The 288,358-nt window shown below is 39.0% G+C and overlaps 1 protein-coding gene and 1 long non-coding RNA gene across 3 annotated transcripts; one reads left to right on the forward strand and one right to left on the reverse strand.

Moving 5' to 3' along the window:
* Positions 1-19,008: 19,008 nt before the first annotated feature.
* Positions 19,009-32,252, reverse strand: LOC137774694 (uncharacterized). Its single transcript, XR_011075925.1, has 4 exons — positions 32,164-32,252; positions 23,859-24,050; positions 20,094-20,305; positions 19,009-19,744 (listed from the first exon to the last, which is right to left on the reverse strand). It is a non-coding gene; the product is annotated as an uncharacterized lncRNA (long non-coding RNA).
* An 83-nt stretch (positions 32,253-32,335) lies between these two features.
* MSRB3 (methionine sulfoxide reductase B3) lies at positions 32,336-190,129 on the forward strand. Of its 2 annotated transcripts, XM_068559872.1 has the most exons (7): positions 32,785-32,870; positions 63,541-63,667; positions 82,015-82,123; positions 83,750-83,827; positions 116,914-116,942; positions 180,505-180,602; positions 189,906-190,129. In XM_068559872.1, the coding sequence occupies exons 2-7, from the start codon at positions 63,592-63,594 to the stop codon at positions 190,068-190,070; spliced, it is 555 nt and encodes a 184-aa protein (XP_068415973.1). In that variant the 5' UTR covers positions 32,785-32,870; positions 63,541-63,591; the 3' UTR covers positions 190,071-190,129. The 2 variants fall into 2 exon arrangements, with proteins under 2 accessions (XP_068415971.1, XP_068415973.1); XM_068559870.1 differs by lacking the exon at positions 63,541-63,667 and having other exon boundaries at positions 32,336-32,870.
* The last annotated feature ends 98,229 nt before the right edge of the window (positions 190,130-288,358 follow it).

The following is a 288,358-nucleotide window of genomic DNA, read 5'->3' on the forward strand; positions in this document are numbered from 1 at the left end:
CACATGGGCTTTGTTGCTCCGTGGCATGTAGGCTCTTTCCGGGCTAGGGATTGAACCCGTGTCCCCTGCATTGGCAGGTGGCTTCTTAACCACTGCACCACCAGGGAAGTCCCAGCTAGACATTTTTTCATAGCAAGACTTTCTCGAAGGAAGCCATTCTTTTACACATTCTGGCTCAAACTCCTTATCATAAAAAAATAGTTTATGGGCTAGCTACTTTGAGTAGCATTGGTTTAGATTTTTCGATGGTTTAATCAACTAAAAAGAAGACTTGACTTAGTTGGTAGACTTTTTTTTTTTTGTGGCCAATATAGATCATTCTTCTAACAGGGGTGTGAAAACAGAGCAGGTTGCCAGGAAGCAGTGAGCTCTCCCATCAATAGGTATCTTCATGCAAAGCAAAGACAACCACTTGGGGGCATGGGAGAGGTGGGCTTTACACATATACTAACAAGCAGTTGGTAGACTTTTATTGGTTGCTAACAAATGTCAGGCACTGTTACATATTAGGGATGCAAAGATGAAAAAGACATGGCACAGTCTTCAAGATGGTCACAATCTAGAGAACCTAGGGCAGCTAAGTTAAAAGATAGTGTGGAAAATATAGTGAGAGAAGAAAGCAGAATAAATTCTGGGAGATTAGGGCTTCCCTGGTGGTGCAGGGGTTAAGAATCCGCCTGCTAATGCAGGAGACACGGGTTCAAGCCCTGGTCCAGGAAGATCCTACATGCCACGGAGCAACTAAGCCCATGCGCCACAACTCCTGAGCCTGCGCTCTAGAGCCCGTGTGCCACAACTACTGAGGCCCACATGCCTAGAGCCCTGCTCCGCAGCAAGAGAAGCCACCGCAATGAGAAGCCCACGCACTGCAACAAAGAGTAGTCCCCACTCGCTGCAATTAGAGAAAGCCCATGGGGATCAACGAAGACCCAAAAATAAATAATTAATTTTAAAAAAAATTCTGGGAGATTAGAGAGGTACCTTATGCATCTTAATAGATTGAGAAGACATCAGGGCAGATGAGGTAAAATTTATCAGACACTTCTTAATTAGTATAGGTACAATGGTAAGTCTCTTTTCCTGTGAGCTCTGAGGGAAGCTTCTGTTCTTGTGATGAGCTCATAAAAATTAACGTGTTGGAACCTGAGTTATTATAAAATCCATTTTCATGCTCTTTGGTCGGTAGAAACCTGAATATCTTGTGAATATTGAAGCCTGATATTGGACTTTGTTACATTTTCCTTGTGTGGATGACAAGTTGTGATTTCCAAGTGAACAGTGTCTTGATATATCATGTGCCCGGAACATTTCCTTTAATAAGATTGACCTTGCAATTCTCATTCCCTGCTCCTAGTGACATTACATTACTGTAGGTCATCTACATGGCTTCTTCGCCCTTTTTTCCTAGACTTATCTCGGCAAGTCACTTCTTCCAGATGACTCAACAAAAGATGCTAAATCAAGCAGAATTTTGGCAGCCACTCTTTTGGAAAGGATGCTCAAGAACAGGTACTTAACTGAAAATTAGAAACCAGAAGTTGTGCTTTAAAGAAACAATGTCCATAATGCTCATTCTACTGGTCTAGTGAGCATAACTAGCTACTGCCTTTAAGTCCCACTGGAGAAACTTTATGACTAGGAATACATCCTGATGGTAGATTTCTGTACCCAAGAACCTCTACGAGGGGCAGCAGGATAGACTCATTTTGTTGATTCTTGGACTTTAATGCCAGTAGAACCTGAGTGCTTAGCTATACCGTTTCTTCTATGGGTAGACATTGGAGACCTGCACATGCTCCTTAAAGTTGGAAAGAAGGCTGTCTGGGCATAGCACATGAAAAAAGATCGATGAGAAACAACCTAGTGCATGTATAAACTACAAGCAATTTCTTATGGTTGAATTACTCAGTACAAGACAATAAATAGAGACAGGAAAGGTAGGCAATGATCAGTTCATGGAAAGCTTTGTAGGTCACATTCTGAAGTTTGGATGTGGGTTGTTAAAGGGAGATCAGGTGAGGATTTGTTGGGATGAAAAATGGAGAAAGGATTTGAAAAATAGAGATAAAATGGGAAGGACTTGATTAATTGGATATTGATAGAGAAATTGATGTCCAGTTTTCTAATGTAGGAACTCTAACCATCCCAACATTTGGAGAATAGGTGATAAGTAACAAATTGGATGGGAAAAATGATAAATTGAATTTTTGGATACTTTGAGATTGGGATGGAATATTTATCTATCCCAATATTCAGGTGGATGTTTCTAGTAGGTGATTGGATTTCCAGTTCTGAGGTATTTTGAGAAAAATCTGAGCTGGAGATACAATTTGGGAGTTAAAACCACAGAGGCAAATCAGATGACCCAGAGAGAGAGAGTTCATATAGAGACAGAAATTTAGTTTTATCTTAATTCTGCCATATTTAGCTATGTGGGCCTTAGGTGGAGTTTAGGGTTGGGGTGAAATATTAAGAAAATTTCAAAACAAATTAAGAAGGTGGAATTTGAAAAGGTCTTTGAATGGGGTGAAGTTGAAGTAGAAATTTAGTATGACTATCATATTTCTGGCTTGGGCAACTGGTTAGATGGTGGTGACATTCCCTAAATTATGGATGGGCGGTTGGCGGGAGCCAGATGCTAGTCAGAGTGCTAGATAAGACTTCCCAGAATTGCAAATGTTAGGCAAAATAATCCTTCTGACTTTTATTTTTCTGTTGTAGGACATTGTTGGAGGAAGGGTGACAGGGGACAGTCTTTGAGAATCTCTCTCCAAAGAAACAGAACTGTTAATGTACATAATGTTCTAGCATTGTCTATGATTCTCTGGTATTCATTAGAAATTTTCCTGATTTGTAGAAAATGAGATGTTGAGTAGATCTGTAAACCTGTGACTGTCAAAAGAAGGAATAAATACAAAAGTTGGTTTTTAACTAGGACTGTTTATAAACGATTTGCCATGCACCCAAAGCTAGGAACTTTGATGATGTGTGTTATACATTTATAAAGCCTTTGTAAACTAGTCAAGTCTTATAGGCCTGGAAACCATTTTTTTTTCTTGGCGACTTCATTTCTCCTTTGATTTATTGAGTGAATTAAAAAATTTAACTCCAGAGGGCAGTTTTATTTTTATAGTTCCAAATGCTACAATACTTCCTTTTACTTAAAAAAAATTTATGTGGACATTTTGAGATTTCAGTGGCACTTTATATCCTACTGAGTAATAGCCAAAACTCAAGTTGGTCTTTAAGGCCTGCCTTTATCTAGACCAGTGCTGTCCAATACTTAATATAATGTCAGGCATGTGTAATTTTATTTATTTATAATAAATTTATTTATTTATTTTTGGCTGCGTTGGGTCTTCGTTGCAGCGAGTGGGGGCTACTCTTCGTTGCGGTGCTCCGGCTTCTCATTGCAGTGGCTTCTCTTACTGCGGAGTGCGGGCTCTAGGCGCCCGGGCTTCAGTAGTTGTGGCACACAGGCTCAGTAGTTATGGCGCATGGGCTTAGTTGCTCCGTGGCATGTGGGATCTTCCTGGACCAGGGCTCGAATCCGTGTCCCCTGCAGTGGCAGGCGGATTCTTAACCATTGCGCCACCAGGGAAGTCCAGGCATGTATAATTTTTAAATTTCTGATGGCCACATTAAAAAAAGTAAAAAACAGGTGAGATTAACCTTAATACATTTAATTTAGCCTTATATATACAGGATATTATTGTCTCAACATGTGATAAAAGCTTTTATTAATGAGCTATTTTACATGCTTTGACATCTAGACTATAGATTACTCTTACAGCTAGGGTGACCCTGTGTTGTGTGACTTACAGTGCTAAAATTTGTACAGATGGTCACCTTATTTACAGCCCATCTTAATTCAGATGCTGCATTTTTATTGAAAATACTTGGTCTATATTTAGGTTACATAAAATCTACTGTTTGAAAAAGTTTATTCATATATGCAGATTCTTCCAAATATACTTAAAAGTGTTCCTATAACTGAATCAGGTATCAGTTGTTAAATTTACATTAATTCAAATTAAACCTTCAGTTGTACTAGCCACATTTTAAGTGCTACCAGTGTAGCCAGTGACTACCATGTTGACAGTGCCAGTCTTGAACAACCTGTACCTTTCTAGCTAAATCCTAGTCTTCACCCAGCCACCGTGCTCCAACTAGACTGCACTGCTTGCCCTTCCCCTTCATATCTAACTTTTGCTTGATTCTGCCTTTACTGGCATTGTTCCTGTTGTTCTTTTTGCCTGAAACATCCTTCATTTCCTGCTTCTGTATACCCAAATGTTGCCCATCCTCTAAAATCCTATACAAATGCCTCTTCCAGGAAGTGGTATTGATGACCCCTGGTTGGAAGTAATTCCTATCATGTGCACTCCTGAAATATTGATATTCATTTTCACTTCTCATGGTTTTGGCAGTTTCTATCTTGTATTATGGTGTTCTCAATCCATTCTAGTTTGGCTTCTGTCCTCATTACTCCTCTGAAATCACTTCTACAGATCACCACAAATTTCCTTTTGCCAAATTCAATAGCCTTTTCTGTGTCCTCACCTTTCTTTGAACTCTCAGCACCATCTGACATAGCTGATCATTATCTCCCACTTTACTTAAAAATTTTTATTATGAAATGATTCACACATATTAGAATATATATGAAGTATATATTTTACTTACATTTTGAAGTACAACATTGTTTAAAATATAGAACATTAACTTTGAGGCACCTCTGTGTGTCCTTGATACTTCTCTCTCTTTCCTAACTCCCAGATGACCACTATCCTGAATTTTGTATTAATAATTCTTTAGTTTTCATTATAGTTTTACCACATATTAATGTTGGTATTTATCCATTCAACTACGGACAGCTAGATTATTTTCAGTTTTTTACTATTATAAACAAGGTAGTTATGAACATTCCTTCTTGAATGTGTTTCCAGCTGCACATATTCAAGTTTTTCTAGGTCAGTGATACTCAAAAAGTATGGTTCTTAAATCAGCAGTATGAACATCACCTGGGAACTTGTTAGTCCAAGCAGATTTTGGGCCCCACTCCAGACTTACTGAATCCTAAATTTTGAATTGGGGCTTAATAATCTGTGTTTTAATAAACGAGGTGATCCTGGTGGCACACTCGAGTTTGAGAACCATTGGTATAAAGGTACCTCCTGTGAGATTAATTTGCACCTCCTGATCACGATTTTTGGCTTCCATATTCTTTCTGAAATACTTTTTAATACTTTTCCCCTCTTTTTTTCCATGACACTGGAGTACTTCTGATGAGGAAATGATTTACACCTGGCCTAAGGGGGTAGACTGAAAAATACAGGAAGAAAGCCTGTCCAATATATTCTGCAGCTAAACCCTCAAGGCTCTGGTGAAGCCATAAACTGAAACAGTTCCCTTTGATGATGAAGTCAGCCTGCTTAAGGACAGTCTGCTCAGCCTACCTTTTTGCTAGCTGCCAACTAATCAGTTTATTAAAAAACTGTATAAACAAGACTTGCTGTTCCTAAACTGTCTGCAATTTGTTCCCTCCCTTTTCTTACCTCTTTCACATTTTTTTTTTAATTTATTTATTTATGGCTGTGTTGGGTCTTCGTTTCTGTGCGAGGGCTTTCTCCAGTTGCGGCAAGCGGGGGCCACTCTTCATCGCGGTGTGCGGGCCTCTCACTATCGTGGCCTCTCTTGTCACGGAGCACAGGCTCCAGACGCGCAGGCTCAGTAATTGCGGCTCACGGGCCCAGTTGCTTCGCGGCATGTGGGATCTTCCCGGACCAGGGCACGAACCCGTGTCCCCTGCATTGGCAGGTAGATTCTCAACCACTGCGCCACCAGGGAAGCCCCTCTTTCACATTTTTTGTCTTTTTTGCTTTGATAAGTTTTTGATTGTCTACCTCATGTGACTAAATTTGCATCCAAGTAACTAATTAAATATTTCTGAGTTATCCTTCTTCACACACCACAATCCTGTTTTTTTCTCCTACTTAACTGATTACTCCTTTTCAATCTCCTCTGCCAGCAACTCCCCCTTTACTCAGTCTTTTAATATTGCAGTGCCCTGGGCCATAGTCTGAGCTCCTCTGCTCTTCTCTATCTAGATGTTTTCTCTAGGTGGTCCTACAGAGGCCTAATGAATGACTCTCAAATTTTTATCTCCAGCCTTGACTCCTCCACTAGGTCTAGATCTGTTTATTCAACTTGCTACTTGATACCTCTGTTTGGATGACTAATGGTTTTTCACATTTTACATACCAAAACAAAACTCTGATTTCCATGCCTAATTGCCTCCAAACTTATTCTTCTTCTAGTCTTTCCTTTCTCAGTAAATTATACCACATATGTCAGCAGGCTTAAACTGAAAACCTAGGAGTTATTCTTTTTTTTTTTTAAATTTTATTTATTTATTTATGGTTGTGTTGGATCTTCGTTTCTGTGCGAGGGCTTTCTCCAGTTGCGGCAAGCGGGGGCCATTCTTCATTGCGGTGCACGGCCCTCTCACTATCGCGGCCTCTCTTGTTGCGGAGCACAGGCTCCAGACGCGCAGGCTCAGTAATTGTGGCTCACGGGCCTAGTTGCTCTGCGGCATGTGGGATCTTCCCAGACCAGGGCTCGAACCCGTGTCCCCTGCATTGGCAGGCGGACTCTCAACCACTGCGCCACCAGGGAAGCCCCTAGGAGTTATTCTTTATTTCTTGTTTTTCCTCCGTTCCCACATTCAATTAGTCCTTTCAGCTCTTCCATATCTGTCTATCTGTCTAATCTCCAATCTATCCGTTCTCTTGATACCATCATTTATGTCTTACCTGGATTGCTATAAAAAGTTTCTAAGTTGGTTCCCTTGTTCCCTGCCCAGCAACAGTTCATTTGCCATGCAAGAATCAAACTTGTCTTCAAAAACATGTATCAGAACATGACATTCTCTAAAATATAATCTTCCAGTGATCCCCATTGCATTTAGAATAAATCCAAATTTCTTATCATGGCCTTCAAGGCCCTTTGTAAACTGGACTATGCCCATCTCTTCAAATATTTCTCCTATCATGCTTCAACTTTCTCCACTCACTCTGGTTTACTTTCTACTCCTCTAATACACATCTTACCTTAGGGCCTTCATACTTGTTCTCTCTGGAATACTGTTTCCCTAGGCCTAGATCTTTATGTTTGATGAAGTCCAACTTACTAATTTTTGTTGTTGTTGCTGCTTGTATTTTGGTGTCTAAGAGCCATAGCCTAATCCTAGATCATGATGATTCACTTTCATGTTTTCTTCTAAGAGTTTTATTATTTTTGCTGTCATGTTTAGGTCGTCAATCCATTTTAACCTACGTTTTATATACGATGAGAGGTAGGGGTTCAGCTTCATTGTTTTATATGTGAATATTCATTTGGGATGTCCTGGCACCATTTGTTGAAAAAGACTATTCTTTCCTCCTCTTGAATTATTTTGTCACTCTTGCTGAAAATTAGGTGACAGTAAAAGTGAGGGTTTATTTCACTTTTAGACTTTTAGACTTTATTTCACTTTTAGACTTTTAGACTCTCAGTTCTATTCCATTGGTCTGTATATCTGTCCTTAGGCCAGTACCACACTGTCTTGATTACTATAGTTTTGTAGCAGGTTTTGAAATCAGGAAGTGTGAGTCATCATTTTCTTTTTCAAGACTATGTTAGCTATTCTGGATCCCTTGATTTTCCTATGAATTTTAGGATCAGCTTCAGTTACTGCAAAGACACCAGCTGGAATATTGGTGGGGATTATGTTGAATCTGCACATCAATATGTAAAATGGGGAGTGTTACCATCTTAATAATATTAAGTGTTCCAATACATGAAAATGAGATGTCTTTCCATTTATTAAATGTCATCTCTTTAGATTAGTTCAAGATGGTGGAGTAGAAGTATGTGCGCTCACTCCCTCTTGCAAGAGCACTGGAATCACAACTAACTGCTGAGCAGTCATTGACAGGAAGACACTGGAACTCATCAAAAAAGATACCCTACATCCAAAGACAAAGGAGAAGCTGCAATGAGATGGTAGTAGGGGCACAATCACAATAAAAGCAAATCCCATAACCGCTGGGTGGGTGACTCACAAACTGGAGAAAAATTATACCACAGAAGTCCACCCACTGGAGTGAAGATTCTGAGCCCCACATCAGGCTTCCCAACCTGGGGGTCCAGCAACGGGAGGAGGAATTTCCAGAGAATCAGACTTTGAAGGCTAGCAGGATTTGATTGCAGGACTTCAACAGGACTGGGGAAACAGAGATTCCACTCTTGGAGGGCACACACAAAGTAGTGTGCGCATCAGGACCCAGGGGAAGGAGCAGTGACCCCGTAGGTGACTGAACCAGACCTACCTGCTAGTGTCGGAGGGTCTCCTGCAGAGGCGGGGGGTGGCTGTGGCTCACTGTGAGGGCACTGGCAGCAGAAGTTCTGGGTTTGGCATGAGGCCTCCCAGAGTCTGCCATGAGCCCCACCAAAGAACCGGGTAGGCTCCAGTGCTGGGTCACCTCAGGCCAAACAACCAAAAGGGAGGGAACCCAGACCCACCCATCAGAGAAGTGGATTAAAGTTTTACTGAGCTCTGCCCACCACCAGTCCCTCCCATCAGGAAGCTTGCACAAGCCTCTTAGATAGCCTCATGCACCAGAGGGTAGACAGCAGAAGCAAGAACTACAATCCTGCAGGCTGTGGAACGAAAACCACATTTACAGAAAGATAGACAAAATGAAAAGGCAGAGGACTATGTACCAGATGAAGGAACAAGATGAAACCCCAGAAAAACAACTAAATGAAGTGGAGATGGGCAACCTTCCAGAAAAAGAATTCAGAATAATGATAGTGAAGATGATCCAGGACCTCAGAAAAAGAATGGTGGCCAAGATCGAGAAGATGCAAGAAACGTTTAACAAACACCTAGAAGAATTAAAGAACAAACACCTAGAAGAATTAAAGAATGAACAGAGATGAACAATACAGTAATTGAAATGAAAAATACACTAGAAGGAATCAATAGCAGAATAACTGAGGCAGAAGAACGGATAAGTGACCTGGAAGACAAAATGGTGGAAGTCATGGAAGTCATTGCCACAGAACAGAATAAAGAAAAAATGAAAAGAAATGAAGAATGCCTAAGAGATCTCTGGGACAACACTAGACGCACCAACATTCTCATTATAGGGGTCCCAGATGGCAAAGAGAGAGAGAAAGGACCCGAGAAAATATTTGAAGAGATTATAGTTGAAAACGTCCCTAACATGGGAAAGGAAATAGCCACCCAAGTCCAGGAAGTGCGAAGAGTCCCAGGCAGGATAAACCCAAGGAGAAACATGCCGAGACACATAGTAATCAAATTGACAAAAATTAAAGACAAACGAAAAATTATTGAAAGCAACAAGGGAAAAATGACAAATAACCTACAAGGGAACTGCCACAAGGTTAACAGCTGGTTTCTCAGCAGAAACTCTACAAGCCAGAAGGGAATGGCATGATATATTTAAAGTGATGAAAGGGAAGAACCTACAACAAAGATTACTCTACCCGGCAAGGATCTCATTCAGTTTTTTTTTTGTTTTTTTTTTTTTATGGCTGTGTTGGGTCTTCGTTTCTATGCGAGGGCTTTCTCCAGCTGCGGCAAGCGGGGGCCACTCTTCATCGTGGTGCACGGGCCTCTCACTATCGCGGCCTCTCTTGCTGCGGAGCACAGGCTCCAGACGCACAGGCTCAGTAATTGTGGCTCACGGGCCCAGTTGCTCCACGGCATGTGGGATCTTCCCAGACCAGGGCTCGAACCCGTGTCCCCTGCATTGGCAGGCAGACTCTCAACCACTGCGCCACCAGGGAAGCCCTCTCATTCAGTTTTGATGGAGAAATCAAAAGCTTTACAGACAAGCAAAAGCTAAGGGAATTCAGCACCACCAAACCAGCTCTACAACAAATGCTAAAGGAACTTCTCTAAGTGGGAAACACAAAAGAGAAGAAAAAGACCTACAAAAACAAACCCAAAACAATTAAGAAAATGGTAATAAGACTATATATATCGATAATTACCTTAAACGTGAATGGATTAAATGCCCCAACCAAAAGACATAGACTGGCTGAATGGATACAAAAACAAGACCCATATATATGCTGTCTACAAGAGACCCACTTCAAACCTAGGGATACATACAGACTGAAAGTGAACGGATGGAAAAAGATATTCCATGCAGATGGAAATCAAAAGAAAGTGATACTCATATCAGATAACATAGACTTTAAAATAAAGAATGTTACAAGAGACAAGGAAGGACACTCCATAATGATCAAGGTATCAATCCAAGAAGATATAACAATTATACATATATATGCACCCAACATAGGAGCACCTCAATACATAAGGCGAATGCTGACAACTATAAAAGAGGAAATGGACAGTAACACAATAATAGTGGGGGACTTTAACATCTCATTTACACCAATGGACAGATCATCCAGACAGAAAATTAATAACGAAACACAATCTTTAAATGACACAAAAGATCAGATAGATTTAATTGATATTTATAGGACGTTCCATCTGAAAACAGCAGACTACACTTTCTTCTCAAGTGCACACGGAACATTCTCCAGGACAGATCACATCTTGAGTCACAAATCAAGCCTCAGTAAATTTTAAGAAAATTGAAATCATATCAAGCATCTTTTCCGATGACGACGCTATGAGATTGGAAATAAATTACAGGGAAAAAAATTTAATAAACACGTGGAGGCTAAACAATATGTTACTAAACAGCCAAGAGATAGATCACGGAAGAAATCAAAGAGGAAATCAAAAAATACCTAGAGACAAATGACAAAACACGTTGATCCAAACCTATGGGATGCAGCAAAAGCAGTTCAAAGAGGGAATTTTATAGCAATAGAATCCTACCTCTAGAAACAAGAAAAATCTCAATCTAACCTTACAACAAAAGTAACTAGAGAAAGAAGAACAAACAAAACCCAAAGTTGATAGAAGTAAAGAAATCATAAAATCAGAGCAGAAATAAAATAGAAACAAAGGAAACAATAGCAAAGATCAATAAAACTAAAAGCTGGTTCTTTGAGAAGATAAACAAAATTAATAAACCTTTAACCAGACTCATCAAGAAAAAGAGGGAGAGGACTCAAATCAATAAAATTGGAAATGAAAAAGGAGAAGTTACAATAGACACTGCAGAAATACAAAGCATCAGAAGAGAATACTACAGGCAACTCTATGCCAATAAAATGGACAACGTGGAAGAAATGGACAAATTCATAGAAAGGCATAAACTTCCAAAACTGAACCAGGAAGAAATAGAAAATATGAACAGACTAATCACAAGTGATGAAATTGAAACTGTGATTAAAAATCTTCCAACAAACCAAAGTCCAGGACCAGATGGCTTCACAGGTGAATTCTGTCAAACACTTGGAGAAGAGCTAACACCAAACCTTCTCAAACTCTTCCAAAAAATTTTACAGGAGGGAACACTCCCAAACTCATTCTAGGAGGCCACCATCACCCTGATACCAAAACCAGACAGAGATACTACAAAAAAAGAAAATTACAGACCAATATCACTGATGAATATAGATGCAAAAATCCTCAACAAAATATTAGCAAACAGAATCCAGCAACACATTAAAAGGATCATACACCATGATCAAGTGGGATTTATCCCAGGGATGCAAGGATTCTTCAGTATACACAAATCAATCAATGTGATGCACCATATTAACAAATTGAAGAATAAAAACCATATGATCATCTCAATAGATGCAGAAAAAGCTTTTGACAAAACTCAACACCCATTTATGACAAAAACTCTCCAGAAAGTGGGCATAGTGGGAAACTACCTCAACATAATAAAGGCCATATATGACAAACCCACAGCAAACATCACTCTCAATGGTGAAAAACTGAAAGCATTTCCTCTAAGATCAGGAACAAGACAAGGATGTCCACTCTCACCACTATTATGCAGCATAGTTTTGGAAGTCCTAGCCTCGGCAATCAGAGAAGAAAAAGAAATAAAAGAATACAAATTGGAAAAGAAGTAAAACTAGCTGTTTGCAGATGTCATGATACTATACATAGATAATCCTAAAGATGCCACCAGAAAACTACTAGAGCTAATCAATGAATTTGGTGAAGTTGCAGGATACAAAATTAAAGCATAGAAATCTCTTGCATTCCTATACACTAACAACAAAAGATCAGAAAGAGAAATTAAGGAAACAATCCCATTCACCATTGCAACAAAAAGAATAAAATATAGGACTTCCCTGGTGGTGCAGGAGTTAAGAATCTGCCTGCCAATGCAGGGGACATGGGTTCGAGCCCTGGTCTGGGAAGATGCCACATGCCGCAGAGCAACTAAGCCTGTGTGCCACAACTACTGAGCCTGTGCTCTAGAGCCCGTGAGCCACAACTACTGAGCCCATGTGCCACAAATGCTGAAACCCATGTGCCTAGAGCCTGTGCTCTGCAAAACATAAGCCCCTGCAAGGAGAAGCCTGCGCACCACAACGAAGAGTCGCACCCGCTTGCCACAACTAGAGAAAGCCCTCATGCAGCAATGAAGACCTAACACAGCCAAAAATAAACAAATAAAAATAAATAAATTTATAAAAGAAAAAAAAAGAATAAAATACCTAGGAATAAACCTACCCAAGGACATAAAAGACCTGTACTCAGAAAACTATAACACACTGATAAAAGAAAGCAAAGATGACACTTTGGAGAGATATACCATGTTCTTGGATTGGAAGAATCAACATCGTGAAAATGACTATACTACCCAAAGCAATCTACAGATTCAATGCAATCCCTATCAAATTACCAATGGCATTTTTTACAGAAGTAGAACAAAAAATCTTAAAATATGTATGGAGACACGAAAGACCCTGAATAGCCAAAGCAATCTTGAGGGAAAAAAACGGAGCTGGAGGAATCAGACTCCCTGACTTCAGACTGTACTACAAAGCTACAGTAATCAAGACAATATGGTACTGGCACGAAAACAGAAATATAGATCAATGGAACCAGATAGAAAGCCCAGAGATAAACCCATGCACCTATGGTCAACTAATCTATGACAAAGGAGGCAAGGATATACAATGGAGAAAAGACAGTCTCTTCAATAAGTGGTGCTGGGAAAACTGGACAGCTACGTATAAAAGAATGAAATTAGAACACTCCCTAACACCATACACAAAAATAAACTCAAAATGGATTAAAGACCTAAATGTAAGGCCAGACACTATAAAACTCTTAGAGGAAAACATAGGAAGAACACTCTTTGACATAAATCACAGCAAGATCTTTTTTGACGCACCTCCTAGAGTAATGGAAATAAAAACAAAAATAAACAAATGGGACCTAATGAAACTTAAAAGCTTTTGCACAGCAAAGGAAATTATAAACAAGACGAAAAGACAACCCTCAGAATGGGAGAAAAAATTTGCAAACGAATCAGTGGACAAAGGATTAATCTCCAAAATATACAAATGGTTCATGCAGCTCAATATCAAAGAAACAAAGAACCCAATCCAAAAATGGGCAGAAGACCTAAATAGACATTTCTCCAAAGAAGACATACAGATGGCCAAGAAACACATGAAAAGCTACTCAACATCACTAATTATTAGAGAAATGCAAATCAAAACTACAATGAGGTATCACCTCACACCAGTTAGAATGGGCATCATCAGAAAATCCACAAACAACAAATGCTGGGGAGGGTGTGGAGAAAAGGGAACCCTCTTACACTGTTGGTGGGAAGTTAAATTGATACAGCCACTATGGAGAACAGTATGGCGGTTCCTTTCAAAACTAAAAATAGAATTACCGTATGATGCAGCAATCCCACTACTGGGCATATACCCAGAGAAAACCGTAATTCAAAAAGACACATGCACCCCAATGTTCGTTGCAGCACTATTTACAATAGCCAGGTCATGAAAACAACCTAAGTGTCCATCAACAGACAAATAGATAAAGAAGATGTGGTACATATATACAATGGAATATTACTCGGCCATAAAAAGGAATGAAATTGGGTCATTTTTAGAGACATGGATGGACCTAGAGACTGTCATACAAAGTGAAGTAAGTCAGAAAGTGAAAAACAAATGTCGTATATTAACGCATATATGTGGAATCTAGAAAAATGGTACAGTTGAACCGGTTTGCAAGGCAGAAATAGAGACACAGATGTAGCGAACAAATGTATGGACACCAAGGGGGGAAGGTGGGGGTGGTGGGGGTGTGGTGGGATGAATTGGGAGATTGGGATTGACATATATACACTAATATGTATAAAATAGATAACTAATAAGAAACTTCTGTATAAAAAATAAAAAATAAAATTCAAAAGTCTTCTTTAATTTCTTTCAGCAGTGTTTTATAGTTTTCAGAGTATAAGTTTTATACTTCTTTTGTTAAATTTATTCTTAGGTGTTTTATTCTTTTTGATGCTATTATAATTGGAATTTTTTAAAAATTCTTTTTTTAGATTGTTCATTGCAAGTGTATAGAATACAATTGGGTTTTGTTTATTGATCTTGGGTCTTGCCACCTTGTTGAACTTATTTATTAGTTCTAATAGGTTTTAGTGAATTCTTTAGAATTTCCTATATATAAGATCATGTCATCTGCATAAAAGGTAGTTTTAATTTTTCTAGATCCTTTTTTTTTTTTTTTTTTTTTGACTTACTTGCCCTGGCCAGAACTTCCAGTATGGTTTTGAACAGATGTGGGAGAGCAGATATCCCTGTCATGTTCCTGAAATTAGAGGGAAAGCATTCAGTCTTTCACCATTAGGTATGATGTTAGCTTTCGGTGTGTTGTGTCTTCATTTCACTGACCTCAAAGTATTTACTCATTTTCTTTTTTCAAGTTGAGGAAGTTACCTTCTATTTCTAGTTTGTTGATTGTTTTTAATCATGAAGGGGTGTTGGATTTTGTCAAATGCTGTCTCTGTGTCTGTTGAGATGATCATATGATTTTTGTCCTTTATTCTACTGATAACAGGGATTAATTTTCAAATGCTAAACCAACTTTGCATTCCTGGGATAACACTCAAGCCATAATCTTGGTGTATAAACCTTTTAATATGTTGGTGAATTTAGTTTGCTGGTATTTTGTTGAGGATTTTTGTATCTATATTCAAAAGAGATATTTGGTCTGTAGTTTTCTTTTTTTGTGAGGTCTTTGTCTGATTTTGGCATCATGGTAATACTGGTCTCAGAATGAATTGGGAAGTGGTCCCTCCTGTTTTTTGGGAGAGTTAGTGAAGAACTTGTATTAATTATTTTTTAAATATTTGGTAGAATTCACCATTGAAGTCATCAGGCCTAGGCCTCATAGGCAGTTTTATGATTACTAAATCAGTCTTTTCACTTGTGATAGGTCTATTCAGATTTTCCATTTCTTTTTGAGTCAGTTTCAGTAGTTTGTGTCCTAGGAATTTTTACATTTCATTTGTCGTGTAATTTGTTGGTATATAGTTAGTCATAGTATTCCCTTATAATCCTCTTTATTTCTGTAATGTCAGTACTAATGTCCCTTCTTTTGTTACTGATTTTAATAATTTGAGTTTTCTTTTTTTCTTGGTCAGTCTAGCTACAAGTTTACCAATTTTGATATTTTCAAAGAATCATCTTTTGCTTTGTTGATGTTGCCTATTGTTTTTCTATTCTCCATGTCATTAATTTCCACTCTAGTCTATTATTTCCTTCCTTCTACTTGCTTTGGGTTTATTTTGCTCTTCTTTTTCCAGTGTCTTTAGGTGGAAGTTTAAGTTATTGATTTGAGATCTTTCTTTCTTTAATATGGGCATTTACAGCTTTACATTTCCTTCTAAGCACTGCCTTAGCTGTGTCCCATACATTTTGATATATATATTGTGTCCTCATTTTCATTCATCTTAAAGTATTCTAATTTCCCTGTGGTTTCTTTTTTGACCCATTGGTTATTTAGAAGTGTGTTGTTTCATTTCCACGTATTTGTGAATTTCCCGTATTTCTCTCTGTTACTAATTTCTAATTTCATTCCATGTGGTTGGATAACATACTTGTTTGATTTCAATTTTTTTTTAAACCTTTGAAGCTTGTTTTATGGCCTAGCATATGGTCTATCCTGAAGAATGTTCCATGTGAACTTGAGAAGATATATTCTGCTGTTAAAAACTCTAAGTCATGAGGGTTCAGCTGGTGCTCTTTGGGTCACCACTGGCTCCCACATCTGATTATATCTTTGATTTTCTGCTTTTGTTTCATTTTTGGCCTGTAAGGATTCCTCTTTATTGCCAGATCAGTAATTTACTTTAAAAGATGTTTTTCATGTTTAATCCAGTAAAAAAGATGTTTTATATTGGAAGGTTTATTCAGGATGTCTTATTCCATCATATTGCTAGAAATAAGTTCTGTTATGCTATTCATTATTGTCCCCATCTTTGAAAATCATTCATGCTCTTTACAAAAAACAATTCCTGTCTCGGGATTGGTGCCTGCATGTTGAATAGGGATATTCTGTTTTAGATGGTGATTTGATAGATAGGTACACTGTTATCACCTATGAATAAATTCAACAAGTAATATATAAGATGTATGTGAGGAAAACTTTTCTAAAAGAGATCAAAGAAAACAAATAAATGGAGACAATAATTTTTCCTTGATAGAAAGACTGAATATAGCAAATAGGCTCCCTAATTCTTCCTAAATTGTAAAGAAGTTTAATGCAATTCCAATAAAGTTTTCCATAGATTTAAATTAATGTCTTGGTATTTTAAATGAATTTATAGAATATCAGCTGGAAGGATAAACAAGAAAGATATTAAATTCTTAATAAAATATGATTAATAAAGAGAGACTGGCCCTATCAGACGTTAAAGCAAATTAAATCTGTGTTAACACTGTTGCACAAATATATAGTCAGACACCTAATACCTTGAAACAGATTCTTACCTGAGCATAACTGATACCAGAAGGTCACTTAAATTAAATCTATTTAAATTGGGGACCAAATTTTCATAAATAGTTTCACTAGAACTTTAACTTAAAATTTTTTGCTAAGATTACAAAGAAAACTTTCTATATAACATAGTTAACTTATAAATATTTTAACTCTTAGAAATATTTTTTGACAAAATTATTTGAAACATGGAATGATAATTTTTACTTCATGTTGTCTGTTCCATAATCCAATCATTTTACAAAAGATCCCAGAGTTCATCCATTTTTGTAAGGGTATCTTCTAGTCAAATCATTCCCTTATGCGCTTCTTGTATCATTGTCTTTTTGTTCTTGGCAACTTTCCTTTAATTGCTAACTGGACTGACTGACACATTCTATGGCTATGCTCATGATTTGAATAGTCTTCCATCATCTTTATCAATTTCATGAAATACTACATATTTGTGAGACTTGCAAATTCACTTTGTAGTGAATTTTCATTGCACTTGCATTGTGTTTTTGAACGACAATCTGCAAGACGCTGTCAAAGACAGACATTAATGTAGGAGGTATTGTAAAGTGGGGAAGAATGTTTGAGGAGGGATTGCCTTTTTTTTTTTTTTTTTTTTTGGCTGCACCATGCGGCTTGTGGGATCTTAGTTCCCCAACCAGGGATTGAACCCCCGCCCTCAGCAGTGAAAGCATGGAGTCTTAACCACTGGACCGCCAGAGAATTCCTGGGATTGACTTTTTAAAGAGCACTTTTTGTAAGAGTATTTTATGATTCATTATCATAACAGTATATGGTTAATGGATACTTGAATTACGAAGATACTCTGATATATAAGAATTCAGTATATGATAAAGATTGGCTTTAAAAATTAGTGGAAAAAGTGGATCATTCAATAAAAGTTTTAAAAAATTAAGAGCAAAAGTTAGAGCCCTAATATACCAGGGCCAGAGCCTATGTTTCCTGCAACTTGTGCTTCCTTAGAAGAGGCACAGACCCTTTGACTTGTAGTAACTTAGAATATTTTAATGACCAGATACTTCCACACTGTGGAAGTCACTCAATTTCCTCATACTAACTTGACTGAGAGGATTCTCTCACAAAAATTTTGTCTGTCCCAATAACACAACAAACGTTCAGTTTACTTTGTTCATTGCTCTCTTTTTATTTGACAGTCACAGTCGGGCTTCTCTACATCACTACCAGCATCTGATTTATAGACCCTAGTAACATATTGGAGAAGGGTTCCTTTCAGAGGAACATGATAACTGACAGAAATATTATGGACTTCCTAACTGATGTGCCACAAATGGTTACAGATGTACCATTTAGATGTAGCCTTTAGAGTAGCACTAGGACTTGGAGTGGTGGAGCTCAAGGCCTAGTGACCTCTGGTAGGCTGTTAAGTAGCCTCCTCCATTTAACCAGGGCGCTGCACAATGATTATCCTTTTCTTTCAGTGCCATGAAGTAAAAAAGGTTTGGAGAGCACTGTTCTAAGCAATTAGCTGGAAACAATGAGAACGAGAATAATATGCAAACATAGAGTCATTTGGTTTAGGGAAGAGAATGGTAGATTGTAGCAGAGAATGGATAAGGGGGCAGATTAGATGTTTTCTTTTTGAATTCACTTCAGTTCTGTTTTCATGTTAGATTTTATATCATCAATATGGTATCTACAGTAGTTTCAGTCTTCTGTGTTTTCACTTGTAAAGAGTCTTCTACACATACCCAGATAAATTCCAGGAGGAATAAAGAGTTGAGAAATAGTCACAAAATAACTAAGAAAAAAATCAGAGGAAAACATTTGATAGAGGGTTAAGCACAGAAACAAAGAAAGAAACCATAAAGAAACATGTTTGGTTATATTAAAATGATCAGTACATCCAAAAAGTCTAAGAACAAATGAAAAGACAAGGAAATTGAAAGATGTTAGCACTATATGTGATTTGCAATAATATTCTACAAATAAAAATTATTCTAACATAAAAAGACTAACATCCCAATAGAAAAATAGTCAAATGACATCAGGAGATGACCCACAAATGAAGAGCTGCAAATGGCCAACAAAAATATGAAACAGCCACAGATATAAATGCAAATTAATCAACAATTGAGAAAGTTTTTTTTACATATGAAACTTTACAATTTTTCTTAAGTTTAGGGAAAGTAGGCCCCTTATATTAATGCTGGTAGTTGTGTAAAGTGATGAGCATTTCTGTAGGTCAATTTGGCAATACATAGTTTTGCCAATAAATTTTGAAGTCCAATAAATTTTTAGGAATTCTGAAGAAATTATCAGGATGACATGAAGATATGAAAATGATGTTCATTACAGCTTTATTCTGTAATAGAAATTAGAAGCAATTGAAATCTACAAAAATGAGAATAAATAATGAAATATGGATTATCATATGAATCATGGGCAATCATTAAAATAATGTCTTTGAGGAATACTTAAGGTGTGGAAAATATTGTCTATGTGTTTCTTAAGTTGCATAATCATTATTTCAAATATACTGTATTTCATCTAAGATACTGTTAGTTGGAAGAGGCAGCATTTTCTCTGGCACTAAGTAAGAAAGGAAAACAACAATAAAAGTAACACCGAAGATGTGGATTCTGATAGAAGACCCTACCATAAAGCTAGAACAACCTGAGTCAGGGTAAAAGTCCCATCTGGAAGGGGACCGCAAAAGAACCAGCTGATCCTCATTCAGACTGGCTTCAGTTCCTTCCACCAGCACGGTGCAAAAATCTGCAAGCAAAGAGAGAATTTAAAGTGTTTACAGTTAGTAGTTCCCCAGATAAAAGCAAACATCAATTCCCTGGCAGAAATGGGAAGTAATGCAGGTTAGACGGCAATTTTTTTTCTTTTATAACTTTGACAGTGATTTTTTAAGACACCATTTATTCTAAAATGAATTTCTATAAGAGCTGTTAAAAGTGAAAAAAAATTATGTATCTAGAGTGAAAGGAATATATCATATACATACTATTGGAGGGAAATACTCCAAGATTTAGCAGTGAATTCCAATCTGTTAGATTACATATGTATTTTACAAAATTTCTCCACAAATATTTATTACATATATTTGAATGCTTACCTTAATTAGGATTTCCATAATTGTCTTTACTTTATCTTCTTAACTTGATCTCCTCTGCTAGTATATTTTGAATCACTACCAACCTTTGGTAATGAAGCTCAGACATTTTAGACTTTTTACAGCACTTTGGAAAAGGCTATGTTTATTTTGGTGGCAGATCTGTGGGTTGTTACTGTTAGCAGGATATGAAAGGTCTTCCAAACACTGGATTCCTGTATTGAGAGAGGGGGAAAAAAGGAGGCGTGGTTTAAGAGCACAGTCTGTGGAGTGAGAGAACCATGTTCACATTTCGACTTTAACACATCCTGGTTGTGTGACCTTAGGCAAGTCACATAGTCTAAGACTCAATTTCCTCATTTTTAAAACAATGATTATTATGCAGTTGAGAGAATTAAATGAAATGATGTAAAATGCTGTCATATATCCCTGTCACCATCTCTAAATCAGGCTCTATGAAATCAACTACTTGATAATGTGATTTATTTTTAACATCCCTTTGTTTTTCATTGTTGTCACCCTTAACAATGCTCACACATAAGAGAGACCTTGGAAAATCTATAATCTCTTCAGTGCCTCCTTTTTGAAATGATATATTTCCTATTCCAGCAAACAGAGAAAGGGAGTGGACTGATTAACATAACTTTGATGCAGAAACCAAACAGAAAGGGAAAATTTATAGGGCAAGCCCCCTGAATAAATGCAAAAATCCCAAACAAACCAAAATGGTCAGCAAGCCAAATTGCAACATCTGAGTAAGAATTACATATCATGACCAAGTTGGATTTATTCCAGGAATGTAAGATTAGTTTGACATTAGAAGACCAATGTAACTTGTCCCACTAACAAAATAAGTGAATTTAATATCATCTCAGATAGATGCAGTAAAACCATCTGATAAAATTCCACATCCATATATCCTTTCATAGAAAAGTAATTCTTAGCAAAATAGGAGTAGAAGGGAACTTCCTAAATCTGATAAAAGATATTTACCAAAAATCTAAAGTAAACATCATATTAATGGTGAATTCTCTGGTATATCCTGACTGGGTGCAGTTTTGAAAGCCCAGAAGTTTTGACATCTTCCTTTATGTCTAAAACTGGTTGTTCTTCATCATTAACTACTTTTGTTCTTTTGAAACTAATGTATTCTCCCTTTTTATTTGACTTTGAAACAGTATACCTTGTTAGTTTTTCATCTCTCCTAAATTACTCATTTTATTATTAGTTTTGCCCAACTATTGTGTCCAAAAATTACTTTTATGCTCAGTACTTCTACTTCAAAGAGGCAGAAAATCTAAATGTAAATTTCTTTTTCTCAATGTGAGTAACATTGAGATTAAGATCCTGATTATGACAGCGTTCAAGAATTATCATCAGTGGAACTAGGGTAGTGTCAGTCATTAGAGTGATGTCAGCCTGACTGGAAAGGATCAGTTGTGATTCACCAACAGAAGATATTAAATCTTGAAAATGATTGTCCAAAATCAGTCCTGTGTTATTGCAATGTTCCTTAATGTGACTCTAAATATATAGGCTGGTATAATCTTTTAACAGTAGGAGTCTTACAAATTAATTTTATGTGGTATATATCTGGTATCATTGAGGCTCTGTTGTGTGGTGTAGATCCCTGGAAGATAACAGGAGCAATAGGGATGAGAAAGAAGCAGACAGTGAAGAAGAGAGACTGGTTATGAACAGTAATGTGGGTTGTTGAATCCTGTTTGCACATTCAGAGAGCTAGCCATGAGTCTTGTTGATTGGCCACTCATTCTGCTATTCATCGTTATGAATTCTACATTGTTTCACATTTAAATAAACCACATTTCAATATATCCCATTTAAATAAAACCACATTTTCAAAAGTTGCAATGTATCATATCTAAGTAAAAATGCCTAATTATATAAATTTTCATTTTCATTTTCCACTATGCTTTAATAACATGGAAAAATCAAAATCACTTTTCTTGGTTTTCCCCAAGAACAGCTGAATATACTTAAAACACTACTTAGTTATCAAACAGAACCTTATACGTGGACATTGGTGGAATAAATATTGCCCTATGTAATTTAAATGTCTGGAGAAGAATGCTATTTTCATTATGTTCAGAAAAAAATATGTACTATAATAAAGTACAGTTGACCTTTAATATGGGTTTGAATTGCATGGGTCCACGTATATTCGGATTTTTTTCAACAGTAAATACTACACAATTCGAGATTGGTTGAACTGGTGGATGCAGAACCGCAGATAATGAGGAACCAAGTATAGGTAGGGCTGACTATAAGTTATACTTGAATTTTTGACTGCACAGAGAATTGCCACCCATAACTCCTGTATTATTCAAGGATCAACTGTATTTCATAAAGTGTATCATATTCTAGTATTAGATTACGTACAGAAAATTCCCATTTACCTGGAGTAATTTTTTAAAAAATTAATATTCCACTTACCTAGGAGTTTATAACCTGATTTAAAAATAACCAAATTTCAAGGAATACAATAAAATATTCACAGCGTTAAAACTATGGGGAGATTAATCACTGATGACTCAGGAAGCAACTCAGAATCTTTCAGTGCCTCATTTCAAAACTTACTATAAATCAAAAATTGTAGTTATTTGAGTTTCCTGTAAAGGTCATGAAAGCTGTGTTATGTATACTCTCATGTATTTTCCTGTAATCCTTTCCACCATTCTTATGGGCATTATAGAAAAAAGAGCTCGAAACTTATCCTCCTCAGTTGGAAAGTAGACATGAAAATTACTCTTGTTATTCTAAACCAGAGAAAGGTCTGTGGAACATGTGTCTTAGAATCATTTGGGGTACTTGTTAGAAATGCGGATTACTGAATCCCTCACCAGAACTGCTGAATCACTGTGTCTGGGAGAGATCCCAGGATAGTAACAAGTTCTCCAGGTATTCTGATATTTAAGTTTGAGACCCATCGCCACAAGACTTCTGAATATGAGATATCAACCTTGGGAGAATTATCAGTGCTAATTCCTCCCATGAATGTTGATATAGGAAAAAGTGACAAAGATTAAAATGGGTGTGCTACTTCCCACAGAGTACAAGAACAGGAAATAATATGTTCAGCCATCACACCAAAGGAATTTTAGAGGCAAAGCTGGAAACAGTTCAGAGCTATTTCCTGCATGTTTATAACATCATTGCTTACATAATGTATAGATTTTCCAATGTTTTTTTCCTTATTGCTGTGAAGTGACATGAAATTAGCTGAGCATCATTTGTTTCCTTTGGAAAATGTTTTTATTGTTTTAATGTTTTGCTTTTACTTCAAACACTCTACTAAGTGTTTCTTTAGGATTTCTTTCCACTAAATATCTTGAGTTTTCAGAGCTTTGGTTGTGATATAGTTATATGTTTTCATTTCAGTTCTAGTCATAATTGTTACCACTGGGAACAGAATATAATGGTTTTTAGAAGGAACTAACTTTTTAATTTTTATTTCATTTTACACAATTGTGGAAAGTTAAATGGCTAATAGTTTTATTTGGTCTATTTGTTTTCTCTGTGAGCGTTGAACATACATAAATTCTTCCTTAACCATCTCCCACCTTCCCCTTCAAACCTCGTGCCCCTCTCCCCCATCCCCAGTTTAAAAGAGTTGGCCAACAGCATTTATTGAGCACTCATCACACTATGGGGAGTCACAAAAGAAGAATACAGGCTCCTTCTCAAAGTATCCAAGTCCTGCAAAGTCTTGCTCCATATCTCTATTACCCCCAAATTTGCAAAACTCACTTTTGCTCAGGGACAGCCTTCACCAAGTCACGGGCCAATCATGAGGTTTGGCCTTACTTTCTCCTCCACCTGTCTTCTCCAAAATGCTCTCCAGAGGTGTGGGCTGTGGGCTTTTTGTGGTCTCCAGCTTCACTGTGAGCTGTTCTTGGGTACTGCTGATCATCAGTTGTGAATCCTAGTCTGCCGCTATACCTACAAGAGAAGTGAAACCAGACCCCTTTCTCCTTGCTGTCATGACTTTTCCGCCTCCACAGAGTGAGACACTAGGACATGGTGAAGGTCATTTCAGAACAGAATTACAAAGTAGAAGAGATAAGGGTTAAAGTTTTGCAGCTCTATTTTGGATTTTCACCTGTATTACCCAGGAGATGAGAAGACCTTAAAGGCCTTAAGCTTTTAGATGGAGAAAGTCACCTTGAATGCTCCTGCCTGTCCTGCCTTCGGGTTTGTAATATCACCTCAAATGGATTTCCTTCTTTGAATATTTCAACTGTTCCTACTTCTCCACTGAAAGGGACCTCGTTGTTTAAATTTCTTCCTTCCCACTTATACCATACACTGTCCAATCAAGTAAGACCACAGGCTTGGGCTGCACAGGGAAAAAACTTCCCTGCCCAGTCTCACGTGCACGTGTGTGTGTGTGTAGGTGGCGGATGATGGACAGACTGTGGATCCTCCAATTCATGTTTCTGTCCAGGGCAACCGTGAGCCAGTGGTTCTTTTGCTAATTAGCCCATACATTAAACACACATGTGCACACACACATTCAGGTAGATTGTACTGGACAGTACGAAACTCATATATGGAGAATAGAATATAACCACAATATTAGTAACTCTCATGCCCTGTCTGGGAAATAAATAGGTCTGTGAAGAACTGTTTGACATCTTTATTGATCTCTTCAGGATCCACAAAAGAGCTGGACTAGCTCTTAATGACTCTGTCCTTTTCACAGTGGTCACATTGTACCCATTGTTTTGTTTGTTGTTTCAGAATCTGCCTCAGAAACATGGGGATGAGGGTAGGAATAAGTTCACCGGTTTCTCTCTAGGGTTGCCAGACTTAGCAAATAAAAATACAGGATGCCCAGTTAAAATGGAATTTCAGATAAACCATGAATAATGTTTTAGTGTAAGTATGCCCCATGCAATATTTAGGATATACTAAAAAATTATTTGGTGTTTATCTAGAATTCAAATTTATCTGGGCATCCTGCATTTTATCTGGCAACTATTCTTATCACATCTCCTTGTTCATCTCTAGTCTCACGGCTACCATCTTAGACTAGGGGCTCTCATTACCTCAAGCTTGGGTTTCTGCATCTGCCTGAGTTGCCTTTCCAACACTGCTATCCTCTTCTGATCTGCCCCATAGCCTGCTACACACTAATTTTTTTTTAGATGATACTTTCATTAGGTGTCTCTTCCACACAAGAAATTACGACTCCTATTGCTTTCCAAAGTGATTTTCGATCAGTGTGCAATTGTATACCAAATTTTGTGGGCTTGTGTGTATGTATGCATTTTCCTTAGAGGAACTTTTTTTTTTTTTAAATTGGGATCTCAAGGAGGTATCTTCAAGATACATAGAGAACTGTGGCTTATACAAAGAAACAAAAGTAGGTGAATTTAGAAAAATGCACCTCGCCTCAATCATGACTTTTGCTTTAGATATCAGTAGTTTGAAAGCTCCCTCATTATATCATTCGACTTCCACCAACATCTTGCAGAACAGGCAGAGCAGGTATTATTTCATTTTAAAGATAAGGTAACTAAATCCCAGAGATGTGAACTGTAAAATCATGCACAACTATCACATGGCATAGCCAGAGTTTGAAGAGAAATCTGCCAACTGCAAGTTTATTTCTCTCTCCGCTTTTATGACCACCAGCTTTAAAAACTATAAAAGCAACATCTGTACAATACTTTAAGCAACAGTTTTTAAACCACTTTGTATATATTTGAGCCTCACAAAAGTTCCTCTCCATCTCTGAAGAGATGTCTTTATTCCCACCTGTCTGATAGACCTTGTCACTTACACACCACAAATATTTGGTATTTGGCCATTTGACCTATAGGGATAGCTTTTCACTGTGGTTACAACAGTAGAATGTACCTGTATTCCATGCTTCTATTCCTCAGATATCTAGACACTATCTTTTAGGGTAAGTTTCAGAGTCGATTTATAAGTCACAAAATAAAATCATTTTTAATATTTTATGTTTACTCATTTAAAGCATAAAAAGGATATAACTTTATTTGGTTATTCATCTATCCTATTTTGATTCTAAATAATTTCTTTTTCCACAAAGAATATATTCTAAGTATATAAATTGAAGAAAGAAAGAAAAAAAAGCTTCATTTGCTTCCTAGGCCTCCATACTTGACTGATTTTCCTACTACCTTTTTAGCCTCACCTTCTCAGTGGCCCTGCTGGCATTTTTTTCTTTTTTTCTTTTTAATCAATCCAGGGGCTTCTCAGGATTTAAATATCATATATACTATCTGCAGCCCAGACATTCCCCTATATGTGCAATTTTCATATTTAATGGTCTAGATGAACATTATCTTGTATGTTTAAAAGTCATTTCAAACTTAACATGTCCAAAACTGAGCTTCTAATATACTACCCCACCACCTACTTCTAAGTCATCCAGAGCTCAAGAAATGGCAATTCTGTAATGCTCAGGAAAAAAAAAAAAGGAAAAAAAAGTATAGGGACATTCTTAACCTTTCTTTCACACCCTACACTTGGTCTGTCAGCAAATCTTCTGGGCCGCTTCTTCCAAATTTCTCTGCAATTTGATCACTTTTCACCACCTCCACTGCCTCCTTCCTACTCCAAAATCACCATTACCTCTCACCTGGATTACTTCAAGACCCTCTAACTGGTCTCCCTTTCTGTCTCTGCACGCCTTAACAGAACAGCCAATGTAAGATCATGTCGCTCTTCTGCTCAAAACCCTGCAGTAGCTTCCCATCTCACTCACAATAAAAGCCAAACTCCTTATAATGACTCAGGCCACATCTTCTAGTGCTCCCCGCCCATGGCCCCTTTTCACCCTCTTCTCCTCATCCGGCCTCCTGGATGGTCCTCCTACAGGGCAGGCCTGCCTCTGCCTTGGGCATGGCCTTTTCACTTGCTATTCCCCCTTTCCTAGATACTGCATGGCTTCCTTCTTTCTTCCATGTCCTTAATGTTACTTCCCCAACACTTTCAGCAACCTTTCCTGCCTTATTTCTCTATCACTAACATACTAAATATTTTACTGGTTTATCTTGTTCATTGTCTATCCAGAATATAGAAAGCATTCAGTAAATATTTGTTGAATGAATGAAAGAATGCAAAGATGATTTCCCTGTGTTGAAGATATTTTTCAAAATGTATCATATATTTTGATGGCAATTCTAAAACTGGTTTTCACAAAAATAGTTTGAATAATCATATAAGTGTGTAGCCTTCTGATTACTTTGAGGAAGTTAAAAATATATTTGAAAACATAGTTACTATTAGTAACCTTGGGTATAAATATAAAAAGTAAATTTGAAGAAAATATATGTTGACAGGATTACTAAATCTGGACAGACTTCCTTAAGAGGTGATTATGAATACAAGTGTAGGACTCTGAGCTGTGAAGAGAAACTATGAGTCATTTCAGACAGAGGAACTCCTATCAGATAAGGCTTAAAGGCAAAGAGTGGCTTTGTGGTGATTGGAAGTTAGTAAGCAATGATCAAAGTTAATCACATTAGTATTATATTGATATTTATTAAGGATTTACCATTTGCTAGCATGGGGCTAGGGCTAAGCATCATGAGTGGTAGGTACCTTTATTTTCCCATTATACAGAGAAAAAAGAATATCAAGGCTTAGAGTAATTAAGTAACTTACCCATTGTCCCAGAAGCTTTAATGGCAACGGTAAAACTACTGCAGAAAATCCTGTAATGAAGCACCACTTTGGAGGGCAACATACCATTTCCCAGGAAGCCCAACACAGCCAGGGTTTCCTCTACCTCCTATTGGAGCCTCTTTGGATGAACAACACATGAAGGAGCTGGCTTGCAGTTAGGGATAAGTTGTGTGAAAAAAACACACCTTTAAACACTGGACACACACACCATGGTGTGAGATGCTCTCGATATAAGAAGCATTCAGGAACAGACTGAGTGAAAGAGTAGAATCAAGTCTCCCATCAGAATCTTCCTGTACCTACGGACACCAAGGGGGGGAAGTGGCAGGGGTGGCGGGGGGGTGGTATGGTGGAGGGATGTTGGGAGATTGGGATTGACACTAATACACTAACATGTATAAAATACATGACTAATAAGAACCTGCTGTATAAAAAAATAAATAAAATAAAATTTAAAAAAAAAATCTTCCTGTACCAACTTAAAAGTCCATTCTTGTCCCTCTCTCCCAGCCCCCTTATTCTGTGTGTGTAGTTGATTTTGCGTATGCCACTTCATGTGATACAATCGTGCCAAAAGCCAAGCAGCTTTGCTGGTCTAGAGAGGATTATTTAATTCTCTACAATATTGAAAGTCGTCTTGTTAAATATTTAGTACTTGTTGTAGCATATCCACAGCCAAAGCTGGTAGAATCAGGCAGCACGTCAATCATGGGAATACATTCTTCAAATCTCTTCAGAATTAATCAACAAAGGGGATGGCCTCAACTGTAAAATTAAAAAATACCGTTTGAGATGCGGGCGAACCATTTTACCAAGACAAGAAGGAAAATGCTCACTTTAATTCCGTCTTCCGCGTTTAATAAGAGTCCTTGTCATTTTAGTGTGTTTGGTGACTGGGGGCTGGAGGGGTGTCATGGAAGAGGAAATCCTTCTTCAGAATGAGCGAAGATGTTCTGTGTCTCTCTTAGCCAGTCAGCATTGACTCTGTGTTCCTCATGCTGCTGAGAAGAGCTCTCCTTAACTCTCTTCCCACCCTAGCTCCTTGCGGACGGGGGCGTGCTCCCGTCAGTATAAAAGTGTTCTCAGCGCGGGTGAGAGTGACGACATTCTACCTCGCAGGATAGGAAAGCAGAATTTTGGGAGTTTGGATTGAGTGCAGTTAGAAAAACTTCCTTCTGGAGAATCTGTTACATCCTCCTAGGAGGTAATTAATTCCCTTACTTTCCAATTGATCACTATTGGTTTAGGACAATGGCACTTGATAACTGTTCGTTGAATTGAACTAACTTAGGGTTTCTCACCCTGCCTGAGGGCTTTTGAATAATATCTAGTACGAATGTGTCCTTTCTCCTGTTTGCAATTGTTGACATCCACCCAAGGTGTTCCTTTGGGTATGTGGAGTGGGGACTGTCTCAAAGCTTTGCATAACGGCTGAGGGGATTTACTTAAAGAGTTGAGAATAGTATGTTGGAGAGACTGTAGCTTGAATGCCTGCCATATTTACAGACTCCCTTTGAAAGAGGCTGCCCCAACTGCAATGCCCTAAAAAGGCAGCACCACAGTCTGTTTCTTTAGTACAGGTGACCATGTTGTGTTAGCATGTGAGCCTTCCACCCTAGCTACAGCTGCAGAAGTAGGAGAGGACACCTGGCTCAGAGGTAGCCAATCCACAGGCTGCTCAGTGGCTTATGAGATAACCTCATACAAGAACTTTCCCCAAGAGGGACTGTGGTGATAGAATCAAACTCTCCCCGCTGGGGCATTTGATTATGAGCTATAGAGGAGAATTGGCAGCTGGTAGTGGGAGCGAGAGTGGAAAAGCTGTGGTTGTGCAACTTGAATTCTGCTGCGTTCTGAAGACATTTATGAGGGGTTGGGGCGGTGATGTGGTGGGGCTGGCTCATAGGGGCCCAAGAGCTGGTTGAGTACATCTCTCCGCAGCTTCGCCTCCAGAGACTCAGGTTGGTGGGAGTATTACACCCACATAAATTGCTTTTTGTTACAATTCAGGCCTCCTTCCTCCAGATCTGGTTGGTAAATATTTACTAGCACACCACTGGGTTGGGGGAGGGATGGTATATAGGAAGCAAAGGAAAGAGTTACCTCCTCTGGGTCCTTTGTCTTAAAAATAAACATTGTTTAAGATAATATGTTAACATGATTGTTATTAAGATTATAATAACAAAGAGAAAACATGTGAAATATATGATTTAAACTACAAAACTCATAGGAATGTGGTCAGAGGGTAGTAGCTTTCCTGTTTCTGGTACCCATCAAAGGCACAGGCCCCCACCCCTGGGCCCACAAAGGATGACCTGACAAGCCGGTTAAGTCTCTGGTCTTATTTCCACATGTATTCTTTACCCCTATTACTTGAGGTAACCTGAGTGCACACCAGTTACTTAAAACCACAAGAGCCCAATGAATACAGTTTTTGAATACCCTGGTTTTTGTTTTGTTTTGTTTTTAATGTAGAGAAAATGGGGCAGATTAGTACAGTAAAAATATACGTGGACTTTGAAATGAGATTTGCATTCCAATACTACTTTACCCCTTCTTAGTAGCATAATTTACTTATCTATGCCTCTCCTTAGCTGTAAAATAGGGATAAAAAATAAAAAGCTCAAAGATATTTGGAAGAATTAAATGAAATACCATGTGTAAAACAACTAGCACAGTGTCTGGCACTTACTATGTACTCAGTAACTTTTGTTCTTTTCTCCCCTCTTTAGCATATTTATTCAAGCCTTTAGAACAGCTGCTGGTATTGCTGTCAAGTCAGCAGTTGATACAATTAATTAACCCTCCACTTAATACTAACATGCAGTGGTATACTGCATTCTTTGTAATTTTATGTTTTTGTACTTAAGGTCAACTAAAATATTTTAAATATAGCCAAAATTATTACAGCCCTTTGAAACAAGCTTTTCTCTACACTTAGGGAGCTCCTATATGTCAGTCTACAAATGACTGTGCTCATTTTACTTTTGTTTTTAAACAAATATTTAAGCTATGGGCGGGACTTCCCTGGTGGTCCAGTGGTTAAGAATCCACCCTCCAATACAAGGGACACAGCGTTCGATCCCTGGTTGGGGAACTAAGATCCCACATGCCGCGGGGCAACTAAGCCCGCGCGCCACAACTAGAGAGAAGTCTGCGCGGGGCAATGAAGAGCCCTGCAACAAAAGATCCTGCGTTCCTCCCGCCCGCGGCAGCCAAAAATAAAAGTAAAAAAAAAAAGAAAAAAAAAATTATGGGCAAAGAATTATACTACACGTTGTGGGGGAAATGAATAAGAAAAGTGCTTATGTAATACAAAATATACAAAAAAGAGGAAAGGGAGAGACTGCTTAAAGAGTTTCCTGAATATCCCCTTTAAGATACCCAGCTTCTAGATACTTAAATTGAATAATAATGCCATGTGTCTCTTAAATCCCTAATTTACTGTATTACATTTTATTTACTGTTAGTCTACTTAGGTCATCTGCCCTTTGTCTCGTTATCACTGCGAGTACATTGAGGGTGAAATCTGCCCATTTGCCAGGAATAATTCATGGGATGTGGTGTTTCTCAGTACCAGATGATTTAAGGGGAACCACTTGCAAAAGGACTGGTTTTTGGCATATGGGCCTTAATACTTTGCCAGAATTGAATTCGTTTTGAAACAAAGTTTCTAATTTTCAAATATAGCATTTTCAAACAAGTAGTGTGATGTACAAATTACCGTACTTTAGGTCATGTTAGAATAATCCACACTCTAAATCTGTTTGACTTTTACCCCTTAAGTATTTTGCATCAGTGAATCATTTCTGTAGCATCTTAAAATGGTCACAAGTAATTATATAACATCCTACATCTCCAGGGCCTGTTCCACTAGTGCCAGTAAAAAAAAAAAAAAAGTAGTAATTAGACATAATTATGTCCTCTTGAAAAGCTAAGGGTCATTTGGCCTTGATTACTGGAGGAGTTATCAGTGCCGGAGAAAAGTCAGGCAACTATTGGCTTAGGCCTGTAATTAAACATCGGGGACTGACATTTCTGGTCGTCAGAGGTAGTACCTTTTGAATAAATTTCACCACTGCCCTTCAGATAAGCTACAAGAAATACAAAACTAATGTAAGGGGGATGAAGAGAGGCTGGAGGTGAAAAGAATGACAAATCTAAATATATATCAGCATTTAGCTAGTATGAAAAACTATTGTCAGCCAGTCTGCCTCAACTCCATATATGGTGTTCAAATATAAGTTTGGGGAGACCCCGTTTGTAACTCTGGCTAAACACACACACACTCACCCTCCACACACACCTGGTGTAAAGGGCCCACTCACCTGGAATGCGGGGGGGGGTGTTTTATATATTATAATGCCTGTTCGTTTTGTATAGGATGGCTCACCTGAGTGTGTGCGTAACTGGCAGTGCCGCTCCAGCCTCACCTGACCACACTCAAGAGAAGCACTTGCCAGATATTTGTATCCACTTACTCACAAAGCTCCCAGTTGATTAGGGGCATCGCAAGAGTCTTCTCAAACCCCTTAAATGTCTTCCCGCGGGTCCCTGGCTCACTGTCGGTTCTCCTCGTGATGGTTCCTCTCTTTTCTACCCCTTCAGGGGTCTTAGGCGGGACCCGTGGGTGGGATGCGCCGCTCTGCTCTTGGGCCCCAACACTGGAAAGGGATGCCCTCTGGCAGAGGGATTCCACCTCCCGGTTGCACTCGGCAGCCGGCGGCCTTGGGGCGGCCGCGGAGGAGGAGGAGGATTTGGAGGAGGAGGGAGTTGGCGGCCGCCGAGGCCCGGGCAGCGGGCCCCGTCCGCGGCGGGCGCGCTCCGCGATCCTCCCTCGCTCGTCTCCTATGCTCATATTTGGACTCGGCTGCCAGTGCCCAGGAATTTCCCGTCATGCCTCCCGCCGCCCCGTCCGTCGCCCGGAGCCGGGGAGGAAGGGAGGGAGGCTCGGACAGCGGCGGCGGCGGCGGCGGCGGCGGCGGCGGCTCCCTGGCACTTTCATGAGCCCGCGGCGGACCCTCCCGCGCCCCCTCTCGCTCTGCGTCTGCCTCAGCCTCTGCCTGGCCGCGGCCGCGGCCCGGGAAGCCGCTCAGTCGGGTGAGTTTGGGGCTCCCTCCCCGCCCCGCCTCTGCCCTCACGCCCCGACCCTGCCAAGTTGAGGTGTGACCCCGACCTCCGCTCCCCTGAGAGAGCCGGCAGCGCCCCTTTCAGCCTCCTGCGGGGACCCCCCCCCACCTCCGTCTCCTGAGCCGAGGAGGGGCGCGGGCGGTGAGGGGCGGATGGAAGGAGGGCAGGGTTGGCTTCGCCCCCGCCGACGGGAGGCGTCTGGCAGCGTGGCTGACACCTTATCCCGTCCCGGGAGCGAACCTGAGCCCGAGGGAGGCTCTCGACCGACGCGGGCGCCCGAGGGAGGGGCGGCCGGGGCAGGGACGCCACCCCCAGCTCGGGAGGGCGCGGGGCCCGCGGCGGGGGCCATCCCGGAGTCCCCTTCCCCGCGCGGGGCGGCCCCGCCGCCGCGGCCGCTCAGATAACGGGCCTGGACGCGTGGGAACGGCCAGCCGGGCCCGCGCCTCCCGCCGCGCGTCGGGGAGGGGAGTGGGGCGCCCGGCGGCTGCGGGGGCAGCGCCGGGAGCGGCGGGCGCGCGGAGACTAAGGGTGCACCCAGAGGCGCACCGCAGCCCGCGCCGCGGGGTCAGGCTCCCGCGGGCCCGGTGGGTGTCTAATAGGCCAAAACCGAGCAAAACCCCGAATTTTACAGGTACCAGTTTTGTTTTGTTTTTGAGCGGACAAAAATGCATCCGAGTCTGGTTTGTTAAGTTTCACCCTGGACTATTTACAACTGTATGATCGAAAGGTGCCATTCCTGCCTTATTTGGTTTATAAGCTCGTTTGATATAAGCTGTCAAGTGGGGGTAATTTTGCAGTCTTAACAGGATGATTTTTAAAGATAGTTTTCTTTAAATCATGTGGAAAATATCAGTGTGGAATTTTTTTTAACGTAAGATTACTATAAAAAGTAATTATTTCAAAGTACAAATGTAGAGTTTAAGGTAAATGTGAAATTGCACGAACTTCTATATTTGTGATGAGTATCTAGTCATCTGACTTCTTAATTTTATCTGGAATGGAAGAACAGAAAATATAATTCCTCAGAGTTGAGATTTCTTAGGAAATTTTAGTTTGCTTTTGTTTTTGCCACCAATAGAGTAAACTGTCAAAATAAGATATGGCTAACAACTAGGACTTATAAATTAGTTGAAAGCTGACTCTACTAAGCATAGATTATATTCAACACCCTTTGGTCTATCGCTTCATATTTCCATTTGCAGCGCTGGTGGCAAAATAGATTTTTAAAAAATAGTTTTGTCTATAAAATAATCTTCAGGATTCATGTAATTTATAAAATTGTCAATTCAGATTGATGGGAGATTTTAAAAATATTTAGTATTTATCGATGTTAATTTAAGTAATAATACCAATTTCATGTTTGCTTCTAATTAATATTGTTTTTCAAGAAGACCTACTTTTTAATGGATTTATATTTTAGGAGTAACTTTAATAGCACTTCTTGGGGAACACAACAGGTTCTGTCTTCACATTTTGTCAGCAGTCTTCTAAAATATACTGTGCTGAACGATGAAGGGTAGATTGTAACTGCCAGAGATTATCTGTTGTTTTTTCTTTTTGCCCTCCCTCAGTGATGTGTTGACTTACCTAATACTTGTGGTCAAGCAGCCCTTGAAGACCCAAATCCATAGTACTATGGCCCCTTGCCAGAAATTTTGAAAACCAAGTTTATATTTGGACCATTTAAACATTTATTCTTTTAATTTTGGTCCCAGCCGACACATTAGTCTAATTTCTGGTGACTTTTATTAGGGCCCTATGTAAATGTCTGGATTTTTTTTATATTAAAATAAGCATCTCTCTGCCAGTGAGAATTTTGTCACAGTGCCTAAACTGCCTGTCTGCCAAGGTTGCAAGCATACAACCATGTAGGTTCTGAATCAACACACAGTTTTTTGGCTTTTAAAGGTGCTTGGTCTAATATCTTAACTGAAACGTTAACCCATTTGGTCGGAAATCTTTACCCTTTTGCTAAACTTAAGTAACAAGAATATCCAAAAAATATCTCAACAGTAGTTTTCATAGATTTTTCTAATACAATTTTTCTTTTATAATTAAAAATGAATTTTCAACCATTAGAGCAGCTTTAGGAAATAATGCTTTTTGGTTCTGTCATAATCTGGTCACAGTCCCTTTGATTTTTGTCTCACCTGTGTTACTATAGTTAGGGATTTGGTTGATAAATTTGGTTTTGATATTTAGCTTCCTTCTCTGTAAAATGATGAAGTTGAACAGAGTCTCCATGTCCCTTCCAACTCTAGGATCCTGTAATATTGTTTTTGTTTATATAATCCTGCAGAGCCACCCACTACATTGGTTCAAACTTCTGATTGTCAGCTCTGACTTGCTATACTTGTTTAACTGCTTTACTTGTAGTCAGATCTGATGGGTGGGGATCCAGCTTTGGGGAGACTGGATCTGTCTCAGGAAAGTCTTGATACCTGGCATATCACACAGATGCACACACCTGGACAGAGTTCCATGATATTAAGCTTCTGTTACTTTTTTCCCCTTATCTAATAGCAGGAGGTGCTGGTTATGTCATAGGGTAAATAGTTAAGCCAAGCCCTAAGATGGTTTGATATTCAGTTTTGGATTTGGGTCTGGGCTAGGGATACCACTGGAGAGCACCCAAACCTTTGTGTGGTTGGGTGCTAATTACTTGGGGCATTCCAGACGAAATGCCCTATATTCAGTTATGACCTTTTTCTCATGCCTCAGAGGAGACTGAATTGGACCTACCCATCGGGTTTATTCAGAATTAAATCGGCTTTGGGTAGGAGGGTAATCAGGTAGCTATTTAATTTACCAGTTGTTAGCATCTCTGGTTGCTGTACAGTTATCTCAAGGCTTTACCTTGAGTATTCCTATATTTTCTCCTTCCTGGGGATGATGGGTTTTCCCTTTAAAAATGCTCAACATAATCCTGTATCTCTGTTCACATATTTGTCTGTATAGCATACCAAAGTCATATTTATGGCTTTTAAGGAAATACAAATGAAAAGAAAGTATAGGAAAGGTAGATCAGTAATAAATCAACCAGTTGACCTTATGAAGGATTTTGGTTACTGCCGCATTTAAGCTTCTGTTCCAAGTAACAGAAATGAACTTGAACTAGTTTTAGGAAAAAGAAAGAAAGACAGGGATTTGATGGAAGCCAAATGCACACAGACCTTATTAGGGACCAGGGACTGGAAAACCTGGAATTTCCTCTGTCTCTAGTCTTTGCATTTCTTTGCTTCATTGTTCTCTCTTTGCTGACCTTTTTTTTTTTTTTCCTCTTTTTTCCTGTGTTCACAGTTGTATGTGGCTGCTCAGCAGCTCCTGGGTATTTAGGTGTCCCTCAGTTCCAAGCACAGGGAGAGACTAAATCAATGAGCCTTGACCCTGAATTCCTGAGAGAAAGAACCTGATAGACATAGCTTGGGTCACATGGTTGATCTAGATTTTCTCTATGGTCTCTTCTAATTCTAGACTTCTTTGTACTATGCAAAGTGCGTAGTACAAAGTGCAAACATTTACATGGTTTGACTTTGCATTTTTATTTATTTATTTATTTATTTATTTATTTATTTATTTATTTATTTATTTATTTATGGCTGTGCTGGGTGTTCGTTTCTGTGCGAGGGCTTTCTCTAGTTGTGGCAAGTGGGGGCCACTCACTATCCCGGCCTCTCTTGTTGCGGAGCACAGGTTCCAGACGCGCAGGCTCAGTAATTGTGGCTCACGGGCCTAGTTGCTCCGCGGCATGTGGGATCTTCCCAGACCAGGGCTTGAACCCGTGTCCCCTGCATTGGCAGGCAGATTCTCAACTACTGCGCCACCAGGGAAGCCCCTGACTTTGCATTTTTCAATTTTATATTATGGGGTTATTAGTCCTTAAAATGTATGTATAATTTTTTCTTGGTTGCAATGTGTGCATAGAAGAGTGTGTCACCTTCAGTGGATCCTAAGATGTAGAGCCGTTCATTCATACTGCTGCAGGAATGCTGAAGAGCCAGGCTCTGGGGAGTAAATTGAGTGTAGCACCACATTCAGGATTCAACGCATCTCAGGATCCAACTGAGTTGTGAAAATCCTGTTTAGTAACAACTGATCCGTCCTGCAGATAATCATCTGCATATTTTCAGGAATTAATTGAAGTGAAACAGTTTTAATTAATTAAAACTATGTAAGTGATCATTAGAGACTTTCAAAATAGTAATAGTTTAGGCACCCAGAGTTCATCAGGTTTTTTTTTTCCTATTTCTCACACTTCTAGCATTTTCCACCTCTACCTTTCCTTTATCTGCTGCCTGGAATACCTTTCTCTCATAACGTGTTGAAGTCCTTATGGCCTCTGTTGCATGGTATTTTGTGAAGCTTTCTGCATCTCTTATAATTTCTCATTTCCTTATGCTTCTAAGACATTTTTACCTCTGTTGGAGCACGGTTTTACCATCTGGCATTATAAAGTCCGTATGTGTTCATATCTTCACTGGACTGTAAGTTCTATGAGACCAATGAATCATCTCGAAGAACTCTGGTAGACTGTTAGCATCCATTGTCCCAGGTATAATGCTTTCAACCTTTCAAATGTTCTGAAGCATTTATGGCGTCCTGCTTGTCACTACCTTTCTCTTTTGACATTGGAGCTCAGTCACACGGCTCTTCTTTGTCAGGGTTCTTGTCTGTTTTCTAGATTTTACAGGCTTTTCCATGAATATGCTAATTTCCTGTGTGAGAATCAACTATATAGAATGATAGGATGTTTTCCTATAAATTGAGATGGCATGGGGAAGGAGAATATAGCAAACTCATGTGGAAGGAAATCAACTTTTGTCGAGTACCCAGTATGTACCAGATGAGATTGAGCAGGTGTAGAAAATAATTGGAGCATATATGAAGGGGAATAGTGGGAAAATAAAGTATAAAGATGGAAAATTAGGTTTGGCCTAGAACATGGAAGGCTTTTAATGCTGGGCTAGGAAATTTGGACTGGGTTAGTAAGCTATGAGATTGAAGTGTTTTTGATGCTGGAAATGTCATAATCATAGTTGAATTATGGGATATATTATCTAATAATTCAGCAGATGAATTGAATTGGGAAAGAAACAATTGGACTAATAAAGAAAAGTTATAAGGGTTTTTGTTAGAGAATGAAGACCTAAACTAGGGTAGTGACAATAGGATTGGAGAAGTATTGCTGAAGCAAATTAGACAGAAACAGTTAATTGGATGTGGGGAAAGAGAGGGATGAATAAAAGGTGATGGTAAGATGTTAAGCCTGGGCGATTAGGAGAAGTGAACTCAGAGCAGGTTTATAGGTGGGGGTAAAAAGTAAGTTGTGTTTTAGATCTATTGTGTTTGAGGCACTGGAAGAATATGCATGTGGAGATGTGTGGTGGAATTAGAAACGTGAGGCTGTAACTTGGAGAGATTGGAGCTGGAGATAAAACGTGTATGAGTAAGGGAGGTTAAAAATAAAGGGGAGAAGAAGAATTTGTCGACTGGAGTAAGAGCAAGGGCACAGGAAAAGTATCATAAAGAAGATATAGTTTGGTCTGGCTTTGAAAGATGCCCAGTCAGTACATGGCATTCTGTCCATGATCTTTCCTTGTTTAGGGGACACCACATTTACTCCCTCCACAGTTAGTGCCTGGGAAACACTGAACAAAGGGTGCTGCAGCCAGAATGACCTTCCTAACCTGCAGAATTGTTGCTGCTACTTCTTTGTTTCACCCCCTCCGGTGGCTTCTTAAGATAAGGGACTAACTCCCTTATCTTCATCATCACCAAGCTCCTCTGTGCTCTGGGCCTCCTACAAGTTGTTCAGTTGGCCTTGAACACACGTTCTGCTCCGTCCCCTCCCAGTTCCTCCCTTTACCTTCCCCAAGAATGTGAAGCAGATACGATTCCCACCAGAAGGAGGACTCTTTGGCTTTTTTTTTTGTCCTTTATAGGCAATTTTTATTGCCATGGTCAGGTTCTTATCCATACAATAATTATTGACCATTTCCTAATCTATAATAAAAGAATTTATAATAAATCACATCCCTCCCCCTTTCTTACAGAATGCTTTGCTTCTCTTATCTCTTCAAGTGTCACCTGCAAGGTTCTTGCACTTGAATTGGCCACCCTGGCCACAGTACCCTGACTCTGATGCTTGGCTGTGGTAGCCTGGAGCAGCACTGTGACCTGGCATTTGTACAATCGGGTTGCCCAGCTGTGTACTGATTTGGAAACAGTGAGACAATTTCTTGTACCTGACTTTCTGAAGGAAAGTGGAGGGAATTTATTGGGTTGGCCAAAAGGTTCATTTGTTTTTTTCTGTAAGATGGCTCTAGTAGCACTTAGTTGTCTTCAACTTCATTCGAAACAATTTTGTTAGATTGTATGTGACAGCTGTTATCAACGTGCATTTTAAAAAAGACTTATCAAAATTGGTGAATTTTTTGTGTAGCCATTTTAATATTGAAAATGGAAAAAAAAGCAACATTTTTGGCATATTATGGTTTATTATTTCAGGAAAGGTAAAAACGCAACTGAAACGCAAAAATTTGTGCAGTGTATGGAGAAGGTGCTGTGACTGATGGAACGCATCAAAAGTGGTTTGCAAAGTTTTGTGCTGGAGATTTCTCTCTGGACGATACTCCACGGTCAGGTAGACCAGCTGAAGTTGATAGCGATCAAATCGAAACAATAAGTGAGAACAATCAATGTTATACCATGCAAGAGATAGCTGACATACTCAAAATATCCAAATCAAGCACTGAAAATCATTTGCACCAGCTTTGTTATGTTAATCGCTTTGATGTTTGGGTTCCACATAAGTTAAGTGAAAAAAACCTTCTTTACCATATTTTCACATGATTCTTCACTTAAACATAATGAAAATGTTCCTTTTTTAAAACAAATTGTGACGGGAGATGAAAAGTGGATACTGTACAATAATGTGGAATGGAAGAGATCGTGGGGCAGGCGAAATGAACCACCACCAACCACACCAAAGGCCAGTCTTCATCCAAAGAAGATGATATTGTGTATATGGTGGGATTGGAAGGGAGTCCTCTATTATGAGCTCCTTCCAGAAAACCAAACGATTAATTCCAACAAGTACTGCTCCTAGTTAGACCAACTGAAAGCAGCACTCAACGAAAAGCGGCCAGAATTAGTCAACAGAAAATGCATAATCTTCCATCAGGATAACACAAGACCGCATGTTTCTTTGATGACTAGGCAAAAACTGTTACAGCTTGGCTGGGAAGTTCTGACTCATCCGCCTATTCACCAGACATTGCACCTTCGGATTTCCATTTATTTCGGTCTTTACAAAATTCTCTTAATGGAAAAATTTCCATTTTTCCAAAAATTTCCATTCCATTCCAAATGGAATACTGTAAAAGGCACCTGGAACAGTTCTTTACTCAAAAAGATAAAAAATTTTAGGGAGATGGAATTAGGAAGTTGCCTGAAAAATGTCAGAAGGTAGTGGAACAAAAGGATGAATACGTTGTTCAATAAAGTTCTTGGTGAAAATGAAAAATGAGGCTTTTATTTTTACTTAAAAACCGAAGGCACTTTTTGGTCAACCCAATACTTCATTGAGAGGACTTATTTGCACCGACTGTAAATAAAGGTTCGTAAATTATGGAGATGACTGCAGGTGAAATAGAGAAACAGTGCTGGTAGAGGAAATGTGTTCTCAGGGCCTAGCTTCCTGACCAACGGTCTATCCTGATTCTAAGTTTCTAAAAATAGTACATTGTTACTAATGCTCGTCTAAAGTGACATGTTTATGTTCAATATACAGGATTAAGAGTAATTTCTAACTCACTTTAAAAAAGGGGGCCCTCCCATGTGCTAGTAGTTGTGCTTTTAGTATCTGTTGACTGAGAAAATACTAGCAAAAATCCACTGTAAAAATTTGAGTTGTTTTTTTTTTTTTAATATAAAAGCATTATCATATGTTTGGAAAGTACACATATGTGGCAATTATGACTCACAGAGTCTATAGACAACACTTGATTTCTTGCTTTGTGGATCCTCTCAGAGAGGTTCTGGTCTCAACATTCAGCGACTCCTTGTCGTCTCCCTTTAGAGCGTGGGGGAGACTTTTGTTTGAAAATTTGAGCTGTAGCTGAACTTTTGCAATGACAGGAAAACTCCTTCTCAACATCTTCTTTCAACAGCAATTGCCTGTTTTATGCCAGGCAATGTACTTTATGCTAAGGCCTGGCTATTATGTAGTCTCAGGGATTAGTACATGAACACTTTTTAAAAATTATATTTTCAGTTATATAAGCATCATTTTTAGGGCTATCGTGCTATTATAAAGATGAAAATTAGTAGATGATTTGCATGCAAGTACGTATCGTCTGCAGTCTCTGTTATGGCCATGGAATAACTATCTTCTATTACTATAAATTACACAGTGAATTTTTATGGTTTGTTGGGGCAGTTATTTTATTTAAAGACAAAAATGAAAATCCAAACAAAACAAAACCAGCCAGTCCTTCAGCACATATGTTAAAGGCAACATTGAAAATAAGCCCATGCTGCATGTTAGAGTCCTTAACAAATATCAGGACAGCCCTTGTATAAATCCTAGAGCCCTGAATTTTACATTATTCTTTCATTTCTCTTGCTTCTATTGTGTTTGGTTGTCAGAGAGAGAATCTGGGCTTGGTTGCGGTTGGGAGAGATCTATAGTGACTATCGTAGGTGGGTACTTCTTTCATCTTAGGTTAGTAGTGTGAAGTAAGGAAAGGTAGGGCCATGTCTCCCAGTACACAGTACAAGAGAATAGATAGGACAATGGATGAGGGGCCACAAGTGGTCTTGGAGCTCTGAGCTGACAGTTATTAAGCATGAAAAAGAAAAAGTGCATGCGTTGTTGTCCTTGTTCCTGATTTCTTGTGTGTGAATATGCCTTCTAGTCAGATCACCCTAAGGGGCCGGGAAGAGGATGGGTTGAAGGCAGAGGGTGTTTACTTATGTGCAGAATCAGTTGAAAAATTGCAGACTCATTAGCATATCTGCATTCTTGTGTATATGTTCATGTCACAAGGGAGTCAGCATAGTCACTGGATAGCGACTTGGAAGACTGGGTTTCCTAGTCCTGCTCTTGCCTAAGGCATTTTGACTCCCTCTGCCTCAGTTCTCACATCTGCAAATTGAACGAATTCAGATGGGCAATACTTGATGTTGCTTTTGCCTTCTATAATTCTATAGAATGATTCTATAATCTCTGGGTTGTCTAAAAGTCTTCAAGTACCTTTCATAATTTTTAATGGAAGTGACATGATTAATAAATTATGCAAAATTGTGTTCTCTTGTTATGTTTGGTTCAAGCTGTCTATTTTGTGGAACTAAATATAAAGGTTATTCTGAGACTAAGATCCTATATTTGAACCTTGTAGCCTAGTGTAATTTGATCCATAAGCAAAGTTACATAACCCTTTGAAAGATTTAGTATTGATTTAGAGGATAGGTTACAGTGTATTAGAAGCATCATATTAGCTATCCCATCTAAAGTAATGGCATTAAGCAGGAGAAATTATGATGGTTGTTCTAAATGTACAGCTGAGAATTGCTTATTTAGGCTTAGTGATATATCTCAGATGGGAAGAGGCCTCTTTTATCAGGGTACACTGCCAGTGGAATTTGCCTTTGACCATCCTAGAAATATATTTAACTCTTAGAACTGGTTAATTTGGTCTTATCATTAAAGAAGAAAATCTCTTCCCTTGAGCTTTAAAGAAAAAAAAACTTTACTAATTTGAGAGGTTAAAAGAATTTTTCTCTTGCCTTTAAAATGTATTAGTAAGTTTTTCCCTTTTTATTATAAAATATTTCACACACACAAAAAGAATACATAATGCCTATACAAGGTATAAAGAATAATTTCCAGAAGTCTGGGTACCCCCACTCAGCTTCAGGAATGGAATGTTGAAGCTGTGACCTTCACCAGTCCTATCTTCCCTTTACTTAGTCACAGTCATGCATTTTGTGATTATCACTTAACACAAATGATAACTGATAAGCTCTTGCTTTCTTTATAGGTTTACCATAGATGTAGCCCTACATATTTTATTGTTTAGTTTTGCATGTTTTGGAACGCTACATCAATGGTATTATCTGCTGTATAACTTCCATAGCTTGCTTTTTTCCCCCATGACATTATATTTGTGTTATCCATATTGGTGTATATAACTCAGTTTTTTTAGAGATTAGCATTTCTTTTATTATCTATATGTTTTTCTACTTTTATTTATTTCTGCTCCTTGCACATTTATCTATTAGGGTTCTTGTATTTTCCAGTGGATCAAATCTTTGTATTTTCTCCCATTGGTTTTATGCTTCATTATCCATATATCAAATAATAATAATAATGATAATGATAATAAATACAAACAAATGTTACTATGTGCCAGGCACTAGTTTAAGTATTTACTGTTTACATATATTAACTCATTTAATGCTCGTGGCAGCTTTATCAAGGAGGTACAATATTATTATGATAGTTCATATATTAAGATTAGTGCCTGAGGCACTGAGGCATTCCATCATTTGAATCCAGGCAGTCTGGCTCCAGAGTCCGTGCTCTTCATCATTACACTATTCTGACTCACTCCTTATATAGTCGTTTCTTTTGATTACATTTTTTCCCATTTAACTTTTTAAGGTGTTAAATTGTTTCTGTGACATTTGAAAAAGAATGACCATAGTGTGATGTTCAGATGGGTTCTCCTGTACAATACCAGTTGCTTAAAGTCATGCCAGTTTAATTTGTGTCATGGTTAGACCATGACTTTTTTATACAGGTGTGGTTTTTTTCCCCCCATTTTCTGGGATTTATTATTGCTTTTTTTTTTTTTTTCTTTTTTCTAATTAGAAGAAAAAAAGTATGCCTTCTTCATTATCCTTCTAAAATCTTTCAGTTTTTTACTTTTGGAGTGTGGTTTGGAATTGATTCCATTGATTCCCTGTGCTAATTTGGGCCAGTTTCTTCATATTTAGACAATGACATCCTCTTTTAAAAAATACGTGAGTGACCTTATATGAATCACTTAATCTTCCTGAGCCTTGGATTTCCCAAGTAAGCTGTTTTGTTAAGTATGATTATTTTAGTAATCAGACATATGTGACTGCTAATCAGAACTTCCTGTGTGTGTGATATAACCAAGTGTGAAATAACCAAGAGAGATCATGAAGGAAAATAATTAAAGGGAAGTTCTTGATAGTGATTAGAAATTGCTGATTTTCCCCAACCCCTTAAATTACAGAGCAAAAAACTTTGGCAAAGAGAGAGAAAATCCCTTTGTATCCTTACTTTTTTGGTATAGCTGTAATTTTTTCCTAAATTGATTAATTTCCTAATTAATTAATTTTTCTCTTGCATTCAGTTACTTCACAATTTTTTAAGGTTTTCCTAAACTCTTGGATAATCTCCTAATATCCCTCATTTAAATATGCTCAAATTTCTGTCATCTTAAAAAACAAAATACCTACTCAGCCTGTCATCCTCTGTGACAAAGTTGTTTTACAAGTTGTTCACATCCTTGCTGTCACTCTTTTTCTGTCATCCATCCAAAAATATGTATTGAGTTAGATATATGATCTTAGGCAAATTAATTAAATCATCTGTGCCTCAGTTTCTTCACTTGCAGAATGGGGACAGTAGCGTTCCTACCACATGGACTGCTGTAATCGTTAGATGAGATAGCATATCTGAGTCACTTAGCGCAGAGTCTTCCACAGAGTTAATTCACGGTAAACGTTAGCCAGCAACTTCATCCTCACCATCCTAGTCTCATCACTATCATTGTCGTTCTGGAACAACACTCTCCTTGACCTCTGCCTTCTTTGGCCACTGCTCCTTCTTCATCTTCTTTACTAGTTCTTTCTCTTCTAGCTCACCTCCAAATGTGGAGGTTCCTCAGGGCGCTGACATTTTCTTTTCTCATTTTACAGATTTTCTTTCTTAGGCAATCTTATTTACTCCATGGCTTCAGTTCCATTTGATAAATTAACTCCCCCCAAATTTACCGACAACCTAGTTCTGTACCTAAGCTACAGTCCTGTATATCCACTTTCTTCTATAGCATCTCCATTTGGTTGCTTGTGTGCACCTTCAACATGTTCAAAACTAATTATTATTATTATTATTTTTTGCCCAAGCTTAAGTCTCCCACCTTGTTCCCTAGCTTAGTAAATGGTATTGCTAAGTGCCCAGTTCCTTGAGCCAGAACTGGAGTCCTCTTAATTTTTTTTCCCTATCTCACGCCCTGTATGAATCGTTTGCCTAGATTTCTACAGTAGCTTCCCAATTAGTCTCACTACCTCTGTTCTGATGCCACCCCCATCCATTTTCCACCTTTTAGTCATGGCAGTCTTTTAAATTCAAAGATCTGATCATGTTACTCTCTTTCGATTACTTCTCTTTCTTTTTAGGATGAAGTTCCAAATTCTTATAATAGCTTCAAGATTTGCTTCTGCCTACCTCGTCAGCCTCGTCATCTCCCCCATCTGTTCCTCACTTACACCTTCCAGCCACCCTGCTCTTCTTTCATAACCCTCAGTGGGTTACACACACTCTTATCTCAGGGCTACTGCTCGTATTTTTCTTTGTCTGGTACACTTCTTTCCTCATTCTTAATCTGAGCAACACAGTCTTATCCTTTATTCTTACTTTAAATATTACTACCTGCAGGAAGGCTTTCTTATGCCTCCCAAACTAGACTACTTCCCTCTGTTATATAGGATCTTTATTCCCTTTCTGCCTCTCCGTGATCCTTATTGTACTAGCTAATAATATCGTTCTTACACATATGTAAGCTTCATGGTGGCAGGGACCATGGCATCTTATTTCTCACTTTGTTCCCAGCATCTGTTTGTTAAATAGAGTAAGAGATGAATGCAGCGTGGGCTTGCCCAGTTTGGGGAGTGAGAGGCTTCTAGCTGAGTTTGGTGTGTTTTTCTTAATCTTTCAAGGTGATAAAAGGGGAGAAGAGAAAAGTTTAGGTTTACCATAGTTTAACTTTCAGGCTTCAGGGGCCTCAGGTAGAGAGGAGGGAAGCAGCAGCAGAACTGGAGGTGGCTCTAGCAAGAAGTATTGCCTTAGGGTTGAAGTTTCTTTTCTCTAATTAGGGTGACATCAGAAATTCTAGGCAGTGCCCCGAGCATTTCCCAGTTTTGATTGTCTTTTTCAAAACTCAGCCTTGACAGTGCTTCCCAAATCCTTGGCACGCTAGGTTTGAGCATCGCCACAGTACCCCTGCTTAGTGTGGCTTTCAGTGTCAGAAGTGCTTGCTGCAGTGACCTATGGGATCTAGACATACCCTGTGCTGGTTATCAAGCTCTCCATACCTTTGACCTACCTGTCCTCTGGACTTGGCTCCTCCTATTTAGAATCCTGGATTCTCTTTCACTAACTTGCAGGAACAGTGTTTGCACATGGATGAGTTGAGAGTTGGCCTTTTCTTCAGTACATCCTCTGTACTTTATCTTGCACAAGTTTATCCTATTTTAGTTCCCAGGGCTGATATATATAGATTTCCTCTATTTTTATATTCTATTTACCATGTCAGTGGGAACTGGTAGGAATCTGATTAAGGGAGAACATGAGTGAGTTCTCTCTTAAAAGATATTTATTCCTGTTGCCACTTTTGTCTTTGTGTGTGTGTGTGTGCACTTGCGCGTGCACATGTGTGTGTGCATGTATGCAGTCTCTCTTTTTCTTTCTGCTTCTTTTATTTTTGATCCCACTATGCCATTTATTTGTTTTGTAACTATATGAGAGTCATTTTTCAGTAGGTGCATTTAAATCATTTATATTTTATGTTATCAGGGACATATATATTTTTAAATTTATTTTTAAATTTTTGGCTGTGTTGGGTCTTTGTTGCTGCGCACGGGCTTTCTCTAGTTGCGGTGAGCGGGGGCTGCTCTTCATTGCGGTGCGAGGGCTTCTCATTGCGGTGGCTTCTCTTGTTGCAGAGCACGGTCTCTAGGCGCGTGGGCTTCAGTAGTTGTGGCATGCGGGCTCAGTAGTTGTGGCGCACGGGCTTAGTTGCTCCGCGGCATGTGGGATCGTCCCAGACCAGGGATCGAACCCATGTCCCCTGCATTGGCAGGCAGATTCTCAACCACTGCGCAACCAGGGAAGTCCCGATCATGGACATATTTGATGACACTCTTTGTCCTGCTGTTTTATCCCTTTTTTATGATCTTTTCCCCTTGGTTTTCAATCTTTGGCATATGGTTTCCATGTTTTATTTGCTTTTATCTTTCATAGGGAGTGAAACAGTGACATCATATTTTAGGTTCCACGGCCTTGAACAAGTGTTTAAAAATATCATTAAGCCTGAACTAATCTAGTCATCAAATTAAAAAAAGTAAGATTCAACAGCGTTTTGCCCTTCTTCGCAGGAAGAATTTTGGATTCTTTTCTTTTCTTTTTTTTTCCCACTCTGCTTTTGTTAACTAAAGTGGGACCTGTAGATCTACATGATTGTTGCTGAATTGTTATTTTTATATTATATGTTCACTCTTTTAAGGATTGTTTTTATCTTTTTCATTTTCATTTAATTATGTAATAACATCTACTGCATTCAGCGATTATGACCATACCTTTGATACCTTAACTTCATCATTCTTAAGGATATTTTGATTCATTTGCCATTTGGCTGGAGTCCGTCCAAGAGTTGATGTCTTTCCTGAGCTCTCCTGTTACCTGAGGGAAATACAGAATGTTGTATAGCGTGTTACCTTTCCCTTGCAAAACAACATTTAATTGAATCCAGAAAAGCATAATTATAGGAGGCTAGAAAATGCTTATAGAATAATCTGAATGCAAATAGTACTGTAATTATAGAATATAAAATGTTGCTAGCATTCCCTATGGAAGAAGTACCTGAGAACAATGGAAGTTACCGACACTCAGATGACAAATCAAAGGCATTGGTGGTTCAATGGTAGAATTCTTGCCTCCCAGATGACAAATCAATATCAGTTACAAGGTTACTACTGGGAATTCGGTACCTCTAATGTTCTAGATAATTCTCAGGGTCATGATGCAGAATTAGTTATAAGTCCTAGAATAGTTTTATCTTTGAGTAAGAGTGAATGATATTGGCAGTTTTAATTGAATTACAACAGTATTTTATAACTGCTATTGATATGTTCAAATTAGAGTTGACCAAAGGTTACTTTGTCAGATTCCTGTTTTATTAGTACATTTGCCTCATGCGTGCATAAAGTTATATCACTCTATATAACTGACTGAAACAGTTGATTGCAAAACTTGAAATTGTTCCTTTTTGCCAAAGATAATGATTTTTTGACAATCACTAAAACATAATTACTGAAATAGAAAAATTAATCTTAAATTAATCTTACCTGAGTTGTCTGTTATACAGTCACCTCATTCTTACCCTGCCCAAAATGGAACTAATTAAACCCTCCAACCCAGACACACACACATGCACACACACGAACGCATGCACACTCATGCAAACATGCACACATGCATACACACTCTCTCTCTCATTCTCTGTCTGTATCTCTCCATGGTATCTCAGACCTCCTCTTGCTTTTCCTTCTCAGTAAGGGAAGTAAAATTCACTGAGTAGCCTGCTAGTTATCTCACTTAACCCTTCCAAAACTTAGTGAAATAAGTGTTGTGGTCTACATTATGCAGGTTAGGAATCAGAGACAAGAAGCTAATTTGCTCAGGATTTATCAGCTGGTTAAGTGATAGAGTCAGAAGTTAAACCCAGTTCTGACTCTTTCCTGTATACTGCACTTCCTGGGTATAGGATAGGACTCTAGTCCTGGGCGAACTAGGACATTATGAACAGAGATGGGGGGAAAACAGAGGAAGTGACATTTGAGTTCAGTTCTATGAAAGCATTTACTGAGCCTTTATTTTACAGAAGTGAATACCTCTGGCTGCTCTCAAGGAGTTTTTAGGAGAGGCATATCTATCTATCTGTCTGTCTGTCTGTCTGTCTGTCTGTCTGTCTATCTATATCTAAAATTCTAACGTGCAGTAATAGATAAATAATAGAGGTACTGAAGTAGGAAGTAGTATAGTGGTAGAATTGATTCATTTTCTAATGGAAGGGTTGGGGAGAAGGGTGAGAAGAATAGCTGTGAAAAAAAGTTTCCCAGAGGAGATGATATCTAAACTGGGTCTTGAAGGTTAAAAATGAAGATTTCATTCTTTATGTGGTATGAAAAATATGGGTGATATGGTAAGGGTGGAAAAGGTGTGTGGGAAACAATAAATAGTTGACTGTTATCAGGAGACAATCTTCATTCATTCATTCAACAAACACATATTGAATACTTATTAGAGGTTAGGCACTGGTGAGGTACTAGAGATAAAGTAAAGGACAAGAGAGTTAATGGATTGTACCATTGTGTACCAGGGAGTGTTGGGGACTGAAGTTAAGATAGGAAAAGAAATGAATCTGATAGGTTCTTTCCCCATAGGTGTTAATGAGCCATGGAAGTACATGAAGCAGGGTTCTGACATGGTCAGAGTGAGTATACATCACTTCTGTAGCAGTATGGAGACTGGCTGTGAGGGGAGTCAGGGTAGAGGCAGGAAGACCAGTAAGAGGCCATTACTATATTCTAGATGAGAGATGAAAAGAAAAGGACGTATTTGAGCAATATCTTGGAAATAAGATTGACAGCACTTGGTGTTAATTAAGTATGAAAGATTAAAATAGAAAATAATTGAGGATGACTCCCAGATTCGGGGTTTAGTGGTTGTGTAGAATGGAAGTACTTTCTAACAGGATCAGGAATACAGAAATAATAATAAATTGGTGAAGAAAGAAAACAAATTGAGTTTTGGATGTGATAAGTAGTTTGAGGTGCACATGAAATACCTGAATTCTTTTTAAAACATGATTTAATCATCTAAAATTAATGAAGAAAACCATTGAGGACAAAGTAGAAACAACATTATGCAAAGTACTTTATTTCTTTCACTTTATGATCTCATTCAGGGCTTCTCCTTTCTCCCAAGTTCAACATGGTGTTAAAAGATAGTTGATAGAGGGCATTAAGATTTACTTTTCAGTGGAATAGAAGAACTACATTTTCATAAAACTTCTCCTTTATCTGCTTTATCAGATACAAGCTACAAGGCATACCATCATGAGAAAATTCTTACTTTCTGCAAAAGAAAGTAAACTTGGAGGGGAAGGATGCTAAGATTCTGATACAAAAGCATATATTTATTTGCAGTTTCCAGTGCTAAAACTTTCTATTCCTGGAATGGTGGCAAAGTTCTAACTTAAAATATTTGAAGCACGATTTACAGATACCTATTTTTAAGGCTTATATTCAACTCATTAAAAACAGTTTTTTAGTGATATAGATAACTGTAGTTTATAGTCGCAGGCATAGGACAGGATTTGTTCAGCCTGCATTAGCAAGTTTTTCTGTAGATGAAATGGTCCACTGAGGCACTGCATCTTTTTTAGCACATCTAAGCTTTTTTTTTTTTTTTTTTGCACATGGTTCTTGATACAAGGGAACTTAAGGTGAAAAGCAACAGCCTCCAACTCTATCCCTTCTCATCTCCGCCTCACTCCTGTGAAAATCATTCTTCTGGTAGTATTTCTTGATTCATCAATTTTAGATAATATCCGGTTATGAAAAATAAGGATTTATCTGCTCTTTCTTCTCCATTTTGTCTACCATTGTTTATTGTTTTATTGATTTTTTAAATTCCCTTATTGTTCCCTTTTGCAACATTAAATAATATATTTGCTCATGAACTTTTGATAGGCTACATGACAAGCTGTTGTGACAAAAAGATTCCAAGTAGAGTGACTGACATAAGTAGAAGTTTATTTTTCTCCCCCATGTTAGCCTAAGGTAGGTAATGACCTAAGGTTGAGTTGGTGAGTAAGTACCTTTGCTTCATGACCTGTTAAGTCTGCGTTTCTCAAGTAGCTTCCATCCCAGTGTCCAAGTGCGCTGTTGCAGTTTTTGCCATTTCCCAGGGGGAAGAGGAAGTCTAAAGCAAGTAACTTTGTCTTTAAAGGAGGTGATGTGAAAGATCACACATCATTCCACTGGCTAGAACGTAGTATCTTATTCACAATTAGATGCAAAGGAGGCAGAGAAATGTAGCTCTATGTTCAGCGAAAATTTCAGAGCGTTCTATTACTAATATGGAGAAGGAAAAATGGATTCTAAGGGTCCAGTTAGCATTTTGCAGTCTAGTTAATATCTCCTAATTCTCTACTTTGTAAGATGGGGGTCCTGATACTCTCACCCTTTATTCTGCCTTTCTTTCCGGGCACTCTTTACATTTTGTTAGCTATGTACATTTTCTTTTTGATTGATTGATTGATTGATTGATTGATTGGCTGCATTGGGTCTTCATTGCTGCGCGGGCTTTCTCTAGTTGCAGCGAGTGGGGACTACTCTTGGTTGCGGTGCATGGGCTTCTCATTGTGGTGGCTTCTCTTGTTGCGGAGCATAGGCTCTAGAGCGCGGGTTCAGTAGTTGTGACGCACGGGCTTAGTTGCTCCGCGGCGTGTGGGTTCTTCCTGGACCAGGGCCCAAACCCGTGTCCCCTGCATTGGCAGGTGGATTCTTAACCACTGAGCCACCAGGGGAGTACTTTTTGTTTTAAAATGTGAAGTTACTGATGTTTACATTCTGTTCTGCAACCACAGCCAAATCTTTGTCTATAGGTTGTCTCTAAAATCTTATTGTTTTATATATTGTTTACTTACAGGTCAAAAAATGAACCGTTACAGTTCCTTTTCCTTAGGGCCAGGGTCATGATCTCTGAGCCACTGGGAAGGACAAACATTTTTTTTTTAGCATCATGGCAACGAATATTTTTTTTCTTACATTTGTAGATTGATTAAAATCAGGGCACTCTATTTCTAAGGTCTGCATCTGGGCACTGACTTATTAGATCAGTAAGAAGGTACAGCGGATCTGGTTAGTGCCCAGGGAGCTTTCAGTCACTTCAGGAAATGAAATCTTCGTAATCAGTCATTTTATTGTCACCAGGAGCTACTCAATCAGTTTTGCAGCTGAGTGAAACCTTTAGTTCTTGAAGGGTTGGGACTAATTTGTTAGCTACAGATGATCCAAGATGAAGTAACTCTCTCCTAACCTTTATGCCTGGATATGAGAGGAGAGCCGTATCTTCTGACCATGGTAAGAATCTCTTTGGGATATTTCGGAATAGAAGGGATGACTAATGAGAGAAAGACCCTGGGCTTTTCAAAGTGGTCTCATTGTTTTTAACATTGGACTTCTCAACCTTCCAGACCCTGTTGTTTTCCTAAACAAGGACAGCAATCTGGGGCGTATGAGTCCCTGCCATGGAGGAATTTTTTAATGTACTACAGGAGATTAAAATAGACTTCAGTTCAAATTCTGGCTCCAGTGCTGGCCGTATGACCTCACGCAAGTTATTCTCTGAACCTTAGTTTCTGCTGGAACACATAATCCCCAAATTCCAGTGGCTTAAACCATTGAAGTTTTATTTCTTGCTTGTATTGCATGTTCATTGTCTGTCAGATGGGAACTCCACTCCATGTCTCCTATTCCAGGATCATGGTTAATGGAGCAGTCATCATCTAATTATAGAACATTGCTGATCACTGTTGGAGAGAGAAAGAGAGTTCTGGAGAGTCTCACGCCAACAATTAAGTGATCTGTCTTAGAAGTGGCACACAGCATCACTGTTCACAACTTATGGCCCAGAACTAGTGACACAGTCTCAAGAACCACAGGGGGCCAGAAAATGCATTCCTACCATGTGCCTGGAAAATGGAGAGCCAGAAATGTGGGGCAAATAGCACTAATGACTACCACATATAGCAGTTCCTACCTCAGGGTTGACATGAGGATTCAATGATATTAGATACACATATACACGATCGCCTCGTGCAGGTACTCAAAAATGATTATTAGTAATAATGTCATAATAGTAAGATGCACACATGCAAGATATTTGAATAACAATATAAGGTGGGACTAAAGATTCTTATAAGCCATATAAGACTACACTATGCAAGTGCAAGTTGATGTTATCATTGTCCAATAGGTATTAGAAGATAGAGCATTAGAGCTTGTTTCAGTGTTGGAGGTAGATCTGTATAGTTATCTATCAAGAAATGATGGTTGAAGTTGTTAGAATAGGTGAGATCTGTAAGAAAGAGATTAAATAGTGAGAAATACAGAGGGTACTAAAGGGATATCTCTGGAGCTTAGTCACAGTTTGGAAATCAGAAGGAAATATCCCAAGAGATAGAGAAGCAATTTCCAGAAAGGGAGGAAGAAAACAATACTGTGTAGAATAGAAAAGTCAAGAATGTTTTCAGTAAGAAAAATCAACCATATAAAATGTCACTAAAAGGCATTGAGCTTCAGTTCTGTGAGTTCCACGGGGAACAAATTATCAACAGGGAATGTTACTTAAGGAAGGAATCATAGTATTAATTTAGAGGTATGTGTGTGCCAGGTGCTCCTCTAGTAGCAATCTTGCAAGGAAACTATTACAAACTCCAGACATACAGATGAGACTTTCAAAGCTCAGAGTAAACCTTGTCAAATGAAACCTAACTAGTCAGTGAGAAGGTTTAAATTTGAACTCAAGTACTAGAAAAGCAAAACTGTATTGTATAAACACAACAAAACGAAACAGTTAAAAAGACTGAAAAATTCTGAAGTCATTTTTTAATAGTAATCAAAAGTGATTTGTTTGTGTGGGTTTTGCTTTCCTGTTGGCACCTTTTAAATATTAAGAAAAACTTTTTAGATGAAACACATGTAATGTAGACACTGAAACTACATTGTCTGTGTAATCAATGGACTGTGAAATCAATATATACTTTAAAAGAAAAAGATTTGTGTTCTATATTGGTGATAGAAGTTTTAAAACATTCATGAATAAATCCCTGAATTTGACTAGATGCTTTACAAAACAGGAATCCTGAAAAAAAGATAGCGTTTAATAGAGTTATAATTAACATCAGAAGATGGACTTAATGTCCATAATTCTATTTTTTTTAAATAAATTTATTTATTTATTTATTTTTGGCTGCATTGGGTCTTTGTTGCTGCGCGTGGGCTTTCTCTAGTTGCGGTGAGCAGGGGCTACTCTTTGTTGTGGTGCGCAGGCTCTCTTTGCGGTGGCTTCTCTTGTTGCTGTGCGCGGGCTCTAGGCGCGCCGGCTTCGGTAATTGTGGCTCGCAGGCTTCGGTAGCTGTGGCTCGCAGGCTCTAGAGCGCAGGCTCAGTAGTTGTGGCGCACGGGCTTAGCTGCTTCGCGTCACGTGGGATCTTCCTGGACTGGGGTTTGAACCCATGTACCCTGCATTGGCAGGCAGATTCTCAACCACTGCGCCACCAGGGAAGCCCCATAATTCTATTTAAATTATACCATTGGTGTACCTTCTTAATGGACACAGTGTAACCCTTGCATTGTCAATATTAGGTACAATTCTTTATGTCCTTTTCTTACTTTTTATGTGAACTGAATAATAAAGAAAACACAGATGCCACAACATGTAGATAAAAAGGAGTTTTAGCCTAATGTTTTCTCCAAATGGCTGTATGACCTTCAATAGGTCCCTTTATCTCTGTTTTGCTATTGACAAAACAAGTGGTTTGGATCAGTTCATCGTTTCTCCCACTTTTTTTCCACTGAGACACACATGATGGATGATATTTCATGAGCAACATCCTCACGTAGTCATACACAGATGATGATCATAGACTGAGGAACAGATGGTCCAAGCTGTGCATTCCTGGTGCTACTTCTACCTCCACCATTTTCCCTTTAATTTTTGGCTGCATTGGGTCTTTGTTGCTTCGCGCGGGCTTTCTCCCACTCAAGAAGACATTTCAGAAGGAAATGTGACATTATTAAAGAGATAAATCTAATTTCATCCTAGTTGTTTCGTTAAAAACTTTATCCTCAAACTTCAGCATCTAAAGACGATTTTAAACAAATTACTTGTGAAACACCTTTCAACTAGTTATTTTACCTTTGTTGGGTGGTCACTTCATGTTCACAAATCTATGTATTAGGTGTTAATCAAGATTTTTTCCTGGTTCTAAACTTGTTTAATGATATAACTTCTATTATTCTCAATCATTTCCAAAAGTTCGTATTCCTTGATTATTCTACTAGCAGTATATGAATTAATAGTACCACGTACATGATATGGGTTCAATAAATGTGAGAATTTATCAACAAATTAATTTTCCTTTTCTGGAGATAGCACTAATTCACAATTTGTTTTCTTATCCCCTAGCAGGACATATACTTTTGTGAATTTCAAGGAGTGGTGCTGAGAAAATTGGGTTGTAGCACTCTGACTGTTACTTTCAGAAATCTGCCATAACTATTCTCCTCACTTTGATAAAATAGCTCAAAATTTTGCATTTGCATTTGTCCACAGACTAGATGAAGTAGGAAATGTACTAATTAGCTCTAGAAGTAGTTAAGAGGTCTAAATACTACTGGTATTATTTTCTAACCATTTGTTTTTTGCTAGACAACATGGGGTAAGTTATAAATGTATTCCTCTGTCCGCCGTTCACTTACTCAACGAGTGCTTATGAAACATTTACTGTGCTTGTTATGGACCAACCGGAGGGCCAGACCAGCAGTTCTCAAAAGCGTGGACTAAGGACCCCTGGCATCTGAGAGCTTTGCAAGGGATTCACAAAGGCAAAACTATTTTCAGACTAATGCTACGACCTTATTTTCCTTTTTCACTGTGTTGACATTTGTGTTGATGTTGCAAAAGCCAAAGCAGGTGAAACTGCTGTTGTCTTAGTGTGAAGCTAGGCAGGGGCAGCAAACCTTTTTAGCAGTCATTCCATTCTTCACTAACATCCAAACAGGAGAAAAGGCCATTTTTACTTAAGAATGTCCTTGATGAAGTAGTAAGATTTATATTAATTTTATTAACTCTAGATCTTAAGTGCATATCTTTTTATTATTCTGTGTGAAGAAGCAAGAAATACACTTTTATAAAGAGCCTCCGCGTCGCAAGGTACAGTGGCCGTCTCCAGGAAAAGCACTGGTGCGCTTGTTTGAAACACCATTTCACTTGACAGAATGACCAACTGACAAACGATGGTTATTTAAACTTGGGTATTTGGCAAGTATTTTCTCAAAAATGAATGAAGTGATTCTGTCACGTTAAGGAAAACAACTGACTGTACTGTTGGCAATGATAAAATTCGAGCTTTCAAGTTAAAAAATAAAATTTTGGAAAGCTTGTATCTGCCACTATGAGCTTGACAGCTTCTCAACATTTAAAGATTTATCTGATGAAATCAGTGGTGATATTAATGAATATTTTTGATATTGATAATGTAATGTGTCAGCATGTGAAAGATCTGCATAACCCATTGAACCAATGTTTTCCAAACGAACAGTGCATGATGTTACAAAATCATACAAAGTTAAAAGATCCAGTCAAAATGTAAGGTAGACCAATGAAATTTAATGTAATAGTATGAAAAGTTCATTGATAATACATAGTTTCAGATTATCATTGTTGAATTTTGGTGTAATATCAAAGAAGAATGTCTACAGTTATCTGAAAAAGCTATTAAAATATTCCTCCCTTTTCCAACTACTTATCTGAGTGAGGCGAGATTTCATTCATAAATATACTTCAACCAAAACAACATATCACAACAGATTGAATGCAGAAGCAGAGATGAGAATACAGCTGTTTTCTGTTAAGCCAGATATTAAAGAGACTTGATTTGCAAAAAAAATGTAAAACTCTTCCCATTAAATATGTATTTTGTTTGTTTTGGATAATATAGTTATTTTTCACTGAAAATGTCATTTTTGTAATATGTATTATTATTCTTATTTTTGTTATTCTTAATGGAATAAGCAAATGTTTTAAAAATTAATCAGCTTTAATTCTAATATAGTAAATATTGATGGGTATAACCACATAAACAAAAGGCATTTGGGGTCCTTGATAACTTTTTTAGGAGTGTAAAGGGATCCTAAGATCAAAAAGTTTAAAAATGGCTAACCCTGGAGATATTAAAGAAAACTTTCTTCTTTATGCAACTTTTCTTCGTTCCCAACCCCCCATATCCCTGCCACTCCCTCTCCCAAAGCTGGAAGCAATTCTCCTTCCCCTGAAATTCCATGTGCTTTATTTCTACCTCTGTAAAGGCATTGAGTACATATCTTATGTTTCCATCTAAGCTAATATGTTTTTTGACAGCACAGACTATATCTTACATCTTTGCATATTCATCAGCTCCTAATACATTGTTTTCCATGTAGTAAGAATTTATACAGGTGAGCTGAGTAAAATTTGGTATCTTAAAATTGTTATCTCTAGGGACTTCCCTGGCGGTCAAGTGGTTAAGACTTGGCCTTCCAATGCAGGGGGTGCATGTTCTATCCCTGGTTGGGGAGCTAAGATCCCATGCCTCAAGGCCAAAAAACCAAAACATAAAACAGAAGCAATATTGTAACAACTTCAATAAAGACTTTAAAAATTGTCCACATCAAATAATAAATAAAATAAAATGTGTCTATTTTTTTTAAAAAAGTGTTCTCTCTAAATGGTTTGGAAGATTGAGGATTCTGAGTAGCCAGGGTTCTATTGTTTCTTATAACAAATAGGAAAGATCTCTGCTTAATAAAAGAGATGCCCGATTCTAGCAATTTGGCCAATTGATTTTGAGAAGTAAATGATTGATTGATCAATTCATTCAGCAAACATTAGTTGAGCATAAACTGGGTGCCAGGTATAGAATTTTATTGTAGACATTTAGATTAGTGGTTTCCAAGTGCTAGCCCATGATGAAGTGTCTTCTTTTCGTAAAGAAATGAGAAAAATAGCAACAATGAAATGTTTTCCCACAAAACTTAAATATATTATTCAAAAGTATGTTCTTTATCTTGAGATTGCTTTCCGAGTTCTTGGTGTTAATATAATTTTCTTTTCTGATATTATGGTGAGATTAGGGTTTGGGGCTTTTTGTTTTTATTTTGTCCTTACCTGACAAAATTCAAATTTGTCAACTCTTGGTTAGCCCTTGCAGTTTGGGGGGGACATTTTACTAGCTTGTGGAGAACCACTGATGTAGACATTCTTTTGGCATTTATTGGAAAGGGATTTGACCTTTAGGTTTGACGCTTTAAATCCACTAGCACAATCAGCTCATTTATTCTTGAGCTAATTATCAACTTCGTAAGTTCCCCGCTTCCCTGTTTATATCATCTCTCTTTGGCAGTTGATTGTTCAACTGCAAGGAAGGAAGTGAAAGGAAATAAAAATAAACCCAAACCAAAAAGCTAAAAAATTAACGTTAGTCAAATTTTGGATGTCAGAGTTCTAGGGGTTAAAAAAGATGGAGAAGTAGAAATTTTTGACCAAAATAGGGCACTTGAATTATCTAGATCTCAAGTCAGATTGCACTTTCAACTTCCCACCTCTTCACAGAAACTGCCAATTCCTCTGAAGGAACCAACTGGTTTTAATTCAGATTCTTACATTTAAGCACCATTAACAGTTGAGATGGCAGAGATAGCAGGGTGGGAAATGATGATCCAGAACACTCATTTCCATAGAATCAGTTATTTATATAGTCATTCTTTCACTCAATAAATGAATGGCTGTTAGGTGCTAAGTATTGGGATACAAAGATGAAAAAGACACTGTCCCTATGCTTAAGAGGTTTATAATCTAGAAGAGGGAGACAGAGATGTAAGCAAATCAGTGCCCTGAAAATTGTTGTAGGGGATATGACATCATGCTTTGTGCCTCACTGGGGACCCAAATAGGAGAAGTTAGGAGTGGTGGGAGTTGGGAGTGGTGAAAGGACAATAAGGTTATGGAGTGAAGAAAGATGTGGAGGTGGAAATAGGAAACAGCAGACCTATTTGGGGGAAGTTATGAGTATATTGGTATGGCAAGAGCGTGGGGTTGGGTTGGAATGTGGAGGTATGGCAAGAGAAAGGGGTGAAGAGTTAGGCAGCAGCTAGATGTAGAACTTTAGTTGTTTTGTTCAGGAATTTGGATGTTATCCAAAGGATTTACCAGAATGTGTCTGTGGGATGGCGATAGGAAAGGAAGGGGTTTTGTAAGGTCAAAACCATTCGAGAGGCACCAGTTGAGAGAAAGTTAAGCAGGTGCATTTATTGTAAAGCCTCTCAGACCCTTTATATTGGGTAGCATTTCCATTACTAAATTTGTTTGAAGGGGTATTGCCTGTTTCACAGAACATGGCTTGGGAAACCCTGCAATATGCAATGGGGAATCATTAAAAATTTTAAGCAGAAAATGATAGACAATTATGTAATCTAATTCTGTTCTCAACACATAGTGTGATACTGCTCATTAGGTATTGTTCAACCCATATTTTTTAACACCAAATAATTTCAAAGTGATGTGCTAGATATTCTGGGAGATTAGAAAGATGTGTAAATTGTGTCTGGCATTAAAAAAACATATTGGTTATCTATAAATGTTATTCATAGGTGCAATTATTTGAGTCAAAAGCAATACAAAAGTGAAGACGTTGAGGATAAACTTGAGGAACTATAGATTTTCTGGGTGGTTTTTGCTCAGTGCTGATTTCTAGGGGGTGTTTAATGCTAATTCTTTTCCCAAAGATTGTCACCACTTAGAAGAATGTGCTTCTTTTGCCTCTTTTTGGACTTAGGATTGTTTCTGGCTAGGGTCCTCATCCAGGCAGCTCAGGGAGCGCAATGGGAAAAAAGCTGCCTAATTGAAACTCAGATTTTTTGCGGGGGGGAGTGGGGGGAGTAGCTGTTGGTCTGTTTGACTCTCAAAAGTACCGTATCATCAACATATTGAAGCTTTGGTAGATGCAAGTGGACTCAGTTCTAGGCATCTTTAGGTTATATATCCTAAAGATGTATCCAAGGCGTTTAGAGAAACGATTTGAAGGTGAAAGGGAAAGAGGAGTTGCATGTGGTGGGACAGAAAGATTAAATCTAGAAGTCTGTCTCAGGCTTTTTACTACCTTAACTCTCTACTTTTTTCACTCAATGTCAAGAGGGAGAATCTTCAAATAATCTCCTTGAATTAAATGAATCTTTATTAAGTATTTATTATCAGCCACATTGTCTATTAGGAGAACATAGAATCAGAGTGTCTAGAGTGGATTGGTAACAACCTCAGGCTTTTCATTGCCAGTTGTGTAGTGGTCAAGAGCACTGGCCCTGGAACTATAATAGATGGCTTGGGTTCAAATCTGTTAAATCATTCCGTCCAGTTACTTAAGGGCTCTGCTTCTTACCAGCCGTTAAGATCTTATGTAAATTACTTAACCTCCCTATGCCTCAATCTCTACATCTAAAACTGGGAAAATGATAATATGTACCTTATAAGTTCCTGAGGATTAAAAGAGCGAATAAATGTGAAGTGCTTAGAATGGTGCCTGCCATATGGCAAGGGTTTCATTGACTATTATCCTGAGGATAACTTTATCCTACCATGGAAATCAATCCAAGAGTAGTACGTTTTCTGGCCTAAATAGGATTCTGTGTTTGCAGAATGGCCTGCTAACTCTAAATAGGATTGGGTATAAATGGACTGTTAGAAATTTCCGATTCATATAATTCTGAAATAAAGCAAATATTTGTATATTTAAATAATAATAAGAGCTAATGTTTGTGAGCATATACTATGTGCCAGGAGTTATTCCAAGCACTTTTTACCGATTCACTTATTTAATTGTTATTTTAGAGTTGGGGAAGCTAAGGCACTGAGAGGGTAAGCAACTTTTCCAAGGTAACACAGCTCCTTAGGGGCAGGACAAGGATTCAAACTCAGGTAGTCTGATCTCATAGATCACACCCATCCATTGTGATATATCTTTCATCTAAATGTATTCTGCATTTTAGATTGGTTTGTCAGTGTTTGATTTCATTTATTGCAAACATAAACTAAGAAAAACTAAGTGGGGACTTCCCTGGTGGCCAGTGGTAAAGAATCCGCCTTGCAATGCAGGGGATGCAGGTTCGATCCCTGGTCAGGGAACTAAGATCCCACATGCCGCGGGGCAACTAAGCCCCTGTACCACAGCTGTTGAGCTCGTGCGCCTCAACTAGAGAGCCTGCGTGCCACAGCTACAGAGCCCATGCGCCCTGGAGCTGGCGCGCCACAACGAAAGATCCCGCCTGCCTCAACAAAGATCCTGCGAGCCGCAACTAAGACCCTACGCAGCCAAAAATAAAATAAATAATAAATAAATAAATGTTTAAAAAAATAAAAAGAAAAACTAAGTGGAAGAACATTAGTTAAAAATTTAATTTGTTAAACCATTTCAGCATAAAAATATTCCTTTTTCTGTTCTAAAGAACAGTTGCTCCTGGCGTCACGTGTTAGAGCCATGTTAACTATGATTCTTTTGTGGAATATAACTATGAGTTTGATTTCACCAAGGCATCCAGATGCATGTATCCATTCTTTAGAACTGTTTTTCACTTTCTATCTCAGCTACATTTTTCCTGGGTAGTGTGTACGTAATGTCACTTTATGTGCATTTTTGCAAAATTAGCTACTTTTTCAGTTATCCTTGCAAACATTAAAATAATTAGGGTTATGTCAAATCCTAACCTATGAAATGCATGCGTTGTAGGATTTGACAATGGAGAGCACTGTGACAAATTGTACTTTTGCATTCTTCAGTGTAAAAAAGGTTAGACAGCTCTAAAAGTAATCACATTGTTGCTCTCCTTTGTTGGTGCTAGTGTAGCTGGGTTCACTTTTAAAGAAAACTGGGCAAAACTAATTTGCCACTAGATGGAGCCCTGGCTATTTGGGTAGAAATAAATGCAACAGGCAGAACATTAAATCACTCCGTCATATCATGCTGGAGGGCCCCCCGGTATTTGAGGCCCTCAGCTTTTCATTGTAGAATGCATCTTTGTTCTTTGCCTGACCTGCAGAGTGACATCACTCCCTTTCTTCCTGTGCGCTGGCTTTGACACAAGCCAGATGGCCGTGGCCATCGGTAGGCGCGCAGGCCGCCTGGTACAGCAGTTGATGAAACAGGATAGGAAGACGTTTTATAGTCAGCTGCAGGAGCACAATGAGGCTGCAGCTTTGCTAAGTGATTACATTTACCGTGCGTACTTTATTCCTCACAGAGAAGGTCACAAGGAAAAAAATACATTTTTATTTATAGTGTTGTGAGGTATAGACCTTTGATCTTTTATTAGTCAGTAGTCTGCTCCAAAGGAATGCTCTCTTTTCCCTGCTCTGCAGTCACTCGTGAAAATGACATGTTTATTTATGTTTAATGGTTCTTTCAGGCTGTGCATTGTGATACTTACCTTCCCTCTTCCTCCCTTTTGTCTCCAGTTAGTAACACAAAAATGTTTTAGTTTTGTAGTGAGTTTAGTTTGGAGAAATCAGAGTTCAGGCATGTTAATACAAGCAGATTTGTGTCAGATATACTCCAGAATGATTTGGTAAAATATATTACTGTTTATTATGTGTTTGTTCTTCGAGGAGGTCAGAAGAGACCAGGAACAGACTTTTATTTTTTGCGGGGTGGGGTGAGGGATGAGGGTCAGGAAATGAACGAGATGTTAATTTTATATCCATTTTTGGACATTTAGTAGTTAAGGTCACTTAACTACTATAATGCTAATAATAATGCTAATTTTAAATAAAATATTAGAAGTTACTGTTAATCTAGTATCTTCTACCTTCATTAGAAGTTAATCTTTACCAACTGAAAGATTGTACAAAAGTTTAAAGAAAATCCTAGCTGAACTTTTCTTTAAAGTTTAACATTCACACAGTTTTGGGATCCTTCCACATGATTCATTTCCAAAAGCTTTAAAAAATATTTTTACCCTTTTTAAGGCTAGATTGTGAACATTATTTACAGAATTGATCTAGAAATTATAAATCATAAAATCAAATGAAAATTCGTGGTTGATATGCCTTCTTCAAACTTAACACTATTTATAAAGTGAAGCCTCCTAGTTGTCCTTAGGTTTGACTCTATTTTTTTAAAATATGAAACTCTAACAAAAGAAATCTCTTAATCTTACAGTATTTTGCAGTCTTCTCCAGGGAGGGAGATTTGCAAATAATTGCTGGAAGAAGGCAGCGTGGTATGAGGAGAGAGCGGGACTTTGTAGTTGGATAGAACAAGGTTTTCTAATTTTTTTTCCACTGGCTATTTGCTTTGTGCCCTTGGACCTTTGAGCCTTGGCTTCCTCACATATGTATTGGGTGATAAAACCTACCTTCTAGGTTTATTGTAAGAATTAAATGATGTAATATATTTATGTTTGGCCCTAGACAGTTCCTGTCACTTGGTAGGAACTCAGTAAATGTTAATTCCTTTCAACTGTTTTAAACTTCGTCTCTTTTCTCAACCTCTTGCAAAATGTGTTCACAGATTACATTGCTATTATATAGTGTGTATTTTATTCATAAGATATAAATAAGCCTGGGTTGAAAGTAAGCCCACCATATGAAAAATAGGCATTTGAAATTTATTAGCACTGTGTGTGTGTTCAGTTCCAGATAAAACCGTAACCATCAATTGTGCAGTGAATGTGTTTAACATTTGTGATGTTTTAATTTGTTTTTGTTTTCTTTTTTTCTCTTACTCAGCTCTTGCCCCTGTTCTTTGCCTCTCGTTTTGTTGGTGAAGATATCACAGTGATGTCTGCATTCAACCTGCTGCATTTGGTGACAAAGAGCCAGCCAGTAGCCCTGCGAGCCTGTGGGCTTCCCTCAGGTTGCTGCTTCTTGTACTATACTTAGTAAGGGCACTGGTCCGGGTGGGGGAGTGTTTCTGCTGCAGGAAATGATACACCATAATGCTTTGCTGAATTTCGTTTTCTTTTACTTGGGCCCTAATTTGAAGACGGAAATTGGTTATAAATCACCACTCTACTTTGAGTAACATTCATTTCCACAGTCCTAACAACCCCTGGAAACATTGTCCAGTTTCCTTGCTCAGTATATAATTGTCACTAATATTTCATGATATCTTCTTTTTCTTTAACGCACACTACAATCTGAAAATCGTAATGTTCATAAGAGGCTGGCAGCCTTGATAAGAAACTGCTCCAAATCACACAAAATAGGACATTCATCTCGTTAAAGGATAATGAAAATGCTTTTCATTCCACATGTGGTCATTCCTTTAGAAAGAAAAAATTAAAACGAGCAACTTTAGTGTAATAAAGTTAGTTATTATACTTATAAAGAAAACATGTTCTATTTAACAATGACCAAATAAAGAGAACTAATATAGCATGTGTTCACTGCTTCTTAAATTAGAGCCACCACCCTTTTTAAAAATGTGAGTTTAAGCATTTAAACAACTGAGACATAAAAGTCCAAAATTTTATTATGTGCTTATTTCATGTTTAATATTTTAATTTTATTATGAAAATCACTATGGCCAGATATAGTCTGTGAACATTATTGTCAATATTATTTATATTTTCTTTTAGTATACATATCTCTATTACTATACTGTATAAAGAATTTAATTCCAACTCATTAAATATTCATTGAATATTAACTATGAGTGCCAGACATTGTGTGAAGCAGTGAGGATACAATGATAAACAAGATCAAGCCAATTTCTTTAACAAGCACAAGATGGAGTTGGAACTGTGTAAAGGCCATTGAACCATACGGTGATAAGACTAGACTAAAAGTATTTATGCCTGGGATGTTAGGGGAATCCAGAGGATGCTTCTAGCTCTTTGCTTAGGGGAAGAGATTTTGGAAGGGAGAGAAGGTCTCTGAAGTTTAAGGAGGGCTTCATGGAGGATATAGTGCTTGAGTTGAATTTCAGACTATGAGCAAGAGTTAGCCAGATGTCCAAGGAGAGGGAGGGACATTTCTAATATATGAAGTAGTGTGGGAAAGACATGAAGACCTGAAAGAGCAAGGTATGTTCAGAGAAACGCAGGTTATTTAATATGGCTAGCTTGGGTAGGTGAGGGCAAGTAGAAGAGGTAAGGAAGGTAGCCAAATCATGAAGTGCCTCATATGATGTTTTAAAAAATTTAAATCTTGGGGAAGGGATGAAGGGGGAGTAAAATGACTTGATTTGCACTTTATAAGGATTATTGATTTAGTATGATGGAAGGGTCAGTGCTGGTTCCAGATATTTCTATGAGAAGGTGGAGATGGCAACTTAATTAGAAGGCTTAATTAGAAGGATAAGGCTTTTGTCTTGAAGCTGTACTTGAATAGTAAACATGCTATTTAAAAAAAAAAAAAAGATTTTATGTCTATTTGTGGTGACTTGAGAGGCCAATGAAGCTTAATGCATGGGGTCCAAAACCACTCTTCCTGACACCTTCGCTTCCCCTACCCCGCCATGCCCCTGCATGCCACCATTGAGTATGTTGGAGGAGCTTGAGGCTGGAGGGACTCATGAAGTACTGAGAGCCTTAACAGTGATCATTACAGTAGGTTTGGAAAGAAGGCGATAGATAAGAGAGAAATTCAAGTTGTAGGACTGACAAGATTTATTTGTTGAATTGTATGTAAGCTTGAGGGAGAGCATCAACCAATGTAGTTCCTGTGCCATGGGGAACTTTTCCAGAACTATATACTACATATAATAATTGTAGTATGAAAGTTATTTAACTGATACATAACCATGTTTTCCACTGGAAAAAAGAAACCCCCAAGATATGAGAGCAGTAGCATAGTTCTTGTAACATGAGTTTGTCATACACCAAGGAGGCTAAGTATTCACAGAAACTTATTAATTAACATGGTATCCCTCGATATATGACAATTGTGGGATTAAAGTATTTCATAATGCAATTGTTTAATCAAAATATGTGTCTTTAAATTTTGATATCAAATGATTCAAAGATAAATTCAACAAAGTTGATAATGTTTAAGAAGTAACCATTATAGTACAATGCTTAAGCACACAAATTCTGGAATTTGACTGGATCTGAATTCTGGCTTTGCCACTTAACTGGCTGTGTGCCTTGGCTTCCTTGTTCGTAAAATGGGGATAATAATAGTACTTACCTGAAAGGGTTGCTGTGAGAATGAAATAGGTTAGGATGTGGAAAGCGCTTAGAACAGTGGCTGGCATGTAGTAAGCACTATATATAAATGTTCACTAGTTCACTATAGACATCTGTATCAATATACATACATATATATTTTGTATTTTTCTAGTACAATAGACTTTTAAAAACATTTAAATATGTCCCATCTTTCATTTAACTATTTTTACTTTAATCAGAACCACAAATGCACTTTATGTTTGAGAAGTAACCATCTCAATCTGTTGTTTTGATCTCTTTATTTTACTTATACATCCTGCTGAACCAGATTCAAGTCCTATAAACATACAACACATTTCTTTTATTCTTACTATCCAGTACTGATGGAAGCTTAGAGAGACTCGGTCTTTCTTACTTAGGGCTTGTAAGCCCATTTTATTTTGATAAATGATTTGACTAGAATAGTATTCCATAATTTCTTAGCCATTCAAGCACCCCGTATTTTTTAAAGTGTTATGAGACTCAGTCTTCCAGTGTCCACGTATTTTATAACTTCAGTGTTAGCAAAATCTTTGTTACCATCCATTTCTCTGACAGAATTTTACTCTTAGAAATATAAATATGTTGAAGAAATTGCTAAGTTTAACAATAATGTGAAACAAACTATTTAAATTTTGAAAAATAAAAATGAAATGGAAATGGAAATTCTGGTCTTTATCACTTTATACAAGTAGAAAGGGAAGAGGTCAAAATTGGAGATATAGGAAATTAAGGTAAAAGTTTGACGTCTTGCTTTAATTTACTGTTCCCTGGTCAAAACCCATTGCAACAAAAATCTCTGTAAATCAAAAAGATTTCTGCTCCCTAGCCAGTACCCTACTAATTTTAGTTATTATTCAATATGAAATAATTCCAGAACTGAAAAATAATTGGAACAGGCTCTTAAAGTTGATTATAACTGGATTGACCTATGAAGGCCATATTCCAGAAGGCTGACCTATCATTTTTCAGCTTCGACTTCCTTTTCTTCTTATTTTTAAATAAGGCATAATTTCAATTTAGAGCTTATTAAGTGCATCTGAGTTATGGTTTGCTTATGTTTGTAATTAAATTTTTTTTTCTCTCAGAGCTCTTCTTAATTTCCTATAACAGTTTCTTTTATGTATTAAAAAGAGCACTGGAATAGGAGTCAGAAAACTAACCACAGCTTTGTCATTAACTTGTGAGACCTTGAACGTATCAGTAAACCTCTCCAGATCTCAGTCTCTTTATTTTTCAAATGAGGAATTTAAATTAGATAATCTATTCAGTTCTGAAATTCTGTGATTTTATGAACTGTCATTGTTTTTACTTTGGCTTTGGGTTAGTCAAATCTTAAAACTCAGTACTAATTAATGGCTGGGAATTTATAGAAAAATCTGCTTGGTTGTGGTGGGAGGACAGAAATATTTTCCATGTTTGAACATTAGAATTCCTTGCATCTAAATCAAGACTGAAGCATTATCTTAGGAGGGATTAGGAAGCACAATTTTATACATAGTTTCAATGCTTGATAGAAATGAAGTCTAATTGTAGGTTAGACTAGATATCATGGTAGCTTTCAGCCAAGTGAGAGTATTTGTCTAAATAGTACTAATTACAGTGATAAATTGTGCTTTCCTCTAACATCATACACATAATATGTGGTTGTTACTCTTGACTTTAGTGGCATATTCAACAGTCTCCATGAATTGAAGAGCCACACGGCAGTTTATGCAGCTTATAAAGATATTATGTCATAATATTCCAATGCAGAAATTAGAAGTCTTAAAGACAGAAATTTTGCAAATGGTGTTTGCAAGTCATAGACTATCATCTGTGTAAGTAGAGCTCTCTAAGAATCAGGGGCTTGTGGCTCCAGAGCTTAGCACAGTGCCTGGCACTTAATAAATATTTGTTAAATGAATGAATAAACATTTGGAAGTTTACATGTAGGTGAAGTGATAGCTATAACAGACAGTACAAATTTATTTGAGGCTCTTTTGGGTCTCAAATAAATCTAATGAGGAGGTTAAATTAAAGTTCATAGTTTGGTTGCCTTTTGAATATATTGTAAAAAAAACTTTCTCTTTTCTCACTTTATTGCATTAATACAATATGGTAGATTTCTCAGGTATAAATCACATTGTAGCTAAACAAATAACAACAACAGCAAAAGAAAAAAAAAAGGTAACACAGATTCAAAGTATATTATCCAAACTTGCTTTTACTTTTTCTCTCAAACAATTTGAGTTTTGGTGATAAACTGTTTGAGGAAAGGAATAAGTACATATTACACTTACCATGAGAACTAAGAACTCTGGTTCTTTTGATTGCTTTTCTCTGGAGCAAATTAATATTGTTTGCTGTGCTTTAAGTTCTGCATTTGTAAAGAGGAAATGCTACAGATAAGCACCAGAGCAATATCCATAAGTAAGGAGTACTACTATTCAAGTTTGAGCTGGCAATATTTCATTAATAGCATCTGATATTGTATTTACCTTAAAAAAAAATTGAAGTCATTGGTGTGTTGTTCACTTACTGAATAGATTGGCTTTCTATATTAGTTTTAATTTTTAATCATTTTGCGTCATGAAAACACGAACCATTTCCGTGGTTTTTTGTGGGTTTTTTTGATAAAAGTTATGGCTTTTCTCCTCCAGAGGATACATATGTGCACCTATACAATTTTTCATATAATTTCAAGATTTTTTATTAGATATTCTGATACTCATAAGAGAGGTCTCCTTGACCACAGATTCAGAGCCTGCCTTCTAAACACAAAACAATATAAAAACTCTAGCCAGAATGTATAATTTCTGATTTCTGTATTGATATCACCAATGAAATTCTCTCCCGTGAGTTCAGTTTACTGCCTTCTAGTCTCCAACTTCACCATTCTTACATGTTCATCTTACCTAACTTATTTATTTATATTGAAAATGCTTTGGGGGAGTTTTTTTTTTTTAAAGAAACAAATGGTTTTTTAAAACAATAGACATTCAAATTTCAACTCCCCTAATTCACAAAATAATTTGCAATTAATTGATTGAACGGTATCTACTTTTCCCAGTAGATGGCACTAGATTTACATTCTTTCACAGCATGAAAGGGTATTGATATCATTAGCACATAGGTGCATTGTGAAAACTTAAACAAAAGTATGTAAAGAATATTCAGTTAAGAACACATGGATTTACAAACCACAAATTTTTCTGCTTATATGATGTTCAAACAGTATTTGTAGAGTGCAAAACCTTTTTCCATTTTCAACAGGATTCCAACTCCCTTGTGCTTGGACATCTCATCGAAATTGTCTATCATGTGTAGACTTTCTATAAACTAAAACACGTTTTCATAAATTAACTTATCTTGTATCCAAAAAGCTGATTTAACAGTAATTTATAGTTTTATATGTAGCTAAATTTTCTTCAGCAGACCACCCAAGAATTAAAGAAAATTTCACATTTTGTTTTGCTATGTTTTGAATTTTTATAGAATCTTGAAAATGTTATGAGTTTAACATGTTGACTGTTAAGCATGAATCCTTTTCTGCATGAATAAAAATATTTTTGGAAGCTAAGAAAAATTATATTTAAAATGTTGATTAATGAGTACTCTAATGCAGCTATATTCTTTTCTAAAACAAAATGTTTTAGTAGCTCCGTGATATAATAAAGTATTAGTTAATACTGAAAAGTTGCTGTACAGCATATGATTATTAGATGAGTTTTAAAAATTGTGCACAAGGCTAAATTGCTATAGAATGATAAATACATCTGTATGAATAAGGTGTTGGGCATATGGTTTGTTAAATGTGGATTTTGTTAATTTTTTCTTAAATATAGAATAAATTCTTCACGTACATTAATAATTATAAAATACATAGCAAAATCTAGTAGCAACAGAGATAAAATGGGCATGAACAAAAAATAAATTTTAATTTTGTTTGAGAAATTCTCTAATTAACGACTAAAGAATATAAAATATCAGTTCTGAAAACAAATGATAATTCTACAGAGTTAGTTTATCTAGACAATATGCACTTTTGGGGAATCATATAGATAGCATTCTTAGAAGTTTATTTATCTAAACATGTTCACAGTAATTTACCTGACAGATCATAGAAGGATTTATTAAAACGAGCCATCTTTTGCTCTTAACAAACACGTGTTTAATGAAGGAGTGGGGCGTGAATGACAGTTCACAAAGAGTCACTAATATTGAGGCTAAATACTTGATGAATATTCATTGTCAGTCTTTTCTAGTTTATAGCTTCATCCCAAACATTTTATTTCGAGACTGAATTTCTCATGGCCGCTTTTGCTAGATACATTTTAATTTAAAACGCTTTGAATAGATTTTACCAAGATGCAGTGGCAAATTATCTCTATTTTTGTGTCTTTGCATTTGAAATCAACCATTTGAAAATTTAAAACCCCCATTTTATTTATTTTAATTACCTCATTTTTCTCTCTCTTTTTTACATTTAGTATATTTGCACTTGTATTAGTCACTTAAAAATGCATGTTATAAAAATATACCATGGGGACTTCCCTGGGGGTCCAGTGGTTAAGACTCCATGCTTCCACTGTAGGGTGTGCAGGTTCAATCCCTGGTCGGGAAACTAAGATCCCTCATGCTGTGTGCACAGCCAAAATACGGTGTGTGTGTGTGTGTGTGTGTGTGTGTATATATATGTATATATATATACACACACACACCATGTGATGACAAAGATATCAGTTATTTAGGTGATTTTTAAGAGCTACACATTTATAGAATTTAAATTTACTCAGTTACTACTATGGTAAGCATTTCCTTCAACACTAGATGTATTTATTGTATTCAATCACGTAATTGCAAGTGAAGAATAAATAGACTGCTAATCCAACTCGCTAGATTACTTAAATTTTAAGCAAGCAAAGATAATCTAAAATTCTATAGCTATAGTTTTTAAGATTTTGTTTTGTTACAGAAATGCATGTTCGCTCACAGAATTGTACAGCTCTTCGTAGTATATTCCATTTTGATTAATAGTTTAATATTTCTTGTGCAAATTTTAAATAACATCACAGCAAGTTTCAGAGCTTGCCGTCCTGTTATTGGTATTGATGAAGAAAGAGATTGGAAGCATAATCTGCATTTACTAGTTTGTTTTTACCACCAACTTGCTTTCTGGCCCCAGAATCTGTTTTGTACCTTTTATTCCTATTCCTCATCTGTAAACTTAGAATGAAATACACTCTTGTCAAATCGTTCACAGTTAGATATTACCCTCAAGTGTTAACATTATCTGACATTTCCCAGAAATTTATTCTGTGCAACTTTAATCCCTGGATGTAAGGGAGAATAAACTGGAAAAATATAAAAAGTCAGGGGTGGAACATCAAATAAGTCTGGGAATGTTGATAGGTTTGATCATCAAAATCTATTTCTATTACAGGAAAACCCTTGGTTCCTGCAAAGTGACCTACAGAAAGGTAGAGATTTTTTTGTCTGTTTAGTTGACTACTCCGTCTTAGCAACTAGAATTGTGTTTATCACATAATAGGTGTTCAATAAGTATTTGTTGAATGAATGAATGGTGATGAACAAGTAGCAACATCTTGTGTATCAGAATAATGCCACGTATTAAGTAATGTGATCTCTGTTCTTAAGGAATGCACATTCTGAGAAAGATGGCGACTCTGGGTCCAAATTTTGTTATCTGTAGAATGAAGGGAGTTACATACTTCGTGTTTTTATGATTCTATTTACACATTTCCTCCTTTGCTTTACTATTGAAGGAAGAAGTAGAAGAAGTAAGAAGCATCGTGCTTCTTTCTGCCCAGAATGGCTGACTAGCTTCTTGGATTAGGATTTGAAGTAATGACAGTTCTCCTAGAGGATATTGAAGGAATGTGTAGATGTAATTATAATTAGCAGGAGGCAGTAGGAGGGGAGGATGGTGGCGTAGGGGTGGGAACAGGCTGTGGGCACATGGGTTAGTGAAAGATGGGCATGTTAATGTACAACAGAGCATTGGTTCAAGAGGGAAATATATTGAATGAGAGAATTAAATGAGGAAAGCTGCAGACGCGGAGCTTGCTCTCATTAACCAGGTGTGTGACCAGGTCCCATAACTTCTTTGAGCCTTGGTTTCCTCATGAGGGCTTTGGACTGGAAGATCATCAGTTCCCAAATTATGAACACTCATTCTACTAATACCCTGTAAAACTGATCCCGTCATCAAATGGAGAAACTTTGCATACTACCATGTTTTATAAATTCTAGGATGAGCTGGTTTTACATTTCATCATCTTGGTAGTGAGGATGCAGCTGAAAAGTTTTTTTTTAATAAATTTATTTACTTTTGGCTGTGTTGGGTCTTCGTTTCTGTGCGAGGGCTTTCTCTAGTTGCGGCAAGCTGGGGCCACTCTTCATCGCGGTGCGCGGGCCTCTCACTATCGCGGCCTCCCTTGTTGCGGAGCACAGGCTCCAGACGCGCAGGCTCAGTAGTTGTGGCTCACGGGCCTAGTTGCTCCGCGGCATGTGGGATCTTCCCGGACCAGGGCTCGAACCCGTGTCCCCTGCATTGGCAGGCGGATTCTCAACCACTGCGCCACCAGGGAAGCCCTAAAAATTATTTTGATAAGAAAGTATTGTGTCATGGTTTGATTGACAACTCTTTTTTACTTTTCTGGTGGAGCATAAAATAATGGTGCGTCAAAATACCACATGTTCAATAATGCACATCAGCATAAGAAAGTCTGTAAGAAGTCTTCATTAGGAAACCCATGTAACCTAGATTTTCCTGATCTGGTTTGACTATAGAAACTTCTCCTCACCCCTCAAGAGGAACTACTTGTGAACATTTTTTTCAGAGCCACCGTTTCACAGGATATGTTTTGGGGAATGCTGGATTAGGTAACCTCATAGTCTTAAATCCAGAGAATTAATGGTATATTAGTCATAATAAAATATTTGAAAGTGGAACTCTAGAGAGGTAATAAAGGATTCAGAGTAGTAATAAAGAAAAAAATTTAATCCACCATTTATTTTTTAAAATTACACTGGTTTATTAAGCAAATATTACTGTTGCAGTTTTTAAACTAAATTCTAAGAAACATAGCCAGAGCCATCATTTAGAAAACATCGTTTAGGAAGAAAATTTAAATAGTAATAATAAAAATGGAGAGTTGAATAAATATTTAAATACAACATACACTTATTTAGGGCTTACTCTTCTTAGGGCACAGTGCGAGGTGCTGGGGATGCAAAGATGACCGAAATTTTCCCCCAGTCCCTCAAGGATATATTGAATAATTCAGAAGTCTTATGCCTTTTCTTTAGTTATCTGGCTGATAAAGAAAACTGTAAATTTTTTGAATTTTTTTTTTGTCTCCAGAATCTCTTAGATTTTCTGGAATGTATAGCTAGACTCAGATTTAGCTGTCCACTGAGTGGCAGTTGCAGACATATTTTCTGCCCATTGAGCTTAGTTAATTTAGATTTTAAATTGGATTTGGGTGATAATGTAATTTTAGAAATTTACAAAGCTGAGCTCTTAGACAACATAAGTTTTATTTTCTTTCTAACAAAGCATACTTGATGTTACATGGAAATAAAATTCTGCATGGTAATCTAAGAGAGGGCTCCTTTCCTTCCTTTTTGTGGGTGGTTACCTCTCATCTCCTCAGTCTGTGCTCCCAAGGCGGTGAGGGAGGATGGGAGAGAGAACTATTTTTTGCAAGTCTTTTTGATTGCATGTGAAATGTAGAATGGAAATGAGCCTGTCTGTTTTTTAATTTTTTTTTCTGTACAGGCTATGATCTAGTGAAGACCCATACTGGAAAAAAAATTAAAAACAGGGAACTCTTAACTTCGTCAGACGTTTCACATGCAATCAGATAGACTTGAAGTTAAGTAACTTTCTCTTCCACTGTTGTCACTTGATGATGGCAGTGCCTTTAAAACTTCTCTTTTTACTCATATGCTTTGCAAGTAAGAAAATGCTTTTTGGATCCAGACATGTTTTGAATATTTCCCTAAACTCTAGTCTTTATGGGCCACATTAATAAAAAGTCATTGCTCTTGTATTTGCATTACATTTTGAAGTACTGAGGAGTACTCTTTAGTTTTATTTGCTACTCTTAGAGAATGCTGATAAAATGACTATCACACATGTATTCAACAATTAAAAATTTGTAACCCACAAGTAAAAGAAATGTAAAATGTGGTTTCTATCTTACAGAGTTCATTCAGGTGAGTGTATCATCGGATGAATGTAGTGATAAAGCTCTCTGTTGTCACCTCTCAAGAAAATCATGCAGCCTTACAGATTACTTAATATCAAAGGCTAGAATTTAAAATCATATTAATAGACTTTAGATGCTGTGGGAAATACATTTACTCCCATTGACTTACAGTGAGAAAACATTGGCATATTTCCCCTTTAATTTTAAAACTGCCTTATTTCTCAGCTGCCCAATTTTCCCTCTTCCAAATCAGAATCTACATTTTATCTTGGCTATTTTGCTTTGTTAAATTAGGTAATCCCACTTACATGAAAGACTCTTTGATTACCACCTTGACATTGTACATATTTGATCACACTACATCTATCAGCTTGTCTGGATGGAGTTCTCTTCCCTATTTGAATCTTCTCTGGCCCTGTGACCCTGTAGATGCTGTTTCTGCAAATAATGTGAGCTTTCCATATCCCAATTATAATTGGACCTAGTCAATGTAGGTGGGCAAAGTTTAAGAGTGTTAATGTCTTCTTTGTTAACTCTCTTTACACAAAACTTTGCATATATTTTTACTATAAGACTGCACATTGTATTGATTGTTTTTCTTATCTTTCCTGCTACAGTGTGTGCTCCCCTAAGGCAGAAACCTTGACTTATTCATTTTTAACTTTCCAGTACACATCACAGTTCTTAATTCACTGTAGATGTTTAATAAATAGTTGTAGAAGGTATGAATTAATATTAGGCTCAACAGTTTATGTCTTCAAAGAATTTATAATCTGGGAAAATAAAGCAGAAACAACTGACGACATTTGAGAATAATTGCAATATATTATATTAGCTCATGTAAATAGTACCCTGCAGGGTAAATACACTAGTACTAAGGATATTCAGATGGAAGATCAGAGTAGGGGTGAATTTATCAGGATATGTAGACTTGGAAGGAAAACTTCCTTGAAAATATTTTCTTAGTTTATCTATTCAAACCTTCAGTATGGAAACCAGAAGGCCAATTTTATCATTCAACTATGCACCACAAAACATATGGTCTTGTTTAATTCAAGAAGTTTAAAATGGTGTGTTGCCTTGGCATGCTTATACGTCCATTAATGTTAATTAGAACTCTGTGCATGCATCAATAGAATATAACTGAAACTGCTCTGTAGAACTGTCTTATATGAAGTAATAGAAAAACAGCAAGAAGGCATTAAATGTGATTACTACTATGAGAAATAAAGGTGTGATTTTTCTCACATATAGAAAAGAAAACAAATCCTTACCTTAAAAAGAAACAATTGTCTGCTTTCTGATTCCTAAGACCTAGAGTTTTTGTTTTTTGTTTTCCTTTGTGTTATATTTAGGACTTAGAGGACAGATGAAATTAAACTGAACCTAAATGTAAAAATCAAGAATGTTTTTAAAAAATGGAAACTAAGTTGAGGTACTAATTTTATACTTTCTTTAGTTATGGATGTTCCCTGCTACCACCTGAAGCGGAGAGTTAGTGAACTGTCTCCGAAGGGTAAAAACATTGTTTGGCCAAAGGATTTTGCTCTCTAGGCCTATCAAAAATTCATCACCAAAGAATGTCTGTTGAGTATCTTACACATGACTCCAGGTTGGGAATGATGATCTATAGTCTGAAAGGGATGACATTAAATACATAGAGCAAATTAGCAGAGACCGCATGTCTAATTCTGTGTTCAAGGTTCTGCCAGACAAATACTCTCTGAGAGCTATTTTGAGTATAGCACTTGGCTTAAAGGATTTCACTTGGAAGAAAGGAAGGTAATGTCAGACAATGTCTGTGCTAAGATATGCAATTGTAAATTTCCAGATGTAAAAGCATATTCTTTCTTTGTTGTTTACCTACTCCATTCATATTCAGGTTTTAGTACTTGCGTTGCAATTACTTGTCTCCATCTCTACCACTGGAGTATGAACTTTTTAGTGTACTCATCTCTTGCGTTGGCCATTTCCACTGGGTGTTCAGAAAGCTCTCCTTTCCGATAGCAGCATGGTCAACTTCCTCTCCTCCTTAAGGCAGGGCGGTGCTCAAAAGTCACCTCCGTGAGTCTTACCTTGACCACTCTATTTAAGGTTACAGCCCTTACTTCTAGCACTCCCAGTCTTCTTTGCCCTGCTCAGTTTTGCTTTTTTTCCATCCTGTATACTTATCACCTTCTAAGAGGCTATATAGTTTTCTTACTTATTTTCACTGTGTTTTATCTGTCTTCCCCTACCCCTGCTGGAATGGGAGCTCCATGAAAGTAGGATCTTTATTTCGTTCACAGATATATCTTAAGTACTTAGAATAATGCCAGCGTATAGTAGGTGCTCAGTAAGTAATTATTGAATGAATGAATGAGTATTTTACTTAGCACAGTGCCTGGCACTCTGTAAACACTCAACATTTTTGATGACTTAAAAAACCAGTAAGAAAAATGTCAGATCAGTGGTCCTCAAAGAAAGTCCTGCAGCCCTAGTTTCATGGAAACCAGAGGACTGAAGCCAGAGTGGCATGGCGTCTTAGACTGTATGTTAATCTCAGGAATGTTTTTCCTGTATAGGTCTACGTTGAGAAAAAAAAATCAGAAAAATTGAGCATGCTTCTACAAGCATGGAGCTTTTCTTTCTTGTGCTTTGCATTTTTTTCTTAAAGCCTTTATTAAATTACTAGAGTGCAAAACAAACAAAACACAAGAGAAAAATGGTTCATGGCATATAATTTTATATTCTATTATAAAAATGGACTAGATTTGGCTTTTATAAATGCCCACTTATTTAGAAATTCCTAACACTACTACATCTGGGATAAAAGTTTCTTTAATTTCCCAGTATGACAGACTAATAACCAACTGAAAATTATAATTTATAGTGAAAATTAAAATACACCATTTTTAAATATAGTAGCAAGATATTTCAACATGAACTTTACTGTTTTAACCTAGTTAATTCAAAGCAAAACAAGATAGTCTTATCTCTTACTCACTTATTATTTTGGGAAGATATTTAATAGTTTCATTTTTTCTGATCCTAGGACCAAAATTAAAGTTATGGGATCTTTGGATTTTGTTTTGTTTTGAATTTTCACACTGAAATATAAGATTTATGACTTAAAAGTGCTCTAAGATTTAGTTAACAGATTTGATTTACTTCTAAACAGGACTTTAAAAAGCCTTTCAACGTTTTATAGACTTTGTGAGAATCCCGTTTGAACCTTGTCACTGACCCTATGCTGAAGGAATGAACACAGAGAAAACAGACATTGGCTAATAGACAAATGTTTTTACTTTTCTGGATGTACTGTAGTGATTATTACTTTTCTCTCTTATTATCTTAAGTTGTTAGTGATGGTTTTCAAGCTGAAAGTTATTGCATAATTTAAGAAGAAAGAAGAAATTTGTAGCATAAGTTTTCCATGGGCATTGCAGTCAGATAGCCTGGGATTTGAGTCAGTATATCTATTTGCTGTTTGTCCTTAGTAAGTTATGTTATAACCTCTCTGAGCCTCAGTTTCCGTATCTGTAAAATGGGTGTGACATCTACCTCCTAGAATTATTGAGAGGATTAAATGTAGTTATGTGAAAGTGCCTAGAAATGTGCCTGGCACATAGTAGGCACTCAAATTTTAATTTTCTTCTCCTCTTTCAATTCTCATTTTAATCATTTTTAAAGATAACTTGTGAGGAAAATACTGTTCTAAGGGAATTATTATGGAAAAATAATTACCAATAAAATATTGCAGCACACTGAAATACCTGATCTGGTTACCTTTTAAAATACAGTTTTAACTTCAGAATTCACTGTAATCAAAATGATAATATAATACTGCATTTGTTTAGACAGTGTTTGTTAAGTGCTAATTGCTATGATCCTTACAGCAGACCTCTGAGGGTGGTAGCACATAGAGAGACCCATTTGTCTAAGGTCACGTGACTAGGAAGCAGGCAAGGCAGAAAGTGAACTCTAATTCAAGACAATACTGGCTTTGAAGCAACAATATGGAACAAGCTTTGATATAAAAAGAGACTTTGGGTATATTTTAGCAAATAAATGCCCTTGGATAGGGTTCAAGGTGGGTCTGATATATACCAAAGTTACTCTGTAAGGAATGGTGTTATGATTAGATACCAAAGTGGCAATATTACCCTCTCAGATATGCTTTGTGTTGCGTGTGTATACACATATGCTCACTTGTGGCTTCGAAGTACTCCATTAACCATTTAAATAAAGGAAAAAATCTTTCCCTAACATACTTCTAAGCCAATTTAGGGGTCATTGAACAGATGTCATATAACACTAATGTTAAATTACCCTGTGTAATAAGAAAATTACAGTACCTAAGTGAAGATAGTAAAGGGAAACCATCCAATGAATTATTCTAGAATTTCAAAATGAAATGATTTCTTTGAAATTAACAGTGGCACCACATGACTTTAGAAAAGTGAGTCTGATAGGGAAAAGAGAAATTAGAGACAAAAGTGAAGCCTGTCTGTGTTTATATATGCCAGTTTTGGGTTATGATGCTAGGAGAGCTAATGTAATAGTACAGCTTTCAATTGTCCAGGAAGTGTATTATTATTAAACTATGTGGCAAGAAATTTATTAAAATCTGACTAACTTTTCATTGTTTAGTATTAAATCACAATGGTTGTTTCTAGTCCACATATACTTCCTTTTGCTATTAGGTACACTTTAAAAGCCTAATTATTTTGAGAACATAGTATGACCAAAGAATAAAAATGTACAAAGTTTGACAACTTTAAATAAACACCAGCATTTCTTAAAGAACAAACCTCACTTACAGTTAGGAAACAATATTTATATTTAAGGTTGAAAAGCCAGGATGTAGGAAAATTTTGCTAATTTGGAAGATGACCTTTAAGTGCACCAAAACCAAATAATTTGTAGGCTATGACATAGGGCACATTCCTACAAAATTTGTGTGAATACTGCTTTAGTGGTTCTTGAAAGACAAACAAAGAAAGCTGGAATGAAATCTTTATCCCCCTTACAAATAAGACGGAGACTAACAAAAGAGTACAGCAGCAGTCTTTCAAAGCTTGCCATTAAAACGAGGTCTCTGTAGCACAGCTAATGAGATGGTTCATAGTAGAAAACAATCTGTTTTTAAGAATGTTTAGATCAAAAGTAATTTCTAATCTATGAAATAAAGTTTTTTCAGTACCCTTCATTCACCAGTGAAGCTTTTATGTTTGCCTTATTTACTTCAATCAGATGTTTTCAATTTTACCTTTTTTCCTTGTACAAATCCTTGACATGGTTCGTCAATACTGACCAACAGTTTTATTCTTTTTCTTCAGAAAAGAGAGGTTTTTGAGAGAGGCAGAATGAAAAAGAGAGAAACATCTTTGCCTAAACGATTTGCAAGCATCTGTGCTTTAAGCTACTTTTTATGAACACTCCTTAGTAAATGACTCAAGGTAAAAAAGCAGAAAAGCATCCAATGTTAGGAAATTGCAATCCAATACCATGTAATTTAAACCTGCAGTTGCTTCTCTTGTACTAAATGACATACAGATGGGTAGCTTAGTTCTCTCAACTTTGGGAACACAATTGGCCTTTTTGTATGAATGAACGTATATTAACAAAAATATTTTAGAGAGAATTGTTTAATTCTAATTGTATAGATTTTAATTATCTATGCCATTGGAAAGAATAATTTTAACCAAGTTATTTTGTCATGTTAGATTTGCAATTAATGAACTTTTGGGGACAAAATCCACAAAGACACAACCCCTTCAACATATAAAGCAATAAAAACAAAAAGTTACTTTTTAAGACATCTATAGCAAATTGAGCAGACACTCACCTATCACAGCCAGTTCTGCATTCAAGTTGTGGAGAGGCTTGTTCTGACAGGACAAACATTTCTCAGGGAAACATTTCTATCTCTTAGAAAATATTAAAAATGTAAGTAGTAGGTATTTGCATAAAGCCTAGTGTAATATGGGGTTCAGTGAGATGAGAGACCAACATGCCATTAGTGTGATTTGCCAGCTGTTCCTGTGGATCTTTTCAGGCCAGAGCAGGGCCAACATTCTTTGTGGAAGGTCAGAAGAGGCGCTATTTGACAACCCACAGGTCTACTCAAAGGTGTGTTTTGCTGTTCGGCTCTGGTTTGCTCTTTTGCTGCCTCCATATTTTCTCATAGAGAATCAACCACTCTATCTTGGTGGCCCTGATTCTGGAAGCTGATATCCTTCTTCAATCCCACAATCAGAGTCAGTGGTTAGTTAAGCTTCTCCTGTTTTAATTTCAGTGATCTCATATACGATGACATTAGGTACCTTAAAAGTAAAAGAAGTAGAAAGCATTTCTATTCCTAAATCATATTTCTTTTATGTTTCAAAACAAATTGAGTTTAGTATTTGGGGAACTAAGCAAGCTTTCTTTCAGTAATTTCGTAACATGGTAGGAAATTTTTGCATGTGGTGACATCTGCGTGCCTCTTTCGCACTGTGATGGAAAAGCAAAGAAAAGCAATTTTACTGCAGTGAGTAAGGGTTGCCGTGTCTGGAGTTATTGATCATCCCTTGGTACTCATGGGGGATTGGTTCCTGACCCCCCCGCAGATACCAAAATCTGAGGATGCTCAGGGACCTTATATAAAGTGGCGTAGTATTTACATATAACCTATGCACATCCTCCCTTATACTTTAAATCATCTCTAGATTACTTATAATACCTCACACAATGCAAATGCTATGTAAATAGTTGCCTTAGCATGGCAAATTCAAGGTTTGCTTTTTGGAACTTTCTGGAATTTTGGGGGGAGAATATTTTCCATCGTGTTTGGTTGAATCCATAGACGTGGAACCTGTGGATACAGAGGGCCGACTGTGTTTCTTTTCAGTCATTTGTTCCGGTAAGACAAAATACCCCATATAAGCAGGTATTGTCTGGACGTTTTATTGCGGTCTGTATAAGTTGAAATAAAAGCTAACATTGTTATTAGAATCTAATTAAAATTATTTTACCATTCAAATACATTTAGCCAGTGAAGTCTTTCTAAGTATACTTTATAAAAAGAAAAATGTAGGTCTCTAAATAAAATCACATTCACTTTTGCTTTTCTTTGTCTTTCCTCCCTCCCTATTTTTCTCACTCTTTCTTTGGAACTTCTTGAATCTGCATTAGTGTAAATGCCTTCTCCTGCAGTCTATTAAAAGTTTCTTGCTGCCCGTTTAAACATGGTAATATACAGTCTTGCAAGAGATATTTGTTTTTAAGGACTCTTCAGAACCTAGTGAAGCCTCTGACAGAATCACAGAGAATAGCAATTCCTAGCTGTGGAAAGACACATCTTTAGGGTTCAATAAACAAATAGGATAGTATTTAAATCACCCAGGTTGGAAATTGAATGAGGAAGGTTTCAGGCTATTCTACTAAACGAATGAAGAGTTATTGTTTAATATAATATGCCCATCCTCTTATATATACAGCATAAATGCTTATAAATAGAGTTATGCTTTTTGAATTCATTTGAAAAAAAAGAAATTCAAGGTACTGGGAGACGTAAAGGATGTATTCCTACCTTGTGAATGTTCAATGGGTTTTTACTGTCTCATGCCAGCAGCTTTGGCTGTAGCACATTGTCAGTGCTCCAGTGGAATCACCTGAATCTTGAATACCATTCTTTTTAAACTGAAAGAAATAGCCAGCTGCAGTTCAGGTAAGTTTGTCTAGTGTGTTAGGGACTGGCCTGGTCATTGACAAGTGACTGCAGAAGCTGTGCTGTGACGGCCAGCCAAAGCAGTTATTTAGGATTCAAGCTAAAAGTCCTCCTTCTCCCACATCCTCTCTCTTTCCAGGGTCATGTAGGGATAAAAAGAGCTGTAAGGTGGTCTTTTCCCAGCAGGAACTGAGGAAGCGGCTAACACCCCAGCAGTACCATGTCACTCAGGAGAAAGGGACCGAAAGGTAAGGCGAGCTTACGAAAACGCCATTAAGCAAGAGCTAGTTTTCTTCATCCTCCTCATCCCCCCTCCCCACCTTTGAATCCTCTTCCTTGCCATTTAATTTAAAGGATTCTATACTTATTTGCTAAAGTCTACAAATTAGTATCCTTGAAAAGGTTGAAAATGGTATTGCTTAGGTTAAGACTAAGTTTTATTTATTCTTTCCCCCATTTAATGAACACTCGATCTTTTGTAAAGTCACAAGGCTTTTGTTAAGGGCCTGTTTCTAGTTTACTACAAAATGTGTGGAAGTAATAGCGATTTAGGTACATTTTTTGGGAAGACATCAGAGTAAGCAAAACCATGAGGGACATGGCACTTTGCCAGGATACTGAAAATTTGAAGGTGGCCATTGTAAGTATAGACGTTTTGGCTGCAAAAAGAAGGTAGCATAATTTAGTTCCTTTCTACCCCACTCCAATTTCTTTTTGAAGCACATGTGGAGAAAGTATTTATTGGCTCATTTGTGGTTGGAATGTCAAAAATTTTCAATAACTGCCCTCACATGGCTTTGGTCCTTGGAAGTTTGCCCTAAGTCCTGAAAAAAGAGTTTGTTCACTTCCAAGACTGTTTTTAGTGAATAAAGTCTCTCTCAGCTGATTCCAGCTCAAAGGTAACTTGCCAAAGTCCAGCCATTTTGTTGTCTAATTTATACCATGGAGCTTGGCATAAGGCTGTAACTTACCTCTGATCCAAATTTATTAATGATGTAACTTCTTGTTTTCATTCATGAACTGAAAGAGCTCTTTACCACACGTGGGGTCTTTGTTAATAGGCAACACTGTCTTCCTGTCACAGTATATACTGTTTACTGAATTTACCAAGTGCTGAATCTCTGACAACGGCCACCTTTACCGCACAATGAGTTAGCGATGGACTTCGGTCTTGGTCCAAGACGTCTACCCGTCCTGTTGTGTACATGACTAGCAAAATGATTTAATGCACACAAACAACTAGAGATTAGGTCATTCTTAAAAATTCTGTTTATAAAAAAATTGGACCTCATAAAGAGGGTGAAAGGATAATAAAAACAAGCTGCAGAGCACAGACTTTTTGTTGGGCTAGCACAGCTGATTTGTATTAGCTGAATGACCTCCTAGCCTTTAAGATTGTTAACTTAGAAAAATATTCCCTTAAAGCTGCAATATTCCTTTTCAAACCAAAAAATAAGACTCCTTCCACTGGAAGTGTTGGACCCTTCTGCATTTTCTGGTATATACTCTTGGACACTGTAGAGTAGCAGAAATCTTATGTAATAATGTTGTTTTCTGTGAATCTGAACTACAGGCTTTTTTTTTTTTTAAATAGGAAAAAAAGTTTTCTAAGCATTACATAACTAGATGGCCTGATTTTAAAAAAAATTTAACCCGCACTAGTTTGGAGTTGTTATTTATATGCACATTTTATTATACAGATTTGAAATGTATTAGTAATGTTCAGATTTCCATATGTTTGGTCTGTTCTCATTTTAGGACAAAAAGCCCTTGAAAGTTTTCTTAGAAAAATGTATTTTAAGCAAATATGTTCTATAAGAAATAATGCTAACTTGTTTAATTAATTTTTTTATGCTCTGTTTATTGTGCATCAGCGCCTTCGAAGGAGAATATACACATCACAAAGATCCTGGAATATATAAATGTGTTGTTTGTGGAACTCCATTGTTCAAGTAAGTATGTTAAAAACCTATGGATATGGACAAATCACATATGGCAACAAACTTGGTATTGTCTGTTCACATTAGAATCTTTCCATTACTAAATTTTCTTATTTCTAATTTTTCTATTTCCCCCCCCACAAAACAAAAGTAATTATTGACTTTCATGATAAACTACCAGTTTGGTAGACTGGCTGATTTCTCGTTATTTGGATCTTTAAAATACCTAACGTTAACTTGTTCATCTTAGTAACCATGGTGCTTAGCAGAGCTATAAAAGAGATTTTGGTGAACGTAGAAATGTCTATGTATTTATTGATTTTTCTGTCATCAAGTGATGGCCCTAAATTTATTTATTTGACCATGATGGAAGTTCTCTATGTGCATCCTTCAGATTGAATAATATCCACCAAGTTGATTATTCATACTTCTGCAATGAAGGGCAATAGCTGTATTGAAAGTAAAATGGGAAATATAATAGATATTTATACATATATAAGTAAATTACATACTCTGAGTTTTGCATTAATCCAGAATCTTTATTTTAAAGATCCCAATAGTTTACTATAAAACAGGCCAGTACATAGACTTTTTCAACGGAATAGTTAATTCAGACAGTGTATTCTGGAGATTATGGATCTTATTCAAGAAAGAAAGCTCTTTACTAAAAATTTATTTATGTAGGTGGAGAAAATCCTAGAAGCCCTGTACTTCCCATAGGGATGCTGATTTGGGGGAATAAAAAGACAGAAACCTTAATTGAGAGTAAATGTCATTTATTTAAAACAGAATTACAGACTTCTTAGGGGAAATGAACAAACAAGAATCTGATATGTGTAGCAAGTAAAACATACTTAATATCTCTCCACAAATGTTTCCTTTTGAAAACCCTAGCATTTACAGATTTCCCAGAAATAACAGGAAACAGTAGTTTCCTTGAAAAAAAATTTTTTTAAGTTTAAAACCTTTCTTAACTTCCATAAACCTTATTGCACATTAGTGTTGGTTGAGAATCTGTTCTGAATTCTTACGTATTTATTCTTTCTGTTAAAAAAACCAGCCCTTCAAATTGTCACCCATTTCCTCTCAGAAAACACACGTCTTTATATTTCAACACCTTTAGTTTGTGTCATAATAGTTGATATAACACTTAAGATAGTTGCTGAGCCATGTTAAACTTGTTAATATCCCAAATGGTAAAAATTGGCCACATCTTCTTTGCTTTTTGTTTAAGATTGTTCATTTCTTTCCCTATTATGTGATTCAGTAAAGTAGTGGATCTAAGGAAAACTTACTGTTTTAAATAAGAAACAGAACCACTGTAAATGAAGGATTTAACCCATGTGACATCTTGAGTCACAAATAGTAAAAGCAAGACCCTTATCCAAACATAGGTGCTGGTGGGGTTCAGGATTTCATATTTGATGTGATATTGACTCTAAAGGAAACGTTAGCATTCTTGTAAGGAAAGCTTTTGTTTTCTAAGTTTTTAAGGAATATAGTTTAATATTTTTATTCTATATTTTTTTTAAAAAAGTGTGCTTCTCCATACTTGGTTTCTTGTCAGTTCTAGGGGGAACAATATCCCTGCTTTGGCCTTAATTGTAGAATACAGTATTCTTTGTCCTGGTGCTGCTTTCTTCATACGGGAGAACTTGTACCCTGGGTGGCCACAGGGCATGGGGCCACAGGGCATGGACAGTTTTGAGGGAAGCAATTTTCTGGTCCTCAACCGCTATACAATACACTTTCCTGAAACTGCTGTCTGTGTCTGAGAGAGTCTGTAGTCGGCCACTTCTTCCTTCCAATCTCCTCTGTCATAGTCGCCCTTCTCCCACTTCACAAAAGATGTCATACCTTCCACCCATCCCAAATTTTACTATGACTTGTTGTCACAGGATAAAATCTTTAAGGCATCAAGCAAAAGGACAGTTCAGGAAGGCATTACTTCTGAAGGAGAGACCCATGAAAGCAAGGCCAAAAAAACAAAACAAAACTGAGAAATATTGAACTGGTAAAAAAGTATTGAAACTACTCTTGGAAAGGCTCAGTCTGCCTGCCGGCTGTCTGCTTATCTGTCTCTCCATCTGTTGTCCGTCTATCCATTTTCTACCAGTCTTGAGTGAGATGTGTGTCATGAAAACATGTATCAACATATTTATTCAAAAATTTTAAATGAAAGTCTTTGTGTGTGTGTGTGTGTGTGTGTGTGTGTGTGTGTACAGGAAATAAGTCTGATTTACTTGATAGACAGGACAGTGAGGACTGCCTTTGCAAATTATGTTATATGGTGGACTTCTCCCGCTCATTAACTGATCTAGATATGTCACTCTAAGATTTTGACAGAAATATATTTTAAACATGTCTATATACAGAACACCAGATAATTTATCTTTTTTCAGTTATTTAAATTTTTGATAAGAAATTTTAGCTGTCACTTTAAAATGTATGAGGAAGTGTGTATCAGTCAGCACCCAATATGGATACAGAAGCCACACAGTGATTTGAACAGGAAAGTTTAATGTAGAGAATTACTATGTGTGACAGAGGATTATGGTGATGAGGGATTGGCTAGTAAGAAGTAAATAGAAATTCTAAAGAATACAAAGATAACAAATATAGGAAGCTATCATGGCCCCTAGGGCTGAGATAGAGCCCAAGGAAGAGCTTTCCCTGCAACCCGCCCCCCCCCCCCCCCCCCCCCCCCCGCCCAGCCTTTCTGGGGCTGATGGCACAGGACTCACTGGGGCCATGATGTTGTAACTTTCTGGAAGTCTGCCTTCTGGAATTTGCTAGAAACCTCGCCTCCGGGGTGCTGGGGAAAGCTCTTTGCTGGGAGGTGTCTCACTGGGAGCGCTCCACTGCAAAACTACCTGAGGGAGGTGCCGGGGAGGCTGCTGGCCGCCACGTGCAGCTCACTCCTGTGCCCTGGAGGCTGCCCCTCGCTCCAGAGAAGCCACGGGAGCCTGTCACCTGAGAAGCAGTGAAAAGGGCTGGGGGCTGGAGAGGCTGCGTATGCTGAGGAGTTGGGTGCTGGGGAAGCCGCCCACGTTGCCAGGGCCTGCAAATAGAGACTCTGCATGCACCGCGTGAGCCAGATACTTGCAAAGCCGCGGGCGCTGCAGGAGCCTGTTGAGAAAGCATACTGAAACCAGGAAGGAAGGACCTCTTGCTCCTGCAATCCTTCTCCTGTGCCCTCTACTGACAAGGTTTAATATCATGTTAGCTGACAAAGAAAACAATATTTAAAGGTCCCAGATACATTTTAGCAGAGCAGGCAAGGAAGATGGATTTAGAGGTGAGAGGCAATAAATAAATTGGTAACTGGCGCAGAGTCTCTCTGTTTTTTTTCAAAATTCTTTTAGGGTTTCGTGAGCAAAAGTTTGAAAACCACTCAGTAGTCTAGTGTATTAATGGCAGCACTATCAGACACCCTCTGGAGGTAGCTGGTTTCGTACTTTGAACACAAAGTGTAGGAAACAATTGAGGTGCATGTGTGTGAGTGTGAATGAGAAAGTGTGTGGACTGTTTGTTTGTTAGAGAGGAGGGAGTGAGGCGGAAAAGACTACACAGAGGAACAATGTGAGAAATAACAGTGGGAGGGAAACAGATAAGAAATAAGAAGGAAGTGCTGAGTTTAAAAATGCCCATCGTTAGCGCTATGAAAAGGTTGTTTTCCCAACTGCCATTTCTGTTATCTTATTGACACTCGTGTGTGTGCGTGTGTGTGTGTGTGTGTGCATGCGTGCAGCATTCACATATATGTATAATTCTCGTCATTTACTTGACTGATATATATATGTATATATAATACTTCCTTACAAAAAAGGCCATTCAAACTTGTACTCTACCCTAAATACACTGCCTCTCAACAATATACTGCTTTTTTACTGCTTACCAAGTACAAGAACCTTATTCACAGGCTGTTTTATAAACCAAATGTGTAATTTATTCCATGGATCACATTTTCTTCACATTCACAACTTCTACCAAGCTAGTTTATTTCTCATATAATACTACTGACTTTCAGTTAGTAAATTAACTGACAGAAGTAAGAATGTTCTCTCCTCTGGTTATTTGCACTTCTAAACTTTCATGAAATGAATTTGTTGAACATCAGATAAACCAGAAAAGGCATTGGTGAAATAATTTAATTCAGTAAGTATTTTTGACATCTTGTACTTTGCTTTGGCTGACCCTTTGCCAGGTGTTGTGAAACAAAATAAACTTATGAACTATTTTTTTCCTTAAGGTGCTTATAGTTTTGTTGGAGTGATAAGAAAAACACAATAAACAATTACAAAGTGTGGAAAAATAACATTAATGTCTTTCTGAATATGACTGTTTGATATGCTTTCATGAGTAATAGGAAGGTATATGACTGCATCAAAGTAGGGCCTGTTTTCATGGAGGAGATGAGAACACACTTTACCAGGCAGAGAATATCTGATAGAGAATGCCATATGAGACGAGGAATTAGAGATAGGATCAAAACTGGATTTTTCAAGGACATAATTATGAGACTGGTCCAATAGGAGTGGGGAGGTAAGGTATGTTGGGAGGAATGGAGAAATGGCTGGAGGGTTAAAAAGGACGAAATAAGGAAGCCCTGGGATCCCAGAGAAAACACTTAAGTTTCTGCTTGAAATTCTTTAAGCCTTGGCATCCTTTCCTCCAGGAAGCCCTATCTGAAACTTCCGGGTTGAACTCTAGCGTCCTTCATCTCTGTTCCCATAGCACCTTGTATGCACTTCCGTCATTGCATTTCCTGCTTTGTTCTGTAATTATCTGTTTATGTGCCTGTTTGTCCACTAGCAAGTAAACTCCACAGTTGCAAGGCCATGCCTTAGTCGTATTTATACCTCTAGTCCCTGGCATGTAATAATCACTAAATATTTGTTTGTTGATCAGATGCATGTCTGAACGTTGTGAGATAGGTTGTGGAGAGCCTTTGAATAAGACAAAAGCATGATGAAAATGGGAATTAAGCCGTAACAGTTCACGAGATAGATTTCTGGAGCTGAAAAGAGAAGGAAATAGGGCTTTTACAGCTTCAGTGGGAACTTTTTTCCTTGTTAGCTGATAAACCTCAATGTTATCCATGTGTAATCAGCTCCTGATAATTTTAAGACTTTCAAGAACCGCATAGGATGGTTTTTATTTTCTATACATTTACTAATAAGGCCTTGCACTGAAGTAATAGCTTATTTTACACAGGTTCACTAATGATGGTGATGATAATAATAATGGTAATAATAATAATAATAATAATAATAATCAAGAGCTAATACTTACATAGCACTTACCTCTTGCTAGGCATGGTTCTAAGTGCTTTATATGTATGAACTCCTTTAATCTTCACAACAACACGTTTTATAGATGAAGAAACTGAGAGGATAATTGTCGTGAAGAACATACAGTGTACAAATGGATTTAAAATGGTAACACTCAAACTTTTAGGAAAGAATAAAGTTAAATAATTATAAGAAAATAAAGTTTTAATATTTTGTTTTGGTCACTCGAATCTGGTTATTTTACTCAGCATAATTGGAACAAATGGAACACACATACACACACACAGACACACAGACACACAGGCACACACACCTCAATTCCTTAAAAAATTTGCCTTTGTCATAGTAAATATTTAAGTTGAAAATTGAAGACCATTCCAGTCTAGGGAGGGCTGAACCAAAAGTGAATAGATCCATCATGGTAGATCATTAAGAAGAACTCAGCTTCAGGCTGGTTGTTACCCTTGGGGAAAGTCCCTTGGAATCCTGACAGGAAGATGTAGCCAGTATTCAGGAAGCCATCAGGCCATGCAACATCTGTAAAGTAGGGCAGCAGCTGGATTCATGGGCTGGATTCTAGTTATTAAAATTGGAATGGCATTTTATTTTCACTATTAACCCCCCATTACATTTTCTCAAGTAGCTGTGTTCCAAATTTTTACCACTTTTTTTTTGAATTCTCTCCCTACTTTTCTGAGAAAATTGAGGCCACCTGACATGAGCTATCTTCAATGTCTTTCCTTCTACCTTGAAATTTCTTTGTATCTTCATTTTTATCAAACAATCAAAACGAGCACAGGCTAAAAGCAACTGGTGGAACCAGTTGAATATTAGCCCAGATGTGTGACCTCAAATTCATCACCTATAAAATGGGGAAAATAAAACCAAACAGGTGTAAGAACTAAATGCAGAAAAATGCCTAGTATATGGCAGGTATTCAACAATGTTAAGTTCAAGTGGGCCTGACCAAGTTTGGGGAACGTATCATACTATCACAACAGCCTAAGAAGCTCCTTATAATGTGAGAAAGTGCAGGCTTTACTAGAGAGAGTCTGACTGTTAACAGTAGATGTTAGTGTGATGAGTCACTGCTCCAGCTGTGCTGCTACATTTCAAATGGGACTCTGCTGCAAAACTATTCACACATGCTGCATTTCACATGCGCCTCCTGTGCAGTTTTATTCCAGGCTACTAGAAAATTTAAGCCCTTTTTCAGCTCTTTAAGAACATAAGCCCTTTCACTGAAGAAATTCCAGTTCAGTGCCACACACAATTTACTCAACTATACTGTTCCGTTTACCACTAAAGGAGACTTTCAACATAAGCTTTTCCCCTTCTGGTACAGTGTTGTGTGTGTGTGTGTGTGTGTGTGTGTGTGTGTGTGTGTGTGTGTGTGTGTTGGAGGTGGGCAGATGTGAAAGGAGGGAGGGGGAGGAGAAGGGGGAAGGAGAGATGGAGTTTTCCATCCTTACTTTCTATTCAAATCCTATTTTTCCAACTCTTTCCCTATCCATATGATAGTTACTCATAAACCATTCCAGTCACTATGGAATTCTACTAGGGAGAGTAACATGAACTTAACTTCAAGCTTTCTTTTTATGGAACACTAGCTGGAAATTGCTCATAATTCTAGCAAATGTTTCTTAACCTTTAACAAAGTACATTTAACTTGAATTTAAAAGAGCTGAATTGCCCTTCACCTCATTTTAAATCCATAAAAAAGTAAGCTTTCCAGTACAATGAAACCATTATGAAATGAACTAGATTTCTGAGTAGTGACTTAAGCTTTTGTTATATCTAAATAACTCATATATTATTTTGAAGAGTATACAAAATTGACTTCTCTCATTCCATTGACCTTCCTGTCTTGTCCCCACATACAGTGATTTATAGAAAAAGCATCTGTAACGTAGGGAGGTACTTTTCTGTCTTCATTTCATCTGAAAGCTCAGGGCGAGACAACAGCTAGATTGAAAGAAAAGTACTTCCTGGAGCTACTGGCAAAGATAGGGAGCGAAAAACATTGTTAGTGCCTGACTCATTAAACCATCAGAAAAAAGAAAGAAAAGAAAAACATAAATAGTATAAAAACATAGCATAAAATAAAGGAAAGAACAACTCCATTTTGAGAAACTGGAAAACTATAGTAAGGCATGATTCAAAGTTTAACAGTATGCAAAGGTAATTATAACTGCATTTCTCTAAATAAAAACTATATACCCACATATAGAAAAATTGAAGCAATAACTACACATAAAATCCCTGGATAGTTGAAACTGGGTATATGAGTATTTGTGTATATATATGTGTGTTTTGGGGGAAGAAAAGTGGGGAAAGAGCAATCTTGCCTTGTATTTCCTAAACTACAATCCTACTTCTTTAGTTAATTTTTCAGATGTAGACAGAAATAACTTAGATTTTTCTTAGTGAATTAGAATGGATAGAATAAATTGGGAAACATAATAGGCAAAATTTTTTAAACTATAATTCATGTAAATTTATCTTGTTTGTATAAACATGCATCAGAAAATCAATGCACATGTTATTCCAGTTCACAGACTTTGAAATTATTTAAAGACAGCTTATAAAAAATAATGTACAAGTTTTATCCTGTACTTCTGAGGCAGTCCACAAAGCTGCTCTTCTTATAAATGAATAATACTTTTTTCGAAACATGGTCATCAATTCAATAAGAATTGCATAAATTTTCACTCAGAGACATGTCTTCAATGGGTCTTATACATGGATAAGTGACCTAACACATTACGTTATCAAAGAAAAGTGCAGAAACCATCCAGAGTACCAAGTGGAAATAAAGTTTTGTAAAGTTCCAGCATGGACTTGCTGTATAGCCATAAGCAAGTTACTTAAACATTCCATCTCATTTTTCTCATCTGTAAAATGGTGAGAGTAACATCAACCCTTTCTAGCTCATAGCACTACTGTACCAAATGAAATAATCACACAAAGATGCTATAAAAGATATAAAGAACAAACAGCTCATACAGCTTAATATAAAAAGAGAACAAACAATAAAAAACAATAAACAAACAATAAAAAAATGGGCATAAGATCTAGACATTACTCCAAAGAAGACATACAGATGGCCAAAAGGCACATGAAAAATGCTCAATATCATTAATTACTAGAGAAACGCAAATCAAAACTTCAGTGAGGTATCACCTCACACCTGTCAGAATGGCCATCGTCACAAAATCTACAAACAATAAATGCTGGAGAGGGTGTGGAGAAAAGGGAACCCTCCTACACTGTTGGTGGGAATGTAAATTGGTGCAGCCACTATGGAAAACAGTATGGAGGTTCCTCAAAAAACTAGTAATAGAGTTACCGCATGATCCTGCTATCCCACTCCTGGGCATATATCTGGACAGAACTATAATTAGAAAAGATACACGCACCCCAATGTTCACAGCAGCACTATTTACAATAGCCAAGACATGGAAGCAACCTAAATGTCCACTGAGAGATGAATGGATAAAGAAGATGTGGCACATATATACAATGGAATATTAGTCAGCCATAAAAAAGAATGAAATAATGCCATTTGCAGCAACATGGATGGACCTAGAGATTATTATATTAAGTGAAATAAGTCAGACAAAGACGAATATCATATGATATCACTTATATGTGGAATCTAAAAACCTGATACAAATGAACTTATTTACAGAACAGAAACAGATTCACAGACATAGAAAACAAACTCATGCTTAACCAAAGGGGATAGTGGTGGGGGGAGATAAATTAGGAGTTTGAGATTAACATATACACACTACTATATATAAAATAGATAAACAACAAGGACCTACGATATAGCACAAGGAACTATTGTTAATATCTTGTATTAATAACCTACAATGGAAAAAACTCTGGAAAAGAACAGATGTGTATATATATATATATATGTATTTATGTATGTGTGTATATATATATATATGTATGTATAACTGAATCACTTTGCCGTACACCTGAAACTAACACAACATTGTAAATTAACTCTACTTCAATTAAAAAATAGTTTAAAAAGATATAAAGATATAAGTATAAAGTAAGGTTTGTGAAAACTGTGCAGCTTTAAATAAATTTACATGGTAAAGTATAAGCAGCCGCAAATCTAAAATTAAGCAGTTTCTGTCCAATAATTTTTTAAAAAATTTAGTCTGGATTCTAAATTCCCCAAATAATGGAACTTAGATGAGTAACTGATAGTTTTAATACATTAGAAGCTAGAAACTTCTTGAGAGAATACGTCATGGCAGAATTTTTGTAACCCACATCCGCACCCCGTGCAGGGGCATAAAACTTTGCATATCCAGGCTACTTAATTATTTGTTAAATAAATGGTTTAATTCCAGTAAATCAAGAGTAACCGCAGAGTTAAATGATTCAAGTTGATACTGGAATGGTGGAAGTATAAATAAATACTTGGTTATGGAGTCTCTAAATTATTATCCCCTACCACACTTTCCAAAGTAGCTCCTATGGACCACCCACGGAATTTAATTTTAGTGGATGCTTATTTCAGCAATAGCATTGCTTGCAACTGCAAAGATACACCGATTTCAACTAAGGGAGAGATGGAAATGTCTATGGCTGGGATCTTTTACAAGGAAACATTGAAAAGAGCAAAAAGTGAAAATAAACAGTGTCAGCTACCGAAAGCTGTATCAGAAGAAAAGTTCATAGTCAAACATGTTTATTAAATATAAGAAAGATTAAAAATAACTGAACTAAATAGTGACTCAAAATGCTAGAAAAAGTACAGCAAGAACAACAAAATAAACTGGGATAAAATGGCCTCCTTTTTCCTCAAGGCATTTGCCAATTCTAGGCAAGGGAAGAAAGGTAAAGATTCCAGTCGATCAGAAGCAGAAGTGCCAGCAGACTAGGATTTCTCAGCCTCAGCACTATTGACATTTGGGCTGGATAATACTTGGTTGTAAGAGTCTGCCCTATACCTTGTAGGATGTTTAGTAGCATCCCTAACCTCTGTCCACTAGATAGATGTAGCTCCTTCTCCCCTGCCCTGTCCCCCACCATTGTGACAAACAAAAATATTTCCAGGTATTATCAAATACCCCAGGGAGGGGGCAGAGGGGGGCCAAAATCACAATTGATCTAGACAGTCTACAAAACAATAATCAAACTCTGATTTGTAGTGTTTACTGATTTCTATGGTACAAATACTTCCACCATAGGCTATTTCAAGATACAACTGTGACATTACTTAACGTGGAATTGGGAAGAGCTGTGTAGTGACACCATTATGTAGCATTTCTGTAATTCAAATACAGCAGATATAAATAACAACAGTTAAATTTAGTTAAAAATTTAGACGTGAATTTTGAGTATTTATTACCTTTGTTTTTAATATAACTTATTTAATTATAAGTTTACATAATTCGTTTTTAATAATGTCTGTGTTTAGCAACTGGATCCCAAAGTTCCCAAAATTTTAACAGTAGGCTCTCTTGAGCTTTGCACACCAACATAATGGGGACAAATCAAGGGTAGACCAAATTTATCAAAAACTGCAACCCAACCCCAAGTGAGCTCAGTCCCTGATTAGATTAAGGTAATCTTTCCTTCGTTCCCCTCCCCACTCCAGCTGCCTATCAGAGGATAGGATAAACCCTCTGTAGAAGAAGATTACATCATCATCATTCAGAGTCCAATTTTTCATAGACAATGTCTGGCATTCATTAAAAATTACCAGGCGTACCAAAGTAAAGGACCAATGGAAATAAATTGACAAAAGAAACAGGTCTATAGATGGCCCAGATATCCAGATATTTAAGTCATCAGGCACAGACTTTAAAAATAACCGTGAGGGCTTCCCTGAGTGGTGCAGTGGTTGAGAATCCACCTGCCAATACAGGGGACACAGGTTCAAGCCCTGGTCTGGGAAGATCCCACATGCTGTGGAGCAACTAAGCCCGTGCACCGCAACTACTGAGCCTGCGCTCTCAAGCCTGGGAGCCACAACTGCTGAGCCCGAGTGCCACAACTACTGAAGCCCACGTGCCTAGAGCCCGTGCTCTGCAACAGGAGAAGCCACTGCGATGAGAAGCCTGCGCACCGCAATGAAGAGTAGCCCCCGCTCGCCACAACTAGAGAAAGCCCGCATGCAACAACAAAGACTCAACGCAGCCAAAAATAAAATAAATAAATAAATTTATTTTTAAAAACCCCAAAAAATGTGATTAATATATTCAAGAAAATAGATGGCAAGATGGAGAATTTCACCACAGAACAGGAATCTATTGTAAAGAATAAAATAGTTCTAGGGCTGAAAATGCAATAACTGAAATATAAACACATGAGATGAATTTAATAGCATATAATATTTAATAGCATAGAAGAACGCAGGATTAATGAACAGAAAACAGGTCAGGAGAATAGATTCAGGCTGAAACTAAGAGAGCCAAAAAAATGTAAGGTTATTGAAAAGATAATACAAGATACACAGTTTCAGATTTAACATATTAGAGTCACAGAAAGAGAAGAAAAAGATAATAGGAAAGAAGCAACATTTGAAGATAGAATTTTCCCAAACTGAGGAAAAAACTCAAGTCACAGATTCAAAAAGTGCTACAAATCTGAAACAGGATGACTACAAAGAGAACCACATCTAGGCACATCACAGGCAATCTGATGAAAATCAAAGACAAAGAGAAAATATTAAAAGCACTTGGATAAATTAACTTGAAAAATAAAAAATTAGAATTAAGTAAATCCAAAATGTTGATCTTAGAAAAGACCAATAAAGTGGACCATTTCTATCAAGTCTAATCAAGAAAGAAAGGGAGAAAAAAAGAACATAGGTTCAAAACTAGGAATGAAAATGGGATAAAACCAAAGATATGGAAAAAATATTTTAATGTAAGAGAATACTGTGTATAACCCTATTCTCACAAATTTAAAATCTCAGCATAATTTTCTAAAAATAAAATACAAAATCTGACTAAAGAAGAATTATAATTGAATTGATCAGTAACTCTAGAAGAAATTAAGAGTTATCACAAACCGGCTTAGACTTTTACAGAAAAAAAAAATCATTATTCCTGTGCTATTACAAACTGTATCAATCACAGAAAATAGAAGAAAGTTTATCAACTTCTTTGACAAATGTAACATACCTCTAAAACCAAGATGTGACAAAGACATTACAAATGAAGGAAAACTATAGACCAATCTGATTTATGAAAGTAGATGTAAGGATCTTAAATAAAGTATTAGCAAAAGTAATATAACATTGACATATATACACTGATATGTATAAAATGGATAACTAATAAGGACCTGCTGTATAAAAAAATAAATAAAATTCTAAAATTAAAAACAAAAAAGTAACGTAACACTGTGTTGAATAAGTAATATGCCATGGTAAAGTAGGGCTTATTTCAGGAACGTACAAATAGTTCAGTACTGGGACATCTTTGGAAAAATATGATCATTTTACTATATTCCCAGAAGAGATTTTATAAAAATTCAAAGTGCATTCTTCAATTAAAAAAAGAAAACTCGTAGTGAAATACGATTAGAAGGAAATACTATGTTTTATCAAATCTAAGAAGCCCTTAATCAAAGGATTTATTACTTCAAGTAAACCTAAGAAAACCTGCGAAGTAAATTGTAAGACGTTTATTTATCACAGACGCGTCCAGGTTTCAGAGATGTTAACATGTTTGAAATAAAAAGTGCCCAATAGAATCAATGAAATACATACTATAAATAGCGTTGGGGCAACCAGCAAAGTATTTAAAAACTAAATTTAGATCCCACCCTCAATATCTTACAACCCAGTGCCTTATACTCCAGTAAAGTCTAGGTTAAATAAAAAATTTAAATATTAACATTAAGATCATACAAGTCCTAGAGGAAAATATAAGTGGGAACTTTGTATAACATTGGGGTGAGGTAAGCCTTTCTAAACAAGATTCCCAAAGAAGAAATCAAAAAGAAAAGATATATTAGGTTGGACCACCTAAATATTTTACATTTCTATAGATCAAAACACTATTTTAAAAACTGGTAAACAAACGAACTGGCAAAATATATATGCAATTCATGTGACAGACAGAAAATGTTCAAATCAACTGAGAAAGACAAACATTGGAAAAATGGGCAGAAGATATAAACAGATACTTTTCAAAATAAGAAATGTAGATAATAAGCATAGGGGAAAATTATCCACCAGTTAGTAATAAAAAACTGAAGTAAAAGGAGGAATAGTTCTTTATGTATCAAATTAGTGAACATTTCCAATATCATCAAATCCAGTGTTGGTCAAGGTCTGGGAAATTAGCACTGCTGGGTAGAGTGTGAATTGGTAGTAACCTTCTGGACAGTTTAATAAGCTGTGTCAAAAGTCTTAGAAATCTGCATGCCATTAATCTAGCAAATACACTTCTAGGAATTTATGCTAAAAAGTCATGTTTATGCATAAAGATAAAGCCACAAGAATGCTTTTAATCACTCTTTTTATGATAGCAAAAAAATAAATATCCAAAATAGAGGTCTAGTTAAATAAACTATCTAGTGAAAATATACATGGCATTTCAAATAATATTGCAAAAGAATATTTAGTGATCTGGAAAGAAATTTAAAACAAATTTAAAAGTTTACAAAACAATAATTATATATGACCCTGTATTTGTAAAATACATGTATTTCCACATATATGAAAACAGTTTAGAAGGTTATGTTCCATATGTTAACAGTAGTTATCTCTGGGTGGTTGGATTGTAGGTGATTTTTTTTTTCTTATCTATCCTTTTAATTTTTTTTTTTAAAAGGTGAACATGTATTTTTGGGGGTAATAAGAAAAATATTTAATATTAGTATTACCTTTACTCAATGTTACAAACACTAAACAATTTATTTATTTATTTATTTCTCTCTCTTGAACATGGGTTTGGTGATTTTTGTTCTTTTTTTTAATCTTTCTCTTTTTTTAAATTTTTATTGGAGTATAGTTGATTTACAATGTTGTGTTAGTTTCTGCTGTACAGCAAAGCGAATCAGTTATGCATATACATATATCCGCTCATTTTAGATTCTTTTCCCATATAAGTCATTACTGAGTATTGAGTAGAGTTCCCTGTGCTATATACAGTAGGGCCCTATTAATTATCTTTTTACCACCAAATTTACCTTTTCCCAGTGATAATTTGAAAGAATGAAATGGAATGTAATTCCACATTATGTAATTCTGTCCATTTAATAATCTATTCACACCTCAAGTAGCTACTTTACCCATTGCCTTCTAAGTTGTTGCTTCTTTTTTTTTTTTCTCTTTTATCCCTAAGTGACCGGTAATGGCGATGATAACCCAGGGAAGGCAGCCACTGAGAGCTTAGACTTAGCTCTAACCTTCTATTCACCTACCTTCTCTTGGCCTCCAGTTCAAGCATCATTTCAAATTTTCTTCCTCCTCGTGACTATCTTCTGTCTTCCTATAGTCCTCACATAGCCCTATTCCCAGACATCTGGAGGTAATTGATGAAGGATGGGACCCCAAAGTCAGAAGGTTTGTATTTATTTCCAAACAGACTTATTTTAATAAACTGTTTATCACGTTTGAATTAGGTATTAAAAAAAAAGCATTGAATGAAGACTTACCATGTACCAAGCATTATGCTAAGCACTTTAAAAAAAATTGTCTCCTTTATTCTTTGTAACCTAAATAGAAAATCAAAGTTCACAAAGGACATGTAATGGCAGTCAGAGATAGAGTAACAATGGCAGTCAGAGATGGAGCTAGGACCCAAATTCAGGGCTGCCTGACCCCAAAGGCACCCCTCCTTAGCTCCTGTATTATGTTATAATTCCTCCCCGATTCTAGTTGATTGTTCTTTTTGCTTAGTAATTCACCATCTGGTAGCTATCACACGCTGGTGTTAATTGGTGCTAATTTTCTGATGATGGCCAAGTGACTATACTTGGATTTTAAAGTGAAGAAAGCTATGATTAAGGTGCAAGACATGAGGTTAAAGTCACCACTTTCCCCACTTAACTGTGTGTGATTTTGAATAAGCTACTTAACCTCTATGAGCCTTAATTTCCTCATTTGTAAGATGAGGATAATACCCATGTCACAAGAACTTTTGAGGGGATTAAGCAGATAATGTTGAAATGTTTTGTAAGTGGAAAAAACACTCTGTAAATGTGGAACATTGATTCTAAAACATTGTAAGGATTGGCATAAATTGCAGTTTTCAGAGCTAAAGTTCAGTAGAGGAAGGGAGGCATGCCACTTACTTAGAACAGAGACCAGAGGTCTTTTAGGTGTAACGCTTTAAAATTCTGGAAGTTATATCTGTTTGCTGGGTGATTCACATTCTAGTGGTTATTGCAGATTGGTGTTGATCATAACAAGTAGCAATTTGCTTCAGGGGATGGAAGAGGGAGATGATTTTGCTTGTCCAGCATAAAGGCAGATCTAGAGAAACCCAGGAGACAATAGATAATTGATAGTCCTACTCTCTGACAAGTTGGTTTGACTATATCCAGAGTGCTCTGCGGTTCAGTATAAAACCCTTGCTTTAAAAGGTTTACGGACAAAATGGACCACATTCAACAAAGAGCAACTGATGGTTAGGAGACTCAAAATCATGTCACTTGAAGAGATGAGGAAAGAGAACTGAAAATGCTTAGTTTAGGCAGAAAAGAGTCATGGAACCTTCATGGTCTACTTTAGCAGTTTGCAAATCTGGCTGTCCGTTAGAATCACAGACCCCAAGCCTCTCCCCTCAAAATTCTGATATAGCAAGGCTGTGGTGGAGCCCAGAATCCTTTTTTTTTTTTTTTTAAAGCTCTCCTCTAATTCTTGTGATTGGTTACCATGAATCTAGATGAGGCTTAAGGAAGATTTGCCTTAGGGTGATGTCAATAGGATGATGTATGGGAGGGGAAAGAAAACTACAGACAACAGACAGTAAGAGCTGAAAAGATTTATCAACTGTCTGAATACGAGATTGGTGAAAAAACTGTTACTAGAAATTAATTTGATGTTTAACACCTGGCTTGGGAGGAAAGGTGATGAATTCAGTTTTGAAAGCCTGATAGATTTCAGGTTTTAACCTAAAATTTCAGGTACATCAGTATTCCCCAAAGTATGTGCTATGGAGTATTTGTTTCATCAGAATACTACTCCTACCTTATAGTAGCTCCACAACGTGTCAATATGTCTTCCATCAAAAAATAAAATAAGAGTTCTATTGATGAATGAAACAAGATTGCTTATTGGGAAACACTGAGTAAAAATGAGTCAAATGGTTGCTTCATCATAAAAATCAAGGAGTGCACAATTCACTAATGTTCATTGTAGAGCTTGAGGAGTAGAATATTGTATGTAGCATTTCCGAAAATTTTTGACCACAATATCTATTCTTAACTGAGGAACAGACTGTGAGGCTAACGTTACTGATAAATCACACACATCGGGAAATGCCAAAGTAGACAGGAAGATATTTAAGTTTAGTATGACGGCCCAGGTTGGATGTATAGATATCATGGATGGGATTAGTTAAAATAGGAATTTGAGGCTAACCCCTTATGACTGGACGGAAAGCAAACTCAAGGGAATTTTTTTTTTTTTTTTTTGATAAATTGAAGAAAGTTGTAAAGTGGGATATATTTAAGGTATTAGAAATGAGAGAAAGAGATTTAAAGAACAGGTAGAATAAACTGTAGAAAAGAAGACTAACTTTTCTCCTTACCTTTCTGGGCAATAGGTAAAATAAATTTCTTTAGATAAATAATTGTCCATCTACGAGATATGTTTTTAATGTTCAGTTTTTTTGATCAGTTAGGCTCTTTGCTTGTGTGTAAGTGTTAAGGATGCTTGCTGTGAAGTAGGAGTTCCATACATGGCAGCTCTTATTCGTTGCTGTTGTTTGCACTCTTTGAACACTTAAGGCATTGTGCCACTACCAGTGAGTAGACAAAGGAAAGGAGAGTCTAAGTCAAAACAGGTAACTATATTTGACTTATCATTCCTATATTTCATGATCATGGATTAGCTGGCTGTAACCTATGATTCCTTCTGCTATTTATATATATACATATATATATATATTTTTTTTAATTAATTAATTTGGCTGCCTCGGGTCTTAGTTGCTGCACGTGGGATCTTCGCTGCAGCGCATGGGCTTCTCTAGTTGTGGTGTGCGGGCTCCATAGTTGTGGCTCACAGGCTTAGTTGCTCTGCAGCATGTGGGATCTTAGTTCCCCGACCAGGGATCAAATCCGTGTCCCCTGCATTGGAAGGCAGATTCTTAATCACTGGACCACGAAGGAAGTCCCTGCTATTTATATTTTGTCTTTATTATCTTGCATTGTACTTGGAACAAACTATACTTTTGTTCATTTGTGTCTTGATTTGTTTTTTAGTGGTCATTCTAGTTGCAATTTTTTTACCCTAAGGAAAGTTGGCCCTATGCTGATGGAGATTTGCACGTTTTACTTCTATGTGCTCACTTAAGTATCTAGTGTTAATGGCTGTTGCATGACTCATAGTCTACATAAGCATAAATTAACTCCAGTACCTCTGTGGTGTGCCCTCTTTGAGATTGCTCTGGAAGACCACCCAGAAGGTGGAATTTACACAAACTGCAAAGGCCCATTCAACTTAAACTGAGCAGCACTGACCAAATCACACCCGCATCTTTCAGTATGAACCAGCTACCCATTTGCTCCTGATTGAGGTTCAAACTGTTGATCTTTAACTATAAAGGGCTTTATGGGCTGAATTATGGCTACTTTAAACAAGACCTCTTCCTTAAAATAGAGTGCTTTGCACATAGTGAGCACTCCATAAATGCTCTTGACTATGACTTAATGAAAGTTCAGATCTGCTAGTGAACTGTTCATGGTTTCCAGATTTGAAGGAAAGCATCTTGATATTGAACCTTTGTCTTTCGTATTATTTTTGCTTGGAGGTTTAATGGAGTGTAAATTTACTGACCACACAAGACACATCTTTTTAGTGATGAATCTTTTTAATTTGCTAGCCTAGTCTGAGTAAACCATGAAATCTATGGTTTTATCATTTGATTCATGTGGCCAGAAACAATAGCTGTGTAATCGAATGTTTTTAATAAGTTCACCAAGAAAGTGGCAAATGTATCATTTTTTGCTCTGGGACTGGATCTTTTCTGACAAATTTTTCACTTTTTTGGGGCTTAGTTCAGTGCTTCCCACAAACAACTTTATAGTAGTGTTGCACAACAATCTGTGACGGAAATTTTTTTACTTCCTTATTGGGCAGAAACTTATTTTGGAAATAACGAATAGATACAAATTTAAATCATTAGAAAAGTGGGATGCTTTGTTATTTTAAATAGGAGAAATATTCTTTGTTTTAAGGGATGCCATCCAGGTCAGTAGTTCTCAAGATCATCTGGAGAATTTAAGAGTACAGATTTCCAGACTAATCTGTGCTTTTTAAAAGCTTGATATAATCATACATCTTCCAGACTCATTGATTTGGGCCTAAGGAACCAGTGCTTTAAGATGAATTTTTGTCCCCAAATTAGGTCAAGAGACATTTTGTATCATCTCTTTTTAAGGCAGTTATATACTTTTCTATTATAAATCATGCTTTTAGTATCTTTAAGATTAAAAAAATACGATAAAATTATACTAATCTGAGATCCGTGTGGGACCATACAGCTTTAAACTTTCTCATTGATCCTACCAGCTCACAAGAATAAATCAGGAATTAGCAAGAAATAGTGGTAGCAGAATGACTCAGAAGCAGCAAAATCTACTCTTCTCTCATTTCCCCCCCATATACTCAGTAAAGGTACTATTTTTTTAAAATTAATTAATTTATTTTTTGGCTGCGTTGGGTCTTCGTTGCTGTGCACAGACTTTCTCTAGTTGCGGCGAGCGGGAGCTACTCTTCGTTGCGGTGCGTGGGCTTCTCACAGCAGTGGCTTCTCTTGTTGCGGAGCACGGGCTCTAGGCACGTGGGCTTCAGCTGTTGTGGCATATGGGCTCAGTAGTTATGGCTCACGGGCTCTAGAGCGCAGGCTCAGTAGTTGTGGCGCACAGGCTTAGTTGCTACATGGCACGTGGGATCTTCCCGGACCAGGGCTCGAACCGGCGTCCCCTGCATTGGCAGGCGGGTTCTTAACCACTGCACCGCCAGGGAAGTCCCCTAAGTAAAGGTACTATTAATTATCCAGTTACTTGAGCAAAAAACCCCAAGAGTCATCCCTGATTATTCTCTTTCCCTCACCCTCCGTATCTAATCTACCAACATATTTTGTGCTGTGCACTTTCAAAATATGTTCTGAATCTAACTCCTCACCACACCCACTGCTTCATCTTCGTCTTTATCATCTTTCACCTGAACTAGCGTGATGGTCTCTCTGCTCTGGTTTTTTTTCTTAATAGACTTTATTTTTGAACAGTTTTAGATTTGCAGAAAAATTGAGGAGATTGTACGGAGTTCCCATATACTCCCTTGCTTAGTTTCCCCTATTAATATCTTACATTTGTATAGTATATTTGTTATAATTTATGAACTAATATTGATACATTTTTATTAACTAGAGTCCATACTTTATTCAGATTTCCTTATTTTTCCCCTAATGTTCTTTGTCTGTTTCAGGATCCTATCAAGATACCACATAACATTCAGTCATCACGTCCCCTTAGGCTTCCCTTGACTGTAATAGTTTCTCAGACTTTCCTTATTTTTGATGACCTTTACAATTTGAAGGACTATTCGTCAGTTATTTTGTAGGATGCCCCTCTATTGGAATTTGTCTGATGTTTTTCTCATGATTACACTGAGGTTATGGGTTTTGGGGAGGAAGATCACAGAGGTGAAGAGACAGTTTCATCACATCATTTCAAGGGTACATACTGTCAACATGACATCATTTTTGATATTGAACTTGGTCACATGGCTGAGGTAGCATTTATTGGGGTTCCCCCTGTGAAGTTACTCTTTTTTTCCCCCTTCTCATACTGTGCTCTTTGGAAGGAAGATATTATGCACAGCCCACACTTAAGGAATGGGGAGTTATGCATCCCATCTTGAGGGCAGAGTAAATTATTTGGAATTCTTCTGCAAGGGAGATTTGTCTCTTTTTTTCTCATTTTTTATTTAGTCAATCATGTGTTTGTATCAATATGGACTCATGGATATTTATTTTATACTTTGGGTTACAATCCAATACTACTTTATTTTGTTGCTCATATTGTTCCAACTTTGGTTATTGGGAGCCTTTCAGTTGGCTCCTATGTCCCTTTCACATATCTCCATCAATGTAGGGTTTTTTGTTTGTTTGCTTGTTTATTTTTGAGCCGTTACTTACTTTCTGGCACTACTTGATACTCCAGGCTTATCTTATATATTTCCTGTGCCAGTCCTAGAATCAGCTATTTCTCCAAGGGGCCCTGGTTCCTTTTATTAGAGAATGGTATTAAAAACCAAGATCTGGGTGCTAGGTGGATTCTCTGCTTTGGTTGTTGTTCCATTGTAGTTAATTCTTCACATAGCAGGGTGAAGATTTAAATAATTTAAATTAGATTATAATTGGTTCTTTTAAAACTCTGAGGATTTATCATTGTATGTTTAAAAATCACAACTCCTTACAATGGCTTTTTTAAAATTAATTTATTTATTTGTTTTTATTTTTGGCTGTGTTGAGTCTTTGTTGCTGCTCATGGGCTTTCTCTAGTTGTGGCGAGAGGGGGCTACTCTTCACTGCGGTGTGAGGGCTTCTCATTGTCATGGCTTCTCTTGTTGCAGAGCACGGGCTCTAGGTGCGTGGGCTTCAGTAGTTGTGGCACTCCGGCTTCAGTAGTTGTGGCTTGCGGGCTTTAGAGTGCAGGCTCAGTAGTTGTGGTGCAGGGGCTTAGTTGCTCCATGGCATGTGGGATCTTCCTGGGCCAGGGATCAAACCCATGTCCCCTGCACTGGCAGGCGGATTCTTAACCACTGCACCACCAGGGAAGCCCTACAATGGCTTTTAAAATTGTGATCTGGACCTTGTCTACTTCTCTGACTTCCTCTCTTACCGTTCTCTCTTTTATTCACTTCTTTCTAGATCCAGTCTTCTTCTCCCCTTCCTCTTTCTGTCCCCCTCCTTCTCCTTCTTCTTCTTCATGCCAAGCTTGGGTTTTTGCATTGGCCCTTTCCTTTGGAATCTCCACCAAAAATTCCATTTTGCACCCCCATTCTATGTGGGCTCCTTGTCATTCTTTAGGTGTCAGCTGAAATGTCATCTCCTTCTAAAGCATATCCCTGACCACTTTATTTAAAATAGCTCCCCCGGGGCTTCCCTGGTGGCGCAGTGGTTAAGAATCTGCCTGCCAATGCAGGGGACACGGGTTTTGAGCCCTGGTCCGGGAAGATCCCACATGCCGCGGAGCAACTAAGCCCGTGCGCCACAACTACTGAGCCCTCATGCCACAACAGCTGAAGCCTGTGCGCCTAGAGCCCGTGCTCCGCAACAAGAGAAGCCACCGCAATGAGGAGCCCACGTGCTGCAGTGAAGAGTAACATTATTTCACGTGTTTGTTGGCAATCTGTATATCTTCTTTGGAGAAATGTCTGTTTAGGTCTTCTGCCCATTTTTGGATTGGGTTGTTTGTTTTTTTGATATTGAGCTTCACAAGCTGCTTGTACATTTTGGGGATTAATCCTTTGTCAGTTGCTTCATTTGCAAATATTTTCTCCCATTCTGAGGGTTGTCTTTTAGTCTTGTTTATGGTTTCCTTCGCTGTGCAAAAGCTTTCAAGTTTCATTAGGTCCCATTTGTTTATTTTTGTTTTTATTTCCATTTCTCTAGGAGGTGGGTCAAAAAGGATCTTGCTGTGATTTATGTCATAGAGTGTTCTGCCTATGTTTTCCTCTAAGAGTTTTGTAGTGTCTGGCCTTACATTTAGGTCTTTAATCCATTTTGAGTTTATTTTTGTGTATGGTGTCAGGGAGTGTTCTAATTTCATTCTTTTACATGTAACTGTCCAGTTTTCCAGCACCACTTATTGAAGAAGGCTGTCTTTGCTCCATTGTATATTCTTGCCTCCTTTATCAAAAATAAGGTAACCATATGTGCGTGGGTTTATCTCTGGGCTTTCTGTCCTGTTCCATTGACCTATATTTCTGTTTTTGTGCCAGTACCATACTGTCTTGATTACTGTAGCTTTGTAGTATAGTCTGAAGTCAGGGAGCCTGATTCCTCCAGCTCTGTTTTTCTTTCTCAATATTGCCTTGGCTATTTGGGGTCTTTTGTGTTTCCATAAAAATTGTGAAATTTTTTGTTCTAGTTCTGTGAAAAATGCCAGTGGTAGTTTGATAGGGATTGCATTGAATCTGTAGATTGCTTTGGGTAGTAGAGTCATTTTCACAATGTTGATTCTTCCAATCCAAGAACATGGTATATCTCTCCATCTGTTTGTATCATCTTTAATTTCTTTCATCAGTGTCTTATAGTTTTGTGCATACAGGTCTTTTGTCTCCTTAGGTAGGTTTATTCCTAGGTATTTTATTCCTTTTGTTGCAGTGGTAAATGGGAGTGTTTCCTTAATTTCTCTTTCAGATTTTTCATCATTAGCGTATAGGACTGCAAGAGATTTCTGTGCATTAATTTTGTATCCTGCTACTTTACCAAATTCATTGATTAGCTCTAGTAGTTTTCTGGTAGCATCTTTAGGGTTCTCTATGTATAGTATCATGTCATCTACAAACAGTGACAGCTTTACTTCTTCTTTTCTGGTTTGGGTTCCTTTTATTTCTTTTTCATTTCTGATTGCTGTGGCTAAAACTTCCAAAACTATGTTGAATAATAGTGGTGAGAGTGGACAACCTTGTCTTGTTCCTGATCTTAGAGGGAGTTTTTCACCATTGAGAATGATGTTGGCTGTGGGTTTGTCATATATGGCCTTTATTATGTTGAGGGTAAGTTCCCCCTATGCCTACTTTCTGGAGGGTTTTTATCATAAATGGGTGTTGAATTTTGTCGAAAGCTTTTTCTGCATCTATTGAGATGATCATATGGTTTTTCTCCTTCAATTTGTTAATATGTTTTTTCACATTGATTGATTTGCGTATATTGAAGAATCCTTGCATTCCTCATTCTTTTTCTGATTACAACCTAGAGTAGAAATGAAAATTTCCAGACAAAATAAGAAAAGAAATACTATATGTAAAACTGATGTAGAGCAGTAAATGTTACTACCTCCCAAGTCTGCCTCATCCCCCAGAGAGCATGTGACAAGTATGTATATAACATCAGTATTAAAGGACCAAGCAAAACCATTGGAAACATTTTCCCACAGCAGTATGAAGATACAAAGAGCCCATTGATCACAACCTTATGCTGTGCCAGCTGGTGGTCTGTACTAATTTGCAGAAGCAGCTGCCCAATGGTCAAAATGCAGGTAAAGCACTTTGGCAGAATATGGTTAAAAATATTAAGGGAGAATAGAGAAATCAAACACATTTTGTACCTAAAATGGGTTAAAGTGTATGAAAGCTGTAGACATTTTTATTTCCAGCTAATTTCTAGGTTTTTGGCTTTTATTGGAGGTCTGAGGTTGCTAAATATCTGACTGAAGAAGAAATGATATGTAGCAGTTTGCTAGGGCTGCCATAACAAAGTACCACAGACAGTGTCTTAAACAACAGAAAATTATTGTCTCACGGTTCTGGAGGCTAGAAGTCTGAGATCAAGGCGTCAGAGGGTTGGGTTCTTCTGAGGCCTCTCTCCTTGACTTGTGGCTGGCTGTCTTCTCTCTGTGTCCTCACATGGTCTTCCCTCTGTGTGTGTCTGTGTCCTAATTTCCTTTTCTCAAAAGAACGCCAGTCATATTGGATTAGGGCCCACTTGAATGACTTCATTTTAACTTAATTACTTCTTTAAAAACCTTATTTCCAAATACAGTCACATTCTGAGTTACGAGGGGTTAAAACTTCAGCATATGAAGTTTGGGAGGACACAAATTCAACTCCTAATGTGAAAGTATACTCTATTCTCCTTAACCCTGTTTCCTTTAGTGTTTTGAATTTATTCTCAATAGCTAAAGAGTCTTTACTTTAAAAGCTTTATTCTCTCTAAGAGTTATATACACAAGAAAGAATTAAATTATTTTAAAGGAAACATATGATTAAGCACTATAAATCATACAGACAGGAGATGATATTGAAAGTCAAAGAAGGCAGTTATCAGCGTGGCCTAGGGAAAACTGTAGAACCTGGAGAGCCAAAAGTGGTCTTAACAATGGCCTGTGTTTTCAGTCTTGTTTATCTGTAGGTTCAGGTTCTACAGATGCCAGTTTTTATCCTCTCGTATTCGCTTTGCCTCTGCTCTCTCCTTTCCCTTTTTCCTTTTCTGTATTCTTGGGAACTGTAGAAAACTTCAGATAACTTACCTCTCCGTGGGGTAGGCTGTATGGGAGCAGCACTGATGTATTTCAAATGTCTCATTTTACTAATGAGAAAAATGCAGCTCACAAGTTAAATGACTTGTCCTGGTTGCTGAACTAGAATCCAGGTCCCCTGATTCTTATTCCAGTATGCTCTCAAGTGCACTGTGCAGCTCTTTTAGTTAAAGAATGTTTTATTTGTGTTTTAAGGACAAATAAGACTGCTTTTCTGTTGTTGTGTAATTTGGTCATTGATATTATTCTCCATTAGCATTCCCTCTTAAATATTTCCAGTGTCTTCAGTTAGTTTTATTGTTGTTCCCTCATGTTTTCCTGCATGGTTTTTGACACTCATATTAAAATCGCACCCCAAGTAAGATATCAATCAGAGTAATACATTCTTTCTTTTGTAATATAGTAGTATTTTTTTTTTTTTTTTTTTACTCGCTAAGATATTTCTGGTTGTACTTGTAGCCATAAACTTTATTTAATGTTATTGCTTAGATAAAACCTACCTTTTATTCAGCTTCTAATATATGCCAGGACCTGACCTACACACTTTACAGTATCATCTCACTTAACCTACACAAAACTTTTAAAAGGTAAACATTACTCCCATTCTGTAGATAGTGAAACTAAGATGTAGAGTGTAATGAACTTCTGTAAAATCACACAGGGTAGAAAGTGGAAGACCTGGGACTGGGCTCTGGTCTGTCTGTCTCTATCGGCTGCCTTTTCCACGATTGTTACCTCAGTATTAAGTGCTTCATAGACTACATCACTGCTGCATAAAGTCTCTAGCTTATCAGGGTGGCAGTGATCCCAGTGAAAGTGCTAGGGCCTGGTTAAAAGGAGAAACAAAAACAGTACCAGTGGAAGCAGAACTGTGTCACGGGGAGCAGGAATTTATACAGGCATGTTATCTGCAGTACATTACAGTGCTCAGTGAAAGACACTGTCGATAAATGAAGAAGAATCGTAGCTGCGTCCTGGTAACTGAACTTGAAGGTTCTCATTGACAGGCTCATGTAAGACATCTTCAAGCAACTTAGGAGGGACTTTGCTGCTGTTCTGCTAATGATTATCACCTTGACTTCTAAATTTCTGGTTTTTTAATTTATATTTTTCAGTTAAAAAAAATTAAGCATGCAGTTAATGGGTATCTTTTATTTGTATCTTTTCTTCGTTTTTAGTTGTGGTAGCTAACATGTCTTTAAACATTTAAATTCATTTTGTTTTCTTTCTGCATATTTTTCTGTCTTTTGTATTTATAGCATCATTATTATCAAAATATAACATAGAGGCCTAAGTTTTAAACACAATGAGTAGATAGTTCATAACCTAGGACTGCTATGGCAACAATATCAGTTAGAATATGTTGGTTTAAAAGTAACAGAAATACCCAAGTGAGCGTGGCCTAACAATGCCAGACTTGACTTTCTAACTCAGCGGGAATTCTAGAGGAAGGCTGTTCTGGAATTGGAATGAAGTTAGGGTTCCGGGTTGGCATTTCTGCTATTTTCTTGGCCTTCTCCTCATGGTTACAAGATTGCTACAGCAGTTCTAAGTATCCTGATGTAATAACTTTAAAGGCAGGAAACAGGGAGAGTAGGAAAAGGGCCTTCTCCCTAAATCACCCCTGTCCTTTTCATGAGGAAAAACCTCCCCAAAAAGTACCCCCAGCAGAATTCCCTGTACCTCTCACTGCTCAGAGCTGGGTTCCATCCCTGTCCTTGAACCCGTCACTGACAAAGGAGATTAGGGTTGCCACAGATGGCTTAGCCTAATAATGATTCATTCCTAGGGTGGACACATTTTTCGCACCCTTCAAAAATTGCAATTCCGTTATCAGAGAAAAGGGAGACTGGCCATTACATACACAACAGATAGTGTCTGCCACAACTATTGAACTCTTTTAGTATGATCAAATAACTACGTGAACAAACGTAGAATTACAACTCTGATGAGTGCAAAGGAGTGACTGGGGCTATAAAAGTATAAACTCAAGGGATTTAATCTAGTCTGGCTACTCTTCTTCAAAGAACTGATAATTAAGCTAATAATGGAGAAAGTTTTAGAAGTTAAGTAGGCAAAGGGGTTAAGGGATACTGGAGTGGGTTAGGGGGAGGAAGAGAGAGCATTCCAAGGAGAGGAAGTGTATTATGTATATGTAACTGAAAGAAGGTGCATAAATATTCACTGCCATTATTACTAGCCTCTGGTCTGATGAAAGCCTTTGAATTACTTGTAGGGGTAAGAAGAAATTCTTAGACTTATAAGTAGGATCCTGAAATATTGGAATTTCTGAAAATTTTCCATACTTTAGGAGCGACAACAGGGCAGGTTATTTGACTTGGATTGTCCTAGAAAATCCTTGGTATGGAGTTGCCATATATAATACACTAATAGGCAAAAATCAGTCTGCCCCTCCTACTCCTTCCCTCTAATAATTTTTTGCAGCTACAATCTTTAGTTGACATCAATTAAAAATAATAAGAACAGCATCCTCACTGTTCCACATGTTGTCTGAAACCTTTTGGAACATTGACTTCATTAACCTGCAGTTCATACTTACATGGGTCCCATTTAAATGTTTTCAATACAGTTGAAAGTAAGCAAAAAGCAGTGTTCTCTGAGACTTTGTGGATTCCTCATAAGAGACAATAAAATTTTAAAAATAATAAAATTTTAAAAACTTGACTTCAATATACATAGAACTTTCATAAATGCTAGGTTATTTCCTATAAATAGAGAACAGCAGTTTTATCAGCTTGTTCAGGACTATAGAGCTCTAACCAATGACTAAAACTGCCCTCTTTTGAAAATCTGAAACTTTATTATCAAAAGAATGCATATGTTATATATTTTAATTACTTAAAAGATAATAATGAGGCTTAAAATTTCCTAGCATCTACGCTTTATGGTTTTAAAATTCATAAAAGCTTTTCAGGTTTAAAAATTTTTAAGTTTTAGTTTAAGCCTTTTTTTAATGTGGCACTACTGTTACGACTGCTCTCACAAGACTCCAAAATAATAATGGCTTACACATGGTAGCAGTTTGGGATTGATATGGTGCTGCTCGTGTGTGTGTACCATCAGCCAAAGGCTGGTGCTCTACTATCAGCTTCTCTCTCATGATCTAAGAATGGCTGCTTCAGCTCCTGGAATCACATCTGCATTCCAGCCAGTGGGAAGAAGGGGAGGGGTACAGACATTTGCTTCAAGGGCGTAAATCATAATGCTTCTCCTTGCATCCTTTTGGCAAGAACTTAGTCACACGGTCAAAACTAGCTACAAGAGAAGTGGGAAATATTGTGAAAAAATTGTCTTACCTCAGCAGCCATGTGCCCATCTAAAACTCAGAGATTCTATTTCCAAAATAAAAAAGGGGAGAATGAATATTGGAAAATAGTAACCGTCTGGGCTATATTCACCATCTTTTGGCGATTGCCAAAAGAACTGGTTGAATAGCTTTAAGCTTAGATGTTAAGTATATAATGAAGGAGTAAAATGGGTGTCTGTGGAGACACAATTATATTTATGGACCTTATACCCCGTACAACCTTACTTTATGCATCTTTGTATTCCTACCATCCAGCATGGTATATGAATAAAAATAAGCACATAAGAAATGTGTTTGGAATGAATGAATGAACATCCCTCTTTGTCTGTCTTGTATAATATGTATTGTGTGAATTCCTTTTTCATACTTGCCATTTCTTTGTCCTATCTATAATTTACTTACTTTCTTGAAGAGGATTTATGAGTAGAGATGGTCAGAGTCCATAGTATAATAGAGGAGTACTTTGTGTCTCTGTGTATGTATGTGTGTACGTAAAATTTAATAGAAATCTAAATTAACTTACACCATAGGACCAGTTTTCTCAACCCCTAAAACTGACAGTATTAACTTCTATTATTATGTTTTAATTATTATTAGACTAGTTGTGGCTTTTGAAGATTCAGTACTGAGAATTCTGAAAATACTCTTTTTTTAAAACTGATACCTAATGTCATTAATTAGTTTGTGAAGATGTTTTTTTCCGCACATTATGTGTATATTTTACATATTGACCAGCTACCTCTGGAAGAGATAAGATGGTCTGGGGATTAACAGTTTTCTGATATGATTTTTCATCTCTCAAAAGAGGCATTTTATAGAGCTTTTGGTCATTATATCTGGTTTTTGGCCCTCTGTTAATTTACAGATCCATTTGTTCATGTGTTAACTCCTGCTACACATTTTTAATAACTCTTAAATACCAGGTGCTGTGCCCAGTGCTGGGAACATGAAGATGGGCGAGACCTTGCATGCACCCTGCTGGGCTTAGTGTCAGTGCCACATGGTGTGGGGATTGCCGTGCCAGGCCCACACTGTGGAGTAACTGAAGGCGAGCGAGGAGCTCTAGGAGGCGAGGGGCCAGCAAGTTGCTGCCAGGATTGAGGCAAGTCTGTGGAGTCAAAGTTTGTCAGTGATGAGCTGGGGGAAGTGTGTCTAAGCTGAGGATACTGGATGAAGGCTGTGAGATTGTTAACACAAGTTTGTGTGCCGGACACACAGTGAGGCCAAACAAACTGAAACGTCGGAGTTTGGAGCAGAGAAAGGTTTATGGCAGGGCCATGCAGAGAGACAAGGTGGCTCATGCCCTGAAAAGCCTCCAGCTCCCCAAAGGGTTTTGGCAAAGCATTCTTTTTTTTTTAACATCCTTATTGGAGTAGAATTGCTTTACAATGGTGTGTTAGTTTCTGCTGTATGACAAAGTGAATCAGCTATACATATACATATATCCCCATATCTCCTCCCTCTTGCATCTCCCTACCCCATCCCTCGGGGTTTTAAAGGCCGGGAGAGGAGGAGTACGTGATCAGCTGTACGCAGTTCTCTGATTGGCTGATGGTGAGGCAGCAGGGCGGTGTCACAGGAGTTAACATTATCAGTCCTTAGGCTCCAGGAGGCCGGGGGCTGTGTGCTCATGGTCATCAAGTAGTTCTTCCATTTGGTGGAAATTTGCCTCATATACTATTATCTAGGTACTTCAGAGTGGAGCTAAAGCAGAGGATATGGGGGAAGGCCTGTCCTGGGAAGGCCCCATAGGGTCCTGCTCGGTTACACAATAACATGGCAATAGTTTGATTTAGTGAGAGTGAAGGCTACAGTTGAGAGGGCAGAGAGAAGCGGAAACAGAGAGGGAAGAGCAAAATGCTCTTCCTATTCTTCCACGTTCCTGGTCAGAGAGTTCTTAATTCAAACCTTCCTGTGAGAGTGGAGAGCTGGGAGCACCTAGAAGCCAGAGGTTGGCCCTTGGGCCTGACTGTTATAGTCTAGATGGACTTGGAGCTCAGGGGCCTGGCGGGTGGGGACAGGCAATGGGTGATGGGTAGGAGTGCAGAGCCTCTGACAGAAATGAAAGAGCCCCTCCCCCAATAAAGAAGCAAAGAAAGGAGGTGTTTCTCTTATGGATTCCATAGCCACTGGAAGAGAAGGCTGAGGGAGGCTTCTCCTCCTCTTCTCACACTTGGCCTAGTTGCCATTGCCCCTGAATTTCCCCAGGCTGAATAAGTCTTTCAGTGGAAGACGAAATTAATTTAAAATTTGCACTATTCTCAGTTACTTGGTATCAATAGTTTTACACACAGTTTTCATTGTTTTTGTTATCAGGTATATCTGTCAAGGTAGGTTAGTATACTTTTCTAACAGTTTATTGTCTTGACTTATAACTTTTAAATAATTCGCTGTATTGTATCCCTATTTGTCCTCTTGCCAAGGCCCTGCAAATATTAGGGCCAAGCCTGGTAATAAGTCACCATGTAAAAAGGTATGTCTTACTATGGGTCACAGACAAAAACGTTTAAAAGCCACTGACCTAGGGACACCAAGTTCACAATCCTCTGCGTGGCATATGAGGGGCCTACCGTGATCTGGCTCTCCTGCCCCCCCTCTAATCCTGCCTCTAATCCACCTCTAAACTGCACATACTCTCAATATGGGATGCATCTGTCTTCTTTTCTGTTCTGTTTCATTTTTTAAAAAGAATACTAGTTGCAATCCACTAAATTAATTTTACAATCCACTGATGGGTCAACTTGTGACCCAAGTTTGGAAGAACTCTGCTCTAGCTGTTGGGGCGGTGGCAATGTGATCGGATTAGTGTTTTGGAAACGTCTGGCAGCTGATTAGAGGGTGGGTCGGAAGGGAATGGGGGATACGGGTTATGAGATTATTGAGCCAAAGGTAGGCCTAAGATGGTAAGACTGAGGATAGAGAGGAGGGGAAGGTGGCAGAATCAGCAGGTCTGGGTAACAGCTTAGATATTGATGCAGAAGAAAGATATTGGTGCAGAAGAAAACTAGAATAACATCATAATTTCTGACTTAATAGGGAGCCTACAGCAGGAGAATTATATCTGAGGGAAAGGAAAATGAATTCAGTTCAGTACTTGTGGCATTTGAGGTCACAGTGCGACATTCAGGTAGGATTTTAGTTGGAGAAAGGCTTAGTAAATTAGGGGCTGTAACAGGGCTGTTGGCTTTAGCATTAGGAAGCCACTGAGAAAACTTAGCAGGGACAGATCTCAGTGGTTCAAAGAGTGAATATGTTGGGAGGCCAGGAAAGGAAGACGTGCAATATAGGATATAGTCTATCCTTTCAATAAACTTGCTTGTAAAGCCAGGAAGAAAGAGGGATGAAAAGAGTAGGACACAGATTTGAAGGAGGGTTTTAATTAATTCTGGAGCTCTTCTGTACAGGAGGGGGAGGAGGAACTTGGGGAGACGCAGATATTGAAGATACAACCGGAGGAAGGGGTAACTGATCCAACCTGGTTTCAGGGGAGATGAGAGAGTGCACTTTAGGATGTAAATGCAGGGAACCTCAGGCAGAAGGAAGAGCACCTCTTATACAGCTGAGAGGGAGATAAGGATGTCTGTGGAGGCAGGGGTTTCCCTTTATAGACATGTGTTGAGTACAAGCACCAGGCACTGTGTAGGTGCCGTGGCTACAGGCGTTAGTAAGTCAGAGTCCAGCGGGGAAGATAGGCTAGGAAACCAGCAGGACAACGCGTGGTAAGTGTCGTTTAGAGTTATGCTCAGGGATGCTGGAAACAAAGAAGAAGGCATGAGGCCAGGCTTTCCAGAACAGGAGAGGACAAAAAGTGAAAATGGGTTTGCACCTGAAATAGGAGTCAGGGTCACCTAAGAGAAGGACTGAGATGAGGACTATGGTGGGACCAGGATCTGAGACAAATATGAACCTGGGTTACAGTGGTGGTTGTTGATAACTGTGGTCATAATAATAAGTTTTCTGTTTTTATGATTATTGACTTGGTTTGAGCATCAGCTGAAACTTTATTTGGGAATACTTGAGAAAATGAATTTTTATGTCAAAGGAAGCTGTCTCTTGCTTATCCTTTGCCTCTTCCTCCTTTGATGACTTCTCTTGAAGCTAATTTAGGTAAAGAAAACCACCGCTTCCAAAAGTGCTTTGGTACCCTGGCATAATTTCAAAGAAATCTCCTTTCCCACTTAGTTAACTACATTTCCCCAGGAAAAAAAAAAAAAAATCTTCTCTGTCAATGTAACATCCTTTAACAGGACTCCTGCTGGTCGGTTCTTGTCTCTTGCTGTGGCAGCTGTGAACATATATACTATTGATTGTTAATGTGTGATATAAATCCGGCTGGAGCATGCCCACTAATTGGTTTGAGAGCTAGATATAGACAATGCTGTCTTATAGTAGCTTGTGTAGATAGGCCTAGTCATAGGGTTAATTCTGCTTGACAGCACATCAGCAGCATCTTGAGAGTAATTACCCAACAGAAGTTTTCCCACAGCCGGACTGAGAGCTTCAAAGGCTTCTGAATTTACAACCAGTATTAACCTATATCTGAAACATAATGTTCCCACAAGGGCTCACATTTTTTTCTCCTTCTTATTAAATGTATGGGGTTACTAGGTTCATTTACTCTGTGAAGAACTTAGTGAAAAATTACTTGCTGTTGAATAATTGAAAATCTTGAATAATAAGTAAAGAGGATAATTTTAAATTTGGGTTTTTTTTATTGCTTTATTATATTACTGAAACAAGTTAATCTGTAAAGATTGGGTGCTTTTTTTTTTTTTTTTACATAATTTATTCTCTTTCTCTCAAAAACAAGCTAAAAAGTTAATATCTTTTCCATACTGCGCTATCTCTGTGGATATGTACATGTTTAGAGGACCTAGGGTTATGCATGCATTTAAAATGGTTAAAATAAATATGTATTTACATTTTAAAAAGCTGTCTTGTTGATGCATGTACTGAAACCTAAAACTATTGCATCTTTTTTCCCCCTCATAAAATCAGTTATTGTCTAACAAGCAATTTTTATATCGTAAAAAATTTCTTTCTCTTTGCAGGTCAGAAACCAAATTTGACTCTGGTTCAGGTATGTTTACATTAATAATGTTATTCTGAGTATATTTTATTTACATTATTCTCTGAGGAGTAATGCATCAGATCAAGAACCATTTTGATTTTAAACAGACTAGGCAGACTCTTTTCAAAACATGAACCCCACCTCAAAGCAGGGCTGTTGGCTGCTTGTGGCTGCTTGGAATCTTAACTTGGTGGTGTTCACATTGGGATTCTCGATAGCTCTGAAATAAGTATTAAATGCTCTGTATCTGCAGAGCTTCATTTTAAAAGCAAAGGAGGGGGTTGTACCTACTCATTGCTAAAAATAGAATATTATTCTCTCACTGGACAAAGCATCCTGGGTAATTTAAAAATTCTCTGCAAGTGACTTGTCATCACATATGGGTAACAGATACATTTAATCCAGCAAACTGCAGAGGGTTTTAGCCAATAGAAATAGATATTTGTCTATGACTTACTAATTTTTAAAAATTTGTTTTGTTGGGGAGGTGGGTAATGGAAAATGAAGGTCACCTTAAGCCATTATTTTGTATCTATCAAGACAGTCTCACAAACAGTGGCGTATCAGCCTCATTAGATGTTTTCTTCTCATTAAGCATGAATATAGCTATATAATCCTTACATTTGACTGTGTCTTTGTGTCACTCGCTGAGATGTACGTGCTTCATAGTTTCTGACGGTGTTTGCAATTAAAGCACAAAAACTACCTCATGTTCAGTACGAAGGAATTATGCCCTTTAGTGAACTGTTATAGATAAATAAACATTAATTTTCAATTTCAGGAGAAAATAGTTTGCAGAAAATATATAACTTATTGAATTTAAAAGTAACATTCTTACTCTGGTTTGAGTTCCACTATGTTTTAACTTAAAAGTTTTCGTTTATTATTTCACAAAGGGACCAAAGACCATGTATTCTTTTTGATAGTGGTGTTAAGGAGCCAACATGCTTTTCTTCTTCAAAACCTGTATCTTTCTTTTGAATTTCTCCAACTTGGTGAGACCCTTTATATATGAAGTCTGTACATTTGAGTTAACAATTTCACCTAATTTGAGAACTGTGATTCCAGAAATCTTTCCATTCTGTGTGATCTTGGGCTTCTGAATCACATGTGACAGTGGTAGCATAAGATAAACATCTCTGGTTTACAATGTTGACGATATGGAGACTAAAGGCATGATGGCATTGTATCCACTATTTGACTTTTTTATTGATTCACAGGAGGCAACTCAAAATGGTGTAAAAAGTCTTTGCCATTTTTTAATAGTTAAAATATTTTGAATATAATAAGAGATAAATGAAAAAGTTGAGAATGAATTTTTATATAAAATCGCATGTCTTTTTACCATTGCCAGTCAGTCATCAAATATTTATTAAAAAATCCACTTTGTTATGATCAAATTCCTTAAACATCAAGTCAAAAACTGGTTTTAGCCTACAGGATCTGGAATATAGCTTTTAAAAATGAAAAAGTCTACTAGGTTCTTTTCGGAGGTAAAACCTGGAAATAGTGTATAAAACTGAAATATTAGGCAGCTGCTGTCAAAGTTAGAAAATTTATGTTAGATTTTCAAAAGCAAATTAAAGTGTGCCACTAAATTCCCGTAGTGAGTTAGTATTTATCATGAAAATAGTTATAACATCTGTATAGGCACACATCTTTCACTCTTGTGACCAAAGGTTTTGTTCATGATTCTTATTTTTTCCAAGTCCTAATTTTTTTAAATGTCTTTCATGGACAACATCTGCATGTCTTTGAAAACTACAAAGTTTTGTGCTCTGAAAAATCTTATGGGGAATACTGATTAAAAGTTTATTTATTCTTTTAATTTTGAATCTAAATATTCTGTGGAAATAATTCAGATGGTTTCAAATTAAGAATCAGGTAATTCTTTTTTCTTATAAATTCTTTTAGCTTAATATCAAATGAGGGAATCATGACAAAGGAAGTTAGAAATGTATTCTTTGGCATTCTATATCATGCAAATTTTGGTTAGAAATGAGGTAGCATATTGGAACAATTAAATGTATGACTTTAATAGGTTCAGGTTCTCTATTGTTCATCAAATACAGAAAGTAAACTAGCTCTGTTTAATGTTGTATACAACTGTAACATTGTTCCTGACAAAGTAAAATTTTTAAATGAAGGAAGATGCTGATCTTACTAAGAAAAAAAAAAACAACCTTAAAAAAATAAATACTATGGTCAATGACTAGCCATAAAGGAAAGAATTTCAAAGTAAATATATATTTTTTTCAAGTAAAGAACCCAACTTATGCAGAGCTTACTGCACATTTGCAATTTGCAGTTTGTGTAAATGAGTTTCAGGCTGTGGAGTGAGATTCAGGAGGAAGGAAGGAAAGTTTTCATTGTCAGCACATGGTAAAAAATGTCAGCTATTGAATATATACCAAAGTGATCAACCTAGAAAGTGATTTAATTTTTTTCTTATCAAAATTGTATTGATTTTTTTCTACAAAAGCAAATTCACAAACAACTTCTTTGCATTTTTTTAAAGTTTCAAAAAAATTTATAATGAAAAATTTCAACTATACATAAAAGTACAGGGTGTCGTAAATGACCACCCACACATTCATTGTCTAGATTTTACCGTTATCAATAATTTGCCATTTGTTTCAGTTTTTTTTTCTGCTTTAATTATCTTAAAGTGAAATACATACATTTCATGTGATTTTTAAAGCCTAAAAATTATAGATTGTGTTGATTTATTTGAAACAGATCATTTTTTTTGAGGTTTTTATTTCTCTCAGAAATTTGAGTCACATACAAATTCTTATGGAAAGGATCTTGACATTACCGTGTCCACATTCAGTTAGGGATGTTGAATGTTCTATTCATGTGATGAAAGTTAAGAAAAACTTTAATCAGAAGGTGCTGAATTAATTCTAATCTGAGAACCCCAGAATCGTCCTATCCTCAAGATTAATTTGATGAAAATTTTAGCTGCCTTCTAGCTGTGTCCTCTATGTACTGAGTTGTAGCCTGATTAAGTTCCGTTTCTGTTGGTTTATAACTCAATCACCTAAAGGTTTCAGCTTTGTCAATTGAGAACAATCAGCCTACCTTCTTTCTAAAGGAGTTTTAAGGGTTCCATTTTAATACTGTTTCCTAGCTGATGTACTAATGTTGCTTGCCTATGATCCTGTGTAGTTGGTGATTTTACTAATAGAGTAAAACAGACTTCCTTTTATGTTCAGAAGTAGCAAGAAGCTGTGCTCTTCTCCCCACCTCCCAAGAAGGGAAGTTAGTTGATGCTGGAGGAAGCAGAGCATTGAGTTTAATGTAGTGATTAAACATGAAAGCCATATATCAAATCTCAGGAGAAACATGCTTTTGAAAGAGGCAGAGAACTGTGGAGCATATTGCATGATAGGCTATGTAAACAGAGCCCTGGAGGTCAGTGTGTGGATGCAAACCAATTAAATAAAGAACTTACTGGCTTTGCTTTCTATCATCTGGATGGGGAGGATCACAAGTTAACATGCATACGGTTGAAGTGTAAACTTTGCTTGAATAAGCTGGGCACCTTTGGAAACTTCATTAACTCTTTCAATTCACTACTGAGGTTGGTTGGGTTTTGTTTTGTGTGTTGTTGTTGGTTTTTAGAAATTTAACCAAAGTCCTTCGAAAGTTAAAACAAAACCCAAAATATATGCTCTCTTGGCCCTTCTGTACATACCTGTCAGCAAAGGTGCTAGTGAAGAGTAGAATGGAAGACAAAGCAAAGAATGAATTGCTGAAAAGACCAGAGTTGGCTGTGTAGTCAAATTTCAAGGATGTGCACATGTCTTTTAAAAACAACCCATTTGGAAAAACAGAGCTCTCGCAGAATAACTGAAAAAAGATGTTTTTCTCGTATCCTGAATTCTGGGTATAAGGAAAAGATATAGTTGGAATTTACTAGTCACTATATAACATCAGGATATTGTTATTTCTGTTCTATTAAAATAGAATAGTTTTCTGACCAAGAAGAACATGAAGCCTATAAGTTAAAAACTGTATGTTAAGGACTGCCCAGAGTCTAATTCTGTGGTCCTAACCTTCTCAGGCAATGTTTGGGTGAGAACATGAAATACCAAGTTAAATGGTATAGTTTCATGGTCCATAAACATTCAAAACAAAGATTTTTTTTTTTTTTTTCTGTAGAGTCATGTTGGCTGAGAAAGTGAATAAGCTTATGTTTAGTGCTTGTTGATTCTGGGCTGCTTGGAATAGCAGTACTAAGGAAATGGGCTCATAGAACACAGCAACTCAAAGGTATAAGATTTCATGAAAGCAAATTATGGAGGATTAAGGAACCTAATGAGCGTGGTTTAGTGTCGAGAGTGGAGGAGAGAGCTCACTATTAAATAAAGCCCAAGAGTGTACAAGGTTAGGAGATCCTAAAAGACACGATAATAAAAGGCACAACAGAATATAATTATCCTGAGAGGAAAAAAAAAAACAAAAACTCCAAAACTCCAAGGAACAAAAAGCAGCTAGTGTCGCTTTTAAGATCTGTAGTTAAAAAGGAATCTACACCAGGGTAAGGAACTAAAAGAATATAATCAGTTAAAGCTTGAGGCAAAAACATATGGGTGGTGAAAAACAGAGTGGACTGTTAATGGTGGTCACTAAGTTGAAGGGAAATGGGGAATTTGAACATAGTAGAACTAGAGTTTTGAAAGCTTGTTAGCAAATGAGACCATCTGCCTTACATAGTAAGCCTTTCTCAAGAAATATTAATAAGGAAAACATTTTCAGATCTTAGAAATGTGAGAATATGTTGACAATACTTTTTAGTTCCTACAAATCAATTTTGTTATTTTAAAATTTCTTATTTTTAAAGTTCTCATAACAATGAAGAACCAGGAAATAAAATATAAATCTCTATAAGAGTATTGAAATCTGTCTTTGGGCATCCTTCATTAATAAGAGAATACTGGGCTTCCCTGGTGGCGCAGTGGTTAAGAATCCGCCTGCCAATGCAGGGGACATGGGTTCAAGCCCTGGTCTGAGAAGATCCCACATGCCGCAGAGCAACTAAGCCTGTGCGCCACAACTACTGAGCCCGTGTGCCACAAGTACTGAAGCCCACGTGCCTAGAGCCCGTGCTCCACAACAAGAGGAGCCACTGCAATGAGAGGCCCGCGCACCGCAACCAAGAGTAGCCCCCGCTCACCACAACTAGACAAAGCCTGAGCCCAGCAACGAAGACCCAATGCAGCCAAAAATAAATAAATTAAATAAATAAATTTTTTAAAAAAGAAAATGTTGGCTGTTCATCTATTCATTCATTCAACATACATTTATTAGGCGTACTATGTGCCAGATGCTGAGGCTATAGCTATGAACCGGTGGGGGGGGATACAATTCCTTCTCTCACAGAATCTTACAGCTGGTTGGTCTATTATACAAATTCACATGGATTTCTTTGCATATTTAGCTGAGAAGGGCTAACAAGGTTAAATTTGGATCCAGATGGTGAGTTAAAGAACTCTTGATATTTAAATGTAAGCTAATATATTTTAAGTTTTGACAAATTCACCTTTTGTTACTTTATTCAAACCACATCACTGTTTTCTACTTTAAAGAGAACACTTTTAAGAGAACAGCCTAATAATGCTAATGGCTGGTGTTTAGTTTTTCTATAGCTTTTAATAAGGAGTGACATTTCACATTTGATTATCATTAAGAGAGATTAACTTAGAAGAGAACAATGACAAATGTTTGTGGATACTATTCTCTTCACTTTTATTTATTTTTTAATTCATTCTTTTACTGGATCCTATTCAAGGTTGGCCTGGAAAATCAGGCAGTCTCTCCTCTATAACAATCTTATGGGATTGTGTAGAAGCAAGTGGAGGGGACATAGCCCTTCATCTCCTTTTATAAACTAAATTAAAGACCAGGCAGCAGCAAGGCATGTTGGCTAAGTACTGAGGTGCTGGAGCATATAAATCTGAATGAAGTTTTTCTTTACTTCCAATAATTTTCAATTGGTTTTCTTGGATTTCATGTATACCATTATGTCATAGACTTAAACTGTATTTTCTTTCTTTCTTATTTAGAATTAAAGCATTTATAACTATAATTTTCCTTTACTAAAGCTTTAACTGAACCCCGGAGATTTTTAAATATTGTATTTTGAATAGTTGCAGTTTTGATTTTCTTTTGGACATATTGATTAGGGAAGTTTGTAAATTTCCAAACTTTCTGCTTGCTACTTTTGTTAGTAATTTTCAGTTTCATTGCTTGATGGTCAAAGAACGTGACTTTACCACTTTTTAGTAAGTCTGTTGTTCATTACTTATTAGAATTTTATTTTGGGGCCTAGTGGGTATTTAATTCTTGTTACTCTTCTGTGGGTGATTTGAAAACTATATTCTCTGCAACATAAAGGGTTTGATGCATAGTTATTGGCTCAACCTGATTCATTATTTTTATCATTATTTATCTGGTTTCTATTTTATCTGACAAGGACTTTGAGAGGAGAGACAATTTGTCATTCAGTGTTTTTTAACCTGAATTCCACCTCCTTAGATATCACCATCCCTGTGTTGTCAGCTCCACGTGCTCTATATATTCTGGTGCTAGCCATCTTGCTTAGGTCATGAATTGTACTTGTTCTCTTGTAGAGAACATTATTCCAAAGCAGTGCCCATGGAAATGAAGGCTGCTCTAATTAGGAAACTTATGTTATTCCAAATTTATATGTGAAGCAAGAGGTTGTTTTACCACTTGTAAATACACGTGCTTGCCCCTTCCCTCTTGCCCTCAACACCACCCCATAGCTTTACAAGGAAAAAGGCTCTGAGCCATCATACGATTGCAAACCTTTGTTTTCTCCACTTAGCATCCTCCCCTACTCCTTCATCTGTCTGGCAAGATTCTGTTTATGTCTTAAGGCTCAGATCAAGCATTGCCCCCTCAATTAAATATAGTCTTCCTTTACACCCTCCCAAGAGTTAATCATCCCTTCCTCTGTGCAAACATTGGATCTTGTATTTACATTTACTATAGCATTTATTATCTGCTATAATTATTTGTGTGGATCCCTCTTCCTCTTCAAGTCTGTGAGTCTCTTGAAGGCAAGAATCATGTCTTATTCACCTTTATAACTTCCGTATCCAATGTGAAATAGTCAATAAACAAAAATTCAGTGAGGTTGGGAGTCTTTGTTCTGTTCTCCAATTGTGATTGAAATGCTTAACTAATGACCAAAGAATTATTCTCCCCTCTCTTAGTGTAGAGTTGTTGCTGGCAAGTGGCTACTCGGCCAGAGATTACAATTTCCAGCCCCTTTGCATCTGTGTGGGGACATATGACTAATTCTCCCAGTGGAGTACGTGTCATTTCTGGGCTAAGCGGATTAAGTATCCAATATGCCTTCCCACATCTCACTTCCCCTTCTGAGGTTACATCAGAGGTACATGTTGAACATGATGGCATCACAATACGGAAGGGGTCTTGGTTCCTGAGTCATACTTGGAAGAGATCCACTCGGGAGAGCTCTTCACCCAAGAACATCTTCATTGGCCTTTATGTAGAGGGAAATAAACTTTTATTGTAATAGGCCACTGAGATTTTGCCATTGTTTATGAGGGCAGCTAACGTTACGTAGCCTGACTAGCTCAGTGCCTAGAATACTCCCTGGCAGTAGTTGGTACTCGTTGATTACTGTTGGACAAATGATAAAATTAATGGCTAGGGATTACATTATCTAACCTAAAGATGATCCTCTAAACTAATGATCATACAAATATAGTAGGTTCATAATATAGTATATTATGTTCTGTATAATCACTGGGCCTATCAGTTAGTGATTGCCGCAGTAACAAAGTGTAAAAGGACACCTTAAAAAGCAGTGACTTAAAACAACAATATTTGTGCTCACATGTCCATGAGTGGGAGTGGGCTTGGGTGGGAGTTGGTTGACATAAGCTAGTCACAGGTTGGGTTCAGGTCTGCTCCACAAGTCTTGTCATTGATGATAAAAGGTAACAAAGCAAGCCCAACTATGCAAGCATATTTCAAGCCTCTGCATCAGATCTGCTAGCATCCCATTGGCGAAGCAAGTTGCATGTCCAAGCCAAAAGTAAAGGAACAGAAAGAGCTCTTCCCTTCCCACTTGTCATGCAGGTGTAAGTATCCTGTCTTTCCTCTAGTGGGCAGAACTGCCGAGTCACATGGTAATGGGTGTGGAGATAGGGAGGGGAGAGGAATAGGAGCCAAAAATTGAATCTACCGCATTAGAACATTATGTCCTCAGATCAGTTATTTAGTAAAAATATGTATAGAGTTAGAATGATTATATTTTTAAGTGGATCCGGTTCCTTCTATATAATTGCATTATTTGGTAACCTAAGTTCAGATGTGATATTAATGGATATATGATGAAAATATTTGTATAATGCTTTACCATTTAAAAAGTATTTTAATTAATCAAATTCGAGACTCACAAAAATCTTTGTAAGATACACAGGGATATTTTTACCAGCGAAGGACTTGAGATACGGAAAGGTTAAGTGATTTGCCACATAAATAGTAAATGGCCAATCTAGGATTGGACTTCAGGTCTCCAAGTTGCGAGGACTGTGTCCTTTTTATTAGATCATGAGATAGTTATTTTAATGAGCAACTTTTGTTTTTAACTTTTCTATTATTAGCTTTTTATTTTATATAATTACTATGTTTAGTAACTATTATACATTATAAATTATAAAATGTAATCTTTTGTCAGACATAACAATGTGATTATAAACACACCTTAAAAATACAAAGTGTAGTACAGATTTATAAATGATTACAATGTGGCCAGTTTGTAGGCCATTGAAAATGTCGCTGGCAGTTTCCCAAGAGGCCTGAAAAGATAGTATCAATTGCCTTGGTGAATTTTCTGTGTTCTAGTATCTAGTCAAACTTTCAGGCTCAGAAACCTAGATGTTTCAGTATCTCTCAGGGATGGACTCATGTTGACAAACCCAAAGGATGGATGGATGAAGCTAAAATGCCAATGTATTTGTTTACAATGAGAAATATAATTTTCACATGGCTCAGAATACTTACATCTGCACGATCAGTGTCTTCTTTCTCTGGTCAAGCTATATGACTCACAAAATCACCGTAAGAACTCATTATATCAATTTGTCAAAATAAATCATTTGTGTTGGGGCTGAAATTTCCTTACTATTGTATATTATCACCCTAAAGGCAGACCTACATAGGGAGTCAGATCATATCCAGAAAGTGGCCCTGTTGAGCACAGAAAAAGAACAAAGGGAAACAGACAAATTGAATGTTTAGCTTTATGAGTTAAAGTTAACATGAATTGTCTATCTCAAAATAGGGACGGTCCTGGCCATTGAGACCTTATTTAACTTGATATTTATTGGCTTCAGCTTCATCCATCCGTATAAAAGATAGTTTTGCCACTGGACCTGGAAAACATAGTACAAGTCCATTACTTAAGACTTTGTTTCCAAGTTCTTGGAGCAGGAGATCATGTGTAGTAACTTTAGAACTTAAAATTTATAATTTAAATGTTTCTTAGCTATTGAAGCGTATATTAAAATTTTAATGGTTTAACACACCACTTCAGCATACTAAAATTAAGATGTAGACCAAGGTCAATATATAGATCAAGGTAGAGGACATTTCCATTACCCTAGAATGTTCCTTCATATTTTCCTTCAGTCACTCCCCACTCCCCAGAGGCAACCACTATTCTGACTTCAATCACCATTGATCAGATGTCTGTTCCTGAACTTCATATTAAATAGAATCATACTGGGACTTCCCTGGTGGCTCAGTGGTTAAGAATCCGCCTGCCAATTCAGGGGACATGGGTTTGACCCCTGGTCCGGGAAGATCCCACATGCCACGGAGCAACTAAGCCCGTGTGTCACAACTACTGAGCCCACGTGCTGCAACTACTGAAGCCCATGTACCTAGAGCCCGTGCTTCTCAACAAGAAAAGCCCCCCGCTCGCCGCAACTAGAGAAAGCCCGTGCACAGCAACGAAGACCCAACACAGCCAAAAATAATTTTCAAAAAAAGAAAAAAGAAAGTTAAAAAATTAAGTAAATAAATAAATAAAAAATAAAAGCTAGTTGTTTAATATCCAGGGTATGGATGTGTAGTACAACTTATTTAAAAAAATAAATAAATAAATAAAATAAAATAAAATCATACAGGATGTACTCTTTTGCATGTGATATCTTTTGCTCTCTGTAATGTTTCTGAGACTCACCCATGTTATTTGTAAGTACCAGGAGTTATTGCTGAGTAGTATAAGTTGGGATGCATATTTTGGTCCAGTTCTGGCTACCATTCATGCAGTTGTGTTTACTATGAGTAGTCTCTGTTTCTAACATTCTAAGGCCCAGAATACTGTTGTTAATGCATTGAGCCAGTATGTAGACGTTTTTAATACTTTGATTCTGCGTGGTCAGTCAAATTGCCTGTGCATGTAGAGCACTTACTCTGCTTAAGACATGGTGAAGGATATATGAGTATGACACAGTTCCTGCCCTCATGGAGCTTATAATCTAATTGGAGAGGTGAGATATATACACACACAGTAAGGTATCTTTGGGTGCAGGACAATATGAGTGGTTCCAGTAATAAAGTCCTAGTAGAATTTAGAAGAAGGGGGATTACTTTAGGCTACGGTGAGGGATTGATGAGGGTGATTGATTCCTTGTTGGAGGTAGAACTTGGATCTTCGAGGGTAGAGTTTAGGTAGATATAAAGACGGAGATCATTTTAAATAAAGAGTCAGTTGAAGGCAGACACAGAGGCAAAGGTGCAAAATATATTTGAAGAACAGTAAGTAAACCAATTTGCCAGAACTGGAGGATTTTTGCTTGGGACTAATGGTATAGTTGGGAATCTATTACAGACCACAGGTTAGAGAATTTGGACCTAATTCTGTGGACAATAATAATAGTAACAATTGCTGACATTGATTGTATATTACTGTGTGACAGGCATTGTACTAAGTGCTTTATATTTACTAACTTATTTAATCTATCAGAGCTATACATAATTATTTCCATTTTATAAATGAGTAGACTAAGGCACAGAAAAGTTGGATATTTTGCTGAGATTCAGGTACCTAGTAAGTGACAGAACTGGGATATGATCCTAAGTAGCCTGATTCTAGAACCCATAGTCTGAACCATTATGCAATTTTTAAAAACCTAGAATATAAGTTGATATGATGCAAAAATTATGAATCTTTACTCATACATCCTTTTACTCATACACATGACATACACATCCACACAGCCACATGTTTGTAGAAATTTTCTCCTCCAGAAAGTAGATTCCATAGTCTGTTGAGAAATGGATTTTGCTAGTCATGTATAGTTTTGGTTTCTAAATGCAGATCATCCCCCCCGCCCCCAGCACTAAATCACCTGCTGAAAAAGATATTTACATGGGATTTGTTGTAAAAACATGATAGATGAAGAATTAACTGGCTCTAGAGAATTGATAATCGTTTTGTTGGTGGGCCAACCCCTTATTTTTAATATAGTTCAAAATTAATATAATTCAATTCATACAGCTTACTATAGTTTCAATAGGAAGTGAAAGTGCTTACTTTATATTGATAGATATCCATCAAGTGGAATGAACTGGTGGCCATCATAACCATCTTTGAGGCAGTAACGGATTATTTGTCAATTCATGTTGATTGACATATCTTCGTCATTCCTGGGCAGAAATAAGATACATTCAACTACAAAGTGTAGAAAATTTTGGTATAAACACATTACTTGGTTACAGGCATAAGGTTTTTAACATTTTGCAGGAGTATGAACTATTTTAAGGAATAAGTGTAAATGAAGTAGTAAGCAAGCTAGCAATCATTTGCTTATTATATCAAAATTGATATTAAAATACTGTAATCTAAAATGACAATGCTGGACTTCCCTGGTGGCGCAGAGATTAAGAATCCGCCTGCCAATGTAGGGGACATGGGTTCGAGCCCTGGTCTGGGAAGATCCCATATGCTGCAGAGCAGCTAAGCTTGTGCACCACAACTACTGAGCCTGCACTTTAGAGCCTGCGAACCACAACTACTGAGCCCGCTTGCCTGGAGCCCGTGCTTCGCAACAAGAGAAGCCACTGCAATGAGAAGCCCGCGTACCACAAAGAAGAGTAGCCCCCGCTCGTCGCAACTAAAGAAAACCCGCGCACGGCAACAAAGCCCCAACACAGCCAAAAATAAATAATAAGTTAATTAATTAATTTTAAAAAAGATATCTATACTTTATAAAAAAATAAAATGGCAATGACTTTTTAGTTATTTTTATGTCTTAAAAAAATTTTAGTACTCTCTTTCGTATTGTAGAACTAGTTTATAGGAAAGAACTTTTTTTTTTTTAATTTATTAATTAATTAATTTTTATGGCTGTGTTGGGTCTTCGTTTCTGCGCGAGGGCTTTCTCTAGTTGTGGCGAGCGGGGTCCACTCTTCATCGCGGTGCGCGGGCCTCTCACTGTCGCGGCTTCTCTTGTTGCGGAGCACAGGCTCCAGACGCGCAGGCTCAGTAATTGTGGCTCACGGGCCCAGCCGCTCCGCGGCATGTGGGATCTTCCCAGACCAGGGCTCGAACCCGTGTCCCCTGCATTGGCAGGCAGATTCTCAACCACTGCGCCACCAGGGAAGCCCCGGAAAGAACATTTTACAAGAGTTTCTTTTGATTTTTTTTTAAAATAAATTTTTATTTATTTATTTTTGGCTGCGTTGGGTCTTCGTTGCTGCACACAGGCTTTCTCTAGTTGTGGCGAGTGGGGACTACTCTTCGTTGTGGTGCGTGGGCTTCTCATTGCGGTGGCTTCTCCTGCTGTGGAGCACAGGCTCTAGGCGCGTTAGCTTCAGTAGTTGTGCCTCGCGGGCTCTAGAGCGCAGGCTCAGTAGTTGTGGCACACGGGCTTAGTTGCTCTGCGGCATGTGGGATCTTCCCTGACCAGGGCTCGAACCCGTGTCCCCTGCATTGGCAGGCGGATTCTTTACCACTGCGCCACCAGGGAAGTCCCTCTTTTGATTTTTAAATTAATTTTTCCTGGATAGGAATCAAAGACGAACAAATTAAAAGTAAATTTTTGCTTGATGACCACTAGTCTTTTAGTGAATTTTCAATATATGTGTTTTGGAGAATCAAACCCTGTTCCTTAGTTAGGAACTTAAATGGTCAGGTATCTGGCCTATGTGGTGATCAAATGTTGCAAATTAGTAATCTTCCATCATAGCTGTACTGTTTTTTTGTTTTTGTTGAAATTAAAGACATTTAACTGATATATATTAAAGACTTTTTTTTTTCTTTTTTTTGTAATCTGCCTTCCTTCCTAGTTATCATGTTTGCTTCTTTAGCTCAGTCTTCATTTTCTCTTTCTACCTTTTATAAAATTTTTTAAAAAATATTTATTTATTTATTTATTTATTTATTTATTTATTTATTTATTCATTCATTCATTCATTCATTCATTTGGCTGTGCCAGGTCTTAGTTGCGAAGTGCGGGCTCTTAGTTGCGGCATGCAGGCTCTTAGTTGTGGCATGAGGGCTCTAGTTCCCTGACCAGGGATTGGACTAGTGCCCCCTGCCTTGGGAGCGTGGAGTCCCAACCACTGGACCACCAGGGAAGTCCCTATTAAAGACGTATTTAGTCAACATTATATTTTCACACAGTAGCATGTGGTAATGTTTGTTGAATAAGTGATGAGTGAATGAATGATAAATGGAATGATGTTGAGTTTTGCAAAGAAAAGTATTTTGCCATTTCCAAAATAATACAGAATATTCACCACTTATAAAAATATTTTTCTTCAAAAAATGTACCTATAAATTACCTTGCATCCAAATCATTCATGCGATTGATGGAACACCATTATATAGAAGGTGAGGTATGTAAATGACAAAAAGAAAATTCGATAACAATGAATATGTTTTACAGCAGAACATAACAACACAAAACACCAATGCAAAGATTTAAGTTTTATAGCCTATCAAATTAGTAAGTCTCAGGCTGCCCAACCAATCAAAAATAAAGTTTGAGGTACTATACTAACATATTAGATTTAAATTCATTTCTATGCTGAATATTCTATTAAAGCAAGTTCAGTTTTTCCCGTGTGGTTATATACTAAAGTAAAATATACTTTTATTGTACGAATGAAAATGGCATTGAAACTCATTCAAATGTAATATCAATACATTAGCGTTATCTTTGTAGGCATTTATTCAAATTTATTGCATTTTGTGGCTTGCTTTATATTAATTTTTATCTACATATTTGCCTTTTAAATTATGCTATATGGAAATTTATTCGATTTATTTTTTATCGTGACCTGTTTCTTAGTTAGTAGTACTCCATAGTTGTTTAGATATGTGACTTTTGCTGATTTATTTATTGAGACATTTGTTGGTTTTTAAATTCTAAGCAATGTACTAACATATTTATTTTTCTAGCTATATGATTTTATTTTTGGGGGGATTGTAGAAGAATACTGCATATCTGCAACTTAAAATTGCCTTTAGTTTCAAGTATATGTGTTAATATATAAGAGAACTAAAATTTCCCCCCAAAATCTAGTTTTAAAATCATTTTAAATTCATTCATGATGAAATACAATTTTTCCCCAAAAGTTTTCTGTGTAAAATTAGTATGCATTTTATGCAACCTGAGAATTTTATAAAATTTTATGAAAATACAGTCATGTCAGATGTAGAAACAGCTTCGTAGAACTACACATTATGATGTTTTGTTAAAACGATATAAATTTTTATAAATGAATAAATTAATAAAAAGGGAAATTTTAGTGCCAAATGAATACCATTTCATCAATTTGGAAGTTTAATGTAACCATGCTCAATTCCACAGTTGTTTGTTGATTACACACTCAGGTAGAGCTTTGCATGTTGCCCTAAGCAAGCTATTTGTTAATTATTTTAAAATAATTTAGTATCTAACAGAAATAACTTTCAGAGTAGAAATAAACTACCGTTAGGGTATTCTTACATGACTGTGATAAGCAGGGAACAGTCACCTCTCTCTGCTACTTGTTTGTTTTGTAGTTAACGAGGCCAAGGGAGGGAAGCTTTTGATGATTTTGTACTTGTGTGCCCACACATACCTAAGGAAAAAATAATCACAGATCCCAGTATCAGTTTAATTATGCAGTTGATTTAACTGTTGATTCAACAGCTAGTTACTGTTCATAATATTTTAGTATTTGTAAACTTGGTGGCATGGGTGACAATAGAGTAATGATAAATGAATATGTTTTCCTAAAGTAGGAAATTATATAAATGAACAAAGATGCTTTGTTAGTGGGATTATTTTAAATGTAAAGACATGCAGCTTAATAATAACCAACTTTATTACTTAATAGACATGACTCTATAGATTTGAGGAAAATGTTTAAAGACAGCTAAATTATATTTTTACACGTGGTTAATTCTAATCTTTATCTTATAACCAATTTAAAAAATATATTTTTATGGTTTTTCAAAAGACTGTTTTGTAGAAATCCAAAGTATATCATGTCTTAGCAATTATTTTTTTAACTGCCTTTTAGACATTCCCCAGTTTGAAAAGTAATTAGACTAATTCTCATCTCTATCCTGTAACCAGTTTATTAAAAAGTAATCTTTTATATTCTTTCAAAATACTTCAAATTTATCCTTTAGAAATCTAAAAGATACCATGTCTTACTTTTATAAAATGGTTGGTAGGAACTTACTTCTCTACTTTAGTCTTCTTACTGCTAGATTTAATAATCTTTCTCTTTTGGCATGATTTTTCAAGAAGGTATTTTTCCAATTCATATGAATTTTGATATATATGATGTGTCACCACACAAGTCATGGGTATACATAACAGAAAGATGAAAGCATCTATATTTATCTGTTACCTGCATTTCTCACTAGGAGTCAACAGAATGGCTGTATATGAGATGATCAGAAACAGGAAAGCTATGGTTTAGAAAATGTTTTAATCTGTTTCAAATAACAGCAGGGCAATCTGGTAAAAATGACATGATTAATGACTGAAGAAGATTAAAATATTTTCGCATTCTGTTTTTAATGACCACTATCTTAAGTTTCTACTCTAAAATTTATAACTAGTAAAATATTACAGAAAAAAATATATCCTTCATAATCCACTGGAAGTTGTGTTTTACCTTATCAAATTGTGCCTGCTTTTTAACCAAAACAGCATAAATTAAAAACAAATTTTAACTAAAATACAGCTTTTGTGCTATTCTTGAATATATCCATTAATATTTATTAGGTTAGGTTCAGCATAAAAAGCTAAAATTATTGTTTTCAGTTAGGCAAGGTAGCATTTCAGTCAATATGTAATTTTAAAATTTACCGTTACAACTAGGCAGATCCTCATCATTTGGAAAGTAAGTCATTTTAGAGAGTTTAACTATAAATGTTTTCTATATGTATAAATAGGTGACAAATATAACTATTAATTTTGGAGTTTTGCCAATTGATTCTAGTTGTTCTGTCTTTTTTATCCAGAGATAATGATGTGTATTCAGCCTCTGTAATATTTACCTAGAGGAAGTCTTTTTAATCCCTCATTTTGCTCCTTCAGTGAGGTTATGTGTAAATACTACATAAAATGGCAAATGGAAAAAAGTCTGTTTTGTCTAAAGATACCATTCATCTTAAACAAACACATCAGTCTGTCTTTTGAAAGCATAGTGATACGAGTTTTTTTGGTGGGAAAAGGAGGAGGATGGATAAGACCAAAGCAAAAATATGTTGCAAATTATATGAACTGTTATTAAATCCCCTTAAAAATTGGATAAATTTTTCTGATTGTGTCTAATTAAGGGAATCATCTCACCCGCATCCCTACACTGTTCCTGTGCTTCTTAATTTCTATCACCACTGGCATACCATTTTTTTTTAAAACATGCATTGATTTCTGATAAAAATCTGAAGCTAATTTTTAATCAGGTATAGCACAATTTTCTGGAAAACCATGTATATGAATTTATAATTCCATATAAGGAAAGGAATATGTTAATTTATTTTAATTATTTCTAATCTGGAACTCTACAAAATGGAATAAAATAACTTTATTTAACTTCCATTCCTATGAACTCTTTGGGGTCAGAGGCTCTTTTTAATTCCTCTATTATATTTATCCCCAGCACTAGGCACAATTAGGTCACAAGTGATGACTGAATAAATGTTTACTAAGCTAATGCCAAATGAATCAATCTTTAATTGCTTATATTCGGTTAATTACATTTATTATGAAAACCAGTATATTTGGTATTGTTCCTGACATATCTTGTCTTCTTTGTATTATGCTTGCTGTCCTTGTCCTTTTCTTTCCTTTTTTTCCTTTGGTTGCATCAATTAAATTTTTACTCTTTTTAAAAAACTTCTAGTTATAAGTTAAACATAGGTTTCTATTTGTTAATTTTAAGAAACATATTTGACCTGGTATTTTTGTTAATGTTGGGAATTAATTAAAATCTATAACCTCCTTCCACTTCTCCCAATATAAGAACTTTAGTATTTTTTTTTTGTCTGTGTTGGGTCTTCATTGCTGTGCACGAGCTTTCTCTAGTCGTGGCGAGCAGGGGCTACTCTTTGTTGCAGTGCGCGGCCTTCTCATTGCGGTGGCTTCTCTTGTTGTGGAGCACGGGCCGTAGGGCGCGCGGGCTTCAGTAGTTGCGGCACGTGGGCTCAGTAGTTTCAGTGCCTGGGCTTCAGTAGTTGTGGCGCACGGGCTTAGTTGCTCCGCGGCATGTGGAATCTTCCTGGACCAGGAATCAAACCCGTGTCCCCTGCAATGGCAGGTGGATTCTTAACCACTGCGCCACCAGGGAAGTCCAGAACTTTAGTACTTTTAATTTGTCTCTGATCCCCATGCCCTTAGGCTGCCTCCAATCTGGAATTTTTGTAATAGTTTTCATTATGCCTCTACTTTCTTAAAAATCATTTCTTAAGCATGTTATTAAGTGTTACAGCCTTGTTGGTAACTGCTATTTAGAATTAACTATTTAATTTTACCTATATATTTACTCATCACTGTTTCTTGTGTCCTGATCTTCCTTAGATCTATTTTTCATTTTGCTGTAGTACTTCTTTAGGTATTCTTTCAGAAATGGTTCTAGACAGCAAATTATGCGAGTTACTTTATATGTAGATTATTTAATCTCACATCTCCTGATATCAAAAAGGATTCAAGGCAGAGGACACGTTGAGCATTTTTTCAAGTGTGGAAGCTGGTGAAGAGAACGTACGTGGTTCTAAGATCTTTGCGTGTGCTTCCATTAAGGGTGGACTTTTTATTTTTCTTTTATATGCTAAACGTTTTTACAGGTGTGATTTAAATTTAGTTTACAACTCATTTGCTAAGAATTTCTTCTTAGAGAAAAAAAAGGAATTTGTTATGTATCAAATACTTAATAAGCATCCTTTCAATGCAACAAATACCGAGTATTGAGGAGGAACATATTAAATACAATACTTGGTAAAATGTATTAAAATATGCATTTTTCATGTTATAGCTTAAATTTGGCCTTTATAATTCTTGTGTCTTGTTTTAAGAATATTTTAAAATTAAATATATGTAAAGTAAAATTGAAAGATGTATTATTATCATCTTTGATCAAATTGGAGGACAAGTTGCACCACTTTTTAAATACCATTATCTTTTTTGGATACTTAGCTAAATTAACAACATGTTAGAGCAATTCAAGGGATGAGAGGATTTCACTTTGTTTTTTTTAGTTCACAAAGATTAATGTGACAAAGACATTTCATGTCAGTTTTGTTGTAAGAGAAGGAATAGAATTATCTGTTATGCAGATATATGTGCCTTTAATATAGACTATATTTCTGATATTTTTCAGTCTTATCTCATTATTTCAACTTTTGGGTTTATTTATGTAAGGCTATTGTAGAGTTAATGGATGACAGGATTATAGTACAACATTAGTATCTCAATTTAAAAGCATTCAGCGAGTTAGTTTGACACAACTAAGGATATAGTTTGAAAATGAAGGGCAATGAACAAAGGGAAATAAGGGGGAAGTTTGGCAATGTGAATAAATAAAAATAAAATAAATGAAAATGAAGGGTAAATAGTCTGCATGCTTTTAGTCTTACTGTGAAATAGCCCTCCAGAAAAAAATGTACCAATTTATACTCTCACCAGTGTATAAAGTATTATTTTTTCTTACACTGACCAACTCTGAGTATTATTACTACCTTCCTATTTTCTTTACCCATCTATAGGTGAAAAGTAGGATCTCATTGTTTTAACTTGCATTTTTAACGACTAGAGAGAGTGAACATTCTTCTTCTTATGTATTATTTATCATTTGTAATTCTTCTCTTGTGAATTGTTTGTTAACTTTGTGTGTGTGTGTGTGTGTGTGTGTGTGTGTGTGTGTGTGTGTGTGTGTGTGTGGCTGGAAGTAAGAGCGCGGGCTTGAGTCAGACAGACCATCATTTAATTCCTGGCTCTTTCTTTTAAGCATTGTGTATTTTGGGGCAAGTAATGTAATCTCTCTGAGCCTACTTTCTTCATTTGTAAAACAAGAATACTTATAATATGTACGTCAATGTTATGAGGACTAAATAAAATAATATATAGTTAAAGCCCCTATCAAGTGTTTGATACACATTAGTGATTCTGCTGCTGCTGATTAAAAAAAGGATAACGCATTAAATATTTTTCCAAATTGATTGCTTGATGTTTAACTTTAAGATCTTTTTTCTCTACACAAATTTAAAAAATTTTATTAGTAGCATATGTCAGTCCTTTCTTTCATAATATTTACTTTGGGATTACGTTAAGAAAATTGTTCTTCACACCCAATATTATAAAAATATGATGGAAATATTTTTGAATGTGACTGAATTGTAAATGGAATCATTAATTTTAGTGACTCAGACTAAGAAAGTAGACTGATTATATGATTTTTTATTTCTTTGGGAAAATATTAACTTTTACTCTTGTTGCAAAAATTCAGAAAACATTAATTCACATATTTAACAAGTTATTATTAATTTTTACTTTTTAAAAGACTTTGACAATACATTCCCCTGGATTATTTGTATATTTAAGAAGGGCCTAAGCTATTTTATACAATACCTTTGTGTCCGTTAGAAAATGGTGCTGTGCTTAGGTCACTGAATTAGAAAAAGCCTCCTTCTCCACCCCCCCACCCCACTGCAGATGAATGACTTCTCTGGGTCAAGGGGAGTACACAGGCTTGGGAGTGAGGGGAGCATGAGCTAGAGTTTAGCTTCCACACGACTCTTCCACCAGGTTCCTTTTCTACTGCCCAGATGGCCCCATGTTTCAGTGTTATCATAAAATGGCTCCTGAAGTCAGATTAATTTTGAGGAATTAATGACTGATTTATCTAGAGCCACCTGCATAATTCAACTGAATTGAGTAACCTTTTATACCAGTAGTTTTATAAAAAAAAAAAAAAAAAAAAGAAAAGCCTTTTTGTTTGAATATTGTGGGCAAAAAATAAGAGAACACTGACACAAAGCATACAGCCCTCTATTCTTCTACCCTGGGTATTAATTCATGTGTTCTTAAGGGTTGATTTCTTCCTCCCAATAAATAGTGATGTTAATGACCCATCTGAGGCCATGTCTTTTTGACTGTTTTTCTTGTTATGGGAAAATCGATAGGTATTATGTTGTGTCTCCGGCAAAATGTGCTTTGCAGAAGTCTCACCCTCTAACACTGCTTAACCATCCCATGGTGCTCCTTTCTCTTAACCCTGTATTCTTCTGTAGCCTGTTATTCATGATTCTTTCTTGCTAGCCTTGCAGCCATTTCTGCTTTGTTCTTTGGCACTCTCATTCCATGGTAAATACCTTCTTTTTTATCCTCAAATCTCTTCACACAATGTTTTCTTCATTTTCTTGCTTTGAGATTTGTCTGGGTCACAAGGTCCTTCCTGCAACTGCAATTTCCCCCCACCCCTAGAGGCAGTGTCATTAATAGCTCCTCATCACCTCCTTCAAAGCCTCAGTTTTCCTTTCTCATGTTAAGAACTCCTCTTTTGAGGTTTGTCATCTTATTCAACCACTTACTGCCTTTCATCATTGCTGCGATCTATCAGCCGTTGGTAATACCCTTCATTTATTGAGGATTTTGGCTTTCCACTCTAATTCTTGCCATCCTCATGGGCCATTTCAGTGACCATGTGGACAGTCCAACCAACAGTCGGGCTGCTTCAACCTCAGTGTTCTGGCCCCTTCCTTTTCTTCCCAGTCTATTATGCCCCTCATTGTTTTACTTTCTTCTCCATCCATCCTAGACTCTATAGTGACCATTCTTTCATTTTTGCCAGTACCCTCTGGGTTCTGGATTTCTTTCCCTTATATTGAATAGTTCCTTCACCAGGATGCATGGCCCTGCTAAAGGAAAGAGTATAATTATTGGATAGTTGCCACTAGAGATTTATGGTCTTTAATTTCAGATCACCTCTTGACACTATTCTGCAGTCCTTCTACATCTTTATCACTTTTCTCAAATCCCCTTTTCTACTACCCATTTTTTTGTCTCAGCAATAATCTTGCTTCTTATTTCATAGAGAAATTTGAGGCTACAAAGCTTGAGTTAGAATGTTAGATGAGGAAAGAGAGGAACTCACCAATGAAAGATGTGTGGGAACATTAAAGGAGAAGAAAGAGAGCCAACTAGAAACAAAGGAACCAACTGATCTCAAGCTCATAGGTGGTAGGTGCACATCAGTGTTCAGTAGGTTGTCCCATAATAATTTTACTGAATATTAATACTGACAGCCAAAATATTGTTTAGTTGAAAATAAGAATGGGTTGGCTTCTTTCCCAGAAAATGTGATTAGTAATGGTAGTGTGTTCCTCTTCAGGGGGTAGAAGCAACTGTTAGTTAAGTAGAAATGTCTAGGATATATGCTTCTAGCTAGAGACTTTTAATTTGTGACTTTACATATGTAGGTTAAACTTACTGTGTGCGTCCCCTGGCTCTGTCCTTTGCTCATAATTCATATTCATATAAGTGATACTATCATATCAAACACTGGTCAGAATATGATACAGAGAACGTTCTCAAAGAGATGGATAGGTTGTGTGTTAAAAGTTCATTTGTAGGTTGGTTGTTTTGAGCACAGAATGCATTTTACTATAGAAAGAATCTAATAGAAAAATTAGATTTAAAGGCCAGTTCACCAAACATGTTTAACCTATAATGTACTTGAGAATACATAACAGTTTCAGTAAAAAATTTATTCACAATTTTAGGTTGGGATGCCAAGAATCAATTTCCCATTCCTCTATTTTATGGCATTAAAAAAAAAATGATTCTCTCAGCATTAAGCTCCTACAGGAGTTTCCAGCAGTTTTTATAGATGATTCGGTACAAGGTTAGCCTAAGCTAGTGAGTAACAACAGAGGAATTAAAATGAATGCTTTTGGAGTTGTGGAGATTGAGGAAGCATGAAGCCAGGGTGCTGGAAGAGTTGTCAACATGATTGTGGAAGTTATATAGGATCATGAAAACTTGGATTGGAGATAGAAAATTTGAGCCAGGTGCTAAAAGGAAATGGGAGGCTATCCCAGGAATCTATAGATGGAGGGAAGAAGAGGCTAATTGAAGACTGCAAAAGTAGAGTTTCTTAGGCCTGAAACCACAAAACTCCTAGAAGAAAACATAGGCGGTAATCTCCTTGACACTGATCTTGGCATTGAATTTTTGGATCTGATTCCAAAAGCAAAGGCAACAAAGCAAAAGTAAACAAGTAGGACTACATCAAAAAAGCTTCTGCACAGTAGGTTGAAAATGCAACCTACTGAATGGGAGAAAACATTTGCAAATCATTCTATCTAGTAAGGGGTTAATATCTAAAATATATAAATAACTCAGTTCAATAGCAAAAAAAATAAATAATCTGATTAAAAATGTGCAGAGGATCTAAATAGCCATTTTTTCAAAGAAGACATACAGATGGCCAACAGATACATGAAAAGATGTTTAACATCACTAATTATCAGGGAAATGCAAATCAAAACCACAAAGAGATAATCACCTCAAACCTGTTAGAATGGCTGTTTTCAAAAAGACAAGAAATAACAAGTGTTGCAGAGGGTGTGGAGAAAAGGGAACCCTCCTCCACTGTTGGTAGGAATGTAAACTGGTGCAGTCACTATGGAAAACAGTATGGAGGTTCCTCAAAAAATTAAAAATAGAACTACAATATAATCCAGCAATTCCACTTCTGGGTATTTATCTGAAGAATATGAAAACAATAATTCAAAAGCATTTATGCACCACCGTGTTCATTGCAGCATTATTTACAATAGCCAATTATATGGAAACAATTTAAGTGTCCATCTATGGATGAATGGATAAAGAAGATGTGGTATAGATATACCATGGAATATTACCCCACCATAAAAAAGTAGGAAATCTTGCCATTTGCAACGTGGGTGGATCTAGAGGGTATTATGCTAAGTGAAATAAGTCAGACAAAGATGAATACTCTATGATTTCACTTATGTGTGGAATCTGAAAAACAAACGAAACAAAGTAAAACTCATAGATACTGAGAACAGATTAATAGTTACCAGAGGAGAGGGGTTGGGGGATGGGCAAAATGGGTGAAGGGGGTCAGTTGTATGGTGGTGGATGGTAACTAGACTTATTGTGGTGATTACTTTGTAGTCTATACAAATATTGAGTCGCTGTGTTGTACTCCTGAAACTAACATAACATTATATACCAATTTTACCTAAATTTTTTTTTAAAAAGTAACCTCAATTAGAAAAAAAAAAAGTAGAATTTCTTGAGTGATGAAGCTGTAAAGAGCCTGTCTGATTTTCCAGCCAAAGTAATCCAGTTACCTACACCTGGAATTATTTACACTGACTTTAAGCCCAACCCTAGCTTTGGATACCAGATTCAATTTCAGTTAGAGGAGTTTTTCTCAATCCTAGCCACTCATGAGTTATCTGAAGAACTTTAAAAAAATATATGTGCCTGGACCCATCCTAGACCAATTAACTCAAAGTCTCTGCAGTTGGGGCCCAGACATTGGCATTGTTGTAAAAGCTTCACAGGTGATTCTAATGTGGATCTACGGTGGAGAACTGCTGGTTAGAGTCAGAAGTAAGTTACACAGGGTAGAAACAGTGGGTGTCTGTTTTATTCACCATTATACCTCTGCATCCAGCATAGGAAGAAAGGAGGGAGGGAGAAAGGGAAGGAGGACAGGCATCCAGATTGAAAAGGAATAAGTAAAACTTTCTCTGTTTGCAAAGGATACGATCTTGTATATGGAAAATACTAAGGAATCCAGTAAAAATCTTTTAGAACTCATAAAATAGTTCATCAAGGTTGTAGGGTGTAACACCAATGTACAAAGTCAATTGTATTTCTGAAAGAGATTGTAGAGCTTAGTTATCATTCCTTCCTTAAGTGTTTGGTAGAACTCACCAGCGAACACATCTAGGCCTGGTGTTTTCTGTTTTGGAAGGTTGTTAATTATTGATTCAATTTCTTCAAAAGATATAGGCCTATTCAGATTATCGATTTCTCCTTATGTGAGTTTTGGTAGATTGTGTCTTTCAAGGAGTTGGTCTGTTTCATCTAGGTTATCAAATTTGTGGGCATGGAGTTGTTTGTAATATTCTTTTATTATCCTGTTAATGTCCACAGTTTCAGTAGTGAACTTTCATTTCCAGTGCTAGTAATAGCATTCAATGCTATAAATTCCTTCTAAGCACTGCTTTTATTGTATCCCACAAACTTTGATAAGTTGTATTTGCACTCTCATTTATTTAAAAATATTTTAAAATTTCTCTTGACACTTCTTACTTGACCCATGTGTTACTTAATAGTATGTTGTTTAATCACCAAGTATTTTGGGGTTTTCCAGCTCACTTTCTGGTAATGGGTTCTAGTTTAATTTCATGGGATAACAAGTAAAGAAGCAGGTGGTCCGAGGCATCGGGAGCATGGGAAAAAGTGATTGGAAAAAAGTTGTTCTGCTCAGAGCATAAATAAGGTACAGATCTCAGCACATTCAAAAGGTCACCAAGTGGACCCTCATGCATGCCCAGTTGAAGGGTTGGTCTACCCAGTCTTAACCAGCTTAGATCAAACTAGACATAGCTGACTCCAAGTTCCTAGAAAACAATTCGGCCAAGTATCTTATTGTTTAGGCTGCATACTGCGTGTACAGGTCTTTAAATGACCTTGATTGTTGAAGCCAGGTGAAATGTATTTAACCCACAGTTTCAATACTATCAAACTGAATTCAACAGCACATTAAAAGCATCATATACAATGATAAATTTACATTTATCCCTGGGGTGCTAGAATGTTTCAAGATAGGAAAATCAATAAATGATATAGCACATTAACAGAATGAAGGATAAAAACCATATGATCATCTCAATAGATGCAGAAAAATCATTTCACAAAATTCAACATCCCTTCATGATAAAAACTCTCCAAATTGGGTATTGAAGGAATGTACCTCAACATAAGGAAGGCCATATATGACAAACTGACAACTAACATCATACTCAGTGGTAAAAGGTTGAAAGCTCTCCTGCTAATATAAGGAACAAGACAGGGGTGCCCACTCGCATCAATCTTATTCAACATATGCTGGAAGTCATAGCCAGAGCAATTAGGCAAGAAGAAGAAATAAAAGGTATCCAAGTCAGAAAGGAAGAGGTAAACTTTTGTCTGAGTTTGCAGATGACACGATCATACATATAGAAAACTCTAAAGACTCCACTAAAATAACTGTTAAAACTAATAAACAAATTCAGTAAAGTTGCAGGATACACAATCAACATACAAAAATCAGTTGTATTTCTATACACTAGCATGAACTATCTGAAAAAGAAATAAAACAATCCCATTTACAATAGGATTAAAATAATAAAATACTTAGGAGTAAATTTAACCCAGGAGGTGAAAGATCTGTATACTGAAAACTATAAGACATTGATAAAAAGAAGTTGAAGAAGACACAAATGAATGGAAAGATATTCTGTGTTCATGGATTGGAAGAATTAATATTGTTAAAATGTTCATACTGCCCACAGTGATCTGCTGATTCAATGCAGTCCTTGTCAAAATTCCAATGGCATTTTTCACAGACATAGAAAAAACAATTCTAAAAATTGTATGGAACCACAGAAGACCCCACATAGCGAAAGCAATCCTGAGAAAGAAGAGCAAAGCTGAGGCATCACACTTTCTGATCTCAAACTGTATTACAGAGCTGTAGTAATCAAAACAGTGTGGTACTGGCATTAAAAATAGACATACAGACTAATGGAACAGAATGGCGAGCCCATATATAAACCCACACATATACAGTCAACTAATATTTGATAAGGGTGCCAAGAACAGACAATGGCAACAAGATAGTCCCTTCAATAAACGGTGTTGGGAAAACTGGATATTCAGATATTCACATGAAAAATAATGAACTTGGACTCCTATCTTATACCATTCACAAAAATTAACTTAAAATGAATTAAAGATTAAAATGCAAGACCTGAAACTGTAAAACTACTGTAAGAAAATATCAGGAAAAAGCTCCTTGGCATGATTCTTGGCAATGATATTTTGGAAATGACACCAAAAGCACAAGCAACAAAAACAAAACTAAACAAGTGGGACTACACCAAACTAAAAAGCTTCTGCACAGCAAAAGAAATAATCAGGAAAATTAAAAGGCAACCTGCAGAATGAGAGAAAATATTTGCAAACCATATGTCTGATAAGGGGTTAATATCCAAAATATATAAGGAACTCAAACAACTCAATAGCCAAAAAACCAAACAATCTGATTAAAAATGGGCAAAGGACTTGAATAGATATTTTTCAAAAGAAGACATACAAATGGCCAACAGGTACATGAAAAGATGCTCATCATCACTAATCATTAAGGAAATGCATATCAAAACCACAATGAGATATTGACTCACATCTGTTAAAATGGCTTTTATCAAAAAGGCAACAGGGACTTCCCTGGTGGCACAGTGTTTAAGAATCTGCCTGCCAATGCAGGGGACACGGGTTCGAGCCCCCGTCCAGGAAGATCCCACATGCTGCAGAGTAACTAAGACTGTGAGCCACAGCTACTGAGCCTGCACTCTAGAGCCCGCGAGCCACAGCTACTGAGCCCACGTGCCACAACTACTGAAGCCTGCACACCTAGAGCCCGTGCTCCACAACAAGAGAAGCCACCGCAATGAGAAGCCCGCACACCACAACGAAGAGTAGCCCCCGCTCGCCGCAACTAGAGAAAGCCTGCGCACAGCAATGAAGACCCAATGCAGCCAAAAATAAAAATAAAAATAAATTAATTAATTTAAAAAAAAGACAAGAGACAACAACTGTTGATGAGGATGTGGAGAAAAGGGAATGCTGGTGCACTATTGGTGGGAATGTGAATTAGTATAGCCACTATGGAAAACAGTATGGAGGTTTCTCAAAAATTTCAATATAGAACTACCATATGACCCAGCAGTCACACTTCTGGTATATATATCTGAAGGAAATGAGATATCTGCACTTCCATGTTCATTGCGGCATTATCCACAGTAGCCAGGATATGGAAACAACCTGTTGATGGATGAATGGATAAGGAAGATGTGGTGTATATATGGAATGGAATATTATTCATCCATAAGAAAGAAGGAAATCGTGCCATTTGCAACAACATGGGCAAACATTATCCTAAGTGAAATTAGACAGACAGAGAAAAACAAAAACTGTATGATCTCACTTATATGTGTAATCTAAAAAAAAAAAAAAAAAAAAAAAAAGAAAAAGAAAAGTCTAAATCATAGACACAGAAAGTAGAATGGTGGATACGGGGAGGTGCTGGTCAAAGGGTACAAGCCTTCAGTTATAAGATGAATAAGCTCTGGGGATCTCATGTACAGTGTGGTGGCGCTATAGGTAATAACACTGCGTTTGTACTCGAAATGTGCTAAGAGAGTAGACCTTAAGTGTTCTCACCAGGAAAAAAAAGGTTAACTGTGGAAGGTGATAAATGTGTTAATTAACCTGATCATGGTAATCATTCCACAAAGTATATGTGTGTCAAATCATTACACTGTATACTTTAAGTAAATACAATTTTATTTGCCAAAATAATAGATTTGTGTCTATTGCTGTAAATAGTGATAGCTCAGAAATTGCTTGTTAGTACTCATTTACGGTGTTACTGAACTTATTGGTTTATTAAATCATTATTACTTTTCAAAAAGGATGATACAGAAAATGTATCAAAAAGAATTTCTTTTAGCTCTTCATTTTGCATATCATTCTGCTTTACAAAATAATTTAGACTTAAACAAAACTTCAAGAACTGTACAAACTTAGCTTAATTTTCATGAGTTTAGAAAAATAAACTTCATTCATTGACCAGAAGAAAAAATAAGGTCAAGGAATCTGAATAAACATTTCTCCAAGGGAGATATACAAATGGCCCATATGCACTTTGGAAAAAATGCAAGACATAAGCCATTTAGAAAATGCAAGTGAAAACCACAATGAGACACCACTTCTCACCCAATAGGATGGTTATAATAAAAAAGACATACAATAACAAATGTTGGCAAGGATGTAGAAAAATTGAAACCCTCTTGCATTGCTGGAGGGAATGTAAATGGTATAACCTCTTTGGAAAAGAGTTTGGCAGTCCTTCAAATGTTAAACAGAGTTAGCATATGAACCTTCTGGCATATACCACTCCTAGAATATAGCTAAGAGAATTGAAAACATACGTCCACATAAAAACTTGTACACAAATATTCATAGCAGCATTTTTCATAACAACCAAAATACGGAAACAATTCAAATGTCCATCAACTAATGAATGGATAAATAAAATGTGGTAAATCCATATAATGGAATATTGCTCAGCCATAAAAACAAATGAAGTACTGATGCATGCTATAACATGATGAACGTTGGAAACATTATGTGAAAAAAAGTCAGTAATGAAAGAGGACATATTGTATGATTACATTGATATGAAATGTTCAGAATAGTCAAATCTATAGAGACAGAATATAGATTAGTGGTTGCCTAGGGCTAGAGGATCTAGGGGGAAATAGAGTGACTGCTAATGGGTACAGGTGTGTGTGTGTTTGTGTGTGTGTGTGTATAATTTTTCCTTTTTCCTCTTACACCTTTATAGGTTCATTGAAATAATTGGGGATTTGGGTTTCAGATTGTTAGTAATTTTTTTTCTTACAAAATGCCTCATCCATTTATAAAATCCTTTTTGTATGTTACATTATACTTTAAATCATATTATCAATGGTTATATTGGTTTAGCATTAAAATAAGTTTTGTAAGTTTTGTTTATCATAACTATTTCTTATGTAGTAAGTCTTCCCCTGTCTTGAGCTTTACTTTCTAATTTTTTAAAGAACAGTTTGTTTAGAGCCACAACAGGAGTGCTACACTTTGAGTGTTTCCTTGTATTGTTATGAGCACTTTGAAGGATCTTGGTAGTTATTGCCAAATTGCTTTCCAGAAAACTTGTGCTGATTTAACTTCCATGTGGATTCTGTGGGTGTTGCCATTTCTCTGTGCTCTCTTTCTTCAGTACTGAATGTTTTCATCCTATTTAATTAATACCTGATAATGTATGTCGTATTTGAAACCTAGTATCTCATTAATGTTTTAATTTGCATTCTTTGTGTTTAGATTTTTAAATATAATTACTGAACATTTATTTTTTACTTTTATGTATTGCTGGGTTTTGTCACTTGCCTATTTTTTATTGGGGTATTTTATATTTTTATTACTCTGTAAGTTCTCTTTGTATATTAAGGATATCGCCATATATGTATGTTACAAATAATTCACACAGTTGATATTTTATTTAGTATATTTATGCTGTTTTATGGTTGGGACCAGATCCAAAGTTGTTGGCATTTCATTAGGAAGATGGTTAAGTGCATCACATCCCAGCTCAGGTACTTGTTCATTGTGTAATCTTGGGCAAGTCTTAATGTCTCTTAACTCCTGCTAAAACTGATGTAAGACAATAGTGTCAACTTCATGGGATTGTTGAGAGGATTAAATGACCTAAATTAGAGCTTAGCATAATACTTGTCATAATTTAGCAAACAATTGATCATTTCTGGCTGTTACTATTTGCGTTCTTTTTAACAGATGAGCTAAGTAGAGATAAAGAGAATGATGTGGAATGAATGAGTATAGGAGTTGTATTTGCTGCCCTGTCTGGTTTCTTCCCATTAACCTTTCCCACAGGTGAACTTGCTGGGGACCTTTTTACACTGCAGCATTTGGGTCCTGTTTATTAGAACTACTGCCAGTGGAACCTCCCCTCCCTTTTGTGGGGTAGCATATTTGATATTCAATCTCATTCTTATTTTGTTTCAACAACTTGGGAATTTGTTAGGTACTCATTGTGTAGGTTTTCAATTAAGTGTGCTTTTCAAATAAATGAAGTACAGCAACAGGGTAGAGTATTGTTTTCACATACAGTATATACTGCATTAAGTCTGTTTTTCCCACTTACCTAATAATGGCATTTGTACAAATAAAAGATGTATCCAGTGAACAAAAGGGTGTTCCTAGCTCTGAATATGCCACGGAGACTTTAACTCCTTTTTTGATTAGTGACATTTTTTTCTCTCCCAAACGCTTGGAGCAATGGGAATGTGAGCTTTCCGTGGGGAAGTCTTACGTGTGTTGTTTCTTTTTATGTAAGTTTTATGTATCTGTCTATTCTGTGGTTGAATAAAATATGTCCTCTCTATGGTCACCAGTGTAACCTTTGTACACATGCCAACCGTTATACTCGGATCACCTTCTTAAAACCCCACATGTACAAATGAATGCAAACTTTGTACTCTTTTACCTTTGAAAAATTTGTAATGATCGTCATATCTTTTTGATCATTAGATTGGCAAATGCTTAAATTCTCACAAAATTGCCCTTAAAAGATGTTTAGCTGTTTTTAGTTTTCAAATATTCAATCCTACATGCCTTTTAGAAAGACAAAGTATATATATATGGTTATTGATGAAAGGGAAGAAAGAATTATTGTTGTACTGCTATCCCATAATCTGTTGATTATGTCATTGTAAACTAGATTATTTATATTTTATATTTAATATATACTAAATATATATATGTAATATATAATACATGTATGTATATACATATATATAAACAGAGGATGTAATCTGTCATGATTTGATTTTATAGGAACAGAATGTTAGTATTTGAAAAAAGAACATTAAAGATGATGTAATCCAACACTCTCATTTAAAAATGATACAAGCTTAGAAAGGCAGCACATGGATTCCCCAAGGTCTCATGTGACCTTGAGAACCTAGTCAAGAATTCAGGGCTGTGTTCATGATATCATTACTATAGTCATATTTTCACTCAATTCCAAAGCCTTTTAATTTTAATTTTATTTTTAATATCACAGTTACTATTATTATTTGTGTGTGTGTGTGTTCGTGTGTGTGTGTGTGTGTGTGTGTGTGTGTGTGTGTGTGTTGGCTAAGCCCTTTCCAGTTATTCCTATCCAGTAATTTGGCAGATTTCCTTTAAACAAGAGTCATCAATTTAGGCAGCAGGCTTATGAGATACCACTAAAGCTACTAAGAAAAAAAAATTAGCAAGGTTGCTCTCACTGAAAATGTTCAAGAATAGACACCCCAGTACCTGCAATATATTATGTATATTCCCATCTTGCAGCCGCAGTAGAAGAATAAGTGGTTACCTTATTTTGCCTTCACCTGTGCCCTTCATTCTGCTTATTGTGGGCTTTGAAATTGTATGCCATGTTCAAAGGTTTCTAAGTAGCCCAAGACCACCATAATTAACTGGATAGGTTTAATAGGACTGAAAATGATGTTTCAGTAGCTGTGCCTTTTCATTAAACAACATTATTAAAAGTACAGCTAGCTTTGTTGAATTATGTTGATTGTGGTACCCACTCCTTGTGAGGTATTTAGTGCTGTTTTTGCTAAGTAGCACTTGACAGTTTCCCATATATTAATAATGTTTCTTTAAATTGCTAAAATGCCCTCTTTCCTACCTTCCAATCAAGGCACATTTGTTCACATATCAGATCATGCTTTATTTATACATTCTTTCTTTTAAACACCAATACAATAAATGTTCTAATGGGCTGGGCCCTGAGTATGTATGGTGCAGCATAGACTCAGGCCCTGCCCTAATTCGATGGGTTTTTAAAATATGATTACAGAGACGAGGTACGAGATTTTTGGAACTAGCAAATCTGATCATGTCACCCTTTTGCCCAGAGGTTTTCAGTGGCTTTCTTCCCTTTGGCTACAGGGTGAAATCACTTTCCCTTTGCGTAAAATGGAAAGGATTTCAAGACCTGGTCCCCTCTCTATCCAAGTTTAAGGCATACTCACTTAGCGTAAGAGGTCAAGGAAGGTCTCTGGCTTTAAACTGAAACCTGGAGGATGAGTAGGAGAGAGGTAGGCAAGGGAGTGGGGAGGGTTGAATGGGAATATTCCCAAGCAATGGTATGAGACTAAGTGAAGGTCTTGAGGTAAGATGGAACGTAGCAACTCCCCTGTTGCCTTCCTTACCCTGGATTGCTCATCTGAACCATAGGCTACAGAAAAAGATTTGAGTAACTATTTTTTCAGTTTTCCCAAGGATGATACGTAATGAGAACCACATTAGATGCTTAGGAGAGAGGTTAATTACATGCAGTGGATGCCTCGGGTTAGGCCCTACATCAGGGTTTTCAAGCTTAATTCTCTCTGGGAACTCTGGTTGAGAGAGGCTATGAGTATGGAAGATCACCACTGACAGGTCACAAATCCTTAAGCCTCTCCTCTGAGCTGGAGATTAAATCATCTCATTTTATCTCCAGTCTGCTTGGCAATCTTAGAAATTTAGTGACAGGTGCCTGGTTCTTTTAACCCATTATATTTTTGCAAACTCAAGTGCCTGAAGCTACTGCCGTGCCCCGTGCTTCACTGGCTTTCCTGTGCTTGGCCTAGGAGTACTTCCAGCCCTCTGGCCTCTGCATCTTGGCCCTGCATCATGATGTCTTGCAGTTTACCTGAGTACACTGTGTAGGCCACACTATTCCCACTGGCGCTGGAGCTAGAGGATTTGGGTCTAAAGGATGAGAAATGTCTACACACCCATGAAACAGAAGTCCTTGCTTAGTGGCAGCATTCTATTACCTCTAAATTCTGCTTGTATTCAGGAGAGAGAATATCTGGGACCATTAAATACCTAAAAGTGAAAGAAGAGCTTCCTATCCAATATCTAGCTCAGTCCCTATAACCCTTCTTAAAATAGACATTAGTGGGCTTCCCTGGTGGCGCAGTGGTTAAGAATCCGCCTGCCAATGCGGGAGACACGGGTTCGAGCCCTGGTCCGGGAAGACCCCACATGCCGTGGAGCAACTAAGCCCGTGCGCCACAACTACTGAGCCTGTGCTCTAGAGCCCGCGAGCCACAACTACTGAGCCCGTGAGCCACAACTACTGAAGCCCACGCGCCTAGAGCCCGTGCTCCGCAACAAGAGAAACCACCACAATGAGAAACCCGTGCACTGCAACAAAGAGTAGCCCCCGCTCAACGCAACTAGAGAAAGCCCGCACGCAGCAATGAAGACCCGACGCAGCCAAAAATAAATAAATAAATAAATTTATAAAAAAAAAAAATAGACATTAGTATCTAGAACCTCCGGTTAGGGCTGCTCCGTGGGTGATTGCCACAGCATATGGCCAAATAAAACCACTCAAGAGACAAGATAAATATTCAGCAAAATTTTCCTGCCATTGAATCCCTCTTCCTCTCTACGATACCTATTTATTGTGAAACTCTGTTGGCTGTCCCTCTGTTATCTGTCCATAATTTGATTTTCTAAATCACCTAAATCTGTTATCAGAGGTTTTTTTTTCTAAAATGTAAATCTGTCATGTCAGCCCTCTGCCCAGAGTGTTTCAATGGCTTCCCACTGGCTATGGAATGAAATCTCTCTCCCTTTGCATAACAGGGAAGGTCTTTCATGACCTGGATACCTCTCTGTCCAAGTTTAAGGCCTCCTCTGCCCCCCCTCCACCCCTCACCCCTAGCAATTTATATTTTATAAAACCTGAACTGATTCCCACAGAATGGAATTGCGTGCTGTTATGGCTGTTTCTGTGCCTTTGCACACCCAGTCCATTCCCTTGGAATAGACTTGTTTTTACCAGTAAAATAGGCATATAAAGTTCTTTCTACTAGGCTTCTGTGCTCCTGTAAAACAATTATTATATTATGATTATGTGCCAGTCTCCATTCTCTTTATAAGATTTTTGAGGATGAATCTGCATCTTTTCGTGTTGTTTTACCCTCAGCCTCTAGTAGAGTGGTAAACACATCCGTTCACTAAATATTTACTGCTTTAGGAACAGTAGAAAGAGTGGTAAACAGACAGGCAGGGCTCCTGATGGTAAGGAGTTTACATTCTAGTCTGTATGTGTGTCTGGCACTAAACCAGTAAACCAATAAACATGATGACATCGGATAAGAGGTGGAGAGGAAATAGAAAGGATCAGATAGGGAATGGTGATGGCGGGGGCAGGGGGCAATCCTAATTTAGACAGGATTTCTAGGAGAACCTCACTGAAGAGGAGATATTTGAGCTAAGGTCTGAAGTATGAGAATCCAAACAAAGAGTTTGGGGGAATGTTCTAAGCAGAGGAAAAAACAAATATAACAGACCCTGATAAGCGATGAATTTGATATGTTAGGGGAACCGAAAGGAGACCAGTGTGGGTGGAGCGCAATGTGGAGACAGGTTCAAGATGTGTTTGGAGTTCCCTAGTGGCCTAGTGGTTTGGAATCCGGGCCTTCAATGCCATCCCGCAAGCCGCGCGGCACGGCCAAAAAAAAAAAAGAGATGTGTTTGGAGAGGTAGGTAGGAGTTGGATAATGTACACTTTTGTCCACCTTCAAATATTTCTTTAATTGGATGTGTCAGGTCCGGTCTAATTATGCATGTACACTGTATTGGCTGTCTTCACCCTCCAACATAGCCTTAGGGTCCACTTCTCCCCAGTGCTGTTCCCACGGGGCCTGAAATCACTCCAATAAGAGTAAGAGTGTTAAACATTTCTCTCTTCGGTTTTATTTGTGGAATTTCACCAGATCTGGAAACATTAAGGAAATCAACTTGGCTTCAGTGTTTGGTCTTCTGAGCAGGTCTTTGACAGGAGCCATATCACAATGAATTCAGGATGATGTGAACAATGACTGCAGAGGAACAGGACCAAACACAGTTCAGAGACTTCTAAGTAATACTGAGATGGGAATCCTTTCATTTGCTCCTGCCTTTTGTCTTCATCTGAACCAGCAACCTGAAAAATGAAAGAAAAATTCCATAACCAGCTCACTGCCCAGCCCAGCAGAAAGTTAATGTAGAACCCAGTGCAAAGACCACGAATGAATTCTAGAAATCTTACTGCGTTCTTCAGAGAAAGCAGTTGAATTGTTTTTGTTTCTAATGTGAGCAATGAAGGAAGTAACTGCTGATCTGAAGACTCTAAAAGGCTTCAGGATAGCAGTGAAGTGGACTACACATTCTTCCAGCTGCCGCTGTTCACAACACTCTTGACAGTTAAAATATATCACACATTCTCTTGTCCTTTTAATGTAAACATTTACTGTTTAAAGTGGACTATAGAATCAAACCAAAATAGAAGGATACAGACTGATATTTCAGAGGTGAAGCTAAACACTAGACTAAATTAAATAAAAGTAATTTGCAATCTAACTCATAGTTACATATTGTACATTACACTGTGTTTGTCCCTGGGAAAGATTAAACAGAGAGCTTTCATTGCTTGCTTTATTTTTACAACCTGTTACTAGAAGGGAATTTCATATAGAACAGGCAAAATTTTGAAGTAGAATAAAGTTAGAAAAAAATGGAAAATGTTTTAAAGTAAGGATAGACTCCTTGATGTGGATTTTCTTCTATGCTTGAGCATTGTCTAGAATCAAGAAAGTAATGCCATGTCTGGTTTTTGTTGTTGTTGCTCTCCCTAGGAAAAAACTCGACCTCCTTCTTTCTCTTCCCATTGGCATCTGGCCCAAGCCTTTACCTTCAACTCACAACTTTTTTCAAGTTGTATTAAATCTGAAAACTAAGAACTTTCCAAATGACCCACATTTGAATCCTGGGCCTACTCCTGGGCTGACTTGAGTAAGATACGGATTTAAAAAAAAAAAAGGGATATGAAATTTTGCTTAAAATCTCAGTAGTTAAAAATGTGGCATTCTATAAAATGTTAATGTTAGACCCTATAAGAAATTCTGGTGTCCCTGAAGTTAGTTTTACCCTGAGAGGAAAAATTATAAATGAATATAGTTTCAAATTTGTTCACTTTTCTATTTTGCTTAAGATTTCTGTGCACGGCACAGAAATTTATCAAACTCCTTTCCTGGTGACAGTACATCATTAGATTACTTCAGTGAGTATTCAGGAGATTTTAATCTTATGAGTCATAAAATTCTTTTATTCCCCAAAGAATTTCCTGTGTCTGCCTGGAATTTCACGTCTTTGTAGTTTTAGCAGGACTCCTTGAAGCAGTTACTTTCTAAATGACTGTATTCTTGAGGTCTGTATGTAATACCTGGGAGGCCGGGTCACAGACTGAGTCCTGTTTTTCCAGAAAATTGAAAAATGAATCCCTTTCACTGACTTACTCCTAGTGATTTTATTCAGAAATTCCCCTAAACTTTTTAACCTCTTCCTCTCATGATGGAGATATTTTCACTTGCTGCTTATGCAGTTCCCAGCATTAACCTTTTTTGCCCACTTAGGCCTGTTTTTGTCTCTTTCTGTGAATATCCTCCAGTGACTGGATGTTAGCGTGTTGCTTGCCTGTCCCATCAGGTTTTCATCACTCACTTGGTGTAAAGGAAAAGGAGATAGAGTTACAAATATATTGGACCATTTAGCAATTGAATAGAAATGCCTTTGGATATCCTTTTTCCTCCTCTTTTTTTTTTTTTTTCTTAGCTCTTTTTGAAGAAGGTGAAAGTCAGGTTATAGTGGAAAGCCAGAACCCTTGTATGTTCCTGTTTGAAAAGTCCAGGGAAGTGAAGATGATACTTTTTGACATGTGAGTTTCAGAAATTCTTGGTGATTATTGTTAATACACACTTTGCTTATGTGAAGAGCTTCATCTGCATGTGCATGTCTTTGTGTGTTTTAAAAGATAATGCCTAACTGTGTTCTGATAATAAATGGCAGCTGAACAAGCACAGAGGAGACTGAGGTCTGTCTGGATATGCTATTTGGCAAGATTCATCTAGCATGGAACAAACGAAATATGGAAGGCTAGTAGTACATCGACACTAACAAATAAATTATTCAGAAGTTGATTACTAGGAAATCTTTTACTAGACTTCAGTATGATTGGTGTCTTTAAGGACAAATCTAGAATTTTATCCAAAAAGCTAGGTACTTATATAATATTTCTTTTATGGCTACTTTCTCATTTTTTAGCATAGGACTTAAAAAAATTTTTAATCAATAAAAGAAGATAAAAGAATATATGTACCAGATTAATGTTTTACTTGGTTGATTAATATATTATTTATTTTTAGAGTAGAGAAAAATCAATGCAGTGATTACTTGCTGTTCACATATATACAGAAAATGTAAGTCCTTGGAATGTAGCACACATTATCATTGCATAATCTATATCCATATGCTGTTTATAACAAGCTGAAATGTTAGACCCATGAGAAAAGAACCAGATTCTGGCACAGGACAGTTTTGTGGTAAGGAAAGATGAATGGATTCCAAAAAAAAAAAAAAAAAAAATTGTTAAAAGCTTGATGGTTCCACAATAAAATAAGAGAGCTGAAATGGGGGTTTAGAGACGTATGTTAGCACAAACTGACATTTAAAACATTTAATTCCTTTCTTCATCTGTATTCTCCTACAGCTCTTCTGATCCTGACTTAGGTAAATGAATTGACTCATACCTTCTTAGCAGGTAAAGATAGGAACAAAGATGTCTGGCACTGTAACCTCTCCCCAACCTCTTCCCCCATCCCCTTGCGTGGCTTTTCTTTAATAGTTGTTTTTCCTAACAGTTAGAGGCAGATCTGTACCAGTCAGTGATGCCTTGGTTGGAGCTTGTTAGCTTAACTGCTGTATTTTGCTAATTATGCCAGGGCTACATGTTTGATTGCCAGTGTGAGTGTTTTCGTACAGTGAAAAAGGCCTTTGTCCAAACATATATTGCTCCCCTCACCTCTTCTTATATAAGTTTGAGATACGGAGATTTGTGAATATGAGAATGACTCAGTAAAAATATATTTTGAGCCATTAAGATGGCCATTATTAAAACAAAACAGAAAATAGTGAGTGTTGGAGAGGATGTGCAGAAGTTAAGAGTCCTTGTACATCACTGGTGAGAATGCAAAATGGTGCAGCCAGTGTAGAAAACTGTATGGAAGTTCTTCAAGAAATTGAACATAGCAATTCCACTTCTAGGTATATACTCAAAAGAACTGAAAGCAGAGAATCGAACAGATGTTTGTATACCAACGTTCATAGCAGCACTATTCACAATAGCCAAAAGGTGGAAACAACTCAAATGTCCATCGAAGGATGAATGGATAAACAAAATGTGGTGTATACTTAAAATGGAATCTCATTCAGCCTTAAAAAGGAGTGAAATTCTGATACATGCCACAATATGGATGAATCTTGAGTACATTATACTGAGAGAAATAAGCAGACACAAAAGGACAAATACTATATGGTTACGCTATGTGAGGTACCTAGAATAGTCAAATGCATAAAGACCTAGAGTCATAGAGACAGAAGTCGAGCGGTGGTTAACAGGGACTAGGGGGTGTGGGGGGTTGCTTAATGGGTACAGAGTCTCAGCTTGAGAAGAGGAAAAAGTTCTGGGAGATGGATGGTGGTGATGGCTGCCCCAAAATGTGAATATACTTAGTGGCACTGACCTGTACACCTAAAAATGATTAAAATGGTAGATTTTATGTTATATATATTTTACCACAATAATTGTGTGTGTGTATAAATATAGAGAAAAAACACACTCTTGTGTGTGTCCTCTTAATACTCTTAACACTACTTCAAATCTGATACCAGGCATGTGGGTTTTCCATACATCAAGCAATTCTGAAACACCAGCTGGGTGTCCTACAACTTAATTCTAAGTGTCAGAGGCTGGTTAAGGGCTCAGCCCCGCAAGACGGCCTCTGCCCCCTACTTCAGACACTAGTTGCAAGGCCAGGTTGTCACTTGTACTTCTTACCGACCTGTGGATATAAATTGAAGGTTTCCAAGACCCCGTCCTCAGGTTCGATTAATTTGCTGGAGCGCCTCACTAAATTCAGGAAAACAGTTTACTTACTAGATAACCAGTTTGTTATAAAAGTGTATAACTCAGGTCCAGCCAGATGGAAGAGTTGCATAGGGCATTTACGTGGGAAGTTGGTGAAGAGTTTCCAATGCCCTCTCCTCAAGCACCATTCTCCCAGCACTTCCACATGTTAATCAACTGGAAGCTCTCCGAACCCATCCTTTTGGGTTTTTATGGAACTCAATCTCCAGTGCCTCTTTTCACCCAGGAGGCTGAGGAGGTCTAATCCTCTAATCAAGTGGTTGATTCCCCTGGCAACCAGCCCACATCCTTAAAAAGTCACCGTATTAACATAAACTCAGGTGTGGTTGGTTGAAAGGGGCTTGTTATGAATAACAAAAGACACCTTCGTTGCTCAGATCACTTAGAAAATTCTGAGGGTTTTAGGAGTCTGCCAGGAGGGGGACAAAGACCAAATATATATTTCTTATTATAAATCACGATATCACAGTCTACCTCCTGGTCTTCAAACATTGATTCCCTTACAGCAAAACAATTATAAAAGTCAAAAGGTACTGACATATTACTAGAATCCCACTGTGTCATTAATAATTACCCAGCCCATCACTATAGCATAGGTAAATGTGTTCCAGGGAGAGGCCACATAGGTTTGCATACTTCCATTGGAGATCTTGTCAGGAACAGGAATGAAGACAAAATATATATTTCTTATTATAAATCACAGTATCACAATATATAAATATACATTATCTAATGTTATTTACCATCACTTTAATAGTAGTTATTTTTAAAAGTCCTATACAAGAATTTCTTCAAACCATCATTAACTAGAGATTAAAGAGGAGAAAGTTAGACTTTGAGGTACAATGGTAAGATGAAAAGACATCTGTTCCTCCCATACTCTACCAAATTCCAATTAAAATAACCAGAGCACTGGAAAAGAATTTTTTTAACTTTGAGAATTACTGCCAGATAAGGAAGATTAGGATGAAATTAATGGATGATATTAAGGGGAGATTTATATACCACCATGAGAAAGTGGTACAGTTGTAAGTTAGGGTGATCCTGTCAGAACCGGAATAATACTTCTGAAGTTGGAGAGTTGAGAGCTTAGAGGCCAGGTTGGTGCTGGGGACAGGTGGGAAGCTTTCCATTTTGGAAATCCTTTCACCGCTGTGGAACAACTATATTGAGAAGCAATTGGGTGCAGAGGTCTAAAGGCAATTATCACACAACATAGGTAAGGATTTAGTCCTGTCCTTTCAGGGCCAGACAGTAGCTAGCAACCAGATGGACACCAGACGTAGTCCCATCGTGTACATGGAAAGGAGGTCAGACCAAAGAGTAAATTACATGTGGAAAAAATGTTCCTTGGCATAAAAGATTTGCCAAACACAGTGAAAGGTATACAGGGACAAACGTCCCCAGTGAGGCCAGCTGGTAACACTGCTCCCTCCTATTTCCCTCAGTGTACTGGATTGCTGGCCTGGTAATAGAATTGTTCTCCAAATCCCAGTTACCCCCACCAGAAATCTTGAAGGTCAAATTTCAGTGGTTCTGAAGTCGGTCTTCTCTTTACCCATCACATGCCGAACAAGACCCTGGCTGCACACTGCCATGCCCTCACACAGCCTGCAGACCTGGGCACTGTCACTGGGGTGTTTTGGGGCGTTTCTAAATGTCATCACACTTCTGCTTTACTGATAACACTTCTCAAAGGTTGTTGTATGAGGTTGATAGTTTTCCTCACTGAAAAAATATTCTTTGATTCTTTTCAAAAACTTATTTTATTGCATTTGATTTCTGCTGAAGGAAATCTTTGTCTGCATCTATGCTGCTTCCTTGACCAGAGTCTGCTTTTTGGCATTTGCTTTTGTTTCTCTAGAAGATATCCTCTTGGATCCATACACCGCAGCCTAACAACAGATACACTCCACTTGTATCGCCCTGGTGCCTAGCTAGATGTAGCGTCTCAGGCTTTCTGGGTTACCTTATCTGCAGGGAGAAACTTGATCATTTCCCTAGATTCTTTTCAGAGACTGGCATATTCTTTTGAAAATCTTCAGTAGTGAAGAATCTTTGCTCTTTGAAGTGCTTACTTTTTCTAAGTATGGTCAAATTAACCTTGTAGCAGTCTTACGTGGAATCTTCTTTGATTTAAAGTCTACTTATTTACAGTGTGTGGGGTCCACTCTTTCTCCTTTTTTGAAAATAGGGCAAATGGATTCTTACTGTCTACTGTGTACCCACACCTGTGAGCTGTACCTACACATCCATGTCAACATCTGACTTCAAGCTCTTGGCTCCATCCTCTGACTTTGGTCCTGCTTCTTTGGAATTGGCATTCCTACTGTGATCTTTCTATCCTGACTCTGGTATCATCTCTAGGATTTGGCCTTGATCTGCTCTTCTCACTCTGTTCTAGTATATTCTTTAGAACAATCTCTGCCCAGTATGCAGATAGCTTAAAATCTAGCCCACTATACAAATAGTTTAACGTCTGGTTGGGAAGATAAGCCTAACATAATAAAACAACAGACAGTAATTTAAAGTGTCATTGAGTAGGTTTCAGGTTGTATAATAGAGTTGTTAAGTCCATAAACATTCAGAAATAGTGCAGAATAATTATAGAACACTCCACGGAACATATAGGACTTCAACAAGGTATTAACAAATGGTTGAGATTTGGAGATGGCAGAATTCCAGTCGGGTGAAAGAGCATGAATGAAGGAAGAATGTGGTAATGAGCCTGGGCATATTGATGCAACCATAAAAATACTCCTTAGCATACTCCATCTTTTTGATAAATGAGATTGCAAATAGGGGGCTATAGGACAGCAAATAGTAGAACCGGGAAGTGATTTGGGCAGGGAGAGCCTTCTGTCTGGGAGGCCAGTTAAATATTATCTAGATAGAAAAATTTCTAGATAGAAAATAGAAAACTCACTATCTTCTGTCAAAATTTCACCACCAAATTTTGATGGTGACTGAGGAATGAAGAAGAAGGGATGGAAATTAGAGATAGTAGTAGTCATAGTAGTTAATTACCAAGTAGATGTGGGAGTACAACAGATGAGTTTTGAATATCGGTAAATAAAACAATGGTGATGCCATCATCAGAGGCAGGAAAATGTATGTAAGTCAACATTCTGATTTGTTATTTCAATCCAGTTACTTTTGTTTTATAAGAGTTATAAGATACCTCTTTCTAACTCTTGGCACTTTCCTGTTTAAAATTTTAGTTGTTTCTTCTTCATCTTCTGGCCAAGACCAAATCTATATTTTAAACTGTTTTTAATATATTTCAGGACTATTTTGAGTTTACTCCTTAGCTTTCTCTTTGCCAGACTACATGATCCTAGGTACTCATTTCTTTAACCATTTGTATAGGCCATTTTAAAAAACCTTTTTATTGTATTTGTGATTATCTTCTGAATCCTTTTCATTTATCCACATATCTCTCTGGATGTTAAATTCAGATTTGGTCATAATATTTCATTATAGTTACAGCCTGAGCAATATTGATTTTGAGTAAAGAATAGTACACCAAGTTTCCTCAAGTGTGTACACCTGTTTATTCATAGTGGTATAGTGTTACACTACACTGATGAGCCAGGTTCAGGTCATTATGTTTCCTGGAAAGCCCTTTGAAAGATTTTGGTAACATTTTGTGAAAGTTTCTAGGAAAGTGTTGATGGACTTCCAGGCAACATTCCTCCTCCTCTGAAAGGTAAAGGTTTCTGATAAGAAAGCAATTTATCAAGGTGGCAGTAAAAGATAAGGCAGGGTTAGTAACCCAAAGTCTGTGAAGTCCTGAAGTGTTAGTATATTCATTTGGATTAATAGTTTTCTGGAGGGGGTCCAGATATTTCATCCATTTTTCAATAATTCCCAATAACCTCAGGAAGTAGATTTTTTAAAATTTCAAATTACAGAATAAGAAAATGAGGCTCAGTGAAGTTATATTACTTGTCAGAGATTTCACAGATAGCAAGTTGCAGAGCTGGGATTTGAACCTAGTTTTGTGTGTGTGTGTGTAAACTAAACTTCAAATTCCATGCTTTTCCCACTTAATACATCCTACTTAGTCAAAATGATTCTATTCTATCACTTTGCTGTACACCTGAAACTAATACAATATTGTAAATCAACTATACTTCAAGTGAAAAAAAAAAGATTCTGTTCTAGGAAAAGTCATGATAGTCAACCCAGGGAGGATTGAGAAGTTTCAAAACAATGTCCATGGAACACTCAGGCATAGGTTTTAGATCAGGAGTTCTTAGCTTAGGGTCTTTGGATTGAGTTTAGAGGGTCCATGAATTTGGATGGGAAAAAAATTCCGTATTTATTTTCACTAACCACAATTTCTATCAATTATAAATGTAGGTAACAACCCACAGTAGTATTTGTGACTTTATCAGCAACAGAAATCATAGATATTTTCATATCATATTACAGTTGTCAACAGATACCTCAAAATAACATTTATACTCATAAATTCTTTAAAATTATGGCAATTACTAGAGCCACGATTAGAGCTTGTCATTTAATGTGTTAATAAAAAGAGACATTTATTACTATATCATAAATTTGGGGCTTTTATTTTCAGTGTTTGGATAACACTATTTATTTCTTCTTTCCATGTATTTCTTCTCATGCATTTAAAAACATTATCCTGAGTGGTCCATAGGCTTCACCAGACCTCCAAAAAGCCCATGGAACAAAAAAAGTTTAAGAACTCTTGCTTTGGGTGTTATATCATCATTTCATCATTTCAAAAGGTTTTTTATTTTTAATGCACTGAGCATGGGACATGAAGCTCAGGATTTCATACATATAATATTAGTTATTGAAAAGAACATTTACAAAAATCATAAATCATCTGGTGAATGTGGACTTTTGGCTTTCAGGAAATGTTTGTAACTTCTTACTATTTTCTTTCTTTTCATCACTAGTTATATTCTGTCATAGACTCTCTCAACTTGACAACTCTCTGGGCTGCCTCAGAGAGTTTTGTTGCAGGAAGGGGAACATCTTCCAGGGCCTGAGAGTTGGCTCTTGTCTAACACTTGGAAGTGAATTGTCTGAGGACACACACGTGCTGACAAAGCAAGAGACTTTATTGGGAAGGGGCACACGGGAGGAGAGCAGCAGGATAAGGGAACCCAGGAGGACTGCTCTGTCACGTAGCTCGCAGTCTCGGGTTTTATGGTGATGGGATTAGTTTCTGGGTTGTCCCTGGCCAATCGTTCTGACTCAGGGTCCTTCCTGGTGGCACACGCATTGCTCAGCCAAGATGGATTCCAGTGAGAAGGATTCTGGGAGGTTGGTAGGACATATGGACTGGCTTCTCCTCTCTCCTTTTGACCTTTCCCGAATTATTCCGGTTGGTGGTGGCTTGTTAGTTCCGTGTTCCTTTCCAGGACCTCCTGTTGCAAGATAACTCGTGCAAATGGTTACTACGGTTCCTGGCCAGCGTGGGCGGTTTCAGTCAGTGGTTCCCCTAAACAGTTTGGTGTAGTATTTAAGAGCAAGGACTTGGAGACAAACTTAGATTCACATGCCAGCTTCACCACTTAATAGTGCATGGTAAAGTGACCTTGTGGAAGATACATAATAATTTTTAAACCTCACTCTCTCTACCTGTAAAATGGGAATAAATAGGGTTGCTGTGGGGTATATATAAGACAAGAAATGTAAATCACTTAACACAGCATCAGACAAGTAATAACAATAACGTTCATTGAAGATGGTCCTGAATATGGCTTGCTACCCTTATACTCTCCATTCTAGCCTCTCTGAATCTCCTGAGCTAAATAGTGATGGGAATCTTGGGTACATGGAGGATTTCTCTTATTCTTATCCTCTTATTCCCTTAGCAACATCTGGCAGCTCATCTGCGTCTGTACTTACACCATCTGCAGGACTACCAGCTTCTGGATTACTTTAATAACAAGTCCTGAGCCCAAGTGAGCCAACAAAGAATAATAACAACACATGAAAGGGAATCCAGCACCCAGACAGGATCAATGAAAATAAATAGACACATATCTGATGAAATAGAACTTATGGAGGAAACAGATGACAACTAAACCAAACAACAATAAAAAACAACTGTGATGACATTGGTTACCTAATATATTCATACTTTTTATTTAGGACAGAGTGACTCCTTCCCCAGGTGAATAGTAATTGATCTAAGCTAATCATAAAATTGAATTCCCCTTGTCAGTGATTGATTTCAGCTTGGACAGGTACCCGTTCCTGATCACTTGCATCTCAGGGGAAATCTGATTGGAGGTTCCTGGTAAAAGTTTTCCTCACTGATAAAAAGAGACACACTGGTTGAAGTGCTCCCATTTTCACTAATGCTATCATCTCTGCCTGTGGTGTCTGGAATTGCTGCAGCCATCGTGTGACCCTGAGGGGAAACATCACTGACACTGTAAGGAGGGTAGAGAGGAAAGCAACTTGGCCTTTATGAGGTAGTTGTGCCACTTATTTGACCAACAAGGAACCACCTAAATATAAACTCTTGCCATGAGAATTAATAATTCCCTTATTTTTAAAGCCACTTTTACTTGTGTCATTTCTTTCTTGCAGTTGAAATATCCTATTTGATACAATTGAAGAAATTCATGTCCAGCCCCCCAAAAAGTGGAGATTTGAATATATCATGATTTACCAACTAAACAGTTCAGTAAAAAGTGAATTGAAGGAAGCCACTGCTGAGACCCAAATTGGAAGAAATATCTAAAAGCACATAGTAAAAACATAAAGTGCTCTCTATCATGAAGGAAAAATTAAGAGATTTGGATGATAGCTCCAGGAGGCTTAACATGTAAATAATGTTAAAAAAAATTTTTTTTTTCTCATTTAAAGAAAGATTCAATTCTGTGAGGGGAAGGAAAATGTCTTCTTCCTCTATTCCTCTAAGTTCTCAGCTGAGACTCCTATAAAAGACAGATTAACAAGAGAAAAACAAATTTATTTAATGTGTTTTACATGACACAGAAGGCTTCATGTTGCCAAAATCTTGGCTGTCTATGCACCAATGCCAAATAGAAATATGGAGACAGAGTTATGGAGGAAAAAGAAAGAGTGGCTTTATTTCTTTGCCAGGCAAAGAGGGAACACAGTAGGCTGGCGCCTCAAGAACTGCCCCCCCTCCGCCCTGCACTGGGGAATAGGGAGAGGTTATATAGTCAAGGGTAGTGGTCAGAGGTATGAGATAAGGATCAAGGCAGCAACAGTCTTGCATTCTTCTTTCTTCTGCACAGTTTCAAAAGGGTGTTGCTGACAAGATTAGGGTGTGTGCAGGTTCTCAGGTGGTCTGGGTCTCCTGATCTTGATGAGCTTCTCTGGTCCCTTTAATCTTGCTGGCTCTTCTAATCTTGATAAGATTCTCTGGTCCCTTTAATCTTGCCTCAGGTGGTTTCATGGCTGCTCCTCCCTTGATTAGCAACTGTTTGAATCTGCCCTTTGGAACTCAGGGAAGGTCATGGAGGCTGCAGTCTTGCCTACAAGAAATGGGGGAACAAAAAAGCCTCCGTGCCCAGGAGCCCCACAGGGCCCTGCTCGGCATCATTCATAAGGAGACAAAGACCCAGAAAAGCAGTTCAACTTGAATGTTTTCACGCTATGTTTGATGAAGAGTGGAGAGTCTTGGGAAAATGTGATAGGACAAAAAAAGGATATGAGTCCAGTGTAGTAAATTGGGGGAAACAGCAAGGCCTGTTCATTTTGATTCCTTTCATTCTTTTCCGAGTCTTGGAGATAAGGATATTCCTTTTTTTCTAGGTTTAGGGTGGGCACTTCTCACGTGAAGGTTTTATTCAGACAGGAAGGGGGCAGGGCACAACCTTTAAAAGAATGGCATAGCCTTTGAGGACACAACATAAACTGGTTAGAACCAACTACGTCCAAGATGGTGGACAAGTTGACTTCCAGTAGACCTTGAGCCTCTTATACTCTCATTGTAATACATCAGCATCAAAATGACACACCCACAGGCACCATGACAGTTCTGAGGCCAACCATAAAAGGCCAAAAAGTGGGTGGTGACCCAATTCCCGGAAATCTCCACCCCCTTCTCCAAAATAGTTGGAATAATCCTCCCACTCATTAGCCTATGAAATTACCCAGCCCATAAAAACCAACCATCCCATATTTGGGGGTCTTTCACCTTCTGAGATGGCCCACTCTCTGTCTGTGGAGTGAGTTTCTCCCAAAGCCACTCTCACTTTCTGAGACAGACCTCATTCTGTCTATGGAATGTGTATCTCTCTAAATAAACCTGCTGTCACTTTACTGTGGCTCACTCTTGAATTCTTTCCTGCATGAAGCCAAGAACCCACACTTGTCAGCCTGTCCCAAGGACTCGCCTGAGGCCTGGGACGTGACCATCCTCTTGCACCCCACTTTTCCCTGCACATTATGACGTGCTTCAGGAGAAGGTCATACCATTTCTCAAATTCCTTCAGCTTAAAATATTCAATACGCCAAGGTGCCACATTTTGAGGTAGCACATCCTGTACTCCATCACCTGCAGATTAAACAGGCTTACCAAATTGCATGTAGGACTAATGAGAAAGCATAGGCACCAAAAGCCTTGCTTGATGCTTCAGGGATAAAGAGAAAATTTTATAAGCTTCCAAATTTACAATAGAAGTGTCAGATTAGCCTTAGATTTCTCAACCCTGGAACCTAGAAGATGGTAGGATAACCTGTTTAGAAGGGGAGGGAAGGCGGCGAGAAGGAAAGTGAAAGTTTTATAAAGGCTTTATGTCACGTGAGTGGGAGGAAGGGGAAGCAGGAAAGGGAGGCTATAGCATCTTGATAAGGAAAATAATGGGTCTTTGTGGAGGAAATTGTATCTTGTATATAGTATATTGTTTATAGTAGATAATTCTGTTTGTGAACACAGAGAAAAGAGAGAGTGACTTAATAAGGGGAAGAAATGGCTAAATAGGAATTTGATCTAAACAGCAGAAACAAGGGGGAAAACACAACAAAAAATAAATAGTAAATGCAAAGAAAGATGAAACTAGATAGTTATGTTACTTGTTAAATCAAATATGCATGGACTGAATTCCCCCCTTTAAAAGAGATTATCAGAGACTGAGTTAAAATCTAGCTACTTGCTACTTAGAAAAACAAAGTGTAAAGAAAGCTTGACAGGGAATTCCCTGGCGGTCCAGTGGTTAGGACTTGGCGCTTTCGTTGCTGGGCTTGGGTTCAGTCCCTGGCCTGGGAACTAAGATCCTTCAAGCCTCATGGGGCGGCCAAAAAAAGAAAAGCTTGACCATAAAAAGATTGTCAAGAAGGTACTAGATCAAAGCAAACAAAAAGGAAAGTAGAGATGGCCATATTACTATCAAAGTAAGAATTTAAACTAAAAATCACAAAAGGATAAAGAGGCAAATTATGTGATAATAAAAGAGTATAGGGCAATCATAAACCTGTAGGTATAAAATAACATAGCTAAATATATAAACAAGAATCTTAGAAATGAAAGAAAACTAAAAATACAGAGTTATAGTGGATAACTTCACTATGTCTCTTTCAGATTGAGACATGTGAGTAGTCAAAACTAAGTAAGGAGATAGATTAACCAAATAATGCAATCAATAAACTATTTAGTAGATATGTAAAGTATCTTTTAAATTTTAAAAACCCCTCAAATAAAAAATATAATTTTGTATTTTCATGGAACATTAAAAAAATAGATCATTTACTTGACCATAAAGAAAATATTAATAAATTTTAGAAAGCAGTGACTTTTATGGCCATATGTTTAAGATAATCCAATGAAATTAGAAATAAATATCTAACTCTATGTGATACCATGAACATTATACTTAGGGGAGAATTTATAACCTTGAATGCCTTCATTATTAAAGAAAAAAAAGATGAAAAATAAAGGAATTTTATAAAAAGAACAATAAAAATCCTAGGAAGACAGAACAAAGATAAAAGCTGAAATTAATGCAATAGAAAACATTAAACAATTATAGAAAAAATAAACAAATTCAAAGTTCATTTTTTTGAAAGACAAAAAAAAAAAGATTAGTTTATAATCTATAATGAACCTGTTTAAGGAAAAACAGCCCAAGCAGTAATGTTTATGAAAAAGAAAACCTTAAGTGATACTTGCCTTTCCTGATATAAGAACATGCTCTAAAGCCACCATAATAAAATTATATTTGCATATAAATAGACAAGTACATCAGTGGAACAGACTTGAGAATCTATAAATAGATATCAGTTAAACATGGTATTTCAACTTAGTCAAGAATGGACAATTTAAAGATTGTTGATGGCCCAGTTGCTCTTCTATTTGGAAGAAAATAAAATTGAAATATTATCCCATATTCTGAAAGAAATTACAGACTGATTAAGATCTAAATGCAAAACAAAAAAATAATCCTGGGCTTCCCTGGTGGCGCAGTGGTTGACAGTCTGCCTGCCAATGCAGGGGACACGGGTTCGAGCCCTGGTCTGGGAAGATCCCACATGCCACGGAGCGGCTGGGCCCGTGAGCCACAATTACTGAGCCTGCGCGTCTGGAGCCTGTGCTCCGCAACGAGAGAGGCCGCAATAGTGAGAGGCCCGCGCACCGCGATGAAGAGTGGCCCCCACTTGCCGCAACTAGACAAAGCCCTCGCACAGAAACGAAGACCCAGCACGGCCAAAATTAATTAATTAATATTAAAAAAAAAAAAATTAAAAAAAAAAAATAATCCTACAGGAAATATAGGATGCCATGTGTATAGTCTAGAGGCAGGGAGTTCTTGTTAACCAAGGCCAGGATCCCAGAAAGTGCAAAAGAAAGGATTAGACATATTTGACTGACAAAATCATAAACAAAGTCAATACAGAAGCAACAGATATGGAAGAATAATTACAATGCAAAGGCCTGAATTAAAATCTGCAATATACAAAGAACTGTTACCAATTGTGAAGAAAAACAACAGCAACAAATAACCCTATAGAAAAAATGGACAAAAAATATGAAGATACAAGCCCCAGAAAAGCAGATAGCCAACAAACATTAAGAGCTGTCTATCTTGCAGATAGTCAGTGAAATACAAATTTTGCTTAAATGAGCTACTGGCAATAATTTATTTGAAATTTTTAAAAGCTGCAACACCTGTTGTTGATGGAGGTTTTGGAGAAAAGAGTATTCAACTGTCTTTATTATGGAAAGCCATCTAGAACTACCTTCTAAACACAAAAATACATTTACCCTTTGACCTAGCAGTCTTATCCCTAAGAATCTATCCCATTAGAAGAAAAAGTCTACCAGATGTAGTAGCATATATGCAAGGTTGTTATTGCAGTATATTTCATAGAGGAAAAACAATTGGAAACAAAGTCATTCTTGTCATTTGGCAGATGGTTGCAAAGTGGAATATTATGCAGCTGCTAGAACACTTATGTTTATGTGTATGTAGATACTTATGATTTTGTAAGGCTATAAGAACATGGACAAAAATGTAGAAGAAGCCTTAGTAGATGATTTTTAAAAATCTTTTGTATAGCACCAGACCTTGGCGAAATTTCCCAAGGGAGTTTTCTAATATGGGAAGTGTAGTTCAAATTTATTTTTACCTAGTCTTTAAGACCATGATTCTTGGCGATTATTTAATAATACATGGTTTAGACTTTAATAGTACATGGTTGAGTGCTTTATGTGTATGGATGCTTACTACACCTTCTAGAATATTTTATGTTACCCAAATGGGCAAAAAATCAAAGAAATTATGTAGGTACTCTGGTATAGTGACATAAGAAATAATAAACGCTTGAGAGGTGATCTTTGTCAAAAATGTCTGAAATATATACATTGATTTATTGTGATATCGTTTTCACAATTTTTGTTAATACTTTTTTCATCTTCAATTTGGTTCACTTTTTCAACAAATATTTATGTAATGCCTGCTCCTAAGTACTAAGTAGCCAACTCTTGCACCTGCACCTTGCATCATTTACGACTGGTTTAGTGAGGTAGGACTTAAATATTACTGCACAACTGGCAGAATGATACATCACCCTATGCAATATACTATGCAATATACTATGGATGTGCTTGGATCTTTATGGAATTTTACTCATTTGTTTTTTGGTCATGATGGTCCAGTGCCAAATTAAAATATGTGTGCAGTACCATATCCTCTTCAGTCAAATTCATTTATCTGAAGTTCAGCTTTCTTCATGTGATGACCTCTAACTTTTTAATGCATTAAGCCTGTCAGTGGTCAGAATCAAAGCCACTGAAGCTTTCGAGTTGCAAGGCCACTTGTACCCATAGCTCTTGCTTGATACAGGACCTTGGCTCCATGGACTGTATTAGTTTCAGCTTTCTGAGGTACTCAAAGTGCTGTTGATATGAGGGATGTTAGGTGGGTTACCTTCATAGAGGTCCCTAGAATGTAGGTAGCAGTTTGGAATGGGGAGAAAACTGTCAGCCAGGTGCCAAAATCTTCAATAAACATTAGTAAGTGACCTAGAGATTCTATAACTAAATCTATAATAAAGACTTCTGTAACTGTGTATTTTAAAACCAAAGCAATATTTTTAAATTCCAGATTTCCAGAGTAACAAGAACGTATATAGAAGGTTCATTCAAAGCATGTCAGGCATCCTTCTAGGAGCTTCGAATGCACTGGGAACAAAACAGTTATCTCCACCCACAGGGAGCTTACATTTTAGTTGGCGGAATACAGACAAGAAACAAACCCAAAAAACATTATAAACAGTCAGTTATAGCATATTGGAACATAATTAAATATATGAAAAAGAAGAGCTAAGTAATGGGGATTGGGTGTTGGCAAAATATTTCCTTAAAGGATTTTTTTTTTGAATTTTTGAATTTTATTTTATTTTTTTATACGGCAGGTTCTTATTAGTTATCTGTTTTATACATATTAGTGTATATATGTAAATCCCAATCTCCCAATTCATCACACCACCACCCCCCCATCCCCCGCCGCTTTCCCCCCTTGGTGTCCATACGTTTGTTCTCTACATCTGTCTCTCTATTTCTGCCCTGCAAGCCGGTTCCTTAAAGGATTTTTAAAAGAATGAATAGTTATCAGAGTATGCCTTGATCTGATGTAGTTTGCTTCATGTCTTTTTGATGTAATTTATTTTAAAATTTTAATATATTAGGGAATGTACAGTGTTTGATAAATTGCTTCAATTTTGCCATGTGTCTGCTACAAAGGAAAAAACATCTTTTGTCATGTAAACAACTCTAAGTTATCATTTTGTTCAAGACTATTTGTGCTTAATAGCTTTTTTGAGCAATCTGTTTCAAAATACTTTTTCAAGATGGGTGGTCAGAAATTTAAATTGTAGTAGGTGAACTAAGTTTTGACGTGTCATAAAAAGGTGATGCAGTAAAGGATCGTATATTTATGAAAACAAGGAAATATTTTATTTCATATTGTGGTTACTAAAAGTTTATAATAGAATAAAGATCTAAAGCCTATTCAGAAGTTTAGAGAGAGTTTAGTTAGAGAAAAATATCAGGAGAAAATTTAGAAAAAAAAAAGAATTTCAAGACCTAACTCCCTCTTAGAAATAATCTTCCATTTTTATCAGGCACATATATATTTGAGAGGAAATATTCTGAAATTTTTGATAGGTGCCCAACTAAAGACTGTGAGTGATAGTCCCAAAAGATGCTATGTAGTGAATAGACCCAATTCAGGACTGCAGTTGAATGGAACATTATGTCACTTATAGTCTGGATTGCATGTCGCTGAGAATAAAATCTGTATTTCTTTGAATTTCCCCATTCTGTATCCCTCCTGGAATTCTTAAGGTCAGTTAAGCACAGTAAATAATCTTCACTCAGCAAGCAACCCAAATCACCATCTTCCTGTTTGATGCAGCTAAAAAATTCTAAGACAACTCTAAACTCTTTGTGAGGCTTCCTAATGGATGCCTCACTGGACTGAAGAGCTTTTGGAAGCAAAATAAAATAATTATCTAAAGTTGAATGTTTTTGGGTCAAGGTTACTAGGTCAACACTAAGTTTAAAACCAGTTTGAGAGACATTTTTTAATGGCACTTAGAAATTATGGCTAAAGGTCAGGCTGCTACATGTGATATTGCTCAGATCCTTTGATGCTAAAGGTCTACAACTGACTTATGTGTAAGATATATTTTTTAAAATATTAACTGTGATTTAAAGTAGCAAGAGACAGTGTTCAGGCCAGGGAAAATAAAGTCCCTCTCCCTGGTTTTTTGGTTGAAGCAGTTTGAGTTCAGTAATTTTATTGAACCTGAAAAAAATTAACAGCTGCCTCCACAAAGGGAAATAGGGAAGCTTTCCTCTGTCAATTCCTGCTTAGGAGTTTATGAGATATTTTGAGACTGTAAGAAAACTGTGGATGAAATCCACACCAATTAGAGATCTTGTGTGTTTGGAACCATTTAAAAATGCTGTGCAAGGCTCAAGGGAATTAGTAAAGCCTGCTGCAGTGCAGCTACATTATTAATCTCCAAAGAGAATAGATACCAGATGTTCACACTGCCCAAAGGACACCTCAGTGTTCTTGACAGTTTTTAGTCATGTTGTCCTTCACAAATGCAAATGCCTGAAATCCTTATGGGTGACAAGGCTATGTGGCTTCTACATATGAAATTATTAATAATCAGTTTGAATAAATGTGCTATTTTTGATAGGCAGGAAAATAATCATATTGTATGAAATTTGATATTTGTAAAAAATTGCCTGAAGCAAAATAGAAGAAATTCTTCATCTACTTTTTTTTTTTTTGATCAGCCTAGTGATAGGCAGGTCCAAACTAAGTGATAATCTTTTAATTCAGTCCAATTTTGTTGTTAAATAATGAATTATGATATTTTCTTTATTAATTCATTCAACAAATATTTCCATGAGCTAGGTGTTGAGGATATAATAGTAAAGAAAGCAATCATGGTCACATGGAACTTAGTAAAAGAAGCAGACATTAATCAAAAACTACCCACATAAATAAATAATCACAAACCATGATACATGCTTTGAAGAAAATGTACTGGGTGCTGTGAACATGTTTGACAGTAGAACCTGACCTAGAATTAAAGCTCTGGATTCATTTATTCATCCATGTTTAGTGAGCACCTACTTTGTGCCAAAAAGCAGGACAGATTGCCATGGTCATTCAAAACTTAAACTCATCACTCTCAGTTTGGTAGACCAAAAGATATTAGGAACAAAACAACAACAAACAACTTAAAAGTAAACTAAAGATAAAGAAGATTCTAGGGATGGAATCTTATTTTAGTCTTCTGGTCTTTCTTCAAATATAGTTTCTATACGGTAAGCTAAGGAGCATTTGAGTAATGCTTAAGATTTCTTAGCATGTCTAAGTATTTTTCATATCACTCATTTTATTGCAAAAACTCCATTAGAAAAGTAATAGTGTAACATTTTAAACACTTTAGAAAACAGAAAGGTGGGATTGGTAGGAGGGACCCCCCAGAACCCAAATATTTTAACATAAACATCATTATGCTCTCCGCTAGCCATCAACCTGGCTTTCCTTCCTTCCCTGCCAGGCTTTGTAAAGAGCAAGTCTTTGTTCACTCCCTCCGCTTCACACATGCTCTTCAACCCAACAGAGTTCCGCTTCTGTCATCATCACATTGAAAAGGTTCTTCCTAAAGTTCCTCAGACCTCCTAATTGTTGAATTCGGCAATCTCTTCTCAGATTTTACTTGACTTGTTCTTTCTGTAGATTATGTCACTGCTGTCTGCCTGCCAACCTTAAATGGTTTTCTCTCTATTGTCTGACCCTGTCCTGGTTCCCTTGTCCTCTTCCTATTTCTTGGAACGCCCTCTTCTATTTTCCTTTGCCGACTCATTCTTCAGCTCACCTTTTAAATACCCGTCTGATTCTCCACTGCCTTCTACTGATCCTCGTCCATAACCTTACTGTCTTCTGTGTTCTGCTGACTTTCACATCTGTATCTTTAGCCAGGGTCTCCCTTCTGAGCCCACATGTCTCTCTGCCTCCTAGATAGTTCCACACTAGACTGATTTTGTTATTTTCCCTGAAAACACGTATGACGAGCATGATCCAGCTGGTCATACAAGCTGGACACCTAGTCATAGTCTCACCCTGCCCTTCCCCTTTGCTCCCCCACAGGTACCACAGTCACCACAATCTGAATTATGCTCTCTTCATCTCTCCACAGTCTTTCCCCTGCTCCCCAATCCCATTGCAATCGTCTTCATTTACAGCTTCGAAACTTCTGTTCCTGTACATAGGCTTCATCTGATAGACCTGCTTTCATCCGCCCTCTTATCCGTCACCCTCCAGCCTGCTTCCAGAGCCATCTTCCTAAAACACAAATCTGATCATGTTACTAGTCTGCTTAAAAGCCTTTAGGTGATTCCCCCATCATCATGCCATTCAAAATATCCCTGGCAACAGTGCCACTGCCATTTAGAGCTACTGGGTTACTTGACAACAAGATAGAAAAGCAAGGTAACTAGTAACCAAAATAAAATCAGTGTTTGAATAGTACACTGTGCTTAAATTTTATTAACATTTATTATCTTCATGGATTTTTAGGGTCTATAGATTTATGCTAATTTTTATATATATTCTAAACTCCTTGCCTTAAGTATCATTTTTATTTGAGGTACTGCTTATTAAAGCTGAATGAAGCATAGGGAGAATGTTTGACAAAACCAATGGTTTTATTTTTGTCATAAATAGGAAAATGTTTGATTTTAGGCAGCCTGAGATTCTGATAATTGGACCGTTGGAGAAGGAGATATAATCCCAGCACTCTTTAGCTCTGCAGTAAACAACATATATATAGCCATAATAATATAAAGGCTGTTCACTAGTTTTCAACTCTCAGAATCAATCTCTAGAAAAGCATAGAAGACTTAATTAAGATTAGGCATTGGAATGGTGGGAAAGAGTAGGTGGAGGGGGAATCAGGGCACTAAGGAGAGTCAAACGATATTAAGCTGTAGGATAGTCATGCATTCATTCAACCATTAGACAGTTCTTTACAACATCTCTTATGTCAAAGGCACTATTTTAGATGATTGGCAATACAGTGATGAACAAAACAAACTCCCTGCTCTTATTGAACTTACATTCTAGTTCAAGAGGCAGATGTTACCAAACAAGGTTTTAGAAGAAAATTACTATTCAAAAATTGGAAAGGGGAAGGGAGGGGAGACAGTGTAAGTATGAATGCTAAATCTTCATCACTCACAAGAAAGAATCAATTTATAGTTTATAAACAGCCCTATCCAATGTTGGAAATGTTTTATATCTGGGGAAAATAATGGTGGAAATATTCTACATCTGTTATCTGTGTTGTCCAATATCGTCCCTATTAACTACATGTAACTGTTGAGAACTTGGACTGTGGTGAGTATGACTAAGAAACTGAAATTTATATTTTATTTAATTTTAATTAATTTAAATTTAAATTGTGACATGTGGCTGGTAGCTACTGTATTGGACAGCACAGATTTAAATGAAGGAATCAAGAGACAGCAGCATATGCATATTTTTTAGAAATAAATGGAAAACTATTAAACATGGTTGTCTACAAGGTGGGGAGAATTGAAAGGGAACATTTCACTGAGTCATCTTGCACTGTTTGATTTTCTACTACATGCATGTATTTGGTTATTACTTAAACTTTTGGGTCTTTGAGGGGGAATAGAGAATCATCCTTTTAAAAATGAGATAAAAGTTATACTTGAAGTGTCAACTGAAGTGAATAACGGCAAGAATCAGAGCTCTAAGCTTCAAACAATTCGTGTTAGCAGGGGGTCTTCACAGAGAGTTTTATTATTTGGCTTGAGATAGCTAATAAAGTAAATATCAGTCAGTGAGGTTAACATATTCTGGCTTCAGAGAAACTAAAAGCTACAAATTTTGAAGTAGGGTCCTAGAATTATAGAGCTGTGAGAATTGCTATCCGCACAAAATTATAGATCTGTAAGTCTCCAGCTTGTCTCACCAAAACCGTGCTCAAACATATATCATCATTATTAAACCATCACTCAAGCCCAAGTGGCATTTGTTGTGCTCAAACTTATTTTGCATTTGAAGACAACAAAATATTTGTAATTACATTTCAATTAAATGAATTTTTGGTCATGTGTCGTTTCTGCTATGTTTTACTGATGGGTCATGTAGCCAATTTACTGGGGCTATTTTTATCTGGGGGTTGAGGGAGGGTGTAGGGTAAGGGGAAGCTGTGTAGCAGTCCTTGTTAAATTAAGAGTGAGGGAATGAGGGCCACTTTTCCTAGACGTGGTACAGATGGAATTGGCTTCAACTTATTTATAATCTGTTGTTAGCTTTAACAACTTGTTTTGAAGATTTTTGAGAGGAAGGAGGAAAAGCCTGGTATAGAGAGCTGAGGAAGTTTTTCTCAAGAGGCAGTTGGAGTGGAACATTTTAAATTTATGAACACAATGCTACTTTTGGAGAGCTGTGTCACTATAAAATTCTGGGTTCAAGTAGACTCAGAGCAGCTTTATTAAGCTACATTATGAGTGAGAAGGAATAATTCCTTCTACTGCAATCTAAAAAAATCCATTCTAGTGTAGGTGGTAGCAAGCACCAAGGATCTACTGTTAATCTCTTACTCTTATGTTCAGATTTGCTTCACATTATACCAGCATATACCACATATACCAAGTTATGTATGCAGATTAATTTGGCCTGATGGTTGGATAAAATTGAAGCAGAACTGTCGTATTCCAACTTGTCGGCATTAGGTGTAGTACCTGTAGTTATTTGCTATTTAAAGATGAGAATTCTTAGAGAGGAGAACCTGTTTATTGAATATAGGATATTTTTTTGAAAGATACTTTAAATTTATTCCATATCATTTTTAGAGGGTAAGTCCAAAGGGCAAAAATTAGAGGGAGACAGATTGTTCTTTTTTAAACAAATATTTATTTATTTATTTATCTTTGGCTGCATTGGGTCTTCATTGCTGTGCGTGGGCTTTCTCTAGTTGCAGCGAGCAGTGGCTTCTCTTGTTGTGGAGCACGGGCTCAGTAGTTGTGGCACACGGGCTCTAGAACGCAGGCTCAGTAGTTGTGGCGCACGGATTAGTTGCTCCGCGGCATGTGGGATCTTCCCGGACCAGGGCTCGAACCCGTGTTCCCTGCATTGGCAGGCGGATTCTCAACCACTGCGCCACCAGGGAAGCCCGAGACAGATTTCTAACAACTTGAACTCTTCAAAAATGGAATAGCCTTCTTGTGAATTAGTGAGTTCACTTCTGTTCGGACATATTCAAGCAGATCACAGATGATTTTGTGCCAGAGATGTTGAAGGGAGACTTTACATCAGGCCAGATGATTTCTACATTCCCTTCCAACTCCTAGGATTCTTAAGATTCTCTAATTTTAGGTTCATGAGCTCAGTAAGAGTTATAATCATTATAACACTTCCAGACGATACTGGAAGCCTATTTCTCCATCGTCAAGCATTCAGATACATTTGGTGGTTTAATACAATGTATACAAAAACTGGTCTGAGTAAATAAAATCTCACACAATTATATTTTTTTCCAATTTAAGAGTTGTTAAAAGTTTAGTTTAGATCATATTTCTGCATATATATATGCGATGACTAATCCCAACCTAAGAGCTAAAAATACAAAACTCTTGTCAAAATCAGGTGTGCAATAAACAGATAAACTCATTCATTGCTTACCTGAAAGTCAAGGAAATGTGACAAAGAAAACTATATATGACAAGCCAATATTACAATCTATCTACACAATAACTCATCTACTCCTTCCATCTTTATAAGGTGAAAAAATGAGTTTAAAATTTAGCAGAGACAAGATGTATTAACCTGTGAAAATGGTTCTTCAATTGTGTGCCTTTAAATTAATAGAAAAAAGAAAGACTTAGTATTAAAATAGATAAATTATATATCACTATGTTTATGTAGTAGTTGTAGCCAAGGTCCCTAAACAGAATATTGTCCAGTGGTGCCAAGGGGATCGTAATAGTATCAAGAAGTATTAGATTCAGATTTCAAGTTCTGGTTGAAAAAAAGATAATATTTTATTTGTTTTTAAAGTAAGCTAAGCTCTTAAACTAAGCTCTTAAAATCAGAAATATTCTTTAACAGCCACCCTCCAGAGTTGAGGGAAGTTTTTGGAAAAAGGAGACAAAAAGGCATTGAGAAAGATAACATTTTCTAGAGAACTCTGCTAATATTAGAATTAAATGTTTTAATTAGATAGTAATTTACTTGCTTTCTTGTACGTTGGTTGTGTCATCTTCTCTAGTTTGTGTTGTTATAGTTCTGCATGTGAAATAACAAAAACATAGACTATAAGATATTCTTGATAATAATAGACTAATATCTAAAAGGTACAGTTTATGTTCTTGGAAATAAAATGATAATCAGCCCATATCCAACCTCTTCAAATAGAAGCAAAGGGAGGCACTGGGGGTAGGGTGAGTCAACCCTGTTTATACAGGTTTTCACATGACTTTTCTTTTAAAAAGTGTATGGAATACATCCAAAACAAATACTGTTTTGTTAGATGAGAAGACCAAAAGGGAAATCCTAGAGAAAGGAGGATGGATGATCTTTCTTTAAAGTCAAAACTGACAAAAACACATCCCCTCCCCCCAACTTTGCTCAAGATAATTTTCTCAACAAGACCCAGATTGCTTCAAGTCTTTGCCTATCACCCCTTGAAGCACTTTCCTTATTATTAGGAGTGGGGGCAGGGTTTCCTTTGAGGATTTTTACAGCAGTGAAGAGTTCCTCCTTTAAATACTTTCACATGATGAGGGAATTCCGCTCTCAAAGTGCTGTCATCACTGTGGCTTCTCTGTCATAAGACAATTTATTCTTGGGTAAAGGTCCTTCTTAGTTTGATTGTCAATAGGACTTACCTTTCCGATGGATTCTCTTTCTATAGAGCTTCTCTTTTTCTGAGAGATGTAGCAAAAGAACTCAGCATTCTCCTTTGTTAACCTTATTGATGAAGTTGACCATGATTCTCTTTTGAAATGTGTTCCATACAGGAGGTTATGGACTTCAACATGGCTCTCCTTGTCGATCTCCACCAATTAAGACGTGGGTGACATATCCAATATTCCATCTTGAAAACTGTATTCCTTCTACAGTGCAAAGGGACACTGAACTTTGGGATGTTTAGTGTCTCTTCCAGTGTTTAAATAGCACCATGGTAAACCACAAGTAAACTATTCAAGTGTCAACCGTTTTCTCAGAAACATTGAAATCTTTTGAGAACATTTACTCCATGTCACTCCACATCACCCTGCTCAACTCTTGAATGTAGTCTTCTGGAAAATTCTATAAATATTTAATTCATGGAGGCAAAATGTATAGCTGTATGGTTTCATAGCTCATTTGAAAGCAGTTCCTTTCCCTCCCCAAAATCTTTAGTAGGCAGTGATTCACAATTATTCGGAAGGAATTAGAATTAAGAAACCCCAAATAGAATTGACAGTTTTCTCAATATTATTGCCTAAGGGTGTGCTTCTAAGTCTTCCTGGCTGTTTTAGATAAATGAATAAAAAACTTGTCTATATCCCAAGCTAGATTACATGATTTATATCATTACTCTTGGACTTTCCTTTGAACAGTTTGGTCTTTAGAAGTGAGAGAATAGGTATTGTCCCGTACATTCATTATCGGGCTTCCACCTAGAAGCTCTTAAGTGCAACAGTGTATCTATCAACTAATCCAGACTGGCAGTAAACATATTTCTTAAAACCTTCAGCTTCCTTCCTGCCGGAGTGTTCAAATGATTGACCTCTCAGCCTTTCACTGAGGAAAAAAGTGGAACATAAGAAGAGAGCCCTAGACTAAGTCAGAATACTCAGATTCTGTTTTTGGCTCTGCCACTTCCTGCCTGAGTAACATTGGCAATAACTTGCCCTTCTGCTCCCCCATCCCTCTCCCCAAAAAACCCGGTAAAGTGAGTGACCTAGATGATCGTCACGTGTTTTTACTACCTCAAATAAATAATAAGGTTATTTCACCTACATAGAGAGCCTTAATTATAGTAAATGAGCCAAAACAGAAAGTCCAGTGAGAAATTAGCATTGATATTCCTTAATCTGGTCTTGTAAAGAAGGAGTATGATTATATTCTTTCCTTCTTCTATGGGACTCTGTGGTGTACTGTCATTATTCATCCCACTTTCTTATTTAAGGTTAGTTGAAAATCCGTTTAATAAACATTTCAGCTGTGCCTTTGTGCTGTACACCATGGCAGGCTGTGAGTATACTCAGGTTAGTGCCTTCAAAATGCTTACCAGCTAAGCAGGGAGAAAGCGTGAAAACAAATCACAAATCTAGTGTGATGAATAGAACAAGATAAGTATACCTAAGATGCAGAGGTAGCATGGGAAATACATATATATTTCTCCGTACCTATTTTAAATTCTAGAAATAGGAAAATGTGGATGTGGTGGAGGGAGGGAGGTAGCTTTATGGTAAATTTAAAATAAAAACAAAAACTCCTAACTCTTTACCTGTTTACTGCTGAATCAGATATGTCCCGTCATAATATTAGTTGCTATAAACTGTAATCAAATGAGTTAAGACATGGGAGGTTTAAAAAACAAAAACAGAAACAGAATGTTCTCTTTCTTTTCATAGATAAATTATTTTTCAATGTCTTGAAGCATCACCACTAAATTTCTCTTTATCAATGGGTACTTCTGTCATTGAACAAAGAAGAGCACCTAAATGTATCAAGTAATCATTAAAAACCAAATACTATAGGCCAGAATATATTCAGATTCTCTTTGGGATTTAGAAAATGGGGAGAAACAAGTTTTCTTAAGGATAGTGATGTTTCTTAGCATAATTAAGTTTTGTGGAATATTATCTTATATTGACAGAGTTAAGGTTTTCCTGGTGATTTGTAGCAATCTCGAAGTCAAATCAAAGAATTGGAAAGTGTTTAAACTCTGGGTGTTAAATCTAGCACTACCAAAGCAATGTTGTTGCATAACAGGGGGATGGGGAGCTTGGGGGAGTTTAGTATAAAAACTTGGCCTGAGCTAATTTGTTTTGTTTGAAACTGGAAATCATATTGTTGAAATTTGCATTCTGTTTTCTTTCAAAAGGTGTATTAACACAAGGCACTCAGTTTTTAAAGGGCTTCCTCCTTTCTATAGGAAAAATTTGGCTTCTGAAAAAGGAAAAAAATTGCACAAGCAATTCAGCAACACTGCACCTCTTTCATCATTTTGAGGATACAGGCTTCAACTCAGTAACTCCAGACATATTTTCTGGAAACATGGAAAAACATGCCCATAAGCACTGAACATAAAACCTGACTGTACCCCCATAAACATGTGTACAATCTTATGGTCTACTTACCACTGAGTTTCTTAAAGCCATGTGCATATTTAAAAAATCACTAGACTAAATGAAAATTGGAACAAGATGCTATTTGAGAGAAGGCCCAGAGATGCCTGAGGAACACTGCTCTGTGACTCTCCTATGAAGCAAGCAAGCCTCTTGCCCATCAATAGATAGAACCTATGCTTTCCAGATAACCCCTATCCTGAGAAATTAGATTAAGATGGAAAAAACAGAATTAAAAAATATATATTTTAACCATCCAAACTGAGTACTAAAAAAACATGGTTCCTAAAGAAGCATGGAATAGTTGAAAAGTTAACAGCCAGATCAGTTGGATTGTGTTTTGGAAAACATCACACTGTAAAACTCACAGTGCTTCAGGACCATGCCCAGTGACTCTGAAGATAAGAGAGAGAAGAGGAAATGGTGATAGAGAGCTTTATAAGTTCAGGGATGTGCTAAAAAAACTACTGGAAGGTCTAAGAGAGTCTCATGAAACATAAAATCCCAATGCAACTGTAATCTGAATGTGAGGAAAAGGTTATTCTTAAAAAAATAGTTGCATTCTTGCAAAATATATTAACCTTGAGTCTTCGACCTTTTTTTTTTTCAGGTTGAAAAAGTTAAGCATGATTCATATACTAAAGATTTCCATTCTATGCTTAGTATTTCTTTTAAAATTGCATTCTAACCCAAGGATGTGTCTCTCTCTCCTCTGTTTTGGTTCTTGTGCTTGCTCTGTCCCAGGTTGGCCTTCATTCCACGATGTGATCAGTTCTGATGCAGTCACATTCACAGATGACTTTTCCTATGGGATGCACAGGGTGGAAACCAGCTGCTCTCAGGTCAGTTAATCCCACCTGAAAATCCAAAATGCTGCTCACTCTGCATTGCAAGCACTTTCAAGACTCCTGGTTGTACTAAATATAGCAACTAAGGCCAAGTGACCCATCACAAAAGGGACAAACACAATGAAGTCTCTATCAAGTCCTAATGACATCTCAGTCTTGAGGAGTTTAGCAAGTCCAATTAAATGTCAGTCATTGGCTTCAACACTATTAAACAAAATCATTGGTAGGAAAAATCATCTTCAATTGACTTAATACAGTGGGGAATGGGCCATTCTTAGGGCATGTGAAGATTTCATCACATGGCCTCACATAATCTGTTTACATAATCCCCCTCTCCCTGCAGTTCTGTGCACTCATTGTTCAGTTATAATACCTCTAATGGTAATGATCCCAACCTGGTCAACAAAGACCCCAGAAACAGCTCTCCTTGGGTGGATGTGAGGAGGGAGGTTGGAGAACAGCAGAAGGAAGAGGAAGTTCAGTGGTGGGCTGTGTGAGGGCAGAGAGAGAATGTGTGATAAGGTAATTCCTTCTCTACTTCTCCTAGGAATAGGCCTATCCTCATTTCCAAGGATGTTCTAGTTAGTTCCTTCCACCCTGCTCTGACCGAATTAGTGCTGGATCTAAGGGGGAAAATGAACGTGTGTCGAGGAGAAGGCAAAAATATAGTTAATCTGTCATCCCGATCAAGAAATTTGAACTTTTGGGGGCTTTGTGCTTAAGCCCCGAGACATAGCCAGAACCTTCTAGTTCTAGAGCAACTGCACATTAGATAGTCTCTTCTAGTTCTCTAGAACTAGGGCAACTGCACATTTTATTCTAGAGTAGGTAGTCCTGCTCTAATTTGCTTTAAATACGTGAAATATAAAGTCTGAGTGTTGTGGCACTGGAACTCATTGATACTACAGAGTGTTTTGTTGGGGGCTGTCTCTTGTACAGTACATATCAGAGGTAGAGGAGGCACAATCAGGCAGCTGTGATAGCAAAGGGATTGCCCTGTGGGCCTCCCTCAGCATTCTTCCACCTGACCGTTAACCCCCTTCATCAGGCATGTGAGTTTTAGGGAGCAGGTAGCATATTTACTACCAAGTAGGGAAGGAGATTGGTTTGAACCTAACCACCTGATGAATTCCTGTTTTATTTTTTTAAACTAAGGCTAGCAAGTTAACTGTCTTCTAAGTATGAGGACCACTCTCTCCCTTGAAAAGCAGGCTTTATATTTTATCCAAGTCACATTGTCAGTTCAGTCTTGTTTCTCAGATCTGAGTCTGAGCAAGATAGTGGTACTTTTTGATCCTGGGTCTCACCCCCAGAGATTCTAATTTAATTGGTTTGGGTGAGGCCTGAACGTCAACATTCTCAAAAACTCCCCTGGTAAATGTTCACAATAACCTTATGACTAGATAATGTTATTCTCTCTCATTTTACACTTGAGAAAACGGAGGCACAAGGAGTGCGATTACACTTGTGTAGAGATTCGTAGATTGAACTGAGACTTGAATTTGGGCAGTTAGCTCCAGAGCTCTCTATGGTGCTCAGTTGGATAAATAAGTAGATAGAGGGGAGGTAGGTAGGTAGATAGATAGATACATGTACCACAAAGAGTCATATTGAAATAAGAAAAAAAAAAACAAAACCCAAATCCTCTGATTCCTCAGCAGTTAAATTCAATTCAGTTTTGGATTCAATTAAATTTTTATTGATTTTTGTTATAACTGCCACAGAAGCAAATTGTGAATATCTACCCAGGAATCTAAAATACTTGACAAAAAAGTGAGGTTGGATGGTACACAGTAATTTGTAACTTAGGTACATAGTACTTAGTAAACCTCTCAAGGCTAATGGTTGTTTTTTTCTTTCTTTTTTTAAGCTGCCTTAAAGGCTGTTCTATGACTGCTACTTTCCTTTTCACTCAGAACCCACTTTCAAACATTGAGTTCTATGAAAATCAAATAAAAAAGGGACAGAAAAAGTGGGGCATAAGATAATACCTTTCCTTCAGGCCCTACTCTGATGTCTTTGTGACTAATTCTTATAATTCACAGTTAGAATATACTTCCTCCTTTCCCTGTGCCAGCCACTGAGGTAACACCAGTAGGAGTCAAGACAAGACCATTAGGAAGATGTCCTACAGTGACCAGAGGAATGAAACCCACAGACTGTGCCCAAATTAGGCAACACTCATAACAGATACCAAGCTGACCCAAGCATAGCTCTCAGCCCTTTGGTTAAAGGCCTAGGTGACTGTTACTATTCTTTGGTCCTTTCCTAACAGTTGGGTGAAGAACTAACACTGACTGACCTACTCCATTTCAGCTTCTTTTTCCACCACCTTTATTTCTCACATTAGAAAGTGACCCTTTCTTAAATAAAAGTCTTAAATTTAAAGAGAAGAGGGAGGGATATTTGTTCCATTTCTTTCTTAAATTTAAAGAGAAGAGAGAGGGAAATTTGTTCCATTAATGCATGTGTAAAAATGCATGCTTTGAGAAGTAAGTACCACGTAGAAAATAATTGGGTTCCAGCCCCAAAGAATATGTTTGCTGGACTCTTTCCTGTGTGGACAGAGTGGGCCTGTCTGCCCCACAGTACGCTAAGAGCTTACTAAGCTAAAGTGTGCTGGGTGTCTTTCCTTTCAGTTTCTTTGTCTTCTAATTTGTGTTTGACACAGACATTTATTTTCCTCTTGTATTACATTTTTCTTTAGTTTTCTCTTGTCCATTTTCTCATTCATCCTTTTTATCTTGACTCGAGGGGAAAAAGACTGATTTAATGGTTTCCATACTAGAGTAACCACTTGTATCTTACTTCCTAGTTTCTCACCCTTAACACTATTTTTCATTATCAGTTTATCTTCTTTTACCTTCTATTCTTTCAGTTTAGGTAGTCTCTTCTCCTACTTGCAACTTCTCCCATCTTTTTTTTTTTTTTCCTTTTAAACTTTTGGATGGTGACATGGTATGGCAAAATTGTCTGGTTTGCTTCTCCTCTTTCGAAAATTCTGTCGTATTTTGAATTCACATGGTTTGTCCTTTCTCTGGACTGCATTGCACGGAAGGGGTTTGTGTTATAAAGAATCTATTAGATGTTTTCAGTATCTTAGAGACATTCTCAGTTGGACATGGTATGTGGAATGCTTCTTTCCTTATGGTAAAGATGGAGCATGTAAACACGTAGACCCTTTTACTGCCAACTTACACAAATAAACTGAGCTTCTGTGGATGAAACCGGTAGACTCAACCTGCTTGCCTGGCAATATGGCAATTTTTTTTTTTTGGTGTATTGGTCTCTAATTCTTGCTTTAGTACTTAGGATTCTTCTCCTTCTCCTTCTCCCCTCCCCCCATCCTCCCTTCTCCTCCTCCTCCCCTGCCCCTTCTTCTTCATCGTGATATGGATCACACCAGGCAGTGAATTAGGCCTCATATTTGGGTAAGAATTGTAAACACATTGGGAGCCGTACCTACCACCTCATTATACTACATTGTAGTTTTTCCTTGTGTCCAGTGACGACTTCTTCTTTTTTTTTTTTAATTTTATTTATTTATCTTTGGCTGAGTTGGGTCTTCGTTGCTGCGCATGGGCTTTCTCTAGTTGCGGGAATGGGGACTACTCTTCATTGCAGTGCGCGGGCTTCTCATTGCGGTGGCTTCTCTTGCTGTGGAGCATGGGCTCTAGACGTGCAGGCTTCAGTAGTTGTGGCACGTGGGCTCGGTAGTTGTGGCTCGCGAGCTCTGGAGCGCAGGCTCAGTAGTTGTGGCTCGTGGGCTTAGTTGCTCTGCGGCATGTGGGATCTTCCCGGACCAGGGCTCGAACCTGTGACCCCTGCGTTGGCAGGCAGATTCTTAACCACTGAACCAACAGGGAAGCCCTTTTTTTTTTTTAAATTTTTTTATTGGAGTATAGTTGCTTTGCAATGTTGTGTTAGTTTACTGTGCAGCAAAGTGAATCAGCTATGTGTATACATCTATCCCCTCTTTTTTGGATTTCCTTCTCATTTAGGTCACCACAGAGCATTGAGTAGAGTTCCCTGTGCTCTACAGTAGGTTCTCATTAGTTATCTATTTTATACATAGTATCAATAGTGTGTATATGTCAATCCCAATCTCCCAATTCATCCCATCCCCCCACCCCTTTTCCCCCTTGGTATCCATACGTTTGTTCTCTCCAGTGACTTCTTAGGTAGTAATACTGTAGTAAAATTTTTATTGAGAAAGTTAAGATTTATTTAGTACTGTAATCATTTTTCAGAGAAATATTGCAGTCAGGTCCTTCTAAAAGAAGTGCTGTGTAAGGAGCCTAGCTCAGTGCCTGATCTTTAAGTTAACAGCACAGAGAACAAGCAAGGGTAGTAGACATTCTTCACTGTCTTCCTCAGGATTCCTGCTTGTGGAGGAGATTGGTTACCCTGCTGCATTCTGATTTTTGTTGCAACTATATTTGTTTTCTTTTACTGTTCTACCTACTGAGTTGAGGAATTATATTCCAGTTGTCTCCTCCAAAGAGGACCTTTATCTTAAATTTGCCCACTTTGGTGGGCGTATGTATCTTCCCCCTGGCTGTAGCAATTTCCTAACAATTTTCAGTTATAAAGAATTTTTCTTAATTTCGTTTAATTCACATTTTTAGTTAGCGATAAAATATATTGCTTCTATTCCACTTTCACTGACTACTGTGAGTAATTGCTTGACAGCTTCTTCCTAATCCTCCAACCCCAGCCTGCTAGGCAACACTGTCAGGAATTTAAATTCAGTGCAAAGAGGTAAAATTTGCATGGTTTAAGCTGTAGTTCAGCGAAGTAAGTCTCTCCTGGAAATACTTGGGGAATTCTTCCTTTTGACCAAAATTCTACATCTGCAGCAAATGGGAGACCAATAAATCACTTAACTTTTTGTAATAATCTTTGAGGAAGAATCCTGAGTTTACCCAAGCTGGACTCTATTTATGACTGTAGCTATTACTGCTTGAATCTATGGTAGAGTCCCTTAAGTTTGTTTTAGATCATTATTAATTTGTTCTAAGTCAGCCAAATCAACAGAAAGGTAAATATCCACCAATACAAAGTACTCTTCAAGAGTTAAGCAGTTTTTGGGCTTCCCTGGTGGCGGAGTGGTTAAGAATCCGCCTGCCAGTGCAGCGGACACTGGTTTGAGCCCTGGTCCAAGAAGATCCCACATGCCGCGGAGCAACTAAGCCCGTGCGCCACAACTACTGAGCCTGCGCTCTAGAGCCCACGAGCCACAACTACTGAGCCTGTGTGCCACAACTACTGAAGCTCGTGCGCCTAGAGCCCATGCTCCACAACAAGAGAAGCCACTGAATAAGAAACCTGCGCACCGCAACGAAGAGTAGCCCCTGCTCACCGCAACTAGAGAAAGCCGCGCGCAGCAGCAAAGACCCAATGCAGCCAAAAATAAATAATAAATAAATAAATTTTTTTAAAAAAGTTAAGCGGTTTTTGGTAAAACCCCAAACCTTATTAATCTTTTGCAGATGACAACTCATATATTGCTGATGATTAAAGATACCCATGTGTTACAATAGGATTTCAGACTCACAGCCCCTCTTTTTCTTGATCTTTCAGTAAAATCATAATGCTAAACTGGTGACTTCACAATCATTTCCTTGGCAAAAGATTAATATCTCAAGCACAGAGGAAAAGAGCCCTACTTACACACAAGTGTCTTTGATAACGAGGGGAGAAAACAGGATACTACTGGCAAAGTAAATTGCTTTCCTTCTTAAAACTCTTTTCTCCTTCCCATCCTGCCCCATGTGCCCAAGTGTAAAAGCCCTGCTTTGAAACTGCTTCATCTTGTAGATCAAACACTTAAGAGAAAATGATAATAATAAAACCCCAAACATCCTAGGAATAGCTGGGAGAAAACCTTCTAGGACAGTTGGAAATATATCAGTGCAGAAATATGTAACTGTGTTGAATGCACTATTTGTGTTTCTTATGCACACAATTGAGAATTGCAGTCAGATTTTAAGGAATTATGTTAAATTTGATGTAAATCACTTGTCTTTTTTTTGAGGGGGGTCCTTTCCCTTTGTTCTCTACAGGTTCTTTAGTTGCCAGTTTTTCTGAGAGGCTTAGGTGATAAAGGATTCCCATGGGAATTTAAATTAGTTCTTTTGAACAATGCTTATCTCATGCTTCCTGAGAATAAGAGCTGGAATGTTCACTCATAGTTTGTATTTTACCTGTAAAAGAAAGAAATACATAACCATTTTAAAACAACTTTCAAAATGCACACCAAAGATCGTACCCTGAAATAAATCATTAACAGCAGGTTTCAGAGATTTCTTCATCGGGCAACCAATTTGTTTCAGTTCAACCAGGTGTGCTGAGGGATCCCAGCACACTGCCAGCTGGCTGGGGCCGGGACGCAGAGCTCTCAGGTGGCTAAAGAAACAGTGCATCTCTGACAACTTTCATTCATCATCGTAGCCTTCTGCCAGGGGTAGAAGCTGGAAAGAATGGGCTCCATGGGTGTTCCCCTCAGGGAGGAGCCTTCAGGGCTTGTGCACTTTTAAAAGAAACCGGGTGCTGGTCTTTTATGGGAGACTAGGTGTTCCTGGGAGGAAGCAGAAATGGTACTGTGTTGGTTAGGCTTCCTTCAGACAAATGGCCTTACAGCTTTGCAGGCAACCGGATGGGCATGTATATGGTGGCACAGATATAAATGAACACCTTGCTCCTCCCTCAGTTATGTGAGCCTGGAGTGAATCTTCCAGAACACCCTTGTGCAAGCACGATGAAGCTATCACTGTTGTTTTTAGGGGACCATTACCGTTTCTGAGGATTTCCCTACCCCATCACCAACCCATATACTTATTTACCAATGATTTTTGTTGCCTTTTCCCCACTATAATTTCTCTTCCTCATCCCGCTCCCTTTTTCTTTTGCCTGGATGGGGGACATCTAGAATCTGTGTTTTTCTTATTGAAATCACTAGTTTCATTGATTCAAATGAAACTGCAGGCCGATAACCAACTCAGTCCAACAGATTAAATTACTCTAATTTGGATTTTTTAACAATGATTTGGGAAATGAATGATTTGGGAAATAAATACTACAAAATGGCTTCAAGTATACCATTGCTATGCTTTATTTTTGTAGTAAGGTAAAGAGAACTGTTTTCTAAATATGCTTGAGATGATTAATAAAGGCAATATCATTTATTTTTGCCCAGATAGCTGTATTCTCTCATTTAAAAAAAAAAGAAAAACCAAAAAAACTATCTGAGGCTTTTATGTGAAAACTCCACCTCTCAGATGCCAGGTGACTGAAGAGCCGGAGCTGCACGTGAGATCAATAATTGTGCACACGTACTGGTCACCGAGAGCACCAGTTCCTGTTGGCCTGCACGCTGACTCTTTTGGCAGGCAGAAATAGGTGCTTTCCTGTGTCCATTGGGTAAGCATGTGTATTTTTACTGGTGCATCTTAGCTGCTGATGCCTGAAAATTTGGTCTCCATTGTTTATAGAAAGGAAAAGCAATCTGAGCTGTCAGCCTTGATATTACCTAAACCTGCATAAAATGCGGTAAAATAATGCAAGATTTGTTTTTTAGGCCTGTTTCATATTTTCCAGGCAACAGATCAAATCAGTTCAGGGTTCATTTTTAGTTCTTTAATAAACTGACACAGTATGTTGGCAGTAAAATAAGAATGCACTTTTACCATGGAAGTGCCCTGTAGTTGAAGTTGCTATTTGTGCTATTCATTAATAACTAGAGAACCCTCGAAAATTGAATTTAGCACTTTCTATGGGGAAACTGAGATTCTGGTGCTTTCCACTGTAATGAGCACCATCCCTCACTTCTCTCTCATCGTCTCCTATTTTCCTTCCTTGCAATGTATAAGGGTTTTATACACCAAATGAGCACAGTGAGAAGAATTAATAAACCATCTGTATGTCTCTTCTCTCACGTTCTTGCCTAAGTCTTGACTCCTCCATCTGCTTGAGATGCTCTCCCCTGGATATCCGCTCCTTCACTTCCTCCAGGTTCTTATCCCAAAGCCAGCCCGGAAAAACCACCCCTGGCCACCTTACCTAAAATGTCAGCCCCCAACCTGACAACCTGTTTCACTTTCTGGTTTTCGTTTTCGGTTTTGTTTTGCTCCTTAGCATTTACTTCCACCTACTGTGCTTTGCAGTCCCTTATTTCCTTTGTATTGTCTGTCTCCCCCACTGGAATGTAAGCTCCGTGAGGCTACTGCCTGTACCTCCAGAGTCTGGGACAGTGCCTGGCATGTAGCAGACGCTCCATAAATATTTGTGAAATGAATGAAGGGGGGTCATTTGCCCCAGGCTTTGGTTTCTTTGTTACGTGACAAACGATGTGTTTTCACAGGCTGTTTGAATGCGGAGCACTAACGTCCCCATACCCTTCAGCCCCGTCCCTGCTGAGGAGGGTGGGGGACAGGTAAGTGTGGCCTGTGCTGTTGTCTCCTGGAGCCGAATCCAGCAGCACACTGGTTAGTGCGGGCTCTGTTCAGTGAGCCAGGCTTTCTGGAGACGCTTTCTCTGGGCTGGATTTCTCTTAACACCATCATAACCAACCATCCCTCCTTCTGCCTCTGTCTGAACTCTCTGCCTCTCCTCCTTCCCCAGCTTTTTGGATAGTCAGTAGCATGGAATGAGCTCGACAGCTTATTCCTTCTCCACATGACCCAGTTTGTGCAGGTAAGGCAGCCCGCATGGCACTCCACCTGTTGGAGGCCAGAAAAACCGATTGTGTGGACTAGTGACATTTCCATTTGCCCCACTGCAGTCTTGGTGACTGTGACATAAATCTGTTGAGTCTTGCTATTGCTTTGCTGGGTTCCAAGAACATCCAATGCTTGTCTGATGTTAAGTTTTACTGCCCATGAAAGCAAACGTCACCTCCGTCATGGCCAGTTAAACAGTATCTTTTACAGTGGACTTCTGCATATCTGAAAGCCACCCATCCAAAGCCAAAAGCAGTGCCAGAGGTCCAGATCAAGGGTCAACTCAATTCATAAAACTACTGCAGTCATTTTTCAGCTGGCTTCACAGATCAGAAGATACAGTGGCTCCTAAATGATTTCTGATATGCACAATTCTAGTGTCTTTTATTCTCAGCATGTGGTGCAAAACCTGCCAGAAACCATCTTTGCAGCTATTGACAGGCAGATTAGAAATCATCCGTGATGGCTTCCATCATTTCTCTACAGGCCGGTCATCCATTTAAACTGCTGAACGTGAGTTCCCCTCAAAGCTGGCTTTGTACACGCTGTTGACTTACATTTTGCTCTTCTCTTGCAGTGCGGTGCTCACCTCGGGCACATTTTTGACGACGGACCTCGTCCAACTGGCAAAAGATACTGCATAAACTCTGCGTCCTTGTCTTTCACACCTGCAGAGATCAGCGGCGCCAGTGGGGACAGCGCAGGGGGCAGCCCGGCCCAGGGCGACAAGACGGAGCTGTAGAGGAGTTGATGGAAACAAGTGTACTTAATGCACAGCTTATTAAAACGAATTCGAGAGCATCTATCTCAGATATATTTTTTCAAAAATAGAAGAGCAATTTTATGCTACTGATATTTTTCTTCTTTGGCTTAAACAGAGGCCCTGGCCATCAATGCATTTTGCTATTGACTAGATCGGGAACTGTTTGTAACTTTAGTGAACCTCAGAGGTAGCTTTGTGAAACTTCTTCACAAGCCACTTACGTAGCATTTGGCATTACTACATAGCTTCTTTGGATTTTTTTTCTCCTTGCTTAATAGGCAAAAGGTGCTTGGTCTTCAGACATGAAAATCAAGATCTCCTCTGCAGTGCGGAGACCAGGGCTCGGTTGGGGGGTGTGGGGGCAGGGTGTTGAGACACACGGCCTGGAGGCATTTGTGCAGATCCACCTAAGATAAGGGTGGAGCGATGTCTTGTGAGACTTCTCAGCTTTGGTGGAAAGTTTGGGCTGAGGTCCTTTATTCTCCCAAAAAGGGCGTGAAGGTCTAAATTCTTTCCTTATATTAAATTGTTGCCAGATCCGAGGGGGCACACTGAGTGTTGTGGCAGAGAAGCAAACGTGACCTCATTGGTTAGGCCTTTATTTTATTTTTATTTTTCGTTGAAAACATTGGAATGTAAGATAACCGTAAAATGTTGAGCCCTGTTTTGTCCAAAGTTCACAAAGAAGAGCACCTGCCATTGCCTTCTGTAAGTCTGTCCCTCCACACCTCATACCAGCTGCGGCTGGAAGGGCATTTTGGTGAATTCACTGTGTAAAATAAAATACTGGGAACAACACACTTCATCAAGGCAGCAGAAGTAAGAGAGAGCAGAGAAGGCTGAGGAGGAAGCCTGGGTACTAGATGTCCAGTGCTCCTGAAGAAGAGCAAGTAAGGAACGGAGCCCAGAGGGGAGGGTGGGGGACCTGTGCATAGGGCAAGGTGACCTCTGGAAGGACATTGGGGCTTAAAATAGAAACAGCCAGGAGCTCGCATCCCACCCTTGACACTAATCTGCTGTGTGAGGAGGGACAAGCTGTCTAGCCTCTCCATGCCTATTCTTTATGTATAAACACGACTTAGAATATTTGCAAAATAATTGACACTCTCAGGGGAAAATTACTATATTGCAATACAATGAAGATCAGTGTTGTAAAATTAAACTGATCTGGTTCTAATTGCCTCAAAGGCCGAAGCCCAGGCATTTGAAATGGAAAGAAGCAGAGAGGAGGGTGACTTAGCTGATTGGTATGGAAACAGTTGGGCCAAGAGCCAGAAATTTTTCTCTGTAGCAGTATGGCTGGTTTTACTCTAAGAAGCTCCGCTCAGTTGCCATATAACATTTAGTCTGGTGGGATGGATGTCATTGTGCACCGTAAGGTTTCTACAGCTCTGAGCAGTGGTGATATATGTTGGTACTGCGGCCGCCAGGCGTGAAGGTATGGTTTATGACTGATATATATTGTGTTTGTAGCCTTGAATGCTAATCCTGAAGTGTAATTTTTAAAAAATAATTTTTTTGTAAATCTTTGATAGCTTATGAACACTGACTTCTTTCCTTATAAGCACCAAGACCAAAATAAGAAACAGGAACACCTGACAATCTTAAAGAAATAATGAGAAACTAAAATGAAAAGTTGTGATCCATCGATGTCAGCGTGGTCATGTCCACATCCTTCTGTGTCTCTCCAAACACCTCCTGGTGAGGCTCTTCATTGTCATGTGGGCCACAACTTTGAGATTCCAGATGCACTATGCTCTTCTTCCCTCGGCTCCCAGATGTGTCACCTCAGGCCCTGGGGTCACTCTGGAATTCGCAAGTTTCACTCCCCTCTAGAAGTGAGACGTTGAATTTAAGACCCTTGAAGCCTCAGTGTCCAGACTATCCTAGAAGTCTTTCCCGACCTCACCAAAGGAGTCCCAACATTTCCCAGCGACCCAAGGATCCCTAAAGAAGTGGGTCTCCCAGGACATTCCTGTCCCAGTGTGCGGTCCATCCTTCGGGGGCTCACGTGGCTCCTGCTCTAGGTGGTGGCCTGCCGCGGGGTCTGCTGGACACAAGCTACAGTGTTGGGGTAGACAAGGAAGATAAACGGGGGCTTCTCCCTCTCCCCAGAGACTCTGGATTCTCACTGTTTCTCCAGTTTTATTGTGGGGCTTAACATTCCCCTCAAAAAGCTCCTCTTCTAATGCTTAGTCTTCGTTCAAGGAAAGCCAGTTTTTCTTCTACCACATTTTCCAGCATCAACTTTAAGAAAAATGCAACATCCATGGCAAAAAGAAAGTGGGTGTATGCATGTGGTTTAATTTCAGATTGCTTTTGAGTTTAAGTGGTATCGAATTTCAGTGTATTTCTGTCTTATGTTAAAGAAATATATTACTAAAACGTAAGTGAGCAATAATGTCAGCTGTCGAGCACTAGATTTATTTTTGCAGGATATGGAGTGCAATGAACTGAGTCAATATGGCGAGGTGTATGTGATCTGTGGGAGTTATGCCATTTAACATGGGAAACGCATGGGACTTTCCCTCTCTGCACTCCAGCCCTCACTGTGCCATTAGGAGACGCAGGTTTCTTTGCTGGTGTGTAAAAAAGTACGTCCATACACTCATGTGGAATGGATCTCAAGAAAGCAACAGTACATATTGTATTAGAGAACATTTCTATGTGTTTAAACTTTTCACTTTATAGATGAATTTAAACTCTTAACATAAATGACATAGCGATTTGAAAGCCTCTCCATGTTAACTGAATTGAAAATGCCTTGCTTTAAATATGGAATATGATGAAAGGGATTAGCATTTGTTCTGAAGGTCAAATACTACTTTTGCCTTAGATAGCTTTGTAAGAATTTTTCTCCAAGCAATTCAAAACTTTTGAAAAATGACATGGAATTTTCATTAAAAACCCTTTTCCTATGTCTATTGTATACAGAAATTATGTAATAAAATCTCTTTATAAAAATGTTTTCCTCTCTGATTCTAAAGACTTCTCTTATTTTTAGCACAGATGCACAGACCATCCACTGGAGTTTGCCATAGGCTGCTCTGTTTACCTCCTTACCCAGCTGACATGTCTGTAGTTTGTACAGAGGGCCTTTTATCTGGTGTGGACTTTATAAGCTGGGGCTCTGACAGTGGGTCTAGTCCGACTCCCCATACCCCAGGCCCCAGGAGAGGCCTCCTGGGATCTGAAAGTTTGGAGGGAAGGGAAACATTTACAGAATTACTCTACTTTCACCTCATCTCAGCAGAATCTTCAGCAGCTTGTATACGTTTTTGTGCTTAAGACATGGACTGTGGCAAGTTGCATCATGATAACGCTATAGGTGAAAACGCAGGAATGATACCGTGCCGATGCCTCGGCTTCTGTTAAATAATTTGACAAGAGACATACTGTTGTCAAGGACTCGTCTCTAGGGAAACACATTATGGGTTCGCCATTGCTCACAGATGATTCACCTTTAAATATCTCTAACAGAAGAGTTTCGGTATAGTATTACTTGTTATCGAAATTTTTTAGTTTAATTTTTTGGTTCATTTTGTTGATTTGTTTATTTTGGGAGGAGAAGTGAGGTGATGAGGACTTTTGTTTTTCAGCCACTTCTTTCAGTCATATTCCTGGGATCCTAAAATTCACAGGCCAGCAATTTCATGTAGTGTACCTTAGAACAGTGCTTCTCAAAGTGTGGTCCCCAGACGGCGGCATCAGCATCCCCTGCAAACTTGCTACAAATATAAGTTTTCTTAAACTTAATGCATCAGAAATTCTGGGGTAGGGCCCTATCGATTTATGTTTTAGCAGCCCTCTTTGTGATTCTGGTGTTTGTTCAACTTTGAGAACCACTGTCTTGGAACTTTCCGTGAGAAAACTTCATTTAGCATTAATTCTAAAAGCATTTCTATCTGACCCTCCAAAATGGTTTATTTTGTCATCACTGGTTGTCTTTCTGTAGAAGTGGGTCAGTTTTCCCAAAGCTTCATGGCTTTCAGCTATTCCTGTCCTTCATTGCCCATTTGTCTTGTTCTAGAAGACTAACTAACTGGTTCTCATCAAGCAGCACCACCTTAGCTCCTGTTTGCATTTATGGGTTGACCTTGGGCTGCCCCGTGGTGCTCGCCATACCTTTCTAGACCTGCAGGATGTCCATGGCAGGGTTCATCTCAGCAATTCCAAGAACTAGAGAACAGATCTCACTGCATAAATTTACATAATGACCTTTCCCATTTCTTTCATTTCCTTATGCTTGTACCTTCCATCATCATCATCACCATCATCATCATTTTTTTAACCTATTAGGAGATTTTTACAAAGGTGCCATGTACCCAAATCATGACTCTTTTTTTTGTCAGAAAACTGCCATCATTACCCAGATCGTAACAATGAAATGACTTCTAGAAGATGCTAGTATTAAAAAAAGCCTTGGGACAGGCTTACAAGCATCCTGTACTGACTTCTTACCAGTGTTTATTGTGTATTACGTAACTGATAGAAATTTAACCATTTTGATGTAGGACCTGAAAAAATGCCACATGCCATAAAAGAATAGTCTAGAAAGAACTCTTCCCATCCAATATCTCCCAGAGGCTAGCGTTGTCCTGGACCAACCTGGAAAGGGATTGGCCAAAGATGATTATAGGTTCTAAACCAAGCAGCTCTATAAATCTCTCATGTGAGTAAGGGGCTTTTATGGAACCATGAGAGGATAAGGCCACAGTGACCGGAGATTTAGGAACCAAATCAGATCCTCAGGCCTACCTGAGATTTTCGCCAACTTTTAGGTTGGTTACAGAATCACACTGTTGTCAGATTATGGATGCCAGAGAACCTCATTCTTATTTCAAGGTTTGCAATTCCCCTCCCTGCAGTGTCCACCACTACCATTCCCAGCAAACACACACTCACCCTTATCATCCAGACCGGGCAGGACCTGGACAGATTTTCAGGTAAAAAGAGCAGGACAAGTCAATTAGTAATTCTTAAGTACTTAACCTCAGCACTGTACTGACAAGTTAAGGGAGTAGAAAGGTGCAGAAATAACTAGAAAGCAAAGTAAGAGTGTTTTGTGCAGGTCTCAGCCTATCAGTGGTAATGTTATTGGCTGGAAATGCCTGGAGCCACTTACCTGGGCCCTGGTGTGCTTCCCACAGACATCTCCCTTTTCCAAACCAACGTTACCACTGGCCAGACCCTTGTGGTTATTATTATGGTTGCAAGACGCCGTCAGCAATAATCACCTAGAAACTTTAAAAAGTGTATTACTTACAAGCCCTGGAGCATATCAGGCACACCCCAGGACACACAGTGGGGCTGCAGGTAGAGAGAGAGAGAGTGAGCATGGGCCTGGGGTTCTGCCTTTATTGGGGTTGAGGGTAGAACCCGAGGGCTTCATGGGCTCACCCTTTATTGGCACGTTTAAAACATAAGAGCTGGAATTCAAAGCTGGAAGAAGAAAGAAAAACAAGTGGCCCAAGTGGCTGGCCAGTTATCTAAATCAAGCAGGATCTCTAAAGCAAAGGAGCCTCATGGGGGTAGGGGTGGGGAGGGAGAGTGCATGTGTTCTGGCTCTTCAGTCACGTGACTGGCAATGTGTGTATTCAAGACAGCCCTCTTTGAAGTGGATGCCTTGGCAATGGAAGCTTAAATTAGGCATTTGCATCGCAAAAGAAAAGCCAACTGTCAGGGCTTATATTACAATCCACCCTGTGATGCCAAGGCATCATAGTCAGTGATGAGGACACTAATGGCCTAGATAGCTGATATGCTAAAAGTCAGGTATAGGGCATGTTGTAAACAGAAATTGTACATGTAAATAGGATTATAGTAGCAAAAAATATAATAATTATACAGGCAGTAGTCTGAAATCCTGTAGGTACCCATTGTCCTAAACTTGAAAGGTCCAGCCATGAAAATAGGTCAGTGATCTCAGGGACCCTGGGAATCTGTTCAAAGATTTAGTAAGATCGTGGAATATTTTAACAACTTGGGCCATCTGGTGTAAATAGGTTTGAACCTGTCCTGAGTTTGTAGATTGCTCCATATCTCATTGAACCGGTCTCTGAGTCCTGAGAATATGTCAGCTCAGTTAAAGGGCTGTGTCTTATTTCAGAAAGCGGTGAGGCAGGTGGGTTCCCCAAGTTAGGCCCATGTGGTGCAGGTATTTGGATCAGGTATTTAATAAGAGGCATTTCTATGGAAACAAACAAACAAATAAAAAACACACAAAAGTTAATGACTGGAACAGATTATAATCCCAGTTACTGAGTTCTGAAGGCAGTTGGTCAAGAAGACTTCCAGATGGTGAGCTCAAAGCATCTTCAGAGGATGTGAAGGGAGACAGTGGCAATCTGATAGATCTTCCTGTTTTGCAGTTTGAATGTCTCTGGTGGTTTTTTGAGTGTCCCACATAACAACAGACATGAAGACTGTCCCCACACGAGTGAGGTGACTTCTCTGAAGTTGATATAAAGTTGTCCCACTTTAGCTTGCATGGCTCTGGGTAAAGGAGCCATGCAAGCTAAAAAGCCAATTTTAGTTCTCAATGATTCCAAGTCAGTAGGGTGAAGAAATATTGGAAACATTAGTTTGGAGAGTTGCAGCCAGATATTCGAGGAAACAAGAATTCATTATCCAGTCCAGTTTATAGGTAGAAAAAAAAAAAACCTGAAAAACAATTAACAGAACTAGAATCTAATATCCACAAGTGTGTATTATGTTTCTACTGAAACATAATTTTTCTCTCTACAATCATCTCCATTTCTATCAAAGATAACCATAGTAAGACTAATTTGTTTGCAAATTCAGTCTAGTTTCAATAAACTTGGCCTGATTATTTATTTACATAAGGACAGCAAGAATAGTGATTGACCATATAGGCTCTTTTAAGTTTGTTTTGTTAGAATCATATATAAGAAATCTGAGACTGAACTTTTAAAAGCCTCTCTAGGCTAGGAAACGAAGTCCAAAACTTGCCATCAACTTTGCCTGCAGTATCTAGAGATTTGGATGAATTCCTCTCTTCTCGAGTTCCCCCCAAATATTCTGAAGTTCCTGCACCTGCCAAGAAGTAACCTTCCTTAGTCACCTGGTAACCCCTACTGGGAGCCATGTAAACAAGGTACCAGGCCAATTTTTCCAAGGGGCTTTATTGACTCCATAAAGTCAACCTTCATTCCTTAAAGCTGTCTGGTCATATCTGAGTCTATGCATTTCTCTTTCATATATGACATTCTAGTCAAAGCCTTGGTAATATAATCAGTGGTTCCAATTGTGTCCTGTTACAAGGAAAACAGATTCTTATTGACATGCCCTTTGTTAAAGATCTGAGAGTTCATTATAATGCAGGTTGTCAAGGAAATCTGATTATTTCTGTAACAAACAACATTTTAAGATGATAATTGGAATTATTACTGATACCATTACCTATCACATTTTTAGGAATTTCATATAATTTCTGGAACACTTATATTAATAACATATATCTATACAAGGATATCCATAAAGATGGTTTAGCATTGTTTCTTATTTGACAATGCTTCCCATGTAATTTAACATATCAAATAAGCCCAATTATTATAATGTCTCGCTTTTTATAAGGAGAGAGAATAAATCTTTTGAGATGTTCCAGGGGTCCTCTGTAAAATCCCAAAGTTACTTCCAGGTCAAAAAAAGTCACTTAAAATTTGATTTTGGGAAGTTTGTCAAAAATATCAAAAGGTTGTGGACACTTGACTAAACAGGATCACAGTCATTATGAAACAATACTTAATTATCTACTTAACCAAAAGGACAAAAAATATTAAAGACAATATTACAGTTACAGCAGGTTACATAGTTGTGAGCAAAACTAAGTTATTTTAATACTGAGAAGATTCAGTTTTCTTAAGTAATCGAAGACCTGATTAAGATAACATGAAGACAGGAAATTTTTCATAAAACAAAAAATCTTTGCTTTCTAGCCAGATTACTTAAAAGGTAAAGAAAAACATTTCACAATATCTTATTAAGTGCAATAGTTCAAGAAAGCTTTCTACTTTTAGCAGATGAAAGAAAATTAAGTTTTAGTTTTACGTAAGTGCACTATTGATATCAAAGCTTATTTTTTAAAACCCTTAAAATAAATTCATTCCATTTTAGCCATCTTGACTACACAAAGTAAAATTCTCTCTCTCTCTTTCATTTTTCCCAACTTTCTATACCATTTTGTCCTTTGTTTTCCTCTTTCTCATTCTAAAATAAACAGTTTTACTTTTAAGACAAATTTACTTTCTTTTTCCTTAAAAAATATATCTCCATACTTCATACCTTTTCTTGCCAAAAACACATCCTACTTTCCTTGCATACAGGGTTGTATCTCTCATTATTTCTAGCAGCTTTAATTACATATGCTAATTAGAATTCTTAACCCTTAGAAACTTTAATTTCTAGCTAAAACTAAGAAGGAAGCAATTGTGAACTGACTGTTACACCAGCGTTCTTTACATTGGTAAATTTATGAATGCATTTCATAATTTCTAGAAACACACATTACCTCGTAGCACAATTTTTCAACGTGGCAGAAGCCAAGTTTACTAACAGACCCAAATATCTTTGGTTCCTCTGTAATAAGAGGTCAAAAGTAAATAAACTTAGACTTGGTTAGCAATGAACGTTTCAGTATTTTCTCTTATTTGGAAATGATCTAGACATTCAGTGAATTCCCATCATTAAACTTAGCAAAACTCTGAAGTTTCAAGTTACCAAAGAGATTTGGGAAACTATTTTCTTTTTAAAGTATTTTTTTAAAATTAATTAATTAATTAATTAATTTTTGGCTGCGTTGGGTCTTTGTTGCCACGTGGGCTTTCTCTAGTTGCGTTGAGCGGGGGCTACTCTTCGTTGCGGTGCGTGGGCTTCTCATTGCGGGGGCTTCTCTTGTTGCAGAGCACGGGCTCTAGGCGCACGGGCTTCAGTAGCTGTGGCATGAGGGCTCAGTAGTTGCTCCACGGCATGTGGGATCTTCCCAGACCGGGGCTCGAACCCATGTCCCCTGTATTGGCAGACGGATTCTTAACCACTGTGCCACCAGAGAAGTTCCCTTGGAAAACTATTTTTAAGTAGAAATCCCATAACACATAATTATTGCTAAAAAGTTGACCTACACTCTTATTCCAATTACATATATCTAAATTATTTTCTCCCAACAATGATGTTTAGACTACCAAGGAACTTTCATTAGACAGTAGCCAAAGTCAGCCATCATGCCGAGCTACTTTTCTTGCTGACAAATTTTGTGTTAACATGAATTTGTTTAACAAGTAAGCCCAGGTAGGATAAAAGTTGTTTATCTGAATTATATTTAATGCTGACAACTCTGAAGAAATACCTATCTTAATTAAACCAAACATAAATTAGATTTATCAAAGATTATTCCAGATCATGTGAACTTGAAAAACATTTGGGTTAGTCTCTATATTTCTGAGTTTTAGGAATACTCAATTCATAAGTGCTTATTTTTAAGCCAATTAAGTAGAGCTCTTTTACAAAGTAATTTTGGCAATGTCATCTGCAGGTAGAAAGAAAAAAAATCACATAAATATAACATACATCCATAGACATACATAAACATGCAGGCAGATACCAGACCCTATACCTTCCGTTCCAAGATTTTAGCCATGAATCAGGTACAACGATATAAAACTCACTAGTTTATAAATAATAGTTGAATACAAATTGGCAGATGGAACGATTTAAGGTTACCTGCTGCAGTGGCTAAAGCTTTTTACTAACATTTGTGGAGAAGACTTTTAAGATTTATATTTGTTCTTGACAAGTAAGCTTAAGGAGGCTGTGGACTAGACTTTGGGCAAGAGAGTTTTTATAGCATTTTGCATTTTAAAAGGCCTCCTTCTACATGTCCCAAATCTAGTCCTCTTTGCTTCCGTCTCAGGAGTTTGTGGGCAAGAGTTTTAGTCACCTCCTGAGGTGTTTACATTTCAAAGACATGGTAAGATATATATCTTCAAGAGACAGAGAAAGAATGTAAATTTTATCCTAGGAGTTTTAGTGCCTTTTGGATGGTTATGGCAGTCCCAATAAAATGTAGTAAAGCTGCCCTGTAATTAGGAAGAGTCCTCTGTGAAAATAATTCTCTGGACTCAAGGTCAAGTGGGACCTCTTCAGGGTTGGAAGCAAAGAGGGGATCATTTGGGTCACTATGGTCATGAAAATGATAAACACATCGGCCCATGCCAGTTTTGCACAGCATCTTAATGTTTTCCATTAACCGTGAGCCTTAGCAATGATCACTGATGGGAGGATGGGCCCAGCACCAGGCAATAAATATCCAAGTGAGGAGAGGAAAGACCCTGATACAGACATCATTGGCTCCAGGGCCTTTGCCTTCCCATTTCCCTCTTTCTCCTCCGTAGAGGCCTCGCTAGTCCTGTCAGCTTTTCCGCGGGCCGCAGGGATACCTCGTGAGGCGTGGCTTCTAGTTGGACCTCCTCCCCCGGTCTCGCAAGGCGCCCTGGGGAGGAGCGCGGAAGCTCCAGAGCCCTTTGCAAACTCTCGCGGCCTTTGCGAGTGCGCGCCCGACTGAGCTCTGGAGCCTCGCGACAGCTCCTGCAGGTATTTTTATCTGAAAAGGAGCGGTGAGCTGACGCCACCAGCGGGTGCCCGTCTAGTTCCGGGCTCCTTAGAAAAGTCACACGCGACGAGGTGGCGGCGCGCGCGTCTCCGGTTTCACTGTGACGCGGTGTGGTGACCGCCGCGTGTGATGAGCTACAGTGAAGGCCTCCCTGCTTCCCGCGGAGCTTTCCGGGACGCCCTTCTCCCGACCTCGGCTGCCCCAGCCCAGCGGCTCCACAGCCCGTTCTTGTGCGGTAGCACAGGCGCTTTGGGTACCTCTTTTTTTTTTTTTTTTTTTCCAACATCTTTATTGGAGTGTAATTGCTCTGCAATGGTGGGTTAGCTTATGCTGTATAACAAAGTGAATCAGCTGTACATATACATACATCCCCATATCCCCTTCCTTTTGCGTCTCCCTCCCACCCTCCCTATCCCACCCCTCGAGCTGATCTCCCTGTGCTCTGGGGCTGCTTCCCACTAGCTATCTATTTTACATTTGGTAGTGTATATATGTCCATGACACTCTCTCACTTCCTCCCAGCTTCCCTTTCCCCTTCCCCGTGTCCTCAAGTCCATTCTCTATGTCTGTGTCTTTATTCCTGTCCTGCCCCTACATTCTTCAGAACCTTTTTTTTTTTTTAGATTCCGTATATATGTGTTAGCATACGGTATTTGTTTTTCTCTTTCTGACTTACTTCACTCTGTATGACAGTCTCTAGGTCCATCCACCTCACTACAAATAACTCAGTTTCATTCCTTTTTATGGCTGAGTAATATTCCATTGTATATACGTGCCACATCTTCTTTATCCATTCATCTGTCGATGGACACTTAGGTTGCGTCCATGTCCTGGCTACTGTAAATAGTGCTGCAGTGAACATTGTGGTACATGACTCTTTGAATTATGGTTTTCTCAGGGTATATGCCCAGTAGTGGGATTGCTGGATCATATGGTAATTCTATTTTTAGTTTTTTAAGGAACCTCCATACTGTTCTCCATAGTGGCCGTACCAATTTACATGCCCACCAACAGTGCAAGAGGGTTCCCCTTTCTCCACACCCCCTCCAGCATTGATTGTTTGTGGACGTTTTGATGATGGCCATTCTGACTGGCGCGAGGTGATACAGTTTTCCGCTCTTCTCAGTCTGTCCCCGGAAGTGCCGCGTTGAAGAGGGTCCGCTCATCCTCGTGGGAACTGGACACGTTGAAAGGTGAGGACATGCCCCTGGCCTGCTCTTCACGGTGGCGTCCGACGGTGGCCACAGCCAGAAGCAGGTCCCAGAGCAGGACGCGCAGCGGGCAGCCCTTGCTGTGAGTGAAGCTAGGGGGCGGCGGGGGTGAGCGCGTGCCCCTGTCCATAAGCAGCTGGCTGGTGTTGGAACCGAGGCGCAGACCCAGCAGAAACGCTAGTTGCGAGGATAACCGAGCCGCCTGTGAACCGGGTCAGAACCAGAGTCCCAGGCAGCTGCACCGCTGGTCTCCTTAGAGAACGTTCGAATGCGTAGAGCCCCTCTGGACTGGCAGAAGGCAGAGCTTTGCGACGCGGCTTCTGGCTGGGTCTGGGGGGCGCTTTTAACCCAGTACTGGAACTCAGGTGCCTTCACTCGCATAAAGAAATCGTTGCTCGGAAGACACCTTGCCGAGCCGAACCCCTCTCCGGGTGGAAGTCAGGCTTCCCCGGAGCTCCAGGGGGACAAATGCAGCCTCGGTGTCTATTTTTGCCCGAGCGGCCCGCGCGTCGCTCTGGGGGGGACTCGCCGGCTCTGGATCCCACAGTCAGCTTCAATCCTCCCTCCTACTAGGGTTGAGGGGACGGGAGGTGACAGGGGTGTGCCACGCCCCAGCACTGTTTGGCTTTGTTTGAGCAACGCAGGGAGCACCTCACGCGGGCCGGGCCTTGCGTACTTTTCCTGAGAGGTGCTGCAGATAGAAGAGCCTGTTGACCTTGCACGTGCTGGGGAAGGGAGTGGGGGAGTGCACAGGGGGAAGACAAGCCCGCCTTGAAAATCACGAAAGCGCAGAAAAGCCGGAGGGAGCTAAGAGGTCAGGGCGCAGGGGGCTGGAGGTCAGGGCGCAAGGGGCTCAGGATATGTGGTATCTCGGAGGAAACGAGCACATAGCCTGGATGGATCTTTAATATAGTTATGGATTTTAGGGTCTTTAGAGATACTGGCCAGCTGATGCATTTTGGCAGCTATGAGTAACAAACAATTCAGAGCCCATGGCAAACAAATAAGAAACCCACAATAGCCAATTAGTTCCCCTGTCTCCTTCCTGCTGCATAAAGAAAGGTTTGAATTTCAGTTAAGGTAGAGTCTGATCCCAGCTTCCACTTCTTGATTTTCTCCCACCACCTTAATCTTACATGTTGTTACTGGAAATATTGATGGATGACATTCCTGCTAGCCCTCTTTGTAGGTGGCTGCTCTTCTCCAGGGTGTCCCAATGGATGTTTCCAGGATTGCGATCTGTATCCACTAGTGCAACATGCACAGGGTCTGTGGGAAAAGCTTCTAGGCCTCTGGAGTGTAATACCAGAGCCTTGGCATGTTTGTGTGCCCCAGCACTGGGCAACACTCAAGAGGCTTCCATGGGGTTTTCGCATTTATCAAGGAGCTGGTGTACCTCCTCAGGGTTCTTAGGAGGCACTGGCTCTAGATATTCAGAACACTTGCATTTGTCCATTAATTTTTTAGCAACATGGTGCCAAGGACCATGATATCCCACTGGGCCAGGGGACGAAGAATTACAGCAGCGAGTAAAGCAGTGGCTCAGAGACCACAGGCCTCTGTTGTATTTTCCGTCTGGTGGTGCCACTAGTTTCCACTTGCAAGACTATTTGTCTTCTGAGTTAGGACAGACTGGGAACAACCCACTGACTCAGTGGTTGCAGGTAGAGATCTCCTGTCCTCCTTACTTAATGAAATCCTTTCCTCAAGCCTTTAGCCCAGAGCGTCTCCTTGGGCCGTGACAATAGTCTTGCGATCCAACCCACCCTCCTTAGCTCTCTTGGCCTTGAGGCATGGAGAACAGTTATGCACATTAATAGTCAATTAAGGCCTTTATAATTACTGGTCTAATCATCTTGTCGGACCATATGGCCTTGATCACGCTAGTCTGGGGAGGTTGTTGGATTATTATGGCAGCCGTGATCTTTGGGGTTGGATACCACAGGCCACACTTGACAGAGGTAATATGCAAAAGCACATGGCAGCACGACAGACCCCCACCAAGTGGTGGTCCTTTCCCAGATGGTGTTACTCACCTGAGTTAGGTGGTTAGTAAGCAAGTTGCAGGTAAAGGGCATTTCCCTTGGTTACTTACGAGGGCTATCATGCAATCCTGCCCACTATGCCAATTGTTGTGTGCCAGTCTCAGACTGTCGACAGTAAGAGAGTAATGCTATTGGCTGGAAATGCCTGGAGCCACTCACCTGGGCCCCAGTGAGCTTCCCACAGACATCTCCCTTTTCCGAACCAACGTTACCACTGGCCAGACCCTTGTGGTTCTTATTATGATTGCAAGACGCCCTCAGCAATAACCACCCAGCAACTTGGAAGAAAAACAGTGTATTACTTACAAGCCCTGGAGCACACCAGGCACACCCCAGGACACACAGGGGGGTTGCAGGTAGAGAGAGAGAGAGAGTGAGCATGGGCCTTGGGTTCTGCTTTTATTGGGGTTGAGGGTGGAACCCTGGGGCTTCATGGGCTCACTCTTTATTGGCAAGTTTAAAACATAAGAGCTGGAATTTAAAGCGTGGGAAAAGAGAAAAAGAAAAAGTGGCCCAAGTGGCCAGTTATCTAAATCGACCAAGATCCCTAAAACAAAGCATCTTCCTGATGGGGGTTGAGGAGGTGCATGTGTCCTGACTCCTTATCTTGTCGTTTGGCTGCACTGTGTTTGTTCGAGATAGACTTCCTTCAAGTGCAGTGGATGCCTTGGCAATTGAAGCTTATGTCAAGCACTTGCATTAGAAAAAGAAGAGCCAACTGTCAGGGTATAAACTACAGAGAGGTTGTATACGTTAGCACAGGAGAGAGTCCTAGGAGTTAAGATGAGGTTGCCTGAAGCTTTATTCCCAAGGCCTTTGATCTCACCATGGGACTTCTTTTTACCTTAATGATACTGTATATTGAGCAACCTCTGTAAGTCAGGCACTTGATCCATTATCTCTAGTATGAGGTAAGTAGTCTTAACCCCATTTTACAGATGGTGGAGCTGATGCTCAGAGCAGTTAAGGTAAGTCACAGAGCTAGTACAGGGTCAAGCTCAAATTGAAATCCAAGTTTGTTCAAGGCTTCTAAGGCTGTGCTCCCTACTCAGCACTGAAGTGCCTCCACTGTAGACCCTGGCCATGCGGGTAGTGTTCAGTTCAGTAAGGCAGGTGTTACACGAGGGGGAAAATGCGTTTATATCATTTCTTATTTATTTCAAATTAATTGTAATTTGCCCTTCCAAAATATATTCTGCTGGGTGACTGCTTTATCTCAGAGAGGGCTAAATAGCATTGTACACCTTGATTTTTTTACACTTCACTGATGGAGAATTTCTTTTTTTTCTCTTAATACTCCAAATAATGTCTAACTACCACAGAAAAAAATAAGCCACTTTCTGCATCCATATGGAAAAAAGGAAGAATAGCGGTGACACTAAAGATGCATTTGATCAAACTATTTCATTTCTGGCATTGCTGATCTAGTTAATCTCTCCTCATCTAGAAAGATGTAGAGCCTGGAGCAGGGGGGTGGAGGTGGGATGTCCTTACCGATGTCACTAAGTCAGTGAGACTCTGCAGTTGGAGACTGATGGAGGGGGACAGATTCCAGAGGCCTCTAACCACACCCAGAGCAGGTCTGCAGGGCATATGATGGACCTGTCCCAAGAAGTGACGGAATCAAGAGGTTTGTTTGTTTGATTGCAATTCATGACAGATTGATAACTGCAAAGGCATTCAAGCTTGGTGTTTCGCCCCCCTTCTCTTTAACACTACAGCTTGTAAGGCGAGTCAGGCATCTGGTGTTTGTTAGATGGCTGTGTTGCATCATCCTTATGATTGCTGGGGAACATCTCCCAGCATTGGTGCGATTGGAGAGAAGACTATGGGGCACAAAATGGCCTCATCCGGTTTACATCTTCATTACTGCGCTTCTCACATACCTGCTTACATCTGGAAAAAATCTCCAGGTAAACCTCTTGGGCTCTTTTTCTAAAGAGCAACTGTAATTATTAGGGCTATACCCAAATTCAGCTTAAAATAGGTATGTGGCTGAACTTCAGCCAAAATCCTGTGCCTGTCGAAAAGAACTTTTCTTTTTTTTAACATCTAATTACATAGGAGGAGCCTTTCCCCACACATGGCCAGTGGGTTTCCTGGTGCTCTACACCCAAGGCTTCTATTTATGCCCTTAGGGAAAAGGCAAGGAGATTTTAGGGAAGAAACTTAGTGATCTCCTCAAATCTCCCACTGACTTTTTTTCTTAGTACCAAATCCCAGAATTCTACTATGCACTGCAGGTCATGTCAAAATTTTACCAATGTCAAGTCTTTTTCCCACCAGGTACTATCACAAACTATCTTACCAAGTAACAACATCACAAAAAACCTTTCTATTTTACTGTTTACTGCTTGTTCCCCTTGTACAGGATTTATCCACTCAGCACACATTGGTTGAGCACTTGCCTGGGTACCAAGCCCTGTGCCAGGCACAGGAAACCTTAAACTGAGTAAGATTCAATGCTTGTGGTTAGTTGGAAAAACAGACACACAGCTAATTACACATCATACTGGAATGTTGCATAAGGTTACATGGAAGTGTGAACAAAACATTGTGAGAACTCAGTTGAAAGAAGAATGAATTGTGCCGAAGGAAAGGGATGTAGCAGAGTGGGTGGCAGTCAAGGAAGGCTTCATTTAGAGATGAAACATAAGCTGAGCTTTGAAAAATATGTGGCATTTCACATAGACGAGAATAATACAAGGTCATCCAGAGAAACAAGAGGGAATGGAGAAGTTAGTAAGGAACTTAGGGGGGCTCTGACTTTTTCATATATGCTTCTGTTTCCTTTGATAAGTAGTGGTTTTCCAAGATCGTCTTGTGATACGATACTTTTTCATTTGTCTCCCCTCTCCTTTTTTTTTTTTTTTTTTAAATTTATTTATTTATTTATGTTTTTGGCTGTGTTGGGTCTTCGCTTCTGTGCGAGGGCTTTCTCTAGTAGCGGCAAGCAGGGGCCACTCTTCATCGCGGTGCGCGGGCCTCTCACTATCGCGGCCTCTCTTGTTGCAGAGCACAGGCTCCAGACGCGCAGGCTCAGTAGTTGTGGCTCACAGGCCTAGTTGCTCCGCGGCATGTGGAATCTTCCCAGACCAGGGCTCGAACCCATGTCCCCTGCATTGGCAGGCATATTCTCAACCACTGCGCCACGAGGGAAGCCCTTCCCCCTCCTTTTAAAAACATTTAGCCTCAGTAAAAATTCATATATACCAATACTATTATATGATATATAATATATATGATATGTGATATGTATGATACATTTGTTATATATGTATAAATATATATATACATATATACATATATATATATATATAGAGAGAGAGAGAGAGAGAGAGAGAGAGGGAGAGAGAGAGAGAACCATAAGGCAGAGGAAGAGGAGGACAGAAGGAAGAGGAGGATCTTAGAAAGAGGTCTCAGTCTTCATTTCTGCCTTCTCCATGCCCAGTGCCTCCAAAGAGAAAGAGCCTCTGCAAAGTCTTTCATATCTGCTTCCACCTCTGTTCTACTCCCTGTGCTCAAGGGCGGGCCATCATGAGCTCATCTGGACCACTGCAGCAGTTGCCAAATTGGCTTCCTGTCTCCAGGCTCCCGCCTTCCTTCCAGATGCCACAGTGCAGCCAGTGATCTTTTGAAAGTATAAATCTGGTCATCTGGCTGCATCCACTCTAGGCTGTAGCACGAACACACTGTAACAGAGCCTACAAAGGCCCTTCACAATCTGGCTACAACCTGCCCCTTCCAGACTCGTCTCTCCCCTCCCCTCCCTCACCCCTACCCGCAGCCTCTGTAGATAGACTTCTTGCCACCGGGGCACATACTTTCGCCTGAAATATCCTTCTTGCCTTTTCTGAGTGGTAGGCTTGAGTCATCCTTCAAATCCAAGCATAACATCTCTTTTATGAAGTACATTCCCAATTTCCTCTCCTCCCCTAGCACAAATGGATTCCCATTATCATTTTGTCTGTGCCTTGATTCTCAAGTTCAACACATTGAATAATTGTCTCCCTCACTAGATTTGGAGCTCTACTTGAGGACAGACACTTTGAATAAATCATCTTAGTGAGGATGCCTGGAACAAAGACTTAAGAGTTTTTGTTTCACTTAGAGTTAGACTCACTCTAAGTGAAACAGATGGTGGAGTTCCTTTTCCACTCCACTTCTCTCTCAGTTTCTTTGCCTTCCCCCATCTTTTCTTCTAACACTCCACCTAGATCTGTCCTCTGGGCACTGCACATGTCCCCAAGCCTCTTTCGTCATGATCCTTCTAGGAGCTTAATCTGATAGATGACAGCTACTGCCTACCCCCTGAATTTATTAGAGGTGGACTCAATGTTAAAATTCACTATCTCATCTGATCTTCTGGGTAAGATAGAAGTCACAGACTAGAGGCTGAAAGTGTGTTTTCTTTGCCGACGCTTTTTTAAAAACATATTTTTACCAATATTTAAAAATCAGGACATCTCACATAAAAATCCAAATTTTACCATTCTTTTGAATAGAAGGACAATCTGGCAATTCTGGGTAGCTATCAGATAGTACTAAGTAGCAGCTGAGTACTGGAGGTGAGGATGACATTTCCAGTTTGCCACAAGCCTTACCACTTCCTATGGGCTCCCATTTATCTTCCTATGTATGCTGTTTTATTGTTTCTTATAATAGACAAATGTGTTTTGAATCCCTGTCTCAACCAAAATCTAAAATAAAATACAGACTCTGGAGGCCATGTGACTTTTTGTTTTAATTTACCTATCTTGTGTAGGTGTCTGATTTATGACCCTTGAGGTTGGTAATTTTTTTTTAAAGTTTTCCTTTTATTTTAAATGTTATTGGCCCCATGGCATGCAGAATCTTAGTTCCCTGACCAGGGATCAAACCTGTGCCCCCTTCAGTGGAAGTGCAGAGTCCTAACCACTGTGCCACCAGGGAATTCCCGGTAGGTAATATTTTAATCTTTATTTTACAAATGAGGAAACGGAGGCAATGGAGGTTAAATAACTTCACCATGATTATATATCTAGGAAGCATCAGGGCAAAGACAGGCCATTTGACTGCAAAGTTCATCCTCTTAAATGGAGACTTTTTGGTCCTGCAGTTCTATAAATAAAAATCCTTGAGCTTGCACACCTAGTATATACATTTACTTCTAAATTATGTACATCCATCACTATAGTAGTATAGTATGCACAGTCTAAAATATATACAAAGGTGGAAACATTTAAAAGATGAGTTTAAAAATGTTAAACTCAAGTTTAAAAGTAATTTAAATGTTATTTTAAGGGTACCAAAAATATTTTTGCCTTTACTAAAATACTAAAATTTTAGGTAAAATTTTTAGTGAAAACAGCGTGATTTGAATAAGGCATTATTTTGCAAAATCTGGATTTAACAGTTTTTGAAACAATGTTTGAAGGTCTGGATCTAAATTCAATTTATTTTAATACTTGCTTAAGTGGTTGATATAACTGAAAACTACCTTCCATGACATCCTAACAGAGAGTTACATCGTGGGCTCACTTATGGATCATGACACTCATTTTTTAATCCCAACCACTGGTGTACAAAGGTGTCTCTGGACTTTTGGTTATTGGATCTTCATATTCCCAGATATCAATAAGGTATTATTGCAAATTATTCATATATTAAAAAAACATTCAGCAAATGTGAAAATCCATTGTACAGTATTGAAAGCAGGTTTTAAAATTCTGATCCTAAGTTTTATAAGCATTCAGATGTGAAAGATTATTTAAGGTAAGACATACGTCTTTTTTGGCAATAAAAATCACACAGAAATGGAAACAGTTTCCAGATACCCATTTTCATAATGGTCCCTCCAGAACCTGAATTTCTTTTGAAAAGCAGTTATTCATTGTTGAGGTGTCACTTTCACCTGAAAGGAATGGATTGAGTGTATTTTTCAAAGATTATTGTTAGCTAGCATACTACTAACAGGCACTTGTCATCACAGAAAATGTTGGAAAATTTGGAACTTAAAAAAAAAACGAAACTCATCTTTAGGATTGATAACCCTTCCATGAAATGGCCAGCAAGTATAAAATATTTTCATAGCTATTACCTATCTCACTGCAACATATTTTAAAGATTGCCCGTATTTCCAGGATTTATTTTTATAAAATTAACCACAGCAATGACATACTGTAGCACTTCTGGCTTCAGTCCCTTAGTGAGAAGTCTTGTTGGTACATAAATACTGAAGGGGAAGATGTTCAGGTGCAGTGCTCTTTCTGGAGCCTTCTTGTGAAATCCATTCTTTTCCCCGGTACTCTAGTCAAAGCAGGCATGGCACTGGTGGTCACATTTACAGTTTGCCATTACACATTATGTTTATTAAATCAGTTATTTCCATTTTTCCTTTACTGGCTCACAAAAAAAGTAGTTCTTCATTATTGAAACAAAATCTAGCAAATACCATGAGCTGAGATGTGACAGAGACATCTATATTTAATGCACTGCAAAGCAAACTTCTAGGTAGTTTGTCCAATGACTCATTTCTTCACATCTTCAGCATGTTTTCTCTGCACCTTCCAATGGCACTTTTCTTTCTGTAAATATATTTTGGTTTGTTACCATCTTCTTTTCATATTACTTTGTATACTTTCATCAGGGCAGGAAAAACAATTGGTGTGTGGCCTTTCATAGTTTACTAAACATGAATCACTACATTTATGGAAGGTTGATAGTGTACTGAGTATTATGTGCTGCTAAACATCGCTGAAAAAAATTGTAAATTTTGTTTTCCTGTTCTGAGCATTTGGTAACTAAATATTGAGCTCACAGTTATGGTTTCATATTATCAACTGCTGGTAACTCAAGGCACCATATCTACTTTAGAGCAAGTTCACTGTTAATCACAGTGGGTGTAAATTGATATTTCATATACTCAGCCTAATCACCTCACATTTTTTGCTGACTTCTTGATGGATCTGGTCGTTGCTTATACCTCAGAACGTGGCTGACACAGAGCTCTAATCAGAAGCGGCATCTCTGTCATTTACTTGTGCTCGTTTGGGCTTTCATTTTTATTATCTTCAGTCTGCACTTTAGTTGTGGAAATTATCTGAAGGCACTTGTCAATACTCTGAGGGTTCATTTCTTTAACTATAGATTATCTATAAATCTTCTAGTAACACATGCATGTGCCTCTAGTAACACTGGAGGTGAAGATCCCCCACGTTTCCCTGACACTGTGTGTGACATGTGACCACTGTTCCTGTGAACCTAGTGAGGGCACAAACATCCCTACATCAGACACAGGTTGTCCTTACTTTTCGTGGTAGTGTGAGACCACAAAAATTACCATGCAAGCTGAAACCATGCAAATCGATCTTAATAATCAATTGGAAAATTCCAACTTTTCCATGACTCAAAAAATTTGGTTAAAGTGTTGAAAGCTCTTTTACAGTCTGTTGTAAGTGTAGAGGGAAAGGAAAAACAGTAAAACAAGTACTTATTTAGTATGCTGTAATTTAACACATTACAAATATTGGGAATGAAAGTGTTTTATTTCTTTGTAAAAAATTAATTGAGTAGTTTGGTTAGCACTTGCCTTCTCACTGTTTAACAAGACTCAGAGAGCATCCTTTCTGTACCGTGGTGACGTGTCTTATGCCACGTATCCACGGTCAGCTGGAGTGCTGGCTAAGGGCTGGCTGTTCTAACACGGCCACTCCTGGGGCAGCTTGCCTGTCCTGCATGCATCTCTCATGTCCCTCCAATTGGCTGGCCGGGGCATGTTCTCATGGCAGTGACAGGGCTTTAAGAGAGAAAGTAGAAATGTGCAGGTGGTTTTTCAGACTTCTGCTTGTGTCATTTGTTACTGTCCCTTTGGCAAAAGCACGTTACATGACCATAGCCAGAACCGGTGTGGGCAGGCCTTACCAAAAGGGATGGGTATAAGAAAACGTGAAAAATTGCAGCCATAATGGAGTCAGTCAGGTCCAATAGAAGATACAGTAGGTCTTGGCCATGCTGTTTCCTGGCCATCATCTTAAGAAAGTTCCTTAATACCCCTGAACCTCAATTACAGGCATACTTCATTCTACCTTGCTTCGCTTTATCACACTGTGCAGATACTGCGTTTTTTACAAACGGAAGGTTGTGGCAACGCTGTGTCCAGCAAGTCTGTGGGCACCGTTTGTCCACAGCATTTGCTCACTTTGTGTGAATGTGTCACGTTTTGCTCATTCTCACAGCATTTCAAACCCTCCACCAGAAGAAAGATCATGACTCACTAAAGGCTCAGATACTTGTTCGCGTTTTTTAGCGATAAGGTATTTTAAAATTCAGGTATGTACATTGGTTTTTTTAGACATAATGCTATTGCACACTTAATAGACTACAGTGTAGTATAAACATAAGTTTTATATGTACTGGGAAACCAAAAAATTCATGAGATTTGCTTTATTGCCATATTCATTTTATTGTGATAGTCTGGAACCAAACCCACAATATCTCCAAGGTATGTCTGTACTGTATTGTGACTTAGCCTATATATGATATATTTTTAAAAATATATATATATTTTTAAAAAAATTTATTTATTTATTTATTTTTGGCTGCGTTGGGTCTTCGTTGCTGCACGCGGCTTTCTTTAGTTGCCTCGAGCAGGGGCTGCTCTTCCTTGTGGTGCACGTGCTTCTCATTGCAGTGGCTGCTCTTGTTGCAGAGCACGGGCTCTAGGCGCGCAGGCTTCAGTAGTTGTGGCATGCAGGCTCAGTAGTTGTGGCTTGCGGGCTCTAGAGCACAGGCTCAGTAGTTGTGGTTCACGGGCTTAGTTGCTCCACGGCATGTGGGATCTTCCCGGACCAGGGCTTGAACCCGTGTCCCCTGCGTTGGCAGGTGGGTTCTTAACCACTGTGCCACCAGGGAAGCCCTAAAATATTTTTTAAATTAAAGAAATATACGCACAAATTTAAAAAGTGAAACAGTGCTAAAAGACACAGCTAAAGGAGCCCTTGGCCCTTCCTCGCATTCAATCCTGTTGCCCAGACACAGTCACTTTTAATTCTGCTCGCTGTTTCTTTTTTTTTGCCTTAGTTTTTTCTCTCTCTCAAACTATCACAGCAAAAACATCTATGCCCACAAACATCCTTTTCCTCTTCCCAGTTTGCTGTTTTGTCTGACATTGTATCAGTGTTTTGAAATAATATTCCATGTTGCCATCTATTAATTAATTAATTCTAGGCATCATCTATTGATTTATTATTTTAACTCTCTTACCTCCCTGTTTTCTCTCCCCCCATCCATCCAACATAGTTTTATCACGATTTTTGGTTATAGCTCCATTTAGGGTCTTCATTATTATAATAATAAAAAGAATTTTTTAGTGTTGAGCCAAGTAGTATATAATATTATCACATTTCTTTTTCTGTATGACTTCTGGTTTCCCTTGGAGTTAATCATTGTCTCATGTGTTCACCTGTTCATTTATTTACTCTTTTCATTGAGTTTCTAGTTAAGCCTTCCTACATCTTCCGACTGTTTTGTAAAATAATGTTTCTCTTTCTCAAGTATGTCAGATAATATATGTTACATTTTATTACTAGAAATACCCATACCAGAGTCTGTCATACTCGTGCGCGCACACATACACACACACACACACACACACACACACACACACACATATGCATGCACGGACACACGCCTCTATAATTCCCTGTTCCAGTTTGGACTGCTCGCTCTCCAGATCTTCTGCACTGCTGATGCCCTGGATCCTTACTCTGTCATAATCTGAGGATTCCTGTCACCCTTTTCTTGTGCCTCTTCCTTTGTCACTGGATCCCTTCATTTATGTCCTCATTTCGGTAGAGCAGATCTTCTCTGGTTTCCTATGAAAAGGTGCACTGAAGGTTAAACTTTTGAGACATGGTATGTTTTGAAAATAACTCTCTTCTGCTCTCACACTTTATTAGTATTTTGGCAGAGTCTAGACTTCCAGGGTGAAAATCACTTTCCCTTCAAATTTGGAGGCATTGCTCTATTGACTTCTGTTTTCCAAGGTTGCTGTTGAGATATCCTATGGAGATTCTAACACTTTGGTTGCGAGCTTTGCCGCTAGAGTTTGAAAAAGATGAAACGTCCCAGGGAGGGTCTTCTCCCATTCGTCTTGCTGGGCACTTGGGGGGGGTCTTTTCAGTCTAGAAGTGTGGGCCCTTCCACTCTGAGAGATTTCGTCATCATTCCTTTGCTTGTGTCCTTTGTTTTGTCTGTTTGTTCTTTTTTTTTTTCTTTGTAATTTCTGTTAGATGTTGCACTTTTTGGATTGATTTAATTTATTTTTCTTCTATTTTCCATCACTTTTGTTCTCCTTTCTAGGAAATTTTCTTACATTTCTTTACAACCACTTTACTAAAATTTTTTTTACTTTTCATATATATCTATATCTATATCTGTATCTGTATCTATATATTTCATTTCCAAGAGCTCTTATTCTCTGGCTGCTCTGTTTTTATAGCATCCTTTTTTTGTTAAAAAAGCAGTATCTTCTCATTTCTCTAAGAAAATCAATGATAATTTTAAAATATTTTACTTCTCCACTCTGTATGTATTTCTTACACTGCCATTTCTCTGACCACAGATTCTGGGAAAGGTTCTCAGCTCCTAAGGACTCGTGTGATTACACTGGGCTCATCCAGATAATCCAGGATAATCTCTCCATCTCAAGGTCCTTAACCCTAATCACATCTGCAAAATCCTTTTTGCCGTGTAAGGTAGTATATTCACAGGTCCTGGAAATTAGGACGTGGACATATTTGGGGAGGGACCATTATTTTGTCTACCACAATGTGCAAGAATTTCTCTAGGGCACATCCTTAGGAATGAAATTGCTGGGTCATAGTGTACGTGCATTTTCAGTTTTACAAGAAAATGACAGAATAGTTTTCCAAAATAGTTGTGCCAATTTATACTTCCACTGGCAATATATAGAAATTCCTGTATCCTTGTCAATGCTTTGTGTGACTGAACTTCTTCCTTTTTGCCAGTCTAGTGTGTGTAAATCATCACAGGTTTAATTTGAAGTTTCCTCATTACTGATGATGCAGAGCATTGTTTTCTATGTGGTGGCCATGGGTTCCTTTTGCTGGGAAAAATGTTATGCATGAGTTTTGGCCATTTTTCCCATGGCTATCTTTTAAAAAAATTTACTTGTAGTTATTTTTCTGCATTTTGAATATTAATCTTCTTTCTCTTATACGTGTGGCAGTCTTTCTCCCAGTTTATGGCTGATCTTTCCACTTTCTTCATGGTGTTTTTTTATAATTTGTCTCTGGTGGACAATTATTATAAATTTTAATGTAGTCAGATTTATCAGTCGTTTCCTCAGTTACCCACCCATGTTCTTGGACTCTTTAATTCGCAGAAATTGATAAGAGTCCAGATGAGAAATTCAGGCAAGGCACGAGGGAGTGAAAACTAGTAACAGGTTCCCTTGCTCCCTCCGCGAGGGGGGCAGGCTGGTCCCTTAAATGGGGTGAGGGTGGGGACGCATTGTGGCTTGGGCCAGAGGAGGGGTAGCTTAGGTGCTCTGCCCACCCCCTTTCTGGTACTGCAGGGATCATGCACAGTACCCTGCTTTTGCTCCTGTCTCCTCAGAAGTGGCAGTTGGGTTTTGGACTTTTTGTATCTTGTTCATAATTTGCCCCAACTGCAGTGCAGGCAGTTATTTTTAGTTCCTTATAGTTTCTTTGTATTCTGTTGTATTCTGAGGCTGAGAGGAGATGTCGTTCAGGTGCGAGCACTGCAGTAAATGTTCCAAGGTCCTAGCCTATCTCACTTCCATGGTTACCACTTTTTTTTTTTTTTTCTTACTTTACTGTATTGGTAAGAATGCCCAGTATATACTTGAACTTCATAGTGTCAGAGAAATTTTTGTTTTGGTCATGATTTAAAAGAAAATGATTCTTACTTCTCACCTCTAAGAATGCTGTTGTTGTGTTTTTGGTGATTATCTGTATCAAGTTAAGCATATCCCTTTCTATTCTGTTTGTTACCAGTTTTTATCATGAATTGGTGTTGAAATTTATTCAATGCTTTGTCTGCATGTATTAAAATTGTGGTATCGTTTTTAGTTTTAAATATACTATTTTGGCAATTTACATGTATAGGTTTTCCAGTGTTAAACTATTCTTTTGTTTCTAAGATAAACTCAACTTGGCAGAATTGGTTCCTCAGTATTTTGGGTAAGATTTTGGCCTCTGGGTTCATGAGTGAGAGTACCCTGTAATTTTTCCTTTTTATTCTGTCCTTAGCTGGTTTGGGCATTACAATATACAGATCTTATACAGTTAGTTAGGGTATTTTCCCTTCTTTCCAATTTTCCGGAAGAGTTTGTATTAGATTGGAATGATTTGTTCTTTGATAGTTTGGTAGAGTTCACCTGTAATAACATTTGGGCCTAATGTTTTCTTTGTAGAATTATTTTCACTACTGATTTTATTTCTTCAGTTTATTTCTTCAACACTCTTCAGACTTTCTGCTTCTTCTTGATTTCGTTTTTATTAAGCTTAATTTTTCTAAGAATTTGTTCATTCTGACTATGTTTTAAAATGTGTAGATATCAAGTTGTTCATAATATTCACTAACACTTTTTAGTGTCTGCCATGTCTGTATTTGAGTACTCCTTTTAACTCCTATTACATTTTAATTGTGCCTTCTTTTTTTCTTGACTAAGATAACCAAAGATTTGTCTATTTTATTTTATTTTTTGAAACAACCAAATTTTGGTTTTGGTGATCCTCTGTATTTTATCTTTGTTTTCTATTTACTACATTCCTGCTCTTACTTTGTATTATCTCTTTCATTCTACTTTCTATGGGTGCTTTTTCCTAACTTCTTCAACTGGATGCTTAACTTATTAATTTTCTTTCTTCTTTTCTACTATAAGAGTTTAACACTATAACTTTCCCTCAAAATAGTATTTTATTTGAATCCTACAAGTTTTTTTAATATGTAATAAGTTCATTATCATTCACTTCTATTTTTAAAAATTTCTATTATGTTTGCCTCTTTGATTTATGAATTATTTAGGAGTGGAATTTGTCACTTATATTTTTATTATTGATTTTTATTTTAATTATATTGTGGTCAGAAAACAAAGCCTGTATGATAGCTATTCTTTAAAATTTGCTGAGGTGTGTCTTATAGCCTACAATGTGGCCAATTTTTATAAATGTTCCCTGTGTGCTTGAGAAAAGCATGTGCATTCTAATTGTTAGTTCTGTTGTGTGATAGTTATTAATTGCATCATTCAATTCTTCTATATCTTCACTAATTTTTTTTTGTCTGCTTGACCTACAATAGTTGACAAAGATAGTTTGAAATCTCCCAGTACAATTGCAGATTTGACAGTATTCCCTATACTTCTATCTTTTTGAATTTTGTATATTTTGGTAATTTTTGGTGATGCAAGTTTAGAATAATTATTTCTGCCAGGTGAATTAAATGTTATCAATATGTAGTGATCCTCTTTGTCCCAAACAGTGGTTTTGATTAGCATCTATTTTGTTTGGTAAAAAAATAGTATCTTGAGCTTTTATTGTTTGGTATGTATATTTTTGAATGTGCCTTTTTACATTCAACCTTGTCATTACCTTATATTTCAGTGGTTCTTTTTTAGATAATATATGATGGAATTTTTCTTTTTTAAAATAACACTCTTTGAACTGGTGAGTTTATATATATATACACACAAAAAGATTAAAATTATTGCTATATTTGGATTTGTTTATGCCATCTTTTTTTTGAACATCTTTATTGGAGTATAATTGCTTTACAATGGTGTGTTAGTTTCTGCTTTATAACAAAGTGAATCAGCTATGCATATACATATATCCCCATATCTCCTCTCTCTTGTGTCTCCCTCCCACCCTCCCTATCCCACCCCTCTAGGTGGTCACAAAGCACGGAGCTGATCTCCCTGTGCTATGCGGCTGCTTCCCACTAGCTATCTATTTTACATTTGGTAGTATATAAAAGTACATGCCACTCTCTCACTTCGTCCCAGCTTACCCTTCCCCCTCCCCGTGTCCTCAAGTCCATTCTCTACATCTGCATCTTTATTCCTGTCCTGCCCCTAGGTTCTTCATAACAATTTTTTTTTTTTAGATTCCATACATATGTGTTAGCATATGGTATTTGTTTTTCTCTTTCTGACTTACTTCACTCTGTATGACAGACTCTAGGTCCATCCACCTCACTACAAATAACTCAGTTTCATTTCTTTTTATGGCTGAGTAATATTCCATTGTATATATGTGCCACATCTTCTTTATCCATTCATCTGTCAGTGGACACTTAGGTTGCTTCCATGTCCTGGCTATTGTAAATAGAGCTGCAGTGAACATTGTGGTACATGACTCTTTTTGAATTATGGTTTTCTCAGGGTATGTGCCCAGTAGTGGGATTGCTGGCTTGTATGGTAGTTCTATTTTTAGTTTTTTAAGGAACCTCCATACTGTTCTCCATAGTGGCTGTATCAATTGACATTCCCACCAACAGTGCAAGAGGGTTCCCTTTTCTCCACACCCTCTCCAGCATTTATTCTTTGTAGATTTTTTGATGATATGCCATCTTTCTTTATGCTTTCTATTTTTCCTGCTTATTCTATGCTTTTATTTTTCTCTTTAAATTGATTTTTGTTTTTTTCACCTCCTTTTTCTATTCGTTTGGAAGTCATAGCCTCTCTTTTTAAAATGTTACCCTTGAAATTTACCACGTATGGTTAACTTAACAGCATCTAAGTTTTTCAGTATCTGAATAACTCAACTTTAGTTTACTTTGACATTGATCATTCACCTCCCAAGTTAGATATTATTGATACATAATTTTAGTTCTGTCACTTCGTTCATCTCACAAAGTAAATATTATTATTATTTATACTGACTCACTGATTGTACCTAGAGATAATGATGGCTTGCCTACATGTTTACTGATTTCTTTGTTCACAGCTCTCTCTTGCTTCCTCAACCCTTCTTCCAAGGTTATTTTTCTTATTCCTGAAGTTCATCCTTTAGAAGTGTCTTTGGTCAGCCTCTTTTGAAGGTAAATCCTATGTCTTTTTTTGTTTGTTTATCTGAAAAAAACCTTTTATTATTCTCATTCTCAAAAGTTTTTTCTCTTGATACACAGTTTTTAAATTTAACAGTTATTTTCTCTCAGCACTTTGAACATATTATTTACCCTTTTCTAGTCCTAATTCTTAATCTCTTGTAGATGGCCTCTCTCTTCTCTATGAGTGCTTTTTTTTTCCTTTTTCTTTTATTTTAAGTTGAAGTATAGTTGATTTATAGTGTTGTGTTAGTTTCTGTTGTACAGCAAAGTGATTCAGTTATACATATGTATATATTCTTTTTCATATTCTTTTCCATTTTATCACAGGATATTGAATATAGTTCCCTGTGCTATACAGTAGGATTTTGTTGTTTATCCATTCTATATGTAGTAGTTTGTATCTGCTAACCCCAAGATCCCAATCCATCCCTCCCCCACCCCCTCCCCCTTGGCAACCACAAGTCTGTTCTCTATGCCTGTGAGTCTATTTCTGTTTTCTAGATATGTTCATTTGTGTCATATTTTAGATTCCACATATAAGTGATATCCTATGGTATTTTTCTTTCTATTGCTGACTTACTTCACTTAGTATGATAATCTCTAAGTCTTATGGGTGCTTTTAATATTGTCTCTTTTTTCCTCAGAATTCTTCAATTCTACTACATTTTTTTTTCAAATCCTGCTTATACACTATTTTTCTTATATTTGTGGATTTATCTCTTCCATCAGTTCTGGAACATTCTCAGACTTTATCTCTTCAGATGTTCCCTCTCTTCTCATTTTCTCTGTTCCTTTTTAACCTCGGATTCCAATTATACCTATATAAGTCTTTCTGACTCTCCATATTTCTGGATTACCTTTTTATATTTTCTAATTCCTTGCCTCTTTATGCTGCATTATAGGTAATATCTTCAGCTTTATCTTTCTCTAATTCTTTCCTTAGTTGAGTCTCATCTGTTGGTAAACTCATTCACTTAGCTTAAAATGTCAATGATTATATATTTCAATTCTAGGAGTTCTTTTGCTCACTCTTCAAGCATGGTTAGCAATATTTGGTAGTCTCCTGTTCTTAGCTTCTTTCAAAAAAATTCAGTCTTTTAAATTTTGTCTACTTGGTTATTTCATATTCTGTATCTGGTAATTCCAAAATCTGAGATTTTTAGGGTCTGAGTTTATTGCTTCAGTAATCTCTTATAAGTGGCTTCTTTCCATTTTTGTTTGGTTAATTTTGGATTGTGCATTCATACTTCATAGAACTTAATCTTTGGGAGTTGTAGGATGCTTTCCTCCAGAGAGAATTTACATGTACTCAGTTGGAGCCATGTATGTACTTTCCCCAGTCCTGGATCAACTGAGAGCTTCACGTTCATCTCCCTCATCTTCACATGGGGCCATGATGAGTCTCCAAGCCCCAACTCAGGTGTTGACACTTTTGCTCCCATGATCCCAGGCAGGCAACTCAGGAACTTACTGGAATTTACTTACTATCATGGTTCTGTACTCAGATTTCAGATAGCTTTTATACTTCCCCCCTCAGAGAAAGGTATAGTGAAAGAAGCTGGAGATTTGTCTTACTTTTTAGTAATCCCAAAATGCATTAAAATGATCTTTGTTGTAGTTTATCCAGACTCTAATTGCATTTTGGCAGGAGGGAACTTTATTGTATAATCAAATCTGCCATACCACTAGAAGCAGAAGTCTTCTCCTACTTAGCCTTTTAACCAATTTCCCTGTCACTCCATTCTCCTCTGTGAGTAAGGATAATCCCATCTGGAGTACCTGGAGCTTTCAATTCCTGTGTCTTTTCTTTTAGGACAACTTTAATCAGTATCTCCTTCTGAGGACCCTTAGGTTTGATTTACCTCCACTCTGCTGTGTCATTTAACTTTTCTCCATCTACTTTCAGTCTTCATATATTGTAGTTTGTGGTTGCATATGTCTTCTAGTTTAATCAAAGATGGAATCTCTGTTTCTTGTTCTTCTTTTCCTTTTAGGGTAATTTTTAAGATGAAGAAGAGATGGAAAGTTCATTATTCTGCCATCTTCAAGACTCTGCTTTAACTTAAAAGTCCCTCAAAATTGATTGCTCACATAGCTTGGAAGAATTATTGTAGCTTCCACATAGTTCATATTTCCAAAGAGTAGTATCTTCAACTTCAGGATCCTTTCCAATAAGAGGTGGATAGCTGGTCAAATAAGAGGAGATGCTTTGGGTTTCATAGATGGGATTTTAGACATTTGGATTGGCAGTCAAAACCAGACACCTCTAAATGACCCATGGAGACAGCACCTTCAGAAAGGAAGCCAGAGCAAACATCTGTCCTTCATGGAATTATTCTACAATTACTGTCTTCTCAACCTTTGGGGTTTTTTTTTTTTTGTTTTGTTTTTTGTTTTAATCTCTAAAGAGACCTGTGGATAAAGACTTTTCACATTTGCCTTGAATGAATATTGATGCCTTCTGTAAGTTCCTATCTTTCCAGGATTTGTGCCATTTATCCTTGTCTTATCCTTGAATTTGACTTCGCTTCTTCATGTTAATGCTTCTCCCCATGCACAAAAGATTGGATCCTTAGTGTTGTTTCATTTGCCTATTCCTGAGTGCTGCTACTCTCAACAGTTATTTAAGAAATGTTTCGGGAACTTGAAAGAAAAAAATCTTAATTTCCTTTAAACACGATGTCCATCATTAAAAAATTAAATTTTAAAGAGTATTCCCTGTTTTGGCTCCTCAGATCACCAGCCTAAGAAATGAGAAACTATACAAGCATTGTTATATTTATATAAGTATGGGAAACTTGGGCTTCCCACTAATAAAAATATTTTTGTAGATGTGACTTAATTTGAGTTCTTACAATTCTGAGGGAAAATTGCCAGCTTTATTTGAGGTAGGTTAGGAGGAGTTTTATAGTGAAATATTTCAAAGTGGTGGTGAAAAAAAAATCCACCTAATTCAAAACAACAAAAATGTCAGCCATAAAGATGTACAACATTTTCAGGAAACCTAGTCCATCCTGAGCAAATGTTTTCATACCAAATAACAATCCTTCCATAATCACTTTTATTGAGAGACATCCCAGGGTTGCCAGATGGAAATATGTTAAATATGTTCTGAAATCCAATTTAACAGAATCCCAATGTTCGAGCTCATTCATAGGAAGGCATTCAAAGGCAATGCAATTTTCATAAAATATGTCCGTCTAGGTAATCATGAATGCTGAATATTGTCAGGGTTTCTCAGGAATTTTCAGGCTTGTGGAAAAGCTTTACAACTGGACTTTTAACCACCAAGAAGAAATAACAATAATAACTTGAAACTTAAAATAAACAGTGGTGGAAAAATACTAGAACTCCCACCCCAAAAGGCAGCAATAGGAATTTAGTGCTACTTGTAATATGACACAGGGATGTGAAAGGGAACATAAATACTAGGCTTGGGTCTGACTGCTGGGGTATGGCAGACAAGCGTAGTATATAAAGCAAGCCTGGCTTTCCGGAAATGATCCACCCAGGTGATCCGCCAGTTCTCCCAGTAGTTATCTGTAGATGTTTAAATGGCAGGAATGTATAAGTGGCTCAGTAATGAACTCATCACTGCATGTGCTGCTGATTATTAGAAGGACTTAGTACTAGCTCTGGGTGTCTACCTCCTTGAAAGCGTAAGAAGAAAAGAACCGGGCTGGGAGAAGTTCATACCTATGGGCACAGCTCTGTCTGCAAAGTCTCTCTGGCTTGGAGATCCCTGAAAGAGTGGACATAGGAAGAGAATCGGATCTGGGGTCTAATGGTTTCATGCAACAGACCTTTTTACATTTTGCTTCCAAACAAAGTCTCCTATAACAGAACAGGGACTATATCCCAACATAATTTTTTTGCCAAGTTGAATCTGTCGAAAAATGACTCAGTGTTGAGGAAAGTGGGGTTTTCTGGCTTTTCCTCATGCATCTGAGTCTTTTTATTCTGATATGTTAATCCTTCAAGTCATTTGATCTGCCCCAGACAATATAAACAACATTTATAGCAAGTCTTGCACTCTATCCGTCATGTGCAAACGGCCCGCTTTTCCCATTGCCACATGAAAGTGAAAGAGTCAAATGGGGCCATTCAGACTTTCCTGCTCAGAGACAATTCGACAGTGTCAGCTTCACCCTTTGGCGTCACCATTTCTCCAGGAGCTAGAACCTGATGGGGGAGGAATGGATGGTTGTTTCAGCATTTCCCACACAGCAACAAGGAGCAGATTTGGGGTCATGCTTCAGCCCAGTGGGAGCTACAGTAATGGTAAAGTCCCTGATTCTGTATGTTAACAGAATTTGTGGCTGAGGGAGGGGGTACTTTGAGCCAAAACTTCACTCTCCATCATACTTGGTGTGAAATTGTCCTTTAAATGCCTTTATTCCACAAATATTTCTTAAATATTTCCTTGGTGCAAGGTCATTTCTACTCTGTATGTATAACGTGTTTTAATCCTAATCGTCAGTGTGGACCATCAGCTTGCATCAGTTGCCCAAAAGGGCTTTCAATTTTAGGAAAGTGGAGAGGGACTCACCAAAAACACCCAAAGGCAGACAGTGCACCAGAGGGTGTGGGGAGATCTGTAGTGAAGGTCTTTGTGTGTTGTCACATTGCAGAGCGAGCCAAAGTGGAGAACGGGAAGAGAAGTTGTTTGTAATTCCTCACCAAAACCCAACACCACAAGAAGCCAAGGTATCAGGTCCTTTCTCAGTCGCTATCTTAAAAATTAGATGCCAGTAGCACAGGGAGATCAGCTCGGTGCTTTGTGATCACCTAGAGGGGTGGAATAGGGAGGGTGGGAGGGAGACGCAAGAGGGAGGAGATATGGGGATATATGTATACGTATAGCTGATTCACTTCGTTATACAGCAGAAACTAACACACCGTTGTGGAGCAATTATATTCCAATAAAGGTGTTGAAAAAAAAAATTAGATGCCAGAACTTTCCTGTGTCGCGGGTGGCAATGTGAGTTGGTACGGCCACCTTGCGAAACTGTTTAGCAGTATCTACAAGAGCTGAACACATGCATACCCTATGGCCCAGCTATTGTACTCTTAGTTACACCCCCAGCAGAAGTGTTCACCAAAAGCCTAGCATGTTCCTAGCAGCAGGAGTGGAATGATTAAAAAAAAGAGAAACTGAAGCATATTCATCCACTGAAACATTAGACGGTACTGAGCATGAAGAAACTGCAACTGCACACGGCCACACACATGAACCTTACAAATACAGTATTCAGAGAAACAAACCAGACACCAGCGTTCATACTGCACAATTCCATTTATATAAAGTTCAGAAACGGGCCAAGTAATCTCTGTGCTAGAAATCACGCAAGAGCTTCCCTTTGGCAGGGGGCGTGGCGATGGTTAGTGAGCAGATGGGAGGGGTCACAAGGGAGCTTGTGTGGGTGCAGATAATGTTCTGTTTCTCGATTACATGCTGCATGCATGGTTGTGCCCAGTCTGTGAAAATTTTTTGAACCGGGCACTTGTGAATCGTTAGCTTTTCTCTATGTGTGTGTTACAAGTCAATAAAAAGTTTACTCTCAAATATAGATGCCCCTCCCCCCATTTTTTTTAAATCTAGAGAAATTAATTTTCTCCAGTTACCAAATGCAATTCAGAAATCAGCAATTTCTTTTCTGGCTCCATGAGTTCCAATCCACTCTCCGTCATTCCCACCCCAGATCCCGTGCTATACATTCTAGATTTTTCCGGCAAGTGTGTGCGTGAAGGCACATACATTTGCACACGTGCATGGGCACACGTTCCCTTTTGCTTTCTCTTCCAAATGTGAGTTTAGGTCTATGTAATATACATTTCTGGTGCGTAAGGCACTCTGCTGGGGACATAAACCCTATCCTATAAGGCTGTCATAATTGTCTCCACTTCACAGATGAAGAAACTGAGGTCCAGAGAGATTATGTAACTTGCCCCAAGTCACAGAGCTAACCAGGTCTCGCTGATTCCAGACCCCTTGCTCTTTCCTCTATACTAAAGCCTCTTTCTCCTTAAGCAAAAAGATAGCAACTTGAGAACTATTGACACATCACATTAAGGGAGAAATTATATAGCCCATCTGCCTCTGTTTACAGATGAGAAAACAGAGGGAAAATGACTGGTCCAAGGTCCCATGCTGGTGGCCACCATTTCGTGTATTAACTATTCACTGTAGGAAACATGAAGGAAAAAAACACACAAGAACAAAGTTTAAAGAACTGCAGAAGAATAGACCCAGCATGTTGCTTTGGTACTACTCGTTACAATTTTACAATCTAACCTGAATTTCTTCTGTTTAGCCTTGAGGGTAAACCACAACTAAGCTTTTTTTTAAATTTTAATTTAATTTAATTTTTATTGAAATATAGTTGATTTACAATGTTGTGTTAGTATCAGATGTACAGCAAAGTGATTCAGTTTATATATATATATTCTTTTTCAGATTCTTTTCCCTTATAAGTTAGTACAAAATATTGAGTATAGTTCCCTGTGCTATACAGTAGGTCCTTGTTAGTTATCTGTTTTATATATAGTAATGCATATATGTTAATCCTAAACTCCTAATTTATCCCTCCCCCCTTTCCCCTTTGGTAACCATAAGTTTGTTTTCTATGTGGGTCTATTTGCGTTTTGTATATAAGTCCAGTAACGATGGAAGTTCTCCCTTTCATATAAATATCATAGGGATAAATAAAGAATATGGAAGTACTATTATTGCCATTTCTACTGGATTTTTAGATAAGACTCTTATCTCAGTATTTTACTCTTAATTAATTTTCTATGTACTTGGCTTGCACGGCAGGTGGAGAGGAACTGGGTTTCCTACACAGCACTAAGACAAGCTACCTCTCATTTGTTGCCGTCTTACCCCACAGTTCCACAAATTACTCTGTGTTGGGCGAGATGGTTGCCAAGATAGGCAGTCTAGACTATAATTAAAGCTAAGATCTTTTTTCACTCTATAAATTTAACAGTTTATTTCTTGAAGCCATCCTGTTTCTCCTTATTATGGCTCTAGAAAAAATAAACCACAAGTGACACATTTTTCATTGTGGGTTCCTTAGACACTGTAGCCATCCTCATTTGGGGTGTTAGGGTTTACAATGGCTCCAGATCCAGGTTGTGTGATGGTGGTAGGTATCAGAAAGTTTTCATGGCCATAACCCCAGTTGAGGATAATAAAAATTTATTTGACCAGAAGTGAAATGTCTTAGAAATTGCCAGGACCAAACTACCAGAGTTCCCAGGGCAGCGGCATGACATCCATCAGGCCCGTTCTTATTTATAATTCATTGGAAAAATCTAGAATTTCAAAAGCACTGGGTGCTTTCTCAACAACTTAACTCCAGCATGCATTAGAAGTAACCTATGATGGGTTCCATAATGAAGACTTTAAAGTGCCCCTAAGGAAGTGTGGCGTCTAGCAAGGTCAGGGTTGCAAAATCCTCCAGAGTGTTTTAGTTACATTTTTGAGCACTTACCACAGACATGTAGTTAGACATATAGATAATGTTTCTCTCATGGGTTTGCAAATCTCTATTGTTCACTGTTGTATTATGAAGCCAGAGTCCTTAGAAGATATTTAGAGAATAAAAGGTCTGGGGCTGGCCCACGATGTAATCTTCCCCTCAGTTCTGCCCTTAAGATCGCTTAGTATTGTAGTCTGTAACTCCTTTTCCTTTGGAAAATGATCACATTTTGTTGTCTTGGGAGGAGTGGCAAAGATTCTGTCACATGCTTATTTAACAGAACCTGAAGGCCCAGAGATTCTGAGGCTGTGTGAGTTTTAATTTTGCAGAGCATGTCTTGTAACTTAAGACACTTGACTCTCTGCAAGTCTGGGTATGGCCCCCTCTCCTCCTTTGGAATAATAATAATAGTAATAGTGATAACCACAGTGAAAGTTAATGATGCTTGTGTCTATATACTAGACACTGGGTTAAGTGCATCATATGCATTATCTTATTTATTCCTTCCAGCCACCTCATGAGATCCGTGTAATTCTTATCTCCATTTTACAGACGAGAACACTGAGGTGCAGAAAGGCTCAATAGCTTGTTCAAGATCTTCCAGCTAGAAATAGATGGAAGAGAGAATGAACACAACTAGCGTGCCTCCAGAACCCATGTTCTTAGTCTTTACGCTTTCCTGGGGCAGATACATTAGATCATCTCTCACGAACCAATTGAAGAGATGGAGAAATACTCCAAGGCAGATTTTGTTGCCTTTTGAGTCCTTAATTATTCTTTCAGACTTTCCGTTGGCATGGCTCTCTGCTCGTAAGAAGATGTTTCATTGACTGAAATGTGACTCCAGAAGTCTTGTGAATGCAGCCAGCACACAGTGGGGAAGAAGGAGTTAAAGCGCTGACAGTCCTTCCGGTGCGGGTCTAGCCAGCAGCAGTTCATCACAAAGACAGGGCTTTGATCCTGACAGCTCTCCTTTCACTCAGGGGGAGCAGGGAGGGTTTGACATGGGGAAGCAGGAAAGACTATAGAGAAAAGGGTCTTGTTGGTTTCCTGGGTGGATTGCCTCCTTCTTGGCATGCCTCCAGGAAGTGAGTATTTTCCTGCCCTGAAACTTCAGGGAAATAAATCTCTCCCCTGTAGAACAGACCTGAGAGAGGCCCCAGGGCAGCACATGAGATCCATCAGGTCCAGTGACTTGGCGGTCAGGGTGGCCAGCATGTGACCTGGCTGGTTGCAGCCCCTGGCCAAGGTGGGAGGGTGGGGGCGTTGTCAACATGACCTAGGGAAGAGAAGGGTGATGCAAGTGAGGTCTTTTATCCCAGCGGCCAGCAGCCAGAGCGGGCACCCATAGAGAAATAGGTGTCCTGAGACTGATCCTCAGGGGGAGGAAGCCTAGGAGAAAGGGTAATTTTGAATGCATTTATAGAGGGCAGCCCGAGAGGCAAGCTTGAGGGAGACTGAGCTCAGCACTCCAGAGACCAAAGCAAACTCGAGAGAGGAACAGGAAGTGTCATTGATACAAGCTCATGAGAAGTAGCTCCAGCATTAAGAGTAAGAGCAGGAGAAGAGAGAACTGGGGGGTTGGGGGGGGTGGGAGGAGTGGGGTCCCCACAGTGGACACGTGGTTTCTTGCAGACCAGGATCCTTTGACGCTCATTCTTGTGACTGTGTCCTGGTTTCTTTCTGTAGAATTTACCCCATGCAATTTGAACAAGGTGATTCACTTTCCAGCTCTAGTCAAGGCAGGTTTGTCACAGTAACTGGTGCAGGGATGGATGAGGATGCACCAGGGCCAGTGAGAAAGTGAGACTTTTGTTGGAACTTGAGGAAGGCATTCTTCTCATTGGATTTGAAGTTAGGAAGAAGTAGATACTGAATAGATTGCATTTATATTGGGACTGTGGTGGAGGAAAGACTCTGTTTAAGTTTGATTATGGTTCTAACATTTACCCTCCTCCCCCACCCGCTTCCATGAGAGGAGTATACGTCTTCAGAGCAGTGAGAAGTCATTATTTGATCTACTTTTGCTTTGCATTATCAACAAGTCAGTCAGCCAATAAGCGTTTATTTAATACAGAGAGGGTACAAAAGGCCCTGTGTGTGTGTGTGTGTGTGTGTGTGTGTGTGTGTGTGGAGAGAGAGAGAGAAATATATATACATATAGGCACTCATATATATATATATTCAGAGAGAAACAAGAGTGACAATAGCAATTCTATTCCAGTAGAGTCAGAGGGAGTTTGTCAAGAAAAGCCATGTCATAGTGTCAATGTTTCACTTCTTACAAAATGATGGGAGACTAGAAGGACTGGCTGGTCTCCAATGTACAGGTTCTCACCGTGATGATGTCTGCGAGTAAAACTTTCATGGTACCAAGTATCCCACAGGCCTAGAGGTGTGGGCATTCAGTTCTTTCTAAGGGAATCAAGTGTGCCCTGCAAAGGTAGAGGAGCTCTCTTGCTCCCAGAGCAGGTCTGGTGCTCACCATATTGGGAAACGAGAGCCAATTTCCTCCCTTAAGCATCCTTATCTTCCCTTGGGATATACTTGTTTCCTCTCTTCCATCTTTCTCAATGGTTTACAGAACCTCCTGCCTGCCAGCTTAGAATGCAAAGGGGGAGCCCCTTTACCTATAGCTCCTCTCGCTGAAAAATTCTGCTTCTTGACTTTTCAGCGCCCTTATGTGGAAATGTGTTACTCACAATGCTTAAAATATTTAAGGTGGAAGGGACGGAAGCAGGGAAAGTAATAATATTGGCAACACATCAAAAATCCTCAGAGACAAGGATGCTGAAAGTGGCCGAATTAAGGACTTCGGAAAGCACATGGGGTCAGCTGTGAAGAGGGCACTATTGTGAAACACTTGAGGGACTGTTTTCTTAACCTGGTGTGCAGTATGGTACAGAGAGCATTCAGGAGTTACACCATTAGAGCACTGATTTTACATGAGTTTAGTATTTCATATTAATAATTTTGACATTTCCAGACGTTGGCTAATATTGGTCCCCATTCTGTAACAGCCTATTTCCCTCTTCTCCACATGAAAGGCAAAGCTATTGAGTGTTCCATCCCTGTTGGGTCTGGATTTTTACCAATTGTTTGTTTTAAGTGAAGTATGATTCTTAGGTATGAAGGAGAACTATAATTTTCTTTCTAGCTGGTCCTTTTTTGGGACTGGGAGTTAGGAGTTTGAGAGAGACAAGATATATTATGAAAGGAGGAAGTATTTTAAGACTCAGAATGAAGAAACTGATTAGATTTATAAATGTAGGATTTGAGATTGTTTTCTCTTCATCAGAACATGAAATGACACCTATAATTTGGATTTTAGTACTCACAATTTAAACTATTTTAAAAATATTATTCTGTCATCTTGGACTTCATATAGAACAATGATTCACATTATACATTATGCTCTGCTAACAGCTCTATTAAAAATGGTATCCCACCAGGATAAAAAATAAAAAGGTCCACTTTCCCCAAGAAGGACATTAATTTATATTTTGCTTCAATACTGATCGATTTGGAAAGGTTGTAAAAGCATAAGAGCTGTGGTAAAATAAGCTTTATTCTGAATTATCAACAATTATTATGAAAACTGTGTGTTTCATGAGATTTTGTATTTAATAAAACTCAACATCTTTCCTGGTAAGAAATCTTAACAAACTTAGGATAGAAAATCTCTCTCTCTCTTTTTAAAAGCCCTGTATAGAATTTCTAGTATAAAACTACAACAAATAGTATGTTTGCTGGTGAAATACTAAAGCAGACCCCTAAATGCAAAGATAAGGCAATGATGCCAGCTATCACTGCAAGTATGCAACATAGTGGTGAAGGTTCTAGCAATTGCAATAAGATAAGAAAAAGAAATGTCTAAAGATTAGAAATAAAGAGAACACTATCTATCTAGAATATCTGAGAAGTTCAAATGAAAAACCATTAGAACTAATAAAATAGTCCAGCAAGGTAGTCAAATATAAATGATCTGGTGTATAGTGATGCTCGATTATAAAATGTGAAGGAAAGAAAGACCCTATTCACAAAAGCAACAAAAATTGCAAAGTACATAGGAACAAATCTAACAATAAATGGGTAAGACCTACGTGAAGAAACTTATAATACTTTACTAAAGGACATACTAGAAACCTGAAATAAATTGAGAGTCATATTATATTCTTCAATGGGAAGATTCAATATTAAAAGATGTTAATTCTCCCCAGATTCACTTGTTAATTCAGTGAAATTCCAGTCAAAACAAAGAGCAGTTCTGGCTTTCCCTGGCAGAGGGAAAAACACTTTGGCTTATAAAAGCAGCACTTGAGCCCACAAAGCTTTTGTGGGTAGTGGCAGAACTGCCACTTCAAAGGAGCACACTTCAGCTGTAGTTCCACAGGGATGACAGTGCATGTCTTAGTCATTCCCTGCAGCAAACTCTGCTGGCAACCAGTTATGCCATGAGGCAGTAAGATACCTTCAGCAGCTCTAGAGCCCAAATCTCCTCTGCTGATTAAACCAAATTTCATTGGAGCAATTAGGATCAGAACCAACCCTCAGTTCTGATATTTATCACAAGAGGGAAAAGGATCTCGAGGAGGGAAAAAAAAAAGTGCTCTCTAGATAGCAAGACAGGACATTTTATTTGCCAAAATTTTAAATGTGTGGCTTTATTTTGTTTCCCAAGTTGATAAAGTGGAAAAAATCAATTCTGTAATTATCAACATAAGGATAATTAATTAATTTGCTAAATTCCTTTTTTCCTCCAGACATTAGCCTCTATATTTAGAAACAACATATGAATCTGTACCTGTTCTTTGTTCTTAATTAGATCATGAGATCTTTGAGAGCATGCACTATGTGTCTTTCTTTTGGAAATATTGATAGATGCTGTATGAATTTTTAAAATCTGAAATGTTAAAAAATAGAAAATCCAAAGGATGGTTCAAGAGTATTGATGGAATCAGTTATTATATTTATTCATCCTCTTACAGTTGTTTCTGAAAAGTCCAGGAGAATAGAGTAGATGCCAGGAAATTAGAAAAATGCAGCTATGGTGCAAATCTTCAAAAGACTTAAGTTGAGCCGTCCTTTCAAATTACTCTCCCTCACTGTCAGTTTGGAAGATTTGGGAATAATTGTATAAAGCTGAAATATAAAAAGAGTGAGACACACAAAAAAAGTTTAACAAAGCAATCTGAACTTGAGTATGTGCCTATAATAAAGGGATAAGGAGACTGGTCCACAGATGGTCATTGTAGTTTGTTTAAGCATATTGCCTGCCAGGACCCCACACAACTTCATTTATCAAATTCCTTAAGCTTGAAAGAACAATTGTGATGACTTCACGTTGCCCTAGCCCTGAACACAGTGAAAAAGATCAAGGGGGGGAAAGGCTGGGCTATATATATCCAGAAGCAGCAATGCCAGACAATTTGAGTGATCAGGAGAGAGAAAGGCCAGAAGACTCTGCAGTCTAGAAAAAGCTCCTGTACATTTGGGAGTTTGGGAGACAACAAAAACACCAGCAACAATCTAAGAAGTGAGGCCGACAGGAAGTGAGAAAATGAAACAAGTGCCAAGAAAAAAATTCAGACCAACTCATCAGGGAAAATAGATTCGGGTATTCAGAGTCGAGAGTAATCCAGAAAACCACAGTGACATATGTGATGTCATGAAGATAGTGACAGCAAATTAGATATGTAATCAGTGTGTCTCTTCCTTGAGCTGCCTGTCTCATGTATGCCTTGGAGTTCCGTCACTCAGAGGGCAATCTGGGGTCATGTAATTTCAGGGTCACCCCTGCCATTCTCCCACTCTCTTCTGGCAACCAGATCCAGACTCCTGGGTTCATTTTGGCCCAGGCTTTAGCCCTCTCCTTCTCTTGAGAAACCTTGGAAGATGTGGCGCCCCCTTGTCCTGCAGTTAGGGGATAGTGGTTTCTGGAATGGGACAGGGATGTTTGCAAGTGTCCTGGAACTTTTCTCCCTGCTTCCCTGCTCCTGACCACCAGAAGAGAAATTTGAAAAAGTGGAACCATCTTTTCAATAATCTCCTTTCAGAAATCACATTCGCGGCTGGGTTTGCCATTCATTTTTGTACCATGAACTTTATGAAGTGGAAATGGCTGAACTCATCTGGCAGGGCTCTCCGCTGTAGACGGCCAGTTCCCAGATCCCCAAGGTGTGAGGGCTGGGTTCTCCCCAGCACGTTCTTTTCAATAAACATTCCCACACTTGGCCCTTTACTCTAGCCGCCCTGTCCCTGCCTTCCCAGCGCCTGGAGCTTTCCACCTTGGCTCTGGGTCTGCTGAGCCTGGGCTCAGCCTTCCAATTCCAGGTTGACCTTGGCTGAGCGCTCCACATGGTCATTCTTCTTGTAAAAGGAGAAAATCTCAGGCACAGATTTCTGAACTTGGCCTCTCTGCAAAAAGTTTTAGTACTCAAGGCAAATGCAACCTCCGGCTGACACTGAACGAAAGCAAGAGCACTTGCTTACCAGAAGTCTGTGTTTACTGAATTGGATTTGGCCTTTGGCAACCCTCCTGCTGAGTCCATGGTGAGAAGAGCCTGGAGCTGGGCCAGGTCTCAGGTCTATCCCCGGCTTGTTTAGCACCTGCAAGTACATAGGGCTCTCTCTCTCTCTCTGACATTCTCAGTACACACATTGCCTCCCACCCTGGAGGACAAACCCTCCCAGGGCGTTCTTTACCATCATTGCACCCCTGTGCATTTTGCAAAAGACTATTGTATGCATTTTCCTCATCTTCAAAATGGACACGATGATAATATCTACTACCTAGGATGGTTGTGAAAATTAAATAAGTGTTTAGCTCAGTGTGTGGCTATTTGAAAATTATTATAATTGATTCAGCCTAATTTGATAACTGATAAAGAAATAGAGTGTGAGAGCAAATTAAAGAAATAGTCAAGCTGGGAATCTTTGGATCTCTGTTTTCTTCCTTGTTTTTTATCCCATGGCAAAATCCTCCCATAATCCACAGGGTAGCAGGTTTCGCCTTCCTGTCAGAGAGAGCTGGGCTGAGGCCTTGGGTAGACCTCCAGTCCTTGGCATCTGACAGACCTGTGATTAAAGAGAGCTCTGTAATTTCTAGCTGGGTGACCTTAAAAATCTTTGAGCCTCAGTTTCCTCATTGGTAAAATGGGAACCACCGTTCTGACCATGTAAGGGAGGTGGGAGGATGGAAGAAAGGCAGACCCTCAGCAGAGGAGATGTGGAGGGGTCCCAGGAGATGTCTACGTGGGCTCTCCTGAGTTGCCTGATCTTGATTATTTGTCAAGGTCCAGTCTCTGGATTTCAGCCTTGTGAGGTTCAGAATCTGAAAATGGATGCACATCCACAGAGGGCAGGTGAAGATGGAGAGTTCCTTCCATCTTCTCTAAGGGCAACACATGGAGAAGGACAGAGATGCTACAGCGATCTGCTCAGTGGCATGGCTGTGGGGTTTTCCATCTAGGAATGGGTGGGATGAAGGGTGTTTAGAAATGACCTGGGTGCTAAACCACACTCTGTGGAGGAAATCATGAGTTTTCTTCATGGTAGCAGAATTCAAATACAGACCTTAAAAATAATTAAGGTACAAAAAATGTAAAGCCAATGCTATTTATTTTTTACAGAGGGGGTTAAATGACTTGCCCCTATTTTCTTGGCAGGTTAGTGGTTGAGGGAAACAAGCGACCAAGCCCTGTTTGGTCATCAATAAGGAGACTTTTTTCTCTCTTTTGAGAAATCTTTACCTTCTAATCATTTATTTAATTAAAGATTAAAACACATTTATAATTGGAAAAAATAAATGTGCTAATCATAGGAAAGTTTTAAAATGCAAAAGAATATAAAGATGAAAAAATAGATCTCATACCCTAGAGATAATCACTATTAACATTTTTCTGTATTTCTTTCCAGTCTTCATGTGTATATATTTACATAATTGGGATCATGCTAATTTCATAGCTTTGTATACTTTATCGATACTTTCTGAGCATTTCTTCGTGCTATTAAACATTTTTCCACGTACTGATTAATATCCCACTGTTTGGATATACCAAGACTTGCTTGATCATGCCCTCACTGATAAATTTTTAGTTTGCGTCCAGGTTTTCTCCTCTGCAAATCATGCTCCGTTAGTGTTCTTTTATAGCAACCTTTGGGCATTTCTGACTATTTGCTTAGTACAGATTCCTAGAAGCATAATTGCGGCTGTGCTAGGTTCTTTTATAAAAGGCATTCCTCCTTCCAGTCTTTGTTTTCCCAAAACTTGGTAGATTGGTCCTATTCTCCATGTGATTGTTACTATAATCAACAGATAGAAAATACGATATCTCACAGATTTCTGGGCTGTCTTTGTTTTCAAGAGTACACACTGTTTCAAGCATGCTTGGGTTTCTAGGCTCTTGGGATCCTGACCATTGAGCCTCATTACCATGACGCCCAATATCTCCTTGGCAAATGTGTTCTTGAGTTCAAACTGGGCAATGGGAGCATATGATTTGCCCTTACGGCCTCCCAACCTTGGCCCAGGCAGTGAGGTGGGCAGCCTCCTCTCTCTCCTTTCTTGATGCATCTCTCTGGACACTGAGACTGGGGACTGTCGGTTCAGAGGCCACAGGCGGTGAATCTAAGGGCTTCGGCTGGCGGGACTCCAGTGGGACACAGGCAGCGGTGGGGAGGGCGAGGATTCTGCCCGAGTGAGCGCTCTCCTCGGCCCTTGGCTTCTGCTCGCCTTTCTCCTCAAGGTCACAAGGAATGAACCTCCGGCTGCCCTTCGTTTTGTCCCCACCTGTTGTTCCAGACAGGTATCCTTGACAAAGCTCACCGCACTCTGCCGTGAAGAGAAACAGAAGCCCGCATCATATCTTCTCTCACTCTCTCCTCCCTGACGAGGCTGATTCTACTCACTGACGAGTGTCGTAAGGGTTTGTACCTCTAACAAAAACAGGAAGCAGACAAGGCTTAAGAAGCCTTCCTCCTCAACCCCATTCACTTTTTTTTTTTTTTTTTTTACTGAGATTCCCTCCGGAAGGAGAAGAACTATCTGGGGAATAATAGTGGGTTCTGGCGACGTGAAGTCTTGCAGTGGCATGCAGGGCTGGGGAAGAGAAAACCCAGACCCGCTTGTCTTCTGGGCCTTTCCTCAATGGAGTGGATGGGCATGTGGGAGCGAAGGGGAGAGAAGCCAGCACAGAGGCTTGGGAGGCTCTGCAAGAGGGACTTGGACTGGTGTTAGGGGTTACCCTTCCCAGCCCTTTTCCTCTCTCCCTTCCCCTCTGCAGCCTGTCCTGCCCCCTAGTGGGTGTGGGCTGAAGGGGCAGGACTCCCAGGACACTGCACAGTCCACCGTGGAGAGAGGGGGCAAGGCAAGAGCAGGGAGAAGGCTTGGAAATTTCAGACCTCAGCAACCTGGGAGAGGAGGAAGTCCTTTCTAGAACTCAGCAGCGGTGATGGGGTGGGGGCTTGATGATGATTGCTGTTATTACATAAGGGATAGGTGGAGAAGAATACCTGGCACTGCCTACAAACATATCCATGACAGACTTGAGTGGGAGCTAGGAGGGGATGACAATGATGAAGATAAAGATGATGAAGGCTACCTTTTGCTGAGCTTTCTGTGTGCCAGGCCGTGTAGCAGCCTTATAAAGAAAAGTCTTTCTATATCATCCTCATCGCAGCTCTGTGCAGTGGGCATTATTACTACTTTGAAGATGAGAAAGTTGAGGCTCAGAGATACAAACAAGCTTGCTTAAGCCAGGAGCTAGTAAATGCAGGAGAAATTCCAGCCGTAGAGGGACTATCTCTAAGACCCATGCGCAATGCTTCCTACTACTGCATTCAATTCAACAGCTCCCCACAGAGTATGGACTGTAAGCCCAGCACAGCAGGGGCATAAAAAATGAGAATGACATCACCCTTATTTTTCAAAAGTTTGCAGTCCAGTGATATTTCCAGACCTCATTTGTATTTCTTCCTTGCATTGAGTCCACCCCATTTGACACCCTAACCCCTTCTTAGGATTTCTTCTCCAAGCAGGTACTGAGTCCCTGGTCACCTGGCCAGTGGGCTCATTGCCTTTCCTGAAGGCAGAGTGAAGATAAAGGCAAGAATCCAGAGGACGGCCATGTGCCTTCCAGTGCAGGACTAGGTCTGGTTTTCTGGGAATTTAGAGCCTTGAATTCAATCCATGGATGTCCATGCTTCTGCAGAAGGTTAGGGTCCCTCTGGGCACTTTGGCAAGTTTTGCCCTCCTGTATCCGGCCAACACTGAGGTCAGGACTGACATCCCCCTGCGGCTTGCCCTTTGACTTTCATTCTTTGAATATCAACCCAAAGAATTTCAAAGCCACATTTCACTGCCAGACTCCTTCCCTGACACAGTGCATCTTTCTGGTACGTAGCTGTACTTCTCCACCTTTTAAGCTTCCCTACATGGATCATTTTGCAGAGGGAGGGAAATCGACATGGTTTGCCATCTCTCTGTCTCGACTGTTATGCTGGCCATCTCCTAGCGGCCCCCGGAGGGGAGGCTCACTGCTTTCTTGCTTGCCTTCTGTGACATTTTTAGCTATCTTTGAAGTTTTGTCCCTTATAGTTTTGAATTGCACTGTCCTTTCGTCTATCCAGTTCTTGATGTTGTCATCTGGACTCTGATTTCAGCTTACTCTTTAACCAGGTTGCCCAAGCCTTATTTTTTTCTGTTTTGATTTGAGACAGCTTTTTGCTTATTGTTCAAGTCAGTGTGTACCTTGAATGCTGTGGCTTTCACTTTCAAACATGGCTAAATGTAGCTGGGGTCCTTTGCCAGTGGTTCTCCCAGGCCATTGGTTGGGGAAGACATTAAGGGAGGGCATGCTCCGGAAGAAATGCTGGGGGACCCCCAGGACAGAGATGACCTTGTCATTGGTTATGAATGAGTTCAGGTTCCTGCTTCAGAGCTGGGGAAGACATGTTTTAGAAGACCTGAGAGGAAGGGAGATTCCTCAAGGCAGCGTGGATTCTACCCAGATGGAAGGGGAGGTCTCTGGGAATTCCCTGGGATCTGTGCTCTGCCTGAGAGGTTTCCAAGAGACATTATCTCAGTACATTCCGTTTTAATAAAAAACATTTAAGGAGATGGCATCTGGGGAGCATGTGTAGCCTACAGAGCTACTATAGGTAAAAAGAATTCTTTTTGCTTGTGGTAAATCCACAACTGCTTGGCCAATGTGGATTTATTGCCACTAAATCTTCCCTGCTCATGGTAAGAGGCTCAAGCTGAGTTGTAACAATCCCACTTCTGTAATGGTTCACACGGGCAGAACTGGTGTGTTGTAGCAGGCACGTCCCACAGAGGATTTCTTATCCATGCTGATTGCCATCCCCGTGTGGCAGTGCCACGAGTGTTATCTAGATTTGTCCGGTGACAAGTTACCTCCAGACATGGGAGATTCCAACACCGTGTCAGTAGCACCCACACTTCTCACTGTACTCTTTACAGCTTTTGTCAGATGAGGACATGGTAACTGCCAATCGTCTCCTTAGAACTTTGAAACAACCTTTTACCCCCTAAAAACAAGTATTCTATCACTAAACCTCTTTGCTGCCCATCTACCTTTTTTTCTACTTGGATAAGGTATATTATGATTCTCCTCCCACCTCCCCCATGCTACATACCACAAGAAAAGTGATAACCATCTTCTTTGTTTAATGAAGCACATTGTATCTCATTCTAGCTGTGGAGAATATTCCTTTCTTACTGGGTGTTGGTGGAGGATATTGAGAAGACATGACCATTGATTGACCCACGAGCTGGACGTGGGCAACTGGAGGCTCCCCACCGCCTCATCTGTCCTTGGAATATATGTACTTCTTACCTTCCCTGTTCCCAGAAGCTGCCCCAAGGATACAGCCTTGACATAGAAATGTGGTGTTGAGACCATCTGGATGGTATACGTGACTGAACCCAGTTAAGGCCTCTATATAAACTTTTAAGATTATGGTGGGCGGATGCAGAAATCTACTCATTTTGCAGCCACATGAGACAAGCCTCATAAGGAAGTTCCTTTTCTTATTAAACCTGCCACATACCTATCTGGAGTGGTCTGCCTCTTTCTTTGGTTTCTACCTGCCCTCTGTGAGTCTAGAAGCTGGTAGATTATACCTGGGAAGCTCTCTAAGAGGTTTCAAACTGACACTGGGAAGTATGCATCCTAGATTGGAAGGTCAGAGACTCAAACTTTTGTCTTTTATTTTTTAAAAAACAACAAGATGTATATATCCTCTTGCTTCATCTGAGTTTTTTATGTTTCCTCATTAGAAATTAAGAGATTAGACCCGATGACCCCCTTTACAAGATCCCTTTTCCATTCTAAATGCCAAGGATGCTTCTCAGAATAATGTCTGCAAAGGTCATACCTGGCTTGCTCAGAGTTCCTTTCCCTTTCCATTTCCCTTTGGAGGCACACAGTGTGTTTCTAATAGCGGTAAGACTTTAGGGCATGCATTGTCCCTTCTTTATGATGCCCCATCCAGTTGATAACCAGCTACTACCAGGCAGTTGAACCTCTTAAACCATGCAATATATGTCCAGGGTTTTCTTTTTTAAATGAACTCCAACATCATAACTAATTTTATTGAGCATGTACTATATATAAGGTATTCTTCCAAGCCTTTACATGTAAAGTCACTTTTGATATCCTATGAGGTCGATTCTTTTCTTTTTTTATAAATTTATTTATTTTATTTATTTATTTTTGGCTGCATTGGGTCTTCATGGCTGCGCGCGGGCTTTCTCTAGTTGCAGCGAGTGGGGGCTACTCTTCGTTGCAGCAGGCGGGCTTTTCATTGCGGCAGGTGGGCTTTTCATTGCGGTGGCTTCTCTTGTTGAGGAGCACGGGCTCTAGACGCACGGGCTTCAGTAGTTGTGGCACGTGGGCTCAGTAGTTGTGGCTCTCAGGCTCTAGAGCGTAGGCTCAGTAGTTGTGGCACACGGGCTTAGTTGCTCCGCGGCATGTGGGATCTTCCCGAACCAGGGCTCAAACCTGTGTCCCCTGCATTGGCAGGCAGATTCTTAGCCACTGCGACACCAGGGAAGTCCCTGTGAGATAGATTCTATTATTTATCCCCATGTTACAGAGAAGCAAACCAAAACATAGAGCTGATAAATTACTTTCCCAAGATCATATAACAACATGGTAAAACTAGGATTCCAGTGCAAGCTATCTAACACCTGAGTTTGTGCTCTTTTAACCTCCAGGTTAAATCTGCATTTGTGCAAATGTGGGTTTGTTTTTTCTTTTTTCTCCACAGCCTCAATTATTTTAGGTTCTGTTTGCAAGTGCAGTAAATTGCCCAAATGTTAGAGTCTAGAACTTACGTATATGTCTTGGAGACATGATTTGACTCAAGTTGTATGTAAACCTGTATAACACCAAACTATATACAAAATCCTAGGATGAATAAGCTTGGCACTAAGTTTCCTGGGAAGAGATGATTATTGCCTCTACTACGGGTAGATACTGATTGGGAAACTTGACTCTGGTTATATTTTCTGATAGGAGACCCTGGTCTTTTCCTTGAGCCCCTGGCCGCAGCCTCCTGTTTCAGGCTTTAAGAAGACACTGAGCATTGCTTGTCTTCGTGAATGAGAAATATTGCCTGGTCACTCAGAGGGAGACCTCCTGGTGGATGTCCTCTGGCAGTGACAGGATATGGCTCCAGCTGCAATCTCTCGTCTCCCTTCTTCTGTACTCACCCTGGTTTAGCCAAAATTGATAACCACCCTCCCAAAGGTTTTTCTCAGACTCGGGATGCCCCCACCCCCATTCTGAGAAACGCTTATAGCACCTAGCACTAGGCCTGGCACATGATAAGCACTCAATAAATATTTGTTACTTCATGGCAAAATCGATCCATTCAGCAGTGATTTTTCACCTTTCCCAAAGACTCACTGCAGGGTTCCTTTTAACGGCCAGCTCCCCTAGTGCATTTAAAATGCGACTTGATTTATAGGAATTCCACGTACATGGTTCTGCAGGGCCACATCAATCGTGTAAACTGAGATGCTTGTGCTGCTGGGTTCCCACTGACCTGGCGTGTTGGCAGCTCTCCTTCACCAGCTCGAAAGGCACACAAACCCCGGGTCTGCTCTCCCTCCTTTTACCACAAAGGAGCTCATTTTGTGAATGAACAGCCACTGCCAACAGCAGGATGGTATTCCCAGTGACCTTTGCCCGGGGATTGGATTCTCGCGCAGCAGGGAGACAAGGCCTTAGGAAAAGGTTAGCTCATTGATTGCCACAGCCTGCTGGGCTGAGGTCTGGGGAGGAAAGGGCTCAGAGAACTCTCCTTTTTTCGTGAATCACCTGGGAGAAGCCACCCTTCCTGCCTGTGCAGCTGCCTCTCTCCTTTGTGTGGGCACATTGGACCCTGTTCCGCAGGGAAGTTTTATTGCCTCTGCTGCTGCTCGTGCTCCTGCCTTTTTTGTTTTGTTTTTTTTTTGTAGCCGTGAATAATAATCATTCTAGTTTGGCTTTGCCATTTCCCAACAGTAATTCTGGGGTCCTCATGAGTTTCACCCCATCCTCCCCCCACCCCCGTTTCCTCCTCCTTCTCCTCCTCCTCCTCACCATGGCTTTTTCAGTTTGATGTTTTTAGGTATCAAAGGAAGGTCTCCAGGAACCCTGCAACTAAAGACTTTAATGAGGACCATGCCCAAGAAATCCTGGCTGCCAAAGACATGATGATGATTTATGTCGCTCACTCACTCCCTAACAGCAAGAGAACTATTTGTAAAAATAAAAAAGCTGCTCATATGGAATTAAACAAGAGCATAGCTGCTTCCTTCCAGAACCCAGGAGCTTAACAAAGAGCATCCGCACTCTGTCGCCAGCAGCACAAGGCTCAGGGCCGATATTAGTCTTCCTGTCACATAAAGCTAGATCCTGTTAGCCCAGGCAGCGGCGCACGCTCTATCTATCGGTGGACCTCAGAAGGCACATTCCCCAGGAAAGCGCAAATGGCATCAGACACAGACGGGTATACGCGCTCACCCTCAGGCCTAGGCCGAGCTGCTGAAGGTTGAGAGCCCACCAGAACCGCGGGGCTGCTGCTGTGGGGGATCCTGAAACTGGCTGCAGGGTATTTAGGGTCCCCCATTTGTTCCTGGCATCGAGCTGAGTGACTCATGGATACCAGTTGGGTTCTGGCCAGCTCTGTGGAGAAAGCGCTGGAGGGAAGATGTAAACTCTAATGCCTCTACCTTCTCCTCTGTGAACTGAGGTTACCTCACGGTGTTGTTGTGAGCAGCAATGGGATCAAGCACAGAAGGCAGAACACAATGCCGATATACATGCTACTTATTGTTATTATTCTATATTGTGGCCGCCCTGAAATGGCGCCTCTCAGACCTCCTGCAGCCGCGACAGTGATTGACTAATGGACTGTCCTGTGTTCTCTCACGTGATGGGCAGTCAGGTGTGGCTCCCAGACAGGACACAGAAGAGGCGCAAGAAAACAAAGTTCATTATATTCACAGGTCCTAGAAAGGGAGTCACTGCATGCCACGAAGGGTCCCAGGGGAAGAGCTAGCTTCCAGTCAAGTGGCCAAAGACAAGATGGAGGGGAACGCCTAGTTCTTTACTATCTCTTAGAATTGGCTAGCCCCTGGAGGAGCAGACTCCAGCCAGAAAAGGTTTTTCAGGGTGTCAAAACATCGTATACAGAAAATAAAAAGTATATACAATAGATGGTCCTAGCTGGTGAGCTCTAAATCCTGTTGGCACCATGATTGTCCCAAGGCCACACTTCTCACAGGTGCTGCAAGCCATTGATGGAGCGTGGCAGGGATGCCAGTACAGGCTCATTCTTGAGAGACCTGGGACTCCTCTGGCAGCAACTTTAGCTCAAGGACTCCCCAGAAGTTGAGCCTGGCTCAGTCTTTCTGGGAACTGGGCTGCTCCCTGAGACTCTCCCACCCCATCTCCCTCACAGGGGTGAGACCCACGTTAGGTTTGAAGGCTCTCCCTGCATTTTCTGCTCACCCTCGAACCTGTTTTCTCCCACAGACAGTTTCTCCAATAACAAGAGTAATCTGTTATGTGTCTAAATCTCTGTCTTGGTGTCTGCTTCTTGGGGGACTGAACTGACACATACTAATCAGCCTCTCTATCATTTCAGTACTATCATTACTAGTACAGCACAGTACTAGTACAGAAATTGCTAGTAAATCAACTTCTCTGATATATGGACATTTGTTCACTCTTTTACTTAGTCACTTAACCTTAAAAGCATTGAATAAATATGCAAAGAGTGCTGTAGACAGAATGTTTCTGTCTCTCCTAATTCCTGTGTTGAAACTTACTCTCCAGTGTGATGGTATTTGGAGGTGGGGCCTTTGGAAGGTGATTAGGTCATGAAGGTGGAGCCCTCATGACTAGAATTAATGCCCTTATAAAAGAGACCCCAGAGAGCTCCCTTGCCTCTTTTGCATGTGAGGACACAGTGACAAGAAGTCCATCTATGAACCAAGAAGCGGGTCCTCACCAGACACTGAATCTGCTGGCACCTTGATCTTGAATTTGCCAATTTCCAGAACAGAACTGTGAGAAATAAAGCTCTGTAGTCATCCAGTCTATGGAATTTTTGTTACAGAATCATGAATGGACTCAGAGACTCTCATCTATGGGCTGACAAGCTGGAGTGTGCACATACACAAATAACCATAGTAATATGGTTAATATTCAAGTAAAAAGAGGCAAGAATCCACAGGAGGAAGTGCTTTATTTTGCCAGGGCTGTGGGAGTAGGTAGGGATCAACAAGGAAGGCTTCGTTAAAGGATATTTGAACTCGGGCGAAAGACGCACACTCCACACTGTCACCCCATCTGCAGTGTGACCCAAGGAGCAAACAAGAAGGAAGAAGAGGAGCCCATAAGAGGTGTAACAAAACATCCTTCGATGGGCTTTCTCCCTCCTCTTTCAATGCCTCTTACAGTGGTTGTAAAGTAGCAGTAATTATCCACAGATTTGAGACAAATTCCACCTTGTCAAGTTGAAAGAGTCACAAATGTCCTGAGCTTGTCCACATTGGAAGGCAACTGTCAGACAGGTGAGCCAGTCTGAGAGACCACGGGGGAGCAGCAGCCCACACTTCAGTTGCACACCCGGGGCTCAGCCTGACCCCAGATCCAGCCTCCATGGTCAAACGGGGATCTGTGATGGGCTGAGTGGTGTTCCCCCACAGCCCAATTTCATACGTTGAAGTCCTAACCCCTAGTACCTCGGAATGTGACGATATTTGGAGTGAGGGTGTTTATAGGAGTAATGAAGTTAAAGGGAGGTCATCTGGGTGGGCCCTAATCCAATTTGACTGGCGTCCTTATAAGAAGAGGAAATTGTGTGTAAAGACACAGGGAGGGAAAAGACAATGTGAAGAGTCCCAGGGAGAAGATGACCGTCTATACACTAAGGAGAGAGGCCTGGAACAGATCCTTCCTTCAAGACCCTCAGAAGGAAACAACCCTGCCAATACCTTGATCTTGGACATCTAGCCTTCAGAACTGTGAGACGATAACTTTCTCTTGTTTAAGGCCCCCAACCTGTGGTACTTCGTATGGCAGCCTGAGCAGAATATGACTCCTCCTTTTCTCCTTACTTGGGGAGAGGATCCAGCCCCATTCTGCTCCCAACCTTAGCACAGAGTGGTGAGCCGGGAAAGATGGTGTTTTTCTTTCCCACAGAACTGGGAATTAATCTCTAACCACGGGAGAGAGAGCAGGGGAGGTGTAGCCTGAGGAAAAACAGAAAGCTGGACTTACCACAATGCAACATGGTCGTGTAAGATGAGGAAGAATTGTCCAAAGAACACAGGTCCCAGAAGCCTCAAAGGCAAAAATTGGGGACGATACACTTTTGCACCTTTGATTTTAATGCACAGATGCTATTGGAGAGTGAGGCAAGTTATTTTGCAGGACTAAAAATGGCGATAGGCTGCCTGATAAGGAGCAGGGTAGATCAGTTGCACTGCATTCCAAAAAGGAAGAAAAATGAGGTGAAAAGAGGGACATGCTTAGGGACTGCAACCTAAACAGCAACTCGCATGAAGCCTTCCTTTTGCCCCCTGAGAAGCCTGAAATGGGAATTCGTGAGAAGGCTGAGTGATACCTCAAACTCACATCTTGACATTGCTGGAAAGGAAGGCTTCATTGGCCCTGAGTCAGAACCAAGAAACATGAGTAATTTTAACTTGCAGGGTGTGATGTGACAATCCAGTCACTTTCCTGGGGACAGATCAAGTCGGACTGTGACAGATACTACATTATACCAAACCGTGTCTGCTGGGAGCTAACCAATGGCCAAGGCAGGGCCTGCGATATCTTACTGCCCAAACCATCTCCCTGAAGTAAAACAGTTCTTGGAATTGCTTTATTCACCCTGGCGTTTTTTGACATACTGAGGGGGGGAAGTTTCCTGCTAAAGCATTCTCTTTTTCGTCTTTATGTAAACAACAGAAATGTATGGGGTTACTAAGCATAAGTCTCCCCACCCAAACATACACGCTTAACGTGTGTGCCTCTTTTTAGTGTCCCTGAGGTGAGACCAAGGTGCCCAGTGCACCTAACATGACTTTAGGCCTGTCTCTCTTCCAACATAATTTATGGAGTCCCCTCCACCTCACCCCCATATGCCCAGTGCCTACAGGAGTAGAACAAATAGCCAACAATGAAAGGAGAGAATTAGGGTCTAAATTATCCGTGTCCTCACCCCCACCCGTGCTGGGGGAAGCAGCTCAGAGAGAATCCGCAGCCACTGTGAGGAGCGGCGATGTTAGGAGGGCAGAGGGCAACCCTGGGGTCTACAGCGGGGACAAGAGCAGAAACTGCAGCGGAGGGGAGAGGACTCTGGGTGACAGCGGCGGCTGCATAAGAGAGAGTCGCCCTTCAGGGGAATTCATTCATTTACTGAGCACCTAACAGGCACTAGGAGAACGAGGTCCAGGGAACGGAGAGCCACAGGGGTCCACCTTGAGATGCGCATTGTGGTCCATGGATCTGAGTGACTGCCCCTGCCCCCCCCACCCCCGGCACTAGCCTGGGGAAGCCCTATTCTTTTTCTTCTCTCCCTTCTCCTAACCATGTCTTTTCCTATCAACATTAGGAATATGCTTAGGCAGCAAAAGCCCTATTCTGTATTTCCAGTCCTCTTTCTAGAGTGGCAGAAATGGGCATTTCTATTTGGGTATCTTGTTGGCATTTTATACTCATCAACTTCCCGAACTCTTCTGCCCTCCCCTCCATGAACAGACAAAAGCCCAAAGCAGCTCTTAACACACTTCTTCATTTGTGGGGTCAAAGCTTCAATTTCCTTTGACTCCTTCCTCTTCCTCCCAGTCCTGTCAACTACCATGTTATTTTCGACTACCTACACAAAGCGTATGGAAGATGCACTTTCCTTCCCAACCCAGCTTTCAGCACTACTGTCCCTTCCATCGTCATCATCCTTCACATGCATCACTGCAGCATTCTCCTAAGGTATCTTTTTGTCTTCCTTCAAAATCTACCTCTGTCCTTCCTCCATTATCCTCATTGGTGGAATTCCCTTTGAAATGGCAGCCCAAATGCCACCATTTCCTCCATGAATTCTCCATAATATGCTCAGTGAGCTATGGGCTCTTCCTCTTCCAAAATCACACAGCCAAATTTATCTTTGCTTGCGTACATGAAGATGCCTCCCAGGCTTCTTTTTTTCATAACAGGTTCTGTGTGATTCCCTCTGTGCTCCATATGAACCTACTCAACATTTTACTTGACTTCTCCACTTGGATAACTTACAGGCACCTCAAATTCACATGTCTTCTATTTATTTCCTTTATTACTTATAAATACTTCTTTTCATTGTTCAATTGTATGTTTTTATATCTGTGAAAATTATTTGGTATCTTAGATAGAAGTGGAAGACATCATAATTTTTCCCTTTAATATTAATGGAACTATTTTGGTATTTAACAGTTTTTCATTTAGTGGGAGGAAGGGTTTTCAGGAACAAATTAAAGTTCTTAAGTGAGGGAAGGGATGGGTATACATGGTTTACAGAAGGCAATCAATGAAGAGCTGAATAGACAGACAAAAGATCCTACTGTTCCTCAGAACCTGAGCTGGCCCTGGAACCCAAATCTCATAAGCCAGTATGCTTTCTCTATACCATATTCCATCCTGCCTAGGATGATAATTATTTGCATACAAATCTTAACTTTTCATTCTTGACTCCTTAAAGTCAGGCCTCTTTTATTCTGGTTATAATTAACCTGACCTTTCTGTTTAAGGTGCTTCTCAGTGCACAGCCTTGGCAAATTGATTGTAGAACCACCCACCACGTTTATTTATTCAGCAAACATTGACCGACTTTGCTGAATAGGTCAGGCACTGCACCAGGTACCGGGTATCCAAAGATCAAAGATGAATGCAATATCAAGATGCTCCCTGACATCAAGATGCTCAAAATTTAGTAAGAGAAAAAGAGGAAAATCAAAGAGTTAAATATAGGGGAAAGAAAGAGGCAAAGCCTCTAATGGAAGAGTAAAGAGAGGTTGGTGGTGGGAATGATTTGACTCTACCACAGGGAAAGAAGGATTAGAGGAAGGTTTCAATGGAAAGGATGCTTGAGTTTGATCCTGAAGGACAAGTGTTAGCAATCAAGGAATGTTGGTTGACATTGCCTCCAAGGCACTGTTGGCTTGGGCTCTGGAATTGTTCTTGAGGTTGGATTGTTGTTTTCCCTGGCGAGTGTAGAAATCAATGAGAGAAAAGAATGAATGAAGACTTGAACAGTGACCTCAAAGCTGGGGAGAATTCATTCCTCATGCATCTTAGATTAATTCAAAGAAAATGAATAGAGAGGATTATCAATAGTTCTTCCTTGTTAAGTTTTCTCCTTTTCATTTTAAACTTTGCTACAGCAACATTCTCTTAAAGCCTCTCAAAGGTATGAGACTGTCAGTTGGTTATTATGACTGAAGTGGAAGGGCTGGAAGCATTTTCAGAGGTATCCAAGTGCATAAGGTGCAACTATTAGGTAATGAGTTGGAATTTTAACAGTCCCGGACGCATACAACTTAATGAGCATGGTCCCCCAGGGAGGAGGTCAACTGCTTATTCCAGTGATTTTGCCATTACTGAAAACATTCTGAGAATGCATGTCTCTCTGGAAATTGTCTTCAAACCTACAACATATTCTTTTGAGTTGCCCTGATGACGGGTAAACTCTAGTCCTTTGAGTCTGAATTTTTACTTATGTGTAACAGGTAGTTTTCCAGGCCATACCAGCCTGGGGGAATGGTTTAATGATAAGTCAGTGACATAAGCCCATTGCTCCATAGCCTAGCCCCACCAGCTGGTTTGCTAGAATTCTGAACCACCGCACTCTGCCTCTAGGTGTACATGTGGCAAGTGAAGAGCAACACCGCGGTGGAGAGGGGGAGAGTGGGGATGAGTTTTTACAAATAGGCTTATTTTAATTTATTCATCTGTCTTTTTCTCCATAACTCTTCAATTGTCTGGCAACCAATTCCAATCCACTCAGTGGGAGCCCAGTGGGTCCCACTGAATCTAGAAGATACTTTCTGGAGATACCCGTTGTGGTAGCTTGTTCAAAGATCAATGCTATCAGTTCCTTCTCTCCTTCTATGCTCTTTCAACCCACCGTTAAGAAGTAAAGTCTGTCCTCCATCTGCTAAAATCTGGGCTGACTTGTGGTTGCGTTGGCCAATGGAATATAGCAAAGGTGACATTGTACTAATTCTGTGCCTAGACTTTGAGAGGATTGGCAGCTTCTACTTTCTGCATCTTGCGTTACTCGCTCTTGGGCTGTTTCTCCTAGGAACCCAGCCACCACGCTATGAAAAGTGTAAGCCATGTGGAGGTCAAATGTAGGCACTCCAGTTGACGGGCCACAGCTGAGCTTCCAGCCAATAGCCTGCATCGATTGCAGCGGTGCGAGTGGACCTTCTTGGACGTCCAGTCCATTGAGCCTTCAAATAACTCCAGCATGAGATACTCCAAGTGAGAACCGCCCAAATGAGGCTAACAGGCACACAAAACCATGAGAAATAATCTATTGTTGTTTTAAGCCAGTGAATTTTGAGATAGTTTGTTACGCAGCAATAGAAAAGCAGAATGTCCCATACCCTATTATACCAGCCCTGTGCCAACAAGGCTGACTCACTGGCACTGCTGTCCGTGACATTCCTCCAAGCAGCCCACCCACATTTAGTACCTTTGGTAAGTAACCTCTGTTAGGCATTGAAGCTGAGCATGTGAAGCTGAGCCCCTGGAATAGCGTGTCCATCTCAACTACCAGCCAGAAATGACCATTTTCCTATTCTTTCCTTATTCTTATTCTATAGCTAAAACCTAACCAGTGGGAGGAAGTAAAAAATTTGTTTTTAGTATGAGATGGGGCTATATTTTGCCAGAACCTTGGCCATCTAGGTGGTAATTCCCTTGCTTCAGACCCTGGGCCTAAGAGGACAGAAAATTCAAGTCCTCTACTTTTTCACCCATTTATACCCCACTTCCCACTATTTTCTCTCCTCACCTTCTAGCTAGCCACTTACCCTAGAATTTGTCCAGAAGATTCAACTTAATTTCTTTTTTTTAAAATAAATTTATTTATTTTATTTATTTATTTTTGTTGGTGTTGGGTCTTCGTTGCTGCACGCAGGCTTTCTCTAGTTGCAGCGAGCGGGGGCTACTCTTCATTGCAGTATGTGGGCTTCTCATTGTGGTGGCTTCTCTCGTTGTGGAGCACAGGCTCTAGGCGCACGGGCTTCGGTAGTTGCAGCACGCGGGCTCAGTAGTTGTGGCACACGGGCTTAGTTGCTCCACGGCATGTGGGATCTTCCCGGACCAGGGATCGAACCCGTGTCCCCTGCATTGGCAGGCGGATTCTCAACCACTGCACCACCAGGGAAGACCCTCAACTTAATTTTTAAAAACTAGTACAGTGCTGCACACTCATGAAATGCTAAAAAAAAAAAAAGAATCCATTTACTATTTCATTTATTCATCACCATATATTCATTTAGATGCTTATTTCATGCCAGGTACTATACTAGGTATTAGGGAGAAAATAAGCTCAATTTTTCAAAACTTTTCAAAACTTAAAAAAATAATATGGGTATGCTGGAGTGGGGAAAAGAGGAGAGGAAGAAAGCTTTGCAAGATATGGAAACCAGAAAAAAAAAAAAAAAGAGCTAAGACTCAAAACAGAGATGAGTGATGAAACTATGGAATTCTGTTTTCAGTTAAAATAAAGTTGTCATTTATACAGTAATAAGACTGACTTCTTTTGAGGCTCATATATCAATCCTGAAGGCGATTTCAAAATAGTATGCATGTCCAACATGTTTTGAGCAACAGTGACATAACTGGAAATAGTGTAGCCTCCTAGGGTGACTTTGAATGGGACTGCCCTCACTGGCATGTGAGCAGTGCTTGTGGAGCTGTTAAAGAAAAAAATCAATCACATCAGTAACAACTTCAAAGATGGGAGACATATGAGTGTGTTATGTAGTTTTGCCCAGCTCAGCAAAGGAAGCAGAGGTGTCTACAGTGTCGTTTCTTCTCCATCTTTAAGACTCCAAGGAGGCGAATGTTTCAGAGACAGAGATTCTCCCCTTGGTTTCAGCTCACCTGAGTCAGAGTCGGGGTGCTTATTGTCCAAAGCTCTGCTCCTCAACTCTCCCACCGCCAAGTCACCATCAGCTCTCACCTAGATCATAGCAGTACTTTCCCAACTGGTCGTCTTGCTTCTGTTCTTGCCCACCTCCCACTAGCTTGTTCTCCACCCAGCAGCCATTGGGATTCCCTTAAAATGAAAACTCAAATATTAAAGTTTCTCTGCCCAGAACCTTCTAGTGGTTCCCCATATCTCAGAAAAAAAGCCCAAGTCTTTGTAATGGTCCATAAAGTGCTTTAGGGTTGGCCGCAATTCCCAGCCACCTCTCTGACCTCATCCCCTAGCCCTCTCCTTGAGATGCTCAGCACTTTGGGCACATTGCTCACCTGACCATTTCTTAAACAAGCCTTTACACGTGCTCTTCCCTCTGCCTGGTACCCTCTCCCCTCAAGTAGCCACATGACTCACTCCCTCACTGCCTTTAGTCTCTGCTGAAATGTCACCTTATGTGTGCGAGGTTTTAAATCTCCATTCTTTTAACAAGAGCAGCTCTTAGCTCTTCTTAGCACTTCTTGTCCTCCTCACCTTGCCCCATTTTTCTCCCTGGCACTCAGAAGCACACACGTGACTTTTTTGTTCACTGTCTCCCCCAACTAGAATGTTAGCTCCCAATTCACCCCAACCCCCCTTTCCCCCACTTGGTGTCCATACAGATTGGGATTGACATATATACACTGCTGTGTATAAAATAGATAACTAATGAGAACCTACTGTATAGCACAGGGAGCTCTACTCAGTGCTCTGTGGTGACCTAAATGGGAAGGACATTCAAAAAAGAGGGGATATATGTATACATATGTCTGATTGACTTTACAGTCTAAACTAACACAACATTGTAAAACAACTATACTCCAATAAAAATTAAAGTTAAAAAAAGATACAATGTTATCTCCAAGAGACAGGTAATTTTTGTTTGCTCACTACTGTATTTCCAGCATCTACAACCGTGTCTGGCACAAAGTAAGCACTCATGTAGTAGTTAAATGAATGACTTAATTAGTTACCCCCGATGGAAGAGGAGAGGGAATTCATAACCGCAGGAATGGCTTCAGTACTTGAATCGCCAACCCAAGGTTTAATTTGGGGGGAAAGTCTCATGTATTATCTTAAAATTTTGAAAGACTTTTGTATTCTGTTCCATAACAAAATCTGTTAGAAAAAAAATCTTGGGGGGAAGTAGATGTTCTAAAAAGACGTATGATGTCTGTCATTCATTCATGAAGGAGATATTGATTGAGCACCTTTGAAATGCCAAGTACTTGCAGGGCACTTGGGACTGTCTCTGTCTCTCTGGGGTGCATCCTCTCTTCTGTTGCTTTGTAATCCTTCTAGCACCATATGCCCTCAAGAAGCATGTGTCCTGCAAAATTCAGAATTTTATGGAGCAATTTGGGGACATTCTTCTTGATTTTCTACAGTTGCATAATAAATCACCCCAAAACTTAGTGGTGTGAAACACCACAATTTTGCAAGTCAGGAATTTGGGCAGAGCTCTGTGGGGGCAGCTACACAGCTTTTGTTTCTACTCCATGCAGACTGGGGCCTCAGCTGGGTGGCTTGAATGAATGGCTGGAGAATGGTTGGCTTGCTTAGGGCCATATGTCTGGAAATTTGTTCTGGAAGTTGCCTGGGTTCCTTGGTTCTTCTCCAAGTTATATCTTCTGGGCCTGAAATGTTTTTCACTCACAAGACAGGTGCTTGGCCTGGACTAGCTGGAAGAGCTGGGAAGAAGCCAGGCATCTTTCTCTCTCCATAGCCTCTTCATGAGGCTAGCTTGGGCTTCCTTACGGCATGGTGGTCTTAGGGTAGTTGGATCTCTTACATGGTTTCCCCCAGAATGAGTTTTCCAAGAGGCTAGACAGAAGCTGGAAGGTTTCTTATGACCCAACCTTGGAAGTCTTAGAAAATCAATTCCACCACATTCTATTCATCAAGCAAGTTCCTAAAACCAGCCCATATCCAAAAAGAGAGGAATTACACTCCACCTCTCAATGGAAGGAATAGCAAAAATAGTGACCATCTTTAATCTATCATACTACAGGTAGGCAGTGTGCTAGTGCCTTATTTGTAGCTTCTTTTTTAATCCTATGACAGTCCTGTGAAGTACATACAGTTATTGTTTCCATTTCACAGTTAAAGAAATTGCGGCGTTGAGGGTAAGTAACTTCCCCTTGAGCCCATAGCTAGTCATGGAGCCAGTGACAAATACAAATTCTGTTTCCTTGAATTTATAAAACAAACAGCATTCTGCCTACTTAGAAATTGCTTCAAGACACACAGGAAAAAGAGAGTGGAGGTGGAACCTTGATTCCTATGATAAGTTCTTGTAACTGCAGATAAGGAAGGACCTCATCAAAGCGTCGGACATAATAAGCCCGTCCTCGAGCTTGGACGAGAGAGGTTTGGGGCTCCAGAGAAGAATGTGGGTAGCTATAACATAAAGCAGCTATGCCTAAGGGTGTACGTGAACCACAGCTGGTAACCCCAGACCAGGATATTGATTTATTCAGGGCAAATGAAAGAGAATATGTATGCCAAATTGTGTGTGTGTGTGTGTGTGTGTGTGTGTGTGTGTGTGTGTGTTTTAACCTAAGAAAAATAGTGGCGAGGCTCTGGACCGATCCTAACAATCCCACATTCATGAAGTGGCTCAAACCAGCGGGACTGTGTTTGGAATGGAAAGACCCGGGGCCAAGGAAAAGGAAAGTGGAATTTCTCTTTGGCGTTTTGAAGTCCCTCCTTAGCTCATGGTTTCGAGCTGCTTGAAAAGCTTGAAGGGAATTTCCACACTTAGCACACTTCCGTGGCTGCCCGCCGCCTGGCTCCAAAGCACATTTTGTGGGGTTTAGTGAGTTCCATTCTTCAGTGTTATAATAGATGCTGTCAGTAGGGCTGGATCCTGGCAGAATAATGTGGGTCACCCTGAAAGGTTTACCAGCGTCCTGTTTCCTGACTGAATGCTCGGTTGATGGTATCTTGTCTGATTCATATCCTATTGGAAACGGTGTGAAACAGGGCCCTGGAGTACATCTGGTTTTAGTCAATCTGGCTTATGCAGCCATGTTTGACAGGCAGCAGGGGCTTGGCTGCTGGTTTTAAAAGAGAAATTGTACTTTCAGAGGAAGATTTTTTTTTCCTTCAATGGCCTGAGAGACTTACCAATCGCTTGTGGCAAACACAATGCTGGACGCACATGAAATGCTTTAAAAAATAATAATAATCCCTGTTTGCTTGTTTCATTTATGTGTTCACCAAATATTCATTTAGAGGCCTGCTTTACTCCAGGTATTGTACTAGATGTTAGAGAGATAATCTTGGACAAAATCAATGTGGTTCTTGCCCTCATGAAGATTATAGTCTAGTGGGAAGGACAGAAATTGAACAAACTCAAAAAGTAATATGAATAAGTGCTGTATAGGAAAGATACAGGTGCTAAGAGGGGGCATAACAGGGGGCTTGACTTAGAATGAAGGACTCAAGTAAGTGCCAATGAAGAGACACTGAAACAGAGACTTGGAAGATGGAGAGGAGATGTCTAGGCAAAGAGCTGGGGGAACAGCGTTCCAGACAGAGGGAACGGCAAGGATGAGGGAAAGTGGCTCAGACGGGGCTTGAGAGACAGGGACAGCCCACGTCATGCAGGACCTGAAGGCCAAGAGCAGGATTTTGTGTTTTGAATTCACCCTCCAATCAGTTTTGTTTAAACCACTTTCTACCACTGTCAGCTTGATTGGAAGTAAGGACCTCTCAGGCATTCAGCTAATTAGATCCTGAAATAGCCAATTAGGAGTCAGCCTGTCACTGCCAAGGCTGCTGGCATCCTCCACTGTAAGAGTTGAGTGGGACGGTCAATATTAAAGCACTAGCTTGGCAAAAAGATGAAATTCAAATGTGAATTTATTATCCTGTGTATTGTTTTCTCTGTCACTGTCCATTTATACTTCCATTCAATCAAAAATTACTGAGGACATCCTATATGCAAAATGCCTTGACAGCTTCAAAGAGGTCTGAGACACATCCCTTCTCTCTGGGAGTTTACAACTCAGTAGAGGAGCTGGCTCTGTGAATCACTCCACAAAACCACAGACTCATGCAGAGAAATGGACAGCATCTTAAAGATCATCTGGTTCAGGTTCACAGATGTATTCTCCAGGGTCAGAGAGCTCTATATATTTGTTTTTTAATTTTGTGGTTTTCACTTTGATTATAATCTAAAACGTATTTTACTAGTGAAAAAGTCCTTTTGGGTTCACAATGATTTATAATTGAAGAAAATTTCATGGAGTAAAACGTTAGTTCCTTGAGTCAATGTTTGTCAAACTCGGATCCATGGAGACTTGGGGGCCCACAGATATATTTTCAGGAATCTATGAGAAATTTTTTTGCGTTAAAATTTGTCCTTAGGTCACCAAGTTTGAGAAACTAATCTATTCCACCACCTCTCTATTACAGGTAAGAAAACCAAAGCCTAGGAAGGGTAAAAATAAAATTTCTACACTATTTACAGTACTTTATATTAATTAGTGATTATAGTTTTCAAGGGCCTTTTGCATTCTTTTTCTTATTGCTTTCTTGTAAATATCCATGAACCATGAAAGGTAGGTAGTATCATTATCTTTTTCATAAAGATGAAGAAATTGAGGTTTGTAACTGTTAATTAACTTGCCCAGGTTCAACTAATAGTCGGTGTAAATAATGGAGTTGAAAGGAAAACATTCTGATTCCCAGTCTAGTGTGTGTCTAATGGTCCCAACCTGCTAGAATTTATGGCAACAGATATAACCCATTAAAGTCTGCAACCCCTGTTTCAGGCATGTGTTTTGGTTTTGTTTTACCAATTACACAACAATTCCTCATTTGGTCATAGTCATCCCGTGATGGCTTGACGATTTCCTCTGCTGAGCTGTGGTGGTTTTAAAATGTCTGCAAGGGCAGAAATTGAGACACAGATGTAGAGAACAAACGTATGGACACCAAGGGGGGAAAGTGCCGGGGGTGGTGGTGGTGTGATGAATTGGGAGATTGGTATTGACATACATACACTAATATGTATAAAATGGATAACTAATAAGAACCTGCTGTATAAAAAAATAAAATAAAATTCAAAAAGAAATGTCTGCAAAATTCTTTGACTGTTCCCATCAAGGAGGTTTACGTGCCCTCCTCTTGAATCTGGTTGACTATGGTGTGTGATAGAAGTGACTCTATGTGACTTCCGAGGCGAGATCATAAAAGGTGATACAACTTCCACCTGGTTCTCATGGGATGCTCCCTCTTGGAACCCAGCCACCGTGCTGTGCACAAGCCCAAGCCACATGGAGAGGCCATGCGTAAGTGCTCAGCTGATGCCCTCAGCCCACAGCCAGGATGAATCACAGACTTGAGTGAGAAAGACTTTGAAAAGACAACACCAGCCCTGGCAGCCACTGAACTGCAACCACACGAGAGAGGCTGCGTGAGAACCATCTGGCTGAGTCCAGAACCTTGGGAGATAATAACAACATTTCTAAACTACTAAGTTTCGAGGTGATTTGTTGAGCGGCAACAGTGGCTAGGATGCTAGTGGAGCACCTCACGTGGGGGAGCTCCATCTGTGTTTCTCCTAGAGGCCTCATGCTCAGCACTGTGCTGGCAACTTCTGGGTTGACTCCCTGAGACCAGAAGTCATGACTGCCCCTAACATCTCTGGTCCTTTGACTCATATGTTTTCTTTTTCTTTTCCATCAGAAAATAGTGTGCTTTGGAGCCCAGCTCCATGCTGCTTCTGCAAATAGGGAATCAACTGAGTCTAGGGTAAAAACGCCGTGCTCCTTAGGGTTCCTCCTGATGAGATGTCTCCTTTTGCTAATGCTGAAAGGGCTTCCCTCCCAGATCTAGGAACCAGTAAGCCAGCTGCCCTGATGGGGCAGGAATGGGAGGACTTATGGCAGCCAGAAAGAAAGCCACAAGCAGCGAGCATCTTCAAGGCAGGGAGAAGATGTCTGCATCTCTGGCCCCAGCCCCCAGCACAGTGCCTGCCTAGATGGATTTGGGTTTTCCGAATGAATGAGTGAACTCAAAGTAGCAATAGATTCACCTGATCTGACTGGACTCACTGGCCTGTGAATGAGTCATCAATGCACATACCCTTTTATAAAGGAAAAATCCTCTCTGCCCAAGAAGTGTGGGATGGAAGGAAACAAAGTCATTTGGAGTTAGGGGTAAGACAGTGAGTGAGTAGTAGAATTTTTATTTATATATTTATTTATTTATTTAAAACTTTTATTTTATTTTATTAAAAAAAAAATTTTTCCCCTGAACTTCTTCACTCTGTTTCCCTACCCTTCAGAGAGTTTCTGTTTTGTTTTGTTTTGTTTTGTTTTAATTTTGTTTGGCTGCCTTGGGTCTTCGTTGCTGCGCACGGGCTTTCTCTAGTTGCGGTGAGCGGGGGCTACTCTTCGTTGAGGTGCGCGGGCTTCTCATTGCGGTGGCTTCTCTTGTTGTGGAGCACGGGCCCTAGGCATGCAGGCTTCAGTAGTTGTGGCACAGAGGCTTCAGTAGTTGCAGCACGTGGGCTTTAGAGTGCAGGCTCAGTAGTTGTGGCGCACGGGCTTAGTTGCTCCGCGGCATGTGAGATCTTCCCGGACCAGGGCTCGAACCTGTGTCCCCTTCATTGGCAGTCAGATTCTTAACCACTGTGCCACCAGGGAAGTCCTTATTTTATTTTTTAAAGATTTTTTTTTTATGGACCATTTTTTAAAGTCTTTATTGAATTTGTTACAATATTACTTCTGTTTTATGTTTTGTTTTTTTGGCCGTGAGGCATGTGGGATCTTAGCTCCCCCACCAGGGATTGAACCTGCACCCCCTGCACTGGAAGGCAAAGTCTTAACCACTGGACCGCCAGGGAAGTCCCTAGTAGAAGAATTTACAGGGGAAGAGAAGAAGTTTAATCTGGTTGAGTTAATTTCCAGCCTATAGTCACTAAAATGTAGTGTCACTTGAATGTGAGAGTCAGAATGTCAGAATGACATTATGTGCAGGTTGCATGTTGTCTGCAGAGAAGATCTCTCTTACAGAAAGCAGAGATGCCTCCTGCATGATGTGTTTGGGTCCCCCACCACCAGGAGCTTCTGCAAATGATCACACAGGCTGGGCACCACACAGCTCCAGTGCACACCATCTATAGAGACCAGGAGCTTCTCAAGAATTGAAGAACTAATTAAAAGGGATTAATTGAAAGCTAATCAAGTGGGACTCCAAGGTCTCCAGCCTGAAGAAGCTGGGGCACATAAATAACGGACACAACCACATATAACTGAGGTGTATAGAAAGTGTCATAAAAACCCAGATATAATTGAGGTGTGTAGAAAGTGTCATAAAAACCCAGAGAAGGAAGCAGCTGGTGCTGCTGAGGGAGCATCAGAGAAGGTTTCTTATAGAAGACGACATTTCACTGGGGCTTTGAAGTCTGAATAGGAGCTGGCCTAGAGAAAAGAGACAAGGGAATTATAGTCAGTAGGAACAAACCCATCCACAGAGGGAAAAGAACTGCTGAGTATTCCAGATGCCATGAGCTTAGGATGCCCCATGGGAAATGGTGGGAGGGAGGCTAGAAAGATGGAGTGAAGCTCTGAACATTAAATTACGGAGTTCAGACTTTAATCTGTAGACGATGTGGAGTCATTGCTGGTTTTTATACACAGAGGTAACACAAGTGGGTGGCAAGAATGGACTGGAAGCTGGGAGATTGGTTAGAAGACATCATAATCCTGCCAATAAATGAGGATCTGACTTCTGAATTCCCAACAACTGTTTTAAAACAAAACAAAACAAAAAAGGGTTTAACCCCTGGCAAGTATCTACTATATTCTTGGTAGGTATATGGGGTTTTGAAAACAGCATCGAGAAGTGGTCTGGTTGGGAAAACAGACACACAGATGAATAATAAGTGCTATGGGAGCAAAGCAGATGTCTAATTCTACCCAAGGAAGTCTAAGGAAGTGCATCAATCAATGTGGCTTTTGAGTAGAGTTTGCCAGGAAGAGGAGTTCGGGAAGAGCAATTCTGAGTATAAGAAGTATCATGTACAAAGTCTCATGAGTATGAAGGAGCAAGACATGTCAGTGGGAGGACTTCTGGGGCATGAACTGGAAAGATTAAGCAGGGATCTTGTGATGTTGAGGAGTGTGGCCCTGACCCTCCTCCAGGTGCATTCTCTGTTAGCAGAGGAGAACGTGGCATGTCCCAGGGAAAGCAGCTGTAGCGTGAGCCATGAGATAGACTGCAGGCCGGTCCATCCCCTCTGTCTCCTTGAGGTCAGAAAGGTGGGAGATGTTTGTACATGCAGAAGCATTCAGTTACAGTGATGAAGGCTGTCCCATAAAGACCAGTTCCCTAATTCATTGTATCTCAAAGTTGATCAGGTCAGGTGGGAAGAAACCCAATGCCTCGGGGGCTGTGTCAGTAAGTGTGTGTGTGTTTGTGTGGTAGTAGTTGGTGGTGGTGTGTGCAGTTAGGGTGAAGGGAGAACTCTGGGCTATTAGAGGGTTAAAGATATTTGAGAGTCTGGTCAAGGGTCTCTGATGGTTAATAGAACTTGGCCCCAAGGAAGGGGACCCAGGGACCCCTTCACCTATTTCACGGTTTTGCACTGGACTCCACCCAATCCGAGGTTCTTAAACGTATACTTTTAGACATTTTAGAAGACAAGCCAGTATACTCTTAGAAGAATAATACTAATCTTAATAGTAAAAATAATAATAGTAACAATACTTACCATTTATGGAGTGCTTATTATGGGCAAGTCACTGTTACAAGTGCTAGTCACTGTTATCAGTGCTTTATATTTATTAACTCATTTGATCTTTAAAGTGACTTGATGCGGTAGGTACCATTATCTCCATTTTACATACAGGGAAACCAAGGCCTAGTAACTTGCCAGAGATAATGCAGCTGATGTATGGTGGAGAAAGTTCAAACCCAGCAGAGGGTTTCCCTTAATTGACTCTGAACCATCTCTTTAATTTCTGGTCACTGAGATGTTCACTGGAAAAGTCTGCATGCTGTGTAGATAGAGCCTTCCCTGAGTGGGACCCAGGGCATTGGCCAATTCAGTGCTGGATGCCTTGTTTAAGCCAGTGTCAAGAGGCCTCTTTTCCCTGTGTGTTCGCCAGTTGGGTGGCTTGATCATTCCATCAGAGGGTTGGAAGCTGCGATGCCCAGACCTGCCACAGACGTTGCTAGAGTCCCATGGCTGTTCCCGCCTCTGTTTTCCCATAAAGGACAAGCATTATTCAGACACCCTATTCTGCCTGAACATTTGAACATTGAGGAGATGGGAACCCAGAGACATAAGGAAACTTCAAAGAACCATGAAAGTAATTTTTTTCTTATCATTTTGGACCCATTTGCCAATTACCCAGTTGAGAAAACCTTGCAGAAAAGCAATTTCCTAATATGGCACTTTAGCTATACAATATAAACATTTGTATTCATGGGACAAAAAGGCTTGAGATGTGGTTAAACTCTCTAGAGACATATTTTTCTTTCTATTTTCTCCTCTGTGATGTGATGTGACATTATACAGTGTTGGGGATGTGAAGAGTCTTGTGTACTTATGCATTTTCCCATTGATTCTCTCGTGTTATTTCAATTGTACATTATTTTCCCAGAAAAATCATCATAAACCATTTGGAATGGTCAGGCTTTTAATGGGCGCTAAAAATTTTTCTCTCTAGCTTTGCTACCAGAAATAGAGACTCTGAGAGGTTCACTATCCCACAAAGAGTTGGTGGTAGAACTAAGAATTGCAGCCCCAGCTCCTACTCCCTCGTCGCATGATCCACGCCCAACAACTATTCTTTCTTTCTGGCCCTGGCTCAAACCCATGCTTCAGAATGGAAAGATCTGGCAGAAGTCTGACACTAAATAGCTTTGTCCCTTCACTTTGTATTAAGTATTCCTCTGCTTGATGAAATGCAGGTCGAGTTAAAGCCAAGAGCTTATCATGTGCTCCAGAGGTCACTGAACTCGGCTTTGCACCAGACAGAGTCCTTCCACAGGGCTCTCCATTCCTGGGCAGGGAGCACTCCTTGGACAGGGACCTTCAGGGTCAATCCTACAGAATAGTTGTATAGATAGTTTTTAAGATCCCCAACCCCTAAACATGCTCTACACTCAAGGTCCCTTTGGCTCCACACATATTCTAAGCCTCGTCTGCAATTTTCTGCTGCTTTTCTTCTATTATTTCCACCTCTTTTTCTTCCTAACATTTGGTGGAGAACTTTCACAAATACGCTCCCCTCTGCCTGCTCTGTTTCTTTGTTACATTTTGTGCAAGGTGAATGCCATGAGTCAGTTAGAAATGTAAAGGACAATTGGAGGAAGTGCCTGACAGAAATCAAGGCAGATCTGCTCAATAACTTTTAAGGAAAAGGATGGTCTCTTTTTAGAACAATCATAATCCCAGCATCTTCTCACAAATGTGTTATTTTCAGAGGAAATAAACAAAAAGGCATAGTAGTGTATGAATTAATATTAATTATAGTAGCTAACATGTATTGAGTGTTTACTTGTGTTAAACTTGTATTTACTTGTGTTTTATATACATTATTTCATTTAACACCCTCAGTTTAACTCTCAATAACCCAGCAGGGGTTGTGTTAGCATCCTCATGGTGTAAATTAGCACCATTTACAAATGTGGAGAGAAGTTAAGGACATTTCCAAGGCCATAGAGCTAGGCAGCTTCGATGGAGAAAGGACACTGAGCATCCAAAGATGTTAAGATTTCTCAGTTGATTGATGTAGAACAAATAAGGCAAAGCATATAAAGCCAAGAAGGCTTAAATGGCAGAAGAGTTTGAGGGTAATGCCAGCCAGGAAAGAAAGAAGGAATACTGGTGGGGGCTTAGGATGGGGCAGTTGGGAGCATGCAGAGCCCACGCCCTCCAACTTCCCCCACCCCATCCACAACCATATTGAGTCATTGCTGGAGGAGAGTGACAACTGTGATAATGAGCTGATGGGCCATAGTGACACCTGAGCATTCATGAATGGTATGGAGGGAAAACCCACCACAGACATAACTCTCTTGTTATGGGTGACTCCTGATTCCTGTAGGGTGTCTGGTTTCTTTTTCCTCTGAGCTTCTGGCCCTCACCCTGGGCCCAAACTTTCAGAATCATTGAAAAATGGTCCCAGGGTGGAGACAAAGGCTTTCACAAACACCCACCCTGGTGAACCTTCTGGTAGGCTCTATTGACTTGGCCCTAAATTCAATCCAGAAAGCTGTCTTCCAGCCTCCACCAGCTCTCCTGGTTGGCTCTAGCCCACTTCAGATCATCAAGAGGAGCTTCAGGAGGGCTTTGTGAGGTAATGAAGCAGTGGTGAGAGCGTCCTGTAGCGACTTAGTATGGAAGGCAGCCTGGAACAGCAAGAGAACTCTGAGCTAGGTGTACAAGAGAGTGAGAGAGCCTAGGCAGGCAGCTTCTTGGTTCTCCAGCCAAATAGCCATAAGAGCTGGCAGAAGGGCTCAGGTCTCCTAATTCCCAACATTTCCCCTATCAGCCTTATCTTGATAAAAGTCCTCTCATTTTGCATGTATACTAAATATTGGAGAAAAACCATTTGTATTTCAAAAGAGCAATTCTTAAACCAAAGAAATAAATCTCTTATCAAGAAAATTAACTCTCTGCCTGCTGGCCTGTTATTGCATCATGAGAAAAGAGCTGGATGGATTGTCACTATGTTCAGAGGCTGTTTAGGATTGTCTAACTTACAGCTAGACTATGAAGCATCCACCAAATTCTTTAGCGAGAGGTGGAAGTCATCATCCAGAGAATTGTCAGGACTTGATTTGCAATCAAGTTGCTTTTCACAGCACTGATTCCATGTAACTAAGTTCCACGGTCAATAGCCAGGGATTCATTTATTTAGCTGCATTAATCCATCCTAAGCCATCCTTAGGGAAGCCAGCCACTCGCAGATGGTAGGATGTCAGCCCCTGCTTGACGAGGCTGGTTCTGAGGCATCTTGGTTGCCCCCAAACCACAGATAATGAGCAACTTCCCAGCCCAACCCACTGCTCCAGACTCTTTATTTCTTCTATGGCCATTGGGCTTCAACAGGAAAACAAAACAGAATTAGGATGCTTGCTAGATGCCCCAACACATGCCACTGTGGCTGCCCCAGGGGGAGCACACAGTATTCAAGGCCTCACAAGAAGTCCTTAGCACAGGGTGCCCTCAGCCTGGATCCCTTTCTCTCCAGGGCCTCATGCATTCTGGGCACTCTGAACATTCTGGACACTCTGGGTAGCCTGGGGGCTCACGGGCTGGTCGGAGTTAAGTAGCCAGTGAAAGCCCTCCTCTCCCCCTCCTCCACCCCAGCTCCAGGTAAATGAGTGCATTTAACTAAAACCACAACCACAAAGGCCTCGGCCCTTGAAATTTTCCTGGAAGCCAATTAAAGAAAGGAGAGCCACAGTAGTAGGTAAAATTAAGCTATGTACCAACTCTCTCCAGCTTACAAGTTCCTAAATTGTTTGTTTACACATTAAGAGCAAAAAATGACTGTAGTCTTTCCTCTTAATTACTGTAATTATACTTGTGCCACCCACAAGAGAGGCTGTTGATCTCATTTCTAAAGGGCAGTTGCTGTCGCCTCACTCTTCTTAGCACTTTACAAGGTTTTTCTCATTTTCTGATTACCACTGGCCTATTGAGCTGCCAGTAGGAATTTATTCTCCTGGTGCATGGCACCCTCCCTCCTTTAACCCCCTTTATTTTTTCTTTTTCCTTCTCTCTCTCTTTCTCTCTCTTTTCTTTCTCTTTCTCTCTTTTTTTTTTTTTTTTTGTGCTGCTGCTGCTGGGTAGTTACCAGGAAGAGCTGACTTCCTTGGGATCAAAAAGGATTGCTATTTCTGTGATCAATTGTATGTGGTTAGGCATTCTCAGAATATCCTGAATGTGGAAGTACTCAAAAGCCCATAATCTGGATAATAGTGGTCTGTGCTGGCCACATCCCTTAGGAAAGGCTCGGGAAACCTGGGTCAAAAAACTTGCAAACTCTTGTCTGGCTCACGTGCATTCAATGCTGAATTGGATCAAAAGTGTTTCCTTTGGGTTACCTGATACGGAGCTATTTGAAGTATCCTTGTAGCCTTCTACACTGATCCCTGAAAGTCCTGCCTGAATCCTTTCCCTGTTTAATCGTGAAGGAATGCTGTTCCAAAGACGTGGGGTCAGAAGGGCACAATAAATCAATCCAGATACACCCTTAATGAATAGCAAATTAGACAGCATTTGTTTTAAGTTCATAGGTCCTCTTGGAAGATGCATTTTTAGTGCAAGCAAAATTCCTGGGTTGCGTGTATGGAAGACAGTGGGGGTGGTGTGTGAAGGGCTTACAGTCTCTGGTTTTTTTTTAAAACTCTGGACATAGTTTTTATTTATCTATTTATTTATTGGAAATGAGTTTATTATTTTTATTTTGTATTAATTTTTATTGGAGTATAGTTGCTTTACAATGTTGTGTTAGTTTCTACTGTACAGCAAAGTGAATCAGCTATATGTGTACATGTATCCCCTGTTTTTTGGATTTCCTTCCCATTTAGGTCACCACAGAGCACTGAGTAGAGTTCCCTATGCTATACAGTAGGTTCTCATTAGTTATCTATTTTATACATAGTATCAATAGTGTATATATGTCAATCCCAATCTCCCAATTCATCCCACCCCCACCTCCTTACCCCCTTGGTGTCCATACGTTTGTTCTCTACGTCTGTGTCTACTTCTGCTTTGTAAATAAGGTCGTCTGTATCAATTTTTTCAGATTCCCCATATATGCGTTAGTATACAATATTTGTTTTTCTCTTTCCAACTTACTTCACCCTGTATGACAGTCTCTAGGTCCGTCCATGTCTCCACAAATGACCCAATTTCATTCCATTTTATGGCTCAGTAATATTCCATTGTATATATGTACCACATCTTCTCCATCCATTCCTCTGTTGATAGACATTTAGGTTGTTTCCATGCCCTGGCTATTGTAAATAGTGCTGCAATGAGCATTGGGGTGCATGTGTCTTTTTGAATTATGGTTTTCTCTGGGTATATGCCCAGTAGTGGGATTGCTGGGTCACATGGTAGTTCTATTTTTAGTTTTTTAAGGAACCTCCATACTGTTCTCCATAGTGGTTGTATCAATTTACATTCCCACCAATAGTGTAAGAGGGTTCCCTTTTCTCCACACCCTCTCCAGCATTTATTGTATGTAGATTTTGTAATGATGGCCATTCTGACCGGTGTGAGGTGATATCTCATTGTAGTTTTGATTTGCATTTCTTTAATAATTAGTGATGTTGAGCATTTTTTCATGTGTTCATTGGCCGTCTGTATGTCTTCTTTGGAGAAATGTCTATTTAAGTCTTCCTCCCATTTTTTGATTGGGTTCTTTGTTTTTTTGATACTGAGCTGCATGAGCTGTTTGTATATTTTGGAGATTAATCCTTTGTCAGTTGCTTCATTTGCAAATATTTTCTCCCATTCTGAGGGTTGTCTTTTCATCTTGTTTATGGTTTCCTTCGCTGTGCAAAAGCTTTTAAGTTTCATTAGGTCCCATTTGTTTATTTTTGTTTTTATTTTCATTACTCTAGAAGGTGGGTCAGAAAAGATCTTGCTGCAAGTGTTCTGACTATGTTTTCCTCTAAGAGTTTTATAGTGTCTGGCCTTACATTTAGGTCTTTAATTCATTTTGAGTTTATTTTTTTTTATGGTGTTAGAGACTGTTCTAATTTCATTCTTTTACATATAGCTGTCCAATTTTCCCCACACAACTTACTGAATAGGCTGTCTTTGCTCCATTGTATATTCTGGCCTCCTTTGTCATAGATTAGGTGACCATAGGTGCGTGGGTTTATCTCTGGGCTTTCTATCCTGTTCCATTGATCTATATTTCTGTTTTTGTGCCAGTACCATACTGTCTTGATTACTGTAGCCCTGTAGTATAGTCTGAAGTCAGGGAGCCTGATTCCTGAAGCTCTGGTTTTTTTTCTCAAGATTGCTTTTGCTATTTGAGGTCTTTTGTGTTTTGATATGAATTGTAAAATTTTTTGTTCTAGTTCTGTGAAAAATGCCATTAGTGATTTGATAGGGATTGCACTGAATCTGTAGATTGGTTTGGGTGTATTGTCATTTTCACAATATTGATTCTTCCAATCCAAGAACATGGTATATCTCTCCATCTGTTTATGTCATCTTTGGTTTCTTTCATCAGTATCTTATAGTTTTCTGCATACAGGTATTTTGCCCCCTTAGGTAGATTTATTCCAGGGTATTTTATTCTTCTTTGTTGCAATGGTAAATGGGATTGTTTCATTAATTTCTGTTTCTGATCTTTTGTTGTTAGTGTATAGGAACGCAAGAGATTTCTGTGTATTAATTTTGTATCCTGTGACTTTACTAAATTCATTGATTAGCTCTAGTAGTTTTCTGGTGGCATCTGCAGACAGTGACAGTTTTACTTCTTCTTTGCCAATTTGGATTCCATTTGTTTCTTTTTCTTCTCTGATTGCCATGGCTGGGACTTCCAAAACTATGTTGAATTATAGGGGCGAGAGTGTGCACCCTTGTCTTCCTGATTTTAGAGGAAATGCTTTCAGGTTTTCATCCCTGAGAATAATGTTTGCTGTGGGTTTGTCATATATGGCCTTTATTATGTTGCGGTAGGTTCCCTCTGTGCCCACTGTGGAGAGTTTTTATCATAAATGGGTGTTGAATTTTGTCAAAAGCTTTTTCTGCATCTATGGAGATGATCATACAGTTTTTATTCTTCAATTTGTTAATATGGTGTGTCACATGGATTGGTTTGTTTATATTGAAGAATCCTTGCATCCCTGGGATAAGTCCCACTTGATCGTGGTGTATGATCCTTTTAATGTGTTGTTGGATTCTGTTTGCAGGTATTTTGTTGGGGATTTTTGTGTCTATGTTCATCAGTGATGTTGGTCTGTAATTTTCTTTTTTTGTGATATCTTTGTCTGGTTTTGGTATCATGGTGATGGTGGCCTCGTAGAATGAGTTTGGGAGTGTTCCTCCCTATGCAAATTTTTAGAAGAGTTTGAGAGGGATAGGTGTTAGCTCTTCTCTAAATGTTTGATAGAATTCTCCTGTGAATCCATCTGGTCCTGGACATTTGTTTGTTGGAAGATTTTTAATTACAGTTTCAATTTCATTACTTGTGATTGGTCTGTTCATATTTTCTATTTCTTCCTTGTTCAATCTTGGAAGTTTGTACCTTTCTAAGAATTTGTTCAGTTCTTCCAGGTGGTCCATTTTATTGGCATATAGTTGCTTGTAGTAGTCTCTTATGATCCTTTGTATTTCTGCGGTGTCAGTTATAACTTCTCCTTTTTCATTTCTGATTTTATTGATTTGAGTCCTCTCCCTTTTTTTCTTGATGAGTTTGGCTAAAGGTTTATCAATTTTGTTTATCTTCTCAGAGAACCAGCTTTTAGTTTTATTGATCTTTGCTATTGTTTTCTTTGTTTCTATTTCATTTATTTCTGCTCTGACATTTATGATTTCTTTCCTTCTACTAACTTTAGGTTTTCTTTGTTCTTCTTTCTGTCATTGCTTTAGCTGTAAGGTTAGGTTGTTTATTTGAGGTTTTTCTTGTTTCTTGTATTGCTATAAACTTCCCTCTTAGACCTGCTTTTGCTGCATCCCATAGGTTTTGGGTCATCGTGTTTTCGTTGTCATTTGTTTCTATGTATTTTTTTTAATTTCTTCTTTGATTTCTTCAGTGATCTCTTGGTTATTTAGTAACATATTGTTTAGCCTCCATGTGTTTGTGTTTCTTACAGTTTTTTTCCTGTAATTGATTTCTAATCTCATAGCATTGTGATTGGAAAAGGTGCTTGATACGATTTCAATTTTCTTAAATTTACCGAGGCTTGATTTGTGATCCAAGATGTGATGTATCCTGGACAATGTTCTGTGTACACTGGAGAAGAAAATGTATTCTGCTGCTTTCAGATGGAGTGTCCTATAAACATCAATTAAGTCTAGCTGGTCTAATGTGTAATTTAAGGATTGTGTTTCTTTATTGATTTTCTGTCTGGATGATCTATCCATTGGTATAAGTGAAGTGTTAAAAGTCCTCCACTATTACTGTGTTACTGTCGATTTCCCCTTTTATGGCTGTTACCATTTGCCTTAAATACTGAGGTGCTCCTGTGTTGGGTGCATAAATATTTACAATTGTTATATCTTCTTCTTGGATTTATCCCTTGATCATTATATAGTGTCCTTCCTTGTCTATTGGGACAGTCTTTATTTTAAAGTCTATTTTTCCTGATATGCATATTGCTACTCCAGCTTTCTTTTGATTTCTATTTGCATGGAATATCTTTTTCTATCCCCTCACTTTCAGTCTGTATGTGTCCCTAGGTCCGAAGTGGGTCTCTTGTAGACAGCATACTATGGGTCTTTTTTTTATATCCATTCAGCCACTCTGTGTCTTTTGGTTGGAGCATTTAATCCATTTACATTCAAGGTAATTATCGATATGTATGTTCCTATTATCATTTTCTTAATTGTTTTGGGTTTGTTTTTGCAGATCTTTTTATTCTCTTGTGTTTCCTGCCTGGAGAAGTTCTTTTAGCATTTGTTGCAAAGCTGGTCTGGTAGTGCTGAATTCTCTTAGCTTTTGTTTGTCTGTAAAGCTTTTGATTTCTCCATCAATTCTGAATGAGAGTCTTGCTGGGTAGAGTAATCTTGGTTGTCAGTTTTTCCCTTTCATCACTTTAAATATATCCTACCACTCCCTTCTGGCCTGTAGAGTTTCTGCTGAGAGATCAGCTGATAACCTTATGGGGATTCCCGTGTATGATATTTGTTGCTTTTCCCTTGCTGCTTTTAATATTTTTTCTCTGTATTTAATCTTTGATAGTTTGATTAGTATGTGTTTTGGTGTGTTTCTCCTTGGGTTTATCGTGTATGGGACTCTCTGTGCTTCCTGGACTTGACTATTTCCTTTCCCATGTTAGGGAAGTTTTCGACTATAATCTCTTCAGATGTTTTCTCAGACCCTTTCTCTTTCTATTCTTCTTCTGGGACCCCTATAATTCGAATGTTGGTGAGTTTAATGTTGTCCCAGAGGTCTCTGAGACTGTCCTCAATTCTTTTCATTGTTTTTTCTGTATTCTGCTCAACAGCAGTTATTTCCACCATTCTATCTTCCAGCTCACTTATCCATTCTTCTGCCTCAGTTATTCTGCTATTGATTCACTTCTAATGTATTTTAAATTTCATTTATTGTGTTGTTCATCACTGTTTGTTTGTTCTTTAGTTCTTCTAGGTCCTTGTTAAACGTTTTTCGTATTTTTTCCATTCTGTTTCCAAGATTTTGGATCATCTTTACTATCATTACTCTAAATTCTTTTTCAGGTAGATTGCCTATTTCCTCCTCATTTATTTGTTCTTGTGGGTTTTTACCTTCATCTGCAACATATTTCTCTGTCTTCTCATTTTGTCTAACTTACTGTGTTTGAAGTCTCCTTTCCACAGGCTGCAGGGTTGTAGTTCCTCTTGCTTCTGGTGTCTGCCCCCAGTGGGTGAGGTTGGTCCAGTGGCTTGTGTAGGCTTCCTGGTGGGAGGGACTGGTGCCTGCGTTCTGGTGGGTGGAGCTGGACCTTTTCCCTCTGATGGACAGGGCCATGTCAGGTGGTGTGTTTTGGGGTGTCTGTGGGCTTAGTATGACTTTAGACAGCCTGTCTGCTGATAGGTAGATTTGTGTTCCTGTCTTTCCTGTTGTTTGGCATGGGGCATTCAGCACTGGAGCCTTCAGGCAGTTGCGTGGAGCCGGGTCTTAGAGTTGAGATGGAGACATCTGGGAGAGCTCTTGCTGATTAATATTCCCTGGGCCTGGGAATTCTCTGGCATTCCTGGACTCGATGCTACCACCTCAGAGGCTCAGGCCCAACCCCTGGCCTGGGAACAAAGACCCACCCGCTCCCCCCACCCCCAACCGCACGGCTCAGCAAAAAAGGGAAAAAAAGAAAAGAAAAAAGAAGGGCGGGAAGAAAACAAATGAAAACAAAGAGACATACAACACCCAAGACAAATAGCAAAGATAAAAACAAGCAAACAGCAACAGCAACAATTAAAAACAAACAAACAGACAAACAAAACCCCAGAGAAATGGTAAAAGCAAAACCAACCAAACAGAAACAAACCAAAAAAAACCACAAAGAAACCAAACACATACAAAATAAGAAACAAAAACAGAGAAAACTAAAAGCAAGAGAACAACCAAACAAAAGAATCCCAAAATGAAATCAAACAATTAAAAACAAAGCTAACAAAAACAAAAAAGAAAAAAGAAAACAAAAGCAGAATGCAAACTGAAGGAAAAAGCAAAGAAAACAAACACACAAAAACAATTAAAAAAGAAGAAAAAAGATAAAAACAAATAGAACAAAGGAAAGAAAAAAAGGAAAAAACACAAAACAACAAAAAAGTAACATTGAAATAGAAATATAAAAAATACAAAAATATTTAAAAATAAATAAAAAGAAAAATTAAAACAAATAATAATAATTAAAAAAACAGAACAAAATAAAACATTAAAAAAATAGTAATAAGTATGTTTTCCTGGGGTCTCAGCTGTCAGTGTCCTTACCCCCACAGTGAGTCATAGCCAACCTCCACCTCCCCAGGAGGCCCTGTAAAACCTCTAGGTAGCTCTCTGGTCCCTCTTTGGGCACTGTGTGGGCAGTTCAGAGTCTGACCTAGCCCAACTCCCACATGTACTGGTCCCTAAAGTCCACAGCTGCTAGAGCTAGACCGTTTTCGGTTTTGGGAACACTCGCTGTCCATTCAGATATTCCATAGATGCAGGGTTTACCAAGCCGACTGCACGGATTTAATCTGTGGTTTGTGCAGCTGCATGGAAAGATTTTTGTTCCTCTTCCTTAGTCTCCCTGCCCCTAGGGCTCAGCTGTGGTTTTAGCCCCACCTCTGCCATTCGGCCACCCACAGGAGTCTGCTTCCAAGGATGCCCTGGAGCACTCAGGTCTGCCCCGGTGAGGACAGGACGTGGAGGTGGCATGACTGCCTGGGTCACAGGGGCTCTGACGGCGACAGGTGTCCAGGAAAGCCGGCGGCCACAGGCGCGAGAGATCCAGCCCCAGTGGGAGCCTCTCCTAGCGCCTGGTGGCTAGCGTGAGAAGGTCAGCCCTGGAGGGGGCTTTTCCTAGTGCCTGGCAGGGCAGGGGGCCAGCACAAGGGGAGAGAGAGGCTGCAATGGCAGCTCCACCCCCTGCGTGCCACTCAACTGTGGCGCCTTGCTTCTGTGGCAGTCTGGGTTTCCTCCACAAGCATTCCCGGTTGTGGATTTCCCCCCTCTCGTCCCCTCAGGCTGTCTCCTCACAGCCAACAGCAGTCCTCCCCCCGGCTTTGCTCTCCAATCCCCACGTTCCAGCCCTCAGCCCCCGTGTGGACTGGCGCACACACGTCCAGTCTGGGGCGTGCAGGGCTGTGGCACGGACCATCTGTGTAGGTCTCACTCTGTCCTGTCTGCCACAGACCAGCCGTTTCACAGTCCTCTGACAGCCTCAGGTGCTCCCTTTCTGTCCGAACTGATTTCCCCTTTGGCGATGGGGCTTCCCCAGATGCGGGAACCTCTCCCCTCCTTCAGCTCCCCACCAGGGAGCTTCTTTTTCCCTTCTTTCTTTCATCCTACCCAGTTACGTGGGGATCTTTCTTGTCCTTTCTGGTGTCCAAGGTCTTCTGCTAGTGTTCAGCTGGTGTTCTGTGAGAATTGTTCCATCTGTAGATGTATTCTTGATGCATTTGTGGAGAGAGATGAACTCCGCATCCTCCCACTCCTCCACCATCTTGGTTTTTTGGACACTGTTTTTAAAAGTACCAAAAATATCCCCAAAGTTAGTTTGCCCAACTGGCTTTGAATGTGCAGTGCTTTCTTCAGCCCTTACCCTGGGACAGAACTTTCTGACTACTGTGGACTCTGGTGTGACCCAGCCTCTTGGACTGGTTTCCCCATTCGCTCATTCAGGTGGTCTTGGGTGGTTGGATAGATGTTTCTGAGAACGTACCATTCTCAGGGCCACAATGATTGAGCTAAAATAAATCTTCCAGTCACCAACAATTCTAGCATAATCTTACAGATACAGCGAATGGCATTGAGAAGATTAAATCACTAAGTCTAGCCACACCGCCCCCACCCCACCAGTGACTGCCGCAAACTTGTTAGGGCTGCATCAGAAGGAATAGAAGAGCTTTCAGTCTTTCATGGCCCCTAAGCATTTGGTAATAAATAATAAAAAGTATTTATTACATGTTACAGTGACATTGTGGAATTCAAAAAAATAACACTTTCTTCCTCAAATGTTAAAAAGAAAGAAAAAAATATTAGGATTGGGCAGGGACGACAGCAGGAGCAGTGGCTTTAAAACCCAAGGAATGTGGTAAAGAGAGCTTTGTGTGTTTTTAATAGTCATAGAATGGGGGAAGAAAGTGGGGAGCTGACATGGACAGGAAATCAGAAATTAGAGTTTCGGGCCTGGTGTTGCCACTGTCTGGCTGTGTTACCTTGAATAAAAGTTCTACCCCTCTTGATCTTGGCTTCTCATTTATCACATAAAGGGTTTGAGAACCTTCCTGTTTTATCAGCTATTTTCAGCTCTCTCATAAAACCACTGGGTCAGTCTTCCCTGAAATTCAGGGACACGTGCTTCTGAACCACGCTTCCTTCCCCCAAGAGGTGGCCAGGCTCAGGATGGGTGATGGGTAAGGGACAAAACAGCCCCATGTGTCTCTGGCCCCAGTTTACTGTGCTATGAACTTGACAGCAAAGTCCCTCAGCTTGCCTCCATCCAACACCACCGACGGCTTCTGGCACTAGAGGGTAGTGGTTAAAAGCAAAAAACTTCTGACTTGGGTTCTAGCTTCAGGTCACCTGTAACCAACTGTGGGACTTCAGGCAAGTTACTTAACTCCTCTGAGCCTCAGGGTCCTCATTTGGGAAATGGTGGCAATTGTAGGGCTTGTAGGGCTACAAACTTATAGGGCTATTTTGAGTATTAAATCTGAAAATGAATGAAAGGGCGTAGCATAGTGCTTGACATGTAAACCCTCAATGAATGGTAGCCAAAGAAATCAACAATAACAAAAATATATTTCCTAGGCCTTAGGCTCTTTATGCCGGTAAATGGTGACCCAGAGTGGGAAGGAGGAGTGCACTGATCTGTATGCAGGAGCCTCTGCCAGGCATGTGTTAGCTGCTCTGGGTGCTGGGAGCAAGTCTCAGGATCCACGCCTGGATTCAAGGAATGGCGGGAGAGGCTGCAGGAAACGGGAATGAGAGACCCATATGAAAAAGAATGTCAATTTTACATTCATTCATTCATTCAGCACTAAGTACCTATTCCAGTTTTGGTTTTTGCTTACTTGCCATGTGCAAGAGCTGTGCTAGGTATGCAGCAGGATTACAGAGATGAATGACCCTATCCCTGCTTTCAGAGAACTGGCCGTTCTAGGGCTACAAGTAAGCAGGCAGTTACGGTAGAAGACCCCAAGTCTGGGGAAGGTAAGCACAAGGAGCCTGGGAGACAGGGTGACTGTCCTGATTGCAGCGCTAAAAGCCCCACATCCCAGGAAGTCTCTCAGTCCCAGGAAAACCAGGATGGTTGTTCACCCTAGTGGGGCAAGCCAGAGAAGCAGCACCAAACCTAAACTTCCCAAGTCAGGGAAGGCTTCTTGTCAGAAGGAAGGCCTGCAAGGATAAGGAAGAGTTAGCCAGGCAGGTTGATGAGGAGTGGGGAGTGGAAAGGGTCCCAAGCAGAAGGAACTACATGTGCAAAGACCTAGATGCAAGAGAGACCACAAGGAAGTAGGGGGCCCTGAGGAGAGATGCTGCAAGGCCTTCCACAGCTGTGGGCAGCTGTTGCCCTGCAAATGTGTCCCTCATCCCCTTGATCTCTCTGACTCATGTTGCTTGAGACTGTCGATATAGAAAGTTATTGGAGATGCTGTCCGGGCACCTCTCATATCAAACAGGAGGGCAGAGAAGAGTAATTCTTCCCAAGGTCTCTTCCAACTCTTCTATCCTAAACCAAGAATTCACACTATCAGGCCATTGGCCAGCAAGGTATCCATTCAGTGTACAAGATAAATGGCCTGCACCTTCCCTATCTATTTTAGCTGCCTCAATGAGCCACACAGATCATCACTTAATTGATTTGCCAGCAAGGATGTGTCCACTTTAAAGTTGGCCAGAATGGATGTGTTGGCTGGGCCACTAGCCATCTGAGCCACCATGGGGATGCAATTTTGTTAATTTTTGTTTTTCTAAATGGAAAAACTCCTTTCCTGGTGAGGCATCATACCCTTTCCCATACTTGTGAGGGCCCAGAGAACCATTTGGTCTTTTTTCTTTTCCTGCCTTCCTTCCTTCCTATCTTCCTTCCTTCCTTCCTTCCTTCCTCCCTTCCCTCCCCTTCTTTCTTTCTTTCTTTCCTTTCTTTTCATGATTCCCTAAATGGTAATACAGGAATTTGCTCTATAGGAATGCTCTTTGCTTTAACTTGTTTCTTCTGCAGAGTCTATTCTGTAAGTATAAACAGTATTAAGTCAATGATTCCTGGATTGGTAATCCTCTAGGTATGTGTTTCATCTTCTAATATTGGGCTGGTATGGACTTATTGGGAAAAACAACAACTTAGTGTCTTTTCTAAAGCCTCTCCCAGAACAGAAAAGAACATGAAAAAAAAAAGAAGTCTTGACGTCACTTAATAAAGTTTTATGAGTAACTCCTTTGCTACTATAGATAACATTGCTAATGCATATTGCTCAATGGGAGAAAATGTCCCAGGCCACACTTTACAACTGGCAGAAAACTCTGAGCCGTCTTGCCAATGCTTTATACTAAGTGCCAAATCCTTATGACTTTCTTAGGCATTTATTGTAAGAACATGAATCATGATGCATCACTCTGGTATTTGTGTGGCTGCTCAGTGTTAAGTCCCCAGGACCTCCGTGGAGTTGACTTTATTTGGTTTTCCACTTCCGTTTCTGAGTGAGAGCCACATGAACTCAGACGTGAAGGCTCACAGGAGCCTGAGTGGGCAGCTCTTTTTGTTGCTGTTTTGGTCTGCCTGTACTCGATGGTCGTGATATGTGCAGATCTGAACCACTTCAGGAGCCTCGGCTGGAACTGCCCCCACTGCCTCAAGTTTCCACTGAAACAAGAGTTCTGGGACGATGCTCAGGAGAGCCTGGACAGTTGCAAACCTCTGGGGCACTTGGAAGAAATGTGGCTAGAATTTTGGAGCATTGACCTGTATGTCTTCTAACTTCCTATATGTAATCTTGAGAGTTGGGCTGGATGTTAAACCCCAGAGGTGGTGGGTTTTAGAGAAGAATTACTGTCCATAAAACAGTCCAGGGGTTCAGTGTCAGGTTTTTGACTTGATGGAGAGTTTGGATGAGTGGCTCCTCTATGAGGAAGGTTAACAGTGCCTGCCTCAAATCCTAGATGAAATGTTGTGTTCTTCTCCTGCTTGTGGATATTCAACTGGCATGGTCAGTCTGTTTACCTCAAAGGTCTAAATTGTGCTGGTGAATCACCAGGGGTGATGTTGAAAACATTTAGCCCAGACAGCAATGAAGCAGAATGCACATCCTTAGCGATCAAAGGGATGATGGCTGTGAACAACAGATATGGCCGTGTCTGTGTTTCTTAGCTGAATATCAGCCCAACAGAGCACTGACCACTTGCAGTGGCAGAGACACTGAAACCGATGGTTCATTCATTGATTTGTTCAAAGAACACCGTGTGCTTACTATGTGTCACTCACTTTGCTAGGCACTGGGGGTACAATGCTGAACAAATCCAGACTTGTTCCTGTCCTAGAGCTGACAGTTTGTTGTGAGAGATATTAATCGAGTAATCATAAAAATGTAGAAAGTGTCTTCAACTTTAAAAATGGTAAAAAAAAAGAATTAAAAATTAGAAAAAAAATATATATGTAAAACATTAACCTTGGTAAGAAATTGCACAAGGTTCCATGAGAGGCCTTGACCTAGCTGGGGCTATTAGACTTGGAAGATGAGAAGCAATTAACTAGACTACCCCATGAGGGAAAAATGCTTCCAGCAAAGGGAATAGCATGCTCATGTGAATGTGAGTGATTTGCCCAGTCACACTGTTAACTGGTTAAATCTGAGATGGGTATAGACCTCCAGGAGTCCCAGCTAAGGGTCTATCTATACCAACCCTGTCCAACTGAACTTTCTACAGTGACAGCACTATAGCTGTGCTGTCCAAGACAGTAGCCTTTAGCCATATGAAGCTATTGAACACTTAATCTGTGGCTAGTGTGACTGAGGAACTGAAATCTAATCTAATTTAAATCAGTGTAAATGTAAATAGCCACATGTGGCTACCATATTGGAAAGTACAGACCTATGTGAACCAAATCCTGAACTAGCCCAGGTTACATGGGGCAGAGGTTCATGTAAAGGGGATGAAATGTTTTTCTGAGATGATGGTAAGTGCATTGACCTCAGGGACTTCATTTATTCACTCAGTCAATCAAAAACAAAAATATACTGGGTACCCATTTTGTGCCAAGCACAAGTCTAGACCTGGAGATTGCCTGATTAACAAGACCCTGCTCTTAAGGCATTCACAGGCTAATAGAGGGAAGAGGCTCAGAGGAGTAGTAGCAATGCACTATGACTGAGGGGACAGAATCGTGCTCTTTGAGGGTTGCTGTAAATGGGAAAAACTGAGGGATAATTCTCCTGTAACTCAGCCTTGAATATGCTCAGCTCTATAGGTGAAGGTCATGATTTCTAAATTCCACCATTCCCATACCCCAAGGACTTCAGACAAAGGGAGTGGGCTTTAATATAACACACTACACACTTTTTTTTTAATCCCCCAAATTCAGTATAGCAAGTGTTAGAAAAAGAAGTAAATTTACACTTCCCTAGACTTTGGCTTTTCATATGTAGAGCCTCTATTGCTGAGTTTGGGGAATTGGGCCCCACTGATAAATATTCTTCAGAAATAGATCATGGGACCTCAAATCAAGGATTTTGGTAAGTGATATCCTATTTTAGTCACGGTAAGAAGTCACCAGGCTAAAGAAGGTGCTAATAATGTTTACATATTTTTAAAAAGCACTTTCTCACAAGCAGCACTGTTCAATCACTTCAAACATTTAAAGCTCCCTGCTATTGCAAACAGAATGTGGACAGTTATTACATCATTGTAAAAAACACTTCCTGACACTCAATTAAACTCATTATGCCTAAATAGTCAATTCCTGCCAATATAACAATTTAAATCACTTCAAAATAATTTGTTTCCAATTATCAGGATCTACTAAATTACCTCCTTAAACCAATCACCTGGAAAAACATTACATGCCAGGGAGGATAAAGAGACTTTTCCCATTATAATTCCAGGACACTTTTCAGGTGCTTCTCCTTATGGTACATCGGTTTTTCCAATGGGTTCTGACTCATAGCTTGTCACTCCATCTTGGAGATCCAAGGAGCAAGAACCTAGAGGATGTGTCCTACTGAGCTAGTTAGTACCAACTATGATTTCCCAGCAAAATTAGCTGGGACTTTGAAAAAAATACAGAAGCAAAGGTCCCCTCCAGATACGCTGTGCTAAAATAAACAAGGGGGCTTGAGAATCTGTACTTTTAGAAAACATCTCAAGGGATTTAATAATGACTAGTTAACAGACTAGAAAATACCATCTTACTCAATTAGCATACTTTATACTGCTACATTTATGATGTATTTTTCAAAGTGTGATGGTTATCAATGTCATTTTTTCTCCTGAATTAGACCTCAGAACTCCCTAATTCCAAAGTGACCCTCTTTCTCTGTATTATTGCTGATCAGAGCAATGTATTCCCACTGACAATACTTACTTATTTAAATTTCCTAATATGTTTTGCTTGTTTCTTTGTTCACCAATGCTTCTTGAATCTTAGTCTTAAATTTTGTTCCTACTGAGGTATGTCCTTTGGTAATTCTTTCAGTGAAGTCTTAGTAGTAAACTTTTTTAGTTCGTGGAAGTGTGAAAACGTATTTATTTTGCTGTCATTTAAGAGTGTTACCTTAACTGGTTGTAAAAAGCGAAACTAATGGTGTGTCCCATCAGTACTTAGAAGGTATTAATCCATTGTCTTCTGGAATCCATCATTGATGATGATAAGTCAGCAGTTAAACTGATTATCATTTCTTTTAAGGTAATATGCCTTTTCCTCAGGAGACTATTTTTATGTAAAGTCACTTCAGTAATATGTGTTTAAGTATGGATTTTTATTTAATTATCATATTTGGATTCCATGTTCTTTTTCAATATGAGGATTCATAATTTTCTTTATATATAAAAACATATTGCCATCATCTCCTCAAGTAATACCTCTCTTCCACATGTGGGGCTTCTCATTCTCTCTCCATATCTTTTATTTTCTCTTTTATGAGCTCGATCTCTTTATCTCTTTGAACTGTGTTCTGAGTGATTTCCTCACATCTATCTGTAATTTATTAATTTTCTCCTCAGCTCTACTTTGCTGTTTTACTCAGGTATTAAGGTTTTTAAAGCACTTTGTTTTTCATAACTAGAGTATAAATTTGCTTCTTTTTAGAAATTCTCTTATTATTTATCCAAAATATTTCTTTTTGCATGTTTCTTTCTTGTTCTCTTGAATTTTTTAGAAAAAAATTCTAGTTGAAAACCTCTTTCAGACTGCTCAATTGTCTCTGTTCTTGTATATCTGCTCACTGTCTTTCATGGGAGTTTGTTTCCTATGTGCTTCTGAGCTCGTGTTCGGGGAGAGTTGTTTCTCATGGGAGACATCTTTTTGGGGAGGCCCAAAGTTTGCTTGCAGACCAGTTTTTATGTCAACTTCTCATTCCCATTTCATGCAGGGAGTGTGAATTCAGAACCCACTCCTGGACAGAGTGGTCCCGGGATCGCTGTTTCTTTCAAGTGACTTTCCCCCTTTTCAGAGCCACATCCCTAACCAGCGGGCAGAGTTTTCCTAGTGCTACATCAAGACAGAATGTCCCAGTGTCTGGCTTTAGGCATGATTTGGGGTTCAGCTTTACAGCACACAGGGGTATGTGATTTCAACACTTGTCCTTCAGAGCTGATACTACCCCTGGCCCCAGTGTATTTCAGCTCCAACACGCCCATGGGAAATTCCATCTTCAACTTCTACATTGAGTTCTTTTTTTTATAGTCTAGATTCTGACAACTTGGAATTAAAATAGCTCTGCCATTTACTAGCTGTATGACTTTGGGCAAATTACTTAACTTCTTTGTGCCTCAGTTTCCTCAACTGTGAAATGGGGATTATAATTGTATCCTCATGCAGTTGCCATGAAGGTCAAATGAATTAATATATATGAAATCCTGAGAACAGTGCCTGGCACATGGAAAGCATTAAATGCACATTTACCATCATTATTTCTTGCTTTCAAGCTTGCTTAACTATTAATGCATTATACCTATAGGTATATATTAACACATTTTTATTATATATTATCTTGTTAAGTATATTTTGTTTTGTTACATGTGTATTTGTTTTATACATTTTCTTTCATAACTAAAAAAATATATTGTACATAGATAGCATATGATTTTCATTCTGTTGGAGAAACTTGGCCTTTCTAAAGTGAGGGCACAGTGGTAGCAAGCAGGATATGGGAAGCTTACATTATGCTCAGTTGCTATATACAGGATTTGGGGCCCCTGAATTCTCAATGGTTGAATTCTTTTTTCCTCATTGAAAGCTCGGCTGGGCTCTGCTATCTTTCTCTACTTGCCATGGCTGTCACTGCTAATCTTCACAAATTCATCTTTATTTTGAAGGTCATGGAACTCTAGAGATATTTAGATGTATTTGAGCTGGCAGAAGAATTATTTTACTTCATTCATTCCTCCCTACCAAAGGTTTTTTATTTTGCATTTTACCATTTTATTTGACCACACCATCAAGTCTGTTTAACTGAATGTGGTATTTTCACAAGGAATAATGATCTGAGGCAAGGGAATCTGTTCCTGAAAGAGGGATTGTAGGTGCTAGTCTTGGCTCAATTTCTGGGGTTTATTAAAAGAGTGTCTATAAAACCACTCTATTTGTATTTACCAAGAATATTATGGGGGAAAGGGGCAAAAAGATGGCCTGGGACTCAGAATTCTCTGAGGATAAATCAATCATTCACTCAGTCATATTTACACAAATAGCCAAGACTTGATGCAATGTGTCAGACAGCTCCCAGCCACAGGTCAACAAGGATTCAGATGTACAATCAACCTTCTCTCATTCCTCAGAAATAAATGAAAAACTAGTCAACTAACCAGCAGACTGCTCTGAGATTTCTTGAGTAGAAGCATCTGAAAGAATTATTTGACCAACCTTTCCTATCCTTTAGCATTCCAAGCCAGTTAGAAATTCTAGTGAGCTGCTTGCTGTTCTGCTGCAGATGCAATAAAGACACCACTTTTCGTGACCTTCTGTTTCTCCTTCCTTCCTTTCTTACCCTTGGAAGCCCAGCAGTAGCCATGTACCCTGTGGGGGCATACAGCTTATCAGAGGAGCTTACTATACATTAAACATGCATTTTGGCAAAGAAGCCCCCAAAGATAGTCTTGAACTTGAGTGGGGAGTTTGTGCACTCCATAAAATGGTGTGCAAAATGTGTATGTGAATATGTATATTTTGGGGGCTGGGGTGGGGGAGGGGTGTGTAGCACCACAAAGGGTCATAGAGTCAAAGCACAGTGAGAAACCCTAATCTGAGAATTCCTTGCCGCACAGCCTTATTCTGCCCACAATACGCCAAATGGATAGACTCACTCATATGGGGCACGGCTTTGATATGTGTTACACAAAAATGTTTCTAAGCTACAAGACTGAGTTGAGTAAGTGTTCATTTGTTCAGATTTCTGTAGATAAATGCACTGTGCTATCAGAGGGAATCAATTCATAGTGGATAGAAAGGTTGGAATTCAGAATTTTAATCTCAGTTTCATCAAGTTACAAGTAACTCATTTGTTAATTAATTCAACAAATACTTATCAGAAATCTACTCTGTGTCAGGCACTGTGCTAGGCTCTGGAGATTTACTGGAGAATAATGCAGACATAGACTCTACTTTCTTGGAGCTTATAAGTTGGATGCCCATCACCAAATAACTTTACCTCTCTGAGACTCATTTTTTTCTCCTGTAAAATGGGGTTGTAGTAAGTACTAAAGGAGAAATATATGGGAAAGTGCTTTATAAATTCTACTGTTTCACATTGGAGATGACACACACACACACACACACACACACACACACACACACACACTCACGGCACAATCATCTTCCCGTCACTGCAAAGCATAGTGAAGGCCTGATGAAGTTTGGTCAAAGAGATTATGACATAAATCTTCATATTTCTAAAAAGGGGAGGCTGTGCGGAGACTTTCTTAAAGCTGATTAGGACCCTGAGTATGACTGAGGCTTCTCTCAAGAATTTTTGGAAAGAGGCAGGTTATAAATTAGAAGCCAACCTGAGCATTTTTTATCTTCTTCTGTGTGCGTGCTCTTCGACTCCTGGAGTGGCAGTAGGCGGATGAACTGACAGACCTCAAAGTCACGGATGGAGACAAGACAATGTAATACAGGTCAGAAAGGTGCCAAGGGTGCCACCTGCAGAAACACTTGCCGCAGGCTGGTCTTGTGAGCATCTTCTCCCCAGACCCTAGGAAGCAAGAAAACACTATGGAAGAACAGGTTTTAATGGATAGTTTGTGTTTGGGAGGAGGGAGATTGGCCTCAGCTTCTCTTCTCTATGCCCAGTTCTCTAAAACCAGCCTGAGGTGGGAGCTCTGGACAGGGTTGGACAGAGAAGATAAACAAAGAAGGCCAGAGAAGCTCCCAGAGTCTCTTGGGATGAAAGGCCATTGGACTGGAGTCTTCCTTCTTTTCTAGATCAAGGACGACATGTGTCAAGTACTTGTTACAGTGGAAGGGTAAAGGCAAGTGGTATACTATTCTCAGAGTGCTTAAACTATGACTTCCAAAAAAAGAGAAAGTATTGTGAGACAGGAAAGAGAACTGGAATGACAAATTAATATCATAAATCCGTCATTCCTTCCATATGCACTGCTACAGAGCCGCCATCTTATGGGGCCATGGACAAAGGCTCCCTTATTGACCCCCTAATTTTTACTTTAGACTTTGTTTTTTTTTCTAGCTAAATTCATATTGTGTCTCTCTTTCCTGTTTAAAACTATTCTGTGTCTTCTCCTTGTACCTGGAAGAAACCTCAAACCCTTTGCTTTGACCTAAAAGACCCTGCATGATCTGGCCCCTCAGATCTTAACGGTTATCTCCTCCCCTTCCCTTCTGTCCCTACCTTCCATTCACACTGGCCTTGTTGACTTCCCCAAATTTTCAAGCTTCTTCCTGCCTCAGGACCTTTGCATATGCTGTGTCCTCAACCTCAAAGGCTCTTCTCTAGATGATTCTCCCCCACAACTCCAAGACTCCTCCCTGGCACCCCATTTAAAGCAAACCTACCCACCTTTCCTTTTCTCTACTATAGAACTCTGGTTACTTCCTTCAAAGAGCTGCTCTCGTTTGTAATTTACGTACTTGCTTATTTGCTTATTGTCTATCTCCATGACTAAACTATAAGCTCCAGGAGAGCCAAATCCACTTACGTTTACTCACCATACCCTAGTGCTTGAAACATATGATGGCATCCGACAGATATCTATCAAAGGGATAAATAAATGTTTGAATTTCTTTCCCCTTAATTCTTTTTTTAAAAAAATATTTATTTATTTATTTGGCTGCATCAGGTCTTAGTTGCGGCACGCGGGATCTTCATTGCGGCATGCCGGATCTTTCGTTGTGGTGTGTGGACTTCTCTCCAGTTGTGGCACATGGGCTCTTTAGTTGCAGTGCGTGGGCTACAGAGTGCATGGGTTCAGTAGTTGCAGCACGTGGGCTCTCTAGTTGTGGCCCACGTGCCCCAGAGCACACAGGCTCAGAGGTTGCAGCACGTGGGTTTAGTTGCCCTGCAGCATGTGGGATCTTAGTTCCCCGACCAGGGATCGAACCCGTGTCCCTTGCATTGGAAGGCAGATTCTTAACTGGACCACCAGGGAAGTCCCATCTTTCCTCTTATTTCTTACTGAGAACACAGGCAATTATATGGGGCACAATTTCCCAGTGCCTCCTTGCCTTTGCATATGCAGGTCCTTCTGTCAGGACTGCATTTTTCCCCTTGCCTGATCTTTAAACTCCTGCTCATTCTGCTTCCAGACCCAACACTACCCTTTCTTCTTCTGTGAAGCTGTTTCTTGTCTCTCTTTTGTGTCTTCTCACTACCCATATAGATCTTTATTAGTGTTTACGATACCATATTGTGACTGCATGTTTATATCTCTGGACCCCTCTCCCCTTGTAGTGAACTGTCTAAGGACAGGAAGCACGTCTTATTCCTCTTTGCATCTCCAGCACCAGCGTCTGGAATGCCGTAGTCACATGATACACATTTGTGAGGAGCCTACAGATTTTTATACATTCCATAGAAAAAGACAGAGCGCGGGGAAAGCCGGCCAGCCCCGGTGGCTCCTGCCAAGTGGCAGGGCTGGTGGTGGTGTCCAAAATCTGTTTCTCCTGTTGAACAAAGAGCTGTCTATGAACAGAGAGGATGGGATGCCCCCCTCCCCTCCCTGCAGGCCCCATTCAGAAGTGAAAGCAGCCTGTGTCCATGCCTCACTAGGGTTTTCCTTTCCTTTGAGAGGAGGCCATTCTTAAGGCAGATTTTCAAGCTGAAGTCATCCAGAACAAAAGCTGCTTGCCAGCTGGGGCCCAGCAGCCTGGTGCCCCTCCCCCTGCAGCCCGGGTGCCATTACTGCCTAATGGGAGAGGTGTGTGAAGGCTTCCGGTGCAACATCTGGCCAGGGCCACTGTCAGCTGGGGAGACCGAGACCAGAGACTTCCCCATCTGATTTCTGGAGATTGTTGGAGGTGCCTGTGAACCGCAGAGAAAGTGAGGAGAAGGAGAGGCCAGTCCTGGGGTGAGGCTGTTAGGAGGGCTGAGGCCAGCCTGCTTCTTCCTGTGCTTGCTTTCCCTGCCGGCCACCAGGATACTTCTGCTTGGCCCATAGCTGTGCACTCAGGCCCTGGAGAATGAGGAGCAGCCTCTGTTTAGGACCCGAGGGGCTGAAGGGCCGGCTAGACGCCACCTAAGCAGCAAAACTGATTTTGTTCTCATTGACTCAGGTCCATGCCCCTGTCAGGATTTCCTAACTCCGAATACTGTCTCCTCCATGCCTTTACCAAGGACCCTCACGTTCTACCTTCTATTCATGCCTCCCTTCAATGGTAGAGCTGGGACACTTAGACTCTATGCCGGATCTTTCTTTCTGCGTCTTTGCTCTCTGCTAAAGGCAGCTGCTCTGACAAAGATTTCTGATGGCAGCACCTAGCTATGTTCAGGGAAGGTTTTTTTGTTTTTTTTTTAATTTATTTATTTATTTATGGCTGTGTTGGGTCTTCGTTTCTGTGCGAGGGCTTTCTCTAGTTGTGGCAAGCGGGGGCCACTCTTCATCGCGGTGCGCGGGCCTCTCACCATCGCGGCCTCTCTTGTTGCGGAGCACAGGCTCCAGACGCGCAGGCTCAGTAATTGTGGCTCACGGGCCCAGCTGCTCAGCGGCATGTGGGATCTTCCCAGACCAGGGCTCGAACCCGTGTTCCCTGCATTGGCAGGCAGATTCTCAACTACTGCGCCACCAGGGAAGCCCGGTTTTTTTGTTTTTTAATTTTAACAATGACTTCTGAAGACCAAGAAAAAACTCAGAGGAACAAGTGGAAATTTCAGGTTCTGTGGTAGGCTTTGGGGGGCAGCCTTGCATTTCAATAATTCCTCAAATCAGCTCCACCTAGGCACTGATTCCAGGTCTGATTTTTTTTCCTTCTTGAGGCCCAGACGAACATGCATTTGGATTTTTGGAGGGTCCACGCTGGCTAGTGAAGTGTCTGTAAACTAGCTGCAGACCAACACAGCAGACGTTATCTTAATGGTACTGATAGATCAGGAGTGTCATACATCATTAAAATAGCTGATTGATTAGAAGAAAATAATTAGCTTGCCCTGACTTGCTGGAAAGCTTTTTGACATACCAAGAAGGAGGTATGGAAGGGACGAGGGGTCATCCATCTTTTGATCATTTGTTTTCCCTCCAAGGTGATGAAAAAGGCCCTGATAACCCTTAGGAAAGGGAAGAAATATAAACAAGTCCTAGTTCTTCTTCGCCATTTACTCACAGAGAAGCTATCTGCAGACTTTCTGGAGTGTGGTGTGTTTATTACAGTTACAAAGATACACTTCTTTAAATCAAACACTCTGTTAGTGCCTTGGAGTTGTAAATCAGTGGTTCTTTTCAAGTGACTTGATAGAATGTGATATTCTGCTTTCCCTTGACAGGATATAAACACAGAAACCTAAATATTATAATCAAGGCCAGCCATTGGCAGGCAGGACTATGCAGAAGGGCATGGAGATTCTAGTGGTTTTTCGATGCCCTTCTTGTCTTCTGTGTATCTGTCTTTCTCTGGGTGTTCTAATCATCCTCTCGACCACTTGGGAGAGAAGTTGACAAACTTATTTATACTCAGGAGTGATATCGTTTAAGGCAATCTTATGCTCAGAGACATTTGCATTTTAGCTAAAGGCACAAAGAATCTTAAGCCAAAGGATGTCTCTAGAGAGGTAGTCTGCTGATGTGATGGGCCTTCTCACTATCCTGGAAGTCATGCTGCTGACTCAGTGTCCCCCGCATAATACTGCACCCTTGCACCCTTGGGGGACAGAGGATAGAGTAAGAGCAGATCTGGATCACCTGGGAGCCTTCAGCAGATTCTGAGATGTACCCCCTGCCTCCCTTCCCATTCTTACTCTCCATCATTGCTTCAAAGAGCTACAGATGAAAGTAGGTTATTATGCTTGTGTTAGAAAATAAAATGGTGGAACTCCATTGGCCTGGAGAACAATGTGAGTTTGGGAGTCAGCTGGAATTGGACATTCCACCCCATAACAGTCAAGTAATCTTGCTCACAGTACGTAATGCCTCTGCAGCAATAGACTACTGACCTTACAAAGCCTTATGAAGCTTGCATCAGGCAATGTAGGACAAAATGATTAGCAAGTAAATATTAGTTTTTTTCCCTTTTAAAAGATAATTAGGAACTCTGAATTTCATCTGAATATAATATGTTGACTTTCAACTGTTAATCAACTTGTACAGCTTTAAAAAAATATTATTGACTTTTTTTCTGAGCATATAAATAATACACACTCTTTGTGGAAATTTGGGGAACTAAAAGAAAAGAAAATCCCATATAACCTTTCTTTAGGCGGGATTACTAAGTTGTTTGTTTTTCAAAAAAATTTCCAGTATTTTTTCAATGCATATGGGCCCCCCCCCCTTTTTTTTTAAAGAATGTTTGCCATCATACCACACACACACATTCTGTTTTGTGGTTTTCTTTTCTCCTCTGACACATCATGAGCACTTTCCCATGTCATTAAAAGTGCATGGTGTGTATGTGTTTTATAGTTGCTGCCGTCACTAATGAGAGCCTGTTAGTAAGATGACACTTGTTCCTCTAGTACATATGTCAGTCATTGAAATGACTGCTTCCAAGCAGAAGTAGCGGCTGCTTTTGGGTTATTATTTTTAATACCCTCAATTCCAAAGCTGGCTCTTGGCAAGACCCTGGGTTCTTGCTTGGATTTTTGTCTCTGGTACGGCTGGATCTGGGAATAGGGATATAGGATGGCAGTGGATTTCAGCCTACTTCTTCCACTGGCCAGAAATTCCCTCTGTATTCCATGACAAAAGGCCACGCCTCAAAATCAGTTATCAGAAGAGGTCCTTCAATCCACAACTGGCTCCAGGACAGTTGTGGCAAAATGGTTTTTGAAAGAATAAATGCATGCGTGAGGCAAGTGGCCTTCCATTCATTCAGATAATAAGGATTCCGTATTGGTTATCCATAGTTATTCTCAGCACGATCTTATGGGTAATTTTTAGCATTCTCTTTTATGTTACTTAACTTCTCTGTGCCTCGGTTTCCTTTCCTGCCAAAAGGGGATAATAACGGTACCTATCTCGTGGGGTTCGTGGAGCGTTGAATGAATGAGTACCTGTGAAGTGCTTTCAACATTGCCTGGCAAACAGCAAGTGCTCATGAACCTTAGCTGTCCTTCTCCTCCCCATCATCATTATTACGATTATGTGCTTTTCTACATCTCACAAAATTTCTGCAGTAAGTCCAGCTACCCATACATACAATATTTTTTAAAGGAAATAACACATATGGAATTCCCTGGCGGTCCAGTGGTTAAGACTCTGTGCTTTCATTGCCGAGAGCCCGGGTTCAATCCCTGGTCGGGGAACTAAGATCCCACAAGCCGTGTGGCGTGACCAAAAAAAAAGAAAAAAAAGAAAAGAAATAACACATAGCCAGGGGAACATAGCCTCTTAGGCCAATGAAGTGAAACAGAATTGGAGGATTGATTAGATACCAGGAAAAGGAGGTTGCCGATGGGGACAGAGAGGGACAGGCAAGAAAACAAGGGAGGGAAAAAGGAAAAGAGTGAGAAAGGAGAGGACAAATGAAGGGCTGGCCAGAATTCAGGGGTGGGGAGGGCCAGGCATGTGTATTTCAAAGTTGCCGCGTGGAACTTGAGCTCACTCCTCTAGCACCTTGAGGAGGGGGCTCACAGAACTGCTACTGCTCCCCTTCCCCTTCCCCAGCTCGTAAAGGGGAAAGGGGTGGGCGGGGGAGTGACAAGAAAGTAAGAGTAGGAATTGCAAGATGAGAAAATGGAAGCTTGGGAAGATAAATCAACTTGTGAAGGTCTCAGCTAACTGCAGGCAACCCCGGGTCTAGAACTCAGCTTTCAGGATATCCAGACTTGTTCCAATACCTCTCCACCCTACCTACCAATTTCTCTCTGTACCTGGAGGCCGAAATGTAAAACCTGACCCAAGAATTTGGAATCTGCACCTTGGCCATTAGGGTGACCATATATTCAGAGTGGAACAAAGATGCTGGCCAGTCGAAGTTTCCCCCAATGACTTGTGGAGGATTGGAAAAGACCCATATACTACCACCTGCCCTCCACCACCCTCTCCGCCAACTCCCAATCCTTCTGGTGGTGTTTTCTAGACCTGTCTGTCCTTGCAGGAAACAGGGCAGGTGCCAAGCCAACTGCTTCATCAGTTAACAGCTCATTGTATTCACTGTGCAAAATGTAAGGGAAAGAATCCATTGGATATTTTAGTTTTATACCCGCCAGTGAATGTGTGCTGTCAAAGTGCTCTGGCTGAGCAAGACTCAGAAATTTCTTCCACTTCTAGGCTGATGGGCTTGGCATCTGGAATCACAGGGTCTATGACAATACTATATTTACTTTTTTTTTTTTTGCATCTATAGACTATTTGGTGCTACAACTTGCAAACCGTGATTGGACTTAAGAATATTTTTAATATGTAAGGATAATGGTGTTATTTTTCTGCCACTCATTTGACTGGATTGTTGCCTCAAATATGAATGTGTGCCCTGTGAGGGAAACTTTTGTGTGTGTGTGTTTTGGTTCATAAAAGGTGGGGAGTAAACCCTGAGAGTAAACCTTCTGTCACCATACAAGGTCATTCCAGGGGCCTCCATACCAGGCACACCATGAGATGGCCAGGCCCTTGTTGCTCAAATTAACTTTGATCAAAGGCAATTTAATACAAGGAAGAGGGAAGAAATTAAAATTGGGACCCATTAATTAAGGCTATTTAGTGATATTTTCTATGGAAAAGGGTGTGAGTTGTGTTATCTGTTATCTGGCAGCTGTTGAACTCCCCCGCCCCGGCAGTGAGCAAAGATTGGAGCCCGGGGAAGATCATTGGGTAGGACGCAAGACTGCATACACTTGGGCTGGTACAGAGTCTGAGACAGGGTTCCTTAAGAAGATGCCATATTCTTTGAGAGGAGGATTGTTGTAAAC

Source organism: Eschrichtius robustus, chromosome 13 (genome assembly GCF_028021215.1).
Source record: "Eschrichtius robustus isolate mEscRob2 chromosome 13, mEscRob2.pri, whole genome shotgun sequence".
NCBI classification, from domain to species: domain Eukaryota; kingdom Metazoa; phylum Chordata; class Mammalia; order Artiodactyla; family Eschrichtiidae; genus Eschrichtius; species Eschrichtius robustus.

What these genes read in the sequence shown, in the direction of transcription:
- MSRB3 (XM_068559870.1), top strand. Translation starts at nt 32,351, where the DNA reads ATGGTTCCTCTCTTTTCTACCCCTTCAGGGGTCTTAGGCGGGACCCGT. An exon ending in CAGGAGAAAGGGACCGAAAG is followed by an intron (nt 82,124 to 83,749) that starts GTAAGGCGAGCT and finishes ATTGTGCATCAG; the next exon opens with CGCCTTCGAAGGAGAATATA. An exon ending in CAAATTTGACTCTGGTTCAG is followed by an intron (nt 116,943 to 180,504) that starts GTATGTTTACAT and finishes GCTCTGTCCCAG; the next exon opens with GTTGGCCTTCATTCCACGAT.